The 288,358-nt window shown below is 36.2% G+C and overlaps 1 protein-coding gene across 1 annotated transcript; it reads left to right on the top strand.

Annotated features, from left to right (window-relative positions):
* The first annotated feature begins 94,591 nt into the window (after positions 1-94,591).
* LOC122493518 (40S ribosomal protein S17-like) lies at positions 94,592-95,069 on the top strand. Its single transcript, XM_043598165.1, has 2 exons — positions 94,592-94,785; positions 94,820-95,069. Exons 1-2 carry the CDS (start codon positions 94,592-94,594, stop codon positions 94,971-94,973), a joined length of 348 nt encoding a protein of 115 aa, XP_043454100.1. The 3' UTR covers positions 94,974-95,069.
* Positions 95,070-288,358: the final 193,289 nt, after the last annotated feature.

Here is a 288,358-nt window from a genome sequence, read left to right as displayed (position 1 = left end):
GGTAAAGAACAACATTCTACCTGGCCCTGGAACCAATTCCAAAATCAGACATTGGTGCGTGGTCCCCCAGTGTACATTTAAGCCCCATGACCAGGTTTCTATAATTCTTGATAAATGTCTCACTTGCTGCTTGTATCTAGTTTTAGATGGCAGTTGCCTACACTGAGTTAAAATCATCCCCCTAATAAATTCAATCTGTAGAGTCCTATATCTCCTTTTTGGAATAAATACTATAAAACAAATCTTTTTCCTTTGCTACATGTGAACACTTCATAAATAATGGCAATTTTTTAAAGGGTATTACTGTCATTTTCACGAAAATAACTTGAAATAATTCTAATAGCCTCATCATGATGGCAGGGTATCATTTGTCAAAAGTCAGAAGCAGCACATGGTTTGAGAATCTAATATCAATCAGAGATAAAATATCATTTACAATCTTACTAATATCCAAAGTAATATGCTACTTTAGAAACAATAAAGAGACTACTATCTGCGATGGTGGCTTTTATATGTCAACTTGACTGGAGCATGGGGTGTTCAGACATTTGGTCAAACGTTATTCTAGATATGTCTATGAGGATATTTAAGAATGACATTAACATTTAAATTGGTTGACTGAATTGAAGCAGATTACTCTCCGTGATGTGTTGGGCTTCCTCCAATCATTTGAAGGCCTTAATAGAACACATGAGTCAATTCCTTCAATAAATCTTTCTATATATTTATGCATCTTATTGATTCTGTTTATAGAGACCGTGACTAATACACTATCTAAATCGTTACTATCTAAATATCCTCTAGAAGATTAAAGGTGGTGTTGGTGGTCTTATTTATTCCAAATCCATATCAGAACTAAATAAGTAGAACTATGCAGTATATATAACCACCAATACAGGCAACTGGATCATAAAATTCTTCAATATCTAGGCAATCTATAATATATAGCATTATAAAAATAAACACAGAATATTTGTATATTAACTATGGAGAAAATCTCAATCTGTCTAAGCAAATCAACATACACAGAATCACACAGAAATATGAAAACTGTAACCCACTTGATTCACTATCAGATGGAGCTTGATTAATTATTTAGGTAGCCTCCAGAGCAGGCAATCAAATAAGAATAAATTTATGTAAATTTGACAAGAAAGACAAAATATAATACATTTAAATTAACAAAGTTCTAAGATGCAAACACCATCAAATTGTCTTCCCCATACAGAAACATTTATGATAGTTGTGAAAGAGCCATGCATGATTTAAAATGAAATTTTGCTTTAAAAATAGTATTTTAATTATTTTCCTTAAAAATTTTTAATGTTTATTTATTTTTGAGAGAGAGAGAGAGCATGAGCAGGGGAAGGGCAGAGAGAGGGAGGTAGACACAGAATCTGAAGCAGGCTCCAGGCTCTGAGCTGTCAGCACAGAGTCTGACTGGGAGCTTGAACCCAGGAACCATGAGATCATGACCCGAGCTAAAGTCCGATGCTTAACTGACTGAGCCACCTAGGCGCCCCAGTATTTTAATTCTTGATACAACTGCTAACAGCCTTCTTACATTTTACAACAATCTTTATCCAACTCATATTATATCCATGTAATAAAAAGCATTTTCAAATGAACACTGTAACATTTACTTGCTCTGGAATCTATTAGGAGAGTGGTGGACTTTTGCCAGTCTATTCTCACTCTTAGCAAAAAATATAAGAAATTTGGATTAAATTTGGATTAAAATAACAAGGATTAAAATAAAAGAGGTTTTATTAAATAAATAAATAAATAAATAAATAAATAAAACCTATTTTATTTTAATCTTCCTCCATAGCAGTAATACAACTTTTGTCTACAAAAGTTAAGACTTCCCAAATATATTTGTACCATTTTGTCTAAGCTGTTGTGACCTAAATTCGTTTTTATAAATAAACTGGACACAGGTTTCTCCTATTTCAAAAGGCACTAATTCTTTTATTATATATGACTAACCACTCACCATGTTTCATTAATTGTTATATAGAAAGACTTGTCCTAGATGTATGAAACTTCTTGAGAGCAAATACCATGATGTTTTTTCAATATTCATTTAATGATGCCCATTTTTTCTGAATTTCATTTACATTAACATTATCATAGTTAACATCTGTGGTGACATACAACCTTCCAAATGTGCTGTACTTCTGCATTTGAATTCTCATCTTATTTGAACCCTTTTGAATACATACTTGTTCTTAAACTTTACATTCACTTCTATTCCCTCCTGATTTTTTCTTTTCTTAAATAACAGCATTTTCAAGCTTTTCTCCTTCTATAGAGAATTTAGAGATCTCCTCATTTAGTTTAGTATATCTAGCGATGCCTGGATAAGACTGACTAGCTCCCAAAGAAAACCCTACAGAGTAACATTTCCCAGGTGAATTTACCATAGTCCAACCTCAGGCTATACAGTTTTCAGGCTAAGAAGCCTGATGTGTCATCACTCCAGAGAGGATCTATCATTCCAAATTGGCAGACTTATTAACTTCTCTTCCAAAGACTAAAGTATAAAGGCTAAAGTAACAATATCTTGATTTACATTGAAAATTATAAATTCCAAAGAGAGAGGGGTAGATGGCATTCTCTAACCAGTGCATTTTCCCCTTGTAGATGTGATAGATGGGGAATGAAATTTAAATAGGCAGTTCGCTTACTGAGACAACATCCAGAAGAGAAGGATTAGTTTTCATTTTATTTAATATCACCAGTTAAAGATGCTACATTTGTCTACACAATAGAGATATGCCTGCCTGAAATAAGGAAAATATTTGGACCAAGATGTAGCTTCCTAGGATAGTAGTTGTCTGGGAGCCTCCGAGGGCCCCATACTCTCCTCTTTCTGTATTTCCAGTTGTTCACTAATCCAGCACCTCTTTCTTTCTTTAGAAAGACTTGGGGAAACATGGAACCTCTTTTGGATAGTTTTTTCATATCCCTGATTGGATCATTTATATGTTGGTTTAATTATTTAGTTCTAAGGTAACAGTTCGACTTACTTGATTTAAGATTCTTGGCATTGCAGTGTTTTTTACAACTGTTTTGGAATGAATAAAAACCCATGGATCCATCCACTTCTAACCTCTATGGGTCCCAAATTAATATAACCTCGGAACCCATCCCTCTTCTGAGTTTCAAATCCTAGATTTTCTAATAAAAACATCATGTTTTTGTGGCTTTTAGATAAATTATTCAAATTTAAAATACGTAGAATTGAACTGCTCTTTTTTTTCAAAAATGCTATCTCTTCTTTTGTATTCTCTTAAATATTATCATCCATTCCTTCCCTCAGTTATTGGAAAAGTATATTCAGATTTTATCAACTACTATATTTGTGACAACGCATTGTCTCTTCTACAGATTTTCTCTTTAAGGTCTTCTCTATGATGAATCTAGAAAAATGCTGAGAAGTTAAGAAGCTCATCCAAAGAAACAGTCTTATAAATTGTAAAGTAACACTCGAAGCCCATTCTTTCTGACTCCAAAGATCTTAGTTACACTTTTATGTTACAATTCTTCCTGACATCACCACTAGCTAACCAATCACTCAAACTGAATCCTTTAAAATGATTCTCAATTGCCTATTTTCTCTCATTACCATTATTTCTTATGCTTGAATTCTATTTTGATTTCTTCTTAACCATTGACTTATCTATTCCTTTTACCAGTGACTTATTATACTTTCCATGGTCTTCTATTAGATCCCAATGTTATTATCCTAAATCATGTCATTTTCTGTAATCTGAAGGTAAGCTGGCTTCCATTATATTGCTAATTTAGCCATCTTAAATGTAAATCTGATCTTTGATAGTCTTGCTTAAAGTTCTCAAAGGGCTTTATGTTGCCCCATGGATGAGGTATGTACCATGGCAAATAAGCCCTCCTATCTGGATCAGTTACCACTATCCTTTTACCTAAGCATTCTACTTTCTACTTCCACGTTCTCTTCAACAATCTCAAACTTTGCACATCCACTTCTCCCCACCACAACCTTTTCTCTCCTTTGCAAAACCAATTATTAATATTCAAAAATACATTTAGTGAGTGCCTACAATTTTTGATGCACTGTACTAAAAGTTTTACATGGATTATTGAATTTTAGTTACCAATAATCCTATAAATCTGTATGATTATTGTTTTCATTTCACAGATTAAGAAATTATGACTCGGAGGATAATTTGCCTGAAGTCTCATTTCTGATCATTTACACAACATCAAGTTTAACCTAGGCATAAGAATTCATGCTTTCAACCACTACCAAAAATAAAATGTACTCATCACTCTAAAATAGAGAGCTTTTAAGAGTTTAATATGGGCTTTTTAACATTGTAATTAAAAATTCAGATAAAATGGAAGAATCTTCAAAATGAAAAAAGTAAAAGGATGTGAATTATTTATAAAATAATAGTGTGAATAATAAAAATAGCTCAATCGAACATGGGATTTATGAAATGAATTGAACTTACAATATATGGTTACATTAAAGGAAAATCTATATTATAAAGAATAGAATGCTTAGCATGATTAATAACGGCTCCATTACACCAAAAAAGTTATTGGGATCATAAAAGACATGTCAATATTTCTTGTAACTTTAAAGTTCAGTTCAACTTTCACTTGTGGATGCTATTAAGAAAAAACATGAAAATGCATTGTTAAGATAGATGACCTTTTAGAAATCATCAGGGCATATAAAGTAAATCAAAAAATCATTTTCAGTGTTTCTTACTGAAATCCCATACTAGTATTTATGGCTGAATAGAGCCTTAAATATTTTTTTTCCTAAAACATAATGGTATATATTTTAATACATTACAGAACATTAACAAATTCGTGCTGTCCCACTGGCCCAAGACCTTGGAGAAATTTAGGGCTGAGATTCAGAAGCTATTTGCCATTCACCAAGTCACATAGATTAGTTGTTGTATCCCTTTGTGGTTTGAGTGTGCATTAGAGACCAAATCCTATTCATCACAATTTATTTTTAAATACCCATTCTGAGTCTTGGTTTTTATTTTTACAAACTGAATGGAAATAACGACGAAAGAGCTAAAAATCTGATACTTCCGCAACTTGGCCACTACATTCACTTGCTGTCCCAGGTGTTCTCCTGTATCCACGGAAGCCAGCTCAGGCCTTCTGGGAGGCAGATAAGTGGCATTCGATTTCTTGTCCTTGCACCTTGGACCTACCATGGGTTTATCTTTTTTCACTTGGTTCTTTAGATCCGTTTGCAATGCCATACATATTTCTTTACATCTTTGAACCTCCTTTGTTTTTGTCCTGCTCTCAGGCTTGTGATCAATCAACTTCTTGTCTTGCTACTCGCTTTTATGCATAAGATTTCAAATTGAACATCTGATCCTGCTCTATCATCTGACCTGCCTCCAGTATCTGCTTGATCTGTTTCCCTTTTTCTTATTCTTACTGACCACACAAGTACATCATTAACTCCCTCTCTCTCTTCACACACACAGAGCTGATCTGGAAATGTGAATTAGAAATTCCACTATGCCCGCCACCAGAAAACAATATGGGATTTGGACATAAAATGCATATCACATTAACCAATAAAATCAATGCATAGACGAAATCAGAGGTACGGAGTCAACCTAAAGAAAGAGCTCCCATTCATTTGCTTAGTAATATGATATATCTAAAAGAAGAGAGTACTCTTACATCCAGTGTTCAATGCCTATACCTTTTTGCCCACAAAATAATTAGTGATAATGGCGTTCTTAGCCTATAACTCTTTCATGATGGTGTGAAAAATTTCTAACATAGGTGATATATTTGGTTGTTGCTATAGTCTGGGACTAGGGTAGTCACAGCTGTAGTCCACCCAGATGATTCTACAGGTAGACCATCATCAGGTGATGGATTGTCTACACCAGTCAATAATGAGATGCTAGTGAAGTTTCTATGTCTGTTAAGGAGGAGTTTATTCTAGATCTCATTTAAATACAGCTTCCTTTCACTTTCCCTTGAAAGGAAACTTGAAGAAGGCAAAGCAGTTGTATTGTTTGCTTGATTGTTTCTAGAATTAATATTTCCAGTCCTGTGGAAAGTTGCAAGTGAGCAATGGTGGAGATACTGGGGATGGAGGAATTGACCCAATGGGCTGGGAGATCTCTTTTGCTAGGAGCAACGCCTCATGGCCTAAGCCTGGAAAGTGCTGGCCCATGTGCATCCTCTTCTTTGCCCCCTCAGTCCCTCCTCACTCCCTTTGCTCTTTCCTATTACAGTTTTCCTTCTTTGCTCCATGCCTTTCCTAGGTTCTGCTAACTCCTCCGGGTGACATAATCACATCTCACTTTCCCTCAGGCCCTTCCCATTTGTATTACTATTTCAGCCTCTTGAATCTACTTCTCCCTTCAGCTGTGAGGTTATGAAGCCTGGGGTGTCCATCCAGTCCGTTGGTTCTCCCAGAGACAGCAAGATGAAATTCATCTACCAGAGGAGTGAGGGACAGCATGAGGCATGGTGGGAAGGCCAGCGTCTCTTCCTTCGTTGCAGCGTGGCTAAGTTTATCTTCTGGCAACTACAATTCTAAAACAGACCTCATTCTCTGAGGACTAATTGTCTCATTCCAACACCTTCCTTATTGATCAGGGTGACAAATCCCTCCTGGTAACATAATGCCATTGTGACAAAAGAGTAACTCTCCCTTCATTCAATGAAAAGGGCATTTCCCCCTTTCCTTGTCTGAATTACAATACAAAACCTCTTCCACGGTAACATGGTGGCTGGGCCCAAACAGCTTTTCTCTAGTAACTAAATTTCTCTTTAGCCAGAGTATAAGACAGAAGAAGAAAAGGTAGGAGATGAAGCGTGACTATCAAACAGAGCTGTGACATGAGGCTCCCCCACCTGGCCTGGTCACGGCAGAGCAAACAGGTCCCGAGACGAAGCCTTCCAAGGGGCAATGTTCAGACAACAAATGTTCCATGAGAACCAGACAGGAGCTGTGTGGCCTTTACTGACCTAGCTTCCAAAGGTACACGACATCACTTCTACCTCCGAGTCCCTTAAGGCCAGCCCAAATGCATGTGATAAGAATTGGGCTCCACATCTTGATGGGGACATAGCAAGGTCACTTTGCAGAAAAGCATTCAAGATAGGAGACACAGTCCAGTTATTTTTGGAAAATGCAATCTGGGAGCTAAGTCATACCTGCTGGGATCTGTTCAAATTCCTGACCCACAGAATCCATGAGCATAATAAAACTGTTCTTGTTTTACAGCACGAAGTTTGGGGGTAGTTTGCCATGCAGCAATAGATAACCAGAGCAGTAGCGTTTGAGACAATTGCTGCTATAACATTTACTGCTGCTACAGCCAGCGCTCAACAGCTGACCGACACAGCCCAGCTGAAGTACTCACAGCTTGCAACCAATGAAATGAGATTCATGATGTTCTAACCTTGGAAAATGAAATGCAGACTTTATCTGAACGCCACAGAGGCCACTATCATGGGGAAAAAGCAGATGGTTCCAAAAGACTCTGGGTTTCCTTTACTCAGGAGTCTCAATATCCAGCCATCGAGCGTTTTGCTATACATTCCCCCTACTGCTACTTACCTGAGTACCCTCTCAAGGGAGGTACATCAAGGAAGACCTCTGGTCACAGCGATCTTGATCTCTGCCCTCGATTATACTCTTGCTTTATGTTTTCACTGGAAAATAGAGGAAGATAGTTTTTTTTAATTATCAGGATAGTTGTAGAAAGCATATGACATTACTTCCTGCCAGCTCTCTTATCTCCCATACTTTATCAGTGTGGAAAGAACAAATTTTTAAATTTTTTTTAATGTTTATTCATTTTTGAGAGAGACAGAGTGTGAGTGGGGGAGGGGGCAAAGAAAGAGGGAGGCACAGAATCCGAAGCAGGCTCCAGGCTGGGAGCTGTTAACACAGAGCCTGATGTGGGGTTTGAACCCACAAGCCATGAGATCATGACCTGAGCTGAAGTCAGATGCCTAACTGACTGAGCCACCCAGGTTCTCTGGGAAGAACAAATTTTTAAAGGCATGTATTCAAAGGTACATGTTAACTATAATTCCTTCACAGTCTGGGCCAGAGTTCCTTGCTATGCAAAGTAAAGTTTTACTCTAAAACTCACTAAGAAGCCAACTGATTATAACTTGACATCACATGTCACCATTCTATAGCAAAAGAAGATATAGGCATGTCTTTGTGTATGGAAAAGTGATCATATATACATGCTATGTGCATAAATAAATATAGATAATATATATACCAATATATTAATATGTGCATGCATATGCCAGCATATGCACATACATATGATTTCTCCTTGAACATTTTTTTCTTATTCTAAATTTAGATTTCTGGCTTATTCTAATGAACTTGTAAGCTTTATTATTTAGAGTCTGTCTTTGAGAAATTGATCCATTCTCTGTTCATTTGTTAAATTACGATTCTAGCCATAAATAAGCCAGGCTTTATCTCAAAAGGGTTCTAAGTTGTCAACACTATCTATTTTTAATGTATTTATTTTGAGAGAGAGAGAGACACACACACAGAGAAAGAGAGAGAACCAGTGTGGGAGAGGCAAAGAGAGAGGGGGATAGAGACCCAAGGTGAGCTCTGCACTGATAGCAGAGAGCCCTATGTGGGGCTCGAACTCACGAACTGTGAGATCATTACCTGAGCTGAAGTCGGATGCTTAACCGACTAAGCCACCCAGGTGCCCCTAGGTAGTCATCTTTAAATTCTTACTATGATTTTCCAATATCTCAGTGCATCTCTTCTTACTGTATATGCATATTATCCAAATAGTTGCAAAGAATATAGAAGAAAGACGGAAAGGGTTCCTGTTCAGTTTGACAGTGTATATTGTTTTACGTTCTAATAAATCAAGACTACAGATCCATATAGAAAACATGAAACCTTCGTTAATTTTTTATCATCACTCAAAGTATGTATGAAATTATGTCACATACTTCTATGAATGTGTGTACATGGATGATGTGTGTATGCATAAAATTATATATAATAGATTATCATAAAGCAAACTACTTTGGTTCAGAACAAACACACGTGTTTGAAATTAAATTTTTACATAATAGTTAGAAAAAGTAAGTATATAATTATATGTATTATATATAAAACTATCTATAAAAATTATGAACACCACTTTTGCTGTAGACTAGAAAATATTGTGAACATCGTCTTATGCCGATATTTGTTTTGGTATTTTTAATGGTTTTGAGTGTAGGGGTTAACAGCACAAACCTGAGTTCATAACCCGCTTTACCTTCTATTATTGTTATAACACAAAATAAGTTAGTTAACCTCTGTGAGTCTGCTTTCCCATCTGTAAAATAAGAATAATAATTCTAAAAATAAAATGGAGGAATTAATGTAAAGCTACGGGAATTTGAGTTAATTCATGTAAAGTGCTTAGAGTAGTGTCTGATACATGGTAAACCCTCAATAATGTTAATTGTAGTTATTGGTAATATCAGCCATATAGGAGGTTACCACGTATTTTTTTCATCTGTGACTTTATTATTTTTTAATGTTTATTTATTTTTGAGAGAGAGACAGAGAGACAGAGCATGAGTGGGGGAGAAGCAGAGAGAGGGAGACACAGAATCCGAAGCAGGCTCCAGGCTCTGAGCTGTCAGCACAGGGCCTGATGTGGGACTCAAACCCCCAAACCACAAGATCATGACCTGAGATGAAGCCACATGCTCAAACAACTGAGACACCCAGGCACCCCTCATCGGTGACTTCAATGGATGAACAAGCATATAGTTCTTGTGCCCCACCCCTGGACTGGAAGCCACAGGAAACACTCCCAGCCTAAAGGAACTGGCAAACTAATGGGGTTGCAAGTGGTCTTAAAACTGTGTAGTCAGATTTCCAGGATGGAGATTATATTCTTCATTTTGTGACTCATCAGATTAGCACCTAAATCTCGACATGCAGTATCTATCAGTAGCCTGGCTAATTTCAATCACTCCATCGTAGATATGATTCCCTCCAAGTGCCCTGTCTCCCACCCATACTCCCCGCATCTTTGCTCCCTGTTGCCTGGGCTTTAGGGCAATTCCAGTTGGTTTCTGGAATCATTTCTGGCCAGATGGCCTGGGAGGTGACCTGTGTCTCTAAGATGGAACAATTAGTAGGACCAGGATTTCCAAGTCATTGCACCCTGGACAGCTGGCCTGTAATCCCACAAACCTGAGCTCCCCTGCCTCTGGGGCAGAGAAAGGGAGTGGGCAAAGCACGCCTGTGGTCAGGTGAAGTGGAAAGTGCATCCACACCAGTCAGACACACACACACACACACACACACACACACACACACACCTAATAACCTAAGAAGGAAAAAATGGAACAAATGTGCAGGGAAGGGGGCACAGAGTGTCTCTGATCCCCAGTCAGTGAGATATGTCCATCCATTATGCTGAGAGGATCCCATGCAGAGATGGGTCAGAACCAGAGTTAGGAGGACTGGCCCACTCCATACTTGAGGGTGAACTCTCTGGCCTCCCTGTTGACAGTTCTGGGTCTTGTGTCAGCAGGTCAACGAGTTCCACCCAGATGGATTGCCCCAGGTCTGGTCTATTTACCAGCCGGTTGAGGCCTCCAAGACTTGGAGGTAAGGCTTCCAGTTATCATTGCTGGTGATGGGCAGGCAAGCCTCTCCGCTGTTGCCCACACTGAGACGGTAGATCCGGGTTATGAATGTCACTGAAGGGGCTTGAACAGACAGCCCTCTGGAAAGCTGATAGGCAGGTCGAAGGTCCTGCAGGGCAGGAGGAGTTCAGGTCACATCAGGACATTGGCAACATTGCTGAATAGGTTCCGCGTGTACAAGAGAAGCTTTGCCTGAAGATCCCATCATTCTTTGGCTCGCTGTCATCTTAGGACCGAGTGTGGGCCTCTGGTGGGATCCAGCATTACTGTGCTCTGGTCCAAGGAGGTTACCACCTACATATATATTTTACCAGTTCACTAGCATCTAAATTGTTTCCAGTTTTTTTGGCTATTGTAAACTCTACTTTGTTGGGCATATTTTTATGCACATTGTTCATGTCCTTAGTGTTTATTTCTCAAAGTAGAAGTTTGGGGTAAAATTGGTGCATATTTTAAAGCCTTCTGATTGTCCAGTTGCCATCTAGTTTATATTCTCACTGGTGGTGTCCAAAACGGGACGCTGAAATGTAATGTATGTTAAGATATTTTGAAGCCATTTCCAGATATTTTCACTTAATTGTTTCAAAATCTTATACACACAAAGGGGGATTTTTAAATGATTTTAAATGAATGTGCCTTACATTTTGGTTGATATTCAAATGATTTTTCGCTGCTGACTCGCTTATTTGCCAGTAAATTATTCATTTTGTTGAGGACAACTGAAAGTTATTTCAGCCCCGCTGGTTGTGCTGCATGCTTCTCAGAATGTACTTGGATCGATCCCTTCTCGGTTGGTAGCCATGATGGGCTCAGGGCAGGGGACTTATTTTAAACTTTACCTAAACCAGTAATAAGTGTTAAGTAAATCTAACTGCCAGAAATGTCATGGGATCTGGCATTTCATGGCTAAATAATACACTGAAGATTTGGAGCTACCACTATTAGACTCTACTCATGCCCTTCGTCCCTTTGTTCCCACAGATGCCTGAGAATTATAGATACTGATTTTATTAAATATTTAACTTTCAGAATGTATTTGCTACAACTAGAATGGTTTCTTTCCCCCCAGGTTTCAAAGCAATATCTCTACCCCAATCACAAGACAAATTATTTGAAACAGCTTGCAAATCCAGTTTGGAACAACAAAATAATTCAGTATAAGCTGATGTAAAAAAGTAAAATAGTCTCAATTTTGTTCTCATTGCTGGCCTTTCCATGCTTCCTGATTTAGTGGTCATCATAAACATTTAAAGTGAGTTAACTGTTTTCCATCATATGGTGCAGGCAGTAAGCTTCTTCACTGTAAGGAGACCTCTGTAAAAGAAGAGAGAACTCTGAGATAACCTTTTTTTTTTCCATGCATTCTTGGACCTTATTTTTTTTTTATCTTATTTTATTTTTTTAATATGAAATTTATTGTCAACTTGGTTCCCATACAACACCCAGTGAGTCGGCCTTTAAAATGAGTCAAGTTGGAAAGTTTACATGCTTCCTGGTGTCCCCGTGTTCTGCCGATTACCAGGTGCAAAACATCTGTTCTGCAAGTTGTTGATATCACCCAGCCATAGGGGAAGAACATTTGATTTTCCATAATTGATTTTGTTCTTTATGATGTGGATGCCCGCCTCTCCTTTTGCAGGAGGTCTTAATGGAAGTTTATAGATATTTTTCAAATGTAGACAGTCACGCTCACATTTTTGTGCACTGCATTTGCCGGAGGTGAAATTGCCAAGGTAAATAGGAAGCTAATCGGGGAGACCTCGTACTCCCAGAGCCTGAAGGGAACCAGTCGGAGACCAAACAATTAGTGGTTACTTGTGCATGTCAGAAGCTCCAGAGAACATGCAGTCAAATATTAAATGGGTTCTGCCGCCAGGTGAATGTTACTTCAGTGTAGGCAGTAATGAAATTGCAATCAAGCTGATGACACGCCTTTTTTATTTATTTATTTTTTTGCCGAGGAGTGAAAGAGGGAGTTGGTGGAGATCTGTATCCGCAAGTTCAGCCAAAATGATCATCAGCTTGACATGAAAGAATAACTTTTTTTTTCTTTTTTTTTTTTAATTTTTTTTTTCAACGTTTATTTATTTTTGGGACAGAGAGAGACAGAGCATGAACAGGAGGAGGGGCAGAGAGAGAGGGAGACACAGAATCGGAAGCAGGCTCCAGGCTCCGAGCCATCAGCCCAGAGCCTGACGCGGGGCTCGAACTCACGGACCGCGAGATCGTGACCTGGCTGAAGTCGGACACTTAACCGACTGCGCCACCCAGGCGCCCCAACTTTTTTTTTCTTAAGAAAATTCTCCTCTACTTGGTATGGATTAACGTCTCATGTTTTGTCAGGGGTTTCAAGATAACACCGATAAAATGTCCTATGTTAACATAAAGTTGTTTTTTTTTTTTAATATTAAAAAGCATAAGCTGCTGACCTGCAACCCACCACTTGGCAGGAAGCCACTGATATCCACTCTCTTCTCTCTTGCCTCTTACACACTCCTCTGTCCTAATGATGAGCACGATTTTAATGAATCACTGACTGCTTTATTGACTGACCTTAAGAACTTGGTCAATTTTTACTTGATTGGAATCATTAATTTCAAAAGTGTACACAGCAGTTTAGTCCAAATCAGTTACAAAACATTAATAAGGACAATGATAGCATCCCTGCCCTCATTAGAATCCATCAAGTCTCAATTGCTTAGGAGGCTCCATTAGTGCAAACATGAAGCAAATAGTACTTAAATCCTGAGGAAATAAAGAACCATGCAAGGGTGTCATACTAGCAGCCATACTCTTACCTGATGAAGCACAAAGAGAAAGGAACCCAGCTCCCACCCTTACATGATGTGCTTCTAGGGTGGGGCCGCAAAAGGGACAAGTAACACAACCTGGCCATAAAAACTCTGATTCAAAAGAAGAATGTGAATTTATATCTGACTTGCCCAAGTAGTTTATCTGTTAATGAAATTTGGAAACTTTCAGAGGAGAGGTGATAATAACCCCCTCTCTTAGCTTCGTCTGAGGGGCGATTTTGCAGTTTGAGTCGTAAGATTTTTTTATAAGGAAGGGTCTCTTAGCTGGTGACAAACGGGTTTTAGGCAAAATTAAATTGAAGAAAATGAACAGATGTCCAAGCAGTGGAGTTTTTAAGCTTAACTCTTTTAATTGATGGCAAATGTCACATAAAGCCATCCACTATTTTTTTTTCCTTAGAACTGCAAAAGAGAAAAACAAGATTTTATGGCTGAATATTTCAACCTCCACCTCTAAATTTCAAGTCATGTCAGGGGTGCTACATCAAGAAAAAATACCAACAAATCCAAGAGAATTTATTTATAAAGGTACAATGTAGAGATACTTTAGAAATATGATCTAGGAGTTTAAAAAAGAATATTCCAGAATTCAGAGTCATGCAAACAAGGAGAACATGCCTTCTTACACCTTGAAAACATTTTAAAATCAATAATAAAAACAATGCAAAACAAAACAAGTAAAAACTACAGTAAAAGGGCACTTAATTTCTAACACCATAAGCTTAATAGTAATTTCTAATAAAATGCAGCCGTATATTTATCAACACATACTATACCTATTATAATAATTTTTTTTAATCTATCAAAGGAATAGTTATTTTAAATAAGTAGAAGATTCAGATATTTCCTGAAGTGTCTTGTTCTAGTAGGAAGAAAATATTCTGGTAATATTTTTAATATATACATTTTACTTTTGGTTATAAATGATATATACCACATACTAGAAACAGAAAAAAAAACTACAAAGATTAAAATTAAAACATTTTTGGGGCACCTGGGTGGCTCAGTCGGTTAAGTGTCTGAGTGACTTCAGATCAAGTCATGGTCTCATGGTCCATGAGTTCAAGCCCTGCATTGGGCTCTGTGCTGACAGCTCAGAGTCTGGAGCCTGCTTTGGATTGTGTCTCCTTCTCTCTCTGTGCCTCTCCCACTTGCACTCTGTCTGTCTGTTTCTCTCAAAAATAAATAAACATTTTTAAAAATAAAAAAAAATTAAAAATGTATTATTTTCTTTCACATGGATCTAATCAGAAGTGGTATATGTGATATTAATAACTAGTGAGTTAATATTTGAAAATATTTGAAAAATTATATGTTATTTGTATAGCAAAGTGTTTACAGTTGTCCAAAGAGAGTTCTTGCCTTTGCCATCACCTTCTAGGAGGTAAGATCTTGGTCCCTGGAATGCTGTGCATGATAAGCATATCTTGCTTTACTTGAGGACTCTGGGTCATACTGAATAGTTTCAACAATGTGACTTTGTGTAGGGGCTTTGGTTTATGTGGTATGAATCATCTTAGAGACTGAAATCAGCCATGTGGGAAATCAATCAATTTATCAATCATGTCTAATAATGGAACTTTAATAAAAACTCTGGACGTTGAAGCTTCAGTGAGTCTCTGGTTGTCAATAATCCATGAATATTATCACCCGTCAATGCTGGAGGAGTAATGCATCCTAACTCCGGTGGTGGAGGACAATGAAAGGTTCACATCTGAATCCTTCTAGACTGTGATCTATGAATCTCTTCTTCTGGCTGACCTTCATCTGTATCTTTTCCCTGTAATAAATTTTAGTTGTGAGTATAAGATATCTCAGTAATTTCTGTGAGTCTTTCTAGTGAATTATCAAATCTGAGGGTGGTTTAGGGAACCATCTGAGTCTGTAGTTGGTGTCAGAAGTGAGGGCAATTCAGAATACTCTGCCCTCTAACCTTGTTGTTGGCCTAAATTTGTAATCTCTCTGCACATACTACATAATGTACAAGTTTTCTATATATGAAATGTAAATCATCCATGAGATCAGTCTGATATTTCGCAAAGTGTCAATTGTTGGCATGATATTTTTGAATACAACTGTCACTACCTCAGTAATCGATTTGAGCCATACTTCTGTATATGAAATTACAGTAAGCTTTGTAAAGGTGTCTCCATTAAATCGATAGTCATTGTATAACTTTCATTTACTAAGTATAGAAGAAGTATCTTAATAGCAACAGTAGTATTTATTATTCTCTCTCCTCATTTTTTTTTCTTTTTGTTCTTCTGACTGGATAATTTCAAATGACCTGTCTTCGAGTTCACTGATTCTTTTCTCTGCTTGGTTGAGTCTGCCATTGAAACCCTCTATTGAATTTTTCAGTAGAGTCATTGTATTCTTCACCTCCAGATTTTTTTAATGGTTTTCAATGGTTGTCCTTTTTGTTGAACTTCTCATTTTTTTTCATATTTTGTTTCCCTGATTTTGTGTTAGTTATGTATCTGTGTTCACTTGTAGTTCTCTGAGTTTCAAAATAATCATTTTGAATTCTCTGTCAATCAGTTCACAGATTTTCATCTTTTCTTTTTTAAAAATTATATATATATATACATATATATCAATACTGAGATAATTACTGTAGTCCATCTAATTAACATATCATCTCACATATTTGCCATTTTTGTGTATGCTGAGAACAGATGAAATATACTCTCTTAATATATTTCCATTACTCAGTACAGTATTATTAAATATAGTCATCATGCTATACATTAGATTCTTGATTTATCCATCCACTGCAGCTAAAACTTTGTACTCTTTGAACAGCATCTCTTCATCTCTCCTACCACTCCACTCCCTAGCCCTGGTAATCATCATTCTCCTCTCTGCTTTGATTAGTTCAACTTTTTTTTAGATTACACAAATAAGTGAGATCATGCAGTATTTGTCTTCCTGTTCCTGGTTTATTTCACTTAGCATAATGTACTCCAGGTATATCTAGGTTGTCACAAATGACAGGATTTCCTTCCTATTAAGGCTGAATAATATTCTTTTATATGCATATAACATTTTCTTTATCCATTTATCTAATTACAGATACTTAGCTTTATTTCATATCTTGGGATATTATAAAGCTCCACTTTTTTAATGTTTATTTATTTTTGAGAGACAGAACATGAGCAGGGGAGGGGCAGAGAGAGAAAGGGAGACACAGCCTCTGAAGCAGGCTCCAGGCTCTGAGCTGTCAGCACAGATTATGACATGGGGCTTGAACTCACAAACTGCGAGCTCATGACCTGAGCCAAAGTTGGATGCCTGACTGAGCCACCCAGTCACCCCAAGATTTCCACCATTTTTTTAAATTGTTTTTAATGTTTTGTTTTTGTTTTTAGAGAGAGAGAGAGACAGAGAGAGAGAGAGAGAGACAGAGAGACAGAGAGACAGAGCATGAACAGGGGAGGAGCAAAGAGAGAAGGAGACACAGAATCTGAGGCAGTCTCCAGGCTCTTAGCTGTCAGCACAGAACCTGTCACAGGAACTCATAAACTGTGAGATTATGACCTGAGCCAAAGTTGGATGCTTAACTGACTGGTCCACCCAGGTGTCCCCAAGATCTCCATTTTTTTAAAGATTGATTGTTGGAGCTTAATTTTGTTCCTTTTGTGGTGTCACATTTCCGTGACTCTTCATGATCCTTGTACCTTTGTGTTCATGTCTATGCATTTGAAGAAGCAGTCACCTTTTTTCAGTCTTTATGGACTGTTTTTGGCAAGGAAAACTTCATCAGTGAGTCTGGCCAACATTCTGGGTGGATTTGTTGGTGGAATCTGTAGGTGGTCTAGCTGGCTGGGTCCACAAGAGGGCCCTCTACCAGTGACCATGGTGGCTGTTGAGATCCTCTAGCTGTGCTGATTCCTACAGTGTTTTGTGGAGAGTCCAACAAAAGCAGACCTCCTGGGTAGTGCTTAGAAAGACCGAGGTAGTTAAACACTCACTTTACTTCCTCTTTCTTCTAGAGATTTGCAGGCCAAAAAACCGTACTGGCTTGGATACAGATGATGCAGGTAAAATAAACCTGCTGTTAACTTTTTTTTTTTAATGCATTCTTTCTTTTTTGTATGCATGCTATCACCTGGATTCTGGAGCTCTCACTAAGGTGTTTTCATCTATGGATGATTTTAAAATAATGTTTCTGTGGGAGGTAAGGGCTGGAATCTCCCATTCCGCCCTCTTGCTGATGCCACTAGATCCTTTCTTAATTAACATCAGAGAACTAAAAACAATCAAATTAAAATTTTTTCAGCTCTTATAATACTGTTAAGATTTTATCAGTTGTCAACACCATCATATTATGTCACAAAAATTTACTTGTTGCCTGAGATATGAACCACACTACTCTTGAACATGTGTGATCAAGAGTGGTCCCTGAAGAGTGGGATCCTTGGGGCTGCCTAGCAAAAATGGCACCAATCAAAACCAACAGTAGACATAGTTGGAGCCGGATCCTATAAGCTCCCTGTGTGCAGGTCCAGGGATTCTAAAGAAATTTCCAACGTAGCTGGGGTGGTGGATGGGGGAAGGCACTCAAACTCTTTGAGAATTTGACAAAAAATATGAAGTACTTTTACATCTTCACAGTCAGAATAACCAAAATATATATAAAATAAACATCGATCTTGGCTATAATTGCACTTTCATTTATTAATTTTTTGCCTACTGCAATGTAGATAATTGTATTGTTGTGATGAAATGAATAAAAGTTAAAAAGTAGAATGATGCAAAACTATAAAGTTTTGCTAGTGTCTGGGTATCTCTTACTGGACCTTAATAAGGTTCACTTGTTAATAAGAAACCTATCTACAAAATGTATTTCAGAAAGGGACCTCCAGGGTCAAGCTAGGTCAGCATTGGCCGCGATTGTTGCCAGCAAACACAGCTGCTACTGAAACATTTTTTTTTAGAAAAAAGAAGATCAACCTCTGAGTCATCTCAAAGTACATCATTGTCACAAGCCTGGGTATGTGTTTTAAAGGGAAGCCTGTAATCAAAGTCCAGTCATTAGCATCTTTGAGCGTAATATCAGGATAACAATGCAACCATTCAAGCACTCAAGACCCAGAGTAAATACCACCTATCTGTGGTTAAGAAAGTAATAAATTCCAGGGGATCCACCACAGATAGCTCAATAACCCCATCAAGGGTTGTATCTACTCAGTTCCCCTCCCTGCTCTCTGGTCATAATGCACATGCGTGTAGCATCTGTTCTATTTTTCCCACTGCCATAGCATTTCTGGGTAATGATGTTATGGAGATATCACCAATAAGAGAAATGAATGCAGACAGTTCAGGAGGAAAGGATACATAGTTGTAATACTCTGAATGAGACTATTAAATGTTGGGGGGGTGAGCCTCTCCCTTGAAAAGAAAAACTTGAATGCAAGAAGACCGTTTCAGTGTGTAACTGGATGCAAAGAAATATAAGTTCTTAGGAAATCTGGAAGAAGCTCAATTAAGAAAATAGTAGGAACATTTTCTCCTCTTCCTTGGGTTGGTGATACGGATCTGAGAAGGCCCACTGCAGACAGACATCCTTGACCTTGTAGTCTTAAAATAAATGTGTAGGGAATTTTAAGAAACACATAAATTTTACAAGATTGCCAAAACACAGCTCTAACGGTTTACTGAGAAGTGTGGAAAAGTACAGATATGTTGTCATTTTATTTCAGAGACATTCTAACCTAAGCCTGAAGGAAGTTGCTTGCTATCAAAACAAAATACCTTTATTATAACTTAAAAGATAAGGTTCACGTCTTTTAAATTTGGCTTAATCCACACCTGGGGCATCAGCACCTAGGACAAGGAGACCTTTAGTTTTAACTTGTTAACTGAACAACATTCCAGATTGCACCATGTATTTTTTGTTGTTAATTGGGAAGTTCAGCCTTTAAATTATTGGGGACAACACAAACAAACAAACGAAGATAATACATTACAAATGCATTTTGACCTAATCTATTACGCTATACCCACCACTACCAACTATCTCAAATTTGAGGTGGATGGGAAAAATGAAATCTTAGAAAATACTAAATGCCAACAGGATTCTCACACGATCTTCATGTCCTTTGTATTGTTACTACTGTTCCATGAATGAGGACCTAAGGCTTATTTAGGTATTTATTACTGCCTGTATACCTAATAGATGCAGAAACTGGAAATTCACACATAGCATGTATATTTTATACCCTTGCACTCTTTTCTCTAAGCCTTGCTGCTACCAAGTAATTCTCCTATGTGATCGTAATCAGAAGGAAACAGCGCATTCTCCTTGGTGAGAAATGCATACATAGAACCATGTCAGCCCTGAGTGAAATGGTAGATGAAGCCATATACAGATGTGCTAGGATAATTTACTGACATTACAGTTTCTCTTTTGCTCCTACTAATAAAGTTAATAAGGTGGCCAGAACTTTTGTACCTCAGCCTTTAGGTAGATTGTAAAAGCTACAAATATAAAACTCTCTCTGCCGCTATTTATATCCAAGTTGAAGAAATAGTGTTTAGCCTTCTAGAAGGGGAGGAGGGAATGATGAGAGACTTCAAAACGATGGAGACACAACTAGAGAAAGGGAGAGAATTTTCTCCGAGTCTCAAGAGGGATTTGAGATACACAGATTCTCCAATATAATAAGAGTTATGACTTATTCTTTCTAAATGTTCAAGAATACAACTAGCTGTGTAGAGAGATTTGAAAAAACACAGAACCATTTGAATCACAAAAAAAAAAATCACTTGGACTTGGTTCCTAAGCATCTCAATAGTAACATGTGGAACAATGTAGAACAGTGGATGCTTTCATAAGTGAAATGAAATGCTTGGAGGAGGCTCAAAAATATGAATAGAGAGGAAACTCCAAAAATCACTACGATTTAGTTTTCTGCCAGCTCAATGGGATTGAAACTCAGTATTCAACATGGGTTTACTGAAAAAAAACATTTTATAAATAATTCCTTCGTACCTCCTTTGGTGGAATAAGAATCATATAAGCTTACCTTGGCTGAAAACAAACCATCTAACAGTGCCTCGGTGGCTCAGTTGGTTAAGTGTCTGACTCTGGATTTCTGTTCAAGTCTTGATCTCACAGTTTGTGTGTTCAAGCCCCACATCGGGGTCTGTGCGGGCAGTACACAGCCTGCTTGAGATTCTCTCTCTGCCCCTCCCCTGCTCATGCTCTGTCTCTCTCTCTCAAAGTAAGTAAATAAACCTAAAAAAAATGTTATCTGTATCTCAGGTTGTATAATTCAAAATACAAACAGACAAGAAAAAAAACCCACTAAATTTGAAATGAAAGTAGGATGTTTTGTCCTGGCTCTTTAAATTGGTTGAGAGATATTGCATCTGTCGCATAATCATTTTCCACTATAGGTTACCATCTGTAAAATGAGAGGTTTTAACTAGCATATTAATATAGTTATTTTCTGATGTTATATTCAGTAAATAGAAAAACCGTAAATTTATCAAACAAATTTTTGAGAGTAAAGAGAATGCTGAAATAATTAAAATTATGTACTTTAAAATGTTTATTACCTGATAGATTGCTTTAATATAGTTGATAGATCTATAAATATTTTGAACTTCTTTTATTTCTATATATTAGAGAAAAAAATCTTTGTATTGATTATGAAATATTTGAATACTATAAATAATATTCATGTACAGTAATCTGTTTTCTACCCATATCTCTAAAATTCAATGCTATTGATTTTATTTTATTTTTTGAAGAATATGTGTCTTTTAATATGTATTCATTTTAATGTTTCCAAACAATTTCCTGAAATTTCCTCTAAAGTTTTATTTTGGGGGGGCGCCTGGGTGGCGCAGTCGGTTAAGCGTCCGACTTCAGCCAGGTCACGATCTCGCGGTCCGTGAGTTAGAGCCCCGCGTCGGGCTCTGGGCTGATGGCTCAGAGCCTGGAGGCTGTTTCCGATTCTGTGTCTCCCGCTCTCTCTGCCCCTCCCCCGTTCATGCTCTGTCTCTCTCTGTCCCAAAAATAAATAAAAAACGTTGAAAAAAAAATTTAAATAAAAAAAATAAAGTTTTATTTTGGGGTTAACAAAACTAATAATATTTACATCTTCAATTGATTTTTCTCTATAAATCATATTTTCTTTTAAAAAAACCTTTAGTGTATAGTTGACATATGAACTATAATATTTTAGACAGAAAATATTGATCCTAGGTGATCTAGTAAATTAAGAGAAAATTCTGCTAAATGGATGATATTTTAAATTCTATATCTTCATATTTAAATCTATAAATACTTAAGGTCACTGCTGAAATATTTTCATAGGTACATTTTTCCCTCTCAAGTCCCAGTGCCTACTTTGGCATATATTTTTACAAGAAACAAAACTTGTCAAAAATGCTTTATGTTTATGATTTTTTAAATATTGAACTGAGTTTAGATGCTTCAAAATTAGAAACCTTTGAAATTTATTTCCATTCTGGTACACAATACAAATTTATCCAACTACAAATTGGAGGTCAATCAAAAATTTCTTCCATAGGTTGAACTATTCCAAAAACAGGCATATAATTTTAAAATTATAATGTGTGTCTTACTTGTGCCCCAATTGTTTTTTTTAATTTAATTTTATATATATTTTTAAAAAATTACATCCAAATTAGTTAGCATATAGTGCAACAATGATTTCAGGAGTAGATTTCTTAGTGCCCCTTACCCATTTAGCCCATCCCCCCCTCCCATACCCCCTCCAGTAACCCTCTGTTTGTTCTCCATATTTATGAGTCTCTTCTGTTTTGTCCCCCTCCCTGTTTTTATATTATTTTTGTTTCCCTTCCCTTATGTTCATCTGTTTTGTCTCTTAAAGTCCTCATATGAGTGAAGTCATTTGATTTTTGTCTTTCTCTGACTGACCAATTTCACTTAGCATAATCCCCTCCTGTTCCATCCATGTAGTTGCAAATGGAAAGATTTCATTACTTTTGATTACCAAGTAATACTCCATTATATATATATACACTATATCTTCTTTATCCATTCATCCATCGATGGACATTTGGGCTCTTTCCATACTTTGGATATTGTTGATAGTGCTGCTATAAACATGGGGGTGCATGTGTCCCTTCGAAATAACACACCTGTATCCCTTGGATAAATGCTGAGTAGTGCAATTGCTGGGTTGTAGGGTAGTTCTATTTTTAGTTATTTGAGGAACCTCCATGCTGTTTTCCAGAGTGGCTGCACCAGCTTGCATTCCCATGCCCTAGTTGTTTAATTTGTAACATTCCTCCCTTGCTTTTATACAGGTAAATGTCAATACCTTCTTTGTTTATTTTTGGTTTTGAGAGAAAGAGAGAGAGCACATGCATGCATGAGAAGTAGCAAGTGGTAGAGGGAGAGAGAGAATTTCAAGCAGGTTCCATGCTCAGCGAGGAGCCTGACCCAGGGTTAGATCCCATGACCCTGGCATCATGACCTGAGCCAAAAACAAGAGTCAGTCGCTCAACCAACTGAGTCACCCAGGTGCCCCATTTACCTTCTTGTTTCTAAGTGTCTTCTTTGTAATTACTCTTTGACAAAGGCTTTGAAAACTAAAGTTTTTTGTTCCTCCATTTATTGAAAACTCGATTAAGTATTTTCAAAGATTGGGAATAAAATGCAAATAAAATTTTAAAAACCCATTAGCAAAAAATTCAATAGAGTTTAAATCATTTAGTTCCATTTGCAAAAGTATTTCAAATTCTTAAGCATTTCTATGAATAACAGGCAGCAGTTAATGAAAGTGTTTTCTGTCATGCTGAAGTAGTTTTTTTCTATCCAACATCGGCTTTGTTCACACATATTAAAAGTCCAGTTATTCTATGTATTTATGAAAAGAAAACACTTATACACTTTGACAACTTAAGTGTGTACTTGGATTATAGAATATTGTGACTTGATCATACCCAATTTTAAACTATGTGTGCATGTATACCACATCGAAGCATATTTGTGTCCTAGGTTCTTAATTTCCTAAAAATATTGTTTCTAATTCAATACAATGCTCCATCAAAATTTGTATGTGCATTATCACCACTAGGAAAATAATTTTATTTTTACTGTTAGGCTTCTTATCTGAATTTACCATAATATTGGCAGTCATGTAATGTGTTTCAAGTTTTATGGAAGGGATTTGCAATTTTTTTTGACAGTTTAACTTGAATCTAAAAAGTCAAACTTTATTAAATCAAATAATTTGTTTTTAATTTCTGACACTGATATACAACTGTCAATGAGGATAATACTTTAGGAGCTACCACATTACTTTTGTACATAAAAATTTTTGGAATAAAAAATGAAAGAAAATTATTTAAATGATTTCTTTTTTAATTTTAATTTTTTGAGAGAGAGAAAGAGACAGAGAGAGACAGAGAGAGGGAGAATCTTAAGCAGGCTCCACGCTTAGCACAGAGCCTGACATGGAGCTCGATCCCAGGACCCTAACATCATGACCTCAGCCAAAACCAAGAGTCAGCCATTCAACCCACCACTGAGCCACGCAGTTGTCCCTTAAATGATTTATTAAAGAAAAAAAAAATCATGCTTCATTGAATGAAACAGCACTTATCTTCTGTGGCTACAAGTGTTAAAATATAATCTTCAGTTTTAGTCTTCCTTAAAAAATGTACTTACCCTATGACACAAATGTAGAATTTTCTTTAGCAGATTTGTGTCTTCTGGTTGTCATGTGTTAGTGAAATCAATATTGTCCCCACAATGATGGAAAATGTCAACACTTTGTTCAAGTTCTATGTTTATCATCCCTTCCTGAGAAACACCAGTTTAGTCCCTCATTTTTCATTAAAGATGTACTTTCAAATTTAGCTCATTGATATAGACAATTTTAGTACTAAATGAAAAAAAATTACGATACAATAACATCTTCATGAGTACTGTTCTTTGTAACTCAAACCTGGACAACTCAGAATCCATTTCTCATGCTTATTTCTCTAAACATAACCTAAATTTCTCACTTTCCTACTGATGTCACCAGTTAGTAGCCTGGAGGCTTGGTTCATTTTTTCAGGCCACAGCGTGGTTCATTGGAGCTCACTGGCAGGTACCCAAGGTGGGCAGTAAACACAGCATCATCATATAATCTTCACCTCTGAAAGCAGGACTTAGCTCCACCTACCCCTTGGTTTCACAGAGTCCCAGCACATTTCATATTATCAGTAAAGCCCTTCTTGCTGTCCTTGAAAGGAAGTTTTTAGTAGTGCTGATTCTGGGAAGCATCAAGTTATGGTTAGCCACCTTTCAGACTCCACCACATTTAACACCAGAAATCTGTTCTTTGCATGTGTATGTCAAAGGCTATTAAACAAAAACATAGCAAAAGCTAACAGTATAAATGGAGGTCATATTAATCCCATCTTATTTTAATGGAACTGTTATTAAAAATATTTTATTAAAAAATAAAACCAACACAAAGCTTTAACCAGACTGTCTAGACAACTGGTATAAATCAGGACTGTTCTGGCAACTTAGATATATGGTCATCTTAGTCACGGATTATGGATTTGTAGAAGGAAATCATTTTCCTTTTTGAAATTGCCATGGCTATATAGAGTTCAGTGGCTAATTTTCATTTGTTGAAGCTGCTAACTTACTGGAAAGAGTGCTGAGGAAATTTTTTCCTCAACAAGGGAGATAAACAAGTTGAGAATTTCTGGGGATTTTGATCAAAGAATATGGCTGCCTCAGCAGAGCAATAACCCCTTACTCATGATGAGAGTATCAGATGGCATGCAGTTATTATAATGATAGTATGAGACTTTATTACTTAGATAATGGCAATGATATAAAGATGGCTATAATAGCTGTGAGTTGATTTCAAACTCTATAATAAAAATAAGTTGGAGGATGATTTTTTTTTGGCCAATAAATCAAACTTAAAATTAAAGGAATGAAAATGGCCAATACTCATGAGAACACAAAAGTAAGAACATAAAAGTTACTGAATCTTAACATTAACCATAAAATTAAAAAAATAAATAAAAGAAGAAGGTCACGATACTTTGGTCAAATTTGTGCCAGACAAGTTGATAATATCTCACCTATGCTTAATATATGTACTTATATGGTTAATCTACACGTCTTATTCTAGGAAGAGTGAGATGTTGACAGGGGCTCCTGGGTGACTCAGTTGGAGCATCTGACTCTTGATTTAGGCTTGGGTCATGATCTATGTCTGTGAGTTCGAACTCCATGTAGGGCTCTGTGCTCACACTGTGGAGCCTGCTTGGGATTCTCTCTCTGCCCCACCACCACTCATCCTCTCTCTCTCTCTTCCTCTCTTTCTCTCTGTCTCTCTCTCTCTCTCAAGATAAATAAATAAGCTTTAAAAAATAATAAAAGAAGTTGACAAATTGGGGCAGAATAAAGATACAGATAGGAAAAATAAGATAAAACCAAAAGTAACATCAAAACTCAAAATTCATGTTTTTAAACATTGTTAGGTAGGTTTTATAAATTAATTTAAGTATCTCCACAGTTGGGGGTGTCTGGGTGGCTCAGGTGGTTAAGATTCTTATTCGGCTCAGGTAATGATCTTGCAGCTCATGTGTTTGAGCCCCACATCGAGCTCTGTGCTGAAGGCTCAGAGCCTGAAGCCTGCTTCAGATTCTGTGTCTCCCTTGCTCTCTGTCCCTCCCCCATTCACACTCTGTCTCTCTCTCAAAAATAAATAAACATTAAAAAAGTTAAATATCTCCATAGTTGCTATAAAGAGAAAAATCATGAATATTTGTGGTTTTCTCTTTGTTCATAAATGAATAACAAACTAAATTCTGAGGAGAAATGGGTCTCTTTCTGGTACCAGTGAAAGATTCTCCAAAAGCTACAAGGTCACCTACCAAGATTAACATTTCCTCTTCTGTCTTGCAATAAGTGTCCTGGGCCTACTGTGGGTGCAAAGAAGTTTAAAATCTATGATGCCAGGGGTTAAAGTAGAGCTGTATTCATGGCTATTTAGCCTGCCCAGAATATACTCCTGAAGTGGCTATGAAAGAACAAACTAGGATGCATTCACTGGGAATAACATGTGAATATAATTTACCCCGGTTTATCCCTCATGCTAAAATCTGTTATCACCAGGTAGTTTCCTTAAGTCAACTTGTCATGGCTTTCTGAAACAAATAACACATAACTCTGTAAAGATTGATGCCCTGGCAACAATTGCTTCACATTCAACCATGCCAAGTAGAACTGGTTAGAACTTGTGGGCAAATCATTTTCTAAGAACGGATTAATTATACTATAAGCTATGGAATAGACAAAAATCCATTTAAGTTATATATGCATATAATCTATGTAATGTCTAAATAGATTTATATGCATTAAGTTTATACATATAAATTTAATTTATATATATTATATAAATTTATGACATATGCATACACACATATGCATTTATTTAAATGTATGTAGTTGTATATACACACATATTTTAAAATATATATACATATACATATATACACATTTTTGAATGTGTATATACACATTTTGAATGAATATATATATACATATACATATATATATTCACACATTTTTGAATTCCTTTGGCATAAGATAAGTTATAAAACTCTTTATATATGTGTATGTGGACACATATATATCCAGATATCCACATAGAAAGTGTGATCCCTTACAAGAGACTGGCAGTGTTAAGAATCACATTCAGCATTTATTTCTGAGTATAGGAACAAGCATACATCTTACATCCAAATTACCTTCAGTTACACACAGTACACAAACAGAAAGATACACTGTTATTTTCATATCACTGATAACATGTATGGAATAGAACATATCAACATGGATAGTTGGCTTTCTTTTCTTTAATGTTCATTTATTTATTTTGAGGGAGACAAAGCAGTGAGTAGGGGAGGGGCAGAGAGAGAGAGAGGGAGAGAGAGAATCCCAAGGAGGCTCTGTACTGTCAGTGCAGAGCCCAAGGTGCGGCTCAATCCCATGAACTGATCCGAAATCAACAGATAGATGATCAACTGACTGAGCCACCCAGGTGCCCTGATAGTTGGTTTCCAATCTGTCAAGTAGCTCTTCCAGGCTTCTATTAAAATGAGATGGATGTAATTAAGCTTAGTTGATAAACTCTTTATTGAGACTCCAAGCCTACCAAATGTTACAGTTAGAGTTGATCATTTAAGTAGTATACCTTTACTTTCTATGGGCAAATATTTGCAGACACCTGAATGGATATTTTGAAGACTATAAGTACAGCAACACTGTTGGATATGGGTAATTCATTTATTAATTCTCCTGAAAAGGGGAAAGACTCTCAAAATCTGTCAACTCTTCCCTGAATGGAGTTCCAAAAAAGTTTTAGGCTTCTGAAAATTCATGTTGGAGATTCAGGTGCTTTTTGTTACCCCATAAGTATCCAGGGACTTGACATACCATTTCTAAAGGATCTATTTACATTTTATCAATGGGTTTAGTTATACAGGATCTATTTACATTTTATCAATGGGTTTAGTTATACACCACTCTTCAGATGAATTACTGTACCTTTTTATAGTTAGGGTTTGGGTTTTTATTTGAAATTTGGTTTACAATTTTAGCTGCAACTTGAAATCCAGGTGCAGAATAAAACTGAAGTTTCTAAACCGTCATAAAATGTATTTTACTTTTGTATACATTTAAAATTCATTCTGATTGGGGCGCCTGGGTGGCTCAGTCGGTTGGGCGTCCGACTTCGGCTCAGGTCATGATCTCGCGGTCCGTGAGTTCGAGCCTCGCGTTGGGCTCTGGGCTGACAGCTCAGGACCTGGAGCCTGTTTGGGATTCTGTGTCTCCCCCTCTCTCTGCCCCTCCCCCCTGCTCATGTTCTGTCTCTCTGTGTCTCAAAAATAAATAAATGTTAATTTTTAAAAAATTCATTCTGATTATTTTTAATTTTTTTTAAGTTTATTTATTTATTTTGAAAGAGAGAGAGAGAGCCTACGAGTGGGATAGGGGCAGAGAGAGAGGGGAGAGAGAATCCCAAGCAGGCTCTGCACCATCAGCGCTGTGCCTGAGGTGGGGCTCAAACTCACAAACAATGAGATTATGACCCAAGCTGAGATCAGGAGTCAGACACTTAACCAAATGAGCCACCCAGGTGCTCCTCTAAATTTTAATATATAGGTTTCACAGACATTATAAAAATTACTATTATTTTATTTTATATTTATATATAATATATACATTTACATAAATATAAATGTATATAATTATTATAAAATAATAACATTATTATATTATTAGCACTGTAAAAATAAACATATATATATTTTCAATTGAACTGAGTTTCTTATAGCATAAGTTACATAAGTCTTTTCATATTAACATAATTATGGAGGAAAATCAACATAGCTTAACATCAATGCAAGGCTAGAAGACATCAAACCTTTGCCAAAAGTGGGGAAACATTTCCCTGAGCTCCACAGAGGCAAGTAGGAAAAAAGAACTAAATAGGAAGAGCCAAATAGGAAGAAGGTAACAGGAGATTAAAACTCATCCTCATTATCTATCCTTAGTTTGGTGACACTAATACCTAATCCAATTAAACATTTAGCAAATACTGGGTCCTTCATACTTTTTTACGAAGTAGTCAAGAATTTTGCCCAATTCTCTCATCACTGTCAACTACTCAGAGGGTTAGCTGGAGTTTTTGAATGACAAACTGGATGAGTCGGGGCGGGGGGGGGGGGGGATCAAATCAAGAAGCTACCTTTCCGGGTTTGTATCCCTAGGATACAAATTTGATTACTGTGTGGGAGAAAATCCCAGGACTAGCCACTTAGAACCAGAATGGTGAGTGCACACTCCATGTGCATATTGTAAGGAATCATAACCACCCAGAGAAGGGGTCAGCAAGCCACAGCCTCTGGGCCAAATATGACCTGCTCTCTGTCAAGTCAGGTGGTCAAGCAAATCCTAAGGTTTCCTTGTCACACTTCCAGAAATTCAATTGGTAAGAAAACAACAAGCCCAGATAAATTTAGACAATTTATTTTAACAAATTTAATTACATTGGTTCTCCCTCTTCACCCTCACTCCCACCCACTTCCATGGGGAAGAATGCATTGCTAATCTAAGTGAGCGCTACACATGTAAGTCAGTGTTTTAGACAAGGACCACTGAGCCTAGAATTCTCCTAATCTTATAAGGAAGCTGCTAGCAAACCTGCCCAAGGTTTGCCTCAGAGGCAGACCTTATTATTTTACTTTAGTATATAGTTAAATATCTCCAGGGGTAAGGTGAAAGTCTTTAGTATAAATATTACCTAGATTTAAAGGCACATCTCCCAAAAAGGAGGAAAATTTTACTATTCTGGAATATTTTGGACTCTGTATCTTAGAGAAATGTTATGAACACATCCTTGAAGCGTCCTTTTCTCAGAAGACCTGAAGAAACCGGAATCATAGAGAACTATCTCCTAACAATATTTTTTAAATAAAGTTTTATGAGAACCTTATGACACTTTGCTTACATATTGTTTGTGGCTGCTTTTGTGCTGCCATAGTAGAGTTGAGTAGTTGTGACAGACGCCATATGGCCTGCAAAGTCTAAAATACCTGTTATCTGGCTCTTCACAAAATAAGTTCACAGACCTCTGTCTTGGACAATCTGCTGGGTCCTAGATATGGATATTCTTCTCAGATGGAAAAAAGTAGACAGAAAGTCAAGAACAACAACAAACAAAAAAATTTAAGAAGAACAGTACAAAATATATGAAAGTTTCATAGGATAAAGCAACAGACAGAGAAGAGAATCAACTTATAGGTAATAGTTGGTCATCCCTCATAAGGAACCAAAAATAAAGGAATCTCTATTAAACACCTAAAACAAAGGAATAGGAAGTAAGGACAAAAGCACCCTGTTCTAAAAGATATTTTTAGAATAGAAATTCTCCGACTTCAGGTCATGATCTCACGGTTTGTGAGTTTGAGCCCTGCGTCGGGCTCTGTGCTGACAGCTTGGAGCCTGGACCCTGCTTCGGATTCTGTGTCTCCTTCTCTCTATGCCCCTCCCCAACTTGTGCTCTGTCTCTCTATGTCTCTCAAAAAATAAATAAATGTAAAAAAGATTTTTTTTTTTTTAAAAAATGGAACCCGGGGCGCCTGGGTGGTGCAGTCGGTTAAGCGTCCGACTTCAGCCAGGTCACGATCTCGCGGTCCGTGAGTTTGAGCCCCGCGTCGGGCTCTGGGCTGATGGCTCGGAGGCTGGAGCCTGTTTCCGATTCTGTGTCTCCCTCTCTCTCTGCCCCTCCCCCGTTCATGCTCTGTCTCTCTCTGTCCCAAAAATAAATAAACATTGAAAAAAAAAATTAAAAAAAAAATGGAACTTACTGACTTTTTAAAAAATCAAGCAAAAAAATTAAAAAATCAATTATAAAGGAACAGGAATTATTGGTAGACTTTCCTCTATCTTTTAAATAGGTGGAGAATTTTGAAGAAAATACTTGAGCTACCTGAGCCTACCTGAGTCACTACCCTGAGCCTAGAATGATCAACCATATGTTTTTTCATGGGTGAAGGCAACAAAAACAATTCCAAGTGTGTAATAGTTCAGAAAAAATGGTACCCGTGAAACAGTTTATAAAATTGTTCTCAGATATAACTCAGTTACCTGAAAGATATGCTAAAGTTTAGAACCCAAGAATGAGTGACTCAGCATGTAAATTGATGGATAGTTTTCTATACAGTGTTCTTTTAAAATGTAGATTGTAAACAATATAATACCATTTAACCCATGGCTAAAAACTTCTACATTGCTCTCTGTATTTTATGTAGACAGTCAGTGGCTAAGCACAGCAGAGCTAGAGCATGGACATTTCTGCTCAATATGGAACTTCTCTGTCAAAAATCTCTGTTTCATAGCTCTGTGCTGGTTGGCCAAGATTTTGTCAGATTATCACTCTAGTCTGAAGTTTCTCATGCCAATTCCTGCTTTTTCCACTTGTATCTCTTACAGGACTTATCCCCAGTAAATCTCAACCTACTTTATTAGCAACTGATTCCTGAAAGATCCACCGATATAACAATAACTGCAATTAATTGAAACACTTGAAATATTTTTCCATCAGTGAGTCTATAACGTCACACATCTTTCAAAGGATACCAAAGGACTAAGGTTCTGGAATAATAAAGTTTTAGAAATGGTAAGTGGAGTGGGGGAAATCGACGATTTTTTCTTGACTTTCTGATGTTAAATCTACATTAGTTCTAGCAAGTGGTTCAAGAGGGGAAGTCCGTCCACTATAGGTATACAGAAATATAGCCTTATTTTTAGAAATAATCTAGGCATTAAATGAAAAATAAGTGATAAATTGGGACGTTACCATTTTTAAATGTCTATTTAATTAAATATATCTAAACTAATCATCAATGGCTGCTAACGGCACAAAAGGTACAGCCAGACTTTACATGCCTCCTGATGGAAATACATAAAACCACCAATGAAGGATTCCTGCCATAAAATCAAACCTGTATCTAATTAAGCCTCTAGCTAACTACTAATTTATAAGATATATAGGAGAGATAAAAACATGTTAAATGTCATCAGGAATGCAATCAGCAGTAGGCATTCCATGGTAAACTTCAGAACAAATGGACCAATTTATTCAAGAAATAAATTGCTATGGGGGAGAGAGAGAACTCATATGTTTAAAGAGAACTAAGATAACTATCAACAATTTCAACTTATGGACCTTATTTGGATCCTAATTCAAAATAAGTCAAAACGTATGAGAAAGTAAAGGAAAGATGAACACTGGATGTTAAGGATATTATTGTTAAACATTTTTAGATGTGGTAATGGCTTTATGCTTACATACCTATAGAGTTTTAAAAGAAACTATTTTTAGAGAAATATACTGAAGTATGTGTATAAAATTGTATCTTTGATTGCTTCAGAATTATCTGGAGGTTTGACTAGAGATATAAGAAAAATAAGATTGCCCACTAATTGCTCATTACTGAAGTTAGGTATATGGTACAAGAGATTTCAAAAACTATTCTTTGTTCACTAGTTTATGTGAAAACAACATCTTTTAAGAATTTAAAAGTTAAAAAAAAAGACACAATTTGCTTTTAACTAACCAAAGAGTAGTGACATCATAATATAAATACTGATCTGGGGCACATAACAACCTCTTAGTACTTGAGTCTGTTAGCCATCCTATATTTCTGTCAAATTACTAGCTTTAGAAAGCACCAATCTGCTGACTCTTCAGAGAAAGGAAACGTGACTCTTAATAACATTTCCCTTAACTGCATCAGTCCAGTATTCAGCATGGAGGCTCATAGAGCCTGGCCGTCTGGGTGTTGTGTGTAAGCGATGAATCATGGGAATCTACTGCCAAAGTCAAGAGCACACTGTATACACTGTATGTTAGCTAACTTGACAATAAATTATATTAAAAATTAAAAAAAAAAAAAAGAAAAGAAAGGAATGTTTGCAGCCTGGGAAGTGGCTGGTTGTGAAGCAGCAAAGCAGACCAAGAAAACCAGATCTCCTTTGAAATGTCAAGGCTGAAAGCAGCGGGACCTTGCCCGTGGATCTACATGTTTTCTCGTTCTATAAACGTTTAATCTAAAGTAGTAAAACAACCCCCTTCCTATGATGTATACTCCATCCCCATCAGGTTCTGCTCCTCTGCCTGCATGTCACTACCCTGATTGTGTTCTCCCCCCAATAATTTATGACTATGTTTTTTTCCTGCTCTTGAAACTACAAATTCCTTTCCCCTGCACCCCTTAAAATTTACTGATAAGATTCTCAATAAAAAAACTGGAGAAGAGTTTTGCTCGAGGCCATCCCAACCAGAGAGCTTGCCCCCCTGGACCTCTCATATTTCTGATATAGGAGTCTGGAGCAATCTGTCATCGCCACCCCAGGGTTTGCTGATCAAACCTGGCAATCCTCAACTCTAAATTCCATGACGTCGACTTGATAAAAATCATCTAGAAACCCAGCTGCTCCCACCCTTTACGTCTCCACCATCATATAGTCCTTTCTCCCCAGTCTGCCACAACGGCCATCTCTTATCCTTTGCCAAACCAGCTCAGTGCTGCTGGATAACAGCTGCATTCATCAGAGTGTTATCTAGAATATTCATTATTTCTAGCCTCGAGGGTAAGCTAGACTGGTTTTTATGCTTCTCTAAAAAACTGGCCTATCATCACATCGCTTCACCACCACATCCCTTCTCACACAGTGGTCAGAGTGATCAGGATGTAATGTTTTCTTGCTTATGACCTTTCATTGGTTCTATTTACATAGAAATTCAGAGTGTAAATTATGGTATTATATGACCACCTCCCCCGTTAGCTATGATTCACTCTTCTCCAGTCAAACTAGATTTCTTTAAAGTCTTAAAATGTATTTTTATTTTTTCTTATATGTTGTGACTAGATAACTCCTACTTACTCTCCAGTTCATAAATAAAAACATACTCAGAGATTCTTTTCAATCTTATTTATAATCCATGGGTTAACATATTTATCACCCAAGGTAAGTGTGACAAAGCAAAAGGTAAGATTTCCAGTTCCAGAAATAGTTTCTAGTCCTGTCACCTGGCTCAACCCACTACTATTTGTGTGATTATGCAAATTTCCAATTTCCCTCTAAATCACACTATCTATATATGTAAAATAGGGATAATAGAAGTATCTATTACAGAAAGTGTTGTGACAATAGTGTAAGACCAAGTATGTCAAGCTTTTAAAACAATAACCAGAATCTTATGAAACAGTGAATGTTAGCAGAACAAAAGCATTCGATAAATTACTGAGCTAACCAAAAAATATTGTAAAAGTCCCAACTGATCTCATCAATATTTTTCTAAACAATCTGGTTGAATATCTCTTCCTGCTTTTGTTTGCTTGATTTTGTTTTGAAGACTTTTAGAGTAGTTTTATATTCACAGCAAAATCAAAAAGAAGGAACACAGATTTCTCATATGCCCTCTGTCTCCACACATGCATAGTCTTCCCCTCATTATCAATATCTCCCACCAGAGAGGGATATTTGTTATAAGTGATGAAGTTAAACTGACACATAATAATCACTCCAAGTCCATAGTTTATATTAGGGTTCACTCTTAGTGCTCTACATTCTATCAATTTGGACACATATATAATACCATAATATAATGGATTCACCATTATAGTGTCATACAGAATAGCTTCACTGCCCTAATCTTGGTTGGATGGAGAGGGTCTATATTTTTTTTAAGACTGATAATATTCTTTCATATGCAAAGTATGTCCATGTAATGTTTTTTTGGTAATATAAATTAAATTAAGAATATAGTCAACTAGTAAATCTATGTGAAGAAGATCTTGTACTCTCTCTCTTCTAATACTTAAGGTTAAAATAAAAAAAGAATACAATGTCATATGATTAACCAAAAAAAGGAAAAGTTAATACCTGGGCAATGTATTTGGAAATTGGAAGCAATGAGGAAAATGTAAAGGGAAATTTTTTGTATTACAAGTGATTTTACTCTTATGAACAGTGATACATATATACATGCACTTGGAAATTTACTGTGGAAAAAACAGAAAGTGACAAAATTTAGAGAGAGGCCTCTTGCTTCTAGTCATACATTTTGTCTGAAACCTGACCTGTCTTAAAAAACAACTGAAAAGCTGAAGAAAATATATGGAAAGTCTGCAGAAATGAGCCAATAACCAGTGCAAGGCTGTATGTGATTCCTGAAAGAAGTAAAACAAATGAAGTGAACCCTGCAATTGTTTTTGCTTTCTGCGTGAGACACCGTCTAGACTGCAGCTCAGAGTGAGAACCAAAACAGAGCACCGAGGGTCTTAGTTGAAGAGGCAGTTTGGACTATGGAGAGGCCAAGGCTGCTGTACTTTATGGACAGAGTAAAAGAGAGGAGCGAGCCATGCAGAGAAAGATCTCCAGAAATCTGTATGAGGTACCCTGGAGTCTGGCTGAATGGTAATCTACATGTGTGTGTGTGGTGAAATTCAGTGAAGCTGGTTAAGTACTATCAGGAAGCTATAAACTGACTTTTAAAAAAAAAAAAATTTGTTTTTAATGTTTATTTATTCTTGAGACAGAGAGAGACAGAATGTGAGCAAGAGAGGGGCAGAGAGAGAGAGAGGGAGACACAATCTGAAGCAAGCTCCAGACTCTGAGCTATCAGCACAGAGCCTGATGTGGGGCTGGAACTCACAAACTGCGAGATCATGACCTAAGCCAAAGTTGGACGTTTAACCAACTGAGCCACCCAAGTGCCCCAAAACTGACCATTTTTTAATGCTCACACAAGACTCAAAAGCAGTCAATTTTCAACCATTAAGACTGACAAGAACTTGTTAAACACCAGGATAACAATTAGAGATCCAGAAAGGATTACATTTTGTAAATAGGATTAAAGTAGCTCTAGGAAAAGATTATTCTTTTCTGTCCTCAGAAATCTGGAAACAAAGCTTGAAAATAGCAAACTGATCCACAGGCAAAGGCAATCCATAGGCAGTGTAGCAATTACCCTGTCCAGCAATAAACAAACAGAAAATACTAGAACTGCAAATAAACAGGAAAACGTGACCCACAAAAAAGAGAAAAATCAGCTAATATAGGTATATAAAAAAATACAAAGATGATGCAATTAGGAGACAAGAACTATAAAATATGCAAAAGTAGTTCAAGGAAAACATGGAAATGATGAAGAAAAAACTATCATAAAAATGGAAGTATTTAATGGGAAAAAAACAGTATCTGAAATGTCAAATTCATTGGATGCATTTTAACAGCATATTTAACATTTAGAAAAAGTAACAATAAAAAAAAAAAACAGCAATAGAAACTATCCAATCCAAAGAACAGAGAGGACAAACAACCCAATACTATAATCTCAAATAAATACAGAACTGGGCTTAAACAAAATTGCAGGCTTATTCATTTAAAAATATCACTGAACACCAGAAATTGAAGAGAAGTCCCTCATCTGGTAAAAGGCAACTACAAATAAACTGACAGATGACTTACATTCTAGTAAATGAATTTAGAAAAGTCACAGAATATTAGGATAAATGCAAAAAATAAATTTTAATGTATATACTAGCATTGAAGAACTAAAAGCAATTTTTTTTAAAAAAGCAATTTTATTTTTATCATGATCATAAAGGCACCATATGAAGATCATTTTTTTAAATATATGTAAGACTTTTAAACTGTAACTATATAACATTGCCAAGAGAAATTAAAGGGGACCTAATTAAATGGAGATCAACAGTATACAAATGAATTAGAAAACTCAGTATCTTAAGATGGCAATCGTCCCGGACATGTCATACAGAATTCATTAAAATTCGATAGAGTCAAAACAAATTTTTATAGAAAGGAATTAATAAACTTATTCTAAAATGTATATGAAAATGCAGAGGATCTAGAATTCCCAGAACTATTTTGAAAAAGAACAAAATTTCAGAATTTAAACCACCTCATTCCAAAGCTTAAAATAAAGTACCAGTAATCCAGACAACATATATTGGTGTTAGAAGAGACACACAGATTAATTAAACACAGTAAGGTCCAGAATAGACCCACATATTCATAGTCAATTGATTTTCAAAAAGGCATCATGGTAATATAATGTTGAAAAGCAAATCTTTTCAGTAACTGGTGCTGTAACAACATTTTTTAAAGTGATAAACCTCAAACCCTAATTCATGGCAACTCATAAATAAATTTAAACAACTGAATCATAAACAATTGGGTCAAAAAAACATCTAGCCAAATATAAACGTTAAAAGAATAAAACTTCTAGAAGAAAATGTTGGAGGAACTTTCCAAAAGATGATGAAGAAGCAAAACTGAAAGGAAACTCGAGCATAAAGACCAAGAAAAAAAAAAAATCATGTTATGTGCACACACACATAGACACTTACACACACACTATTTGTTTTCCTTTTTTATTTTATTTCATTTCTTTATTTTTGAGAGACAGACTATGAGCAGGGGAGGGGCAGAAAGAGAGGGAGACATAGAATCCAAAGGAAGCTCTAGGCTCTGAACCGTCAGCACAGAGCCTGATGCAGGGCTTGAACTCACCAACCACAAGAACATGACTTGAGCCAAAGTGGGTCGCTTAACTTACTGAGCCACCCAGGCACCCCCACAATTTGTTCTCCTAATAAGGGTCTAAATTGAGTGAAACATGATAAAACAAAACTTAGGATGAAAATTGAAATTGTAATGTTAGGAAAATTAAAGCTTAAACTAACTCTCTTTTTTCTTTTATTACTAATAAGCACATTAAAGATATATGTAAACAAAGAAGATATGACTGAACAATGCATTGAAACAGGAAAATGTTTTAATATAATGAGAATATACGAAAACAAGCATTAAAGCAATTACAAAGAAGATATTAAATATGAAATTCAAACAAGTAAATTGGTATTCCTTATGTTGAGAACCTAGCATTTTGATAAAAAAGAATATCTACAAAATCATTTTCACCATCTTTACTGACTAAACGGCCTTCTCTGTAATCCAAAGAGAAATATCATATTTCATGAAATGTAATTTTAAAAATCATCATTGAAGTACATCTTCTTTAACTTACTGAACATGATGGCTAAAGAAAGTGTTCTTTATTATTCAAAAAGAGAAAAAAGAAAAAAATTCAAATATAGAAGAAAAATCAGAATGATCTGAAGTATTTTCACAATGTCAGTCAATGCTGGTTGGACAACAGAGAAAAATTTCATATGGTCCCCAAATTAGAAGGCCAAAGAATGAATGGAAAAGACGTGAGAAGTTTCGAGATTTTTTTTTTTAATGTTTCACTGCACAGAGTTAACTGATAGTGTCTAAAATTGAAACATGGAGCATGAAGATACCCATATAAATGCATTTCACTATTGTTTTCCCCCTTAAAGTTCAGAGTATTTTAGGGCCTGATATCACTGTTAGAAAGAAACACATCTTAAATTCAAGAGATCCTTTTGATCTCTCTCTTTTTCTTTGATGAGTTAAGAACAGTTTAAAATTTCCATGTAAAATGCGACCAAATTTTATAGATGTATCAGTTGTCCTGTTGGTATGTTTAAACCAGATATAATTGTACCACCCATCTATATAGTTGACCTATTTGTCCATATGACAGATAGATGCCTAGACCAGTGGTTACTTAACGTTAAAAAAAATTGAACACGTGATGATTTTTCTCATCTGTCTTTGTTATAAGTTTTTTAAATATTTCACTTTTTAATTGAAAATGTGATACTCTTATTTTTTTGCCACTTATTTCTAAGAATTATGAGAAAACAAAAGTTCCATGTCAATAAGGTAACTACATGCCACCCAAAATAAATAAATATTAACTTTTGTCCTATGTGCTTTTTTTTTTTTTTTTAAATTTTTTTTCAACGTTTATTTATTTTGGGGACAGAGAGAGACAGAGCATGAACAGGGGAGGGGCAGAGAGAGAGGGAGACACAGAATCGGAAACAGGCTCCAGGCTCCGAGCCATCAGCCCAGAGCCTGACGCGGGGCTCGAACTCACGGAGTGCGAGATCGTGACCTGGCTGAAGTCGGACGCTTAACCGACTGCGCCACCCAGGCGCCCCAGTTGTCCTATGTGCTTTAAATCTTAATCTTTATTTAGGAAATCAAACATTACAGGTTAAGATAAAATTCCTTTTTACTTCTACTACATTAAATTTTCCTTAATTTTTCCTTTAAACAGATACTGTTTTGAATTTGTGTATATTCTACATGATTTTATATTTTAGCATATGCATTTTCCATAAACAATCTGTAGTATAAAGTCCTCTTTCCTCTAAAATGTTGTTTTATTTTGAAAGATATAGAGACACAACATTTCTTAAATTTAAAAATAGTCTCTTTTATTCTGTACTTGTGATATTTATAGGCTACAACCACTAATTTGAGGAATATTATGAAGACAATATATATTTCCTTAAAATTCTGCAAGCCATAATTGCCATTTGGGCATCATGTCACCATGGGGAATCCTACAGGGCCATAGTTTTGATAGATGTACTTGTTCCCTGTATTCAGGACAAGAGCATGCTAGAGTCTAATTAACCCTTGATCATTTATATATATTAGAAAAGAATATCTGGCTTTAAACTTATCTAAGTACTAAATAATACCTCAGATTAAGTTCCATTCTCAGATGGAATCCAAGAAAAAAAGATGTAACAATGATTCATTGCTATATTCTTGAAATGAGAAATAAATAATTTATTTAGCGCTTTGTTTTAAATTGGCTTAGGAAAAAGCTAAACTTGTCTTAAGTTTCAAATACAATGAAGTGAAAACAATTTTAATTTTAGAGGATTTAAAAACAGATTCTAGGGGTGCCTCATTCAGTCGGTTAAGCATCTGATTCTTGGTTTCTATTCAGGTCACTATCTCCTGGTTTCTTGAGTTTGAGTCCTGCTTCGGGTTCTGCGCTGTCAGTGCGGTGCTTTCTTGGGATTCCCTCCCTCTGTCCCTCTCCCTCTCATGCTCTCTCTCTCTCAAAATAAATAAATAAACTTTAAAAATAAAAAAAATAAAAATAAAAGATTCTAGTGGGGATAGGGAGTAAGTCGGAAATCTCTGTATCTACTTCTCAATTTTGCTGTGAATCTAAAACTGCTCTAAAAAAAAAGGTCTTAAAAAAAGAGACTCCATTAAAAAAAAAAGAAATATTAAAACTTTATTTCTCCTTTTGTTTTGTTAATGTTTGTATTTCATTATAGAACCAATTAATTTTAGCAACCCATCACCTTAACCTCTTGGCCACTTCATCCCCACAACCAATTAATTTTAAATCATAAAAAATAAATATTAAATTTATGGGGTGTCTGGGTGGCTCAGTCGGTTGAGCGTCTGACTTTGGCTCAGGTCATGATCTAGCAGTTTGTGAGTTCGAGCCCCACATTGGACTCTGTGCTGACAGTTTGGAGCCTGGAGCCTGTTTCGGATTGTGTTTCCCTCTATCTCTGCCCCTCCCAGGGTTACAATCTGTCTCTTCTCAAAAGAAACCTTAAAAAATAAAATAATATACATTAAATTTAAAAACAAACATGAAAAGCGTAGTTGGAGTGTTTTTTTTCTCTAAGATACATTCTTTCCAAATATGAGAACCATATCAGAAAACTAATATAAAATCTGTATCACGAAGAATAATAATAAGTCAAACCAATAATTAACCTTGGTTGTCCGTTTTTTTTTTTTAATTCACGAGCTATTTCATAGACCCCAGTGCTGACACATGAGTAGGTTGCTAATTATACATCATCAATATTATCACTACTATTAATACATATGTAAACATATAAATTCTCATTTTTATTTCTAACTCAATATTACTGAATCACACGGTTATTTAAAATGCTTCATCCTTACATGGAATTTGCTTTCATAAATAATAAGCCACATTTTTACTTTCATGGAGAGATAGATGGTCCCAAGGCAAGTGAACCAGCTTGTCAGGAGTTTGTGAAAGGTGGCAACAGGTGAACTTTATACCAGCCCTTGGGGCCTAAAGATTAAGTCTCGGGCAATAAAACACTGGACTGAAGCATATATCAAGAAAACCATAAAAATAGAAATATATAGTCTAAAAAATATTAAGCTTTATTCAATTTTTTTCTATGTCAAGGTTTCATAGCACTAAGAGTCATAGTTCTCAAAAAAAAAAAAAAGGCAAGAGCGAAAGTATATTTTAATATTCCCAAATCCTACAATTAAAGCAAATAGAAAATCTAAATAGCAAAACCAAATCCATTGATAACATCTAAAACAACACTACTGATGAGGAATTACGCTGTATTTTAAAATATGAGTATGTTCTATAAATACAATTGAATTAAAATAAATAGCAAGCAACAACAACAATGAAGTGTAAAAATAGGAGGACAATAAATATAATGGAAAATGGTAAAAATAAAGAAATATATTATAAACAGTATTGTTTCTATGAAAAAACTAAACAAAATTTATGAAATTCTAATGTTAATTTACTTAAAAATAATCAGAATGATATCAAGAGACAGAGATTACCACTGTCAATAGTATAATGAGATTATCACCAAAGAATTTACATCCCATGTGAACACCACAAGGAGATATTAGAAATAACATTAAGTTTAAAAAGTTTTATTACATGGGACACATTCCTAGAAAAATGAAACTAACAAAGCAAACACGAGGAGTAGGTGAAAATCCAAATAAGCCTATATCGGTTTATAAAACTAAAGAGTTGTAAAAACCTTTCAAAAAAAGCTCTTGCCTGAGTGTCTTGAATTATTCCAAACATTTAAGGAAGAAATAGCGCCTACCTTACATAAATTATTTAAAAGAAATAATAAAAGGAGACATATACATTAATTAACCTTATAAGGCCAGAAAACCCTGAGTAGCAAAAATCAACATGGACATTACAAAAAAAGGGAAATATGTACCAATCTTTCTCATTAACATTAATCCAAAACTAAGAAGAATGAAGAAATCAAATTCTAATTCTTTGATATTTTAAAGAATGAACAGATGAAATCCAAGCAGGCATAATTCCAGAAGTAAAGTTTTGGTGTAATAATTGAAACTTGGCAATGTAATTCTCTTCATTAACAGAATAAAAATATCTCAGAAGATGCAGAAAGCAATTAATAAAATTCAGCACGAATGAATTAATAAAAAAAATGTTAGCAATCAGGAATGGAATTCTTTTCCTAAATCATATGTAAAGTACCTAAAAACAGTATAGAAAATATCTTTGTTAATGGTGGGGAATTGAAAGTGTTTCCTCAGGATCCAGCAGGAGTCAAGGATGCTTACCATCACCATGTCTATTTATCATTGTATTAGTAGTTTTAGCCTACAACGTCAAGAAAAAGAAATAAAAGTTATTAGTATTGCAATAGAAGAAATAAAACTCATTATTTACAAACATCATTCTTTTGTACATGAGGAATACAATAAACTATACAAATTGATCAAATTAATAAAAATAAAGGAGAAGTACTTAAAACCAAGGTCGGCATAGATTAATTTTATTTTTTTACCTTTTTTTTAAAATTGTTTTTTAATGGTTATTCAATTTTGAGAGACAGAGACAGAGCACGAGTTGGGGAGGGGCAGAGAGAGAAGGAGACACAGGATCTGAAGCAGGATCCAGGCTCTGAGCTGTCAGCACAGAGCCCAACACGAGGCTGGAACCCACACCACAGTTCATGACCTAAGCTGACGTAGGACGCTCAATGGACGGAGCCACTCAGGAGCCCCTCTTTTTTATCTTTTTTAAAAAAATATTTGAATAAACCTAAGACTTTGCAAGATCTCTATATAGAAAGCCACAAAGAATTATTTTTAGAAAAATTGAAAGAAGCATCTTCATAGCATCTTCATAGACTGAAGAATTGTAAGTCTCAATACCTGTAAACAGCAATTACTTTCCAACTGAACTACAAATTCTATGCAATGACAATAAGAATCTATCCTTTTTTAAATAAAAATTGACAAGGTGATTCTAAAATTATATATAAAAGCAAAGGGTCAAAAACAGGCTGTACAATCTGAAGAATAACAATGACTGACCTATATGACCAGATACTACCCTATTATAAAATTGTAATAAATAAGCCAGAGTGCTATTAGTGAAAGGTAAGACAAATAGACTAATATAAAAGAATCTAATCCAAAAAGAGATCCACATACATCGTTTAATTTTATAAGAGGCCTATACTACAGTGAAGTTGGGGAGAAAATCAGTATTTTTTTTTTAAACATTTATTTGCTTTTTTTGGAGAGAGAGAAACAGAGCATGAGTGGGGGTGGGGCAGAGAGAGCAGGAGACATAAAATCTGAAGGAGGCTCCAAGTTCTGAGCTGTCAGCACAGAGCCTGATGTGGGCCTCAAACCCATGAACTGTGAGATCATGACCTGAGCCGAAGTCGGATGCTTAACCTACTGAGCCACCCAGGGGCCCCCAAAATGAGTATTTTGAATAAACTGTACAGGATCAACTGAACATTCCTATGGGGAAAAAAAAGTATCTTGACTTCACCCACATTATTTTATGTCCAGCTGTCAATTCTGGATGGGTTTTATATAAAACTTCTGAAGGAAAATCCAGATAATCATCTTTGTGATCTATGTGCTCCTGGAATCCACAACAATTTATTAGACAGGATGTAGCAAGAACCAGCTGTAGATGGAAAGATAAGTACCTTGAACTCTCTGAAAATGGAAAACGGTTCTTCAACAGACACCCTGAAGAGAATGAAAAGACAAGCCCCACGATAGTAGGTGTCTGTAATGCGAATATCTGGCGAAGGACCCATTCCTGAATACATAAAGAACACCTAAAAGCCACTAAGAGAGAGTCTGCCCAGGAAAAATTGGCAAATAAATTCTTAAACAGATATTTTGTGGTAGAGGATCTCTCAAGAAGCTAATAAGAGTGTTAGATGTTCAATCTCATTAGCTGTCAGGGAAATGTAAATTAAAACCACATCGGTAACACTGTACTCACTAGAGTCGCAGAATTTAAAAATTGACTCTGCCAGTTGGCAAGGATGTGGAACATCTGGAACTTTCAGACTTTGCTGACTGGAGAACAAATTATACAACTTTTTGGGGGCAGTATCTATTTTAGCAGAACATACACATGACTACGACCCAGCAACTTTGCTCTTAGACACATATGTCAAAGAAATTCATGTATATGTGCACCAAAACATACGTACCAAAAAAAGGGTCAATGTTCGAATCAAGGCTTTGACTTCAATTAAAGGTGATTTGTGTAATAACTTTTGAAACTTCTTTCCATCACATAGTGATAAGCAATATCATTAAATTAGCTTTTCCTGCTGCAAGCTAGATTTTCCATCATTTACTTAGAACTCTTGAACTGCAAGATCATGACCTGAGCCAAAAGCAAGAGTCCCATGCTTAACCCACTGAGCCACCCAGGCACCACCATTCATGGTTTGAATAAATCTGTTTTGATTTATTTACATACCAATTATAGTATTATTTAGTCATTTATCCATGGAAGAAGAAAGGGAAGCTTCTTGCCGTACTCCTTGACAAAGTTGGACACATTCTGCAGAGTCCAGCAAGTCACTTGAGAATCAACATTCTGAGATACAACTGATGAAACAGCTGCTTTTTCTTCTAATTCAATGATGATGCCGTCATTAGTCATGTCTCTTCTTTTTCTTTGTTACTCCCTTGTATGTAGCATTTCAACCTGATCCTGTGCAGAATCACAATTCCCTTTGGTAAGAAAAATTTTTTTTGATGTTTTATATTTTATTCAATATTTATTTTGTATTTTGGGGTGCCCGGGTGGCTCAGTCAGTCAGGCGTCCGACTTCAGTTCAGGTCATAATGTCACGGTTCATGAGTTCGAGCCCCGTGTCCGGCTCTGTGCTGACAGCTCAGATTCTGGAGCCTGCTTCAGATTCTGCATCTCCCTCTCTTTCCCTCCCCTGCTCACACTCTGTCTCTCTTTCTCTCTCTCAAAGATAAATGAACATTTAAAAAATATTTATTCTGTATTCATTTATTTTAACGTCTGGAGAGATCATGTTAATAGTGATAGTGTGAACGACTGATGATTGACCAGGTGAGGTACAGCTCCAGTCAAATGAACCTTGGCAGTGATTTGAAGGAAGTCACAGGAAATTATGTTTGTTCTAATTCTTGAGTCCTCTCTGGCAAGCTCTCAGAATCCCTTCAGGTGTTTTCTACCCAAAGTTATTCACTCCATGGACAATATTAACAGAATTCTGCATGAAAATCTCAGCATATCAATATCTGTAGGGGATGTGTGAAATTAAGACTCTTAATAAATTTCAGAGGTAGAAAATTTGTGCGGTACAATTGCCAGGGCTCTGAAGTTTTGGACCTGACTTGGTTCCCCCTTCCTTAGAAAATCACTAGTTATAAAAGTCATTTCCCAGAAGCATTGTGCAAAAGTGAAAAAAAAAATGAGATTTTAAAAGTAAGAAGTGAAAATCAAAGTCAAATGTAAGTTTGTGCCTTCTTTTTTTTGATCTACAGTCATTTTTTCAACTCTGTGTGTCTCCCGTAAGAATCTAAAGCTGAATTAAGAGCTTTCTCATTGGGGCACCTGACCTCACCTCAGGTCACGATCTCATGGTTTCAAGCCCCATGTCAGGCTCTGTGCTAACAGCTCAGAGCCTGGAGCCTGCTTCAGATTCTGTGTCTCCCTCTCTCTCTTTTCCCCTTGCCAGCTCATGCTCAGTCTCTCTCTCTCTCAAAAATAAGTAAACATTAAAGTAAAAAGCTTTCCCATAGAACCCAGTGGCCCCTGCTTTCATACCGCCATATTTTCTAGTGTTAATTTCTAAGTGGGACACAGGAATTGACTGCTCCGGTCATACCTGTCACAAGAATAAAGCCTATGTCAGAAGATCATTCAGGTTTCTTCCTGTAGCATGGTAAATGTCATGAACAGACAGTTTTGGGGAGCTACTGTTGGCGTTCTTGATCCCAGTGTGATTAAATGTTATGCATTTTGTGGTGGCTTTATACAGGCAAAGAATCTGGAAAACACATGAACAAATACGCAATCAAACAAAACAAAACAACAACAAAAAAGCAGGATATCAGTATTACAATACCCCAGTAGACAAAATTCTTGTGTGCGTGAGCCAGAGAAAAGAGAGAGCTTTACGAGGAGTCCCTGCCAGTTTATTTCTCTAGGGTTAGTCTATCATGGCTAAATAAATAAAAGATGAGCCGAATTCCCCCTTTTACAAGAGGCTTGGGGAAGGTACACAGGAGTCTGGAAAAAGTAAAAGGTAGGCTTTTGCAACTGCGCAGTCTCAGGGGCGTATTCACAAAAGATTGAACCTGTTGGGAATGGTAGTAGTTGCACAATTTATTCGTGTTCCATAGTTAACACATCGGTGAATGAAGTGGAGAATCACCTCGAAATCAGTACAGCCGAAAAAAAAAAAAGATCATAGATCTCATGTTGAAACACAGTGATCATTTTATCTGGTTTGAATAAATTATTCCTCTATGCATAATCTCAGCCAAGTCTCTTATCAATTTGGATTAGAATGGGTTAGAGTTGTTAGAAATTCTTTGGTATATATGGAGTGCTAACATTTGTGGCAATCGAAGGATGATTTAATTCCTCTGTTTCATCAGTACATTTTTAGTGTTTCCTTAGACTGCAGATCCCTGAGCTATCTTAGCAGAGATTTTCACTCTTTTTTATTTTACAGCTGAAGAAACTAGGGCACTGGGAATTTAACATACCTTTGGGTAATAAATTGAAGGAGAAGAAAGACTCCAGTTTTCTTCTAAGGTCGAGGTTCTTCTCATAGCACTGTGACTCTTGCAATTATAGCACCATTATCAGCTTCATAAGGGAGTTATCTCTTAGCCACTTCGGGGAATAAACTTAGAAGATATAGAAGCTATAAATCTGTTATAGAAAATAAGCTTATTATACTTTTCTGTGTTATATATTGTGCAGACAGATAACATATCCATCCATGCCTTTCCATTGGCTTTCAGACACAGCCTAGAATCCTTAGCACAGCATGATCTGGCCCTCTGCCTCCATCATCTGGCTTCACCATTAATCTTACTCTCCTTACCCATCAGAGGTTCCACTGAAACTGGACTCTGGGCACGGCTAATCTGCACACTCCTCCATTTCTCCAGTCAATTCTACACCTCCATTCTTCCCCCACATCTAAATTCTGCTTATTGATTAACTATTCTCAAATACCCTACCTAGAAGGACTCTTCCTGCCTTTTGAATTTCCATAAGAATTTTATATATATATATATATATATATATATATATATAATACTAATATATATATATATATATATATATAATAATATATATATATAATATATATATAATATATATATATATATCACACCAATGATAATGTCTTTGGCTAGTAACCTTCAAATTCAATAACTATTTAATAAAAACTGTGGAATAAAGAACAGATATTCTGGAAGTAAAATATTTCATAACATTACATAATATGATCCCAAATTTTAAACTTTTCTTGTGTTGGGGACATAATGAAACAAGTTACAGGTAAAACAATTACTTCTTACAACTAATCTGAAATTACTTTTTCTTTAAAATATAAATATTTTATATCAATATTACCAAAATTCAAAAACACAAATATTTGAGGTGAATACATATATGTATATATGCTACATTTAAATATTAAGATTTTCTATTAAAATCATCTTATTTACAAAATATATTTTAGAAGATACCATGACAATAAAATCATTAGAAACCATATTGTAGAGTGTAGAAGACGCTAACTTGAGGGTAAGAAGACCCGCCTTAATCCTGTGCTATCCACCATGTTACCTTGGGCAATCACTTTTGCCTTTACATTTTAATTTCTTTATATGTGTAAAGCAGGTAGTATTGTTAATTGTATAAATCTGATTAATAATGTTGGGGAACCTGAGTTGCACAGTCAGATAAATGTCTGACTCTTGATTTTGGCTCAGGTCACGATCTCACAGTTTGTGAGTTCGAGCCCTACATTGGGCTGTGCACTGACAGCAGGGAAATGGTTTGGGATTCTTTCTCTCCCTCTCTCTCTGCCCCTCCTCCACTCATGGACTCTGTCTTTCTCTCTGTTAGTTTTTTAAGATATTTCTTCCCAAATATTGCACCGTGGTGTTTTCTGAAAATCTCAAATTTCAACATCCTAGATAGTCACTCTGATGCTGAGTTCAAAAGAAAAATGATGAACTATTTTAATAATCTTGTAATTATAGTTAAGTATTAATAATCTAATGCTGTACCACTGAGAATTGTAGAACATTCATGAAAAATTTGGTCCATTGTTCCTGGATATCTAAAATTTATTCATTTGTCTTAAAAATATTTTTATTTTTCCTTCCTCACTCTTGATAATTAACTTAGATGAGTATATCATACTGTATTAATATTAGTTGTTACTCTGAATATTCTGATTATTCTGAAAGTATTCTTATATCATTGCATCTCTAATATGGGTTTCAAGACTTTGGTTTTTAGGCTTGGGATTCTAGTTTTTCACTTTTGAGTTGATTAAATGCTTTTGGTATCCTAAAGATATTCTGATATTTTCTACATGTGAATTTATTTTTATTTTCTTGCTCAGAACTTCTCATCCTTCCTGTTGCCAAGAATATTCTTTTCCCTTAATCACTCTTTTTTGTTTCATCTATTTATTTCCCTAGATTTCCTTATAGAATAGTTTCCAATATCTATCTTGCAGTGTATAAACACATCATCTATGTGTAATCAATCTTTTATGATTTTATTGTTAAGTATTTTAAATAATATTTCTAAAATTTCTGCACTGTTAATTTCCCAATCTGCTTGTTCTTTTTATAGATGCATTTTTTCTTTTCTTACAAATTATTTTAATCCCTTCTATCATTTATATACTTATTGTAGACATAATCATTCTATATTTTACTCACATATGAGTTACTCTAATGAATTTCTAATCCTACTTTTAATTTATCTGTTGACTTTCAGGGATGGTATCCTGATGCTTTCTATGTTTTAAGATGTTTTGTTATAAGCTTATCTTTAATTGGAATTATTGTTATTTATTTTTCCCATTGAGAAGCCCTTATGTTTAGGTTGCAAAAGTAACTCTTCAGAATGCTTCCATATTTGATTCATTCAGAAGCTTAGCCCAAATAAAATACTATGATAATTTTATGCCTTGAGATTCAAGAATAATGAAGAGGATTGAACTTGGAACGAAAAACTATGCTTTTTGAAACTAGCTTAGAAGTTATCAATAATGTATACTGTGTAACTGGGATATGGGTAACAGCATCAATAACAAAATAAAGTAAGCATCATGCTAAGCACTAGTCACTGCATACTTAAATTAGACACTGAGCCCATATTAATGACACATATATATGTGCATGTGCAGGGTTTTATTCTGTGTGTAAGTGCATGTATATAATGGGATTTGCAAAATGTAAGATACTGGAGGGAGTTGATACTTCTATAATAGTGTGTATGACAAGGTACAGCCTTGAACTTTTTATCTGGTATCAAAATGGAAACCCAGGGATAACTTTAATCATAGAAGAGTGACATGTACATAGAAGTTACTTAATACATCGCTGCATCTTTTAGCATGGGGAAAGCATGGATACTTTTTAAATATTTAAACTATAGTGTAAACTATTTTTTAAATGATAAGGATTAAGGCCAAAAAAAAATGTGCAAAAAAAAAAGTTAGGCTATGACTATAATTTTCCAGGTCAAAGATTCACTAAGCTGTTGGTAGTGGGGATAAATATTCAGTTATATACTCAGGAGATTTTACAGAGGTAGAACTAAGAGGATGACATAAAATTTGGATATGAGATTCTAGAAAGAAAAAGAGCTTAAAATACTGATTTTGTTTGTTTGCCAACTGTGACAAGATCAGATGTGAAAGCTATCCTAGGGAAGAAAATAAGAGCTCAACTGGAAGTTCAGAACTTTCAAGTTTCTTCCAGAACTTCACCTGCATGGTAGACCATACATTGCTGGAAATATATGAGGCAACCTTTTCCATCCAATAGCTGTCAGTTTTTTATTAAATGGGTCATACCTCCAGGGCAGTATGTGATCGGGAAATGGAAAGATAAAGACTCAGCAACCACATCCAAATCTACACAAGTTGAAGAAGAGTACTCAATTAGGAAGTCAACTCGGAAGACACTGTCAAAAATGGAAGAGCTTGGAAAGTGTTGTATACAAGATAGGAGAGTTTTAAGATATAGCGATCTTGGGGCACCTGGGTGGCTCAGTTAAGCGTCTGACTCTTGGTTTCAGCTCACATCATGGTCTCACAGTTCTTGGGTTCAAGCCCTGCATCGGCTCTGCACGGACAGTGCGCGATTCTCTCTCTCTGCCCCTCCCCTGCTTGTGCTTTCTCTCTGAAACTAAATAAATAAACACATCTATCTATCTATCTATCTATCTATCTATATCTATATCTATATCTATATATATCTATATATATATCTATCTATATATCTATATCTATCTATCTATATATCTATATCTATCTATATATATATCTATATCTATCTATCTATATATATATCTCTCTAGATATATCTATCTATATATATCTAGATAGATATATCTATATATATCTATATATCTATATATCTATATATATAGATATCTATCTATATCTATCTATCTATATATCTATCTATATCTATCTATCTATCTATATATCTATATCTATATCTATATCTATATATATATCTATATATAGGAATCTTGCTGAAAATGATGCAATGTTTAGATAGATGAGTAGGAGAAAGAAAGATTTAACATAAACCATTTGTCTTAAGTAAACCATTTGATATGAACAGGAAGTTTCTTCACGGGTAGAGGGAATAGTGCTCGCTCAAGTCATATGAAGCTTTGAGAAGCTCCAGAATTTCTAAGTATAAGCGGCTCTTTGGTGCAGCCCATCCGGAGCACTTGGCAGGCTTGAGACAGCATGTACACAGAAGTTTGCCCAGAATTGGGGGAAAAAAACACTTCAATGTCCTTATCTAATGACTGTGTGGGAGGTGTGTACAGGAGATATAATTGACAGGATGGGACAGTCTACCTTAATTGTGAGTTGCAGAAGTGGAAGCAGTATGTAATACCAGAAGCTACAGTTAAGATAAAAGAAAGGGTTAATGAGGACATACCTTAGAAAGTAACAAAGTAAAACTTACCTGCAAAAGCTAAAGGAAAGGAGGCAGATAATCAAGCCAAAATGGTCTAAGACCCGCAGTGAACCAGGTTACCTTAACGTCACAAAAGCACAAACCAACTCCAGGTACCCATTGTAGAGAATGAATTCAAGGGAAGAGAGAGAGATCATCAAAAATAAAATCGCCAGATGGATCTAAAATTAAATCTTTTTCTTTGTACACACAACACATACTTCTGGCACAGACACATACTTCTTTGGGGTAGAGGCAAAAGACCACAGAACTGAAACTTCCAGGTAAATATCAGTGACAGTACATTGGTCACCTGAAATGGTCGCCTCGATCTCTTTGGCACCTGACTCAGCTACCAATGTACATTGGATCTGATAGAAGTTCTCAGACAGAGGCGCAGACCTTCCGGACAGAGACCAAAACTTGGAGCGTTGAGAGTGGGGGTGCAGCACGCATCTTAAGAGCCATGCCATTCATCTGTGAAAACTCCAGGGCTTTTATATTTTATGAACTCTAATATATTGGTGTTCGACATGATCAGTGTACCTACTGCCTCAGCTACCCGACCAATGACCGTAGGATTTACACAGCTGTAAGTTAGGTTTAAAATGTGTTGATCAGTTTAAGATGAGGTATTCGTCATCGGATGCAGGCTGCTTACTGAGGCATAATTCAGACATACTGCACCAACCACATAATCCATACACAAACACCTCACACACACACACACACACACCAGAGAAAACTTAATGTTGAAATTAAAGACAGGGGAGAGTTGAAAGAACAAATTTCCAGAAGAGATCTAATGTGTAGATTGAGAACTACTTTTTATTTATTTTATTTTTGTAATGCTTATTTATTTTTGAGAGAGAGAGACAGAGGATGAGAGGGGGAGGGGCGAGAGGGAGACACAGAATCCGAAGTGGGCTCCAGACTCTGAGCTGTCAGCACAGAGCCGAATGTGAGGCTCAAACCCAAGAACCCTGAGATCATGACCTGAACCAAAGTCATACACTTAACTGACTGAGCCCCCCAGGCATCCCAGAGAGCTACGTTTTAGAGAAGAAGGACAGCCTTTTATCTAAGAACTGAAAAGTGTGGATTGAGTGTTATGACAGTCAAGTCCTACTAAGATTTTGTGACCTCAAGAGATGTCATATGTAAGAGTTTCTACTTTTCTGAAGAGGCAGACATGACGTCACCACAGAGAGGGAGGGTAAGGTGGGTGGAGAGAAGGGGATGATGAGAAGAGTAGAAAAGACTGTGGAACAAAGAATGAGAAAAATCTGAAGAGCAGCAAGGAAAATAATTTCCCTATGAGGTAAGAAGTTATGAATTTGTACTGGTGCCAGTAGGCATGGTAATGAGATTTTCCCTACCAAAACTTAGTAGAATAATGTTAAGAATTAAACTGAAAAGTTATCATACACTGCAGTTCAAGACCTTTACCTGCAGCTAGAATTCTTTTAGGTGGACCGAACGCCACTTTCACCTGATAAACTGTGCCCAGATTAATGTAATTTTCAGCTGTTTCATGAGTTATGTATTATTTTTCTAATGTGCAATGGCATTTTTTTGTGGAGTGCTCTGAACTGTTACCTTCTCGACACATAGCAGAAAGAATAATCAGAGACTGGCTTTATGTCTAATTATATTAATTTTAAAATCTGAAACATGTCAATTCATCCTGCTAATAGACACTTTTTAAGCTTCATTTAACTCTAAATCTGCGTTCTAAAATCTGTACAAGATTCAGAACTACTTAAGATTAACTCTGCAGCTTCGTATGACTTAATAATATACTGTGAAATGGGATGATAAACTGTTCTGAGAGTGGAAGAACATCTGATTGTAACATTTTGTCATTATCACGTTTACATATTTATGGTTGGAAATTTGGAAGGCCTATCAACATTTAAAGTGTACATATAACTACTTATATGTAGTGGTTTCATCTTTCAATTTTTTTTCCCACCGAAATACAAATTTCACACAACTTTTTTATCTGTTCCTCTTTTAATTGACATCTAGTTCGTATCTAAATTTTAGCTATTATGGATGAAGTTGCAAAAGCATTCCTATACTAGTTTTTTGATAGATATATCTTTTCATTTCTCACTCATTCCCAAGTAATGTTGCTTGATCAAAAGTAATTATATATTTTACTTTTGTAAGAAACTGCCGAATGGTTTTACAAACTGGTTTTACTATTTTACATTCCCATCAAGAGTGTATAGAATGGTGTAAGAAAGTGGTCTGGTTTCAATCTTCTGCATGTTGCTGTTCAGGACTCCCAGCACCATTTGTTAAAGAGACTGTCTTTTTTCCATTGGATGTTCTTCCCTGCTTTGTCAAAGATTAGTTGGCCATACTTCTGTGGGTCTAGTTCTGGGGTTTCTATTCTATTCCATTGGTCTATGTGTCTGTTTTTGTGACAATACCATGCTGTCTTGATGATTACAGCTTTGTAGTAGAGGCTAACATCTGGGATTGTGATGCCTCCTGCTTTGGTCTTCTTCAAAATTACTTTGGCTATTTGGGGACTTTTGTGGTTCCATATGAATTTTAGGATTGCTTGTTCCAGTTTTGAGAAGAATGCTGGTGAAATTTTGATTGGGATTGTATTGAATGTGTAGGTAGCTTTGGGTAGTATTGACATTTTGACAATATTTATTCTTCCAGTCCATGAGCATGGAATGGTTTTCCATTTCTTTATATCTTCTTCAATTTCCTTCATAAGCTTTCTATAGTTTTCAACATACAGATCTTTTACCTCTTTGGTTAGATTTATTCCTAGGTATTTTATGCTTCTTGGTGCAATTGTGAATGGGATCAGTTTCTTTATTTGTCTTTCTGTTGCTTCATTGTTAGTGTATAAGAATGCAACTCATTTCTGTATATTGATTTTGTATCCTGCAACTTTGCTGAATTCATGTATCATTTCTAGCAGACTTTTGGTGGAGTCTATCAGATTTTCCATGTATAATATCAAGTCATCTGCAAAAAGTGAAAGTCTGACTTCATCTTTGCCAATTTTGATGCCTTTGATTTCCTTTTGTTGTCTGATTGCTGATGCTAGAACTTCCAACACTATGTTAAACAACAGCGGTGAGAGTGGACATCCCTGTTGTGTTCCTGATCTCAGGGAAATAGCTCTCAGTTTTTCCTCATTGAGGATGATGTTAGCTGTGGGCTTTTCATAAATGGCTTTTATGATCTTTAAGTATGTTCCTTCTATCCCGACTTTCTCAAGGGTTTTTATTAAGAAAGGGTGCTGAATTTTGTCAAATGCCTTTTCTGCATCGATTGACAGGATCATATGGTCTTATCTTTTCTTTTATTAATGTGATGTATCATGTTGATTGATTTGCGAATGTTGAACCAGCCCTGCATCCACCATCTTCTTACACCATTCACAAAAATAAACTCAAAATGGATAAAGGACCTGAATGTGAGACAGGAAACCATCAAAACTCTAGAGGAGAAAGCAGGAAAAAACCTCTCTGACCTCAGTCGTAGCAATGTCTTACTTGACACATCCCCAAAGACAAGGGAATTAAAAGCAAAAATGAACTACTAGGACCATATGAAGATAAAAAGCTTCTGCACAGCAAAGGAAACAACCAACAAAACTAAAAGGCAACCAACAGAATGGGAAAAGATATTCGCAAATGACATATCGGACCAAGGACTAGGATCCAAAATCTATAAAGAGCTTACCAAACTCCACACCCGAAAAACAAATAACCCAGTGAAGAAATGGGCAGAAAGCATGAATAGACACTTCTCTAAAGAAGACATCCGGATGGCCAACAGGCACATGAAAAGATGTTCAACGTCGCTCCTCATCAGGGAAATACAAATCAAAACCACACTCAGATATCACCTCACGCCAGTAAGAGTGGCCAAAATGAACAAATCAGGAGACTATAGATGCTGGAGAGGATGTGGAGAAACGGGAACCCTCTTGCACTGTTGGTGGGAATGCAAATTGGTGCAGCCGCTCTGGAAAACAGTGTGTAGGTTCCTCAAAAAATTAAAAATAGACCTACCCTATAACCCAGCAATAGCACTGCTAGGAATTCACACAAGGGATACAGGAGTGTTGAGGCATAGGGGCACTTGTACCACAATGTTTATAGCAGCACTCTCAACAATAGCCAAATGATGGAAAGAGCTTATCCATGTTTCAATCTGTCCACTACTATATGATCACTGCAACTGCTTAAAATTATGTTTTCACCACTTTTTTTCCTACTAACTAAATACCCTCCTAATTGGTTCCCTTGTCTCCATTGCTACCCTCAATCTAACCTGCTACCCACGTGACTGCTAAACATTCTCTCTAAAATGCCAATCTCACATTCAGGTCCTGTATCCATTTTGAGTTTATTTTTGTGAATGGTGTAAGAAAGTGGTCTAGTTTCATTCTTCTGCATATTTCTGTCCAGTTCTCCCAGCACCATTTGTTAAAGAGACTGTCTTTTTTCCATTGGATATTCTTTCCTGCTTTGCCAAAGATTAGTTGGCCATTCTTTTGTGGGTCCAGTTCTGGAGTCTCTATTCTATTACATTGGTCTATGTGTCTGTTTTTGTGACAATACCATGCTGTCTTGATGATTACAGCTTTGTAGTAGAGGCTAAAGTCTGGGATTGTGATGCCTCCCACTTTGGTCTTCTTCTTCAATATTCTTTGGCTAGTTGGGGTCTTTTGTGGTTCCATACAAATTTTAGGATTGCTTGTTCTAGTTTCGAGAAGAATGCTGGTACAGTTTTGATTGGGATTGTATTGAATGTGTAGATAGCTTTGGGTAGTATTGACATTTAAACAATATTTATTCTTCCAATCCATGAGCATGGAATGGTTTTCCATTTCTTTATATCTTCTTCAATTTCCTTCATGAGATTTCTATAGTTTTCAGCATACAGATCTTTTACATCTTTGGTTAGGTTTATTCCTAGGTATTTTATGCTTCTTGGTGCAATTGTGAATGGGAAAAGTTTCTTTATTTGTCTTTCTGTTGCTTCATTATTAATGTATAAGAATGCAACTGATTTCTGTACATTGATTTTGTATCCTGCGACTTTGCTGAATTCATGTATCAGTTCTAGTAGACTTTTGGTGGAGTCTGTTGGGTTTTCCATGTATAATATCATGTCATCTGCAAAAAGTGAGTCTGACCTCATCTTTGCCAATTTTGATGCCTTTGATTTCCTTTTGTTGTCTGATTGTTGATGCTAGAACTTCCAACACTATGTTAAACAACAGCAGTGAGAGTGGACATCTGTGTCATGCTCCTGATCTCGAGACAGGAAACCATCAAAACCATAGAGGAGAAAGCAGGAAAAAACCTCTCTGACCTCAGCCACAGCAATTTCTTACTCGACACGTCTCCAAAGGCAAGGGAATTAAAAGCAAAAATGAACTATTGGGACCATATGAAGATAAAAAGCTTCTGCACTGCAAAGGAAACAATCAACAAAACTAAAAGGGAACTAACAGAATGGGAAAAGATATTTGCAAATGACATATCAGACAAAGGGCTAGTATCCAAAATCTATAAAGAACTCACCAAACTCCATACCTGAAAAACAAATAATCCAGTGAAGAAATGGGCAGAAAGCATGAATAGATACTTCTCCAAAGAAGTCTTCCAGATGGCCAACAGGCATGTGAATAGAGGCTCAACATCACTCCTCATCAGGGAAATACAAATCAAAACCACACTCACATATCACCTCACACCAGTCAGAGTGGCTAAAATGAACAAATCAGGAGACTATAGATGCTGGAGAGGATGTGGAGAAACGGGAACCCTCTTGCACTGTTGGTGGGAATGCAAACTGGTGCAGCCTCTTTGGAAAACAGTGTGGAGGTTCCTCAAAAAATTAAAACTGTATCTACCCTATGATCCAGCAATAGCACTGCTAGGAATTCACACAAGGGATACAGGAGTGTTGAGGCATAGGGGCACTTGTACCACAATGTTTATAGCAGCACTCTCAACAATAGCCAAATGATGGAAAGAGCCTAAATGTCCATCAACTGATGAATGCATAAAGAAATTGTGGTTTATATACACAATGGAATACTACGTGGCAATGAGAAAGAGTGAAATATGGCCTTTTGTAGCAACATGGATGGAGCTGGAGAGTGTTATGCTAAGTGAAATAAGTCATATTTATTTGAAAATAGATGCCATATGTTTTCTCTCTTATGTGGATCCTGAGAAACTTAACAGAAGACCATGGTAGGGTGGGGGGCGGAAAAAAAAAGTTAGAGAGGGAGGGAGCCAAACCATAAGAGACTCTTAAAAAACTGACAACAACCTGAGGGTTGATGGGGGGTGGGAGGGAAGGGAAAGTGTGTGATGGGCATTGAGGAGGGCACCTGTTGGGATGAGTACTGGATGTTGTATGGAAACCAATTTGACAATAAATTTCATATTAAAAAAAATAAAATGCCAATCTTGTCATGCCACTCTGCAGATTACATAATCAAATGCTCCCATTATGCTTCTGAGTAATGTTCAACTTACTTCCAAGACCCCCTTTGTCAGAATCTCCAGCTCAAATGTCAAATCTCTCAGCACATTTTTCTCTTCAAAAAAATCATTATACAGTTTTGACAGTGTGTTCAGCAGAGTCCTCTGCACCCATTCCTCTGTATTTTTGCGTGTGATCTTCCTTCTCCTTGAAACATATGGCCTCAGTCTCTACCAATATCTTTACCAGGATATACTTTAGGCACCATGACAATACTCACCTCTTCCATGAGGTTCTCCTCATACTGCTCATACATCGGCCTGAGCACCTTTTACAGTGGATAAGGCATGTTCTCTAAATCCACGCCTTATTTGAACCATCAGTTTTTTGAGGATGGAGCTGGGTATTTTTCCTGTCTTTGTAATATAACTGTCACACTTTAGATGACTGAGAGATCATTGAAATTACATGGACAGCTTATAAAAGATTTCTCTGGTAATCTTGGGAGGAGCTATAAAGCATATCTTCTAGAGACATTTCTAGAAATAAGTATTCGAATGGGTGGATTGTCTTAGATTGCAGTCACACACCTCCAGGCACAGTGATGTCTTTACTGTTCCATGAATGCACTGAGTGTACACTTCGGTTGATGTTTGGTTATTTCTAGAAGGAATGTTTCCCCCAGGTTGCCTCCTGGCCTCTTTACCCACTTTCCCTAAATTTTGCTTAAATTTCATCTTTTCAATGAGGCCTGCTGACTCCTATATGAAGATTCCACCCCCACCCTCCCCTATCTGAATCCCATTTTCCCTAAACTTGCTCGCCATTTTTTTTGTTTGTTTTCCGCAGCATCTATCGCTATCTAATAAAGTATAATTTGTTGACTTTTGTTATTTTTGTTGCTGTTAAATCCTGTTCTTTACAATTTTTGACTCTATTTATAGACTGATCTAAATTCTTAGAATAACATTTGACATAAAATACTTGTTCAAAAAATATTTATTGATTGGATCTTATGGAAGAACCACCACCACTTTAACCTTCTTGGACTTCATTTTGCCCCAATAATTCATTTTTAATGTTTACTTATTTATTTTGAGAGAGTAAGACGGGGTAGGGCAGACAGAGAGGGAGGGAGAGAAAATCCCAAGCAGGCTCTCTGCTGTCAGTGCAGAGCCCCACATGGGGCTCAACCTTATGAACCGTGAGATCATGACCTGAGCTGAAATCAAGAGTCTGACATGTAACCGACTGAGCCACCCAGGCACCTCCAAATAATTCTTCATCCCTTCTTTACCTTTTAGATACTCTGCACAGAGAACTAATGAGGAAAGAGACATGTGTTAAAATCAAGACAGAACCTCACTGAGTTGGCTAATGCAGGGAGAACAACTTTGGTCTTAGTGTTTCTTTACTCTCTTCATTTACCTGTGTCAGACACACATCTGAATAGAAAACACTTGCTTGAATTCTTTCCTTTCTACATTACATGTTACTTAAGAATCTGCATCTACAGCTTTGAAAATAAAGGTTAATTATACCATCGCCCCCCAAAAAAAGATTAATCAAGTGTGATTAGGAGAAATCTTAGGTAGCCTAATACAAAACATATATTTAAGAACTGGGGCTTTATTCTCATACATATTAGGAATCTTGTGAGATTCATAATAATGGGATGAACTGTGCTGAAAATAACCACGTTAGATTTTGAAAGTGAAGCTGGAGTATGAGAAAGCCACGGAGATTTTAGGAAGCATTAACCACCTTGTTTACCATTCAAGTCTTTCAAATAAGCTAACTTGAAATCAGTTCAAAGAGGAAGAGGCATTAACTCGGAGAAAATATTTCACTGATAGTTAGCATAGCCGTCATTTTTAGTGCAAATTTGTGGAACTCAACATTCTCATTTTTGTAATTGTGGAAATCACATGTAATGACTCTCATTAAAATTTAGCATAATACACTGGCTTCAAACTACTGCTTTTGATTCATCCCTGTCACTTTACTGTTCATTTTGAAAGCCAGGTAGACATAAATTGAATTTGGCAGCTGCTAAGGAAATGTTTGTAAATCATAAGAAGAAACCTAATCAAAATTTAACTCAATGTAACTATATCTCAAAAGTAATAAAACTAGTGCATGGTATGTATTTCATATCACAAAGGAGTCACATTAAACCAACTGTGGTTAAAATGTGAGCTACCTCTCATATTCCTCCCTCTTCCCTGTGATTGGTGGAAATAAAAAGATTTGTTTTCTCTGAAAAATGAGAATTTTTGGAACACTTCGTAGTTCTTTTATGACATATTTGTATTTGTCAACAATGAATCCTCATTTGCATTAAAGTTGCACAGACTTTTCCTCAAACAAAATAAAATCAGTGTTAAAAATATTCAGTTACGGTCAGTTTTGAGAAAGAATGAAAAGCAAAGCAAAACTTTGTCTTGGTGGTAGGAGTTGGGGAGTATTACCTTGTTAAAGACAAATATCCTATTTATCCTACATTACATAGACAATGGATTGAGCTTATGCAATTAATTACTCTGGCACAATGAAAACCAGAGGCTGACAAGGTAAACTTTACCATCGATTTGTAGCCTCCAGGATAGTTTTCAAATAAGAACGACACGAAGTAAGATCTTGGTTATTACAACATTTCAACAGGTCTAGTTGGAATCCTACTCCAGAAAGTGCAATAAAGCAGTTGATGAAAAAAAAAAAAAAGTCAATTGTTTTCAGTTCCCTCCCCCTAGTTGTACCTATTTGTTAGAACCTCAAAAATGAATGTTTCTGAAAACTAGTTGTTTTCCATCTCCTCCTTCTTCTTTTTCTCCTTCTCCTTCTCCCTCTTCTTCCTCTTCTTCTTCTTTTTCAAATACATCTATCTCTTTAACCATCTTCTGCAATAGGTACAGGCAATTCTCCCCCACACTTTCCAGTTCCTATGGGCAAGGCCTGAATCTTTGATTCCCCTACAAACATTTGGAAGTTGTCTTAGATATTAAAATCTGGGTGAAATTATATTTGCATGCGAGTAATGATAGTCCTTGTTGCATGTCTTTTTTGGGGACACAAGGGACTAATGTTAAGAATTTTATGTATGCAGATATTCACTCAGATAATCTGGTTTTAAGCACTATGTTTAAATGCACCCCTACTAAGGCATTTGGGAAGACGTCACTCACCACAAAGGGGGCTGGATGGTTAAGTATTAGCACTTGGGTGTCCTATTGTGTAGTTGATGTGACTGAAGCAATGGCTTCACCATTATGGGAAGCCATCTTGAGATTCGGGACAGCAAAATAGACATTATGAATCGATTTTATTTTCTTTCTTAAAACCCACTCACTGTCTTCTAGTAACTTCAAACAAACTTGTTGATATCTACTTCCCCACCCAATATTAGCACCTGTGTTTGTTTGGGTAAAACTTTAGTTTTGGTTAATTAAGTGTGTCATCTATGCCACAGTCAATTAAATTATTGTGTTTCCCTAAATATAGTAAATAGTTCTGAGAGGGACAAATGGCCTAAACAGAAGCAATGAAAAGCCACAGGACATATAAATGCTAGGACAACATCAGTGATATTCCTAACTAGAGTTGAATCTAAGGAATGTGAAATCAAGGGTTGCCATGGATATCTTGCTTTCTCAAGGGAAGATTTTTTTTTTTTTTTTTTTTTGACTGCAGCCAACTGAAGATACAAGAGATGCCGGAGAGGAGATAGAAGGAAACAGAAGACTTATGACATTTTGGGGACCCTTGAATCAAGCCATGACTAAATGTAGGCTTATTGCTGAACTATTCAGATGTTGCAGTGGAACGAATTTGTGCATCCCTGCCTCGGAATTCATATGTTGAGACTCCAATTCCAATGTGATGGTATTTGAAGATGAGGACTTTGAGAGGTAATTAGGTCATGAGAGTGAAGTCCTCATGAATGGGATCAGTGCCCTTACAAGAAGTAGCCATGTAGCTAGCCAGCCCTCTTTCTACCATGTGAGGGCCCAGCAAGAAGATAGCCCTCTGCAGACCAGGAAGAGGGCACTCACCAAGGACCTCACTATGCTGGTGCCCTGATCTCTGATTTGCAGCCTGGGTTGTAAAACTGCCAAAAGCTCTGTGAAATATTTACATGCCAAAGAGGAAGAGACAGAATTTACAATGATAAATTTTCTTTTCTTTTTTCTTTTTAAAAATTTTTAAAAATGTTTATTTATTTATTTTTTTGAGAGAGAGAAAGAGAGAGTGTGAGTGATGTAGGGGCAGAAAGAGAGGGAGCGACAGAATCCAAAGCAGGCTCCAAGCTGTCAGCCTGTGTCAGAGCCTGACATGGGGCTGGAACTCACAAACCGCAAGATCATGACCTGAGCTGAAGTCGGAAGCTTACTGACTGAGCCACCCAGGCGCCCCTACAATGATAAATTTTCCAGCATATTGCCTTTAAGGAAAGGGAGAACAGGAACATAGAAGCAGCAAGCAGTCTACCTAAAATTTAGTTCCAGAACATTAAGGCCATCTGGGTCACTATTAAATAATAATGCAGGGCCTTTATAATTGAAACAACTTGTGATTGCTCTTTGTATTAAACAGATAATTCTCAGTCGGGGTTCTCAAACAAACTGAGTCTGGGGCAAAAGCTTATAGCTAGAGATTTGAGGATGAAACCTGAAGGAAACAGAAGAGAAAGGGGGGAAAAGTGAGTCAGAAAAGTTGGGAAACCCCATTAGAGAGTGCCCTCCATTGAACTGCCACAACTTCTAACTGATTGCTCACCCTGATGGTATTTTCTTTGAGAAACCCAATGAAATACCGCACTTGGGAATAGTTCGTCTGAGAGAAGAGAAAGGAAATGATTAATCATTAGTTCCTTCAATCCCCAATTTTTCATTCATTCTCCTGCCCTTCTTTGCTGTACCACTTGGCCTCCTCTGGCAGGGGAGGAGCGTCACAGAAAGCCAGGGTGCTGGAAAAGTCCAATAAGGCAAGAGCATAAGGGTAATAATCGGCCCCAGCCAGATAGCGCTATGCATTTCCTCAACTTGTCGTGGTGGGAGCAGTAACTCAAGCAAATTCTTTCTATAAGAAAACTCTCCTTGACTACAAATACAGCACATGCCATTGCTTGGACAGTCCTAGATGGCATGTGAAATGGATGGAGGAAAGAAGGAGTTGTAGTAAGTGGTGTAGGAATGACTGGATAATTATATGGAAAAGTATAAAAATGGATTCATTTTTATACCATGAAACAGAATCAAGTTCTAAATAGATCAAGAACTCTAAGTGAAAAAACTTGATACCATGTAACTAATGGAATAACACATGAATAGAGTCTTCACAGTCCGGAAAGGGAGAAAATTATTCACTATGACTTTAATCCAGAAGAAATAAAAGAGTAATACATTTGACTACGTTAAAGACACTTTTAGATGACAAAAAATAAGCAAAACAAAAAGATAAGTAACAAGCTGAATTCTACCCCAAAGATACATTGGCAAAAACAAAGTGATTTTGACACAAAGTAATTATGTGCAGCACATTAATAATTGGCAAAAGCAGGAAGCACCTCAAATGTTCTGTAATAGAGTACTGGTAGAGAACTATGGCACATCCAGATCCTGAGGCAAAGATCATCTCTTGATACTATTTTGTATATATTCTTAAGTAAGACGCTGGAGGGAAAATACAGGATTCAATCATGTGTAGTGATGAAGTTAATTTATATATTGGGACCCACAAAGTGGAGGCCACCCCAGTGACCCGGCCCACACCACAAATCTAAACCTGTATCAGCCTGCTCTTCTGGGAAATACCTGTCAAGGAATCCTAATGAACGCTGGTCACAACTCTCCAACTCAGTGTTAGCTAGTTTACCTTACTCCCAAAACACAGGACCTGCTGGCCTTTTAAGGAAATCTTGATCTCCTAGTTAATCATGCACTGTCTGGTCTAATGTTCTGTAAGACTCACTCTTGCCACAGATCCCTCAAGAACAGTCCTCCACTGCTTGTGAGATCATGTATGTACTCTCCCAATCCATGGATTGTTAGACCTTGAATGAAGGACATCAAATGGAGCACTAAATTTTATTTGACAGTAGGAAATGTATAGGAAAATGGGTGGTATATGCATTTTTGTATTTATATTTTTAAAAGGATGGGATAATAACAACAAAAATTGAATAATAATGGCTACCTTATGTCAAAGGGAAGAAAATAGGACCTATGAGATAGATATAAAGACTAGATCACATTAAAGATAATGTGTTATTATACTTGGCAACCATGTAAATATTTTACATAACTAAAGCCCACACTTAACAATTTTAAAAATGCAATCAGTGAAATTTTTAAAAAAATTAAAATTTGAGTTTAACTGTTAATCAAGTTGGTGGTAAAGTCATACAGAAAAAAAAACGTCAAGTACCTGAAACAGCATTTGCTTGTTCATACGTAGTGGTAGATACATATTTGCAAATAATGATAATAATAATAAATGGATAAATGGTAATAGAAAAAAATGGTAATGACAATGTCATGTAACAATAATGATAACAACGGCATTTATTACTTCATGAATCATATTGTTAGTGATATTGGTATGTATCATATGCATGTGTATGTGTGTTTTTGTGTGTTCTTATAAGATTTTCAGCATAAGGGAAAGAGATAAAGAATATGCAACCAAAATATTATATTTAAAAACTATGTAATCTTAAACAGTGAACTGAAAATATCGGTACGGACATGATTAATTTTTTCTTTCTTAGAAACTTCCTAAGTAGATAGAAAAGACATCAATAACAACCTACTAGCAGTGAGCAACGCTAGCATCTGATTGTAGTTTCTAAATACCAATTCTCACTAAAAGGAGCTAATACTCCTTAGGCAAAGAGTTGATTTTTGCTTGCTTGTTTGTTTGTTTGTTTGTTTGTTTTGAGAAGGATGTGCACATTATGAGGCAGGAACATTTTGTCTAGCTTCAAAGCCAGACTCAAAGCCAGACAGTAAGAATGTCATGCCTACAGAGACAAGGATGTAATTTGAAAAGTCTTCCAGTGTGGAAAGATGAGACAACTGGAGTATCAAAAGTGACAATGATCTCTAGAACTTATCTACTCATCATAACTGAAACTGTATCCACGCAGCATCGTGCACTTGAAAATTTTTCAACAGGGTAATTCTCAGGATAACTGTTCCTACCCCAAAAATGGAACAAAACAAACAAACAAAACAACAGCAGAACAAAACCTAAAGGACACAAGAAAACTCTGGAAGGTGCTGGGTTATTCCCTTATCTTGATGGCGATGATGGCATCACAGGAGTTTCCTTATTGCCTATTTCCAAACTCATTGAGTTACACACATTAAGTATGTACAGTTTTGTATACACAATTAGATGTAAATATAGCTGTAAAAATGAAAATGACTACAGTGGATATAACATGTCAAATAAATAAAAATCTGCAAATTTTTAATAAAGGTCCAAAGCATAGTTTAAAATATTTATTGGTAACTTTTGGAATTAATTAAATCACCAACTCAGTATTCTGAACGTATAAAAATAAAGTGAAAGAATAAAGCATTTATATGTCTGTCACATGCAGACTATATTTCACAGAAATCAAATAGTTAATAACAGGGAAAATTATTTGTTTTTTTTTAATTATAGCTAGTAAATGTGAGACATGTCAGAATTAGAGAAGCAAGCACTTTGCAACTGATCAAGGATTGCTAAAACCAGTAGGTAAATGTTGACAGAAAACTTAGTAATGGATGGATCAGACTGACAACACTTCTATCAATCCTAACATTTAAATTGGAATGGCCAGAGTTTATGTGCCTCATGCTGGGATGTGATAAAGAGTATATAGCAACACTTACGCAGTATGCTTACCACAAATGAGAGAAAGAAAGAAAGAAAGAAAGAAAGAAAGAAAGAAAGAAAGAAGAGAAAGAAAAGAAGAAAAAAGAAAAGAGAAAAAAGAATAAATGAAGGAGGCAGAAAAATAAATCTAATAAACCCCCTGGATCTAAATACCAGTTTATAGAGATATATGTGATAAAGCAATATATTAAAAGTCTACATAATTATATGATCCATTAAATGGAGAACACAGAAAGATACATTAAGGGGAAAAGCTGGTGCATATTAAAAGATTATTTTTTAAAAAATTGCTGGAACTAGTAAGTAGTTATAGCAAGGCAGTAGAATACAAGGTTATTATACAAAAGTCAACCACTTTTTTTCTATACCATTAAGGAGCCATTAGAATTTGAACTGAAAAGCATAAAATATTATTTACATTAGTCCTCCCTCCCCAAATGGAATATTTAGATATAAGTCTAACCAAATATGTACAAGATCTTATGAGAATCCTCTAAAATCTAATGAACAAAATGAAAAGAAACTAAATGAATGGAGAAATATTCCATGTTTCTGGATAGGAAGACTCAATATTGTTAAGATATCTGTTCTTCCTAATATGATCTATAGATTCAATGCAATACCCATCAAAATCTCAGCAAGTTATTTTGTGATATTGATAAACTGATTCTGAAGTTAATATGGAGAGTTAAAGACCAAGAATAACCAACACAATAGTGAGAGAAGAACAAAGTTGGAGGACTAACACTACTTGACTTGAAGACTTACTATTAAACTACAGTAAGAGAGCATGAAATTGATGAAAGAATAGACAAATAAATCAATGGAAAAGAATAGAGAGCCCAGGATAGATCCTCATAAATATAGTCAACTGATCTTTGAGAAAGGAGCAAAAACAATTCAATGGAACTGAAATAGTTGTGTTAACACATGGTGCTGAAAAAAACTGGACACCCACCTGCAAAACAATGGATTGAGACACAGAATTTACATGCTTCACAAAAATTAACTCAAAATGGATCACAGATCTAAACGTAAAATATGAAACTGTAAAACTTCTAGAGATAACATGGGAGAAAACCTAGATACCTTGAGTACGGTGATGTCTTTTTAGACATCACACCAAAGACATGATCCATGAAAAAGATAATTGATGTGCTGAACATCATTAAAATTAAAAATTTCTGTTCTGTGAAAGGTAATGTTGGGAATAGGAAGACAATTTTTGACTGGGATGAAATATTTGCAAAAGACATACCTGATACAAGAGTTTTATCTAAAATAGACAATAAACATTTAAACTCAACAATAAGAAAATAAACAACTTGATTAAAAAATGGACCAAAGACCTTACTTAGCAGACGCCTCATCAAAGATACACAGAAAACAAATAAGCATATGCCCTACATCATATGTCATCAGGAACATGCATATTAAAACAGTAACGAGATACCACAATGTCCCTGTTAGGATGGCTCAAATCCAGACCACTGGCCACACCAAATGTTGGAAAAGACATAGAGCAACAGAAACTCATTCATTGCTGGTGGAAATGAGAAATAGTATAGCCACTTTGGAAGACTGGTAGTTTCTTACAAAACTCAATATACTTTTACCATACTATCCTACAATCCTGCTTGTTAGTATTTACCCACAGGAGCCGAGAACTTATGTGGACACAAAATCCTGTAAACGGATGTTTAGAGCAACTTTATTCATAACTGTCAAAACCTGGAAGCAATCAAGATGTCTTGCAGCAGGTGAATGGATAAATGAACAACAGTACATTAGGACAAGGGAATATTTTTCAGCACTACAAAGAAATGAGCTATCAAGCCATGAAAAGACACAGAGGACATTTTAATGCATATTACTAAGTGAAAGAAAGCAGTATGAAAAGGCTATATACTATGTGATTTCAACTGTATGGCATTCTGTTAAAGGCAAAACCATGGAGACAATAAAAAGGTCAGTGGTTGCCATGGATTGGAGGAAGAGGGGCAGTGAAATATGAATAGGCAGAACACAGAGGGTTTTTAGGGCGGTGAAAATATCCCATGAGATGCTCTAATGAAGGATACACATGTCATTATACATTTGTCAAAATTCACAGAATGTACAATCCCAGGAGAATGAACTGTAAACTATGGACTTCAGGTGATTATGATACGTGAATGTAGGTTCATCAGTTGTAACAATGTACCACTCTGATGAGTGGTGTTATAAGGGGCAGGCTATGCATGTGTGGGGACCGGGATATATGGGAAATATTTATACTTTCCTCTCAATTTTTCTGTGGGCCTGAAATTGTTATAAAAAATAAAGCCAGTAAAAAAGATTATTCAAGGGTCTGAGGTGCTTGAGTGGCTCAGTCTGTTAGGGCTCAGACTCTTATTTTTTTTTTTTTAATTGCTATTAAGTTTACCTATAACATTTATTTTTTTAATGAAATTTATTAACAAATTGGTTTCCATACAACACCCAGTGCTCATCCCAAAAGGTGCCCTCCTCAATACCCATCACCCACCCTCTCCTCCCTCCCACCCCCCATTAACCCTCAGTTTGTTCTCAGTTTTTAACAGTCTCTTATGCTTTGGCTCTCTCCCATTCTAACCTCTTTTTTTTTTTTTCCTTCCCCTCCCCCATGGGTTCCTGTTCAGTTTCTCAGGATCCACATAAGAGTGAAACCATATGGTATCTGTCTTTCTCTGTATGGCTTATTTCACTTAGCATCACACTCTCCAGTTCCATCCACGTTGCTACAAAAGGCCATATTTCATTTTTTCTCATTGCCACGTAATATTCCATTGTGTATATAAACCACAATTTCTTTATCCATTCATCAGTTGATGGACATTTAGGCTCTTTCCATAATTTGGCTATTGTTGAGAGTGCTGCTATGAACATTGGGGTACAAGTGGCCCTATGCATCAGTGCTCCTGTATCCCTTGGATAAATTCCTAGCAGTGCTATTGCTGGGTCATAGGGTAGGTCTATTTTTAATTTTCTGAGGAACCTCCACACTGCTTTCCAGAGCGGCTGCACCAATTTGCATTCCCACCAACAGTGCAAGAGGGTTCCCGTTTCTCCACATCCTCTCCAGCATCTATAGTCTCCTGATTTGTTCATTTTGGCCACTCTGACTGGCGTGAGGTGATACCTGAGTGTGGTTTTGATTTGTATTTCCCTGATAAGGAGCGACGCTGAACATCTTTTCATGTGCCTGTTGGCCATCCAGATGTCTTCTTTAGAGAAGTGTCTATTCATGTTTTCTGCCCATTTCTTCACTGGGTTATTTGTTTTTCGGGTGTGGAGTTTGGTGAGCTCTTTATAGATTTAGGATACTAGCCCTTTGTCCGATACGTCATTTGCGAATATCTTTTCCCATTCCGTTGGTTGCCTTTTAGTTTTGTTGGTTGTTTCCTTTGCTGTGCAGAAGCTTTTTATCTTCATAAGGTCCCAGTAATTCACTTTTGCTTTTAATTCCCTTGCCTTTGGGGATGTGTCAAGTAAGCGATTGCTACGGCTGAGGTCAGAGAGGTCTTTTCCTGCTTTCTCCTCTAAGGTTTTGATGGTTTCCTGTCTCACATTTAGGTCCTTTATCCATTTTGAGTTTATTTTTGTGAATGGTGTGAGAAAGTGGTCTAGTTTCAACCTTCTGCATGTTGCTGTCCAGTTCTCCCAGCACCATTTGTTAACGAGGCTGTCTTTTTTCCATTGGATGTTCTTTCCTGCTTTGTCAAAGATGAGTTGGCCATACGTTTGTGGGTCTAGTTCTGGGGTTTCTATTCTATTCCATTGGTCTATGTGTCTGTTTTTGTGCCAATACCATGCTGTCTTGATGACGACAGCTTTGTAGTAGAGGCTAAAGTCTGGGATTGTGATGCCTCCTGCTTTGGTCTTCTTCTTCAAAATTCCTTTGGCTATTCGGGGCCTTTTGTGGTTCCATATGAATTTTAGGATTGCTTGTTCTAGTTTCGAGAAGAATGCTGGCACAATTTTGATTGGGATTGCATTGAATGTGTAGGTAGCTTTGGGTAGTATTAACATTTTGACAATATTTATTTTTCCAATCCATGAGCAGGGAATGTCTTTCCATTTCTTTATATCTTCTTCAATTTCCTTCATAAGCTTTCTATAGTTTTCAGCATACAGATCCTTTACATCTTTGGTTAGATTTATTCCTAGATATTTTATGCTTCTTGGTGCCATTGTGAATGGGATCAGTTTCTTTATTTGTCTTTCTGTTGCTTCATTGTTAGTGTATAAGAATGCAACTGATTTCTGTACATTGATTTTGTATCCTGCAACTTTGCTGAATTCATGTATCAGTTCTAGCAGACTTTTGGTGGAGTCTATCGGATTTTCCATGTATAATATCATGTCGTCTGCAAAAAGCGAAAGCTTGACTTCATCTTTGCCAATTTGGATGCCTTTGATTTCCTTTTGTTGTCTGATTGCTGATGCTAGAACTTCCAGCACTATGTTAAACAGCAGCGGTGAGAGTGGGCATCCCTGTCGTGTTCCTGATCTCAGGGAAAAAGCTCTCAGTTTTTCCCCGTTGAGGATGATGTTAGCTGTGGGCTTTTCATAAATGGCTTTTATGATCTTTAAGTATGTTCCTTCTATCCCGACTTTCTCAAGGGTTTTTATTAAGTAAGGGTGCTGGATTTTGTCGAAGGCCTTTTCTGCATCGATTGACAGGATCATATGGTTCTTCTCTTTTTTTTTTGTTAATGTGATGTATCACGTTGATGGATTTGCGAATGTTGAACCAGCCCTGCATCCCAGGAATGAATCCCACTTGATCATGGTGAATAATTCTTTTTATATGCCGTTGAATTCGATTTGCAGGTATTTTATTGAGAATTTTTGCATCCATATTCATCAGGGATATTGGCCTGTAGTTCTCTTTTTTTACTGGGTCTCTGTCTGGTTTAGGAATCAAAGTAATACTGGCTTCATAGAATGAGTCTGGGAGTTTTCCTTCCCTTTCTATTTCTTGGAATAGCTTGAGAAGGATAGGTATTATCTCTGCTTTAAACGTCTGGTAGAACTCCCCTGGGAAGCCATCTGGTCCTGGACTCTTATTTGTTGGGAGATTTTGGATAACCGATTCAATTTCTTCGCTGGTTATGGGTCTGTTCAAGCTTTCTATTTCCTCCTGATTGAGTTTTGGAGGAGTGTGGGTGTTCAGGAATTTGTCCATTTCTTCCAGGTTGTCCAATTTGTTGGCATATAATTTTTTATAGTATTCCCTGATAATTGTTTGTATCTCTGAGGGATTGGTTGTAATAATTCCATTTTCATTCATGATTTTATCTATTTGGGTCATCTCCCTTTTCTTTTTGAGAAGCCTGGCTAGAGGTTTGTCAATTTTGTTTATTTTTTCAAAAAACCAACTCTTGGTTTCGTTGATCTGCTCTACAGTTTTTTTAGATTCTATATTGTTTATTTCTGCTCTGATCTTTATTATTTCTCTTCTTCTGCTGGGTTTAGGCTGCCTTTGCTGTCCTGCTTCTAGTTCCTTTAGGTGTGCTGTTAGATTTTGTATTTGGGATTTTTCTTGTTTCTTGAGATAGGCCTGGATGGCAACGTATTTTCCTCTCAGGACTGCCTTTGCTGCGTCTCAAAGCGTTTGGATTGTTGTATTTTCATTTTCGTTTGTTTCCATATATTTTTTAATTTCTTCTCTAATTGTCTGGTTGACCCACTCATTCGTTAGTAGGGTGTTCTTTAACCTCCATGCTTTTGGAGGTTTTCCAGACTTTTTTCTGTGGTTGATTTCAAGCTTCATAGCATTGTGGTCTGAAAGTAAGCATGGTATAATTTCAATTCTTGTAAACTTATGAAGGGCTGTTTTGTGACCCAGTATATGATCTATCTTGGAGAATGTTCCATGTGCACTCGAGAAGAAAGTATATTCTGTTGCTTTGGGATGCAGAGTTCTAAATATATCTGTCAAGTCCATCTGATCCAATGTCTCATTCAGGGCCTTGTTTCTTTATTGACAGTGTGTCTAGATGATCTATCCATTTCTGTAAGTGGGGTGTTAAAGTCCCCTGCAATTACCACATTCTTATCAATAAGGTTGCTTGTGTTTATGAGTAATTGTTTTATATATTTGGGGGCTCCGGCATTCGGCGCATAGACATTTATAATTGTTAGCTCTTCCTGATGGATAGGCCCTGTAACTATTATATAATGTCCTTCTTCATCTCTTGTTACAGCCTTTAATTTAAAGTCTAGTTTGTCTGATATAAGTATGGCTACTCCAGCTTTCTTTTGGCTTCCAGTCGCATGATAAATAGTTCTCCATCCCCTCACTCTCAGTCTAAAGGTGTCCTCAGGTCTAAAATGAGTCTCTTGTAGACAGCAAATAGATGGGTCTTGTTTTTTTATCCATTCTGATACCCTATGTCTTTTGGTTGGCGCATTTAATCCATTTACATTCAGTGTTATTATAGAAAGATACGGGTTTAGAGTCATTGTGATGTCTGTATGTTTTATGCTTGTAGTGATGTCTCTGGGACTTTGTCTCACAGGGTCCCCCTTAGGATCTCTTGTAGGGCTGGCTTAGTGGTGACAAATTCCTTCAGTTTTTGTTTGTTTGGGAAGACCTTTATCTCTCCTTCTATTCTAAAGGACAGACTTGCTGGATAAAGGATTCTTGGCTGCATATTTTTTCTGTCTAGCACCCTGAAAATCTCATGCCAATTCTTTCTGGCCTGCCAAGTTTCAAAAGAGAGATCAGTCACGAGTCTTATAGGTCTCCCTTTATATGTGAGGGCACGTTTACCCCTTGGTGCTTTCAGAGTTTTCTCTTTATCCTTGTATTTTCCAGTTTCACTATGATATGTCGTGCAGAAGATCGATTCAAGTTACGTTTGAAGGGAGTTCTATGTGCCTCTTGGATTTCAATGCCTTTTTCCTTCCCCAGTTCAGGGAAGTTCTCAGCTATTATTTCTTCAAGTACCCCTTCAGCACCTTTCCCTCTCTCTTCCTCCTCTGGGATACCAATTATGCGTATATTATTTCTTTTTAGTGTATCACTTAGTTCTCTAATTTTCCCCTCATACTCCTGGATTTTTTTATCTCTCTTTTTCTCAGCTTCCTCTTTTTCCATAACTTTATTTTCTAGTTCACCTATTCTCTCCTCTGCCTCTTCAATCCGAGCCGTGGTGGTTTCCATTTTGTTTTGCATTTCATTTAAAGCGTTTTTCAGCTCCTCGTGACTGTTCCTTAGTCCCTTGATCTCTGTAGCAAGAGATTCTCTGCTGTCCTCTATACTGTTTTCAAGCCCAGCGAATAATTTTATGACTATTATTCTAAATTCACTTTCTGTTATATTATTTAAATCCTTTTTGATCAGCTCATTAGCTGTTGTTATTTCCTGGAGATTCTTCTGAGGCGAATTCTTCTGCTTGGTCATTTTGGATAGTCCCTGGCATGGTGAGGACCTGCAGGGCACTTCCCCTGTGCTGTGGTGTATAACTGGAGTTGGTGGGCGGGGCCGCAGTCAGACCTGATGTCTGCCCCCAGCCCACCGCTGGGGCCACAGTCAGACTGGTGTGTGCCTTCTCTTCCCCTCTCCTAGGGGTGGGATTCACTGTGGGGTGGCGTGGCCCGTCTGGGCTACTTGCACACTGCCAGGCTTGTGATGCTGGGGATCTGGCGTATTAGCTGGGGTGGGTAGGCAAGGTGCACGGGGGCAGGAGGGGCAGGCTTAGATCGCTTCTCCTTAGGTGATCCACTTCAGGAGGGGCCCTGTGGCAGCGGGAGGGAGTCAGATCCGCTGCCGGAGGTTTGGCTCCGCAGAAGCACAGAGTTGGGTGTTTGCGCGGAGCGAGCAAGTTCCCTGGCAGGAACTGGTTCTCTTTGGGATTTTGGATGGGGGATGGGCGGGGGAGATGGTGCTGATGAGCGCCTTTGTTCCCCACCAAACTGAGCTCTGTCGTCAGGGGGCTCAGCAGCTCTCCCTCCCTTTGTCCTCCAGCCTTCCCGCTTTCCAAGCAGAGCTGTTAACTTATGACCTCCCAGACGCTAAGTCGCGCTTGTTGTGGGAACACAGTCCGTCAGGCCCCTCCGCTTTTGCAAGCCAGACTTGGGGGCTCTGCTTGGCCGGCAAGCCACCCCTCCACCCCAGCTCCCTCCCGCCAGTCCGTGGAGCGCGCACCGCCTCGCCGCCCTTCCTACCCTCTTCCGTGGGCCTCTCGTCTGCGTTTGGCTCTGGCGACTCCGTTCTGCTAATCCTCTGGCGGTTTTCTGGGTTATTTAGGCAGGTGTAGATGGAATCTAAGTGATCAGCAGGACGTGCGGTGAGCCCAGCGTCCTCCTAAGCCGCCATCTTGCCGCCTCTCCTGTTTTACTACTTTTATGTTTTAACCTCCATACTGGCTTTGTAAATGACTAATCTACTACCTTTACTATATGCTTGCTTCTACTCGTAAATTTTTTTTCCTTTTATAGTTTTCCTCTAGTGATGGCCTTTTTCTTTCCACTTAAAGAATTTCCTTTAATGTTTCTTGTAATGATGATTTAGTGGTAATGCACTCCAATCTTTGTCTGGGAAACTCTTTATATCTCCTTCTATTGGGAATGATAATCTTGCTGGGTACAGCATTCTTAGTTTTAGGTATTTTCCTTTCAGCACTTTGAATATATCATGCTGCTCCCTTCTGGCTTACAGTTTCTCCTGAAAAAATCAGTTGATAGCCTTATGGGGTTTCCCTTGTATATAAATGTCTCCTTTGTCTTTCTGCTCTTTAAATTCTCTACTAATACTTTTAGCCATTTTAATTATCATGTGTCGTGGTGGGACCTCTTTGGGCTCATTTTGATATGGGCTCTCTGTACTTCCTGTACCTTTTGTCTGTTTCATTTTCCAGATTAGGGAAAATTTTACCTACTATTTCTTCAAATAAGTCTTCTGTCTGCCTTTTCTGGGATTCCTATTATGCTAAATGCTCAATGATGTCACTGATGTTATTTCTTTTTGCTATTCACTTTGATTGCTTTCCATTACCCTGTATTCTAGATCACTGGTTCATTCTTCTGCAACCTCTAATCTGCTGTTGATTCCCTTTGGTATATATTTTATTTTAGTTACTGAATTCTTCAGTTCTGACTGGTTCTTTTTTATATTCTCTCTCTTTGTTGAAGGTCTCACTGAGCTCACCCACTCTTACTCAAGTGTAGTGAGTATCTTTATGACCATTACTTGGAATTCTTTATCAGGCATATTGCTTATCTCCATTTCATTTACCTCATTTACTGTGGTTTTGTCTTGTTCATTGACTTGGGACATATTCCTCTGTCTCTTCATTTTGTCTAACTCTCTGTGTTTCTATGCTTTGGGTAGGTCAGCTATGTCTCCTGGTCTTGAAAGTTGTGGCTTTATACAGAAGAGGTCTTTTGACCTGTCGTGAAATCCCCCCTGGTAGCCAGAACTAGGCCCTACATGAGCTGTATGTCCCCTCCTGTTGTGGCTGAGCCCTGATTACCTTCAGCCCATCTGGCTGCAATTACCCACTTTACTTGCTGTGGATACACTGGGCAGGATTTGGTTCCCACACTGTTGAGAAGCCTGTATGAGGCTACTGCAGTCTTGTTGGTGGATAGGGCCAGCAGTCATCTCAGCTGTCTACAATTGGCTTCTCTGCCACAGTTGTGGGTACAAGGAAGGGCAGCACTTGTTCCCTGCTGGGCCAAGTGAGAGGTTCTCATTAAGAGATTGGGCTGCTGCAAATGTGGGCATACTAGTGTGTGAGGTTATCTCCTTCATTCCCTAGGGCAGGAGGAAGTTTGGAGTGATGGTGGTCCCCTCTGCCAGGGCTACCTGCAGGGTTCAGTGGAGCAGAAGCTGCTTAGGAGGGATGCCTGCTGAGGCAGGAAGGTTGTGTTGGGTGTGTCCACAGGGGAATTCTGGAGTTGGGTATGCTTTGCTAGAAAGGTAGCTAGAGAATGTTAGAACTGGCTCCTGCAAGCATCTGGCTATCTAGGCTGGGGAACTGTAAAATAAGTAGTGCCCACCAGCACTTATATTCCCTAACAAACTTTCTGAAGTTCCCTGCCCCTCCATCACATGTGCTAAGATTTGTCAATAAATCTCCTTCACATATACCCCAGGTGCTCTTCAAACTGATACTTCTGTACTGTATCTTGGGCTTGAATTATTCATTGTGCTGGCTCTTATGCCATTTCTTCCCATTCCTGACTCTCCTAGAGGTAAGCCTACTATTTTTAAAACTATAAAAGTTAAGGCCCACTGTTTTTCAAAGCCAGATGTTATGGGGACTTGTTTTCCCAGTGTGGGTCCCCTGTGCCAGGGCACTTGGTGTGGAGTCTGCTTCTCTCACTTCTCCATACTTGTTATGTCTCTCTTATTTGTGGTTAGTCTCACCAGGGGTTTCCAACCATGTCTCTGCCCTCCTACCCTTTTCAATGTGAATTTCTCTCTATAATTAACTGTGGAATATCTGTTCTGCCAGTCTTAGGGTCATTTTAAGAGTTAGTTTCATAGGTGCAGCTTTTATCTCAGTGGGTCTGTGGGATGAGGTAACTTTAGAATCTTCCTACTTCACCATCTTCATCACAGCTCTTAATTTTATTAATATTTTCTATTGATTTTTTCATCCCTGTTTATTTATGATCTGATTTTTATTATTTCTTTCCTCCTACTAATGTAAGGCTTTGCTCTTTTTTTTTCTAGTTGCTCTAGGTGTAAGATTAGATAGTTTATTTGAGTCCCCAAATTTGTTGTTATTTCTTGAGATGGGCCTGTATCACTATAAACTTCCCTCTTAGACCTACTTTTGATGCATCCCATATTTTTGAGCATTGTGTTTTCATTTTCATATGTCTCAAGGTGTTTTTGCTTTCCTCTTTGATTTTTTTCATTGACCCCATTGGCTGTCTTGTAACATATTTAGTCTTTACAAGTTTGTGCTTTTCCAGTTCTTCTTGTAGTTGATTTCTAGTTTCATAGTGCTGTGGTCAGAAAAGTTGGTTAATGTGATTTCAGCCTTCTTAAACTTATTGAGACTTATTTTGGGGCTAACGTTATCTGTCTTTGAGAATGTTCCATGTACATCCAAGAAGACAACATATTCTCTTGTTTTTGGAGAAATGCTTTGTATATATCTGTTATGCCCATTCAGTCTAATGTGTTGTTCAGTGTCAATGTTTCCTTATTGATTTCCTGTCTGGATGATTTATCCATTAATGTAAGTGGGTTGTTAAAGTTCCCTACTATTATTGTATTACTGTCAATTTTTCCCATTGCATTTGTTAATATTTGCCATATATATTTAGGTACTCCTATGTTGGGTGTATAAATATGTACAATATTGTATCTTTTATTATTAATCTCTTTATCATTATGTAATCTTCTTCTCTGTCTCTTGTTACAAACTTTGTTTTAAAGTCTATTTTGTCTAACATAAATATTGTCACCCTAGCTTTTTGTTTGTTTGTTTACATTCGCATGGAACATATTTCTATCCATTCACGTTCAGTCTATTTGGATCTTTAGATCTAAAGTGAGTGGCTTGTAGGCAGCACATAGATGGGTATTGTTTTTTGTTTTCTTTTCCCCCTTCCATCTTCCATTCAGCTATCCTATGTCTTTTGATTGGAACATTTAGCCAATTTACATATAAATGAGTTATTGTTAAGAATATATTTATTGCCATTTTGCTAATTGTTTTCTGCTTGTTTTTGTAGCTCTTCTTTGTTCTTTTCTCTTTATTTGCTAGTGATTTGATGACTTTCTTTAGTGTTATGTTTGGATTCCTTTCTGTTTATTTTTTATGTATGTAGTATAGGTTTTTGGTTTGTGGTTACCATGAGTTTCATATATAACCACTTACGTATATAGCAGTCTATTTTAGTTGGTGGTTGTTTAGGTTCAAATGCATTCTGATAGGGCTACATTTTTACTTCTCCCCCAACACATTGTATGTTTTTGATGTCATATTTTACATATTTTTATTTAGTGTATCCTTTATATAATTATTGTAGATTTAATTGATTTTACTGCTTTTATCTTGTAACCCTCATACTAGCTTTATAAGTGGTTGATCCACTTGCCTTTACCATTTCTGTATGTTTTCCTTTACCATTCAGATTTTCTCTTTCAAATATTTTCTTATTTCTAGTTATGGCCTTTTATTTTCTGCTTAAGGAAGTCCCTTTAATATTTCTTATAAAGACAGTTCAGTGGCGATGAACTCCTTTTTGCTCTTTATTTTCCCTTCAATTCTGAATGATAACCATGTCATATAGAGTGTCTTTGGTTGTAAGTTTTTTTTTCAGCACTTTGAATACATTGTGCCATTCCCTTTTGGCCTGAAAACCTTCTGATGAAAAATCAGCTGAAAACCTTTTTGGGGGATGGATTCCCTTATATTTAACAACTTGCTTTGTCTTGCTGCTTTTAAGATTCTTATTATTTTTAATTTTTTGGCATTTTAATTTTAATGCATTTTGGTGTGGATTTCTTTGGGTTCACATTTTTTGGAACTCTCTGTGCTTCTTGTACCTTGATGTCTGTTACTTTCCCCAGGCTGGGGAAATTTTCAGCGGTTATTTTTTCAAATAAGTTTTCTGCCCCTCTCTCTCTCTGTCTCTCTCTGTCTCTCTTTTCATTCTGTAATCCCCATAATGATAACTTTAGTACCCTTGGTGTTGTCCCAGAGGTCCCTTAAGCTATCCTCATTTCTTTAAAATCTTTTTTCTTTCTGTGCTCTTCAGTTTGAGTGATTGCTACTACCCTGTCTATCACATCACTAATCAGTTTTCTTTATCCTCTAATCTGCTGTTTATTCCCTCCAGTGCACACTGCCAGGCTTGTGATGCTGGGGATCTGGCGTATTAGCTGGGGTGGGTAGGCAAGGTGCACGGGGGCAGGAGGGGCAGGCTTAGATCGCTTCTCCTTAGGTGATCCACTTCAGGAGGGGCCCTGTGGCAGCGGGAGGGAGTCAGATCCGCTGCCGGAGGTTTGGCTCCGCAGAAGCACAGAGTTGGGTGTTTGCGCGGAGCGAGCAAGTTCCCTGGCAGGAACTGGTTCTCTTTGGGATTTTGGATGGGGGATGGGCGGGGGAGATGGTGCTGATGAGCGCCTTTGTTCCCCACCAAACTGAGCTCTGTCGTCAGGGGGCTCAGCAGCTCTCCCTCCCTTTGTCCTCCAGCCTTCCCGCTTTCCGAGCAGAGCTGTTAACTTATGACCTCCCAGACGCTAAGTCGCGCTTGTTGTGGGAACACAGTCCGTCAGGCCCCTCCGCTTTTGCAATCCAGACTCGGGGGCTCTGCTTGGCCGGCGAGCCGCCCCTCCGCCGCGGTTCCCTCCCGCCAGTCTGTGGAGCGCGCACCGCCTCGCTGCCCTTCCTACCCTCTTCCGTGGGCCTCTCGTCTGCGTTTGGCTCTGGCGACTCCGTTCTGCTAATCCTCTGGCGGTTTTCTGGGTTATTTAGGCAGATGTAGATGGAATCTAAGTGATCAGCAGGACGTGCAGTGAGCCCAGCGTCTCCTAAGCCGCCATCTTGCCCCTACCTATCCAGACTCTTAATTTCGACTCAGGTCATGATCTCGTTGATCATTAGATCGAGACCCATGTGGAGCTGTGAGCTAATGGCGCAGAACCTGCTTGGTATTCTGTCTCTTTCTCTCTCTCTCTCTGTCCCTCACTCACATGCTTACTCTCTCTCTTCCTCTATCAAAAATAAATAAATAAACCTAAAAAATAATAAAAATAATAAAGATTATTCAAGGATCTATCAACCAAATGAGAACACTCTGGATAGTGATTTTGACTCACCAACATAAAAAAAAAAAAAGGGTTTGCAATAACCAGGGAAAATTGAACACACATTGAACACTAGGTAACATTAATGGATTGCTATTTATTTTGTTTTATATTATGATTATGTTTTTAAAATCTTGATTTATTAGACATATAAAATATTTACAGAAGGAACAAGAAAATGTCCTAGTTTGTTTAAAATTTCAGCAGAAATACTATGTGATAGACTGGCATTTGGTGATGTTTATAAAATTTAATCGAGGTGAATTTTCCTCTCCTCTGTTTGTAGTCTAAATTTTTATCATAAATTATTAAACTAAAATAAGTAGGTAGAATTTAAATACCTTTAAGGTAGACAACTGAAAAAAAAACTGAATAATCTTTGTAATTATTAATTTGCTTAAGTTACGTGGGGAGTTTCTGTGCACTCAGGATGTAGAAGGGGATTTTATTGGCATAGGGTGTAACCATATAGCCTGGTTACAGTTGTCTAATAGTTTTTATTTCCCATTGTCATTCATGTTTGTCAGAAATTCTTTCCTTTCCGTATTTAACTCTTATTTTAAGGAGGCGAGAGGTTTTCATTTTTATTTAGCTCAATCCCGATATACTTAAGGCCTCTGTAATATAACAAAGTAATAGAGTATGGTTTCTTTGATAAGGTTTTTACATTTAAGAGTGAGAGATGGGGCGCCTGGATGGTGCAGTCGGTTAAGCGTCCGACTTCAGCCAGGTCACGATCTCGCGGTCCGTGAGCTGGAGCCCTGCGTGGGGCTCTGGGCTGATGGCTCGGAGCCTGGAGCCTGTTTCCGATTCTGTGTCTCCCTCTCTCTCTGCCCCTCCCCCATTCATGCTCTGTCTCTCTCTGTCCCAAAAATAAATAAAAAACGTTGAAAAAAAATTAAAAAAAAAAAGAGTGAGAGAGAACATTAACTTAATATAGTGTATTGATAAAATATTTTAATCCCTAAAGATACTGTAGTCGTGAGAATAGATATGTATGTAATAATTTTCTTCTTCATAACAGGTAATAGAAGTCGAAAAACCACTAGGAACAATGACTTTTGGCCCATAATTCCAGGAAATCTACCCATAACCTGGACTCTTATTGATTCCAAATAAGAGTAAAACCTTGTCTAATACAGTATGAAAAATGATGTTTAAATCCAATCAATAATAGACAATTCTTCAGTTACCACTGCTAAGCAAAAGAAACATTCTTTCAAAATCAACAAGATTATAGGGTTTATTTATTTTCCATGAAATAGTTTCTATTTTCTGGTTGAATCGTTCTGGAAACATCTAACATTACATACTTCATAAATCTGTGGTCCTAAAGAGTAACCGTGAATCTATTTAAACTCTTTACACATATCTTCACTCTTGCTATATTATCTAACCTTTTATTTGATTGTTCCATGGATTCATAAGTGTGAAGAGAAATCCGTACTTTAAATGTTAATGAGTCACTAAATACAACACATTAAGTATACTCCATATTAAATTCATATCTAATTAGAAAATTGCTACCATCTAAATGAGATTATCTTTTGTACAGATTTACTTTTTCCAAGAAAAATCATAATATATAGTTTAATGAACATAAGTATTCCTGACTTAATACTGTCACTCCCCTGAGCTCTGTACCTGGATAACCATTTGCCTGATTTCTCCTCTTGGAGAAACCCACATCCAATCAAGAGTTGTGCTCCCCTATAAACTCGCTTTTCTCCCTAGAATTCTTATTTCTATGTATGTACCATAATGCTTCTGCCTGCCTAAACAAGAGTGAGCAGCCAACCTGAAGCATTCCTTGCTCTAACTCCCCATTCAAAATCCATGTCTCTGTCGGGTTGATTCAGCCCTCAATCTTTTTGTATCCTGTTTCGCTGTACTGCAGCATTGACCCTTTCATGTCTCTATCCCTGGCACAATGTGGCAACAGTCTGCCAAATCCTTCCTTCACTCATTCGTGCTTTCATTCAACAAATATTTATTAAATAGAAATTGCACGCCAGTCATTAGTTCAGGTGCTGGAATGCAGCAGATAAAACACATAGACAATAATTCTTGTTATAGTGAACTTTACCTTCTGCTGGCAATTGTGTGTCCACAATTGTACGGCCAAATATTTTCAATCGCAGATTTAACAGTTAACTCCTCCGCATCATATCCATCAGAGGCTTCTCGTTTTCTAAGGAAAAAAAAAATCTTTAACGTGACAAACCCTTTATACCACTTCTTATATTTTCTCTTTGCCTTGTGCTGTGTGTTTCAACCCTCTGGGACCACTTGTACGTTTTGGTAGTGCAGGCTTTGTTTATTCCAGTCACCAGGCTTTCTTCTTCTGTGGAAAACCTAACAGCTATTTGTGGAAAACAGAATAATACCCACCAAAGATTATCCATATCTTAATTCCTGGAATGACAAAAGGGACCTAGAAGATATAGTTAAAGTGGGAATAGATTATCTTGCATTGTCCAAATGAGCCCAATCTAGTCACAAATCCTTGAAAGATAGAAGTGTCAAAGAGAAAAATCACAATAAAACCACCTTTGACCCACTGTTGCTGGTAACGATAGGCTGAATAAGGACCCTCTGAATATGACTTCCTGATCCTTGGAAACTGCTAATATGTTACCTAAATGGTAAAAAGGATTTGGCAGTTGTGATTAAATTAATCATCTGGAGATGGAGAGAATATTCTGGATTATCCAGATGGGCCCAAATCAATCTCAAAGATTCTTTTTTTTTTTAATATATGAAATTTATTGTCAAATTGGTTTCCATACAACACCCAGTGCTCATCCCAAAAGGTGCCCTCCTCAATACCCATCACCCACCCTCTCCTCCCTCCCACCCCCCATCAACCCTCAGTTTGTTCTCAGTTTTTAACAGTCTCTTATGCTTTGGCTCTCTCCCACTCTAACCTCTTTTTTTTTTTTTTTCCTTCGCCTCCTCCATGGGTTTCTGTTAAGTTTCTCAGGATCCACATAAGAGTGAAACCATTTGGTATCTGTCTTTCTCTGTATGGCTTATTTCACTTAGCATCACACTCTCCAGTTCCATCCACGTTGCTACAAAAGGCCATATTTCATTTTTTCTCATTGCCACGTAATATTCCATTGTGTATATAAACCACAATTTCTTTATCCATTCATCAGTGGATGGACATTTAGGCTCTTTCCATAATTTGGCTATTGTTGAGAGTGCTGCTATGAACATTGGGGTACAAATGGCCCTATGCATCAGTACTCCTGTATCCCTTGGATAAATTCCTAGCAGTGCTATTGCTGGGTCATAGGGTAGGTCTATTTTTAATTTTCTGAGGAACCTCCACACTGCTTTCCAGAGCGGCTGCACCAATTTGCATTCCCACCAACAGTGCAAGAGGGTTCCCTTTTCTCCACATCCTCTCCAGCAATCTCAAAGATTCTTATGAGAGGAAGACAGGAGGATCAAAGTGACAAGAAGGAGATGTGACCAGACATTGGAGTGATGTACTTTATTTTTTTTAAGTTTATTATTTACTTGGAGAAAGACAGAAAAAGTGAGCAGGGGAAGGGCAGAGAAAGACAGGGAAAGAGAGAGAATCACAAGCAGGCTCTGTGTGGTCAGCCTAAGACCGATGTGGGGCTCCAACTCATGAACTGTGAGATTATGACCTGAGCCGATGTCAGCTGGTCAACCAACTGAGCCACCCAGGTGCCCCCCCCCATGGAGTGATGTACTTTAACGATGGAGGAAGGATATGCCAGGCTCTGGAAGCTAGGAACAATCCTCACTGACAGCTAGTAAAAAAAAAAAAAAAAAAAAAAAAAAATGGAGATTTTGGTCTTTTATCTGCAAGGGACTGAATTGTGCCAATAACCCAGATATGAAAGAAATTCATTCTTCCCCAGAAAGAAAGGAACACAGCAGCCCTGCAGGCTCCTCAATTTCACCCAATAAAACACATATCATACTTCCGACCTTCAAAACTGCAACACGGTGATTTTGTGTTGTTTCAGGGCAATAATATACTATCTGTTCCCTAACCCAACACACACACACACACACACACACACACACACACCTCTTTACTAGGTAAATTTCCACTCATTTATTAGGACTCTAGCCAAATATTCCAACCTTCAAGATTTTCCCTGTGGTCTCTCACCCTCTAATCTAGATTAGAGCCTACTTACACTCTTCAATAACCATCTGTGAATAGATCTACTATAGCACTTAATTTACAGAATTGCAAATCCTTCTTTGTCTTCCCTTCTCACCATACTTAAAATCCTCTGGGAACAGAGGCAATGTGTTTTCTTTACTGCTGCTTCCAACATTTCTAGCACAGCGGCCATCCATTTATATTGAATACAAAATAAATGCGTGTATAGAATAATGAAAGAATCTTAATCAGCTTGTTTCTTCCGACACAGTTTCCGGAATCATCCCCCAGTAAGTTGTTATTAGTTATTTGAATATTTTATCTCAATATAAATATTTAAAAAAGGTTTAGTCCTACTGAAAGCTATGCTAATTTTATGATCTTACTGTATTGGTCAACTTCAGCAATTGCTCCTTATTTACATTATGCCAATTTAAATATATTTGCTAGGCTTTCAAGTTTATCCATAATTGTACTGTAGTCTCATTATGCAACTGCAGTACTCACAATTTTTGACATTTTCTCTAGTCCTAGATTTATGTGTACACTCATATTTTCCCTTGGGAAAAATAGTTCATTGATACCCTCTCTTGCCAACCCTTTTAATTCCTTTTGTTATAATTTTTAACAAGCTGTTAAGCAATTAATAATATACCTTATATTTTATTTTTAATAAAATATTTTATTTTTAATTTCAAATGTTTTAATTTTGAATTTAATTTCATCTCCACCAAAAGGTAAGCATTGATGAGTATCCATAATACTATTGATAAAGGTTGATTTGAATATGTGGTATATTTTCAGCCTTATTCTTATAAATAGACAAAAAGTCTACTACCATTTTCTGTCTCTAGCAGCAAAGCATGTTATAATAGACTCAAAGTTCCTGCCTAATACTACACAGGCTTTTGTTTGGAAAAGTACTTTTATTATAACCTCAAGGCTGATGAAACTTTCCATGAATTATATCAGTGTGTACCATGAGTGACAAGCACATTTTTCAGTTTTGGAAATAATTTTAAAGAATTAAAATCAAATTCATTCAACATTGAAAGAGCTGGGCTCAGGCATATATAGAAACTTCTCTTACAAAAACAGGAGTGTTATGACTCATATATATTTAGGAAGCATATTTCTCTAATTGCCACAGGAAACCATTAGTTCAAATGATGTTGTAACTTTAAGAACATCCCATGTTTTAGACAAGTTTCAAATGCTCTCCTGCCCAACCCCCTGTTTCACAGAATGTATGCTCTTAACCCCCTCCTACGTTATATCAGTATTAGTTTGCATGAACATTAGAATACAGCAGAAGTGATGGTATACACCCTCCACAATTGGATTATAAGAGAAATTATAAAGATTCTATCTTGATCTCTTTCTCCTTTTTTTTTTTTTCTCTCTTGAGGGGAAGCCATAAGTATCAGTTTCCCGGTGCTGCTTAAAAAAACTACCACAAACTTAATGGCTTAACCAACACAAAGTTATTCTCTAAAAGTTCTGGGGGTTAGAATTCCAAAATGAGTTTTAAGAAGATAAAATTGAAAGTTGAAAAGGCTGATTGCTTTGGAGGCCCCAGGGGAGAACCTTTTCCTTGCCTTTTCTGGTTCCAGAAACTTCCCACATTTCTTGGCTCATGGGCACTCCAATCTTTGCTTCAGTGGTTGCATGGTGTTCTCTTTCTGACTGTAACTCTATTGCCTCTCTTTTATGCCGTGATTACATTGGTCCACCTGGAATATTCAAGAAAATTTCCCCATCTCAAAATTCTGAGCTTAATCACATATGCAACATAGTCATAGATTATGTAAAGTAACTGTGTAAAGTAACATAGTCATAGACTCCAGTTATTTGGGTGTAGACATCTTCATGAGTGTATTATTCTGCCTATCATGTCACATCATGCTCAGCCTTATAGAGGGGCTCACGTGACAAAGAATGGACGCTTCCAGCCAAAAACCACCCTTGTGTGCTTGGAATCAGATCTTCCAATGCCAATCAAGTTTTCAGAGACCACAGCACCTGCCTAAAGTTTAAATAATCCTCATGGGACACTCTGAACAAGAAACAACTAGCTAAGATACTTCTGAATTCTCAACCCTCAGAAATTGTTAGATAATAAATACTGGTTGTTTTAAGATACTAAGTTTTGTGGTAATTTGTTATAGTGATAGATAGCTAATGAACTCCCAAATGCTAAGAGGGACAGTTAATATCTGGTTAAACTCATCGGCTATTGAAACTTCCTTGAATAAAAAATATATTAGGTGAATTTTCAATGAGGTAATATCTCATCAGAATTCACCATTTTATTCAGTGTTTTCTGAACACTTTATATAATCAAATTAAGATACAAAATACTATGGAATGAAACAAATAAAAAAATATTTTGTGACTTTTAGTTCTATCCATCAGTAATTCTACTACATGCAAAATCATTTTTTTTGTTTCTCTGATGATAAAAACATAAAACTTTCTCGTAAAAGCTTAAAACATTCATCAACATAGGAAGAATAAAACTAAAGTCTAGTATAATCTAATAACTAGGAAATAATCTGTGAAAGCACCTTGGGCCCCCCCCCCCCCAAGTGGGTGGGCCTTATCCAGTCTCTGAGGTCCTGAATAGAAGAAAAGGCAGAGTAAGAATTCTGTCTCTCTTCCTGAGTGTCTTCAATCCGGGACCTGGTCTGTTCCTGCTTTTGGACTGAGACTCAAACTAGAATTTATACCATCCACTCTACTGAGACCCGAACTTACTGACTACAGATCTTGAACTTCTCCGCCTCCATAATCAGGACAGCCAACTCCTCATAGAAAAACTCTGTGTGTGCATGCATGTGTCTATCTCCTATTAGTTCTGTTTTTCTGGAGACCCTAGACCAACACTGATACGACACTGATATTATGTAAACATCTGCAAAACTTCTGCCAACGGTATAAAAGCTTCCTAACTATGCTTCATTTTTATAAGTGCGTAAGCAAAATTGAAACTGAAACTAAGCAAAATTTGGACGCCGGGGTGGCTCAGTCGGTGAAACGTCCCATTCTTGATTTCAGCTCAGGTCCCGATCTCACAGTCACGGGCTCGAGCCCCAGTGTCAGGCTCCACGCTGGGCTGGAGCCTGCTTCCGATTCTCTCTCCCCTCTCCCTCTGCCCCTCCCCCACTCTCTCTCAAGAACAACAAAAAATAAAGAAATTAAATAACACTAATTTGGATTCGTCCTTTGATAAGTGAATGGTGTAAAGAATGAAACAGGGAAATTCAGTGCTCTTTCATTAGGTGTGAAGTTCCTTTTTTGTAGTGAATGATGTAGTTCATTGCAGGCAAAAAATGCTATGACAAAAACTAAACACAGTCATTACTCAAAAACCAAATGTATAAAAGAATAGTTGAACTTGCTCATTTCAGGTTTCATATGAGCATAACATAATTTCCCACATTTCCCACTGACAGTCCCAGGATTGCAACTAGCAGCTCCCTGCGTCTTGGAGTCGCCACTGAAGACAATGGCACAACGGGGAGGTACGCCAAATGGCTGGCGGGGGAGCGATGTCAAACAGCTCCCCCTAGTTACTCAGATCTGAGCAAGCTTCAGCCACCACTCTCCACTGAAGGAAAGGTCTTCAGTTACCTTGGAACTGTGTTTACGCAGTTGAAGGTCCAGCAAACTTATCATGGCCTATTTAAATGATGTTTTTAATAACAATGATTCAAAAAATAATTCATGAATAATAGCATCTGATTAAACTATTTTAATAATATTAACAACAACATCTTTTTATTCACAGTCACATGAAACGTTGCACTTGAGAGGGAACTGGAGCAGTAGACGTTACCCAGGGCTCTGCACAGGTTTATGGTTGTCTTACACACAAAGCAACACAACTTGAACAACTGCCAGGATAGAAAGGGAAATTGTCATAACGGGATACAAGAGTGGCACCTTTAAAATGCACCTGCAGATAGACCTCAGGAGCTGGAGTTGGATCTAGAAAGATCCCAAGGTCGCCTAACCTGTTGCACACTTGTTGCTTTATTCTGTTTATCTGCATCATTTTTTTCTTCTTGTCGAAGATATGCTTTTTCCATTTTCAAACTACATCATAGAAATTAGACATTCCAGGGGTGCCTGGGTGGCTCAGTCAGTTAAGCATCATATTTCGGCTCAGGCCGTAATCTCATGGTTCATGAGTTTGAGCCCCACGTCGGGCTCTCTGCTGTCAGCGTGGAGCCCCCTTAGGATCCTCTGTCTCCCTCTTTCTCTGCCCCTCGCCCACTCTCTCTACCCCTTTCTCTTTCTCTCAAAAATAAGTAAACATTAAAAAAAAAAAAGAAATTAGACATCCCAGTGTACCAGAGATTGTAATGTTTAAGTGTTAGTCATGCATACAGACTCACTGGTTATCTTCTAGTCCATATTCCATATACCTGGGAGAGAATTTCTGATAATCAAAACTTGGTTTGTGTGGCCACCATTTTTCAGCTACCGGTGCCCATGTCAGGAGGCTGGGATCACACTTTGCATGTGTGACCGTTGCCTGAGGATCCAGATGCTTTTTTGAGAGAAGAAGGTGATGCAGGCAGGCTGAATCTGAGGAGGCAGAGGAGGGTCCCATAGGACCAGCCACACGGGTCCTTGGTTTCACTCGAGACACAGATCTAACTTGAGCCAGAGAAAGTGAAACAGTTTATTGAATAGTGGAAGTGACAGACAGAGAATAGCAGACAGAGCATCTGGAAGACTTGGGAAGGAAAGGAAAATGAGTCATGTCATCACTTGAGTTTACGGGTTTACATTGGAAAGGGGTCTAGTGTACGTGTTCCTTCAGGAATCCAGGTAGGGTCCGATCAAAGGCGAGTGCCAGGTGAAGGATAGGTGTCATTCCACAAATCACTGAAGGTAGGGGGTATAGATGCCAGCATCAGTCGAGATTTGTTGGAAGCTAATGTCCTGAACACGTTTGGGATGTTTGGGATCTGGCTCTTCTCAGACGTCATTAAGTGTTTGGGGCCTGGGATGAAACTCAGAGAATTAACTTTTGCTTCCTCCTTAAAGTGGAAACATAGCTTCTTTGGCTTATTCAGAGACAAAACACTGAACCTGAGGAAATGGGGCCTGACAGAAAACCGCAGAGATGGAGTCTTTCTAAAACAGTGCCTTTAGCTTCTCTACCTCAAAAGGATGTTTTATGGAATGGGTCCACGTTGAAAATAGTGCTTCCTATAAATACATGCACATTTAGGAGAATTTTGAAGCGCATTATATTAACTGAATAGATCTTTCAAAATGTTATTCGGTGTGTTTCAGAACTCCGTATACTGTTAAAATATATATGAGTTGCATAGACATGATTGTAAATTGAACCTTTACACTCATGAGATGTGAGTACTTTCTAAAATAAAGGTAATCACTACAGTCAATATGGGTTCAGAGAAAAAAAGATTTTCCAAACGAATTTTGCCACTTTCTTTGATAGAGTGAACCAGATGTCATCAGGAGTGATATTATGTGACATGGTATGAAGTGTTGTGGTCCTGAGGCGATGGCCAAGAAAGGATTCTTGACACGTCTTGGGTGCAAAAAGGTGGTTTTATTAAATCATGGGGACAGGACCCATGGACAGAAGTTGCTGCATTGAGGTTGTGATGGGTGACTGATTATATACTTTCAGGTTGGCAGGGTGTTAGGGATAGAGTGAGGCTCTAAGGTATTTTGGAAACAAGGCTTCTAGGACCTTGAGGGGCTAGCTGCTTTAGGGAAGGTCCTTTATTACTATTTAGTGAAAACTCATTCATGAGACCCTTCAGATGTATATCAAGGGACCATAAGCTTGGCATATGATTGCCAGCATATATGTTGCGGAGGGGGGTAGAGATAAAGAAGTTTCCAACGGAATTTTTATTTGCTAAAGTAGACTTACAGCATCCTGGGGTGCTGGGCTAAGATTTCCTTTTGTCCTTAGCAAAGTGTCATCATGGAGGCAGCTGAACTCCTCGAGGAAGGTCACTCTGTCTGTTTCAAGGACTTGTCAATGGGCTGTAAGTTGAAGGGAAATTTAATATTTTTTTTTCCTTTTCTCTTGTTTCCTACATCATTATAGACAGCATATACAGTAAGGATTTGATACGGTTGTTTAAAACGATTATGTAGCTGACACCAAGAGATATAGAATGCATGACTCAAAGCAAAACTTTAACAATACATACATTTGTTGTTGTTTTGTTTTCTTGTTATGTCTTCAGCTGCCTGATAGAGATCTCTGCATTGGTAAAAATGGTGAGTCTTTCTTTTCTCATCATTCATTCATGAGTTCTATTTATAATTTGAATTTTCTAGCTAAAATTACGATGCTAATCAATCTTTTTATATTTTGGAATGAATCCTGAAAGGACTTTGCAGGATTACAAACAAACAAACAAAAAAGTGGTATTTACTAAATGGCCAATAATGAATGTAAATTCAGTTGTTATGCCATAATGACAAGCAAAACATACTATCTTTTGGTTCATTAAGAAAATCCATTCATGCTAATATTCTTTCATTTTTTTCAAAAGCTGAGGCAGAGACTGAAAGAGAAAGAGAAGCAGTGACTTTTCCTCCTTACCAACACTCCCATATCTTCCTTCAGTTTCTTGATTCCTCTTCCATAAAGTTTTTATGGAAATTAGCTTCTCTTTCGGGAGGACATTTGGCCACCAAGAGTTCGCATCAAAAATTTCACCTACTTTCATGTCAAAAAATAACAGACGTCAAAAGCTCTCCCTCCTAAATGTATTCCTTTCCCAGGTGTGGTAAATGTGTGACTAATGATTACTGGTTCCTGCTGAGTCTTGCTTAGTTTGGTAATTAGCTCTCTCAGCTGCCTCATTGTAAATGAAGGGGTCCTAGTGAGTCACTTAAAGAGGCTGAATGGATAATCCATCAAGTAGTCTTTTTGAAAAAGCCCATTCATAGGGGAAGGCACAGGAGGTGGTAAAAAAGGTTCAGCCTGAGAAGTTGTCAAAACATCATCTAGTTTTGTTGGCATCAATATTTTCACAGTCAGATCTCAACATCTGTCATGTAGAGTTTTTATGTCCTTCCTATTCCACCTTAAAACTGATAACAATAGAAGAAGAAAGCTTGGAGAGTAAAACATACATGTGCCAAATTTTGGAATATGTCTTTAATTGTAGCAGATATTAGGCAAAAAAGTGTATGTTGAAAAAATCTGCAATCTGAGCAATATATTAGAAATAGTAACTGAAAGTTTGCAATGCTGCTTTTTTTTTTAAGTTTATTTATTTATTTTGGGAGAGAGAGACAGAGAGAGAGGCAGGCAGAGGCAGAGAAGGAAAGAGAGAAATTCCAAGCAGTCTTTACACTGTCAGTTCACAGTCCTGATGCAGCTCTTGAACTCAGGAACCATGAGACCATGGCCCGAAATCAAGAGTTAGCCGCTTGGCTGAGCCACCCAGGCACCCCTGCAACCCTGCCCTTAAAGGACAGATGATTATACTTGTGTCCGAAAAAACTATTAATTTATGTATCAACTTATTGTTATAAGTCTGTGCTTGTTTTGTTATTAACTATTTATAGTATTTTTTTTATTTCTGGATTTTATGAAAATACTGCAAATTTTCTCAGTGGCATTGGGGGTGGAAGATAATCCACATTAAAGGAAAAATTGCACTGACAATGTTAAACAGAGCGGGAAGATTTTATTCAAGACTAATGCAATAGGGGAGAGAGGCCGGGGCTAAGTCTGAACTTAAATTCACTAACACAGGTAGTGGTAGGGTTTAATGTGTGGAACAAGCTGGTAGGAATGTTCTGTAGGACATCAGTCCATCTGACTCTGCTAATTCACTCTATCTTTATGACAGGAGGCAGTTTTTCAAGTTGGAGCAAAGCATTCATGGAACTTAGGCTTCTCCTGTCTTACAGAAACTAGGAGATGGGATGCTACCTCCTTTCATCATTACATCCCAGGTGGTGAAACTGGCAAGAGGCTTTTAAAAAAATGTACAGACATCTCAAAGAAGCAGAGAAAAATGTAAATTGGTTAAAGCAAATGCTCTAAGAAAAGGGAGATTAGGACCTCGTGTCAGGAGGAACTGTCTAAAATGTAATTAAATTATGGGAGCATTAAGGCCATCTGGGTCCCAAGCCTAAAGAAGGGTACACTAGGGACTTCGTGTTTGTTTTCAACTTTGAATTAAAAATGTAACTAAAGAAAATATGAAAATATTTTAAGATTTGTGAAGGCTTTGAGATGTTGAATACACTACTCATTTATAGTCATTATAGTATTAACTATTCCATATGCTTACAATATTACAGATATTTAATTTTATAATTTCCTTGTAAACTGAAATAAGTAACCCTATTTTGATAAATATTTTGTAGTCATAAACCATCTATATATACATTTATATTATATTTAACTTGGTCACATAATATCTGGGGAACTTCATTTGTCTATTTGACATTTAGAAATAATGATTACTAAGGGCAATTACTGAGGCAGCTGTGCCCACAGCTCAGAGCCTGGAGCCTGCTTCAGATTCTGTGTCTCCCTCTCTCTCTGCCCCTCCCCTGCACGCACTCTCTCTCTCTCTCTCTCTCTTTCTCAAAAATAAATACACATTAAAGGCGGTTATTACGTTTTGAGTACTTTCTGTGGTCAGCGTCTATAATAAGAGTTTATCAACATTGTCGCCCAAAATTATTATAATACATATTATTCCAGATTTGCAGATGAGAAAGAAGTTAAAGCTTGTCCAAGGTACAAAGGTAATACAGAGAATTAATTATCTCTCTTACCTTCAGCTCTTTTGACTGCACAACACCCTGTCTCCAGACTCCATCTTCTCTCTTTTGTAACACCTGCCTTTTCCATTGGGCATCTTAAAAATATATCTCAGCCTAGTCAATGACAGAACACGTCTAAATTCTATGCAGTTAAATTATTGTCATGCTTCTTAATTCTGAATGCATTCTCTGTCACAAAAAAACATGCTGATGTTTATCTTTATAACTTTTAAAAAGAATTAAATTCTTTTTCTTAACCAGCTAAAAAGGCCTGAGTGCATAGTATGGAAAAATTGAGTCCAAGTTGAAAATGACACTTAAATCTTACTGCTTTATTAAGTAGGGCAATAGGACCTGGTGTTATTTAATGAACATGAAAATCATAAATCCCAAATTTAAGACACTCTAACATTTGGAAGACTCCAGAAAGACATGTAGAATGGTGGGGCAATTAGCATAAGATCCAGACAACCTAAGCTTTTTATATTAATGCTGTGGACATAGTCCAGGTAAGACTTAAAGCTGCTGTCGATATTCTTGTCTTTTACTGGTATAGCATCAACAATTGTGTTTAAAACTATTTCAGAGCCAAGTATTCTTTCTGTGAACAACAGCAAAAAAGGCTTGGCTCTCAATTGTATGAATGACAAATATTTGTTCTTTCATTTGCTGATATAGATAAGTGAAAAGGTGTGTGAGTAAAAGCACTGAGTTATTGTGAAATTAGTTGTTTGATGCAGATATCAATATTCAGCACTGTAACTGTTTTTTAAAGTGTATTTACTTATTTTTGAGAGAGGTGGGGGGGGAGTTGCTGAGAGCACAAGTGGGGTAGGGACAGAGATAGGAGAGAGAATTCTGAGAAAGCTCCATACTCTCAGCACAGAGCCTGACGTGGGGCTTGAACTCACGAATTGGGAGATCATGACTGAGCTGAGATCAAGAGTTGGCTGCTTACCCAACTGAGCCACCCAGGTGCCCAGCAAAGTAACCATTTTAAAGCTGTTAATGACTGACTGAGGATGATAAGCAGTTTATGTTGGCATGCAGCAATCAGCAAGATGGTGTTTAGTGATGAACAAATACATTATGTATTCTCTGAAATGAAAAGGCAGATACTAGCAGGTTGTATGCATGCTGGAGAATGCATCACATAAAAATATGGCTTGTGAAATGGAAGTAAAATGTGTTTGATAAGCAGTTAGAAATGTGGATTCTACATCTGGCTTAGCTACCTAATACTAGCTCTTGGATTTTCAGTGTCCTCGTTCAGAAGGCAGCTGCATGCAGTGATTGAGAACATTTCAGTGGCCCTGAGTCTTAGTACCTGCTCTGACATTTACCTTTAAGCATCAGTACTGGGGCACCTGAGTGGCTCAGTCAGTTGAGTGTCCGACTTCAGCTCTGGTCATGATCTCATGGTTTGCGAGTTTGAGCCCCGCATTGGGGTCTGTGCTGCAGCTCAGAGACTGGAGCCTGCTTCAGATTCTATGTCTCCTTCTCTCTCTGCACTCCCTCCCCACACACTTGCACTCTGTCTCTATCACTGTCTAAAAATAAATATTAAAAGAATAAATGATAAAACAATAGTCATTTTCTTATAGGGTGGTTTGAGAATTAAGTGAGAATTAAATGAGATAATATGTTTAAAGTATTAGACACAGTACCTCCTATACTGCTGTCAACAAATATTAGCAATATTTGTTGCTAGGCTCCATTGGTTGAGCATCTGACTCTTGATTTTGGCTCAGGTTGTGATCCCAGGGTCTTAGGATAAAACCCAGATGGGGCTCCATGCTGGGCAAGGAGTTTGCTTGGGATTTTCTCTCCCTCTGTGTGTGTGTGTGTGTGTGTGTGTGTGTCTCCATCCCCCTCCCCTGCTCTCACTCTCTCTCTCTACAGTAATAATAATAATCATAAAAACAATAATAATAAATATTAGCCATTACTCTTTGTAATAGAGATGACAATCTTTGTTTCAGTATCTGCTAATATCTTGCAAAGATTCAAAGATGAAAATGCATTTGCATTTAGTTTGCAATGTTAGGGAAATGTTACAATGTACATTTAAAAAATCATCATTCTTATTAAACCTGTATTTATTTAAAACCCCAACAGAGACTATACCCACCGACATGGGCCACCTGCGCACCAAAACCATGAGGAAGGCAGGCTGGGTCATCATTAAGAAACACTGCATTCACCTGGGCAATGACTTCCACACCAACAAACGCACAGGCAAGGGGACCACCATTATTCCCAGCGAGAAGCCACACAATAAGACAGCAGGCTATGTCACACATCTGATGAAGCAGATTCAGAGAGGCCTGCTGAGAGTTACCTCTATCAAGCTGCAGGGGGAGAGTTACCTCCATCAAGCTGCAGGGGGAGGAGAGAGAAAGGATGAATCATTATGTACCTGAGTTCTCAGCCTTAGATCAGGAGATGGCTGAAGTAGATCCAGACACTAAGGAAATGTTGAAACTTTTGAACTTGGGCAGTCTGTCCAAACCGTAGGTTACCCAGCCTACAGGTGGGATGGATTTCAAAACACCATGTGGGGCCGTTTGAATCTTTTTATGGTGCTGGACTATCTTCAATAAACCTTGGACAACAACAGCAAATAAATAAAAATAAAACGTAAATTTAGGAAAAAGTATAACACAGGTTATTCAACTTTCTATGGGGCCGATCATGTATTCTCTTTAGGCAATGCATCATGGTTTATGTCAGAATGGAATGGAATGTATACTAAATTGGAACTTAAAGATTCACTTGCACTGCTAGGAATTTACCCAAGGGATACAGGACTGCTGATGCATAGGGGCACTTGTACCCCAACGTTTATAGCAGAACTTTCAACAATAGCCAAATTCTGGTAAAAGCCTAAATGTCCATCAACTGATGAATGGGTAAAGAAATTTTGGTTTATATACACAATGCAATACTACATGGCAATGAGAAAGAATGAAATATGGCCTTTTGTAGCAACGTGGAAGGAACTGAAGAGTGTTATGCTAAGTGAAATAAGTCATACAGAGAAAGACAAATACCATATGTTTTCATGGATCCCGAGAAACTTAACAGAAGACCATGGGGGAGGGGAAGGAAAAAAAAAGTTAGAGAGGGAGAGAGGCAAACGATAAGAGACTCTTAAGAACAGAATAAACTGAGGGTTGATGGGGAGTGGGAGGGAGGGGAGGGTGGGTGATGGGCATTGAGGAGGCCACCTGTTGGAAGGAGCACTGGATGTTGTATGGAAACCAACTTGACAATAAATTTCATATAAAAAAAAGATTCACTTGAATATATATAATGATATGACCATAGTTAGCCCAGTTTCAGAAATGAAAATCTCTGTTTCTGTTGGCATACTGTGGTCAATTTAGCAGTTCTAATTAAATGATATTTTCTCCCTCACTGTTTATTGAACTGTTACTTTTGTAATTTTCAGCAGTAGCAACTTTAACTAGGACACTTAACTGGAATATTTAACTATCTTTTTGATGCCCCCTTGAGTTTAAAGGGCTAATATCCCTTCTATGGAGACACAAATCCCTTACAATGAGAGTAAGCTGTACTTTCATTAATAGTTTCATACAAAATATTGAGGAAGAGAGTAGATAAAAGAAAAAAAAGAGAGAAAAGTGAAATCCTATCTATTTTCTTGTAGATATGATGATATCTAGAATCACTTGGCTTGATGACCAATGGTGTCCCGTGAAAAATGAATTTAGACCTAGTTCCAGAAGTAATGCAAAACCACTAAAAGATTTTCTCAGAAGAGTGACATAATCTGGGAACTTGACCTGTTATAATCAGAGCCTACCTACACAATTGCCATGGATGCAGAAAGGCACAAAATTGATGCCTGATCTTCTAAACATTTTTGTAAGAACCAATATACCCCATTGGAAAAAAAAATCATTATCTTGTTCTTGCTGTCGCTGAAAGTGAGTGAATTAACTCTATTTTTAATTTCCCTCACTTCCAGAATATCTTAATAAGGAGTTAAGATGAGTTAATTTAAGTATTAAGAAATAAAGCCATTTGTGGGGCACCTGAGTGGCTCAGTCAGTTAAGCGTCCTACTCTCGGATTCACTCAGGTCATGATCTTGCGGCTTTGTGGGTTTGAGCCCTGCATCAGACTCTGTTGACAGTGTGGAGCCTGCTTGAGATTCTCAGTCTCTCTCTCTCTCTCTCTGTCCCTCCCCCACTCATGCTGTCTCTGTCTTTCTCAAAATAAATAAATAAGATTTCTTTAAAAAAAGAAAGCCATCTGCAAAGAACTAGTAGAATTATTTTTAAAAATCTATGTCATGAAAAACATACTTCATTTCATTCCACTAATGAAAATGACTAGGTTTGTTGAGAACATCCAGTGTATTTGTATTTTCATTGCTAAAACTAATGAAATTAAGAAAATATGTCAAGGCATTATAATTTTCAGCATTACAAACATTTCATATATTACATACAGTAGTGCAATTGTTTTTGCCATATCCTTAGATCTGGCCATTCTCCTTTCCTCTTATACAATCGCTATCTGTAAAATATGATCCTGTAGACACAAATATCTGTCCCAGGGCCAAGCATCTTCTGGAGAAAAGTAAGGAAAAGGAGAGAAGGAATACGTTTCAGGGATGGCCACAATTGGTTACACACTGACTTAAAATGTTTTATGAATTAATGACATTCTGATTTCCTCTATATTCTAAGCTGAGAAGTTTTTTAATTTATATACTATAAAATTTGTACTATGCAGTATATTATTCTATGGGTTTTAATAATGCACAAAGTCTTCTATCCACCATAAGAGTCTTGATATAGAACAGTTCAATCAGTCCAAAAATTTTCCCATGCTGTCCCTTTATAGTTAAAACAGCCTTCTACTCAGTATCCTAGAAAACATTGTTTTCCATCCCTAACGTTTACCTTTTTGCAGAATATCATATAAATGGCATCATACAAGATGGAGCTTTCAGGATCTGGCTCCTTTCACTTAGCAACATACATTTAAGAGCCATCCACGTTGTCACATCACTCGGTCGTTCATTCCTTTTTATTGCTGCATAATATTCCTTATATTGAATTTACTAAAGGACGTATGTGTTGTTCCCACTTGTTAGCATTTATATATAAAGTTTTCTATATATATTCACATACAGGTTTTTGGGTGAACGTAAGTCTTCATTTTTCTTTAGTAAATAGGTAGGCATGAGATTTCTGGGTCATAAGATAAGTGTATATTTAACTTTATAAAAATGCTAATAAGTGACTCTACCATTTTTCTTCCCCCCTCCCCAGAATCTATGAAAGTCTGGGAACTCAGAAACTACACATGCAGCTGGTATTGTCAGAATAGGTACATAGTAGTATCTTGTTTTAATTTGCAATTTTTTAATGGCTACTGCTGTTGAGCATATTTTTGCCTGCTTATTTGCCATTCTTTGGTGATGTGTCTGTTAAGATATTTTGCTGAAATTTGTTTTTGATTTCTTATGAGTGTTGAGTTTGAGAGTTCTTTATTCTGGATTTGTTGTCATAAGTGAAGTTTGCAAATAATTTCTCTGAGTTTGTGGTCTGCCTTTTCATTTCTTTAAGAATGTCTGTCACATATCAAAGGTGACAGACATTTTCCCCGCTTACTCTTAGAAGTTGTATAGTTACATTTTATATTTCGGGTTATGATCCATTCAACTTTTGTATAATTTGCAAGATATAGGTGAATGTTCTTATATTTGTGTGTTTACACTCAACAATTCTAGCACAGCTTGTTAAAATCGTTACTTGTACTTTTCTCAATTGGCTTGGATCTTAATTAAAGCTCAGTTGACTAGATTTGTGTGTCTGTTTCCAAACTCTGTGTTCTATTCCATTGTGCTGTGTGTGTCTACATTGTAACCAACACCACTTTTTTTTTTATTTATTGTAATTTTAGAGTTATTTGTTCTATTATATTGATTTCAGTTCTTCATCATTTCTATCTTTATGCTTGCTTTTGATTTAGTATATCCATCTTGTTTTCTAGGTTTTTTTTAAATTTTTTTCTTTTAATATTTATTCATTTTTTTGACAGGGAGAGAGAGGCATGAGTCAGGGAGAGGCAGAGAGAGAGGGAGACACAGAATCCGAAGCAGGCTCCAGGCTCTGAGCTGTCAGCACAGAGCCCGATGCAGGGCTCGAATTCACAAACTGCGAGATCATGACCTGAGCCGAAGTCAGATGCTTTACCGACTGAGCCACTCAGGCACCCCCTTGTTTTTGAGGTTTTTAAGGGCAACGGCCAGTTATCAAATATGGTAGAAAAATATATTTACAGTAAAAATAAATATTATAAATTTTATAGTTTAACAAAAAGGAAAATTAGTTTAAAAATGACAAATTCCAGGGGCGCCTGGGTGGCGCAGTCGGTTAAGCGTCCGACTTCAGCCAGGTCACGATCTCGCGGTCTGTGAGTTCAAGCCCCGCATCAGGCTCTGGGCTGATGGCTCGGAGCCTGGAGCCTGTTTCCGATTCTGTGTCTCCCTCTCTCTCTGCCCCTCCCCCGTTCATGCTCTGTCTCTCTCTGTCCCAAAAATAAATAAACGTTGAAAAAAAATTAAAAAAAAAAAAGACAAATTCCAGATTTTCTGGAGAGATCAAAATAGTTTTAGTTTGTACAAATACAAAAATAGAATTTCATAGATGGACAAAACATATTGAATTGTAGCTACATATATTAACAGGAAATTTTTTTTAAAAAATTGTGTAGAATAAAACAAATCCTGGTATAACGGGGAGAGCTAGCAATCAGGGAACTGACCTCCTGGAGTTTGGAAGATCACCAATCCCTAGAGAGGGCTATTGGTGAAATTCAGACGTTGCCACAACAATGTTTAAGTTAAAGATCCGGGAATCTGCAGCCTCTTTCTACTTCTGATCACTAGCCCTGAAATCAACAAAGCAGACAAAGAACAGCAGCAGAGAAAGATAATGATAGGTGGGTCGTGTGAAGTCGCTGGGGGATTTTATTTTTTGATGAATGAAAGCATGAGAGAGACCGAACACTGGCTATTTCTGTAATACTGTAACAATCCCTGGTATAACACTACTTCATTCTTTTCAAACTGTTGGCTTGGTACATTTTGTCATTTCAGTTTCAAAGATCCCCCTGACACATTTCAGGGTGGTGGTGTTACATAATTCTTTAACATCATCCGATTTGTTTCCTCATTTAGGTATTTACAAAGCTGTGACTCAAACTCCAGTCTAATTAACGTGTGGTATTGCAAATTTATTTCACTTTATCAGAAATTCAAAATTTCTCAACCTAGATCTGTCAAAATCTGACAAAGTTACATGTCAACATTTGCCTTTTAAATATGCAGCACAGTGTATTTGGATTTTTAATTAGCAATGTGTTGCTTGAAAAACAAACAAAAGTTTATCCAAGAAATTTTGAAAGAGCTCTTAATCTGCTACTTGGCATCACTCCTAAAAGATTAAAATGTAACTGTTAACAATCACATTTTCTCTAGATTATTTATCCCTTTAATTTCTACCATATGTTGTTTGTTGCTATTACCTTTTTCTTCTAGTTCTTTCTATAGAAGCTGAATGGCAAACTCTAAACACAGATGTCCAGAAAGTGACATGTGTGGGCATTCAGCCCTCTCGTTTTCGGAGATGATACTTAAATCTTGGTTTCTGTTACTAAAGGTGTTTACATGAAAAAACCTCATTATTCCAGGAGATACTAATTCATCGTCTTTTTAATGACCATTATGCTTCCTTGTTTCTCACTCTTGTCATCAATCACTGAGGTCACTGTTTTTGTAAAAATCACACATGCATATCTTTGTCATTAAGTAAGACAAAAAACAAAACAAAACAAAACAAAAAAGTTACTCAAAATCTAATGACATCACAGATTATTTTTCTAGATGTATTTGTGAGTGTATAAACAGATCAATAATAGATGGACAGATGGATGGATGGATGGATGGATGGATGAAGTGAAAAGCTCTTCCCACTTTTGCTCCCAGAAGAGCTCATGTAGTCCTGTGACTTTAAATGACATTCATTTTCCACCAACCCCAAAATGTATATATTTCAGTAACTGAAACCATATATTTCCTGATTTTGACCACTCTGCCATCGGTGCCACCAATAACGATAAGTTCCTACTGGTGCTTCTCCTTGACCATTTCCATAGGCTTCTGGTCTCCCTTCATCACCTCTTTCTTTCATCTTTCACCACAGTCATGATAATTATCCATTAAACATAAAAACCAGACCCTCTTATCCCCTCACTCAAAACCATAAGAGAGCTTCCTGTCACATTGATAATGAAATGCAATTTCTTGGCATGGCCTCTATGGTCCTACTGGTCCCTGAGCTGCCTTTTTGAGAGAATCTTCAAGCAATTCCCCTTTGGCCCCCTCTGTTCCAGTCATGCTGAACTTCCTAGAAGGATCTGAGGTCATTTCTTCTCTTGACACTTGCTCTTTTCTCCCCTAAGAATATTCTTTCCCAAGGTTTTTGCCTGGATTACTTCTATATTTTACTAGATCTCTGCTAAAACAGGACTATGAAGAGGAATTACCAGACCATCCTTAAAAGGCAGCTCTGTGTCCTATCTCTTACCCTACTTTATTTCTCCTCATAACACTTATACTTACTGAAAATTATATTGCATGATTATTTGGATAATTTTACTGAATGTGTTCCTTTTAGAATGCGAACTCAATGGGGATAGGGGATTAGCTTCTCTTATTGCAGTTTTATCTGTAGGAACAGAGTGGCACTTTGTGAGCATAAAGTAAATATTTGCTTAATGTGTGAATTTAAAGATTGATTAAATCAGAACCTGCTGTATGTTATGTGTTATTTTTAAAATAAAAATATTGAATTGAATCTTAATTTGACCAAGATGTAAGTAAATTGATATTGAAAGAGTGGTGAAATAAAACAAAGCCATAATCCTTACACAAAGAAGATGTTAATTTTAAGAGTCCTCTGCAGTTAAAAAATGTAAAGGTTTAGAGGCACCTCGTGGCCCATTTGGCTGAGCAGCCCACCCTTGATTTTGGCTCAGGTCATGAGCCCAATGTCAGCATGGAGTCCGCTTGGGATTCCTTCCCTCTCTCTCTGTCCCTCCCCCACTCATGTGCACGCACTCGCTCTCTCTTTCTCAAAATAAATAAAATAAACTTTAAAAAATAATAAAAGTCAAAATAAAAATGTATTGGTCTTGGTCATTAATTTTTTTAAATAGTAATATTCTATCAAACAATACGTACTGATTTAAAAATAAAATATGATGGGATCACCACACTTTATTTTCAGTTCACCTTCTTCCTATCAATGATTTATTTTGGTTATATTACTTTTACAAAATTAATTTCTTTTTTTTAAGTTTGTTTATTTTGAGAGAGAGAGAGAGAGAGAGAGAGAGAGAGCAGGAGCAGGAAGGGGCAGAGAGAGAGGGAGAGAGAAAGAGAATCTCAAACAGGTTCTGCACTGTCAGCACAGAGCCTGATACAGGCCTTGCACTCACGAACCGTGATATCCTGACCTGACCTGAAATCAAGAGTCAGACACTTAACGGACTGAGCCACCCAGGTGTCTCTACAAAATTAATTTCTTTAAAAAAATGTAATTTTCCACTGTATGCATAATGGCTACAGATGTTTAGGCTTTGTTCATATGTGAATAGATTTACCTTTTAAATCACAGCTTATTGCTTTTTAAATTATTCTCATTTTTACTATATTGATGGGTCTGTTTGCCTTGTTTTTTGTTTTTTTGTTTTTTTTTTTTTTTGTATGGCTTCTCATGAATGTCCTACTTACGCTCTATATCCCTTAATTTAGAGTATACTTAAACATATTTGCACACTTTCAAACTCAAGTGGACTGTGTAGAAAAGCATTAGAATTGTATTTTAGTTTTGCCAGAACTTTCTGTGATCACTCAACCATCATCTGGCTTGTGTTGCTATGTAGAACTATGAAGATAATTTAATTTTTCCCCTTTTATTACACTTGATCGTGTCTGTACCCACATTACAAATACGTACCAATGTTTGGTTCTCCCTATCTTCTGGGAACACAGATGACCATACTTCCTAACTAAATTGCTGAAAATGAGATATGAGAGGAGATGGTAAACTAAACTTGCTGAAATCATCAAAAGCGTGGATTTTCATATGCTACTGTGACAAGGGGCCACGACGTTCCAGCTGGTGAGGATAATGCTTTATGGTTCAGAGCCCCTGTTAATCCATAGTTTGAGCCACATGTAACTATTTATATTTGAACATTTTGACCTGTAAAATGGCAATCAATCTCATATGGCTCAATGGACATATAGCATAAATTACAAACAAACCTTTGTTAGATTATGGCATTCATTTATTTTTCTTAGATAAGCTGTGCCCTTTGAATTTTCAAGATCAGGTTTCTTTTTCAGGGAATGCATCGTTTATCTTTCAACATGCTTTCTGTTCTATTTGAACTGTATTTTTCTTTTGGAATTTTATATGTTTAAGGGGATTTCCTTTGCCTGTATTACATAACAATCACTTTCTCTCAACTTTATGTCCTCATTTTTTCAATGTTCATTTAGTTTTGAGAGGGAGACACACAGAGCATTAGCGGGGAAGGGCAGAGAGAGAGAGGGAGACAGAATCCAAAGCAGGCTCCAGACTCAGTGCTAACAGCTCAGAACTCACAAACCACAAGTTCATGACCTGAGCTGAAGTTGGACGATTAACTGACTGAGCCACCCAGAAGCCCCTGCCATTATTTAGTTTTTAATTTTATTTACTACGATATACTAAGATTTATCCATTATGTTAGCATTTTAAAATTATTCTTACTGTTTTTGTCTGTTTATTTTTCATTTAGCTTTTATTTCTTTTAGTTCTATTTTTGTCTTATTTCTGGAAAATATCTGCTTTTTTCATTGTTCTGCTATATATTTTTTCTGTTGAGTTTTCTTTACTTTTTTTTTTCTTTTAAAGGAAACATCAAGTCTGTAATTCTATTATAATCATGGTGGATGTTCTATCCAACACCATTTTGTGTTTCCCTTAGTAATGCCTCTTATGGTGCATAATATTTCATAGCAGTGTGTTTACATTTCTCTCTTTAAAAAATTTTTTTTCTGATGTTTATTTATTTTTGAGAGAGAAGGAGACAGAGTGCGTGTGGAGGAAGGGCAGAGAGAGAGGGAGACACAGAATCTGAAGCAGGCTCCAGACTCTGAGTTGTTAGAACAGAGCCTGAGCATGTCTCGAACTCATGAACCCAGAGATCATGACCTGAGCCGAAGTCAGACACTTAACTGAGGAGCCACCCAGGCGCCCCACATTTCTCTTTTTTTTTAAACAAATTCTATGGGGGGCACCAGGGTGGAATACCTATCAATTAGAAGTGCTTTCAACTGGGGCACCTGGGTGGCTCAGTCAGTTAAGCGCCAACTTGGGCTCAGGTCATGATCTCAGTTTGTGAGTTCAAGTCCTGCCTTGAGTTCTGTGCTGACATTCAGAGCCTGGAGCCTGCTTCAGATTCCGTGTATCCCTCTCTCTCTGCTCCTCCCCTGCTCACACCCTGTCTCTCTTTCATACATAAAGATAAAAAAAGTAAAATAAATAAATAAATAAATCTTACGATTCATGTTTCATTTTGATTCTTATCTTGGAGTTAGACCCAAGAGTGTCTGAAGACAAGTAGAGTGGAGAAGGAAGAGTAACCGTAGAGGGGTTAAGAAATCGGGACAAGCAATAGAGTCAATTTATTAACATTGTTCTGAGCAAACTCTAACCATTTTTTTTTCTTTATCTTGAGCTGTGTCTACACTAGATTTGCAGAATGGATGAAGATAAAGTAAATCACCTCTTTAGGTCACAATCTTTCTGTGGTCCAATCTTCTACTCACTGTTCCCTCTGCCTCCCTTTTGCTGTTACATCTGGCAAATTCCAAAACTAGAGACTAGTGTGTGTATAATAAACATTTATTGTTCACATAATTTCTCTAAAATCTCCACTATATTGGAGGTTCCTTATAGGGGTCCTCATTGTCAAACCACATCTCTCCAGGAAATTTCCTATTATTACCCCCACATTCTCACTTACCCATACTCTCTTGAAGTATCAACCTCTGATTTCAGATATCATCATTTATCATATTTAAATGATCATGGGGTGCATCTTTCAGGACAATAACATCATCACATTTAGAGAAGGTATATCCTATCCGACTTAGGAGATAGCAGCAACTCCTTTAAGCTGTATAGTATTTGGACTTGATTGTGTGGTTGTCTATTAATCTGTATGACATTGAAGGTGAAAACCACAGGTTTTCTGCTCACCATAATATTCACGAGATTAAACTATTGTTGGTATATGGCATATTTTAGAGCTTGAAGAAAATATTGAATTAATAACATTAACTGAAAGAAAAAATAAAATAAAAATAGAATAAAATTTTAGAAACAATGAGCAGATGGTAATCTGCTTTAAAGTCCCGATATTTCAGGGAAAATAACCTTGAATCTAGTAAATATACACTTGTATCAGTTTAGGATTAAGGCTAATATTTACAATTCTTTCCTAAGCAATACTTTCTTAAAAATAAAACAAAAACAAATTTAAGTTGACACAAAGTTTTCATTTTCTTATATGGGCTCAATAGTAACTTTTAAAGTTAAACATGATGGTGTTGTGAATAGTAACCATTTTTTTTAAGTTTATTTATTTATTTTGAGAGAGAGAGAGAGGGAGGGAGAGAGAGAGAGAGCATGAGCAGGGAGGGGCAGAGAGGGGGAGAGAGAGAATTCCAAGCAGGCATCAGTTGTTCAGTGTGGAGCCCAAGGTGGGACTCGAACCCACAAACTGTGAGATCATGACCTGAGCCAAAACCAAAAGCCAGCTGCTCAACCAACCGAGATACCCAGGCATCGCAAACAGTACACATTTTTAATGAGGAATGAGGACAAATGATCTTACTGAATAACATCCTGGAAATATTTTATGGCCTTTTTTCTCCATTGTATTTTTTTTTCCAGATTTACACATGACTCATTACAAATGTTGTTTTCTAGAATGTAAATAAATATATATGTTATTTTAAGAAGCTCCTTCATACAAATTTTTCTCTATTTCCTCAAAAATTTATACATCAATATTTTCATGGTAAGAACTTGTGAATACAAAGGAGTGTTACTTTTTAAAACTCTTAATAGACCTTGTAAGAGAGATGGAATATGGTTTTCACACATAGAAAATATCCCAGAATATTTTTTAAAAACATTTTTAAGAAAAAGTGGCTTTTGAACGTATTTACTAATATGAGCATTCCATGAATCTTAAAATCCCCTCATTAGAAAGAGGGTGACATTGTTGAATCTTCTCTATCAGACTGATTTCCTTGGGTTGTAAATGTGTCCCTAACCTAATCAAGTAAAACACTGCAGAAGTCCTGGCCAATAGAAAAAAAGAACATAAATACATTACATTTGGTAGTAAATTATTACCTAAATATCATTACCAAAAATTAAGTGAATTATGAAATTACTAAAGAATTGTTACTAATTATTTTAAGAAGTCAAGTCTCTTGAGCAATCACTGAATTTATGTATAAACACATTTTATGAACATCAACCTCATTGATCATGAACTTTTCAGGGTGTGTCTGAAGTAAATCAATAATATGCTGACCAAGCTAAAACTAATGAAAAATCAGTGAAAAAGTCTTTGGTTCCAACCTAGGACTGTATGGTAAAGGTTGTCTTCTTCAGAATTCAAGATTATTTTCAAGTCAGGATGGGATTGTTATCAAAGCATGATAATAATTAGAATTAGGAAGAAAGAGTAAATTTACAAATACGGAACAAAATGATAGATTTTGATGAAAATCCCAAATGCCAAATGGTAGTTGAAATAGGCAGGATGTAATGACCACTTTGCAAATTAGAGAATTAGTGGAAGTAAGTGGGGTAGATTTAAATTTTTTAAAAAATTACTTATGTGGCAATATTGGAAAGTGAAGCAAAGAGTAAGTAAAACTACCATCATAAAGTAAGACGACTGGATAGATGGTTAGAAGAAATTCAGTGCGTGCAATGAAAGAAAATAGACTTCAGACACAGTGTATCAGGCCCTGACAATAATTAAGACAGAAAACACGGAATAAAATACTAAAAATAAACAATAAAATTAAAGAACATCTTAATCTTTCCATCGTAAAACACCTGTCCGCGCAATACGAAGAACCCATGTTTGTATAACCACAAGCTCTTTTCCTTCTCCACCATTCATGCTAGAGGTAGAAACTCCTAGACATACTGACTGGGATGGACACTCATGAATTCTGGAAATGGTGTGCTGTGAGATTTAGCCCTGTCCTCCAAATGGAACAACCAAAAAATGATGGACAGATTAGAAAGCAAGGCAAAATCTTAGTCTTTCAATCAACTGACGCATACTGGTGTGGTTTCGGAGTAATCAAAGAAGTCTTGTGGTAAAAGCCTTAACTTTTGCTTTAAGATCACATAGACTATAGATCTATAGATCATATAGACTACACACTTTCCTAAGATACTTTAAGAGAAAGAGCAGGCAAGGAGGACAAGGAAGAGAGGAATGATAGGGGAATAGGAGAAACAAGAAACAGATGAAAGGTAGCAAGTGTTTGGCTTTTATGCAGTAAATTATCTATTTAAAAGAATCCTGTCTGGCAAACAGAGCAACTCACAAATGATGGAGACAATGAAAGAATAGGAGGAATCCTCACATCCATTCTTTGGTGGACTTGTGGCAGAATGCAACTTTTTAATCAATTCACCAATGAACTGTGCACTGTTCCAGTATTTTTACACTCCCGTCACCACATTAGAGTTAGTTGAGGTTGTTTTTGCACAGTGTAGATTTACACATGTTGCACAAATTTCTAGTGATAATTATGCATAGGTAAATCAGATAAAGAACAGGATTAAATATTTGCATAAATGGCATAGACTATATATGGCATGGTTAATCAAGTGTTTATTTTAATGATATACAAACTTTTAAGAACTGGTTAACCATGAAGATTAAATTGTTCAAGTTAAATATCCCAGTCAAGTACAGTGAATTAAGTTCATTGAAAAAAGACACCAAACAAAACTTATTATCATGTTGATATATATTGTAAAACTGAGTTTGCTATTTTTTAAATCTAAGCTGTATAATTCAAACAAATCAATGTATTTACAATGATATAATTCTAACAAAGGCACTTACCAAATTCTAAACAACCGTCTGTGGGAAAACAATGACACTTTCCTTACTATTTTTAGTACAGTATTCCTGGTGATCTTGAACTACTAAAAAATGTACTATTTTAGAGAAGGTATGTGGGTATATGGAAAGCAAACATTTTGCTCCAGGTTTCATTTCACATAAATAAATTGGTTTAAAGTCTAATATCTACATTATTGCCTGAATGCTAACAGGGACAATTCATATGGTTTCTTACAAGTGTTCCATTGTATCCTGGGCTTGACTCAGTGGAATGGTCCAACATGTGGTGACCTTGTTTTTCTTAATCTTAATATAGACATCAAGGTTTTGCTTGTGTGAGGAAGAAGCAAAAAAAACAAAAACAAAAACAAAAAAAAACAAACAAAAACAAAAACAAAAAAAACAAAAAAACAAAACAAAACTTAAGTCTGATTGTACACAAACCAACTTATTTCCCATTTCTATAATACATAATAAAGTCATTAAAGATTAATAAATATCAGAATGATTTTTAGAAGTTAGAAAGTCTCTTAATATGTATCATTCTTCTACCTACTCAGTTTTTAAGAATTCAGAAACTGAAAACTATACAGTTGCAAGTTTATATTTTATTCTTATACAACTTCAATTCTAATTTTAGTGTGTGGATGATATATATCTATATCTATATATCTATATATCTATATCTATATCTATATCTATATCTATATCTATATCTATATCCTTGTGTTTTCTTGTCTCATTATAGCCCATTTGCAAGCTTCCTTTTCTTCCATTATTAAATATATTGATATGTACATATGCATAAAAATTCCATCTATGTACACTTCTCAAGGTGTGTATATATTCATAGTTTAAAATAGTTGCATAAAGCCAATTTAGTTTATGTGCTGCCAAAGCGAGAGCACCTAAACTCAATTTGATACTCTTGTTTCCATGATGTATTTCCTGGATGTGCAAGTCATCAAGGTATGGATTCCCTGGAAAATAACAATATATTTGACTTGAAATACAAAACACTTATGCCAGATGACAGAAATGCTTTCTCTTACTTGTCATATCAAGATAAAACAAATTTGACAAGCACCTACCTGTCAAAGACATATAATCAAATACTGTTTCTAATAACTCATACATTCCAGCTAAAATTTTTGTTCATGGTAATCTCCTATGGAAAAGTTGTATAATTTTAAAAGGCAGCATTTCCTCAAAAGTTGTTTCTGTGATATCCTAATTCATCTAGAAGATATAACCTTACTTTATAATCCTACTTTCTTTTATATTTCTTTCCCATGTAAATATCACATTTCTTGTGAAATTCCTACTGCCTGTGATAGAATGAAAAGAATAGGGGAATCTCTAAGAGCATCTGAATCTCATGCCTCCACATGTTTAGATTGAGCTTGCCTCAAGTACAACCATGATGTATTTTTTTTTAGATAAAGACAACTGGTTAGATACAATGGGAGATTTAAGAAGCGATGTGGTCTCCATGATAAAGGCACTTTAGACTCATAATCCGATTTTATGCTTCTCAGTCTTCATACTCTCAGGTTGAGTGCACGATGCAAAGGGAAACTAAAGAAAGATCTTAATGATGGAACTCAGTCTCGATCATGGTTCTGGAGAAAAAGTAATGTAATATAATGAAACATAAAATCATATAAATTGAAATGCCCTTACCTGTTTATGCCAGTTCATTTTACTTGAGGCAAGTTCAATCTAAGCATGTGAGGCATGAGTTTCAAACATTCTTAGATATTTACTCTTTCTTTCCATTCTGTCACAGGCAATAGAAATTTCACAAGAAATGTGATACTTACATGGGAAAGGAAGATAATCTCCATGTGTGTATCTATTCACAAATTAGTAGACATTTAAGTTGTTGCCAATTTTTGGCTGCTTCAGAATTATCTTTTTTTCTGATTTTCTTATTTTTTAAAAAAATTTTGGTATATACATACAAATAAAATTTACATTCTAACCATTTTTAGATGTACAGTTTACTGGCATTAGATACATTCATATCGTTGTGCAACCTTTACTACCATCCATCCCAGAACTCTTGTCATCTTGCAAAATTGGAACTTCCTTTTTGGAAGTTTCATTCCTCCTTCTTTCCAGCCCCTGGCAACCACCATTCTACTTTCTGTCTCCATAAATTTGACTGTTCTGGTTACTCCATATAAGCAGAATCACACATTATTTGTCTTTTTGTGTTTGGCTTATTTCACTAAGTGCAGTGTCCTCAAGGTTCATCTATATTGTAGCATGTGTTACAATAGCCTTCCTTTTTGAGCCACCTGAGTGGTTCAGTCGTTTGAGCACCTGATTCTTGATTTGGGCTCAGGTCATCATCTCACAGTTCGTCAGTTAGATCACCACATTGGCTCTGCACTGACAGTGTGGAGCCTGCTTGGGATTCTATCTCTCCCCCCCACCCTCTCTCTCTCTCTCTGCCCCACCCCTGCTTGTGTTTGCACACTCTCTCCCAAAGTAAATAAATAAACTTAAAAAAAAAGAATTTCCCTCCTCTGTAAGGCTAATATTATCCCATTGTATGCATTCACACATTTTGTTTGTCTATTCATTCATTGATGGGTACTGGAGCTGCTTCTACCTTTTGGCTACTGTGAATAATGCTGCTATGAACTTAGTGTACAAATATAGTTTTGAGACTGTTTTCAATTCGTTTGAGTATTACCCAGAGATGGAATTGCTGGATTGCTGGATCATATGGTAATTCTATGTTGGTTGTTTTTTTTTTTTTTTTTTTTTTAAGAAACAACCATACTGTTTTTCATAGCAGTCACCACACTTTACATCTCCATCAACAGCGCACCAGCGCACAATGGTTTTAATTTATCCACATCCTAGACAACACTTGTTATTATATATATATATATATATATATATATATATATTCTAATGGGTGGGAGATAATGCTTCAGATTATTTTTTGACTAGGTTTCCTCCCCACAGTTATTGAGGGAGAGTGAAAATAAAATAAAGGAAGTAGGTGGATAATGTATTGAAATTTCACTATATACTGGCAAACATTCAAATAGGTAGATCATTACTTATTTAAGAATGAATAAGCCTGTCTGGGTGGCTCAGTCTGTTAAGTGTCTTGATTTTGGCTCAGGTCACAGTCTCAGTTTGTGAGTTTGAGCCCTGCATCAGGTTCTGCTTGGGATTCTCTCTCTTTCCTCTCTCTGCCCCTCTTGAGTCTTTCTCTCTCTCTCTGTCCAAATAAATAAACTTGAAATAAAAGAATGAATATAAGAAATTAAAATGCTAAATGTAAAAGGAACAAAACCAAGATTTTCTTAAGGCTCTGTCAGCTGAGTATTTCAATTGCTTTTGCTGAGATAAAATACAAAACACAAAAATATTTTTTTTAATATTATAGGATTATATTTCTTTTTTATTTTTCATTTTTCTTTTTTAATATAATTTATTGTCAAATTGGCTATAAGCAGTGTAAAGTGTGCTCTTGGCTTTTGGGGTAGATTCCCATCGTTCATCACTTACACATAACCCCCAGTGCTCATCCCAACAAGTGGGTTCTTATAAGCTAGTACTAGGTTTTTAAAAAGTCAATCATTGAACACTTATTTAAAAGTGGCTATCCCCAGGAATTTTTGGCATTTTATTTTAGCACTAAAGTCACTGTTTCTTAAGATTATTTTCCGTGAAACAATCCCATAGATGGTAGCAGATTTACTGTAGATCAAACAGAAATTGGATACCTAGCTCCCGAGCTTACTTCCATCATGGCTAAGGCAGGCATTTCTGTAGAAGCTTCGTGCTCCTGAAAATCTAACTTGAAATCTAACACACTAGGCCAACTTGCAATCTACCACACTAGGCCATAGTGAAAACAAAATTAATTCCAAAGTGACATTGTATCAATTTTGTCACCAAATAATTTTAAGAAGTTTTATGTATAGTTAATTAGGTAGAAGAATTGGGTGATGGGTATTAAGGAGGACACTTGTGATGAGTGCCGGGTATTTAAAAGTCAAAAAATTCTACACCTGACACCAATATTACACTATATGTTAACTAACTGGAATTTAAATAAAAACCTGGAACTAAAAAATAAATAAAATAAAATAAAATAAAATAAAATAAAATAAAATAACAAATCCATCCCCCCAAATTAACAGAAACAATATGGTTGGCAAAACTGATAAGGCTTCTGCACACATGGGGTTCACAGTCTTGGGGAGGGAAAATCATGCTAATAAATAAATAAATAAATAAATAATATAGTATTACAATGGAGACAAGTGGTTTTAAGAGTAGCTGTATTATTTCATGAAATAAGGAAAGAGAGAAACCTAACTCAGGAATAATAGGAAAGGCTTCCCAAAGTAAGTACATACTGACAGAGATCTCAATAGAGTAAGAGTCTATTAATTTATTAAACATTTTTAATGTTTATCTATTTTTGAGAGAGAGTGTGTGAGCTAGGGAGGGGAGAGAGAGAGAGAGAGGGAGAGAGAGAATTCGAAGCAGGCTCCAAGCTCTGAGCTGTTAGCACAAAACCGAGTTCGATGCGGGGCTCCAACTCGTGAACTAGGAGATCATGACCTGAGCCGAAGTTGGATGCTTAACTGACTAAGTCACCCAGACTCCCTGAATAATTTACGGATTTAAAAGATCTTCGAGATCACTCTAGTTGGGATGAGAAAAAATAAATGGAGAGGACTGAATGGAGATAAGGCGACACTAATGAGGAGCTGTTTCGGAAGTACAGGTCAAAGATTATAGGGATTTTGTAGTATTAGTGAAGGTAAAGTGAAAGGTAAAGTACTAGTGAAGGTAAAGAGAAACAGATGGACACTTGAGAGCTGTTTAGAAAGCAAATGGATACTAAATATTAAAGGATTTGTGGGGCGCCTGGGTGGCTCAGTTGGTTGGGCAACCGACTTTAGCTCAGGTCATGATCTCACAGTTCGTGGGTTCGCGCCCTGCGTCGGGCTCTGTGCTGACAGCTCAGAGCCTGGAGCCTACTTCAGATTCTGTGTCTCCCTCTGTCTCTGCCCCTTCCCTGTTCACGCTCTGTGTCTCTCTGTCTCTCAATAATAAATAAATGTTTTAAAAATTTTAATAAATAAATAAATAAATAAAAGATTGGTGATAAGAGGTTGAGAAGTTCGAACATACTAATGTGCAAGACACATTCTTGAACCAGGATGCAAAAATTCTCAAATTAATTGCAAAATCATAAATAATACACACTAGAGAGATCGAGCTTAAATACAATCTAAAGAAACATGGGATCAAAGAGCAGGAGGATTTTATCATAGAATCTGTCCACAAAATACCTACGGATTAAAAGCAATTGAGAGGTGATTTGGCAAAATGATTTTAAAATGCATGTGGAAGTCTATTGCTGAAGAAACAAATATGACAAATCTTTTTTTGTTGGTTAAGTTTTTAATTAAATTCTAGCTAGCATATAGTGTAATATGGGTTTCAAGAGTAGAATTTCGTGATTCACCACTTACATATGACACCCAGGACTCATCACAAGTGCCTCCTTAATCCCCGTTGCCCATTTAGCTCACCCCCCACCCACCTCCTCTCCAGCCCTCTTCAATTTGTTCTCTCTAGTTCAGAGTCTCTTATGGTTTGCTTCCTTCTCTCTTTCCCCCCGCTTCTCCTATGCTCATCTGTTTTGTTTCATAAATTTGACAGATGAGTAAAACTATTTGGTATTTTTCTTTAAAATATGTTTCATACTCATGAAATTGTAAAAAGAATTAAAAAAAATCGTTATAATTTGCCATTTCAGATATGCTATTAGACGCTAATAAGCAAATTTACCAATGACTTTGAATAATGCCCTGAAAGCAATCAAAACATTTTATGGGAACATATCATATGTTTAAGTAGCATGACTAAGGGAACAGACTTATTCAAACACAAGTGATTTAGGGACAAGTCGTTATGAATATGGTACAAAAAATATTAAAACTAAATTTTCAGATAGTTAATAAAATTAATTAATTGGTGTTTCTCTTCACACTTCTTGCATTCCCTACTTATCTAATATTTATTCGACATACTTTTTTTATTCAATGGTCTTTACAAATTGGTAGTGTACATAATTTCTGATGTTCTACATTTACGTTCTTAAATGCCTATGGGATACTTAATCTGAAATATCCCACAGCAAAATATGTTTCTTAAATTGTAGTGGGCTTACGGGAGTCCATCTTATTTTTGCTTTATAATTCCACATGTGTTATAAATAATTTGCACGCATTTAATACGGAACTTAAATATATATTTAAAACAGAAAAGAGGAGGAAAAGAGAAAATGTTTCAGGAAAATCACAGTAATAGCAGAAGAAAAATTATCCAAGGCCATAGGATAACAAGTGAAACAGACATTTCAAAAATATATCCCAGAGCTTTTGTCAGTAAATGTAAATTAATTGCTAAAATGTTAAAAATTCTTGATGTACTGTTTTTTTTTTCCTTTGTACTTTCATTTATTTTCATTATAGACATACATTACTTTGGGGAGCCTGGCTGGCTCAGTCAGTAGAGCATCAGCATTTTAATCTGGGGATCATGAGTTTGAGCCCATGTTGCTTGTAGTTATTATTAAATAAATAAATATACATTACTTTCGTAATCAGAAGATACACACACACAAAGCTAATATAAATCGTCTCAGAATATCAGAAAAGTTTCAAGCTGAAAGATTTCAGAAGACTCTCTCTGGCTCCTTCATTTTACATTTTAAAGCTGAAGTTAAGTACTTTTTTGAAACAAAGCATCTTAGTTCCCAGTATTTTTACTAATTGTTTTTTAATTCCCCTCAAGTCTAAGAAAATAAAGACTTTAGATTAAATGGCCCACTGGGCATTGCACACACACTTTTCTAGCTAAAGGAGTCTCATAGGGAGGGGCTGAAAAGAGAAAGATTTAAAGCATTTTGCCTGCTGGAAACATACCTAAAAGGTGTAGAAGTAATTTGAATTCAAATGCTTTGCACCCTGTCACTCCAGTTCACATTTAAACAAGTTAGTGACCTGCCATCACTTTCTGCCTTCTCAGCCCTGACAGATTTTCTGAATTGGTCACAGATTTTTGTGTCATCTATTTTTATGTTCTGCTTATCAGACAGGAGGACAATGACAAGAGAGTTGAAATTACTTTGGGGCTCCTGGATGGCTCAGTCGGTTAAGCGTCAGACTCTTGATCTCAGCTCAGGTCTTGATCTCACGGTCGGTTGTCAGTTTGAGCCCCGATTATTGGGCTACACGCTCCAAACTGGTCGTGGAGCCTACTAAAAAAAAAAAAGTTGAAATTACTTAGAAATGATTAGAGACATGGGGAAAAGTCTATTAAAATGAAAGGTAAAATAACATACCTTTTTACCATTCAAAGTCTTCAGGATTTTCAAGTGTTTCTACATATGATGCCTCATAGACATTGTATAGGAAAAAACCATGCTCTTTTATGTATGAGATTAAAAACAGACAACATCTTTAAAAATTTTTTTTTAATGTTTATTTATTTTTGAGAGAGAGAGAGACAGAGCGTGAGCGATGGAGGGGCAGAGAGAGAGAGAGGGAGATGAAGAATCAGAAGCTTGCTCCAGGCCCCGAGCTGTCAGCACGGAGCCTAACATAGGGCTTGAACTCACAAACTGTGAGATCAGGACCTGAGCTGAAGTCAGACGCTTAACCGACTGAACCACCCAGGCGCTTAACTGACTGGGGCACCCAGGAGCCCCAAAATGGATAACATTTTTTCCAAGAAGTAATAATAAGTGGGAAGTCAGTGGAAATGTTTGCCATTTTCAAATAATCTTTCTAGACCAGGTTCTATGAAAATAAAAAGGCATTTAGCAAGTTTCTTATCTTTTATTGTGTTTAGATTTCTCTTCATAGAAAGAAGTGTTTTAATATATTGTTTTCATATTGCTCAGTTTTTAATACCATAAAGTGTTCTTCATTTATTCAACAAACATAGTTTGATTATTGGGTATAATCAAAACATACCTTTAGAAGATATAGTGGATATAAAAGAAGCACAAAAATACTTTTGTCTTCAATATGTTAGCATAATTCTAATGATAAATTGAAACCACCTCTTGAAAAGTGTCTTGAATTTAATCAGATGTTTTGTGATAATTCCCTTGCAATCACTGATCTATAATGATATTGGATTCATAATAGTCCAGTTACTTGCAGACTTTTGAGAATGTAAATTCACACTGAAATCCCTAAGAACCATAGTGAATTATTTTAAAATCTAGTTTGTGTATTTGTGATTGCTTGACTCATTTGTAAGATGTTTTCTTCTTTTCACTGGATTTGCCAAGTTAGAAATCATTATTGGAAGGTAAAATTTTTCTCATGATTATTTAAATTATGTTGTGTACTGAATGAACAAAGAAACTCTGATAACTACATCTGTGTATTGAATTATTTACTCAATACATAACATTTTCTTGGTGTGAGGGGAATGCAATTTCAATCTAAGTATACCCCTGCCATTCAGAAAATAAAAATCTTTATATTAGGGGGACACTCATAAATAAAGTCACAAGATAGGCATCCTCGTATCTTGCAACTGGCTTTCTCTGCTTCCTCCTCACCCCAGTGGAATATGCTGGGTGATCTGTTTGTTTTGTAGAAGCTTCTCTCTGAAGCATTGTTAGATGTAAAGCAAATAGGCAATGATGCAGAGAAAGAAGTGCCCCCTTACACTGTTGGTGGGAATGCAAACTGGTGCAGCCACTCTGGAGAACCGTTTGCAGGTTCCTCAAAAAGTTAAAAATAGAACTACCCTACAACCCAGCAATTGTATTACTAGGTATTTACCCAAAGGATACAGAAATACTGATTTAAAAGGGCACAGGCACCCTGATGTTTACAGCAGCCTTAGGGGCAATACCCAAATTATGGAAAGAATCCAAGTGTCCATGTACCAGTGGATGGATAAAGATGTGGTAATTATATATACAATGGAATCTTACTCAGCCATCAAAAAGAATGAAATCTTGCCATTTGCAAAAGACGTGCATGGAGGTAAAGTGTGTTATGCTGAGCGAAGTAAGTCAGTGAGAGAAAGACAAATACCATATGATGTCACTCATACATGGAATTTAAGAAACAGAAAGAACATGGGGGGGAAAAAGAAAGGCAAACCATAAAGCAGACTCTTAACTAGAGAGAACGAAGTGAGGGTTGCTGGAGGGGAGGCAGAGTAGGGGATGGGTTAAATGGGTGAGGGGATTAAGGAGGGCACTCGTGGTAAGCACTGGGTGCTATTAAAATAAAGGGGGAAAAAAGCAAGCAGGATTAGAAAACAAAAATAAATAAATAAATAAATAAATAAATAAATAAATGACAGCACTCGTGCACACAAAGGGTAGCAGTGTGACATTAGTCTTTCTGGTTCCAGCACAAAGGAAATACAGGATGCATCTAGAATTGAGGGAGAAATAGAAGGCCATCTGGAATAGGAAAACTAGATTGACCAGGAAGCAGATATTTCTGGTTATTCATGTTCTGTGGACTAAGAACTGACTGCAAGGAATTCTAAAAGTGCAATCAGAAAATGTTGAGAATCTGTCCAAATAACAGTAAGATTGGATAAGCTTTGACAGACTATATTCAGATGTAATAGATGGGTTGCACACACAGGGAAGAAAAAGTGACTATTCTTAAATATCAAAATGAATGGTACACATAATAACTAGCAGAAACATGTAGAACTTTTATGTGATTTGTATTCCATATTATTACTGATAGTGGACATCAGAATATTTTACAACGGATTTTAAAGAATCCCCTGTGTATTGCTTGTGCTTTTTCAAAAACACATTTTCAAAAACCAGACAAAAATATTTCTGGTCTCGGAAGTGAACAGTTAAGTGAGAAGAAATGCTTTAAGTATGAGAGTAAATGGAAACTGTTACCAAGTATGCATCCCTGAAAACACCCTCTAACTCCTGGGTGGTGATTTCATTTGCTCTTCTTTTACTAGATGAGTTTAAACTTGACCTGGATCTTGTTTAGATTATTAGATAACAGTTTTTAAAGGGAATTGATATTTAATGACAAAATAAAATAATTTAAGAACCTAGTTACAAACTCTCCTTGCTGACATTTAAAATAAATTGGACACTAGCCAAATAAAATGCTATCAAGTTATTTTATGGTGAAGATTGATTTTTAGGAAAACAGAGAAAAACAATATTTTTTAAAAATTTTAATCTCACATAATTTATAGAATCTTAAATAAAGCAAAGTTACAGGAGCCACCTGTGAGTTACTTATTTATACACTAATTATTCATTTTAAAAAATAATTATTGGACACCATTTTAGGTATGAGATATCATGCTAGACATTGGAAACAAAAAAAGATAAATGAGAATTTGTCCTTGGGTAGCTTATGTTTATCAAGGGCAAAAAGATTTATAACGAATTGTGGGCAGCGGAGTGATTTATGACTAAAATAGAAAATTACTGAAGATGTAGTGAGAATACAAACCCCCAAAAGGTTGATTCTATTCTGTGGAAATGGAAGAGTGTCAGGAAAGGTTGCAGAGACCTGGTCATACTTGAATGGAGTCTCGAAAGCTCCAAGAAAGCTTGCCAAATAAATCTTACACCAAGCAACGGAATGTAACTGAACTATTTTAGACCATACACATGGACAATATTGTGATTCCTTATCAAGAAAAATTTATCTTAGTACATAGAGAAGGTCCACAGCATAAAACCAAAAGGAGGCTTTTACTTTATAAAACCCCAGCTAGAAAAATTGCACTTTTATAGGATGTTGGTGTGAATGGGGAGGGAGGATTATAATGACTATAGATGCTGGAGAGGATGTGGAGAAACAGGAACCCTCTTGCACTGTTGGTGGGAATGCAAACTGGTGCAGCCATTCTGGAAAACAGTGTGGAGTTTCCTCAAAAAATTAAAACTAGATCTACCCTATGACCCAGCAATAGCACTGCTAGGAATTTATCCAAGGGATACAGGAGTGCTGATGCATAGGGGCACTTGTACCCCAATGTTTATAGCAGCACTCTCAACGATAGCCAAATGATGGAAAGAGCCTAAATGCCCATCAACTGACGAATGGATAAAGAAATTGTGGTTTATGTACATAATGGAATACTACTTGGCAATGAGGAAGAATGAAATATGGCCTTTTGTAGCAACGTGGATGGAACTGGAGAGTGTTACGCTAAGTGAAACAAGTCATACAGAGAAAGACAGATACCATATGTTTTCACTCTTATGTGGATCCCGAGAAACTTAACAGAAGACCATGGGGGAGGGGAAGGGGGAGAAAAAAGTTACAGAGAGGGAAGGAGGCAAACCATAAGAGACCCTTAAATACTGAGAACAAGCTGAGGGTTGATGGGGGGGGAGGGAGGGGAAAGTGGGTGATGGGCATTGAGGAGGGCACCTGTTGGGATGAGCACTGGGTGTTGTATGGAAACCAATTTGACAATAAATTTCATATTAAAAAAATAAATAATCAGAGCATCTTAGAGGTCAGAATGGAACTTCATAGTTGTTTGTTTTCAATCCCCACCCAGTGGAAGAATATATAAACTAAGATAGATTTTTCTGAGAAAAGCTTGAAAATTATCCATATCCAAGACAGACAATTTTTAAGCTTTTCACAGGAATAATCTATTTAGTTTTGTAGACATGTAATAATTATGGAGAAAATCTATTACAAATTTCTGGTATATAACTTGACGAATTACTTGGGTCTATGTCTGTACTATGAAGTCACACTGAATGTATCTGAACTTTCTTCCCTGTTATAAAAGCTGAAAGTTTTCCACTACTGGGAAACGTATATTTGAAAACAGACATCCTTCTAGGCATTAACTGACATCGTTAACATTTTCATGTATTGTTTATGTGCTCTTTTCAAATTTATCCAGAATGTATTAGAGGTTCAAATTTGCAATAACATATTTAAACTTAATTTCTATGAACTATAACTATATTTTTCTAAAGATGTTTTTATTCACCAAATGTTTACATAAATATAAAGGATTTAGTCTTTCAATTTCCCATGATATAACTGATTTTAATATTGGACAGACTAAATATAGAGATCCATAAAATATTTTATTTAAATGTTTATTCATCTATGAATAAAAAGCACTAACTTTCCAGAAATAGTTTAGAGTGTTTATCTGAAAATATGGCCCTGGGGCGCCTGGGTGGTGCAGTCGGTTAAGCGTCCGACTTCAGCCAGGTCACAATCTCGAGGTCCGTGAGCTCGAGCCCCGCATCAGGCTCTGGGCTGATGGCTCAGAGCCTGGAGCCTGTTTCCGATTCTGTGTCTCCCTCTCTCTCTGCCCCTCCCCCGTTCATGCTCTGTCTCTCTCTGTCCCAAAAATAAATAAACGTTGAAAAAAAAATTTTTTTTGAAAATATGGCCCTTAGAAATTATGGGGAACTTATAGTTTACAAGTTAAAAACTCTTTCGATTTTTTTGTTATTGAAGGATTTAAATTAAAATATGTCTAGCATATATTTGCAAAGAGGAAATAAACAATTCAATATAACAACTTTTTTTTTTTGTCTCTCCATAATTAAAGTTCTTTGACAGCACTACCAATAATATTTTAGGAACCAGAATTCTGAACACATTAACACAAATCTCATAATAAATATGAATATAAATGCTGCCACTTGTGTAATTGAGCAAAACAGTGGGGATTGTGATATTGTGGGGGTGGTGGTGCCGATATTGCAGATGTTTGACTAGAAATTCAGTGGCAGCAATCTGCTTATAAATCAGTAAGTTTAGGTTTGAAAATCCTTTGGGTACTGAAACCAAACTGCCTACTGTAAGATTCTATGTTCACGATGAACTGATGTATTGACGACCCTATTGATGTGCTAAAGCTACATGCTGATGGCAGAGAGCCCTATGTGGGCCTCTAACCCTGAGATTGCCACCTGAGCCGAATTTGGACCCTTAACCAACTGAGCCACCCAGGTGCCCCAGTCAACTTTTTTTTTTTTAATCAGAAAGGCATCTTTTCTTTTTTACACTTTTATTTCTTTTATTTTTCTTCTACTTTTATTATTTCTTTCATTTCTATTTCTTTTATTTCTTTTATTTTTAACCCTTTGACCCCCTTCAACCATTTCTCCCACCCCCAACCCCTGCCTCTGGCAACCACCCATCTGTTCTCAGTATCTATGAATGTTTTTTGTTTTTCTTTTAGATTCCGTGTATAAGAAAGATCAAATGGTATTTGTCCTTCTTTGTCTGACTTACTTCACTTAGCATAATGCCCTCAAAGTCCATCCACATTTTTCCAAATGGTAAGAATTTATTCTTTGTTAAGACTAAATCATATTCCATTATAAATAAACACAACAATTTCCTTATCCACCCATCCATCAGTGGAAACTTATATTGTTTCCATATCTTGTCTACCATTAATAATGCTGCACCATAGGGTGCAGATACAGATATCTTTTGGAGTTGGTTCTTTTGTTTCCTTCAGACAAATATCCACAAGTGGAATAATGGGACCATGTGGTATTTCTCTTTTTAATTTTCTGAGAAACCTACATACTCTGTTTCATAGTGGCTGCACCAATTTACATTCCCACTATAAGTTCACTTTTTAGTAAAAGAAACTAGAAAATATATGTTTTCTAGAAATATCTGAGACAAATATTAGACCAAAATGGTGTTTATAATGGTTGCTTTCATAGAAAAGTACCTCATTTTTTCTTTCTTTTTTTATCCCCAATCTTCATTTCTTCTTGAAATATCCATGTACCTAATTTTAAAAATGACTTCAATTTGAGCTACCCTATTCTAGCTCCTTCTATGTCTAAGTAGAATCAAGGAAATAATTATTCTCCTAAAGTAAATGTTTCAAGATGTTATCCTCCTGAAATTTGCCAAGATCTCAGTACAATAGCAATACTGTTAACAAAACTCATCAAATAACCATAAAGGGAATATGTGATAATAAAATCTAAGCTTCTAAATTTTCACTTCTACCATCTCTCTACCCCTCTCCGTCCCTGTCTTTCTCCACATACACGCCAGGAGACCTTCAGGTAAATTATCTTCATTTCTTCTCTTACTGGTAGATATAAACTCAGAAAACAAAAATCATAAAAATAATACTTATTATGGAGTTCATTTATTGCACACAAACATCTCAAATTCTCTGCAGTAATATACTAAGAAGTTTTACTTTCTCAAAAGGTTTTTCTTCTGAGAGGTATTCTAGAGGTGTAAATACTGCCTTATAACACATAAAGTGTCAATTTTCTCAATTTGTTGACTATTTTACACATTGTGAAACATTAGTAGAATTAACAAGTGGCAGATAGTCAAAATATTTCCAATATTCTAAATAAGAAAAAAAGTCCCTTTCCATCCTATTCAGTGCTTTGACCCTGTTGAATTATAATGGATACCTAAAACATGAGTAGTTTGGTTTTATTGCACTTTCGGTCACAAAAGATGCACTATCTTAGCACAATCTGATACGTAGTACATATTTGATATCTGCATGTTGAATGGATCAAATTTGTATACAGTAAAATCATTTATAAAAATGATTTATAAAACAGTGCCAGAGAGATGAATGCCATGCAGACCTGGACATCAGAACACAAGAGAAACACAAGTTAGCAAATTGGGCCTGAAACCACAGGTTTAACTAGCATTTACTCCCAGGGAATAGTTTCTTGTAACAGGAAATGAGGTGAATGATGTACATTTTGGCCATTAATTTTATGTGTGCAATTCTTACATGTAATTTTGTATCAACAAATTAGACTTAATTTTAAAAAGTCTACTTTTCCCTAAGTTTCTCTTCTTATGTTTTCTTTCCTGAGTTTGTTCCAGTTACTAGGTCAGAAACACCTCCAAAGGGTGGCAGTGAAAATAATTGTTAAACATGTTATACCAGCTTTTAAAAAGTCATACATAGGGGCACCTGGGTGGCTCAGTTGGTTGAGCATCTGACTCTTGCATTCGGCTCAAGTCACGGTCCCAGGGTTGTGGGTTGGAGCCCCATGTTGGGTTCCATGCTGAGTGTGGAGCCTGCTTAAGATTTGCTCCCTCTGCCCCTCTCCTTCTCTCCCCAGCCCCCACTCACTCTCTCTCTCTCTCTCTCTCTCTCTCTCTCTCTCTCTCTCTCAAATAAAAAAAAAATTATTAAGCAATTTAGAAACTAGACTGATACAAGTACAAAAATAGGCTTCTTTTCTTTGACAAATAAGAAACTACGATACTATGAAACAATGATAGTCTTTTCATAAAATGATGACGGAACAACTGGACGTGTACATGGAAAAACTGATTCTAGACGCAGATCTTACACCCTTCACAAAAACTAACAAAATGGATTATAGCCTAAATATAAAATGAAAAACTAACACTCCTAGAAGGTAACATACAAGAAAATCTACATGACCATGGGTTTGGTGGTGACTTTTTAATTTTTTTTTTCAACGTTTATTTATTTTTGGGACAGAGAGAGACAGAGCATGAACGGGGGAGGGGCAGAGAGAGAGGGAGACACAGAATCGGAAACAGGCTCCAGGCTCTGAGCCATCAGCCCAGAGCCCGACGCGGGGCTCGAACTCACAGACCGTGAGATCGTGACCTGGCTGAAGTCGGACGCTCAACCGACTGCGCCACCCAGGCGCCCCGGTGGTGACTTTTTAAAAACAACACTGAAGACACAATACGTGAAAGAAAGAATTGATAAGCTGAACATTGTTAAAATTAAAAACTTCTGTTCTGTGAGGGACAATGTCAAGAGAATGAAAAGACAAACCTTAGACTTGGAAACAGTATTTGCAAAACACATACCTGATACAGTACTGTGATCCAAAATATATAATAACTCTTAAAATAACTTGATTAAACTATGGGCAAAAGATCTCAAGACATCTTACCAAGAATATATACAAGTGGCAAATAAACGTATGAGACAACGCTCAGGGTCCTATATCCTCAGGGGAATGCAAATTAAAACAACAATGAAATACCTCTAGCCACTATTAAAATGGCTACAACCCAATACACTGAGGATACCAAGTGCTCCCAAGGACGTGGAGAAGGAAATGTAGAATGGTACAGCCGCTTTGGAAGACGGTTTGGCTGTTTCTTAGAAAGCTAGACAACAGCTTGCCATGTGATCCAGCAGTTGCACTCATTGGTATTTACCCAGATTAGATGAACACTTAACGTCCACACCAAAACCTGAATGTAGATGTTTATAGCAGCTTCATTCATGATCGCCACACCTTGGGTGCAACCAAGATGCCCTTGAGAACCGATAAACAAACAAGGCCATACGGACAATGGAATTATTCAACACTAGTGGTAATGATCTTGCAGTATGATGCTCTTAGATGCCACTAAATACAAAATGTGCTTAAACCGCTGTTCCTTACCTGCTTGATACACTTTCTTCAAGTGTTCCACTATTGAAGATAAAAATTTTAGAGCAACTTCCCTGCAGACTTCTTCCACCGTTTATCCTTGCAATATTTTCTGCCTGAAACTTTACCTGATACTGTTTGCATTCTGTACTGTGATGACAGGTAAGTCTTCTGGCTTTCTCTACAGTTAATTTCCAAATTCTAGAAAATAATATATCTATGGATATATAATATTATTATATAAATATGTAAGTATGTAATATATAATTTTATTATAATATAAATTGTATATTACATAGAGAAATTATTGTGTGAATTTTTTATTCAAAAAATTTTATGTTTTTATTTTATTTTTGAGAGAGAGAGAGCGCGCGCGCGCTAGTGGGGGAGGGGCAGAGAGAGAAGGAGACACAGAATCTGAAGCAGGCTCCAGGCTCCGAGCTGTCAGCAAAGAGCCTGATGCGGGACTAGAACTCACTGATAGTGAGATCACGGATAGTGAGATCATGACCTGAGCCCAAGTCAGACACCCAACCGACTGAGCCACCCAGCGCCCCTATTGTGTGGATTTATTATCAGAGCTAATTGTTACCTTAGAATTACTTTTCTTTTTCTTTAGACCCAACATCACAGCTGTCGTACCACTCAGAGAAAATGTTTCCAGCATCAAAGCAAAATCAATTTTTTCTCTTCCTCTCCCATGTTCACTTAAATTCAAATCACATTGAATAGTGTGTTTTTTATGTAAATGATGATGTTCTTCCACATATTTTGCTTCCTGAGGCTTTTAATTGGCTTTCTTTTCTATTAACAAAAGTATAATGAATGTCTCTCATCTCCACAAAGTATTTCCCCTATCTAGAGTTTCTTCATCTCTTCTAGTCACTTTGCCAGAGATATTGCTTTGTAGACTTTTCAAACTTCTGCTTTACTGGGATCTGTTCTGCACACAGCTGCCACTCTAAGATTTCACCACATCACACTCCTGTCTTCCATTCACTGTTTTCTGAATCCCAGGTTATTTCTTCTTTGATTTTGTTTGTTTGCCCTAAAGAAGTAACTTCCTTAAAAAAATAAATCAATAACAAACAAACAAAACAAAACACATTGTATTCTAGTCTGTTTCAACTCCAAATGATACCTTGCAATTTTTTCCTCCTATGATTTATTTTCTTTTATTGATCTGGTTTTGTACACAATTATTTTTCTCCTTCCATTATGGCATTAAGATTTTCCTTTAGTCCCCTCCCCCCTTTCATGCTGCTGGTTTTAATGGATTGAATCTTCATAGCAAAAAAGAAAAAAAAAAGAAAAAGAAAAATCCAGTTGTTGTGTTTCCTACTAAGTTAGTGTAGTATTTAGGTAATGCCAGAGGGAAGAGCTCTTAACTCAGAAGTGCTAACTTCCAATACTAGGAACCAAACAATTCACTAAACTGTTTTCCTTAGAGGAAATCGTTTTCTTTTTTGGTGAGGGAGTAAAAACTGGCTGTTCTCCTCTCATATGAAGGAAGGTATAAAGGATGGTCGAGTTCCCTAGTTATTCCATGGTTAAATATGGGATCGATCTTCATTTTTTAGTACGCTCTGCTCTGCCAATTGCTTGGACGAGGGGTCTCAAAGCAGTTTCACTTAAGCTGTGAGTTTCACCTGAACACTAACCCTAAATAGTGGCTTGTTTTCATCATTTCATCCATCAATTTGCATTCCATATTCCATTTTCCAGAGATGTATTTAGAGTTCTCATCTGCTGATAACCACATCATATGCTTCTTGTTAGGCTTTAAGAGATTATTCCTTTGTGTAGTTTTCACTGAATAACAATGAGGTTTCAGAAGGAAGAGGAGGCAAATGCCTGCTCTCCAGCCATGATTTAAATAGAAATTTAAAGTTAACTTTCATATTCTTATTTTGAATACAAAAAATGTCAACGTGCATAAATCCAATATATGTATAAAATTTCTATTATAAAAAGCAAAGTTTTCCCCATCACTTCAATTGCCCCTTAAGAGTTATTCACATCAAAATGTATTATTTTAAAACGAGATTTTGAAATTAATGTGTATTAGTTTTAAATAGAAAGAGATGAGCAAAGATTCTGTGGGTAATCAGTTTACTTGAGGAAAAACAGCACTTCTGATGTGAGCTATTTCATTTACATATTATTGTGCATATATAATAAAATACACTTTGCTAAAAAAACTCTTTCAAAATATTTTCCCCAGAAGAATCTTGGCGACTTCAGGGCATGGCACACATTTTGGTAATTTCTATTTGCTTTCTTAACAACACAGTTCATAGATCAAGCTGATGGACCATCAACCATTAATTAGTTATTATATAAACACATTTAGCAGCTGCATTTATTCCATAAACAAAAGCAGGTCAAATATGTCATCACAAAAATGGATCTAAATTGGTTGTACATAGTCTGTAATTTATTATTCAGATATGAAAAATGATTTTTGGTAATGAATTTTTCATATAACTAATCAAGTTTATTTTCTAAACTCTAAAGAAACCATTAATTTGCCTTGTTATAATAATCTATTTTAATGGGCCTTTCAGAACTCCCTATACGGCTACTAATGACTGAATATAAAAGTCATCTCATGTTTCATCTATTCCTAGTTTTATTTTCATTAATCATTATGGAATCATTGAAGCATTGACATTTTTCTACAAAATCAACAGCTGAGTTCGCATCCCCAAAAAAAAGGCATAATTTGTGCAAGGCTGAAGAGCCCTTTCCAGAGAGAGATGAAAAGGCAACTCTCCAGTATCACAACTCTTTGGCAAGGAGATCTTCAAGATGCACCTTCCAAAAGTCACTTCCGTGTAACCCCCAGTGCTATGAAAATTCAGAAGACCTCCAAGGAACTATGACCTCCTCACTGAGAAGTCTGTGCATCATTCAATTGTGAGTGTGGAGTTTCCAGTAGTAACATTGGCCTGTGATACTAGGGCACTAGCAAACATGACCCCACCAATTCATGGCCAGCAGTTTCTTGATCAATTACATGGGCTACTTTAGCATGACAGTATATTTTTTAATCATGGTGATTATAATTGAATAAGATGTACGTTTCAAAATTACTGTTGCCATGGCACTTAAGTTTGATTATGGTTTGGGGTCATTTATCTAGGACCCATTTCTATAAAAATTCCGTTGCAGGATGCATGGATGGCTCAGTTAAGCGTCTGACTCTTCATTTCGGCTCAGGTCATGATCTCATGGTCATGAGATCGAGCCCCATGTCGGGCTCTGCACTGGGTGTGGAGCCTGCTTAAGACTCTCTCTCTCTCTCTCTCTCTCTCTCTCTCTCTCTCTCTCCCTCCTCTACCCCTTTCCTCCACTTGCACGCTCTCTAAAACAAAAATAGTTTAGCATATTATGCTTGCAGTGAGCATTTTAATGTGCACATAAAACTACCAGCAATTTTGTTTATGGCTTACACCATAAAATGTAATGGCATATGATTTTTGTTCCTGCTGTCATTTAGAAATAACCCAGCATCTCGTCTAGGCACTGGAGATCTAGCAATGCACAAAGCAGACATAATCTCTGTCCTCATGAAGCTTACACCCTGCGAAGACATATATTCTCATAGGTTGATGCCTTTCCCCACGATGTGGTTTCTATACGATACTCTTAGCTGCCTTGTATCTGCCTATCAAACTCATGTGCTAAGACCCATCTTAACTTTTATTTCCTTTGTGAAGTATCCTTGAGGTCACTTCTCTTTAACCCTAAATGTTCCTCAATATCAATTTTATAAAATAGTATACATTTCAATTGAGAGGGCAGTACAGTATAATAGTTTCAAGAGAAGCCCCTGGAAATAATAGTGTTCAGATAATAGTGTTCAGATTAATATTATCACTGGCATTTATTTTGGCAGTATTTTTTTTAACTACTTGGTGCCTCAGGTTTCTTATTCACAAAATGAAGAAAATAAGAATATTTCTTAAGACATTGTAAGGAAAAAACTGAGTTATCCAGTTTATAGGCAAAGTATGTAGGAAAAGTGTTGTCATAAAACACTAAAGAATTTTAGTTATGATTCAATTTATTTTTACCCTTACTATTAATAGTATTATCATTGTATCACATTGTGGAATAGTTCTGTTCTTCAGGGAAAAGTGTAGTTGTTAGAAGAGAGTCTCTGTTAGAAGAGAATGAGTTGTTTACTCATTATTGAACTACAAATGCCTAGCACCGTTCCTGACACCAAGAAATCCTTAATGCAAAATTACTGATTTGAATTTAACCCTTAATTATATTAAAGGCAATGTGACAGCCCAAGTGGGAGGCAGTGACACAAAGCAAACAGAGATGTAAAAGCAAAACAAAAAAAACCAGAATAACAACAACAACAACAAAATCCCTATAAATCTCTTACTTTGCAGAGTATAATGTTGGACTCCAAAAATAGAGAAGATAGAGGGGGTTGGGAATTAAGAGGATGCAAGGCTGTCAATGTCCCCAGTGTATTAGGCAAAGTTGTTAAACTCTTTGGGTCCAAACTCTCTCATCTACCTAATGATGATTGTAATAGAAATATACTTTAATGTGAGAGTGCTTTACACACACACACACACACACACACAGCATTACAACAGGAAGCTGTGTGACTTAAACAGGTGGAATGCAGTTTCATTTATTCAATTAGTACATGCTTTTTTAAAAAATTTACTACAGTCTTTTTTTATTCAATATTTTATTTTAATTTTATTAACATACAGTGTTATATTTGCTTCAGGTGTGCAATACCGTGACTGGCAATTCTATGCATCACCCAATGCTCGGCACGACAAGTGCCTCCCTAATCGCTATCACCTATTTCACCCATCCCCCTACCCACCTCCCCTCTGATGACTATCACTTTGTTCTCTATAGCTCAGAGTCAGTTTCTTGGTTTCTCTGTCTCTTTCTTTTGTTCTTTTTTTTTCTTCTTAAATTCCACATATGAGTGAAATCATATGGTATTTGTCTTTCTCTTACTGATTTATTTCGATTAGCATTATACTCTCTAGCTCCATCTATGTTGCTGCAAATGACAAGACTTCGTTCTTTTTTATGGCTGAATAATATTCTACCATCTTCTTTATCCATTCGTCTATCAGTGGACCCTGGGTTGTTTCCATAATTTGGCTTTGAAAATAATGCTGCAATAAACATAGGGTTGCATGTATCCCTTTGAATTAGTGTTTTTATATTTTGGGGGTACTAGATTGTAGGAGAGTTCTATCTTTAATTTTTTGAGGATCCTCCACACTGTTTCCCATAGTGTCTGCACCAGTTTGCATTCCCAACAATAGTACATGAGGGCTCTTTTTTCTCCACATTTTTGCCAATGCTTGCTGTTTCTTGTGTTTTTGATTTCAGTCATTCTGGCAGGTGTGAAGTGATAACTCATTGTAGATTTGATTTGCATTTCCCTGATGATGAATGATATTGGTCATCTTTTCATGAGTCTTTTAGCCATCAAGATTTCTTCTTTGGAGAAATGTCTGTCCATGGCTTCTGCCCATTTTTTGATTGGATTGCTTTTTGGGTGTTGAGTTTTGAGTTACATCACTTCTTTAGATATTTTGGGTACTAACCTTTTACTGGATGTGCCATTTGTAAATATCTTTTCCCATTCTATAGGTTGCCTTTTAGTTTTGTTAGTTATTTCCTTCACTGTGCAAAAGCTTTTTGTTTTGATGTAGTCCCAATGGTTTATTTTTGTTTTACTTCTCTTGACCAAGAAGACATTTCTGGAAAAATGTTGCTATGACTGATGTCAGAGAAATTACTGCCTGTGCCCTCTTCAAAGATTTTATGGTTTCAGATCTCATACTTAGGTTTGTAATCCATTTTGAAATTATTTTTGAGTATGATATAAGCAATTGGTCCAGTTTCATTCTTTTGAAATGTAGCTGTCTAGTTTTCCCAACATCATTTGTTGGGAAATCCCACTGGATAGTATTTCCAGCTATTAATTGACCATATAATCCTGGGTTTATTTCTGGGTTTTCTATTCTGTTCCATTGATCTATGTGCCTATTTGTGTGTGTGTGTGTGTGTGTGTGTGTGTGTGTGTGTGCTAGTACCATACTATTTTGATTAGTAGAGTTTTGTAATATAACTTGAAATATCAAGTTGTAATGCCTCCAGCTTTTTCTTTTTCAAGCTTGCTCCGGCTATTCAGGGTCCTTTGTGGTTACAAATTTTAGGGTTGTTTGTTCCAGTTCTGCGAAAAATGTTTTTTGTTATTTTAATAGGGACTGTATTAAATGTATAGATTGTTTTAGCTAGTGTAGACATTTTAACAATATTGTGCCACTAATCCATGACCATGGAATGTCTTTCCAGTTCTTTGTGTCATCTTCAATTTCTTTATCCAATGTTTTATAGTTTTCAGAGTACAGGTCTTCTATCTGTTAGGTTTATTCCTAGGTATCTTATTCATTTTGATGCAATTATAAATGGGGTTGTTTTCTTAATTTCTCTTTCAGCTGCTTCATTATTAGTGTATAAAATGCAGCATATTTATTCACATTGATTTTGTACCTGTGACTTTCCTGAATTCACTTACCAGTTCTAGTGGTTTTGGGGTGGAATATTTAGGGTTTTCTGTATATAATATTGTGTCATCTGGGAGGAGTGAAAGTTTTAATTCTTCCTTACCAATTTGGATTCATTTTATTTCTGTTTGTTTTCTGATTGCTGTGGCTAGGACTTCCAGTACTATGTTGAATAATAACAGTGGTGAGAGTGGACATCCCTGTCATGTTCTTGACCTTAGGGGAAAGCTCTCACTTTCTCCCCATTGAGTATGATGTTAGCTATGAGTTTTTCATATAAGGCCTTTATTATGTTGAGGTACATTCCTTCTAAGCCTACTTTGTTGAGGCAGCACACATATTTTTTAAATAATTTAAATACATGAAACATACAGAACTGTACATCTGTGGCCTTTGAAGGTGAATTTATCCATGGCATAAAACTATGGGTACAGCTTCTAATTGATATCCCCAGCTACTCTTGATGCAGGAACCTGAAATGCCAGCTGAATGTTGTAATTGGAGAATACAGTTTTTATATGTTGTCATGGCTTGGAACTTGCCTGGCCTCCATTAAGCCTATCAAATCTTCCTTTACCACAAGAGAAATTACGTTTCTGAAGTAGCGTTTTACCTCACTTTATAGTAAGGCTGAGAACAAGGTTACAGGAATGTGAAATGTAGAATTGGGCTTTTATCAGCTAACAGTGAGATCTTAAACCCCCAAATTATGAATCTAATGATTTCTATAAATCAGAAATCATCCAGGACAGTATGTTCAATTCACTTAAAACGCTGAAATAACTTACCAGTACACATTATTATCTCTTGGTTCCTTAGAGTGAGCCTATCAAAAAATTAATTGTCAAAATGTGTTGGCTCATAAAATAATCTGTTCCCTTAATTTGGGATCCAGCTGTTTAGTTGCTCATCTGAAATTATATGTTGTTTCTTTAGCACCTGAGGTCAAACTAAGGTATCCTCGATATGTCAATGCAGTACTACTCAGTTTTTGTTGTATCCTTATGGTCATGATGGCAATTCACCAGTTTGTCCTAAACATCATTATAATTCACCAAAATAAAATTAAGATATGAACACAGAATAAAACATCCCATTTATTTGATAGCTCTCTGTTCCTCTTCGAAGCAATCAGTGTAAAATTACTGATATAGAAAGACTAAACTCCATTATACAAATTGTTGAAAAAAGGGAAAGTTGGTATCTTAAAAGTAAAATCTATGCCTTTGCTTAAAACAAAAACAAAAACTCTAGATGTTTCTGTTGTGAATGTTACCTCTAAATATTAATAAAATTTAGTAAGTTTAATAAAAATAAGCAGTGTGCCTAGAAATTATCTGATTATTTTGAAAGCCAAAATGATATGTTAATGATAAAGATAATAATGTTGACAACAATAAAAAAAATCCTGATTACATGTAGAGACTTAAGAACAAAATCCAGAAATTATCTCTTTCTGTGACCCATATTGACTGAAGTGAAATGATAATGTTTAATAACAGGAGCAATAATGATTATAGTTAAAGCAATCTTTAAATTACTACTGAGTTATGTTTAATTTGGCATATTGATAGTTAAATAAAACTTTAAAAAACTTCCATTTTAGATTATTGTTTTCATTAAATTAAGTAACATTATAAGAACGGCATCAGGGGTGCCTGGGTGGCTCAGTCAGTTGAGTGTCTGACTTCGGCTCAGGTCATGATCTTGCAGTTAGTGAGTTCAAGCCCTGTGTTAGGCTCTGTGCTGATAGCTCAGAGCCTGGACCATGCTTCAGATTCTGCGTCTCCCTCTCTCTGCCCCTCCCCTGGTTGCACTCTGTCTCTCTCTCAAAACTAAATAAACACTAAAAAAATAAAAAAAAAAAAAAGAATGACATCTGTTGCCACTATTACTAAAGTTAAATGTTTAGATTGTGAATATTAACCCTTTTGTAATATTTATTATGATTTCACACTTTATTTAAAAAATATTCATGGCTTGTATGAATCCCCCAAAATTCTTCATTTTTAAGTGTTCAAATCTGAAACAGATTTTCTCTGTTATGTCTTCCATTATTATTATCTTTAGGAATTTTATCAGTTAAATATCTATTTTCACCCTTTCCCATCCAAATAATCTGCCAGTATTTCTAAAATCAAAATAGTTGGATTATAAGAATTTATATATATATATGTATGTATGTATGTATATACATATACATATATGCATATACATGTATATATATATGACGTGTATACATCATGCCATATAAATTCCAAGACAGGGCATTCTGTATTATATTCCTCATCTTGGAAGATTGCTTATAAATAATACCTTTATTCGCTAATGATGATTATTTGTATTCCTCTCTTAAAGATTTTTTATATTATATATTTCTATTGTTTTATATATAACATAATGCGTTTAAATTATGTTCATCTAGAGTTTTCGAAAATCATTTGGATTTAGACCTTTCCTCAATCCAGCCTTCTTCCAAAACATAATAAAAGAAAGAGACTACCTAATAAAATCCCAGAGAATATATTTGGTCAACTTGTACTAGGTTTTATTTCAGGGCTAAATATTCAATTCCATCAATCTCTCCACGGATCCTTTTGTTAGTACCGCTTTGCTTGCTTTGTTTTAACTGTTCCAGTTGTATAAAATATTGTATTATTTCAGACAGGATGTCTGTCATCATTAATATGATATTTATAATTTATTCATAGTTTTGCCAGTTCATATTTAGTTTCCTATTAATTCCAGAAGCAAGTTTTTGTGTTCCAACAAGATGTCACCAGAATTTTAATTGAAATTGTATTCGGCTTTTATGAAATTTTGAAGAATTGTTATCTTTACACTATTTTGTTTGCCTTTCCTGGAGTGAATTGTGCCACTCCTCTTGTTACATCTACCTCCTCACCTCTCAGTGAACTTCGTAGTTTTCTCGAGGCAGCTCCTGTACATTTCTTGTTTCAGACTCCTGCACATTCACACTTTCCATTAATATTTTGAATGGAATACTATTTCTTTCCTATTACATGCTCACCTGGATATTGCTGGGTTACATGAAAGTTATTAATTTTGGCATGTATTACTTGTGTCTAGATGCTTAACTGAACATATCAATTATAATTTTTTGGAATAATTCAAGGTTCTCTTGGGATTGAGTACATAATCACGATGTCTGAAAAAATAATAATTTGCCTCCTTCTAATTATTCTAGTTTTCCAATTTGTTTAATCTCTTGCTTCTAGAAACTTTGGAAAAAAAATAATAGTGGTGGTGACCTCTCTTATTCTTAGGTTTTAAAGATTCTTTCTCTAGTGTTTAATCCTTAAACAAACTTTTCTCCAAAAATTTCATGAATGGACTTTAAGAATTCCTTGAACCCCTGGAATTATTTGTAATATTTTGCATGCACCTTCATTTCCTTGAGGAGAGAATTCTTAGCTTAAATAAAATTTCAAAAGAGACTAGACACAAATAAACTTTTATAAAACTTATCTTTGGATTTAGTATACAGAACTCTATAAAGGTAAATGTAAAATTCAATTAAATAAGCAATTTAAGAGAGAGAGAGGTGAATTTAAAAATTAGAATTTAAAGTTCTAATTGATAAAGAAAACATGAAAAATAAAATCATATATTTGAATTCAATTGAATTCAACCATACCTTTATTTTTAAACCTCCAAAATTAGGTATTTATAATTCAAGCAACTAATCAATGACTTACAAATAATGTATCTATCAGTGACCTAGACCCCAAACTCTTATAACTATCCCACTCCCTCTTTGGAGACATTGTGGCAATTTCTAAAACTGGTATTATCTATCAGTACAATGAGTGGGTATAACCATTATTTTGTCTCACTGGCACATTGGTGATATTTCTAGTTCAGTCCAATTAACCCATAAAAGTTAAGGAAAAATAATCGAATGCCAATAAGACTGACTACAGAGCCTGGAAGTCAGCTTTGCCATTATCAACACGTGAACAGAACTGAGGTCATTCATCATAATTATGACTCGGTTTCCTTCTTGAGTTGATTATTTCTAGACTCATCACACCTTGGATTTTGAGTCGGTTTTTTGCTCTACTGTGACTGCAGTGTTTGCCATATGAGTAATCGAGGTGCCATTCCTTGCAGTTGTCATGACAAAGCAATTGGAGGGCAAAAATGTTGGATTCCAGAACAGTTTGGTAGGACTTGCAACACGTGATTTTAAAGAGGCTACAGCATAAGCATCTATTTCTTTTTAAATTTAGTTTGTTTTTTACTGTTAAGTACCATCTAATAATCACAAAGTTCCTAGAGAACATGTAACATTAGGCGTGAAGCATAAGCCCCACGGACCCAATCAAAAGGGGGAGGTGGAGACTGGAAGCATAGTGAAGGGAGGTTTTCATCAATGTTCTTGAAAGAGTAGGTGTCTGACCTACAGGCACAGTTGGTGCAGTTACAGCAGACAATTTATCTCCTAGCATGCAAGTCCCTCCCCTGGCTCCTCATTGGCTGAGTACTGCAGAGATTACAGCCTCACCCCATGTGGCCTATGCCCACATAAGAGAAAAGTCGTCTGAGGTGATGCAGACTTTCAGTCCCTCCTCCTCCTCCTGTTCTTTGGCGCATGCTCATTGCAAAGCCCACTAAAATGAGAAATGGAGAGGGGAAGAAGAATCAGGAAGTGAAGTGTCTCAGGGTTTGGGACTCCACTGGGGGGGCGGGGGGTTGGTCGTACATATTTCCAATAGGTTGTAAACCGACTGTTAATTAGGCAGCACAGTTTTTATTTGGTATTTCTGAAAATGAATCATCACCCTTACTTCTCACATTAGGCTACTCCTATAATTATTTACCCAGTGAGTTTTCATATATTCTACTTCTTTTGATCCTCAGAGCAAACCCTGTCTTTCAATATCACTGAGGAAAAAGTTTCAGTAGGGCAGAAAAATAAAAATAAAATCTAACCTGGGTAATACACTTGTTAAAGGTTTGTTTTTTTATTATGTCACTAACCAGAGTATTTTACTTGAATTGCTTTTTTTTCTTTTTTAAGACTTCTGAGAGGAAATGAAGCCATGTGTTATTACTAAATAAGATCTACAAAATATTTTAGAAGGAACAAACAGGAAACCTGTAGCTCAAAGATAACTTCTACATAAAAATGTGTGCTAAACAATGCATTTATATTTTAAATTGGTTTCCTAAACATAATATTTGTTCAGCAACAAAAGATTTTCAATAATTTATAAACGTTACTAATTTATGATGATTGGAAGGAAACCAATCTGAAGGGGTGAAAAGCATGAATCAAATAACAATATAAATTGATCTTTTTTCTTGCAATTACATTCAGAAACTTGAACTAAGCTAATAAGGTACTGGTGAAACCATGCTTCATAGGGTTAATGAGGTTGAAAGTAGCACAAAATTTAATGTTGGTTTTTCAGAGAATTGTTTCCCTTTAATCAGCTATTGTGTCTTTTCAGATCCCCACCAACAAGTCCACTAGCTGTCTCTACAGAAACCTAGACTCAAGGTCAACTGATAGAGTTTCAGCCTAGGAACAAGAAAGGCTCTGAATTCCTTACCTGAGATAAAGAGCTAGAGACCCCAGCCAGTTTATACCAGCTCGTGGAGGATGTCTATAACCCATCTCCTTGTCCTAGATAACCTCCTGTCATCAGGGCCTGAGTTTTGCCTTGTTCTGATGTTAATTCTCCACCCCAACATGACATGGGATTTATGTTACATCTATGTTTGCTCAATGTGCACGCTCGGTCTTTCCTCACCAAGTCATAAACTGCCCCACCATTTTCATCGATATCTATGTAGTCACAACCCTTGTGGTTATAAAAATCTTGTTCTCTCCCAGCACAAGGTGGCAGATTTGAGACTTGCCCTCCAGTCTCATTCAACTGCCTCTCAAATAACCCCTTCCTTTGCTGCAAACCTTTTGTCCCAGTGATTGGTTTTGCTGCATTTGTTTGGTGGACTTAGGTTTGGTTACTGGGTAGGGAATTCTTTGGAGAGTCTTCTTTATGGAAAGGAGTTTGCATACAGTTTTCATTTTATCTTAAGTGGGTTAAACATCTCTACGTGCAAACTTGTTAATCTGCTTCCTCAAGAGAAAGGTGGGATTTCTGTGGCAAGAGCAATGGAAAATCCCAGCCTAGGTTTCCTGAACTGTTATTACTTCAGTAGTAGAATCCAAATGAATCACATCTAAGATGCTATTTGGTATCTGGAAACTGACAAATTTACTGTTTAGGGATTTAAAGTAAATTTTAACTCGTAATGCAGCCTAATTGACTCCAAGAAATGAATAGATCTCTTCCCTGGGGTCTGACCTGTTCCAGGCAGGTTAACAACATTTCCAGAGTTTCATTACCCTAATTCTAAAATAGTTGAGTGATTGCAAAAGGACAATTTAACCTCCTCTTTTTTTTTGAGATGCATTATTTTGTGTATTATATTCCCATTACATGACATAATTAATGGGGCATGTAATGTACTTGCACCATTGAATTTAAATACCTTGGAAAACTTGTTACCCACCTAAACATGTAGACAGCAAAGACTCGTCACGATTACTCTTATTAGGAAACCACGGTGACATCACCACGGTGAATGCAAATCACAACGGGCACCACCCTTTCCATTAGTCAGGCCACAGTGACACCACCAGCCCATCACTCATAGACTCTTAGATCATCACATTATCATGAACTTAATTTTATCAGTAAGCACTTCTTGGGTGAAAAAACGATCGATATTTTTTAATGCAGGATCGCATACATTTTTATTTTTTTTCTCCCAGGATTCCAAAATAAACTTCTATTAAAGACTACTGTTCAATGAGTCTCTGCTGTTTGGGGCTCAGGGTGGGCTGCTTGATTACCCCAGCTCCCAGCAAGAGCGGAGAGTGAACTGGTTACTCTTGGCATGCGGTGGGGGCCCAGAAGCTTAGGCTCCCTGTCACCTCATTAGAGCGCATTAGGAAGACTCCCCATTCCTTGGTCTCATCACACAAAAGCTGAAGCAGGGACCATCCGCCCATTTACCTAGAATGCCTCTTAAGAAACTAAAACCCACAGCTTCAGACGGACGCATTCATGCACATACGTATAAACTTCATCAGACACATGTATACATGTATACACACACGTTCCACTGACATATACCTGCAGTGTCTCAATCTCATATATGCTTTGTACAGTTGCACTCGTACACAACACTCAGAAACCTAAACAGTCCCCAAATTACATTAATCACATTCCTAAGAGTCAGATAATATTGAAGTGTTTTACATTGAGTCTATTATCGACATCTCACAACAATCTTAGGAAATCAATGCAATTGTTATCTTCATTCTATGAAGAGGAAACTGCAGTAGACAGAGTAACAGCCTCTCAACATGTCCACATCCCAATCCCTGAAACTGTAATGTTACCTAAGTGGCAAAAGGGACTCTGTGGATGTGATGTAGTTAAGGATCTTGATATGGGGAGATAATCTTGGATATCCAGTTAGGGGATGTGAAGACAGAAGCAGAGGGCAGACAGATCTGAAGAAGCTTTGCAGCCAGTGTTAGTGATGGAAGAAAGCAGGAACGCAGGTGATCTTAAGAAGCCAGAAGCCGGAAACAGCAAGACAATGGATTCTCCCCCTAAATCTTCTAGAATAAACCCAGCCACATTGACACTTTGACCTCAGGACTTCTGACATCAGAATTACAGCATAGTACATGTGTGCTGCTTTAGACACTAAGTTCGTGGCAATTTGTTACAACAGCAATAGGAAATGCATACAGAAATTAAACTGGCATGCAATTTGTTTAAAGTCACACACATGGTCATGGGTAGAGCTAGGTTACACAAGCCCGCACACATGGCTTAAAAGAGAATGCTCTAAACATCAACATCTATTTTGTCAGACCCCTGCCTACATGGGTATATTATAATTGTAATCTTCTTTAAAAATTTTTTAATGATTTTTTATTTTTGAGAGAGAGAGTGTGAGTGTAGGAGGAGCAGAGAGACAGAGAGACAGAGAACCTGAAGCAGGCTCCGCACTGTCAGTGCAAAGCCGGATGTGGGGCTCGAACCCTCATACTTACGAACCGTGAGATCATGACCTGAGCTGAAGTCAGACACTCAACCGACTGAACCACCCAGGTGCCCCTTTAATTATAATAGTCTCATACAAAATAACACACACACACATACACACATTTACACACATGTGTGTATGCGTTTCACACATTTACACACCACCAGATGTCTTATGTTTCTCACTCAAGACCCCAACAGGGAGAAAGACCTGCAGAAGCATCCTTTGCCAGGACTCAAAGTGCACTGAGGCCTCAGGGACACTTCCTCACCTGCCTGTAGGCTTCTAGAGGCCGCGGTGGAAACAAAAAAAATCAGAGCGGGAAAAGTCGTGAGAGGGAAGAAAATCTTTTATCAGCTTAAAACCTTCTTAGATTCTCCTCTAATTGAATTTTGGGAACATTCTTATGTACAGGCAAGTGTGTGCAATGTTATACAATAAAAATATAGGGGCACTCAGTCAGTTAAGCGTCCAACTCTTTGTTTTGGCTCAGGTCATGATCTCCCGGTGTGTGAGTTTGAGCCCTGTAATCAGGCTCTGTGCGGACCGTGGGGAGCCTGCTTGGGATTCTGTCTCTCCCTCTCTCTCTCTGCCCCTCCACTGCTCATGCTCTTTCTCTCTCTCAAAATAAATAACTGTAAAATAATATATAGATATATAGAAGTAGAAACTCAGAATCTCTATTTTAAACTAATATTGGTCTATCATTACAAATTAAGATCTCTCCAATGATTACAATCAGAAACTCATTGAAATTATAGTGATGAAGTTTACATGTATTAATAAAAAGGTCATCCATTCAAACTTTTATTTATTCATTCATTCAATAAATATTTGCTGAGTGTTCTAGTCAGGGGAGACATGGAGAAGGTTACAGTTAATGGGGAAAGACATTAATTTAAAATAAAATGTATGTCTTGCATCAGTTCCGTGAAAGGAATAAATGGAGGATGCTGGGGATGAGGGCTTTGCTATTTTATAAAAGATAGTCAGAAAAGACCTCTTTGTTAAGATGACCTTTTAACAATATGTGAAATAAATGAGGGCAAGAGCTATGTGGATACGCAGTGAAAGACATTTCTAGCAAAGGAGAGAGAAAGTACAAGGGTTCTCAGACGGAAGCACACTTAGTGATCATATTAAGTATATAAGTTGCCAAGTATTCGTTTTATTGGAAACTAGATAGTATATTAATTTCAGTAGTAGAAATATGGTAGACCTAATATTTTGTATAACATTATAATTATGTATACAAATATATATGGGCCATAGTACCTCCAAGGGTGGTCAGATTACTGTAAGAAGGACGTAGTTATCAATATTTGTTATCTGATAACACTAATGGCTTTAACATGATCCTGACTTGTATTAACTGATGTTTAGATTTTATTAAGAAGATGCCTCTGTAATAATTAATTTTCTATGGAAATTCCATCCCCTTCCATTATGACTCTCTTGTGAACTTTAGTTTATAGCTGACTTCAGGAATATCACACACAGCTGTGGCGTGCATTAATGCACTGTAAGCAGTAACCAAGAGATCTAATTGCTATTAGTAATCTATATCATCATTGCATTAACTTACTTCAGTGAAATAAACTACTCAGTTGGGTATACCTTTATTATGACTAATAACATGTGCTTAGACACGCCACTAGCAGCCTTTTTTATTTATTATTTATTTATTCACTTATTTATTTTTATTGCCTTTTTTTTTAATTTTAGAGAAAGAGAGAGTGCGAGCAGGGGTGAGGGGCAGAAGGAGAAACATAGAATCTCAAGGAGGCTCCACATGCTCAGCGCAGAGCCTGACATGGAACTCGATCTCACTAACTGTGAGACCGTGACCTGAGGTGTAATCAAGTGTTTGATGCTTAACCAACTGAGCCACCCAGGCACCCCAAAGATATTTTACAATTTTGACTATCCTGGTAGTGATGAATGGAAATAACTCCACCAGAAGGATGATGATGATGATGATGATATAGAACCATTGCTGTAGGGGTTTCACTTTAGCCAAACACTGAGGTAGAAGTTCTGACCCATAAACGCACACGTATTCAATCATGTCTGAATATTGCCTTTACCTATCTTCAAACATCTGGTATATGAGAGACTGAATTCCACATCAATATTTTATTCCCCTGTGATCTTCATTTTATTTTTTCTGTTTTAAGTTAGAGAACTAAATTGCAAACTGCTTAAACTATCCTATATCATCTTCCCACAGAAATAGGTTCACCAGTAATGATTTTGTATTATACGTTGTAACCTAACTCAATATAATGTTCATATGAAGAACTGTTCTGCATTTTTTCAAACATTATGACTGAATTGTCTACTACATTATACAAGTCTGACATGTGATTTCATGAAATTTCACTCTATTAGAGTCTTATTAATAAGTGCATGAAAAATAAAAGGAGACTGGCAGGAAGTGAAAGTGAAATTGTGTCTTAAAATTTGTTCTACTGGTAAGTACATGAATTGTTCAGTGAGTTATCACTATAATTACTCATTTAAATAGTCGGTTTTTATATAATTTTCAATCTCTACATATGCTAATATAGGAATGCTATTATAAAAATATATTGCAAAGTGCATAACCAAGAAATAATTTTAATACAAAAATTATTTTTCCATGAACAAGAGTATCTATGATGAATATTGGCTCTGAGGACAAATGTTCCTCTTGGTCTAGGGTTGTCATAACTTAAAATAAGTAAATGTGTAACATACTGTAAAGTAATGACACAACCAGAATTAACTGTGAGTTATGAGGTTATGAACACAACTAGGTAAATATTTTAAGCCACAGAGGGTAAACTATGAGACCTTTTCCGCCTTTTCCACCGACACTTACTTTTCTTAACCTCAGCTAAAAACTTTTGCGTTAAATTATTCAGGAAGTAAAGAGAAACAAAGAGGAAGAAGAATAGAATGAGGGTTACAATTTTTGTAAGCATTATATAAAATTGTATAAGAGGGAGCTGTGTAAAGTTAGAAAAACAATTTGAACACAGTGTCCTCCCAAAAATCCAACAAAACTGGATTCATGTAAAATTCATGTAAAAAGTAACAAAAAATTATTGTAGTCAAACCCCATAAAAAGTTGCTATAAGAAAAACAAAGTGAGGGAGGAAGCAGACAGCATATCTACACACAATGAAAGCATGAAAGAAAAACAATCTTAAAACCTGAAGAGTTTTTTCTGAAAAGAAAACTCGACAGTGAAATGGCAAAACTCCTGGAAGAATTGGAAATAAAAGCAAAAGTCATTTCAGATATGAAGACTGAGTAAAAAGAACTCAGAATTGAATAATCATAATGGTTTATACCTCAAAATAAGTACAAAGTGAGACAATAAAAATTTTTAAAGCAAAAATATTGTATAAGAAGGTATTTTTAAAGAGGAGTCAGGAGAGAATGACAAGTAAGCAATGAACATGCAAAAAAAAATAAAGATGACAAGAATTTCTAATACAGAAAACCAAAACAAGGGATTAGAGCCAATAATAAAATCTATAATTCAAGGAAACTTCCCCTAAATGATAATAATGATTAATACTTAAGTCATGTATTAAAGAGCACTATGTGAATCTGAGAATATCATTCACAAAAGACCAGACCCAAGACATATTATAGTAAAATTATTAAACTTTAAAGAAAGAGAAAAAAAGATACTCCTGGAGTATCTCACACAAATAACACAAAGGTATACAGGAGGACAATAGAGTCTCAGTAGATCTTTCAACAGAAATGGTTTGTGCCAGGGAAAAAAATGAAGTAAAATATTTAATTGCTCAAATAGAGAAAATGTAAGACAATATAAATACTGAGCAAAATTGATCTTTAATTTTAAAGGATGCAGTTTCTAACATGGAAGATCTCAGAGAATTTTGATTCCATGAGCCCTTCTTAAGGAATCTACTAAATAATGAGCTGCAGACAATAAAATAATCAGAAAGACCTCACCAAGATTCCTATAATGAGACTATATAGTTACATCTACAATTTACATTAAATAAGGGTTAAAATGGAAACAGTATGTACAGAATATTTGCATAGGGATGTATAAAATGGGGAAAATGAACATAGTATATTCAAATAACAAAGACTTTACTTTTTTAGTAATCATAATTACTGGTGGTAGTGTCATCAGTTGAGATTGTTTATGTTTAATATGAGATGTTGATGCAGACCAGAGAAGACACAGGTGTAATATAAAAGAGGTTAAGAAAAAAGTCTGTAGACTTGAATTTAAATCAAAATATCAGAACTATGTATTTCACAACTGTATCTCTAAAAAAGCCAAGAAACAATGACTAATCTTGTAGCAATGAGTATCCATAGCATTCTAGCACTCAGATTGACATCTTCAAGTTCCATTTTCTGTCAGAAAGAAGGAAGGGAGGAGGGAAAAATGGAAAGAGAGAGGAAGAAAGATCTAGGGTTTCTTTGAGAAATGATCAATTTCATGTCAGTATTGGGAGATACACAAGATAATTCTGGGACTTACTTATGTACCAAATGAGAAAGAATGTCTCCAGGTTTACTAAGATCATATGAAAAAGATGAAGGAGTCAAACTGAAAAGAGTCCCATTCAGCAAGATGGAGGAGGTTAGGCATCAATGAGTTAACAATTGTAATGTTTTGAGATCACCAAATATCTTTAAATCCATGAGATCATAATGATAGCAAGAAAATAAACTGACTAGTCATCTTCTTAGTATGATGGACCCAATAAATTATCTTGAAAACTGGATAAATACAGCAAAGGCCCATTTATTCTGCACTTCCTGTATAAATACTATGACTGGGTTATTCCATTTTACATGGAGAAAAACGTCTCCTTGTGAAATTGTGCCGACTACTAATCTAAATTTAATGATAGAATTAGACATCATTATCTTGCAGCTCCCAAATGAATTGATGAACTTAGACTTTAAGCATCAATGGCTTCTAATAAATGTTTTTAGAGTGGGAACCAGACATCATAAGCCCCTGATGATTAAATCTGATTCTGATCAAACCTCTTGATCCAGCTGTCTCTTTGTAGAAAACACGGAGGACAGAGGAACATGGTGAACTATTCCATGAATATGTAATCAGTAAAATTCAGATTGGGAAAATCTACAGGTCACAAAGTCCTGAGTCTTCAACAGATAAATTGTAAAGATAACAGAGAGTTGAAGGGTGAACCAATAGATTAAAGAGGTATAAAAGATATATCAAGTTTAAAAAATGAGCAAGACTAAATTATAGGGTTTAGGAATCGACACTTGCATGATAAAACTATAAATATACCAAGGAGGTAGCTTTTTTGAAAATCAATATGGAGGATATTGTGGAGGGAAGGAAGGTCTTTGATTGTGACAGGGCATATGTAGGGGTTTCTGGGCTGTCTGACAATGTTATATTTTTTATATGTTTGTGGTTAATGATTCATTAAAATATAGTCTCTTCTGTGTGCTTTTGTGGGTCTGGTTTTTATTTTACAATAAAAAAATATTAGAAGATTAATGCAGCATGACATGTTTTTGGCTCAGTGCAAATGCAAACTCAGTGCAAAAGCTCAACACTGGTTTACTTATACCTCGTGTGTCCTGTGCGTTTATATTACCTGCCTGGTTTCTAAAAGACTTTGAGCTTGTGAACTTTACTCTAGTCTTTTCACATCTTTTATTATTGTAGAGCTTCAGTGAAATTTGTCTTGACCACCTCCTGATCAGAGAATTCTGTCTTTTCTGTGACTGCAGAAGAATTAATATCTCATTAACACTCATCTGGGGATTCCCAATGAATGATTGATGATGTAAGTTAATCCATCATATGTATCTGAAGATCTAAAATGTATTTAAAGATTCTTATGAATAGTGGATATATTTTATGCATCTTTGATCCTGATAAATGACTAGCCAGATGTCTTCTATAATAAATATGTGCCACTGAATTTATTTTGATATGTAAAACTTGGATACACCGTGCCTGCTTATGGGAGTGTATCAAAGATACACCAAAGATAGCTAAATAGAAAGGATCTTTTCAAAAAGATGTGTCCCAAATGGAAACTATACACATATATCTGCATTTGCATCCTAATTACACTTTAAATCTAGTATAATTTTACATTTTTATATGTCTAATCTACACATACATATGCATATTTCAAAAGTTAATAAAATTGAAATCAGATATTTAAACAGTAGCATCTTATTAAAATTATTTTTTTACATTTATTTATTTTTGGTAGAGAGACAGAGCACAAGTGGGGGAGGGGCAGAGAGAGAGAGAGAGGGAGACACAGAATCCGAAGCAGGCTCCAGGCTCCGAGCAGTCAGCACAGAGCCCGATGTGGGGCTTGAACTCACAAGCCGAGAGATCATTCCCTTAGCGGAAGTAGGATGCTTAGCCGGCTGAGCCACCCAGGCACCCCTATGGGACTCTTAAATCCTCAATAGGAGACCCTGTGGTTAATCATTAGTAATGATGAAGAATGTAAGAAGTTACAAGAGGAGTTTGGTATTGGATTTCAGTTTTGGTGAAGAAAATGAACTAAAGTCTGTACACTAAAGATAATAAATAAATGTAATACAAGATTTTCTTTAAAAATATATTTAGTTCCTGGGGTGCCTGGTGACTCAGTCGGTTAAGTGTGCAGCTGAGGTCACGATCTCACGGCTCCCGAGATTGAGCTCTGAGTCAGGCTCTGTGCTGACAATGCAGATAATGCAGTAGGATTCTCTCTCTGGGGAAAAGTCCATTACATGCACATTTTTGTCAGTTTCCTGAAATTGAATACTTTTCTTGATTTATTCTCTAAATCAGTTTAATTCTCAAGAACAAGATTGGGAATTCCTCCCTGCACGGTTCTCTTTATTCTTACTTGGCTGCAAAGGGCCCAGCGGTGACTACATCCTTGGAAACCACAGGGGAAGAGAGGACTTCCCTGAGGGCACGGGCACTTCCGTTCCTCAGTACTTACCTGGGAGGGGCTGCCTCAGGGCAGAGGAGAAGAGGACAAGAAGATGGCACCCAGAGTAGATTTTATGAACATGCACGTGAGGGGTTGGCTGCTCAGGGCTTCTGGCGTCTGGGCTGTCCTCCTCCTCCTTTTCTTCTCTGCTTCCTCAGGTTCTTTCTCTACTTCCTTTAGCCTTTCTCAACGCCAGTCCTATGTTTCCTCATTTCCCAAATAACCTTCCTGGCCCTTTTCGGAAGTGCCACACATGATAGAACCCAAACTACCCGTGGCTGAAACCTAGACATCCCCCAAAGAGCACAGTGACCCCAAAGAGACGTTGAAACACGGACTCCATGGTGGGGAAGGTCTCTCAGTCGAAAACTGAGCAGAGGAAAACACGAAGAAGTTGAATTGTTCATATCCAGACAGGTGGCAGTGTCCATCCTACCATAAGTCCGTTAAAAGCAGTTAGAGGAAACGTTAGAACAATTCTAATAATAAACAAACAGCAATATCTAATCGTAAAGATGATCTTGCACGTTCGTACACATTTATTTAAGTATATCATGTTATATGTGCATAAGACTATAACACTTTGACATATTTTGTTCTTTTGATTATTTGGGAGTTGGAGGAGACCAGCGTTTTTTATATGTCCCTAAGTGGTATAACATCTACCCCCTTCCTTGGTCTCAGACTGAGATTTAACTCCTCACTCTGTCACTATGTAGCTATATGATCTTGGATACTAATGACTGACATTTCTTGTGTGTTTAATACATGCCTGGTACTCTTGTAAGTCCTTCATATGTATTTACTCATTTAGTTCCAAATCAGTGAAGCAAGCATAATTTTTAAAACACATTACTGATAAGAAAAGTGAGGCACAGAGAGGTTATGAACATTACCAAATTTACACACTTTTTTTTTTTTTTTTTTTGCTATTGAACTGATTCTGATCTAGGCAGTCTGATTATAAAACTCCTTTTCATAAAGTCTATATTCTATTTACCTCCCTGGTAAGTCAGTCCCTTTCTGTTCCTCTAATGTTCTTTTCTACCATGAGCTAAGAGGGCTGTGAGGAAAGCCAGTGAGATCCATCATGGAAAGGATTGAATAGTTATTAATTGTGCCACCATTCTTCAGGAATCTGAAGAAACTGCAGCTCAAAGTTAAGTTTTAATTAAGTGAAATTAAAGCTTAAAGTAAATTTAAGAAAATCATATGGCCGAAAGTAATATAATAAGTGACATAATTGACTTGGTCTAGAATCAGAGTCATATGGGCTAAAGTGTGGTGTTCCTTGTGAAACCTCACATTCAGAGTGAGAACCTAGACCTACGTACAGGGACGTACTTAAGAACTGGGGGAGTAATCCAATTAATTGCCCAAGGCGACATTTCTTCAGGTCTCTGTTGCTTCCTTTCACTGCTAGCGGTGCTTACTCCTTTTGATGTACGATGTCTTTGACTCCTGCCTTGAACGTGTGGCCTGGGATCCTGCCACATGGAGAGCAACTGACGCTTCTTCGCAGGAAGCAGAACGTGCCAGAAGTAAGTGCTTGGTTGCTTGGTCTTTCATGTTATCCTCTTTTTTCTTTTCAGGGGACAAATATTCTGTTTTAGATTCAAAGCAAAACAAAAATTGTTCACGTTTCTATAAGAAAAAAATACATATTCCCTTCCTCAGAAAAGCGAGTCTGAGGCTGTTCAGGAAGGATACCCAGAATCAGCAAAGTCATAGTAGTAACTGGCCAGCAGTGAGAGAATACAAAGCTCCTGGTAATAATAACAATAGAACATAAGTTCTTCCAAATATTGCAGCAAGTTTGTTTTAGGAAATTAATGGATATTCTGTGGGGCAGAGTAAACCCATATTTTAAACATGACACAAAGGGGGCGCTTGGGTGGCTCGGTCGGTTAAGCATCGACTTCGGCTCAGGTCATGATCTCACGGTCCGTGGGTTCGAGCCCGAGTCAGGCTCTGTGCTGACCGCTCAGAGCCTGGAGCCTGTTTCAGATTCTGTATCTCCCTCTCTCTCTGCCCCTCCTCTGTTCATGCTCTGTCTCTCTCTGTCTCAAAAATAAAGGTTAAAAAAAAATTTTAAATATGACACAAAGGGAAATTTGGATTTTATTTCGATGATAACCTACAAAGTAAAACAAGTTTATTCTGGATTCTCCAGTGAACACCTTAAAGTCACATACTATCATGTGCTTTATCCTCTTAATTTCCACATGTCACAGATTCATTTGGGATCCAGTAGTTAAACTTATAATGATTAATAAGAAAAGAAGTTGGGGGCCCCGGGTGGCTCAGTAGGTTAAGCATCCGACTCTTGATCTCAACTCATGTCATGATCTCGTGGTCCATGGGTTTGAGCCCCACACTGGACTCTGTCCTGACAGCTCAGAGCCTGGAACCTGCTTGTGATTCTGTGTCTCCCTCTCCATCAGCCCCTCTGCTGTTCACACCCCCCCCCCCTCTTAAAACAAATAAATAAACTTAAAAAAAAAAAGCAAAGAAAAGAAGTTGAACACCAGTTGTTGGGGTCAAAGCAAATGACTTTCCTGGTTGATCTAAAATATTGCCTGGTTGATTTCTAAAGCAAAGATAATGTTAATAACATTAAGAGATTGAGAGGGATGTGATACTATCTAACACCATGACTTCTCTGTTAATTTCTTTTTGTGGAAGGACTTACGGAATTGATATTATAGCTTTATTTTATAATTTTGTGTAAAAAATCATTCAGTATGTGTACATTGCTAGTATGTCCTAGTTATGATGATTTGCAAATTGTATTTGTAATAAATTTTGCAGAGTTTCAAATTATTATGATACAACCATATTTTTACAATGCTTTCAAATTTGAGAATCCTAATAAGATTGATTTGGTACAATTTCATTAGATCCTATCTAATTATCAAATACAACCCTAGTATGAGACTAATTTTTTTGGAGACACCTGACTCTCCAAGGAACAAAAGACAGAGTAAAGAATTGGAACTGGAATAAAAAATGAGTAGTGACAGCAAGAAATAGGTGTGCCATTAGCAATTTATGAGAACAAGAGAGAACAAATCTCAGTGGTCAAATTGACTTGGCAAGTTAACTTGAAAAACCTAGTATTTTTTGAACATGAACATTACCCCGATACTGTTCTTTCACTGAAACTTGCTTTACAAACCAAGGAAAAGTAAAGGGAAATTAATTGGTGAATGTGGGGAGGAGGAAGCGAGAAACTGAAACCATTTAAGACCTGCCCAGGGCAACAGAAAAGTGTTTTATTTAAGGTGCTGCACTTTGCTGGGGTCCCTGGTGACTGTATGTGACAAAAGGACTGTGATTGAATTCTAAATTCCAAGTTTTAATAATGAAGTACAAGCACCAGTTGTCTTTGGCAGCCAAACTGAGTTTCCCTCTTGGCATCTTTCACCTTTGATTTCTGCCAGGTGAGACTGAGGGCACTTAAATTCAAAGAATTCAATGCCGGTTGTGCTGGTTAATTTTAAGTGTTAACTTGACTGGATCATGGGTGCCATTAAACATTATTCTGGGTATGTCTGGATGAGAGTAAGAGTTGAATGGGTAGACTGAGTAAAGTAGACTGCCTTCCTCATTGTGGGTGAGCCTCGTCCAATCCTTTGAAGGCCTAAGTAGAAAAAAATAAATACATAAAAAGACACTTCACTCTCTCTGCCTGATGGTCTTTGAGATGAGACATCGGTCCTCTGCTGCCTTTAGATTCGGACAGAAACTTACACCATCCATTCTTCTATTTCTCAGGCCTCCGGACTTCAGAACTTGGAACATCTCTGTCTCCATAATCATGTGAACTAATTCCCCATGATACATTTCCTTAGATAGGTAGATTCTTATTGGTTCTGTTTCTCTGGAAAACCCTGACTAGTACACTACTGTTACTAAATCTATTTTAATTCTGAACTCTCTTGCCTCGGTAATTTGGGGAATACAAGAGAGTTCGTTCACTGTTTCACACACACACACACACACACACACGCACACACACGTGTATGTTGTGTGTGTGCGTGTGCGTGTGTGTGTGTGTGTGTGTGTGTGTGCGTGCGCATCTGTAGACCAATACTGTAGTTTGACCAGGGAAACATAACTTACACTAGATAATTCCACTGAGGGAATTTTACGTGGGAGTTTAGTTACAGAGGTGTTTGAAGTAGCTGGGAGGACGAAAAACAGAAGGTGGGACATCATCAGTTTTAATGCCTCATCTCTACTCTCAGAGCTACAGGGACAAAAGGAACACACAGAGCTGTTGGAGCTGAGGAGCCAGGCCACTGGGCAGGAGGAGAAAACTCAGTGGATCAGCTTGCTGGGAGCTGGAACCCGCCACAGACGGGCTGCAACCGCTGCTGATCACACTACTTAATGCAGAAAAATAGAACGCAGGATACCCTGCCTTCTCCTGTTGGCTGAACCCAGCAAGGAAACTGAGGAAATAAAATTGGCAAAATTCAGCCCCAGCAATTTAGAGCAGACCAGAGGAAGGGTGAAAAATGGGTTTGGAAACAAATGCACGATCAGCATTTATGAGTACATAAGCATTTGTCTGTGTGCATATAATATAAATACATAAATATCCACAGATATACATATTCTTGATTTTGATAATGGAGGACATTTCTAACGGAAAGGAAGTCTTAGAATCTTCAGAATAGCTCTTTGTTCGGAAGCTTTCCTTTTACCCTTAGTAGTATGAGAGCAGAGAAACGAAAATACATCCAGGCATCAGAGCAGAAAAAATGATGGGTGAAAAACCTGAGAATACTGGGACATTCAAATTCAGTCTAAGCAAACGATTGCCAGTTACCGTAGCCCAGGTCATCAGGAAAAGCAAGTCGGCAAAATAAAAGCAAAATTGGGTTGCTTCAGGAAATGATTTATTCCTCTACAACTCATAAAATATTATCTTCTTTTTGTTAAACACTGAGGCTCTGGAAATATAAGATACTTAATCAAAGTCACTAGTGTTAGAGCTCAACTCAAGTGACTGAAAACTTTTCACTGCAACAGACCACTGACCTGTGGGGAATCCACTCTAGAGAGTAAGGACAGGACCGCTCCACGGATGTTGAACACGTGCCGTCGTAGAGAACTCATGCTCAAAAGGCCCCTCCCTGGCTTAATACTCTGCTGTGGCATCTTGTAAAACTTTATAGTTTTAACTTTGAACTCTTGTTCTGAAGTGAAGACTGATGCACAAACAGAAGTGGCATGCACAATATCCGTGTCTTCTAATATTGCTTGCTCGCACATTTACATGTAATATTCATGATGTCTCACAAGCACGGAATCCCGGCGGACCCACAATAAATGGTAAGACAGCAAGACCCAGGGCAAGTTGTTTACATCTGTGACTGAATAAGAGGGGACACTGAGTTCCCAGATGCCACCTTTGGCCATCTGAACCAAAATTTGTCTTGAACACACACAAAAAAGCAAAACTCTGGCTAAGAAGCAAGAATGATCAAGGAACACTATCATAGTCTTTCCTACTCTTGTTACCTCCATATATTACCTAAACACCTACACTGAAGTTGGTGACGTAGAAGGAAAGGAAACGCCTCCCTTGCTTATTGGTAAGCTAAAGGTGGAGCGTGTTGGTAGAATGTGAGCATATCAAGAAGTGAAATAAAAACATTTAAACGAGGTTTTGTATTGATTCCACTGTTTTGATAAGACAGTATAACATATGCAAGTTACAAAATATGCATTGTGCAATTTGGGGGATTCTCTAGGCTTTCATATTTGTACTTAAAACAGGCATTGCAAAATATACAAATCAATGGCAAAATTCATGCTGATGATTTTTTTTCTTTACACTTAGAGCAACATTAAATAGCAAAACATAAAGCATCACAAGTCAAAAGATGGAACAAACACTACATTTTAGTATCTTTAATTGTATTTTTTCTACTTTTTGAATAGGGTCCCTTCATTTTCATCTTGCAGTCGGCCCCACAAATTTTGTAGCTGTCCTTGAGAAAATAGTAGTCCTCATATCATAGAAGCACATGGAATTTCCTTATGTCAGGGGTTTTCAGCCTTCACTATGAATCAGAATAACCAGAAGGGAGACTTTTTAAAGAAATGCCTAGGTTCAAACCCAAAGATTCTGATTCCGTTGGTCTAGCATGGGATACAACATTTTTTTAAGTTTCATGGATAATTCTAATGTACACAAAGGATTGAGAACCAGTGAGATCCAGAGACTGAGATACAGAAGTCTTCATGCTTGCAGAAACCCTAATTATGTATCATGGAATAACCTCAATTCAGTACAGGCTATATATTTCAATAGCAGCTTTCTAGAGATAATGCTTCAAACAAAACACAAGAAACTAATGGTTTTCAGACACACTGGTAGGCCAGAGAGGGGACTTTGGGGACCTTGGTATCTCTTCATTTTCAATTAACCTGTTACAACCAGGCATAAAATAGTTTCTGCCTGCTACTTTAAGCGAAACAAAATCTGAAGAGAAAGTTCAAGAGTTTACTATTAAACACTGCAGTAGTTTGCTGATGAAAATAGCATTTTTTAAAAATAATTGTTAACATTTATTCATTTTTGAGAGACAGAGGGATAGAGCACAGGAGGATGGGTCAGAAAGAGAGGGACACACAGAATCTGAAGCAAGGTCCAGGCTCTGAGCTGTCAGCACAGAGCCTGATGCGAGGCTCGAACTCACGAACCGTGAAATCATGACCTGAACCGAAGTTGGACTGAGCCACCCAGGCGCCCCAAAAAATAGCGTTTTTAATTATTAAATTATTAATTTAGTTATTACTGTAGCCATAAAGAAAATAGATCAACACTCCTATGTTTTATTTTTGTTTCCTAATTAAATAATTCAAGTGTACAAAGCTTCTCTTGACCAAAGTCTTAAGTAGATTTAGTAGCTATTTCAATTCACAGTGGCCAACAGGGATTATATTTGGGTGCCTGCATGCATGTGTCCACACCCTGTCTCTAGAGCTTTTTAACAAGGATATTGCTGCTGGGTTTTGTTTTTTGTTTTTTTTTGTTTGTTTGTTTGTTTTTTTGTTTTTTTTTCCGAGTATGAGAAGTTAATGCAATAAGACTATGTTAGGAATTCAAGTGATATTCATGGGTGAGCAGAAGAGTAGTTCTTTCACAAAAGCATAGGGAATTCTTGTTTATTTTGAAAACAATTACAACGTTTTTACTCTTCTCAACAGCATTGACTCCCTAAAATTTACATTCAATCCTACGGATCGCAAAAACCTCTTGAGGAAGAGTGTTTACTTTTATTACAAAAGGGGTTCCAATTAAAGTTATTTTTTAACATTTTTTAAAAACTTACTTTCACTAGGGGAGCCTGGGTGGCTCAGTCGGTTAAGCACCGACCTCGGCTCAGGTCATGATCTCGCGGTTTGTGAGTTCGAGTCCCGCGTGCAGCTCTCTACTGTCAGCTGGGAGCCTGGAGCCTGCTTCGGATTCTGTGTCTCCCTCTCTCTCTGCCCTTCCCCGGTTCACACTTTGTCTCTCTCTCTCTCAAAAATAAATAAACATTAATTTAAAAAATTAAAAAAAAAAGAAAATTACTTTCACTAAATGTCTCTCCAATACAAAAGTTAATGAGATACCAAAAAAAAAAAAAAAAAGTGGATGTTCTATAGGTAAACAAGTGTGGGGAACACTTTAATACGGTCCTGTTTGGTTTTGATTGTTTTTTTTTTTCTCTGAAGGATTTTTGATAGCCTGTAATATGCAAATATCCACTATACATCTCCAAGATGCTTTTGGAACACACACTGGGAATATTCTTTTTTTTTTTCTTTCTAGCCATTTTTTCCCATTGAAGTAATAGTGGTTAATTCATTGGACAATGTATTTGAATATCTTGTATTTTGAATATACCTACACCCAAACCTATGGTCTTTTCTGTTTGGGATTCAGGGAGTAAGTCAGTTAGGTACCAACAACTATCTCAGTTCAAGGTAATGATGGAAGAAGCTCTTTTTGGGGGTTCAGGTTTAAGGTGTATTCTCTGCTTTACTGTTATCAGGTCATTAAGCTGAATATTTGATCCTTAGCTTCACAATAAGCATTTATAGACCTTAGTTCCTTATTGTCCCGTTCAGCCAACCTATTGAATGAAGACTAGGAAAGAATGTCCACTGTGTTCTGTGTGGTTTTAAGGAATATTATAGTTACCATAAGCTAAACTAAATTGATTTTCTAGGACATAGTTCTTGAAGTCTTTTTGAAAAAAATTTTAATGTTTATTTATTTTTGAGAGAGAGAGAGAGAGAGAGAGAGAGAGAGAGAGAGAGCTTGAGCAGGGGCGGGGCCGAGAGCTAGGGAGGAGACACAGAATCCGAAGCAGGCTCCAGGTTCAGCTGTCAGCACAGAGCCCAATGCAGAGCTCGAACCCACGAACTGGAAGATCTGACTCTTAACTGAACTGACTGAGCCAACCAGGCACCCCAGGTTTTTGATGTTTTCAACACAGTCTGCATCTTTTGATTTAGCTTTAAGAACGCTTAGTGAAATCAGCAGATTTACAGTGTTTGCTCTTAGTGTTTTTTTAAATAGTGTATACACTTTACCAAACATTTAAAAATGCAGATATGCATGGTGGAGAGTGAAAATCCTCTGTAATTACAATTTCCATTGATGACAAGTGGGTTCAAACACTTCCAGAGAGTTCACTACAATTATACGCATTATGTGTGTGTGTGTGTGTGTGTGCACCCACACCTGTGTGCGAAGGCACAGTTAATCACATAAATAATCTAAATTGCTATTATTTTGGTGTATGTTAACTTCATTTTAATAGGCATATGTTAACTTCATTTTAATAAACTTTCCCTTTCACATCAAAAAATTTCCTATATCTGCAATTCATTTTAATACTAAAATTATTTTTCTCATATTGTGTACCTTTTCATTACATCCTAATCTCACTTCAATAGAAGCTCTAACAGAATAAAAACTATGCTTAAATATTTAAAACATACAGTTTCTTTGTTTGATTATATCTGTCAACTTGATTTACGCCTTCTGGCTCTTTGTGACTTATGAAAAATCAGGGTTTTTTTCACAAATTCAAAATAAGTTAACAAGAATACATCACTACAGAAATGGAATATATATTAATAAATGTATACTTTGTAGATATACAATGTACTTAATGTATCAATTTTATTTTGTAATTTACTATACCCTGGGAATTTAAGCCCCAGAGGCATTTTGTCCCTTCACTGGCATAAAAATCTAACGTACTAAGGAATGGAGCAGGTTTATGGCTCCAAAATAGGACAGATAAAACCTCGTTTGGATGAGGGTTAGCGCAGTGAGTCCACTAAAAACCAGCACTGTGCATGTGGCTGTCTGGAAGCACCTCCAGAGTAAACATCCACAGCAGCTAAATAGGGCTGAACGGAGAGACCACAGCTGATAGCATGAGCAGTCAGGACGCAAGACTGGAATTCCTTATTAGCAGAACAGACTACATGGCAGTCCAGGTAATTTAAAGAATGGGTATCAAGTGAGGTGTCAACAGAGTCATCTTGTAGAGAGATAAAAAAAAGCTAAGAATGCTTGGCAAGGAAAAGTATCTGAGGCTGATGAAAAAAAATATATTATACGCATTAACAGATGATCAATTGTAGTGTTGAATACAAACCAGAAGAAAAAATATATATAATTTATTGCTTTAATCCAGAATGAACAGTACGGTAAGTTTGGTATTTGGCAACTTGAAAGGCTCATTGGATTCCGTCGATTTCACCTCCTTAAAAGTGTGTCCCGATAAAGATAATTTATTTACCAACACGTAGCACCTTCTGTACACAACAGGTAGAAACTGGAGAGATATAGAAGATAGTGCATGGATGCTTTCAACTGAAAGAAATGTGGGGCCAAAGGTCAGAGTGAAAATAAGCAGGTAAGACTCCAGTGTATTCCGTCTGAGATTACGCTGGGCAACCCTGCTCTATCTACCCTAGATTGACGTTTTTAAAGATGATCCCTATCGATTAAGGTATTCATTTTGGATTAAATGATCACACGGTCATACAGGAGAGAAGAAAGTCTCCCCACAATGAAGCTAAAGCAATAAATCAGCTTTCTATCTTGGACTCAGTACCTGTGCGCCTCTCTCTGCTCTTTCTTGGTAAAATTGATGTCCTTGAAAATACACCATGAATTTTGAATTATGACTCTTGAAAACACTAATAAGAAATAAGCTAACTTTTGTTTGGAAGAAACTTCTCTGTTCCTGTTTGTATTAGGAACATTCCAAAAACCACCAACTGTATGCTAAGCACTGAATATGATGTCCACGTAGGGACATTTTCTATTATTTTTCCACTATTTGTGCATTCTTAAGACACGGTGGTGTTTTATACTTATTAAGTCATGCACGTTTTTGAAAGGAATGTCAAAATGATACAGACGAATAGTAAGCATTTTTGAGCATTGGAATTAATAATTTGCAGCATCTACTATAGTGCATTTACATAATAGATCAAAATACAGTTTGTCAGTTTAATTCAACAAATATGTATTTAAAGCCCTACAATATGCCAGATGATGTGTAAGGTTAGAGAGGAAAAAGTGAATAAGACATAGTTGATTTCTTTGAGGAGCTAGGACAGGAAACCCCAAAGGTGGATATAATAACAAAGAAAACATGAGAGTTCCTTGTAAGAAGAAAAAACAGCCAGAGCTCTAACTTGACCAATAATCAAGTATTTTCTGTGTCTGAAGAGTACACGTTCACACTCAAGCCTAACAATTACACGTTTTAGAATATACTTAGCTACCTGATTTTCATGTTTGCCAAACTATTTCAGACCTTTCTCCTTAGGGTGTCTTTAACATCCTCGGTGCCTTTCCTCCCATTGTTCAAGAACCCTACGTTTTGCTTCTGTTCTCAGGAGGTAGTCAAGTATATCGGTAATTTAATTTGAGTCTCAGAGCTGTGAGTAATCCAAGGTTCACCTCTCTCCTTCTCTCATGTTGTGCATGCAGCATCAGAGGCCCTGAAATATTAAGGTTTCCAAACTTTTCCAAAGTCACGCAGGTTTGAGGGCAAAACAAAGACTAAGTACTTTAAATCTCAGCTCAGACTTCCGGCCACTCTACAAATTTACTGTCAAGTGAAGGGAAGACTCATAAGAACACAGCTCCAAAGGTAAAAGGTAAGACTTTAAGGACTGAACCTGGAAAGTATTCAGTGTTACAGTTTCAAACATTTGGAGTCAAAACTCTAATACACAATGGCCATTCCCATCAATAGATAAAAGGCAGTGGGCTGCCTTTTTCCTCCTTCTCCTTTGTTCCCGTCTTCACTTTTGATGTTCTTTCTCTTAGTATGGTTTTGCTAGAAACAAGCCGGGGTAACTCCTGCTGGACTTCATTTCCAGCTTTTAAGCACTGGCTATAGGGCGGGCGATACTTCAAAGGAAGTCTGTCTGCAGAGATATCAATCAACCCAAGCAAATAGACTCCACAGAGAGAGGAAATCGTTCCTATCAGGAGTGTTCAGCAAAACAGAGACCAAGTGTTTCTGAAGCTGAAAACCCCAATCTGCATTAGTTTTATTTAACGATTTGAGACTTGCAATGGGAATAAATGAAAGTTGCATCTAAACTGTAAGGATTGAGTAAGCCTGACTGAAATGTTTGAGAACAGCTCTACTTTCTAAGTGATCTGGGAGTCGAGGGATGACTGTCCATTTGGAGCATACGCCTGTGACCTGAGTGCTCTGTGAAGCAATGTCAAATTGTTTTAGTAGAACGGATCATACCCTGGGGCCCAAAGAATCCACGGGCAGAATTCACAACAAATTGAGCTTTCTGGGGGGCGTGGGGGTTGCATTTTAAAAATAGGTTTTTTTTTTTTCACTAACGTCTAGGTAAAGTTAGCATTTCCTTCAGTTGTGAATGTTGGCAACAACCTACTGCCGTGTTAACGGTGTCTGTTCCTTTTCACCAGTGACAATCACAGATATTTCCAAATCACGTTGCAAGTATCTTGAAAAATTTCTGGGTAATTACAGTAGTGAATTAGACCCTCAATTAGATCTTGTTATTTAATGAGTTAATAAAGAAGCAAGCAGATGGATATATAAAATGTATTAAAATATAATAATAATTAAAGCTTGGTTTCCTTCTAATCCATGTTATGTATTATGCATTTTAAGGTTTTGTTTGTTTGTCTGTTTTTGTTTTTGCTTTTGTTTTTGTTTTGAGAAAAAGAGAGAGAGGGTAAGGGGCAGAATGAGAGGGAGAGAGAGAGAACCCCAAGCAGGCCCTGCATTGTCAGCACAGAGTCTGATGTGGGGCTCGAACTCACTACCTGTGAGATCATGACCTGAGCCAAAATCAAGAGTCAGACTCTTAACCAACTGAGCCACCCAGGCACCCCTGTATTATGCATTTTAAGACATTATCATGAATCTGAGAAGCAGGCTGGCAGAATACTTAAAATGGTCAAAATACACATCCCTTTGCATTACCTTTCAAAATTATACGAATTAAGCTCTTGCGTGGGACTTAATGGAGCCTTAGTAATATGGGTGAGTCTATCGGAAGGAGAAAGACACTGATTGGCAGAAGCAGATGTTGTCGGCTCACCCTTTAGGGCAGCAAAGTGAGTATGACACGGTGTGCACGTGTATTCAGCAATCTTGACCAAGGTTCAAGGGGTTAGAGGAAAATGTCTAAACCAATGGGTGAGTTACAACAACAGGAATAAGACTGGCAGGGAAGAAATCCTTAAAATGTGATGTCTTTGACATCATCTTAGTTCTGGATAATGACTTCATTCACAGATATTACTCCAGCCAGCATCTGTGGGATATTTGGTCAGGATCCACTCACCCTGACACTGAAAGGGAAAAAAAAAAAAAAAATATATATATATATATACACACATATATATGAAAAATAGATTTGCATATTTTCCTCCATTGAACTGGTGAAGACACTGAAACCAGAAAAATAAGTAATTTGTCCAAAGTGATTGTCTTAGTCAGCTTGGGCTGTCATCACAAAATACCGTAGGCTTGGTGGTTTAAACAACAAAAAGTTATTCTCCCAGTTCTGAGGCTGGAAGTCTGAAATCAAGGTGCCAACATGATCAGTTTCTGGTGAGAGCTTCTTTCTGGCTTATGAATGGACACCTTCTCTTTGTGTCCTCACGTAGCTGTGAGAGAGAGAGAGAGAGAGGGACGGAGGGACAGAGCTTGAACTCTGGTCTCTATTCCTCCTCTTATAAGGATACTGATCCTAGTGGATTAAGGCCCACCCTTTATAATCTTATTTAACCTTAATTACTTTTTAAAGATTCTTTCCCCAAATACAGTCATACTAGGGGCTAGGACTTCAACACATGAAGTGTGGGGGGACATAATTTGCTCCATAGCATCATCAAATAGTAAGTGCGATCACCAGAACTAATTTAAGTCTCTTAGAGACCAGAACTCATAGCTTTTACTGCGGCAGCAGTTACTATTCTAGGACCAGAGCCAACGGGCTCTTCTTCAACTACTGTCCCAGTGGGAAGCTGAAGTACTAAGTACAAGAAATCAAGAGGGACGGGGCGCGAACTCTCTTGAATGATAGGTTGGCCCATCGCCTTGCACCACATGATATGACTAATTCTGTGGTTGTCATTCAGTTCAGATTTGTCCCCCCTGTTCCTGGGAACATCTGAAAGTGCTTGAAGACATTTTTGTTTGTCATGAGTTGAAAGGACGATGCTACAGGCACCCTACTGGGTAGGGATTGTTGAAATATCTGACAACACCCAGGGCAGTCTCCCACTTGGAGAATTATCTAAACCAAAGTGTCTCTTAGTGCAAAGGCTTAGAAACCTTGGACCGTTTCCATTTGCTTCGTGTACTTTTTCCCCAGAAGTGGGTCATATTTTAAAAACTGCCTGCTGATGGTGGAACTGAAGATCAGAATGGCCTCAGCACATACAATCGAGCTGTGTCTACGTGCAGTACCTGGGACTCCACACTGGAGGGGCCTGAGTGAAGGGCCCGTTAGTGCTAAGTGAGGAAGCGAGAACAGTTAACAGTGAATCCACTGGATCTGATTCTTTCTCAAAGGCTTCCGAGATTGTACATGTTTTCCATCAAAACCCGTAAAACTTACAGTATAGCGTTGCAGATTTTCAAGGTTATCAACCTTTAATGTTTTTCAGATGTTGTAGGAATCAGGTGTAGGAGTTATGCTGTATCACCGAAGTCTTATTTTCAGGACCCCTTGTATAAAACAAGCCAAACGGGAAACCTCTAGTGAAAGCTCCCTGGCCCCCTTCCATTCCTGGCAAGGCCAGAGGGGCCCTTGTGGCAAAACATCCTCTCTTCTGCCCCAATGGACTTTTCATTTGAGTGATCTGGTAACCCTGTGTTTCCTACTTCACCCTGCTCCCCTTTTCGGTCCTGGCTCTGCCTGCCACCCCTGCCTGACACTCTTCTCCCCTGGGGTGAGTCACAAACTCCCAGGAGAGAGAAGATGGGAGCCAGGACAGGTTGGGGAGCTCTGCCCAAACCTACTACTAGTTATGCTGGCTAGACCAATAAAAGGCATCCGTTCCCTCACCCCTCAAAAGAAAATAGTTTATGAAAATCAATAAAAGCATGTTCAATTTTCTACTTTCTTGCTAGCTGCTATAGTACAAAATTAACTACTAATAAATCCATGGTTAAAGCAGGAAGATAATTAGGCAATGAAATTCCATACGTTTTCTCTTAGCTTTATTCTTTGTGAGCAATATTTCATTTTTACTTGACAAAAATGATACCATTTTGTGTTAAGCTTTTCCCCGTAACTGTAATCTCCTGGAATGTATGAACCTGGTCTTTGTCATCCTTTATGCAAATTCTCAAAGATCTCAGTGGACAACATTCAGAGTAAAATCTGTTCAAATTGTAATACAAACACTAAAGTCTACTTACTCTCTATTCAATAAGTTTTATTCATGATAAATTTATGTCAGGCAATGATTACTATCTATTTGGCAATATAAGATCACTGTGTAAAGCTTTTCAGGGACTTGATTAAATAATTGACACAAAACACATATTTTCTGGGGCGCCTGGGTGGCTCAGTCGGTTAAGCGTCCAACTTTGGCTCAGATCATGATCTCGCAGTTCGTGGGTTCGAGCCCTGCATCGGGCTCTGTGCTGACAGCTCAGAGCCTGGAGCCTGCTTCAGATTCTGTCTCCTTCTCTCTCTGCCCCGCCCATGCTCAAGCTCTGTCTCTCTCTCTCTCTCTCCCAAAAATAAATAAACATTTTAAAAAATACATATTTTCTCGAGTACAAAAAAATTAATATAATTAATTAATTTCAATAATTTTAATATTATGTCAACTTCATTAATTATTGGAATTTATAAATGTGTTACCATAGTTGCCAAAAGGTAGGGTTTTTTTTTTGGGGGGGGGGTTGTTTTGTTTTTGCTAATCAAGAACATCTTTGCTTATAAAGAACTGAAAAAAAAATCAGTCAAACACATGGAAATATTTTCAAAGACCAAGTTGTAAAATTAATTTCATCTTCTTCAGAAGCAATGTATTTAGGAGGCTGAATTTTTAATATATTTTCTATGATGTGAATTGAAAGCTTTAAAAATGTGTAGGACTTACAAAGGTCTTAAAATGACAACTAAATTGTAGACTTCTATTTGCTATCCTACCTTTTTTCATTATTATACTGAGGTTACCTCCAAAGATTACAAGAAAAAACTAACTTCTAAAATATAAATATTGTTACCATCTTTGACATTTCAATACAGTAGGAAGAAACCTGTAGTCACAAAAATACAAACTTTCTTTCAAAGCCCACCAGGAATCAAATTATGATTATATTTTTTTTTCTTAGGGCAACTATAATTACTTTCTGAATTAAAAGCTAAGGTTTCCTGTTGCTGGCACAAAACATATCTATGTGTACCTGATGAATCAGACATTAACATTTGTTTCTTTATAATTGAGCTGTATCTTCAATCAGGAAAAGTGATAATTGAATAATGAGTCAATTATTATTTGCTTATTTGAGTGAATATATTGAATGAAAATCAGTGCATTAAAATATTCATGTACATTAATAATTAAACAGCTAGTCAAAATGGTAGATCATTTATATCTACAGAAAGAGCCTGAGTTATAACACAATTTTAAAAAGCATATGCAAATATAATAAAGACAGCCTTTACAACTTACTTTACTTCCCCCAGGGAAACGGAGTCTTAAAAAGGTGTAAGCACTGAGGCTTTACCGGGTGGTACAATTTTTCAGGGCAGTGAGCATGAGGAAAATATTGAGGCCAAGAAGGTGACTTATTGTCACAGTAGCCATCAACCTCAAGACAAGATACAAGGTCACTGTGGAAGGGTACAGAGATAATTTATATGCCAGTATATGCCCGCTCCCTATTTCCTACTTCCCATTAATCACAATTTGCTACATGGATTTTTATTAAACTTTCAGATTGTCTCACCTGGCCTGTTTGGTGGCTCCTGGGTAGACACCACTCCACCAAAATGATGGTAGCAGGAGAGGCCCTGGGCTCGCTCATGCTGGCCTCTGGAAAAACAGTGCTGAGAAGAAGGGGTCCAGGGCAGTGGTCGAGGTGGGCTAAGCAGTCGCATTGCTGGGACAGAGATAAAGCTGAGAAAATCTGAGGCTCATTTTCTATAATCAGTGTTGGAAGTAAAGATTTTGAAGTCGCATCTCTCATAGTCTACTTCTCGTTGTGTTAGCACATGCATTGTTTTTAATAATACGGAAGATAGTGGCCACCCCGAGAAAGGGACACTGGCAATGTCACGCATCTTTAACTTGCTGACCTTTCTGAATATAAAGGATTGATGAATGTAGTCTGTCTTAAAGAATATTGAAGTGAAGTTGAAGAGAGCTAAAATGTTTTTTTTTTTTAAGTAATAATTGGCCAAAGAATGCTGACTACTAAAACAGGAACAGAAAGGAGAAGTAACAAAGGATTATAGATGTGATAGGACCTGAATTCAAATGTGTTAGCTAAATCCTTTTCAGTAAGCAAGCTCCTTTCCGCGAAGTGAAGTAACTAATATGCCATTAGGTTATCTATCAGCAAAATACTTTTCCAGAAATCCAAAAGAGCTTAAGCCTACCAGGCAGAGAAAACCAAAACACCCAACAAGTGCAGTACAGTTTTTCTCATAAAAACAAATATGCTAAATGTGAATAGATTATTTTTATAGATACTACGTTAAAAAAAAAAAGGCTGAGTTTTGACATTAGGATGATCTTGGATTAGTGATTTTTCCTATCTTTAATGGTATTACTAGCTGGCTATATCTTGGTAAAGCAGATTTAAATGTTTGATATTTTGTAGAAAGAACAGTTCTTTGAAATTCCCTGAATTTTGTTTCCATGTGTATATTTAACATATAATTTCAGGCACATCTGCATGTTTTCTTAGGGAAAAAATTACATTTTAGCTTAAAATGTATCACACTGAGTAAATGTAAAATGTTGATCTAAATAATTATATTTTCCAAGCCTATCATTCAATTGCACATATATGCGGGCAAGCACATGTGAGTGTTCACACACACATTCACTCTAAGCCAGTGGAAATGTATCAATTATTGCCTTAATTCATCTTTACTGAGGGGCGCCTGAGTGGCTTAGTTGGCTGACTGTTTAATTCTTGATTTTGCTCAGGTCATAATCCCAGGATCATGGGATTGAGACCCACATTGGGTTTGCACTGAGCATGGAGCCTGCTTAAGACTCTCTCTGTCTCCCCCTCTGTCTCTTTCCCCTTCTCCCACTTGTGCCCTCTGTCTCTCTAAAAATAAAAAAATAAATAAAAATAATCCACCTTTACTGAGTAAGTATATATATGTACTTCTGTTTCATATATATCATATATATGCAAACATGTATGTCAGTATGTGTGTGTATGTATGATTTTATAGAAACAAAGTAGTTTTAAAACTTTAGGAAATTTTGTTTTCTGAATTAATTAGGAACATCTGACTTCTAAGACTAGAGACCATTCTTAATTATTTCATAAATGTTGATTTTTAAATTGGTAGTTTGCAAGTGTTTTAATTTCCCTTTTACATGGATAAAATAAACTCTGCAAAACTTTGTTTACATGGTGTTACTTTTTACTGGCCTATTTACTGCATAAAATCATGTAGAAAATATGCCAAACGAACAAAATGCCTTTTTAAAATCTAAACAGTAGCAACGGGTTTCTTTTGTGCATAATTCTTGTCTAAGAATATCCCTGCTGTTGGTTAGAGAACAACAACTATTCAGAAATTCTTTGCTGGACTTTTGCTCAGCATTCCCACACCTTCTAAGATGAAATTTTCAAAATGCTAAAATGCACGTTTGACACTTCATTAAAACAGCTCCAGCAGAGATCAAGGCTATGATTCACTTCCAGAAATAAAGGTTTTCTGTGAGACTATGTAACAACAACAACAAAAAAATTGAAACAATTTCTATAACAACAAAACAACTATGTATGTTATCTGATTGATTTTATTCAATTACTACACAAAATGTCGTATTTCCCTGATTCTGCGCTAGTCTGATATTGGCTAATTTACGAGTATATCCATGGCATGAAAGAAAGAAACAAAAAAAAAACAAAATATCTAATTAGTAGTCGATGCAGAGATCTCTATCTTTAGTGATAAAAAAAAAGAAGGAAATCTCATGATGATAGCAAAAGAGAAATAGACAGCAATTACAGTTAAGGCATCGTGATAATTTCCAGCACTCTGGGAAATCTTGTCCAAATACAAGTGATTTCACGAAATATGCTATAATCCATAAAAAGTTTCATGAAGAAAATATTTCACTCTGTGATATTCCTGCTGAAGAAACATCAGCCACACATGAATTCAATGCTTATTTATAAAATAATTAGCTTATAATTTTCAAGAGTATCTCTATCATTAACGTCAAAGAAAGACCGAAGCTTTTCCACACAGAACATGGGAATGAGACATGAGGACTTTACGCAAAGCATGACTCTAAACTGGAGATTGTGTTTTTGCTATAAAACACTCTAACTGTGTTTTTGCTATAAAACACATTACTGGGGACACTGTCACAACTGGAATGGTGCCTGAGGATCAGACAATAATATATCATGTTAATTTTCTGATTTCAAAGATTATATTAAGAGCATGTCCTTATTTAAAGGAAACACAATGTAACGTATTTGGAGATGATGTGGCATCAAGGTGGCAATTTGCTCTAATGTGGTTTATTAAAAAGAAAACCAAATTTCTTTCTTTGTACTACACCTTGCCTATTTTGTAAGTTTGTGATTATTTTAAAATTAAAAAAAAAAACAGGCACAAAAATACATAGGTATATTTAAGGACTTGAAAAATGTAGCAAATTGGAATAATTCAGTTCAGAAGCAAACAATAAGTGATATATGAATGTAGATAGTTTCAAAGTTATGCTTATATAAGCAGTTCAATAGTTGGGGATTTAATACAGTCACTAACTGCTGTAACAACTGGACAGAAAATCAGCGAGGATATAAATGACTTGACTGATATTGAACAACTTGACCTAACTGACATTTATAGAACAGATTACCGGATGACTGCAGAATCCACATTCTTTCCAAAAACTCATAAGACATTCTTCAAGATATACTATATACGGGTCCATAAAACCAGCCAATAAATTTAAAAAGATTGACATCATACACATTATATTCTCTGAAAACAAATTGTATATCCACCATAGAAAAAAATATTAGAAATCTTCACATATTTGGAAACTAAATGACACACTTATAATTAACCTATAGGTTAAAGAAAAAATCATAAAAAGAATTACATATATTTTGAACTAAATGTGAACAAAAACATAATATCTAAAATAATTGGCCACAGCTAACATGTCTTTTGTGGAAATTGTACATCTTTATGACCTATTTTAGAAAAGAAGAACGATGTCAAATCAATTACCTAAACTTTCATATGAAGAAAATAGAAAAAGAAAAGTGAACTAAATTTAAAGGAAAGGGAAGTGATGTAATAAAAATGATAGTATATATAAGAAAAAATAAAAACAGAAAAGCAATAGAAAAATCAATGAGACCTGGGCCCCTGGGTGGATCAATTGGTTGGGCATCTGATCATGATCTCAGGGTCCTGGAATAGAGACCTACATCCAGTTCCATGCTGAGCATGAAGCCTGCTTAAGATTCTCTCTCCCTCTGTCCCTCTCCCACACTTGCATGTGCTCTCTCTCTCTCTCAAATAAAAAAAAAATATATGTATATTTAAAAAGAAAAATCAATGAGACCAGAAGGTACCTCTTCAACCTTTAGACAGACTGACAAAAAACAAACAAACAAACAAACAAACAAACAAAAAAACAACCAGGCTCCAGAGAAGACAGAAATTTCCCAAATTAGAAATAAGAGGGAACAGCAGTACTGGTAATATAGGATCTAAAAGGATTTTCAGGGATTATTAAGAACAAAGTTATGTCTACATCTTAGAGAATTTAGGTAAATGGAAACATTCTTAGAATGACAAAAATTTACCAAAACTAAGTCCAAAAGCAATATTAATTCTGAGTGTATCCATAAGTAAAGAAATTACATTTATAATAAAACTTTCTTATAGAGGAAACTCCACACCCTGAACACGTCGTTGTTGAATTCTATCAAATATTTAAAATACGAATTATATCATCTGCATAAACGTTTTCAGAAAACAGAAGGAAGGAACATTTATTTACCCATTGATTCTATGACGTCAGCATAACACTGATATAAAAGACAGACACATAAATCATAAGTAAGAAAATTAACGATGAATACTCTTTTGGAATGTAAGCACAGAAACCCTTAACAAGGAATTAGCAAAATAAATCTTCAACACAAAAAAAGAATTATTCAAAATGAATCAGTGGTATTTATTCCACAAATACAGGGATGGTTAAACATCCCCAAATTAACCCATGCAACATACCATATTAATTGAATAAAATAAAGGAAAACACATTATACTCTCAAAATCAGGAAAAAAAATGTCACAATAAAATACCAGTTCATGCCAAAAGTTCTCAGCATCCTAGGAATAGAAAAAAATGCTCTACAGACTGGTATAGAACATCTATAAAAATCTCCCACTAGCATCATAATTAAGTATGAAACACTGAATGTTTTATCCCTAATACGTGGGACAAGCTAAGGATGTCTATGTTTACCGTTTCTGTTCGATTATGTACCAAAGATTCTAGCAATTGCAATAGGTTAAAAAAATTACTGGCACCAGAGTTAAAAAGAAGTAAAATTGATGATTTATTTACAGATGATGTAATCTTCTATGTAGAAATTTTTAAGAATCCCAGATAAAATTATTATCATTAATATATTAGCAAGGTAATAAGATATAAGGCATATATTTAAAAATGTAAAGGAAAAGAAAAGAAAAAATCAAACATACCTCTATATATTACCAATATCTAGAAATAAAATTAAGAAAACACTTTTGTTTACAAAAGTATCAAATACTAGGAATACATTTAGCAAACAAAATGCAAGATGTATATGCTGAAAGCTAATAGTAGTGATGAATGGTTCAACATAATAAGCTGTATCCATACAGTGTCATACTACTCTGCAATAAAAAGACTTAAAATGCTTATAGAGATACATATTATAATATAGATGGTCTTCTAAAATATTATAGACAGCTGAAGCAAGCCACACACAAAAGACTACATACTGTATCACTCAAAGAGCAAAATTTTTATAGAGATTTTTATAAAATTTAATTTATTAATATTTTCATTTTAGATTCATAGTGTAAGTATTGTATCTAAAGACTCTGTTAAACACAAAACTTCACAGATTTTTCCTTTTCTGTTTTCTAGAAATTTTATATTTTACATATTACTTTTAGATCTATTATCTATTTCGTGTTAATTTTGGATGAGAGATATGGGTTGATTTTCCCTTTTTATTTGTTGGCATATGGACATACAATTTTTTCATCATTTATTGAAAGATAGCTCCCCACCAAATTTTTAGTACACTTTGTCAAAAATCAGTTACTGTATTTATGCGGGTCTATTTCTTGGCTTTCTATTCTGTTCTACTGATCTATGTGTGTGCCTTTTGCCATTACCACACTTTCTTGATTATTACAGATTTACAGTTAGCCTTGAAGTCATGTAGTGTAAATTCTCCAACTTTGTTCTTCTTTTTCAACATTGTTTTGGTTATTCTAGTTTATCCATTATTTTTAAATACATTTTAATGTATTTTTAAGTTTATACTGAGAGAGAGAGCTAGCATGCACATGAGTGGGGGAAGGGCTGAGAGCAAGGGAAAGAGAGAATCCCAAGCATGCTCTGCAGTGTCAGTACAGAGCCCAATGCAGCGCTCAGACTCACGAACTCTGAGATTATGACCTGAGCTGAAATCAGGAGTCAGTCGTTTAATCGACTGAGCCACCCTGGTACCCTGTAAATATGTTATATTCAGACTGTCAATATCTACAAAAAAATTCCTAGGATTTTCATTGGGGTTGTGTTGACCTGTTAAATTAGGAATATGGAACTTGTATTTTTGTACCCTTTGGGTAAATAGTGTAATTGCTGGATCAAATGATGAATGGATAAAGAAGATGCAGTGTGTGTGTGTGTGTGTGTGTGTGTGTGCAATGGAATATTATTCAGTCATCAAAAAGGAATGAAATTTGCAACAATGTGGATGGAGCTAGAGAGTATTATGCTAAGAAAAATAAGTCAGTCAGAAAAAGATAAATGCCATGTGATTTTACTAATATGTGGAATTTGAGAAACAAAACATATGAACATATGGGAAGGGAAAAAGAGAGATAGAGAAAGGGAAACCAACCATAAGAGACTCTTAAATATAGAGAACAAACAGGGTTGATAGAGGGACATGGCTGGGGATGGGATAAATGGGTGATGGGTATTAAGGAGGGCATTTTTTGCAATGAGCACTGGGTGTATATGTATGTGACGAATCACTAAATTCTACACCTGAAAACAATATTTACCATACATGTTAACTAACTAGCATTTAAATAAAAACTTAAAAAAGAAGGAATTCATATACTGACAATATCTAATCTTCCAATATAAATCAGATACTGCTGATGAGAATGTAAAAAGGTACAGCTGAAGTGGCAACAGTTTACCAGTTTCTTTTTAAAATATAAACATGAAGTTAGCCTATGACCCAGCAATTCAACTCCTAGGTTTATATTCAAGTGAAATAAAAACATATGTCTGTACAAAAATTTGTACATGGATGTTTGTAACAGCAATTTTCATAATAGCCAAAAAGTAGAAGCAACACAATGCTCATCAATTGAACAGATAAATGAAATGTGATATAACCATAAAATGGACAGTATTTAGCAATATAAAAGAATGAAGTACTGATATGTTACAATATGGATGATCCTTGAAAATATTATGCCAAGTGAAAGAATCCAGGTAAAGCCCATATATTACATGAAATGTCCAGAATTGACAAATATAAAGATATAGATTAGTGATTGCCTGGAGCAGGGGCATTGAGAGTAAATGGGGAGTGACTGCTAGTGGGTACAGATCTTCTTTTTGTGATTACCAGAATGTTCCAAAATTGACCGTGGCGATTGTTGCACAATTCGAAATATATTAAAAACCATTAAATTGTAAACTTTAAATGAGTAAATTTTTAATGTGTGAATTACATAGTAATATATCTGTTTTAAAAGACCTATCTGGATGTTTATACAGCTTTGTTTTTACTCATTAAAAACTGGAAGCAGCCCAGATAGCCTTGAGCAGGTGTGTAGATAAGCAAACTGGAGTACATCCATAAAACCGAATGGAATAGAGTCAGCAACACTGATTCAAGCAATGAAATAGATACCTCTTAAAATACATTCTGGTAAGTAAAAGAAGCCAGACCCCAAAAGCCATATATTTAAAAATTCTGTTTATATGGCATTCTGAAAAAGGCACAACTATAGAGACAGTAAAAAAGATCACTAGTTGTCAGTTTGAGAAGGGGAGAGATATTTTGTACAAAGATGATACATAAGCAGGTTTAAGGGTGAGGGAACTGCTCTGTAAAGCACTGTAATGACAGATGCAGGGCCCTACGCATTTACCAACATCCACAGGAGGGTACTCAATAAAGGGTGTACTTCAATATATGCAAAATTAAAAAACTCAAGCAGAGTCTGAGGATCTCAGGACATGATGTGACCCATGCCAGACTTATCTACTGTATTCTAAATGTATGATATAACCTCCCTGAAAAGAATGGGAAGGGGAGCAACCTAAATAATTTTGGAGAGCAATACTTGCCTTGGTTCTGTAAGACTAATGACAAAGATAACTCTTCACAAAGAACACTCTAGTTGCCACATTTCTTTCTCACATGATTACAGGGAAGCAACTCTGAAAATACTACACATGTAGACTAAGGTTGAAAGAGTAAACATATATTGAAGATAATGAGAACCAGATTATCACTGTCAGAGAAAGAAGCTATAAATAACGACAGAATGCTATAATATGCTAATTGACACTAGATCAGAATACAAGATAGTAGTATGAACTCATCATTTTGGTTTCTAAGTTCTTTCTCTTTTTTTTAATGTGTATTTATTTTTGAGAGAGAGAGAGACAGAGACAGAGAGACAGAGCATGAGCAGGGGAGGGGCAGAGAGAGAGGGAGACACAGAATCTGAAATAGGCTCCAGGCTCCCAGCTGTCAGCACAGAGTCAGATGCGGGCTCGAACTCATGAGCCATGACATCACCACCTAAGCCTAAGTCTGACGCTCAATGCACTGAGCCACTCAGGTGCCCCTGGTTTCTAAGTTCTATTTTCCAGGAAGGATAACCAGCACTCCCTGGAGAAGTGACTGGTTTTAGGTCGAATGGAGCAAGGGGAAACATACAATGAGTCTGGAATATCTTATAGTGCCAGAAAATAACAAGTCTTTAAAATGTGCTTTAGAAAGGGGGGAAAAAAAAAGAACAAGAATTTGTTGAAAGGCACATGAGCCAATCTTAAAGAGAATGTAATAGAACAGTAAGAAAATTTTTCACAACAAAATAAATAACATAGATTGGATTATGACATGGTGACTAAAATAAATTTCCATGAGTGTATACTGATATATATGAGTGACTGAGTAAATAAGTGGAGTAGAGGGATAACTTTTGTTTATGAAAAAATCTAAAATCTAAATGGAGGGGCACTTGGGTGGCTCATTCAGTTAAACGTCTGACTCTTGATATCAGCTCAGGTTGCAATCTCACAGTCGTGGGATTGAGCCCTGAGTTGAGCTCTTCACTGAGCATGCAACTTCCTTGGGATTCTCTCTCTCCCTCTCCCTCTGCCCTCCCCCCCCGGCAATAAATAATTTTTTTAAAGTTTTAAATAAAATAAAATAAAGTGTAAATGCAGAAGGGTGAGGAACACAGCAAATCCCCGTTAGAATACCCTGGAAATAAATGCTGCGGGCAGGTTCCGTTGATGAATGCTAAAATTAATGGACACAACTTTAATGACTGCAAACAAAGTATGCAGTATACCAAAGTATACTGAATTATCTTTTTTTAACTGCTTCTTAATTTTTGTGGTGGTTTTTTAACACATGTCCACAGATACTTTGGTATTTCTCCTTCCAGTAGATGGAGGGAACATAATTCCCCTTTCCTGGAGTGTGAACTGCACGTGGTGACTCATTTTAACAAAACGAGTATGAAAAGAGATAATAGTAACGTTGCAGTGCAGAACCCAAATGATCCAAGTGAACATCATGCTGATATCCTGTCCCCCCTGATATGATGTGATGAAGAGGACACTTTACCTCTGTGGTGTTTTTTCCAAAAAAAAAAATGTAATCTCACTCTACACATGGAAAAACCAAGAAACTGTCACAGATAACAGGAGCCTAAAAAGACTTGAAGACTAAATGTAATATGATAACCTGGATTGGATCTTTGGACCAGAAAAAAAAAAGCATTAGTAGAAACACTGATGAAATATAAATAATGTAGTTTAATTAATAGTATTTTAGCAATGTTAATTCTTAGTGTTGATGTATGTATCATGATTATGTAAGTGTTTAACATTGGATGAAACCAGGTGAAAGGTATATGGAAAATCTCTTGCCTATCTTTGCAACTCTTCTGTGAATCTAAAATTATTTCAAAATAAAAGTCAAAAATAAGATAAAGTATAGATTCTAAGTCTTCAGCTCTTATTCCTTCCCAAACAATCACCCATTTTTATATGGATTACATAGATAAATTATATAAATACATTCCAAGTACTTTAATCAATAAAATCAGGGGTGAAAAATGATAAATATAATTTAATTGATACCAAATACATTTTTCCAGTCTCATGACTTTGCCTCAACATTTTGACATTTTCCCACTGAAGCTTCCATTGATTGCAAGAGGATGTATGACCAACAATTATAAGAGAATATTATGAGCAATTATATGCCAACGAATTGGGCATATAATATGGCAGAAATGCACAAATTCCTAGAAACATATAAACTACTGAAAGTGAAACAGGAAGACTTAAAAAATTTGAACAGATCCATAATCAGTAAAAAAATGAATCACTAATCAAAAATCTCCCAACAAACAAGAATCCAGGGCTGGATGGCTTCCCAGGGGATTCTACCAAACATTTAAAGAAGAATTAACACCTATTCTTTTGACATTGTTCCAAAAAAAAAAAAAAAAAGAAATGCAAGGAAAACTTCCAAACTCATTCTACAAGGCCAACATTACCTTGATCCAAAACCAGACAAAGACCACACTAAAAAGGAGAATTATAGACCAATTTCTCTGATGAACATGGATGCAAAAAGTCTCCACAAAATACTGGCAAACCAAATCCAACAATACATTAAAAGAATTATTCACCACTATCAAGTTGGATTTATTCCTTGGCTGCAGAGCTGGCTCAATATCCACAAATTGATCAACCTGATATACCACATTAATAAAAGAAAGGATAAGAACCACATGATCCTCTCAGTAGATGCAGAAAAAGCATTTGACAAAATATAGCAACTTTTCTTGATAAAATCCCTCAAGCTAGTAGGGATAGAAAGAACATACCTCAACATCATAGAGGCCATATATGAAAGGCCCACAGCTAATATCCTCTGTGGAAAGCTGAAAGCTTTCCATAAGGTCAGGAACATGACATGGGTGTCCATTCTCACCATTGTTGTTCAACATAGTACTGGAAGTCCTAGCCTCAGCAATCAGACAACACAAAGAAATAAAAGGTGTACAAATTGGCAAGGAAGAAGTCAAACTTTCACTATTTGCAGACATAATACTCTACGTGAAAACCCAAAAGACTCCACCAAAAAGCTGCTAGAACGGACATATGAATTCAGCAAAGTCACAGGATGTTACATCAACATACAGAAATCTGTTGCATTTCTATACACCAATAATGAAGCAGCAGAAAGAGATATCCAGAAATCTATCCCATTTACAATTGCACCAAAACCCGTAAAAAACCTAGGAATAAACTAACCAAAGAGGTAAATGATCTATACTTATGAAATTTAACACTTACGAAATTTGACAAGACTGAAAGAAATGGAAGAACATTCTGTTCTCAGGGATTGGAAGAACAAATATTATTAAAATGTCTATATAACCCAAAGCAATCTACACATTCAATACAATCCTTATCAAAGTAACACCAGCATTTTTTTTACAGAGCTAGAATAAACAATTCTAAAATTTGTATGGAACCAGAAAAGACCCCAAATAGCCAAGGTCATCCTGAAAAAGAAAACCAAAGCTGGAGGCATCGTAATTGCAGACTTCAAGTTGTATTACAAATCTGTCATCATCAAGAAAATATGGTACTGGCACAAAAACAGACACATAGATCATGGAAAAGAATAGAGAACCTAGAAATGGGCCCATAAATGTATGGCCATCTAATCTTCAACAGCACAGGAAAGACTATCAAGTGGATAAGACAGTCTTTTAAACAAAGGGTATCGGGAAAACTGGATGGTGACATGCAGAAGAATGAACCTGGAACTCTTTCTTACACATACACAAAACTAAATTTAAAATGGATGAAAGAGGAGTGCTTCGGTGGCTCAGTTGGTTAAATGTCCAACTTCTGCTCAGGTCAAGATCTCACAGCTCCTGGGTTTGTGCCCTGCATTGGGCTCTGTGCAGACACCTCAGAGCTTGAAGCCTGCTTTGGATTCTGTGCCTCCCTCTCTCTCTCTGCCCCTCCCACACTCACACGCAAATTCTCTCTCTCTCCCTATCTCTCTTAAAAATAAAGAAACACGAAAAAAAAATTTAATTGATGAAAGACCTAAATGTAAGATAGGAAACCGTCAAAATCTGAGAGGAAAAAACAGGCAACAACCTCTTTGACCTCAGCCACAGCAACTTCTTATGAGACATGTCTCCAGAGGCAAGGGAAACAAAAGCAAAAATGAACTACTGGGACCTCATCAAGATAAAAAGCTTCTTGGACTCCTGGATGGCTCACCTGGTTAAAAGTCTGACGTTGGCTCAGGTCATGATCTTGTGGTTCATGGGTTTGAGCTCCACATCAGGCTGTGCTGACAGCTCAGAGCCTGAAGTCTGCTTTGGATTGATTCTGGGTCTCCTTCTCTCTCTTCCCCTCCCCCTCTTCCTCCTCCTTCTCCTTCTTCTTCTTCTTCTTCTTCTTCTTCTTCTTCTTCTTCTTCTTCTTCTTTCTTCTTCTTCTTCTTCTTCTTCTTCTTCTTCTTCTTCTTCTTCTTTCTTCTTCTTCTTCTTTCTTCTCTCTCTCTCTCCCCAAAATAAATAAACATTAAAAATTTTTTAAAGATAAAAAGCTTCTGCATAGGGAAGGAAACAATCAACAAAACTAAAAGGCAACCAACTGATGGAATGGGAGAAGATATTTGCAAATCACATATGAGATAAAAGGCTTAGTATTTAAAATCCCTAAAGCATGTATCAAAGCCAACACCCAAAAAACAAATAATCCATTGAGGAGTTCAGCAGAGGACATGACACTTTTCCAAGGAAGACATCCAGATGGCCGACAGATACATGAAAAGATGTTTAACATCACTCATCAGCAGCGAAATACAAATCAAAAGCACAGGGAGATACTACCTCACTCCTGTCAGAATGGCTAAAATGGACAAATCAGGAAATAATTAGATGTTGGTGAGGATGTGGAGAAAGGGGAATCCTTTTGCCCTGTTGGCGGGAATGCAAAGTGATGCTGCCACTGCAGAAAATAGTATGGAGGTTCCTCAAAAAGTTAAAAATAGAACTACCCTGTGACCTAGCAATTACACTAGTAGATGTTTATCCAAAGGATATGAAAATGCTGATTCAAACGGGCACATGCACCTTCATGTTTATAGCAGTGCTATCATCAATAGCAAATTTGTAGAAAGAGCCCAAATGTCCATGGGCTGATAAATGAATAATGATGATATGGTATATATATACAACGGAATATTACTCGGTGATCAAGAATGAAATCTGGCCATTTGCAACAATGGAGATAGAACCAGAGCGTATTATACTAAGTGAAATAAGTCAATCAGAGGAAAACAAATATATTATTTCACTCATATGTGGATTTTAAGAAACAAAACAGATGAACATAGGGGAAATGAAATAAAAATAAAATAAGATAAAAACAGAGAGGGATGCAAACTATAAGAGACTCTTCCCATGGGGCGCCTGGGTGGCGCAGTCGGTTAAGCGTCCGACTTCAGCCAGGTCACGATCTCGCGGTCCGGGAGTTTGAGCCCTGCGTCAGGCTCTGGGCTGATGGCTCGGAGCCTGGAGCCTGTTTCCGATTCTGTGTCTCCCTCTTTCTCTGCCCCTCCCCCGTTCATGCTCTGTCTCTCTCTGTCCCAAAAATAAATAAACGTTGAAAAAAAAATTAAAAAAAAAAGAGACTCTTCCCTACCGAGAACAAACTGAGTGTTTCTGGAGTAGAGGTGGGGGGTGTGCCAAATGGGAGATGGGCATTAAAGAGGGCATTTGTTGGGATGAGCACTGGCTGTAATATGTAAGTGGTGAATCACTAAATTCTACTAATGAAACCAATATTACACTATATGTTAACTAAAGTAAAAAAAATAATAAGGGCTGTTCATCACTTTCAATCACAAACTCAACATGTGCTATCAGTGAATATATTTTTAAAATTGATTTTAAATTTTGAGATAACATATATCCTATAACTTATTTGGATTGGCAGTCCACTATTTAGTTGACACAATCACTAGCGGGAGATCATAAATCGAAATAAATATGTGCAACAAACATTTTGTCTAAAGTTATAACATAAATGCACATGAATTCCTCAAACTTAAGAGTGGCTCCCAGGCCTTTTCTATGTGTGGAGCTGCTTTTGACTCTACATAAGCCATGTCCATTATAGTCTATGATTTCTGTCTCAATTCCTTTTATTTGAGCAATCCACAGCTAAGATTGAAACTTCTTTCTAGATATTCATAAAACTTCCTAATAGTTGAACCACCCATATCAACTTTGAAGAAATGTTTTCACTATTTGCATTGTGTTTTTTCAAAATACTGAACTTATTCTTCATGGAAATAACTCTTTTTTCAGTCATATCTTTAACATCACATGTTAAAACATATATCTTTTAACATAATACGTAAATGACTTATACAATAACAATAACCATTACCTGGAAAAACAGGTGTCTGCAGGTAAGGAAATGGCTCAATACAAGGAATTAGAATTACCTGAGCATATTAGAGAATGACCCGCTAGAAGAGGGGACTCAATGAATAATGACCGTAACTCAGTATGATTCTCTGCAAAAGACATCAGCTAATTCCGTGAACTGTTTAACTAGGGGTCAGTTAAGAGACTGGACTGCAGATTCTTACACTAAGAATTATCATACAACACAGAGCCCTGCTCGAAACATGTCTTCAACTTCCCTTATGTCAAGACTTGTGCTCTCTTCTCACAAGTAACCCTTGTCATCAATTTGGTATAAGCCATTCTAGACATTTCCAATGTGTGTGTGCACACACATACACACCACATACATGCATATTTTTTATTACTTTTTATACCAAAGGTAGCATAAACTATATGTCTTATTTTTAAAAGGTTTACACATTTGAATTAAATTGTTAAACATTTTAATTTATAGTCGAGTATACATCTGTACTAAATGCTATGCAACTATTTTACAATGATCTGGGCAGCAAAGGCGAGAGCTGGAACTAGGATGAAGGAAGAGGAAGAAGAATGGGAAACTGTAGAGGCTTTCCAAAAATTAAATTGCCTGGAGTTACTCTATGTTTGAGATGCAAGAGAGAAAATCATCTAAGGTAGCTATCAAGCTTCCCATCTGGGTAACTGGATAGATATTTGGTTGAGTAAAAGAAAAATGGCAGATAATTTTTGCTGAGGAAAGGGTTGGTCCATGAACCAGCTCCCATACCCAGAGAGCAGGAGAGCCCAAGAAAATGGCAGATCACTCCAGATTAGTGGGTGGCAGTCTTAATAAACAAGGGAATTTACATATGAGGCTTGTGTTGTCTTGTCTTGGGCAATGGATCCCTACACCTGCCCATCTTATCTTAAAAGTTTATATAAAAGCCTTAACTGGGTTCAGTCATGTATATCATCCAAATGGTATCAACAACGTGTTGTTTTCTCTAGGCTATGTCCTTAAAAATGACTGCTAGCATGAGACTAATCGATGGGGTGTACATTTCAAAGATAGGGGTAGGGGTAGTGAGCCTCCAACTGTCTAGGTCCAGCTTGTGGGTCAACTGAGGGTCATGTCCTCTCAGTGATCATCAAGATAAAAAAAGAATTTAGGTTTTGTCATATTGGATTTTCTATGCTTTTGACATATGTATGCAGTAGAGAGGCATTTTAGAAAACCGAGGTAAAAGTATGGAGCGGTGATAGGAGTATGAAATTCAACAAATCCTTTCATTTTGCACTACACAATGTTTTTGTGGGGGCAAATACCTTAATGAATTCCCATTACTCTCTGTTGATAGTATTCTTTTGATCAAATTGACTGTTTCTTCTCAAAAGGGAAATAATTTTAGTCTAACATTATATTCTTAGCAAGCAGGTTAAAAGTTATTATATAATTTTTAATCAAAAACTTTTAAAAGCACAGAAGTAAAATAATTCTAGAATACTTTTACAATAAATTCATTTAGATTATTTCTCTATGTTGAAAATACTTGACAACTTTTACAGTAAAACATGTTAACTGTGACTAGCATAGACAAATTCCAGAGCCCCCAAACCTCAACCTACTTATTCAAGAATACTTATTGTGAAGTCTAGGCATTGAAATCTACTATATTACAGTAATTGCTCTATAATAACACTGGAGAATCATCAGTGAGCAAAATAAAAGTGATTGTTGTGGCCCAGGCAATTTATGGCAACTACTCATTCTATGGAGTATCATTTTAAGGCTTTGCCTGTCTTAGCAAAAAATCTCATTTGATCTACTCTATGTGTGAAGAATCTAATTTAACATCAACATTTTCAATAAGCCTGTGATTCTGACTCATGTTGCTACATATCAGGGGAAACTCTTGAAAACTTGAAAACAAACAAAAGATACAGAAAATAATAAACATTAACACTTATTATGTGCTTAAAATATTTCAGACACTAGATTTAATATGTATGAATTTTCTCATTTATTCTTCACAACAGCCCTATGAGATAGGCATTTAATCACCTCTTCAATGTGATGGAAATTCGGTTTAGCTAGTTTGGTAAATTCATTCACATCATACATATCATAAAGTGGTGTGGCTGGGCAATCCTACTGTATGTTGTGGGCTCTTAATCAATATGTTATACTGCTTCCACATATAAGCTTTAGGGAAGGAAACATTTAAACATTTTTATTGGTTTATCCTCACGACAGTAGAACTATCCATTTACATTTTTTTCATGACTACACAGAGACAGAAATGAATAATGTCAGTGAGAAACATATAAACAAATTGAGCTGATTTCCAAAAAAATTCAATTAGGCATATTTATTTAAAAACAGAAAATTTAGTTAACTTCTCTTTTTAAAAATAATAGTTTTGTGAGATTCAGCCTTTGTATATGCTTCAACATATTTTATTCTATCAATCTTCTGGAAGTTTCACTTAGGGGATGGTGCAGAAATGCTGAAGTGGCTGTGACAGTAAATCAGCTTTGCATCATGTACTATGTTTTTCAAGGTGATGGATTACAGGCTGAGAAATCATGCTGATCGCTGGATATCACTGCTGATAGGCTAGGGTCGGTCCAAAGTCATTCGAATATCTTTGAACATTAATCAGTGCAAATCTCATAGGTTTAGAGATGAAAAGAATGTCACTGATTATAAATAACCACTATCTTGTATGGTGACTATTTAAATTCATCAACAGGGAAAAGAAAGTAAAGTAAATTTTTTAAAAGATATTACTGTCATATACTATTTTAATTGACTACAATTTACTCCACACATTTTATCCATGGAAACATTTAATGATAGACATTTTAGGTATACAGAATACATGTTATATTCAAAGATGCTAAATTTTTCATTTTTTTTTAATTGCGATATCATTTACATACAGTGAAATGCACAGATTATATGTGTAATATTTAATGAGTTTTGACAAATATAAACACTTTTGTAACCACTATCACAACACATGGCATATTTCCATTACCCCACAAAGTTCTCTTTTTTTTTTTTGTATTCAAGCTGCCCTCCTTACCCACTTCTATTACCACCCACCACTCCCCACCCTAGTCTAAGGCAACCACTGTTCTGAATTCTATCAAATTAATTCAGTGTTTCCCACTGGAACTTCACATAAATTGAATCATTTAGGGTTTTGTGTCTCTAGCTTTTTCAGCCAGCATAAGGTTTTAGAGATTGACCCATGTTCCAAGACTCACTAGTTTGTTTTTTTAATGCTGAATAGTTCTCCATTCTACGAAATTGTCATGATTCCTTTACCTGTTCTCTTGTCAAAGGATATACGTTTTTCTTTTCTTTGTTTCTTTTTTTAATTTTTTTTCTTTTTTCTTTTTTTTTTTTTTTTTTTTGAGAGAGAGAGAGAGAGAGAGAGAGAGAGAGAGAGACAGAGCATGAGCGGGGTGGGGGTGGGCAGATAGAGAGGGAGACACAAAATCCGAAGCAGGACCCAGGTTCCGAGCTGTCAGCACAGAGCCCGATGTGGGGCTGGAACTGTGAACTGTGAACTCATGACCTGAGCTGAAATCAAGAGTCAGTCGCTCAACCAACTGAGCCACCCAGGTGCTCCTGGATTATTTTTCCATCAGATGTGTTATGAATAATGTTACGATCTTTCTTGCAAAAGTGTGTGTGTGTGTGTGTGTGTGTGTGTGTATACACTTTTATGTCTTTTGATTAAGTAGTAGACATGGAGTTTCTGGGTCATATGATGAATGCATATTTATTTTTACAAGAAACTAATAAATAGTATTCTAAAGTGGTTCTATGGTCTTACACTCTCACAGTTATGCATGAGAGCACATAACTATTATTTGTTGTTGTCAGACTTAACACGCAACTACTCTTTGATGTTGTCAGACTTAAATTCTATTGGATGCAGTGGTATCTGTGCTTTCATTTTGTATATCCTTTTTTTGTTTGTTTTTCACTTTGTATATCCTGATAATTAAGTATGTTGAACATGTTTCATGTGCTTCTTGGCTCTTCGTGTATTTTCTATAGTGAAATATCTGTGCAAGTATTTCACCCATCTTTAGTGGGCTGCCTTCTCATTATCATGTTGTAGAAGACTTTAATATAGATATGGATAAGTTCTGTATCATGTACATGTATATTTCCTAAACTGTGATGTTCCTATTCTGTTTTCATTACTTTTCTGTCTTAAAATCTCTTTGCCCACCCTAACATCATAAAAATATTTCCCTTAGTCTAATTTTAGAAATCTCATATTTTTAAAAATGTTTATTTATTTATTTTGTGAGAGAGAGAGAGAGAGAGAGAGAGAGAAAGAGGGAGCGAGATGTAGAGGATCAGAGAGGGTCAGCCGTGGAGGGTTGCACTTTTAGTACGGAGCCCTATGTGGGACTCAAACTCATGAACTGTGAGATCATGACCTGAGACAAAACCAAAAGTCAGACGCTTAACCAACTGAGCCACCAGGCACCCCCAAAAATCTCATATTTTTAATTTTTACGTACAGAGCCATGCTTCACCATAAATTATACTGTGAGATAAGAATCAAAGTTTTTTGTTTGTTGTTCTTAAACAGATATCCAGCTTTCTGGTATCATTTGTTGAAAAGATTTTTTTTTTCCTCATAAAATTGTTTTGAGGTCTTTGATCTATTTTTGTATTCTGTTCTGTTTCAGAGATCAATTTATCTATTCTTATGACAACACTCACTTTAACTTTTGAAATTAGATAGGATAAATACTATATTTTTTTTCTCTTTATGAAATCATTTTGGTTTTTAAAGTATTTTATATCTCCATATAAATTCTATAAACAACCTGTCAATTTCTACCAAAAAAATGCACAGATTTGATTTATATTAAACTTACCTTAATAGGGGGCATCTGCCTGCTCAGTTGGTAAAAAGCATTTGACTCTTGATCTCAGAGTTGTGAGTTCAAGCCCTGTGTTGGGTGTAAAGCTTAGTTAAAAAACAAAATAAATCTATTTTAATGCAAGATCATGATCTTCGTCTCCACTTTTTAGGTTATTATTAATCTATATTTTGTAATTTGTAATGTAGCTGTCTAGCATACATTTCCTCAAATATACTTCCCATATTTTATTTTTTGATGAAATATAAATGATCTTTAAAAATTTTTAATTTCCAATTATTCCTTGTTAGATTGTAGAAAATAAAATATTTTTCTAAACTGACTTTATATTCTGTAACCCTAGGAATTTTAACTCATAATTTGGGTAGATATCTAGATTTCTTAGGATTTCGTGTGTGTATGAAATCTTTGAGTATGTAAATATGGTTTTATATCTTTCTTTTTAATCATTATACCTTTTATTTATATTTTCACCCTGATTGCACTTGGCTAAGACCTCCAATAAAGTGTTGAACAGAAGTGACGAGAGCAGGTATTTTTTCCTTGTAGAATAAAATGTTATCTGTAATGTATTTTTTCCTATATGTGAAGTTGAATTTTTTTTCTTCTAAGTTTTATGATAATTTTCTCACAATTTTTAAACACTATTTTTCTGCTTCTATTGAGATGATCATTTGATTTTTCTCCTTTATCTTAATTCAATGAACAATATTGACATTTTCCCATTTTAAAATAAACATGAAGTCCTGTGATAAATACCACTTGGTCATGATACATTATTTTTTACCTATCACTAGGTTCAACTATCTAAATTATTTTTAAGGCATTTTGCATATATGTTCCTGATAGATATTGTTCCATAATTATCTTTTCTTTATTGTTGTTTGAGTGTTAGGATTATGTGCTACTATGAAGTGACTTGGAAAGTACCAGCCCTATTCTGTATTTTCTGAAAATGTTTATGTAAAGTGTTACTTTTTTCTTCCCAAAATGTTCTTTCTTTTAAAATTTTTTTTTTCAACATTTATTTATTTTTGGGACAGAGAGAGACAGAGCATGAACGGGGGAGGGGCAGAGAGAGAGGGAGACACAGAATCGGAAACAGGCTCCAGGCTCTGAGCCATCAGCCCAGAGCCTGACGCGGGGCTCGAACTCACGGACAGCGAGATCGTGACCTGGCTGAAGTCAGACGCTTAACCGACTGCGCCACCCAGGCGCCCCCTCTTCCCAAAATGTTTAATTGAACTTCTCACTGAAACTACCTTGACCTGGAATTTACTTTGTGGAAATGTATTTACTACACATTGAATATTTTTTTTTTAATTTTTTTTCAACGTTTTTTATTTATTTTTGGGACAGAGAGAGACAGAGCATGAACGGGGGAGGGGCAGAGAGAGAGGGAGACACAGAATCGGAAACAGGCTCCAGGCTCTGAGCCATCAGCCCAGAGCCGGACGCGGGGCTCGAACTCCTGGACGGCGAGATCGTGACCTGGCTGAAGTCGGACGCTTAACCGACTGCGCCACCCAGGCACCCCAGCACATTGAATATTTTTAAAAACTTACAAGACTTCTGTTCTCTATTTATTCCAGTATAAGTTTTGATAATTTGTCTTTCAAACAAGTTTTCAATATTATGTAAGTTTTCAATTATATTGGCCATAAAGCTATTCATAATATTTATTACCCTTTTATTAGCTTTAGAATCTGCAGTTATATGCCTTTCTTCATTCCTTATATTGGTCACTTTTCAATCACATAAATTTTACTTTTACCGCAGTGGTTTGATTATTGTAGCATAAAGTAAGTGTTGAAATCAGGTTGTATTAAGTCCTCCAATTGTGTGTTTATTTTCCAAAATTGTTTTAACTAATATAGATCATTTGTAATTCAATGTACTTTTTATAATAGCTTAATTAATTTGTATAAAAAGAAAACCTGCAGAAATTTCAAATGGGAACATTTGGAAGTTACATATCAAATTGGAGAAAATTAGTTTGATTAAGTATTCCAGATCATGAAATGGATATATTTGTTCATGTATTTCCGTCTTCCTTATTTATTTGTTTATTCATTTCTTCCTTCAGTTTTATGAGATATAAATGGCACATAACTTTGTGTAAGTTTAATGGACATAAAGTGGTGATTTGATAGGCATATATTGTGAAGTGATTACTACAATGAATTTAATGAACATATTCATCATCGCACATAGCTACTATATTTTTTTTAGGGAGAGCATTTATGATCTATTCTCTTAGCAACTTTCAAGTTTACAATACAGTATTCCTAACTGAAGTCATCATGCTGTATATTAGATGCCCAGAACTTATTTATCTGAGACCTGGAAGTTTGTACCCTTGGGCCAACATGACTTCAATTCCCTTACCTCCCCACCCCTGGTAACTACTTCTTTACTCTCTTTTCTGTACTTTGGCTCTTTTTTAGATTTCACCTAAAAGTGAAACCTTACATTATTTATCTTTCTCATTCCTACTTATTTCAATTAGCATAATTCCCTTAGTTCCGCCCATATTGTCACAAAGGATGCTTTCCTTCTATCTCTCTTTTTCTTTCTCTTTCTTTCTTTTTTGGGTGAATAATATCCCATTGTATATTGTATACAAAATTTTCTTTAGCCACTCATGTACTGATGGACACTTAGGTTGTTTTTGTGTCCTGACTATTGTGAATAATGCTGCAATGAACTTGGAAATGCAAATATTTTTCAACCAGAGATAGAAAGATGGATAGAGATAGATGGATAGATAGATGATATATAAATAGCTACATAGATAGCTACATAGATACATAGATAGACAGACATCATTGGAGCTCCTACCTGCAATTATGCCTGAAGCCAGATGCAACTTTCCTATTGAAGCTGGAAAATTCTCTTTCTGTTTTATTTTGGCCTAAGAAATTTGTTTTGAGTTTTGTCAGTTACAGATTCAGAGTTTAGAGATAGAAACATCAAGGCTTTTTTTTCTTTAAGTGCATACATATTGTCTAAGTGCACATTATGTACTATAAAAGTATGTGTGTAATAATATTTCTAGATTTAAAAATCTATTTTTATTCAGTCTAGGAGAAGGAAATCATGTGTGCAAAATATTATTTAACATTTTCCTTTACCAATATTTTGAAAATCAAGTATCAGTCCATCAGTACACATTTAAGATTTTTCTAATCAACCCTTTACCAAGAGGAAATGTAAGCATTACTCTTTAAACAATATAACTACCTATGTGTTCCAGAAATTCTATTCTTCAAAGTCAAATACCGCCTGCAGCATATTGATGCAGCTGTCTTGGAATACAGAGCATTTGGCTCATTCTTCTGTACATCTTTTTACGCCATTTTCTAAATGACAATGTCTATATTTGGGGGAGTAACTTTACATGTTCACAGATTGCAGAAAGTGATTTGGGATGGAGCTGGAGGCTAAATCTTTTTTTTTTTAATTTTTTTTTTTAAATTTTGATAGAGAGGGGGAGAGGAAGAGAGGGAAAGAGAGAGTGGGGGAGGGGCAGAGAGAGGGAGAGAGAGAGAATCCCAAGCAGACTCCACTCCCAGGTAAAAGCCTGTTGCGGGCTCAATCTCACAACTGTGAGATCATGACCCAAGCCAGACTCAAGAGTTGGATGCTTAACTGAGCCACCTAGGTGCCCCAGGGGTTAAATTTTTTCTTACCAAGTTAATGTTACGATTTCTTATGATTTTATTTTTTTTTACAATTTCAATTAAGATATAGTTTGTTTTACTTGTGTGCTAAAGCATCACCTCTCATTTTGAGAACATTTATTTTACTTTTAGTGAAATGTATTAACTTAATATGCCTGGTGATGCATTAATACAGGCACAAAGTAATAATATTAGAACTCTAATAAGTTGATCTAGGAACAAGACATGAAGTTTCAGAATTGTAAACCCCTCTGTTTTCATTCTTATAGTATCTACAGACCGAACTTGGGGCAGACAACAGTATAAACTAGATACATACGGAATTCAGGCTGCCAATTTTGGTGGTCATTGAAAAGTATAATATATCTAGAAAACATAATTTAATCCACTTTGAAGTAATTATATTAATCATAGAATAATTACTGTTACAGAAACTAGGCATCATTTTTAGTGTGATAAAAATGACATTAAATGTACCATCTTAACTATTTTTAATTATACAGTTCAGTAATGTTAAGAATATTTACATGACTTTGCAACAAATCTCTAGAACTTCATCTTGCACAACTGAAACTCTATACTCATTGAACAACAAATCTCTATTTCCCCTCCCCCAGCCCATTTTCTACTTTCTTGTTTCTATGGTTTTGACCTTCCTATATATCTCATGAATAGATCCATACATTATTTATCATTTTGGTCTTGCTTCATTTTATTAGCATAATGTCCCTGAGGTCAATCCATATGGCAGAAACTCTTTTATGTTAAATGCTGCATAATAGCCAATGTATATATATTACACATTTTCTTTATCTATTCATCTGTTGGCACTTGGATTGTTTCCATCTCTTGGCTATTGTGAATAACACTGCCATGAACATGGGTCTGCAAAATCTCTTCTAGAAAGTAAGCATGCTTTTATTGCTCCGTATGTGGTTGACTTATCTAGTATTGATTTTTTTACAAGAAAAAAAAAGTAAAAAGAAACCTGAACACTTGTCTACAGTTGAAAGACATATAGTGAACATGGACCAGGCATGAAGAAAGCCTGTATTTTTTCAGTCTTGCTTGAGACCATGGTGACAGCAGCCAGCAGAATTTAGAACTGCTCTACAGTTGGTCACAAGCACAGGCTTTCATCTATAGCAAAGTGGTGCCTGGTGTGGGAGATAGTGGGTGAGGGCAAGGTTAATACTTTAACTCATTTTTATCTGCTATCCCCCTGCAACTATTTATTGGACAATGTAAATAGACATGGCGTTGTTGCCACACAGATTGAGATTCAAGAGAAATCCTCTCATGTCTCCTTTCAAGCTCTATATCAACATTATTGATTGCTTAAACCCTTACTGTATATCACAGTTTCCTGCTCCATTTATTTCATATACCTTTATGGCCTCTGGTGTTGAGTTTCTTTTCATGGCTATTACATAAGTTAATATATGTATGGTTTTAATATGTCATTCCAAATCCATAATATTTGAAATAATTGCATATAGCAAAAATAGAAATGAATCTGTTTTATTACACAGACTTATTTTTGCATGTGTAAAAACGCACACCTGAGAAATCCTATCAATAATATTGTTCACTTACCCAATGAAGCAGGCAATCTTAAAATAAAGGGAAAAAAATGTGTCCTCTTTCTTAACACCTGGTTAATACAAGATATGAAGCATGTCATTTACTTTAGTGGTCATATTATCCTATGCTTTATTAATTTTAAAGCTACTTAATTGTAGAAGGTCATCAAAAGTAAGAAAAACCCTTTGCTCAACAAAATATGAAGATTGTATCTAAAGCATCTGCTTTTTCTATCCTGGTTCCATAAATTTAGAAAAAAAATCTGATTCTATTGATTACAAAAAATAAACACAAGGTGTCTATTTAACTCATCAATCATCTAATATTAAAGTGTGTCTTAGATAGTTCAGATTATATAATCCTTAAAAGAAGTAAATATACATTAGATTATGTTTATGTTTATTATATATTTAGTTTTTATGCTGCAAAAATAATTTGAACCTCACTGCTGCAGTATCACCCGCTAGAATTTAAGCACAGAAGCACAGGGACTTTTCTTTCTCCACCTCTGTGTCCCACAGTGACACGAAGAGGGTCTGTCACACAGCTGGCAATGATTCTTTTTTTAAATAATGTATTATGAGTGCATGACCTGATATGACTCAGAATATGCTGTTATTTTTGGTATATTAGTCTGCAATTGATAGCTGATTTTATCATTTCTCAAAACTGGTTTATTTATGAAATATATTCCAAATAAATTTCCAGGTCAAATTTTCATCGGTTCATTATAGGTATATAAAAGTTTATTTTCCTTATAGCGAACAATGCTGTGATGATCTAACCTTCGTTAAATCTTTGTGCATACCCATCATCACTTCCTGAGAATAAATTCCACAAAAGATACCAGTTGAGTCAATTTATCCATGATTTATACATACAAATCATAGTTATTGCTTCCTCCAAAAGACAATGTTTAATGTTTCCTTTTATTTTACGTTTTTATTTTTGTCAGCTTTATTGAGACATAGTTGACAAATAAAATTGTAAGATATTCAAAGTGTGCAATCCAGTGATTTAATATATGCATACATTGTGAAGGGTTTCTAATCATCTAGTTAAACACATCCATCACATCACATGTTTATATTTCTCTCTCTCTCTTTTGTGAGTATATTGAAGTTAAACTCTCTTAGCAAATTTCAGTTATGCAAGACAGTGTTACCAACTATAGTCACCATGTTATACATTAAATCCTCACATCTTATACATCTTATAGCTGAAAGTGTCTACTTTATTTACCAACTTCTCTCTATTTCCCCTCTTCTGTAACTCCCTGATAATTACCATTCCACTCTTTATTATTACATGTTCAGCTCTTTTAGATTCCACAAATCAGTACTATCCTACAGTATTTGTCTTTTTCTGCCTGGCTTATTTCACTTAACATAATATCCTCAATTTATATCCATGTGGTAAATGACAGGATTTCTTTTCTTTTCATGACCAAATAAGATTCATTATATATAATATATTTTTACTATATTGGAAAAATGGATATATATACATATATATATGTGTGTGTATATATATATACATATATATACACACATACACACACACATATATATAATACGTGTGTGTATGTATATATGATAATATAGTGTCCACTCTAGATTACATACTTAAATTTAATATTTTCCATATCTTAAATATCTTAAATACATAAAGGCTGCCCTTTTGTCTTCTCCTCTATAAACCGATTTTAAAGATCATCCTCACACATTTGCACACATATCTGATTAGTTACATAAATTTTGTCTGTAAAACTTCAGGTCAGATATTATGAAGAAATTAGCTTTTCAAATTCAGGTAGGGTTATGAGTAGTAGACAAAGTTAAAATCTCAACAAAATTCACAAATGTGTTGGAAACATAATTGTGGGTCCCATAAGAACAAAACATTGTCCCCAGGGCTGCTTTCCAGTCTGGTGACGTTCCATAACACTCTGTTTAGCATCTCAAAGCAATATGTATCTGTGGAAATATAGGCATTTCTGGGAGATTACTAAAATGCTAACCAGGGGATATTTCACGGATATCATCTACATCTCATTTGTAGTTTGCTGAAACAAGGACTATTCCCATCCCTTTTCTGTTAGATAACAGAAGGTCCCCTTCCTCCTACCTGAGTGTCAGTAGCAAGCTCTTTAGTTACTATTCCTAAGTCACATTTTGGAATGTGATTCCAAAATTGAGATGGTCACACAGTTACTGGCTGGTCGCTACTCTCTCTTTTCCAATCTAAATGCATTTTTTATTAAATTACAAATTCTTATTTTAAATTCTGAGTCTGAACCTTATGAAAAAAAAAATGCATTCCCAGAGTTACCTGTGCTTAGGGTTGTTCTAGTGATTTATATTTAGAAAAAAAAAAAAGAAGGAAGAGAAAAATCATTTAAGAGTCAGGTTGACTAGAAACTCCAGAAAAATACAATATTTTGTAGAAAGGAAATACAATGATATGTGAATGTTGTGTCCTAGGACTTCAGTAACAATGTGCCACAAACTGGATAATTTAGAAAACAGAAATGTGTTCACAGTTCTGGGAGACAGAAGTCAGAAATTAAAGTACTTGCAGGTCAGGCTCCATCTGAAGGAAGTAGAGAGGAATCTGTCCAGGCCTCTTTCCTAGTTTTGGCATGTAGATGACCATCTTCTCCCCGTTTCTCTTCATACTGTCTTTTCTCTGTGCATTTCTATTTGTGTTCAAGTACTTGCTTTTTGTATGGACAGAAGTCATATTGAATTAAGACTCACTCTAATGACCGCCCCAGGGGAACTGGAGAGGTATGTCTGTATGAAACGAAGGAAGTTGGAAAAAAAAAAAAAAGTTAAACCCTTGAGGCGCCTGGGTGGCTAGGTCGGTTGAGTGTCCGACTTTGGTTCAGGTCATGATCTCACAGTTTGTGAGCTCAAGCCCCTCGTCAGGCTCTGTGCTGACCGCTCAGAGCCTGGATCCTGCTTCGGATTCTGTGTCTCCCTCTCTCTCTGCTCCTTCCCTGCTCACATGCTGTCTCTCTCTCTCAAAAATAAAGATTAAAAAAAATTTTTTAAGTTAAATCCTCAAAAATCTAAAACTTAACTCCATAAGGTAACAATGTAAACAGTTTATTTTTGTATTAAAAGTAATATCTGTGAGTTCAGCTTATCACGTCGGGGTCACCAATTGTGGGTTCGGCTTTGGGCTTTGTCCTGCAAAGCCAAGGGTGGCAGAAAGGATTACTTAAGACTCCGTGCAAGTCAAAAGAGGTGGGAGGGAGGCTAAGGGATGTCTCCCCGAGCTGTTCTCAAGCTCCCGTATTTATTAGGCATACATTATAATGAAAACATTGTGCAATATGTCAGTGCCTACATGCCAGTAAGAACATATAGAAAGCATGCAAAAAAACCCAAGGTGTTCCTAAGACTACAGAAGAGCAGATGCCAAAAGGAGGGTGGAGAACAAGTAAGATATTCCATAGATAACATGATCTAAGAAATTCATGAACACAGGCAGGACCCAAACCCTACAAGTACATATATATATATATATATATATATATATATATATATATATACTGGATATTGGTCTAGATACTGGTCCACTGTTTTCAGCAGGGTCAGAAAGCAGTGCAATGCATTTCCTCGAATGTCCTTAAACCAGTACATAGCTATTTGATTTCTCACAAATCAATAGAATTTGGAAAGAAAGCTGAAAGTAGCTTTGAAGAACTAAAAGAGTTTGGTTGCAGGTAGATGAGATTAGGATAAAATTGCTGTTTTTACAATATGTTCTACAAGCCTATGGATATAAGTAATAATTTTGTATGTGAATATAATATGATAAAATAAAAACTAAACTAAAGTAATTACATACATATGCAAAGTCCTTCCTGACATATGCAAAGTCAGAACAAAAGTCACCTGCATACTTTTTGAGATATATATATATATATATATATATATATATATAATTAGTAATAGTATTTCATGCTGTTTATTGCTTATGGAAAATAAACTAGTCTGTTCTTATTTGGTTGTTGTTGCTATTTTGTTTGGTTTGGTTTTGGCTTTAGTTTCCAAGTGTCAATTGAAAATATATTTTTGTGTGTTGATCTTGTATCCTGAAGCATCTTACGTATACTTATTAGTTCCAGTACCAATTTTTGTGTATTCTTTTTGATTTTTTAATGTATGCAACCATGGATTCTATACACACAATTTAATTGTTTTGTCTTGAATTAATGTGCAAACTCCATTTCCATGTTTCATAGGGTCATTAAAAGGGGCATAAGCCACTTGTTTCTGTTGAGGAGGAAAATTTTTTCAACCTTTAAGATTCTTCTAGCTGGTCTAATAATTAACTTGACATGACACAGATTTACAAGAGAAAAAAAAAGTTTAATTACATACACATAGAGGCTCAATAATGAAATTGAGACCCTAAAGAAATAATTAAGGCAGGTAGTTTTGATACTTTGTAAACAAAGAAACAATAAATCTGTGAGGGATTGACAGGAACAAAGAAAACTCGTGTTTGGGACCTTCAATTAATAAGGAACTCTAAACAGAAGTTGGGCTGAGGCAGTAAATTAGTAAAAAGTAACAAGGTTTATTTATACAGCTTTTGGCCCTATATTCCCTTTCTCTAGTGATAAGGATGTCTCTTTATTTCCTGGTACAAGAAGATACCTTTCATGTAAAAGATTTATTTCTTGCTTTCTGTCAGAGTATTCTTTTTTTGCACTGGATGTTTCTTAAGTGATTTTTATTTAAAATAATCTGTAAACCAAAGTGATACATTTTGGGCTTGCCTATTCTTGGCCTCTACATTCCTGACTTTAGGGGAAAAGATTCAGTTTTTCACGAAAGATGGCCATGTGGCTTTTCTTCGTGATTTGTTGATATGGTGAAAAACCATTGAGTGGTTATTCTATTAAGAACCACTGTTCCATTCCTTGGATACAACCCAAGGGTTGGAAGCCTCTCTAGCCTAATATTTAATACCATTTTTTTTTCCATTTCACTATTTTAAAAAACAAATTTCATCGGAATATTCATAAAACAAAGGTAGAGAAGGCAACCCAAATGCCATGTTGAATTCTGTGCTGGGCTACTAAGAGCATCCAATAAATACTGTTTAAATTTTCAAAAATTTCTTGGCAAAAACACGTATCTTGGTAAAAACAGAGCACAATGACTTCCCTAAAACTCTTTACATTAAACTTTAGAATGAAATCTTAGTTCTTCAACCTGGTGTGTATGCTCTTCTGTGGCATATTCTTTGCCTGCCTCACCAGTCAGCAGTTGGTTTTATATATTCTATGTCATCTACAAAATCATTTAAAGAACTAAACATTGGCAAACTGTTATCTTCGTGCATTCCCAGCAACTAGAATATACTCTGTATGCTCTATATTCTTTTCCAGCTTATTATTATTTTTATTTGAAAATTGAGCAATAGTGTGTTATTACATGGTGAATATTATCATTTGCTTCTACTATGGGTAGCACGTCCTCCTCTGCATTTACATAGTGTTAAATATCCTACACTATGTACATAGTATTAAATATCCTGTATTGTAGATACTTTACAATTCTAGTTATTGATCTGTGCCGCTAGATTTTAAGGTTTTTGAGAGAAAAATAAAAATACTAGGGAACCTACTCTGATTCACTTTATCTTTCTCAGGATTTAGCAATGTCAGCACATGCACAGTTCTTTGAAAAAAAGTTGAGAATGAATGATTTATCATATTGATTAATTCAGGTCTGATAAAGTTCTTACTCATAAGAATTTATTCAGGAATGCATATTCTAGCTTATTTAGTTTACTGATTTAAAATATATGTATTACAGATATGTCCCTTAACACAAGGGAAACACAAGGAAAAATAAACTGCTGGTACTATACAAAAATAAAAAGCTTTTGCACAGTAAAGGAAACCATAAAACAAACAAACAAACAAACAAACAAAAAAAAAAAAAAACAGGCAACCCAGTAAATGGGAAAAAAATGTTTGCAAATGATAAATAAGGAGTTAATGTTCAAAATATGTAAAAAAAAAAAAATCACACAACTTAATCCCAAAATAATCTGATTAAAAATGGGAAGTCCTCTGACTTCAGTCCAGGTCACAATCTCCCAATTCATGCGTTTGAGCCTCACATCTGGCTCTGCACTGACAGCTCAGAGCCTGGATCCTGCTTCAGATTCTTTCTCTCACTCTCTCTCTCTCTCTCTCTCTCTCTCTCTGCCCTCTCCTGCTTGTGATCTTTCTCTCTCTTTCAAAAATAAAAACACTTTTTTTTTTTTTAATTAATGGGAAGGGGACTTGAATGGACCTTTTCCCAAAGAAGAAATACAGATGTCCAACAGACACATAAAAAGATGCTAAACATCAGGGGCGCCTGGGTGGCGCAGTCGGTTAAGCGTCCGACTTCAGCCAGGTCACGATCTCGCGGTCCGGGAGTTCGAGCCCCGCGTCGGGCTCTGGGCTGATGGCTCAGAGCCTGGAGCCTGTTTCTGATTCTGTGTCTCCCTCTCTCTCTGCCCCTCCCCGTTCAAGCTCTGTCTCTCTCTGTCCCAAAAATAAATAAACGTTGAAAAAAAAAAATTAAAAAAAAAAAAAAAAGATGCTAAACATCACTAACCATCAGGAAAATGCAAATCAAAACTGTAATGAGATATCACCTAAAACCTGACAGCATGGCTAAATTCAAAAGGACATAATTTAAAAATAGCTTCATAGAGAGAACAAAATTATAGTATTTATCCTATCTGATTTAAAAGTTAAAGTGAGTGCTGGCATAAGAACAGATAAATTGATAATTGGCTTCTTAAAGTATTTTATACATTCTATATAAAATCTCTTAAAAACCTGCCAATTTTTACAAAAACAAAAGGGATGTAGAGATTTGATTTATACTAAATTTACCTTAATGCGGGGCACCTGGCTGGCTTAATCAGTAAAGCATGCAACTCTTGATCTCGGGGCTGTGCATTCAAGCCCCACATTGGCTGTAAAACTTAGTTTTAAAAAATAAAATAAAAATATGTCTATCTTGATGCAAGATTATGGCATTTTTCTATATGGTGTAAAAAGTGGTCCAGTGTCATTCTTTTACATGTTGCTGTCCAGTTTTTCCACTGGATACTCTTTTCTGATTTGTCAAAGATTAACGGACCATATAGTTGTGGGTTCATTTCTGGATTTTTGATTCTGTTCTATTGATCTTTGTGTCTATTTTTATGTCACTATCATACTGTTTTGATCACTACAGCTTTGTAATATAACTTGAAGTATGGAATTGTGATGCCAATAGCTTTGCTTTTCTTTTTCAAGGTTGCTTTGGCTATTTGGGGTCTTTTGTGGATCCATATGGATTTTAGGATTGCTTGTTCTAGCTCTGAAAACTGCTGTTGGTATTTTGATAGGAATTTCATGAAATGTGTACATTGCTTTAGGTAGTATAGACATTTTTACAGTATTTCTTCTACCAACCCATGAGCAAGGAGTGTCTTTCCATTTCTTTGTGTCAGCTTCAATTTCTTTCATCAATGTTTTATACTTTTTAGAATATAAGTCTTTCACCTCTTTGGTTAGGTTTATTCTTAGGTATCCTATGGTTTTTTGATGTCATTATAAATGTGATTGATTCCTTAATTTCTTTTTCTGCTTCTTCATTATTGGTGTATAGAAATGCAACAGATTCTTATACAATGATTTTGTGTCCTGTGACTTAACTGGATTTATTTATCAGTTCTACCATTTTTTGGTGGAGTCTTTTGGGTTTTCTCTATAGAGTATCATGTAATCTGCAAAGAGTAAAAGTTTGACTATTGTTGATTTGGATGCCTTTTATTTCTTTTTGTTGTCTGATTGTTGTGCCTAGGATTTCCAATACTACGTTAAGTAACAGTGGTGAGAGTGGACATCCCTGTCTTGTTCCTGACCATAGAATAAAAGCTCTCAGTTTTTTTCCCCATTGAGCATGATATTATAGTTGTGGGTGTTTCATATATGGCCTTTATTATGTTGAGGTACTTTCCCTGTAAACATACTTTTTTGACGTTTTTTATCTGAATAGATGTTATAGTTTGTCAAATGCTTTTTCTGCATCTATTAAAATGAGCATATGTTTCTAGGGGTATTTGGGGGCTCAGTCAGTTGAACATCTGACTTAGACTCAAATCATGATCTCACAGTTTGTGGGTTCCAACCCCCATGTCAGGCTCTGTGCTGACAGCTCAGAGCCTGGAGCCTCCTTCAGATTCTGTGTCTCCCTCTCTCTGTCCCTCCCCCCACTTGCCTCTGTCTGTCTGTCTCTCTGTCTCTCAAAAAGAAACATTAAAAAATGATCATATGATTCTTAATTTTTCTTTTATTAATGTGGTATGTCATGTGAATTGATGTTCCAATATTAAACCATCCTTGTAACCTAGGAAGAAATCCACTTGATTGGGATGAATGATTTTTTTTTAATGTATTGTTGGATTTGGTTTGCTAGTATATTGCTGAGAATTTTTGAATCTGTGTTCATGACTGACATTGGTCTGTAGTTCTCTTTTTAAGTGGAGTGTTTATCTGGCTTTGGTATCATGGTAATGTTTGGCCTGATAAAATGAATTTGATGTTCTTCTTTACTTTCTAATTTTTGGAATAGAGTAAAATAGGTATTAACTCTGCTTTAAATGTTTGGTAGAATTTGCCTGTGAAGCCATGTGGTCCTGGATTTTTGTTTGGTTGGAGTTTTTTGATTACTGATTCAATTTATTTGAAGGTTATCAGTCTGTTCAAGTTTTCTATTTCTTTCTGTTTCAGTTTTATTAGTTCATATGTTTCTAGGAAATTATCCATTTCTCCCAGGTTGTCCAGTTTGTTAGCTTTCATAAAATTCTCTTATAATTTTTTGTATTTGTATGGTGTTGGTTATTATTTTTCCTCTTTCATTTGTGATTTTATTTATTTGGGTCCTTTCTCTTTTCTTTTTGATAAATCTGCTAGAGGTTAATTAATTTTATTAATTTTTTTCAAAGAACTAGGTCCTGGTTTCATTGATCTGTTCTATTGTTTTGTTTTGTTTTAGTTTCTCCATTATTTATTTCTGCTCTAATCTTTATTATTTCCTTCCTTATGTTGGCTTTAGGCTTCATTTGCTGTTCTTTTTCTAGCTCTTTTAGGTGTAAGGTTAGGTTGTTTATTTGAGATTTTTCTTATTTCTTGTGGTAGACCTGTATTGCTATATCCTTCCCTCTTAGGTTCACTGTTGATATGACCCAAAGGTTTTGGGCTATTGTGTTTTTATTTTCATTTGTTTCCATGTATTTTTGTGACTGTAGCACAAAGAAAACTTTTATTTGCAGCAAATAAGGAGATCATGGGGAATGGCTTCACAAACTGTGACTCCCTGAGAGAGGATGAATGGGTGCTTTTTGTTTAGGGTTAGGATAAGTATTCAGCTAGGGAAGCCTGGTTATCCTACGTAGAGGTGGGCATAAGTCACACATGCACCTTAAGAAAACATGACTGTACACATTGTATGTTGTGTAAATGAAGCATAGGCTCCTTCCCGGGAAAATATTTTACTATCATAATGTGGTGAAGGTAATTATAGGTCTTTCCAGAAGTTACTTTATTGTCCATTTGCATGGGCACAAGTCAGATTTCACTCATGTACTCTGGATGGTCTGAGCCAGTAAGGGATTTTATCAGGGCAGTGGTCATAACCTGGAAGTTAATTTTGGGTTTCATTCTCGTGTTACTGATGCATGCTTCCAGTGACCCAAAGAGTTGCTGTCTCCTTTATCCAGGGTTGTAAGGAAAGGAGGAAGTGCACAAAAACCAAGCATCCAAGGTGGAGATTTAAACAGGAAAAAACAACAAACAGACCAACAACAAACTGACCAAACAACGAGGTGGGACAGAGATTTCTTTCAATCTCCCAGGCATTATCCAATAAACAGGTGGGATGGAGATTTCTTTCAATTTCCCAACAGGCAGAACAGAGATCTCTTTCAATTTCCCATACCCTAGACTAGTCCCTGTCAGATACCTCAAAGACCTGGAGGACAGAACCTCAGAAAGACCTGTTTCCATTTATTTGTTTTTTTATTTGTTTTTTGATTTCTTGGCTGAACCATTCATTGTTTAGTAGTATGTTTTTTCATGTCCATGTACCTGTGGCCTTTCTAGATTTTTTTCTTGTGGTTGACGTCTAGCTTCATAGTGTGTAGTCAGAGAAGGTGCATGGTATGCCTTCAATCATTTTGTATTTCTTGAGTTGCTGGAAGCCGAGCTATCCCAGCCTGAGTGGCAGGGCCCGGGCTATGGACGGATTGGTGACTGCAAAGCTTCTTGTCCTCCCGCCTTTAGGTAATTTGGCCTTGAAAGTGCCTGGGGTATTGTCTGTTGGGGAATTACCCTCGGCAGGCCCCCTGGGAAAAAGAACGATTAGGGAAGAAAATGAGGTTCCACAAGAAATTGTGCAGCCTCACGTTTAGCCCTTGCCATCCCCTATGGAGACCCCTCTACTTGCAGGAAGGATAGCCTCATACCTTTGCCAGCAAAGAGAGCCTGTAAAGGAGAGACATATGGATCCGAAAGCCCCACTCCGGTCACTAAGGAGTGTATCTATGGATACAGGTCACTCTGACCCCTAGGCCCACTTGGCCCCCAGGAGCCATTCCAGATGATGATTGAACCTAGTCGGTTAAGCGACAGAATGGTTCATTGGTTCCTAGGTGCATTGTCTCTCTGAGAATGTATGAGGCATGGGTTTCTAAGGCCTTTTCAGCCCCTTTCTGGCACCTTGGACCGAGGCAAACACATTGTTCTTCTGGCCTCGTGTGGTTAGGAGGTCACGTCCCTGTAACCGTTCCACTTGAGGTGTTGAGAAATGGAGGGCCTTTCACGAGAACAGGAAAGCAAATGCTTTGTAGATTATAGATAAACGCAGATGCATAATGGAATAATGTAAGAAATGAATCTATAATCAAAGGGTATGCGGGAAAGTTAGGGGAAAATCACCATGTTATTTCTTAAAGGTTGTTTATGCATGGGAACATTTTCAAAATTAGGTAATGTTAGAAAAACATAGATGACATATGTTACAAGGAAATCACTAGCATATAGAATGCCACATTTACTGCAATAAATCGGCCAGTTCAACACACTGCTGTTGTCTGTGTCCATTTTTATTTTAGTTTTTTATTTTAGCTTTTGATTTTAGTTTTTTAATTTTTATTTTGGTTTTGGTTTTGTTTTATTTTCACTTTTTCACCGACACTGTTCATCCTTCGAGAACCCCTAGACATGCTGGAGCTTGACTCCGGCGTTGAGTTCTGTTTTGTAACCTAATATGTGATCTGTTCTGGGGAATGTTTCATGTGCACTTGAAAATAATGTGTATTCTGCTATTTTAGGATGGAATGATCTGACTATATCAGTTAGGTCCATCAGACCCAGTATGTCATTCAAAGCTATTGTTTCTTTTTTAATTTTCTGTTTAGATGATCTGTCCATTGATGGACAGATAATAACAAAGTCCCCTAATATTATTATATTATTACAAGTTAGGTTCTTTATGTTTCTTTTTTTAAAAAATTTTTAATGTTTATTTATTTTTGAAGGAGAAAGAGAGATACAGAGAGCATGAGTGGGGGAGGGGCAGAGTGAGAGGGAGACAGAATCTGAAGGGCTCCAGGCTCTGAGCTGTGGGCACAGAGCCCGATGAGAGGCTTGAACTCACAAGCTGTTGAGATCACTACCTGAGCCGAAGTTGGATGCTTAACCGACTGAGCCACCCAGGTGCCCCAATTTCTTTATGTTTCTTACTAATTGTTTTATATACATGGGTGTCTCCAAGTTGCAGGCATAAATATTTATAGTTTTTATATCTCCTTGTCCTTTGTCTCTTGTTACAGTCTTTGATATAAATCCGGTTTGTTCAATATATGTCTTGTTACCTTCTTTTGACATTCATTTGATTGATAAATCTTTCTCCATCCTCTCACTTTTAATCTGCAGGTGACTTTTAGTTCTAAAATGAGTCTCAGGGTTCAGGTCATGATACCACAGTTTGTGAGTTCAAGCCCCATGTCAGACTTTGCTGGCAGCGTGGAGCCTGGAGACTGCTTTGGGTTCTGTGTCTCTGTCTCTTTCTCTCTGCCCCTCCTGAGCTCATGTGTGCTCTCTCTCTCTCAAAATTAAACTTTTTAAAAAATAATAAAATAAAATAAATAAAATGAGTCTCTTGTAGGCACCATACAGTTGGATCTTGTTTTTTAAATTCATTCTGACACTCTATGAGTTTTGATTGGAGCATTTAGTCTATTTATGTACACAGTGATTATTGATAAATATGTATTTATTACCTTTTTTTTTTTTACTTGTTTTGTCATTTGTTGTTTCTGGAGATTTTCTCTGATCCTTTCTTGTCTTTGTCATTTTTGGTCTGTCCTTTGCATTCAAAGAATCCCTTTAACATTTCTTGCAGGGCTGGTTTAGTGGTCATGAACTCTTTTATTTTCTGTTTATCCGGGAAATACTTTATCTCTACTTCTAACCTGAATGATTGACTTGCTGGATAGAATATTCTTAGCTGTGGATTTTTCCCATTCAACACTTTGAATATATCATGCCACTCCTTTCTGGCTTGCCAAGTTTCTGCTGAGAAATCTGTAAACCTTATGGGTTTCCTTTTAAGTTAAGAACTTCTTTTGTCTTGCTAATTTTCAGATTTTTTTTCTTTATCACTATATTTTGCAAATTTAATTACAATAAGTCATAGTGTTGGACTGCTTTTATTGATGACGTTGAGAGTTCTCTGTGCCTTCTGGATGTGGATGTCTGTTTCCTTCTACAGGCTGGAGAAGTTTACAGCTATTACTACTTCAAATAAATTTTCTGCCCCCTTTTGTCTCTCTTCTTCTGGGACCTCTATAAAACAAACATTATTATGTTTGATGGAGTCACTGAGTTCTCTAAGTCTTGTGTTGCAGAATTCTTCTTTCTCTCTTTTGTTCGGCTTCATTACTTTCCATTGCTTTGTCTTCTAGGTCACTAATTTATTCATCTGTTTCTTCCTGCCTGCTGTTCATTGCATCAAGCCTGTTTCCAGTCTTGTTTGTTACACCCTTCATCTCTGATTGATTCCTTTTTGACTCTTTCATCTCTATGGTAAGGCTCTCACTAATGTCTTTTTTTTTTTTTTTTTTTTTTCTCAAGCCCAGTGAGTGTCCTTATGATTGTTGCTTTGAATTTTCTCTCAGGCTTGTTACTTATATCTGTTTCACTTAGATCTCTTGTTCTTTCATTTGGGATATATATTTATCTAAGTGTCCGCCTCCTCTGTGTGTTAGAAAATCCAGTTACGTCTCCTGCTTCTGAAAGTAATGGCCTTATGAAGAAGTCATGTAGTACCCAGGGCCCCTAGTTTCAGGGAGTGTCTCCGGTCTGTGCTGCCTGCTCTCTGTTGTGTTTTGGCTGCTCTATCCCTCAGGTAAGTTGGCTGCAAAGGCTCTCCTTGCCTGAGGCAAGCATGACTGAGAGGGGTAGTCCCACCAGATCACAAAGGGGTGGTGCTTGGTGTAAGCAAGTTAGGCAGTCCTTCCACTGCAGATCTCAGTGGCTTTGTTTATGCAGAGAAGAGGAAGAAAATGGCACTGGTCAGCAACTTCGTTCCTGAGGAGACATCTCTGTGAATGCTGATTCTCAGAGACACACTCCAGATAAAGTGAATAATCTCTCTGCTGTGTGTCCCAGAGGCTCTTTAGATCCTCTTTGCACACTCTCTGCCCCCAGGTTGTTTTCCTGGCTGCTCTCCAGGAGCAACCCAAGCCCTCTGGGCTCTATCCCAGCCAAGCCTGCTGACCTTTGAATCTCCAGGCTTTAAGCCCCACTGGTTACAAGAACTCACAACATTCAGCCCCTCTTATTTTCCATGCCAATGACTTTGGGGAAATGTTCTCCTTGTGTGTTCCTCTCTGTGCTTCTCTCTCTCACCTTTCTCTGATGACACAGCTCCCTCCCCACTGCTGCGCTTGTGATCCATCTCTCCTCTAAACCACACGTCCCCATATCCTACCTTCTTTAATGTGGCCTCTTCTCTCACTTTAGTTGTGGAAGTTATTCTGTCAGTCTTCAGTTCTATTTCTGAGGTATTAAGGATTATTTGATAGTTATCTAGTTGTGTTCATGGGACAAGGTGAGCCTAGGGTCTCCCTACTCTGATACCATCTTCCTTTTCTCTTAGATAAGGCATTTTTACCAATTATGTAAGACCTATGAGGTAATGCCAGCTTACTGATTTTATTTTTTAGTGAGAGGAGACAAAATTCCCTTCCAAAATTGTTTTCAATATGAACCCTAAAGGGGTTTCACTTATTAAAATAAGTGAAAAGTGGCAGCCATTGCTGTCATGGTTGAGAACTTCATTATTGCTTCAAATGCAGCCTCAAATGTCATTTTACGATTATTTTATGATTACAGAATAAAGTAAGACCTGGACAACCAAATGTAAGAAATAAGACAAATATGGATCTGATAAATCCAATAACGTCTCCATGTATATGTGGCTTAAAAAACAGATTATTTTTTGCTTATTTTTTTGTCTGATTTACTTCTCAGGACTTATCAGAGCCAGGCAGGTAGCTCACCAGTTCATTTATTTTTTTTCAGCATTCTTTACATTTGGAAAGATTCATTAAGCTCGCCATCACTTTATATTTATCTGAATTATTCATTGATTTCTGGGAGTAGGTCCTTCTCTATTACCATCATTGTTTGGTAATCCTGTGTGAGCTAATTCAATTATATTATGTAAACTAGTAGTAAATCAATATATCATCCCCAGCATCAAAAACTTTTAAAAACAACTATTATTTAAATCTTAAATATGGTTATACTAATACATTTATATTTACACTGGGTTCAAAACACAAAATTTTTTTTCCAAATTTCTGAAACAATTATTTCTAACATCTGGTGAAATATTTACCTTTTTTACTATGTGTTAGAAAAACCAAACCTGTCTCGTTGTCAGATGTTGTTGAAGAAATTAGCTTGGTTCTACTAGCATAGAATTTATACGAAGGCATGACTTTCTCTTATTCATATCGACCTCACAATGTGCTATGGCAGGTAGTAGATATTCAATAATATTTGTTCAAAGGATGCACAAGTAGCCTTTTTGACTTAGCCACAGGAATATTCTGACACCATAAATGTTAATGCATCCAATTATCTCTTCACTCTGTCCTTGACTCTTTTGGCCATCTTATGATTGGTTTTTGAGTAGCCTGCCCTTCAATTTATCCTTGAATCTCAGTCCATCCTTCATCCTGAACATTATATGTTGCCCAACCTCAGTTCTATCATTTAATAAAGCTGTGATTCACTCTAAGACCCACACCTTATCCTTGAACAAAGTAACCTTTAACCTTACTGAGTACCACTAACTCTGGTAGGTAGCAGTCTTGGAATTGCAGTGACCAAATTGTTTATTTAAAATACTTTTTTTGAGAATAAGAGGACATGGGACCAGAAGTTATAGTATGTGATTTTTCTTCCAAAGTCTGGTACAAAGTAGTTGTGACATTTTAATTAGACCCCTAATACATTTCATTTATATAATTCAAAGGTAATGCCAATCCTGCCTGAATGTAATTTCATTATGAAATGTGTGACAAACCTGGATAAGGAGTAAGGTGCAATGTAAATTTAAGAAATTTAAAAAATCTCCCCTTCATAGTAAACAATTATGGTAAGGTTGCAGGACAAATGTTTAATATACTCACTTTCTTTCATACCACCAAGTGGAATTTAAAGCTAAGAGCATAGTGTTGTTTACATTAGCACCCTAACATATGAAACACTTAGTTATAAATCTAATTTTATATATATATATATATATATATGAACTATGTGAGGAAAACTATAACATTTTGATGAACAAAATCAAATAACTAAATACATGGAAAAGTATTCTATGTTCATGAGTAGGCAGACTCAATGTTGTCAAGATGTCAGTGCTTCCCAATTTGATCTACGTAACCCCAGTCAAAATACAACAACTTATCTTGTGAATATTGAAAAATGGATTCAAAGATTATATGGAGAGGCAAAAGACCCAAAATAGCCAACACAGTATGGAAAGAGAAGAACCAAGTTGGAAGACCAATGCCCCCACAACTTCAAGGCTTACTTTAAAGCTAAGAGCCCGACGCAGGGCTCAAACTCATGGACTGTGAGATCATGACCTGAGTCGAAGTCGGCCACTTAACCGACTGAACCACCCAGGCTCCACAATTTTTTTTTTTTTAACTCTCTGCCTCAGTGATAAGGTTTTCTACTCTTGTTTTTTTTTTTTTTTCTTTTTTTCCTTTTTTTTTTTTTTCTGTAAAATCTACCTAAATACAGAGGGGGGAGAGACATTAAACATAAACAATACAATTCTTTGAGCATAGATAAGCAAATAAAATAATAAATGAAAATCGATGGGAAGCATATATAAACTTAGCCTCAGAAACCCAAAGGGAATTTTTTAAGTAAATTGGAATATTTTCTAGTCTTGATTTTCAATACTGAGAAAGCTCTCTATAATTTTAATTGATTATTTTTGCCATTATTTTTTATTCAATTAAAAAATGTGTGCCACAAAGTATCCTTTTTGTTGAGGATAGTGGCGAGGAGGAGTGTGATGGTGAGAATTCCACTAATACATGGTTTCTGGAATAAGAATTGCTTAATTAGCTTTGTAGAACCCACCCAAAGCCCCAAGACCATCAGGACAGCAGGAAATGCAATAATAATGATAATATGCCCATGGTCAGTTAGGACTTGCATTTTTATGATGATGAATACAAATAAAATCCAGAGCACTCCAGTAAGTGATTTGGCCAGATCTTCTCCATTTTAATTGCCTATAAATGATTTCCTATTTGAACAAACACCATTGGATATATGTGCAGCTACTTTTTAGACATAAATATCACATGTTCTGAATAGTATAAAATTGCTGGTATATTTCACTGCCAGCTGTATTTTCTCTCTCTGCCAATTTTAGTAATAAAATCAATTGAAATTACTGCTTTGTTAACTTGGCTTCTATAATATGCTTGCTGGTTCAATATAACAAGTGTCAATTTGTCTACTCAGGTATTCACACATGTTTTGTTTTTTACTTAATTTTCAGTGAAAGAAAACCCCATAAACTCCTAGGTTAGTAAGACCCACTATTCATCAGCCAGCAAATAAAATGTGTAGCAAAATTTCATCATGGAGAATAGGAAGGCTCAATATTTTAGAGAAAAATTTGCTGAGTACAAACTAGAAATATTTACATTTAAACATTTCAAACACTTTTTTTTTTATTATTAAGGATGAAAGCTTATACTTTCGAAGAAACTCTAACTTAATTCTTGCAGAAATGCTAATAGCATATATATTTCTTTCCATTGTACTAATGTAGTACAATTGCCTAAACATTCTTGGGGTAGATTCACATGCAGCAAGATACCTTGAATAATGTTTCACATCATATGGGATCATTTTGCAAATGTGAATTGGATGATATTTATTTGAACTAGATTTCCATATATTTTGTGATTTTTTTTTTTTGAGGCGAAATGCTCCATTTCTAATTGGATTTAGATCACCAGATATATTTTTATACTGGATAAAATGTTTCTTGTTCTTATTTGAGGAGAGTTTGCCAATTTGTTTCATTTTCTCATTTTCTTCTCTTTGAGTATGTGTGTTTGTGTCTGTGGGTGTTTCTTTTATCTTTGTGCTGTGTTTATTATTCACAACACATTAATTAGACATGGTGAGAAGTGTCAGATACAAGGATGAGCTTCTTTGTATGAGGCTGTGGACAGGAATCAGCGGCCTCGCCATTCAGGGTGGCCTGGCTCATTCTCAGAGGGTCCCCATTTGGCCACTCTATTTTTTAATTAGGTCTCTTCTGCTATTCTTTATATCTCAAAACCATTTTTCTTCTGTTTTGTTTTTCTCTAAAAGTGAAACCTTATATATTTTTACACTAGTTATCATTAATTATCTGATCGTATTAGTTCTTTCTTTTTTTTTTTTTTTAACGTTTACTGATAATTGAGAGAGAGACAGAGCGCGAGCAGGGGGAGGGCAGAGAGAGAGGGAGCCACAGAATCTGAGGCAGACCCCAGGCTCCAGCACAGAACCTGATGCAGGGCTCGAACCCACAAACTGAGAGAAGATCATGACCTGAGCCGAAGTGGGATGCTTAACCAACTGAGCCATCTAGGTGCCCCGATTATTTGATAGTATTAGAATATAATCACTAAATTTTGTGTATAAATCCCTAAGGAGTTTTTATACCTATAACTGTCTCCATTGTACTCTTGAGATCTCTTTGAAAGGAACTTAAAATTGTCAATTGATAATAGCCTGGTTTTAAACTTTCTGTCTCAGGTAAACTCAGTGTCCTGCACATAAGAGCAAAGTCCTTAGGGCTTTGCTTCCTTTCCCTTGACAAATGGTACATTCCCTGGGAGCTGGTCTGCTAGTTTTCTAAGCATGGCAGTATATGCAGTTGGTTGCCCCGCCTGTTTATTTTCCCGGGGAGTCCTTCAGCAGTTGGAGATGGTAGTCTCCATGGCGTGGCCATAATTAGAATGCTTGACTGTACAGGCTTGTGTGAGAGAGCAAAATGAGGTAGTCTGGCCCTTGCCTACAGTGTCAAGGATAAGACCGGTTGTAGGCTCCGCAAGTGGCCGCATGTAGCCACAGCAGTAAAATGTCTTTGCGGTTCTTCCCTTCCCTTCTGTCATTATTGACTATTTGGTGAAGTGTTACTACAGTGATAGATTCACATGTAAAATCTTATGTACTTTCCTCATGCAAACACACAGTTTGGTTTCTCTGTTAGGGTAATGTATTATTAAGAAATAAGGCTTGCCCCAGGTGGTAGTTTATTATTGAGGAAAATGGCAGCAACCTAAGGGAAGATAGTTTTCAAAAAGGTCTAGGTCAACTTGATTTAATAAAGAATAAAACTGGAAGACTGGATAAGGGTGAATTTGTAGGAATACATTAATCACCTGGGGATTCCTAGAAAAGCAGAAAAAGAAATAAGAGTGCTGGAGCTTTAAGATAGATTTTCTGATATAAAAATTCAGGAGAATCTGAACTTTGCTGCTGCTGCTGTTGTTTTTCTTTTTTTTTTTTTTTTCAATAAGGACAAAAAAAGAATGCAAAGTTTATGGCTGATGAAAGCTTGTAGAAAATTAATATTACTCAGAATGTCTGGGTATTTATCCTCTCAAACTTACCATCCTTGATTTTTATACTGAGATACAGATTTAGACTGATTTTTTCCTTTTCAAACATTTTTGTGTGGGAAAAGTGGAATAATGAGGTGGGACCGAATGATATCAGAGATTTGCTCATTCAGCATTTTTACATGTATTTTTTTCCTTGTGGTAAAGCATATATAACATAGAAATGCCATTGGTACTGTTTCCAAATGTACAGTTCGTCAGTATTAAATATATTCGTATCATTGTGCAAATATAACCACATGCGTCTTTAGAATTTTTTATCTTCCCAAATTGAAACTCCATACCTATTAAACAATAATCCCTATTCCTCCCTCCTCTTGGCCCCTGGCACCCACCATTCTATCTCTATGAATTTGACTACCTTGTGTACTTCAGATAAATGGAATCCTACGGGATTTATCCTTCTGTGACTGGCTGATCTCACTCAGCATAATGTTCACAATGTCCATGCACTTTTTAGCGCATGCCAGAATTTCCTTTCTTTCTAAGGCTGAATCATATTACATTGTGCACACCACATTTTGTTCATCCCTTTACCTATCAATGGACTTGGATTATTTCCACCTTTTGGCTATTGTGAATAATGCTGCTATAAACATGGATATATGAACACCTGTTGGAGTTTCTTCTTTTAATACTTTTGGGTATATATCAAAAAGTGGAATTGCTGGATCATCTGGTAATTCTATTTTTAATTTTTTTCAAAAACTACCAATCTTTTTCCTAGTGATTGTGCCATTTTACATTTCCACCAGCAATGCACACGGGTCCCAATGTCTCCATCTCCTTACCCACACTTGTTATTTTCTGTTTTTTTCTGTCTTTGTTTGCTTGCTTGTTTTATAATGGCAACCCTAATGGATGTGAAGCGGTGTCTCATTGGGAATTTTATTTTCATTTCCCTAGCGATTAGTGATGATGAGTATCTTTTCATGCACTCATTTATTTGTGTATGGTTGGAGAAGTATTTATGCAGTTGTTTGCCTACTTTTTAATTATGTTGTTTGCTTTCATATAGTTGCTTTGTAGGAGTTCCTTCTATGTTTGGTATAGTAACCCCTTAACAAATACATGATTTTCAAATATTTTCTCCCACTTTGTGCGTTGCCTTTTCACTAAGGGATGGTATCTACTGAGGCACAAAAGTTTTACATTTTAACTGGTCCAATTTATCTATTTTTCTGGTAAAGTTTGTGCTTTTCATGTCATATCTAAGAAATCATTGCCAATTTCAATGTCATGAAGCTTTCCAGCCAGGTTTTCTTCCATGAATTTTATAGTGTTAGGTCTTACATTTGAGTTGGATCTGTTTTAACTTATTTTTTAGTTAAATATATTCTTATATATGGCGTAAGGATCCCACTTCATTTTTTGTATATGGATACCCAGTTTTCCCAAAATGATTTGTTGAAAAGATTATCCTTTTCTCTACATATATTTATAATGAATTTAAAATGGATATTACAAGAAATGATAGTACTATGCTATTGTCATTTGAAATGATTTCTAATATGTGGTATATTTTTAATAAGAAAGATTGTATGTTTGCAGATAATAAGAATAAATTTATGTTTGAGAAGAATTTTGCTATTTCAATAACAAAATTCATTTGAGTTATTTTTATACTGTATCCTATTCTTTTTTTTTTTAATTTTTTTTTCAACGTTTTTTATTTATTTTTGGGACAGAGAGAGACAGAGCATGAACGGGGGAGGGGCAGAGAGAGAGGGAGACACAGAATCGGAAACAGGCTCCAGGCTCTGAGCCATCAGCCCAGAGCCGGACGCGGGGCTCGAACTCACGGACTGCGATATTGTGACCTGGCTGAAGTCGGACGCTTAACCGACTGCGCCACCCAGGCGCCCCTACTGTATCCTATTCTTAAGCCTACTTTATAGTGAACTATTCAACATGTGCATTACCTTAACTCTTAAATCTAAAAATCTGAAAACAATAAAATAACATCTAAACTTCTAGAAGTATATAAGAATGTACTCTGGAAACAACAAAAACTGTGTGTTTGTGTGTGTAAAATTTTAGGGCCCTACAGATAGAGGATTTTTTCTCTTTCTTTGTAGACTATAACTAAAATTAGTACTTTCTTTCGCTTTTTGTATATGAAAATTCTGATCAGAGAGAACATTATTCGTACCAAACAAAATAGATACAAATTTTTTATAAGTATAATACAATAAATATCTTACAACTCAAATGGAACACAAGAATTGAAAATAGCAAGTTAATATTTCCACTTTGAGGTTATTATGATAATATATATTAATTTGCACATACTATAGTTATAATTTGAATGATTGCATAAAATCAAAGACATAAATATTTGTGTTACTCTGTATATTTTGGAAGTATTATTATTTTTTTGCTAAGTGCTTTATTCACACTTAAGATTTAAAGATTTGCCATTGTTAACTTTTAAATGTTATTTAAAATTGTATTAAAGCATAAATTTGAAAGATTAAGGACTTTTTTCTCATATCTCTACTACTTAAAACATTTTTTTAAATTTTTTTTTTATTAATTTTTTTTGGGGGGGGAGGGGAGGTGGGTGGAGAGAAGGAGACAGAGGATCCTCCATGCTGTGAGCACAGAGCTGATGCGGGGCTCGAACCTATGATCCATGAGATCATAACCGGGGCCAAAATCAAAAGTCAGTCTCTTAACCAACTGAGCCACCCAGACACCCCTCATATCTCTATTACTTTTAAATTGCACTATGATAACGCATCACATCATTACTGAATGTCTTTCTTCCATAGCTTTTCTGCTGCTTTGGATCTAGTCACAGAGTAGCTAGATTAGACTAACCCACTTACCTGCAAGCAAGCAAAAATTCTAGAAAAAATAATTAAAACGGAACACTTTGAAGGCTCTGGAGAATTACTATGTAAAAAAGTACTGTGTGAAAAACTGTAGTAAAAAATAAACCTATAGCTTACCTCAGGGATCTATGGTTGGCTCAACATTTGGAAATCAATCCCTGTAAGTAGACTACAGCCACTCGGATACCACAGCTTAAAGTCATGGAATAGGACCATGGTTCCATTTGTTAGTTTTTGGAACTGAGGTCATGATTAAAAGGGACAATCAGGGGCATTTGTATTGCCCCTGGAGGTGAAATTCTTGGACCAGTACAAGATGGACCAGAGAAAACATTTGCCAGGATTGTTTTAATTAATCACAGATGAAAGAGCTTTAGAGCCAAACAGATACCACAGTAATTCTAACCTGACAATAATGGTGACTGGTGTTGCAGATGCGTCATTTCCAAGACCCTCTCTCTGGGCAGGGGTCTGGGAAGCCAGGTTCAGAGGAGTATTGTTGCAAAGCTGAAACTTAAAGGAATTGATAAAAGGGCATCACCAAGATTGGAGTCTGCAGCTTTATTTGAGTCAACACAGGGAACTTCACTATTGTGTTAGACTAAATGAGAAAACAACCATGGTAGTATCTTACTCCCTCGTTACTTGCCAAAAATGTTGGTCATGTGCTTTATTCCCGGTTGGCTAAAAATTTTTAGCATGATTTTGCATTCCATTTTCTTTACCAGTGATCTCTGAATATTTTTTTTGGTAAATTTTTACCATGCTTTGTAAAATTTTAGGAAATGACTAGTAGATTTATTAATCATTCCCTGATAAGAATTTCTGAAAAAATTAAGCCAAGTACAGAATATGAAAGTGAAGGTACAGTTTCACTTCTCCAACACATGGATTAGCTAAGACTGTGTTTTAATTGATGGAATACTGAGAAAGTTTAATTGGCAGAAAGAGAATCTCAGATGGGGTTGTTGATTACACCATCCTAGTCAGTAACAATTAACTTAATTGGACCATAAAATTATCTGGCGAATGAAACGTCATTTGTTTGTTTGTTTGTTTGTTTTGCCACTCTTGAAGTGTGGACAAAGGCTCTCATTTACTTAGCTGAATAAGCTATGTGGTGCTATAATAATGTAGAGCTGTCTGATATAAATTTAGTTTGTTTTGACCTTACCAAAGCACATCCTCTATTTTTTCTTCTGCTATTATAAATCACGATGCAATCAACGGGCATAAATAAAAAAGGTTAAGCAGAGTTTGGTCTGATTTTGAAATCTTTTTCTTTTTTTTTTTTTCTAATCTATATCTAGACTTTCTATTTTCATCTCTGTAATAGCAGACACACAGCAAAGGAAGTAGGAATCATTTCAGCTACGGGATAATGTGGAGGAAGTCCAGAAGGAAATCTTAATTAAATAGTTTACATTGTAAAATGCTTCATCAAAATTTAGTGTTGTAATTCTGGAGGCTACATTTTTGTCCCAGATGGTGACTGTCACTGTTTATTCTCTTGAGTCTGATTATAACCCACCTGCGCAGCACAGTCTGTTTTACGGAACAAATGTCCATCTGTAGAATTAGCGCACTCTCTCTAGTCTTTTGACTTAAGTTTCTAAAGAGTTACTATGTTCCAAGCACATCGTCCTTTAATCAACCCACGAGTGTTGTTTATTATGTTGATTATGTTGTTTATTATGTTTATTATATTACAGGTGAGAAAACTAAGGCTTAGACAAAATTGCTTAGGAGAATTATATTTAATAACCAGATGAGTGGCACAATGGACTTGTATCAAGGTCTATTTCACATCAAAATGTGAGCCACTATGCCACACTGCCCCTTATGAATGGTTGTTAAATGCAGACGCATTTTTATGAATAAAATAAAGAAGCATTATTGAATTTCACCTTAAAAATCCACATAGAGAAAAATATAGGCTACTTGTCCCAACCTCTATTCCTATAGATATTACAAACTTTCCGGTGCTGTCAGTGTCCACTCCCCAGACACTGGAGAGACTTTTCAGTGATTTTTTTTTCTTCCCAAATTATTCAAGAAAAGATCTTGAACTTTTAGATACTCAGCAGCTAATATTTCTGGAATCTTCCATTTTTTTTTTTACTAGATTGCCCATTTACAGTGCTTTCCAGAGTCTCTCTAAAGATGTTATGTTGTCCTAAAAACAGGACATCTATAGAATAGTTTATTTCATGTTAAAGGCTAATATTGATAAGACTGATGTTTAAGTCAAATTATCCAAAGAACACAGGAAGCTGATATTTTGGTGAATTAGATCCTAAAATCTACCTTTTAGATAAAAACAGAAAAGATAGGGGTGCCTGAGAAGCTCAGTTGGTTCAGCTCCCGCTTTGGCTCAGGTCATGATTTCACAGTTCATGGGTTCGAGCCCCATGTCGGGCTCTGTGCTGACATCTCAGAGACTGGAGCCTGCTTCGGATTCTGTGTCTCCCTCTCTTTCTGCCCCTCCCCCACTCACACACACACACTCTCTCTCAAAAATGAATAAACATTAAAGAAAACAGAAAAGGTAAATTGAATCAATTCCCTACATCTAGATCATGAACAATTATGGACGAAGGGAAAACAAAAAAAGTCACTTTGTAGAATGTCAAAATATAAGATAGAGAATTATAAGACATTTAATGATTCACCTGAAACCTCTTCTAGCCCATGAAGAACATTCTAAAATAAATTGGATGAACTATTGACAATAATTTTATTAACAATTTTAGATAGTACAAATTGAAACCCAACATATAATATATTAATTACATACTTTATTCTAACTTAGAAATTTGTACTTGTTGGACATGGATGAATTGCTTCAACCAGCTTGGATATTTGAACACAAAAAAGTAACAGGTGAACAAACATTTTAAGCTTAGAAACGAATTCACTCTTGATATTTCAAAAAAGTAACTGATCGCTCTTCTGCTGTTAAATTATGTTAGTTACTAGATAATACCTCTGGCAGCCAAAATTTGATTTTGAAATAAAACACACGCATGTGTTATGTGATCAATGATCCTAGATAATGGAAACTTGGCAATAATCTTGGGAAGGGGAGATGTTAGTGAGGGAAGAGATTGTGTATCAATAATTACGAATGGATACCAATATTTGGCAGTTTTTACTCGACAGAATAAATAGTGAGAGATAATTTACTACTGATAGTTAAAAATGGCATTAGTCATTTTTTTTAAAAAGAGTTATAAAGCATCAGAAGACTTGTTTTCTAATCAATATTTAGTGGAGACATTCTGTATTTTAGTTCGTCTATAAGGAAATCACAAAGTGAAATTAGAGTTAAGATCAAATTAAAGCACTGATTGTATAGTTTACTAATTTAGTTGAGAACATGCTAAATATATAGGAAGTCTCAGGGGTCTGCATTTGCTATAATATATGAAAGGGAAAAAAAACACAGTAACTGTTAGAGATAATTAACTAAACCTATGACTCCCCTGATTTTTCTCCTCTTCCTAAAACAGGCATCATAGATCACAGACTTTGAACTTTTTTAGATATAGTCAAATTCCCCACCAAATTCCCCACCAAAAAAAGTTTAACACATTGGCACGCCTGGGTAGGTTAGTCGGTAAAGTGTCCAACTTTGGCTCAGGTCATGATCTCAGAGTTCATGGGTTCAAGCCTCGTGTCGGTCTCTGTGCCGACAGTTCAGAGCATCGAGCCTGTTTGGATTCTGTGTCTCCCTCTCTGCCCCTCCCCTGTTCACACTCCATCACCCTCTCTCTCTCAAAAATAAATAAACATTAAAAAATTAAAAACAAAAAGAAAGCTTAACACATTTCCAATACGGCCAAGACTGTGTAAGTGTTCGTTTTCCTCCATGACCTCACCGACACTTGATACAACTAAATTTGTGTCAATATAATAAATAAAATATGATATTATTAATTTATTTTAATTCATGTTGCTTTTATTGTTTGGGGGTATAGGAGCATATGAAACATTTATTGACCAATTATTTCTTTTCTTCTGGGAACTGTATATTCATATCCTCAGCAAATTTCATACTGGTCATATGCGTTTAAAATTTTCCATCTATGTTCATGTTTTCTTAGATTTAGCACTGTGTTAAATAAGAAGAAGGTGAAACAGCACAAACTATCAATACCAGATATGGGTTTGGTTAGGTGTGAAATCAAATTAATGTCCTATAGTCATTGAATATTTGTTTAGAGACAAAACTTGAATAGCTTAAATATAAGATGGGCGAGTTCCTTGAAAATAGAACCCAAACTGAAACAGGATGAAATAGAAAATCTAAATAGCCTTTGTGATATACAGATGCTTTGCACACACTGTTTTTTTTTTCTTTTTCTTTAAGAATTGAATTTTTTGCAGCTGTAGCTGCTAAGAGTGCTATCATCATACAACCTTAATCTGTCAGCCTTCTAATAGTTGTTTCAGCTTCAGGGTCATCCTTCTCAAGGCTGAGCCCTTGTTCAGAGACCTTCACCCAGTGTTTAATTACTGGGGATGGAAGGCAGTGTGTAGAGCCCCTGCCACTTTGGCCTAATGTAGAAAAACTGTAATTACCTATTGTAATTCCAGAACTTTCTGTGTTTAAGCTAAGGTTGAGGTCAGGTCCTGGCTTCTTCTCTACACAAACTTTTTTTTTTTTTTTTCTGTTCCCTACCACAGGGATTGCTACCAAGGGCCCTCATAAATGAACACCCTGCCCAGTAAGTCTATCTAAGAGTCGGCTTTCCAGAGAACTCAATATTTAACACCCTTCTATGTATAGAGGAAAATGAATTTATTACTTTTTAAAACCTTCCAATAATGAAAATTTCAGGGTCAGATGGTTTTACTTGTAAGTTCTCTCAATTAAAAAAGAAATAGCACCAATCTGATGTAAACTCTTCAAAAAATAGAGATAGAAAACACTTCCTAACTTGTTTAATGAGGCCACCATAACCATACCAACAAAAGCTGACAAAATTATAAAATTAAAAAAAATGAACATTAGAATATTAAAGACTAATATCCTTGTTGAAAATAGATTTCTTAATCAAGTATAACCAAATAAAATGCATCAATATAGACATGATAATATATTATAACCAAGTGATGTTTAAATCAATAATGTGAGATTGATGTATCATTTGAAAATCAATTAATTAAATTCATTGTTTTCTCTTAAACTTAAAAAGAGGCAGGTGGAGGGACGGGGGGGGGGGGGGGCAGGGAGAGAATCCCAAGCAGGCTTCATGCTGTCAGGGTGGAGCCCGATGCTGGGCTCGAATTCATGAACCATGAGATCATGACCTGAGCCAAAAATCAAGAGTTGGACACTTACCCAACTGAGCCACCCAGGTGCCCCTAAAATTCACTGTATTAATAAATGAAAAGAAAATATGATCATCAAAATAGATGCTTATAAACTTTTCAAAAAATTCAACAACCGTGAAGAACTTCTATTCCAATTTTGAGAGGTTTTATAGCACGATGGCTTTGAAAACTGTGTGTGTAGTGACATAAACAATTAGAAGAATGAGAGACTACTAGATAGCCCAAATATAGGCTCACACTGCCGCAGTTGTTTGTTTGTTTGATATTTTAATGGATCGAAAACAACTCTATGAGCAAAGTATTTTCAGCTAATGGTGCTGGAAAAACTGAATATATATATGGACAAAAATAAAACATGCTATATGTCTCATACCATACACACTCACACACACACACACACACACACACACAAACCAATTTGAGATACATTAACCTAAATTATAAAAGTTGAAACTAGGGACACCTGGGTGGCTCATTCTGTTAAGCGTCAAACTTTGGCTCAAGTCATGATCTTGTGGTTTGTGAGTTCGCTTCAAGTCGGGCTCTGTGCTGACAGCTCAGAGCCTAGAACCTGCTTCAGTTTCTGTGTCTCCCTCTCTTTTTCTGCCCCTTTCCAGCTCGTGCTCTGTCTCAGTCTCTGTCTCTGTCTCTGTCTCTGTCTCTGTCTCTCTCTCTCAAAAAATAAACATTAAAAAATGTTTTTAAGTTAAAACCATAAGGCTTCTAGAAAAAAAAAAATAAATGCCTTGGTGGGGTGCCTGGGTGGCTCGGTCGGTTAAGCGTCTGACTTCGGCTCAGGTCATGATCTCGGTTCCTGAGTTCGAGCCCCGCGTCGGGCTCTGTGCTGACAGCTCGGAGCCTGGAGCCTGTTTCAGATTCTGTGTCTCCCTCTCTCTCTCTGCCCCTCCCCTGCTCATGCTCTGTCTCTCTCTGTCTCAAAAATAAATAAACATTAAAAAAAATAACAATAAATAAATAAATAAATAAATGCCTTGGTGACATGAGAGTAAGCAACACTCTCTTAAATTTAAATACATTTTGGAAAGCAATAACCATACAATTTTAAAATGATTAATTACATTTAATCAAAATTTCTAAATGATGTTTACTAAGATATAATATTAATAAAACTAATAAAGATACCACCAATAAGAGGAAATGTATCTACCAAAGGAATTGTATCTGGGATGTCAAAAGAACTTGCAACTTGATAATAAAAAGATACACTGTGAGGTAGTAGCGTTGCAAAGGAAGTGACCAAAAACCTCACTGAAGAAGTTAATTACATAATTGCCAAAAAGCACATGCAAATGTGCACAATATCATGTCTCTTCAGTGACCTGCAAATGACAGCTACAATGAAATGCTATTCCACATACGCTAGAACAACTTGTATTAAAAAGTTGCAATAGCAAATGTTGACAAGTATGTGGAACAGTGGGGCTCAAGGGTACTTTCTATACTGATGAAAATATCGATGTACCTGCTGCCTGAGAGAGTGGTCAGTAGCCACACATGATAGCTCAGCTCTTGCAACATGTCCAGTATGATTGCAGAACTAAACTTAACGTTATTTAATCAATCCATTTAAATTTAGATAGCCACATGTCGATATGGGGGCAAACTAGAATTCTTACGCACTTTACAAGGATGAGAAATTATACAATCACCGTGGTCAATTCCTGATGGGCTCTTATAAAACACTCCTAGATATTTCTAAAGCTTTAACATAAATGTAACTTTGCAGGATGACCAAAAAGACTGGAGCACCAGTACTTGTAACAACGTTATATGTGATAACCCAAACTGGAAAGAATCCAAATGCCTACCGAATAGTAACTCTAAAGGACTTTGGTATATTCGTACAGTGGAATACTACCAATCAAGTACAAGGTACGAGGAAAACATAGACAAATATCAAAACTGTGGTGCTAAGTAACAGCTTATAGGACATTTTATATTTTATATGATTCCATTTAAATGTACCTCTAGAATGGACAAAATTAATATGGTTGAAATCATCTAAACACCTTGTCTTCGGGAGTTAAAGGCAGGAATTTACCAAAAAGGGGTGGGAGGGAAATTTGAGGCCAGGTCTCTGTATCTTCCGAGATATTGGTGTTGTGTAAGCATTTGCATTTTTTCAGAACTCTTCAAAGTATACATTAAAGATTTAAATATTTCATTGTATGAAATTGAAGGAATCTTAAATACACGACACTAGGTAATAATGTATGTGTGGAGACCTATTTTGGCAGAAGTTTACTGTCACCTGTAGTTTATTTTTTATTCCTTTTTGAAGTACAATTGACATACAATTTTATATTAGCTTCAGGTACATACAACATATTGATTTGACACTTCTATACATTACTCAGCAGTCACCACAGTAAGTGTAGTCACTATCTATCATCACACATTATTACAATATTGTTGACTATGTATCCTATGGGACATATAACCACAATTAGATTCTATAATTAGTATTTATTATACTTGTTTTATCATAATACATATCTATCCCATTATTCATATCAATCCAACTTTATATGCTCTTATAGTAAACCTGTAGGTTTATGGGTATTCAGTATAAATTCTTTCCATTTTTGTGAATTTTTATAATGAAATTCAGCTTAAAAAATTAAGCCTCTATATATGTATACATATGCAATACATTTTTCTCACAATTATTTTCTGATAACTTTACATTTCTTATCACCCAAAACCAAAAGGGTCTTCTAATCAGTAAAATAATTTTTGAATTAATTTTTTCCAAGGACTATCCCACCAAATAATCACTTGAGGATATCAAGACAGACTATGATGCCTTTTCTCAAACTTTAGTTGCATCTGTGGCAAAAAAAAAAAAAAATACAGTATGTCAAGGGAGTAGGAATTCTGGTAGATGTTTGACTACCCAAATATTTCAATTTATAAAATATAAAATTATGTATCATCAGAAAATGCAGGCAAATAATACAAACACTTTTCAAGAAGGACACTTTAAGAGGATAGACACTAGATTTTTCTTGCTTGAAAGTTGTAGATTCAAAGCATCATTGGTGGAATTATTCTAAGAAATAAAAAGAAAATTTTAGATTGGCTAATTCATAATAAACCTCCTTATGATAAAATAATGTATTGGAAAAATAAGGTGTGTTTATAATGTACATTATCTGGGAATACTCTACTTAATAGATAATATAAAGACATTGAGAGATATTTAAATAAAAAGCAAATAGATAAAAACTCAGACCTCATTAAGAAAAAAAATGATTGCTTGAACCAAATTCACTTTATTCAAACAACTAAATGACCACTGCCAATGGATGTTTTAACAGCTTTGGTAATGGAGTGACTTTTACAATACATAACTATACTATATCATGTTAAGTGGGTTAGTATATCCTTCTGCAATCGAATGAAAGCACCATAATTCAGATACAGCATTTTTAATTTGTGAAGGATCTCAGAATCCCTAGGATAAAACATTGCTGTGTCATATTTTCAAAGCTCTCTAACTATCCATTTGTGTAGCCAGAGTTTAAAAACTAAAAGCTTTTATCTTTTTTTTTCTCCTTATGGTGAAATCATTGGGTCATGGTGCACGATATAATGCAAGACATTTCCAAGCACAATAGGTTTAGACAGTAAATGTAAGAATCCTATTATACTAATTCTGCACAAAGCATGAATTATTAATGGTGCATCTCTAATTACAATGATTGAACATATATAAATATAAAGTGGACTCTCTGTGGGAAAGATACTTTCTAGACAAGAATAAACATAAATACAAATTGAAAGTTCCATTGGATATTAATAACACAGAAACTTTGATGTATAACTGTATTTATAAGCAGACCATGATTTTCGTCGCTAAGAATTCCTGGAAACTACATCATGAATTGAAGATAAAATATTCATCATTTGTGTATGCATTTTAGAGCCACTACGTAGTATAACTTTGTAAAAGGGATACCAAACGTTTCATTATTCTGGGAGAAACTCTGCTGGCAAAACTAAAGGTAATCAATGGAAAACCATTAGACTAGAAAGAAGAGCACTTCTGGAGAGCCAGTTATAAAATAATAAATGGTTCTAAAGTAACAGAAAGAGACTTCGTGTTCTTCTTCCCTGAAAATTACCTCCAAACAAAATGAATAAGAAATAGAAATTTAAATTAAATCATCTATAATCCTAAATTATAAATATTATCAGGTATAGGTTATATGAAGTATGGATGTGGGAAGACACGAAGAATGAACACTGTGGACCACTGAATTCAAAGAGAATTGGCACATCAGTTTTTTCAAAAGAGTCAAACCAAGAAACAGACTCTTAACTCTAGAGAACAAATTGAAAGTTTCCAGAGGGGAGGTGTTGGGGGCGGGGATGGGTGAACTAGGTGATGGGGATTGAGGAGGGCACTTGTGATGAGTACTTGTATGAATGTATTGAATCACTAAATAGTACACCTGAAACTAATAATACACCATATGTTAACTAACTGGAATTTAAATAAAAACAAAAAATAAAAAGAAATTTAAAAATAAAGAAATAAATTTTTAAATTTTTAAATAGTTGGGGCTTCTGGGTGGCTTAGTTGGTTAAGTGACCAACTCTTGATTTGGCTCAGGTCATGATCGCATTCTCGTCAGATTGAACCCATGTCAGGGTCCCTCCTGGGCATGGAGATGGCTTAAGATTCTCTCTGTCCCTGTCCCTCTGTCCTTCCCTGACTTGCATGTGCCCTCTCATGTCTCTCTCTCAAAAAAAAAAAAAAAAAAAAAATTAGGTGATGTAATCTAAGAAATAAATCCAACCATTTATTTTGGATACAATAAGGACAGCAGCTGTGGCTGGTGATAGGACCTCTCCGAACGTCACTTGGCATCATGGAATGACATGCTAAAGAAACAAAGGTGAGAATATCATAAAAAAATATGTCGGATAAAGAATACTCAACCATCTCCCTCCCACATAAAGTTGCAACTATGCTGAACATAGACTTCTGCACAACATTTTTCTCTAAGAGACATTGAAACTGTGCCTATAATATCTTCAGGGTCTAGGATACAATAAACTGCATTTATGACATTTACCTGTAAAGACAATATTTTCAAATTAATGAAAATTCTTCCCAAAAATTGTTTCCAGACACATGAGAAATAAATGAGCAAACAACAGTAGTATATGAAAACAATGATTAAAAAGTTGGCAAGAGTATGTTTGGTGGCCAACAAAACTATTTAAATAAGGGACTCTGTGTTAAACTGTGTGGAATTTATAAAACAAAGTTTACATTTTATAAACCATGGCAAATAAACAATTATATAACAAAGAAAATGTGGAAGAAAAAGAAAAAATGACTTGGAGTCATTTTATATTGTACATTTGTATATTTTTAGTTTTCGAAATGTTCTTCGGTGAACACGGAAAAATATATTATGCTTTTAATCTTTTTTTTTTTTATTTATTTTTGAGAGAGAGACAGAGTGTGAGCAGGGGAGGAGCAGAGAGAGAGAGGGAGACACAGAATCCAAAGCAGGCTCCAGGCTCTGAGCTGTCCACATAGAGCCCGACGCGGGGCTCAAACTCAGGAACCGTGAGATCATGACCTGAGCCGACTCAGCCAACCGACTGAGCCACCCAGGTGCCCCAATATATTATGCTTTTAATCAGAACATTAAGTTTTAAAAATAAAGTGAGGTACTTTGAAAAGCTTAAACTTTCACACTATTTTCAAGCTCATTCAGCCTACAGCAAGCTGTATACTTACACACAGATTTCTGGGATGTCTGGTGGCTCAGTAAGGAGCTTCTGACTTCAGCTCAGGTCATGATCTCACACTTGTGAGTTCAAGTACTGCATGGGGCTCACCGCTGTCAGTGTGGAGCCTGCTTAGGATCTCCTGTTCCCCTCTCTTTCTGCCTCTCCTGGCTCATGCTCACTCTCTCAAAAATAATCATTAAAACCTTTTAAAATAAAAATAAGAGACTTGTAAGCCAGAGACAAAGATAGTTTACTACTTACAGCAAAAAGAGTAGCCAGAGTAGCATGACAATATTGGCTCCATGAGCCTCGGTTTCCACAGTGAGTCACTGTGAGGACTCTGCACACAGTGACAGTGAGTTACGAGACGAATTCCAAGTTTTGTAGACTCTGATTCTACAGGGGCTACCGACAAACCTGTACACTCCTTCTTTTACACAGCAAGAGAGATTATTTTTAGGACCATGGACTATCCCCAGGGAGGGATGTCTCAACATCTCTGTAGAAGTCACTGCCTTTATCTTCACGTATCCAGGACCGTACATACATTTTTATATGAAGAATCCCCTATTCTTATCTCTCCAGAGCTTGTATATCTCCACAAATGTTCCCGAGAAGATGCACCTGGTCTCTTAATATCTGGACATGTAAAAATGCCACAAATTCATGGAGAATTGACCTGCGATTCAGTTCAATTCCAATTGAACAACAATGGTCCGATTTGGGAGACTTTTTTTTTTTTCTTTCCATGATTACTGCCCTTCAAGAACATAACTTCATTTAAAACCAATGGATACATTTATAAATACAATTTTACTGCGTTTACTGGTTGTTTTAATTGAAAGAAATTAATAGCAGAAACAGCCACTGAAAACTCTGCTCTGTGTCACATCACCTATAATTGGGAGAGGATAATCACTCTGAGCATCCAACTATTTGGGGAAGGCTTGAGGAGATTCCCAGGCTTGGCAGTCTGCCCATCTCTATTATATTCCCAATTGTTGGTCAGTTCTAGAGTAAGCGCCCGAGGCAAATATCTCATTCTTGGTATTTCATTCTTCAGGTAATTGATATTATATTTCAGAATCTGTACTGTGGCTGCCGGGTCTCTGTGAAATGATTAGAAATGACATGAGTCAAGAAGCAGGATCTTGGACCTTCTGTATAACTAGAAACAGGCTTATGTTGTTCGTGCTTCTGCAATCACTTTTAATCAACATTATTCAAATTTCCTGCTTGCTCACATCCAACGTGGGCCAAAGGGAAGCTTGTGTGTGTGTGTGTGTGTGTGTGTGTGTGTGTGTGTGATGCTATTTTTTTAATAGACAAGATGTTCTTTCTTTTCTTAAGTTTATTTATTTATTTTGAGAGAGAGAGAGGAAAAAAACACACAAGTGAAGGAGTAACAGAGAGAGAAAGAAAGAGAAAATCCCAAGCAGGCTCCTCATTGTCAGCAGAGAGCCAATGCGGGACTAGAACTCATGAACCAGAGATCGTGATCTGAGCCGAGATCAGGAATTTGATGCTCAACTGGCAAGTTGTGTGTGGGGCTATTAAAAAGAATTTATGACTGTAAAAGTAGAGAGAATTCTGAGAAAATACATGCAATTTACTGATCGAGAGGTAATTTTGTCGCAGTAGAAATGCATAACATGCTTGTTCTTTGTGAGAGGATACTCTGCTCTTTGCATACACATTAACCCTCAAGCTGCTTTCATACCCAGCACAATATGGAATTCGTTCTTCCCCTTTGAGTGTCTCATGTATTTCAAGAAAGGTGGCCCCAGACCTGAGGATGAATCATGATGCTAAATTCTAAACCGGGGTCTGCACACTTTTTCTGGGAAGGGTAAGAGAGTACATATTTTAGCCCTTACAGGTCAGACTTTCTCTGTTATGATTAGTCAAATTTTCCTTTGCTATGTGAACGTAGCCACGTACCATACATAAGTGAGTAAACATGGCTGGATTCCAATCAGACTGTGTATATGGAGACCACATTCATTTTCTGGGACTGCCTCAGCCGATTGCCATAAATTGGGTGGCTTAAAACAAAATAAATTAATTCTCTCCCAGTTCTGGATGCTGGAAGGCTGACTTCAAAATGCCAGCAAAGCTCTTGCTCCTTCAGAAAGCTCTAGGGAAGAGTCCTTCCTTACCTGTGTCTCAGCTTCTGGTGGTTGCCTTACAGTCCCTGGTGTTCCTGTGCTGTGGCCACATCACTCCATCTCTCCCTGTATCTTCCCTTCCGCGTGTCTCTGTGTCTCCAAATCTCTCTCTTCTTATGAGGATGAGCCCTCAAATTTGGGATCCACCCTAATTCAGTACGAGCTCACCTTAACTAATTGCATCTGTAAAGACGTGGTTTCCAAATAAGGTCACATTCACACTGTAGGGATTGGAATTTTAACATATCTTCAGGGGAATACAATTCAACACATAACCTATATGCAAATTGGAATATCTATAATTTTCATATGTTATGAAATACTAAAGATTTTTCAACCATTTAAACTATCAAAACCATTCTTCACTTGTATGCTCTACAAAAAACAGGCAAAAAGTTACATTTTAAGTTTTTGAATAATAATGTAGGAGGATGTTAAGTGACCCTGACGTCAATTTATGATCCCAAGGAAATAAGATCCCTGAGAATAGCAGTGTGTTGAGAATGGACAAAGCAACATGATGGGGGAAAAATATCTGCATTCACTGTGGAGCTGCTGACTTTGCCAAAGCATAACTGCCTACATTTGGCTTCTTTTTATGAAAGTTTATATATTCTAACAACTCATTGTAGAATACCTATTATGTCTTATTCCCTGGACTAGGAGCAACAGTCAATAAAGCAGACAGAACATTTGTTTACATGAATTTTATATCTGAGTGGAGGAGAAAGAAGAAAGAAAAGAAAGAAAGAAAGAAAGAAAGAAAGAAAGAAAGAAAGAAAGAGGGAAGGAGGAAGGAAGGAAGGAAGGAAGGAAGAGAAAGGGAGAAAGAAAGATAGAGGGAGGGAGGAAAGGAGGAAATTAATGTTTAATGTTTCCATTTCAAACTTTATTGTGCATACAAATAATCTGGATTGGGACCCGAGATTTTCAGATGCTCCTAAGCAACGATAATTCATATGGTCTACAGACTAAACATGGAGTCTCAAGGACTAAGGAGCAAGGGCCTGGCATCTAGAGGATATATACCACCAATTATATCATAACCATATGTCGCCAGCCCAGCATTGCATCCAACTTACTATTTGTTTCTTAACATTTCTGTCCCATTAATAGGATCATCAACAGAGGACTGCTTGCTGAATTTTATATGAATCTCTTAGAGTTGGTCTTCTCCAAAACCATGAGATTAGCAATAGAAGATTTTGATTCTGATTTTTTTTTTCATTTTTTGGCTATTTTTTTTAATTGAAGTACAATTAACACACAATATTATATGAGTTTTAGGTGTACAATTTAATGATTCAACATTTCTATACATTACTCGGTGCTCACCACAATATGTGTACTCTTAGTCAGTTTTATCTGTTTCATCCATCCCCCGACCCCCACATCCTCTCTGGCAACCACATTCACCCTCTGTATTTAAGAGTCTGTTTTCCGTTTGTTTGTTTTGATTTTTAGATTCTATGTATATGTGAAATCATATGGTATTTGTTTTTCTCTGACTGAGTTATTTCACTTAGCATTACACCCTCTAACCCCATCTATGTTGTTGCAAATGGAAAGATCTCATTTTTTTATGTCTTAATTATATTCCATTATATCCCATCTTTATCCATTCATCTATCAGTGGACACTTGTTTCCATATCTTGACTCTTGCAAATAATACTGCCATACACATAGGAGCACCTATATGATTTTCAAACTAGTGTCTTCATTTCCTTTGAGTAAATACCCAGTAGTTCAATTAGTGGATCATACAGTCTTACTATTTTCAATTTTTCGAGAAACCTCCACACTAGTTTCCACAGTGTCTACACCAGTTTACATTCTGCCAATAGTACATGAGGGTTCCTTTTTCTCCACATCCTCACCAACACCTGTTCTTCTTATTTCTTTGCTTCTATCCATCCTGACAGGTATAAGGCAATATCTCATTGTGATTTTGATTTGCATTTCCCTGATAATTAGTGATGTTGAGCATCTTTTCATATATCTGTTGGCAACCTATATGTTTTCTTTGGAGAAATGTCTGTTCAGGTTCTCTGCCCATTTTTCATTGTATTATTGGCATTTTTTGGTGTTGAATTATGTTAAGTTCTTTATATATTTTGAATAGCCAGAACAATCTTGAGAAAGAAGAACACAGCTAGATGTATTATAATCCCAGCTTTCCAAATAGACACAAAACCACAGTAATCAAAACAGCATCGTACTGGCACAAAAATGGACACAAAGATCAATGGAACAGAATATACAGCTCAGAAATAAACCCACACTAACATGGTCAATTAATCTATGACAAAGATGGTAAGAATATACAATGAGGAAAAGAGTTCAACAAATAGTGCTGGGAAAACTGGACAGCTATACTTAAAAGAATGAAACTGGACCATTTTCTTTTACTGTACAAAAAACTCAAAATGGATTAAAGACCTTAATGTGAGACCTGGAACCATAAAACTCCTAGAATAAAACATCAGCAGTACTTTCTTTGACATTGGCTATAGAAACATTTTTTTTCTAATTATGTATCCTCAGGCAAGGAAAGAAAAAGCAAAATTAAACTATGGGGACTACACCAAAATAAAAATAAAAATAATAATAATAATAATAATAATAATAATAATAATTTAAAAAAAAAAAAACTTTTGCACAGTGGAGGAAGCCATCAACAAAATGACAAGGCAGGCAATCTACTGAATGGGAGAAGATATTTGCAAATGATATATCCAATAAGGGGTTAACATCCAAAATATAAATGAACTTGAACACTAATTCGACCTTAACAAACTCGAATGACATCCATAATCTTTTGTCTTTCTTTTACATTACAACTCATAAAGTATTTTTGAAATACCATATCTTCTTTAATATCTGTAAATAAACACTTAAAAATTTGTCATAAGTTTATATGGTTACATAGGACACAATTTCTGGGCACTTCTAAACGGAGACCATTTTGCATCAAATGGTGCATTGCTCTTTTAGGAGTATCTAACAGAATATAAATACTATAGTGACTGGAGGTTTATAGTAATTTTAAAAAATTGATAATCTCTTATTTAACAGTTGAAAAATCTACCTGGTCTCTGTTTCTCAGTGAAATAACTTTAATCTTACATTTCCTACATAAATTTATCTTAGTGTATTATATGTTATGCATTAAAATCTTTACTTGATTGACTATCCACTGTAAACAAATGTGTATTATTTAAAATTGTATTAGGGGCACCTGGGTGGCTCAGTCGGTTAAGCCTCTGACTTCAGCTTAGGTCACGATGTCACAGTTCATGAGTTCAAGCCCCACGTCAAGCTCTGTGTTGAGCGGACAGCTCAGAGCCTGGAGCCTGCTACATATTCTGTGTCTGCTTGTCTCTCTGCCCCTCCCCCACTCATGCTCTCTCTCTCTCTCTCTCTCTCTCTCTCCAGTAAACAAACTTTAAAAAAATTTAAAAAAATATTTCTTAAATCTGTAAAACCCTAGGTGTTAAATTCCCTTTGATTTAAGTTATTACAATTAGCAAAGATATGCTTTACAAATTTTCAAAAATTATGTTTAAACATAAAATGTAGTTCATTGTAATTGTAATTGTACTTCTTCAACAGACTGAAGCGAAAGGAAGGCATTATGAGGACTGGATGACAGGCCACGGCGCTGACATTAGTGTTCCTGTTTGGCTCTTGGTTTTCAGTGCCTCTTTTTCTTTGTTTTGTTCTGTTTCGCATCTGGAGCGATGCGTTATGGTGAAGTCAGGACTAATGATAGGTGGCATTTTCTTTTAAAGTGGGAAAGAACAATTGGTGAAAGGAGAAATGAGAATAGGGAAAAAAGAGGAAAGGATACTATGCTAGTTTTCAGGTAATATCTTTTTTTTTTTTTTAAGAGCAGATGGCAAACAAACAAAACAAATGAAGAAACTAGAAACAGAAAGAGACTACTAAATACAGGCAGCAAGCTAGTGATTGCCAAAGGGGAGGTGGGTGAGGGGATGGCTGAAATAGGTGAAAGGGATCAAGAGGAACAAGCTTCTACTTATAAAATAAGTAAACCACGAAGATGAAAAGTCCAGAATAGATAATATAATCAATAATATTTGTTATCCCACTGTGTGGTGACACACAGTGACTACGCTTATCCTGCTAAGCACTGAATAATGTATAGAATTGTCAAATCACTAGGTTGTACACCTGGAACAGATACAACGTTGTATGTCAGCTATACGTTAATCATACTTTTTCTTTTAATTAGGAAAGAGAATATGTAAGACATTCAGTGTTAACATTAACATACAAAGAGTTTGAAAGTCAGAGCTCCCAATCTCACAAAAATAAAACACTGAGAAAACTGAAAATTAATTACTTTTCTGGGATCCATCAAAGAACAGGGATTGCAGGACAAACCGCCACCCAGAAATCTGGAGACGGTGAATATAGAAATACAGCTAAGGTTTGCTTATCTAAAGCAGAAAACCTGTGGTGCCGTAAGTGGGTAGGAAAAGTGGGTAGGCACACTTAGTTGGTAATTGTGATGACTTTCCAGAGGCTGAGTGTGAGCTAGCATAAGAGTAAGAACAACCCCTGTGAGTCTGAGCCTTACAGAGTTTCCAACCCCACCTACTGGTGAGCTTTATCTTTAGGATCCTGAATGTGTGCTCACAGTGAAAATCTGGGGATCCGCTTGTGACTCTGGTAGGAAGGGGAGAGCCATCACTATGAAATATATCCAGAGACTTCCCCAGAATGGAAGCCTCCTCTCCAGGGGAAATGATGTTGCCAGAGCCTTATCTTGGCTGAGAGAAGGACATTCTTCCCACTCTAGTTCAGTCTTCCTGTCTACATAGTTGCCAGGAGGCAGGACTTCGAAAAAATAGATGGGGACCACTGCCGCCAGGGATGTGTGTAGGGTTAGGAGGGAAAAAGTTATAGCCCTAGAGTAACACTAGTGAAGGTCACAAGCCCAAAACACAAGCCCACAAAAAATCTGGAATTAAATTGAAAAATTAAAGAACTGTCCCTTCATGCTACACACGTTACCACCACACCAACAGGGCTGCAGTATATCAGTGAACAGTGAATTAGAACTAAAAGAAATGCAAGGCATGGTCTCTTTCTAAGCGGGGTCTCTTGGGTTATCTCAAAGCCAACAGCTGAGAGAAAAACAAGGACACTGGAAAAACTGGAAACCCTTGTTACCTTTAGGTACAGAAGACATTAGACATAGCCTAACTCCTACTTACCTTCCTATTAATTCTCATACTAAAGGTTGTTTACCTCAGTTCATATTACTCAGTACAAACATTTCTTCCAACGACAAAAAAAATCACAAGAGATGCCATGAATGTTTGGTCATAGATGACTAATAGTCTAACAGAAAGAAATACCAAATAACAACAACAAAAATAAACCTTCTGATCCTAATAAGTAATGTATATAGCAAGATTTCAGGGTACAAAGTTAATATACAAAAGTGATTTGTTTTCCTATATACTGGGTAAACAGTAGGAATTTTAAATTTTAAAAAGGTATTATTGACATAGAACTTAAAAATGAAATAGGTATAGATCTAAGAAAATGTGGGTAAGATCTATATGAAAAATATTACAAAATGGTAATGAAATAAATGAAAAAAAGATCTAAATAACTGAAGAGATATTCCGCATCATGCTTTGGAAAACTTAAGATATTAGTCATTCTCAACTTGGGTCTATGTATTCAAAGAAATGCCTATCAAAATACCTACAGGCTATTTTTTTTTAATATGACACATGGATTTTAAATTTACATGTAAAAGGAAAAAGCCTAGAATACCTCACATAATATTCAAAAAGAACTAAGTTGGAGCACTGACACTTTTCAGAATTATTATAAAGCTAGAGTAATTCAGGACAGGGAGGCATTGGTGAAAGATAGATATATAGAAACATGGAACAGAATAGACAACCCAGTACAAATGCACACAAATGTGGTCAACTGATTTTTGATAAAGGCACCAAGGCCACTGAATAGAGAATGGGTAGTCTCTCCCTCACCAGCTGGCTGGAACAGTTGACCATCCATATGAAAAATGAAAGGTACCCAAATATAAGCCTTACGTTTATTTGGTGGCAAGTTTATAGATACAACAGTAAAAGCACAACAAAGTAAACAATTGAAAAGTTGGATTGAGAAAAGTAAAAACTTCTGTTCTATGATAGACACCATTAAAAATAATTTGAAAGACAGGCCACAGACCTGGAGAAAATAGTATAAACATACAGCGGATAAAAGAACTGTACCCAGCTTATACAAAGAACACTCACATCTCCACAAGAGAAAACAAACAAACAAACAAACAATTAAAAATGGGCGAAAGGTCTCAACTGCAACCTCACCAAAGGTGATACAAAGATGGCCAAAAAATAAATAAATAAACGAATGAAACATGCTCAATATTATTTTTCATTAAGGAAATCCAACTTAAAACAACAATAGAAATCACTTGAAAGCATAAAGCTGAGCAAAAATCAAAATGGCAGCATTAATGCTTCAGTGAGGCTCGATTTCAAGCTAAGTTACATTTCTCCTCTCTTCTGAAAAACTCCCCTCCTCCCTCCTTAGCCTTTCATTTCAGGAACCTGATACCAACCTGAAAACATGAGCTATAAGACTGGCGGCATGTACCTAACTGTCACAACTGGCTAGATCCTGTGTTTCCCTGTAACACCCCAGCCCCTTCTTCCACATGGATGGGCAGTATTGAAGGCCTTAGCCTGTTGCAGCCTCCTGGGCCTGGCAAAGCAACAAAGCTATTGTTCCTCTTGATACCCTAACTCGGACTTCATGTTAGAGATTTTGGCTCTGGAGCACAGAGGTCAATTTTCAACAACACAATGAGATATTACTGGATATCTATAAGAAAGGGAGGAAGGAAGAAGGAAGGAAGGGAGGGAAGGAAGGAAGGAGAGAGGAAGGAAGGAAGGGAAAAGGGGGGAGGGAAAGAGGGAGGAAGGAAGGAAGGAAGGAAGGAAGGAAGGAAGGAAGGGAGGGAGGAAGGAAGGGAAGGAAGGAAGGAATGGAGGGAGATGAAACAAAACCTGATAATACCAATGGCCGATGAGGATGTAAAACAGCAGGAATTCTCCATTTCACATGGAAAAGAAAATTGGTAGAGCTACTTTGGAAGATATTTGGAAGCTTTTACAGAGCAAAATATATTCCTATAATACAACTTAGTATTAACCCCCCCAAGATATTTACCCAATTCATTTGAAAACTCAAATCCACCAAAATCTGCATGATGGATGTTTTTATCACCATTTTCATAATGATTAAATATGGAAGCAAACAATATATCATTTAGATGGGAATAGATAAACAAATTGGTCCATCTATATAATTGAATGTTATTTAGTGATTTAAAAAAAGAGGTATCATGCCACAAAAAAGACATAAATTGTTCTTAGATGCATGTTACCAAATAAAAAAAGCCAGTTTGCAAAGGGTGCATAACTGATGACTTCAATTACATGACATTCTGAAAGAGCCAAATCTAATAAGATAGTAAACAGGTAAGTGACTGCCAGGGAATTAAAAATGGAGATAAGTGAAATGCATGGAATTTTTAAGATGATAAACTCTTTTGTATGATATTGTAAAGGTGAAACGTACCATTACTATTCATTAGTCAGAACCCATTGAAATTTGCTTCACAAAGAATGAGACCTAAAATACACAAATTGAAAAATATATATATTTAGAGGATCAGGATGGATTTATAGCTTGTGCCAAAAGAATCTGTCTTGCAAATCTCCTCCCTGAAGAGAATGGAGGGGAAACAGTAACACGGAAATGAGTGCAGTCTGTAAGACAAAAGGCACAAAAGCATACCTGCCCCTGATCATTGTACTGCGGTTGAGGAAAGTCGTATCCCAAACAGGTCTGGCTGATGATTCTGATACTGCTCTTCATGTATACTGGATTTGAACAAATAATATGAACAAATAAGTAAATATATGGCAAATGATAAGCATCAAATTTGTCACTGTGATGGAGCATCTGGGTGGCTCAGTCGGTTAAGCGTCCAACTCTTGATTTCAGCTCAGGTCACAATCTCACGGTTCATGGAACTGAGCCTCATGTGAAGCTCCATGTTGACCCCACAGAGTCTGCTTGGGATTCTCTCTCTCCCTGTTTCTCTGCCCCCCCTCCTCACTTGTGCACTCGCTCTCTCTTTCTCTATCTCCCAAAATAAAGAAAATAGACTTTAAAAAATTATCATTGTTGTCATGGGAATTTACCAATAAAAAAAGAGAAGAAGCCAGAATGATCCTGGTGATGATGGATTCGTGTTGGAGACACTGATGTAAAAGTCATGTTTAGTTTACCATAGAAATAGAGGGCAGTGTATAAAAATACGTACTCATATGCACACATATATTCCCTTGCTGTTAGCTAAGAAATAGAACCCCAGTATCAATAAGCATTGGGTTTTCCTATTCATTTCTAATAACATTCCCCAATGAAAGGAAGCAGGATTTCTTGGAAAATAAATGGTTGAATCTAGATCTGAGCAAGAAGTATGCAAGTTGAGTGTGGAGCACCTATAGTGGCCACAATAAGGCCAAGTAAGGACATGCTCATTCAAACCAGCAAACATCAGGAAAGGTGTGTCACAGGAACACAGAAAGAGCTCTCAATGGCCCAAACTGGAACAATTTGAGCAACAAAATAAATAAGTCTGTATTAGAATATAACCCAAAGTACCAAATAAACATCCATAAGTCCATAGTGATATAAATTAATGAATAGATCATTAAATGTGAGAAATAGGCAGATCTCCCATGTAAAATAAATCCAAATATATTATCTAGATGCTCTGCTTAAGAAGGTAGGATATAACTCCTCACTCCTTAAGTATTGGCTGAGAACAGTGACTTATTTCCACAGGATACACCTTAGAGGATGGGGAAGGACGGGATAATAGTAAATGGAGACCCGCTGAGCACTGCCTCAGCCCAGTAATCAACATCAGCAGCAACAGTGATAGGTCATCCTGCCAACATAAACCTTTGATATGGTTTGCTGAGAATGTCCTTCACCTCCATGATCTTCCTCCCATGCCCCATAGCCCCAGGCCAATCATGAGAAAAACTTCAGATAAATCTCAATAGAAGGACATTCTACAAAGTACTTGAAAACTGTCAAGGTCATCGAAATCAGGGAAACCTGAGAAACTAAGATGCCAATGTGACGCGACTACTAAAAGTAATGTGGTCTCCTGGACAATATCCTGGAACCAGATTAAAAAAAAAAAAAAAAAAAAGGTCATTTCGTAAAGGAATGGACTAGTTGTAACAGGAAGGACTACAATTTTTAAGAAATTTATTTGCAAACATTTCTCCTCTACTTGGAAAAATTACTCAGACCGTTATTTTCCACTGAGAAGTCACTTAGTATTCAGTTATGTGTACTGGCAAGGTCACAGAAATTCAAGCCAACGAATACATATTCTGAGTATAGTACTTTCCCTCTTCTTATTCAAGACTTCTCTGAAAATCAGTTCCCTTATTTGTGTCAAAACCAAATTGCAAACCTTAGATGGGCACAAATATTTCCTTGCTGTGTTCCTTCCATGCCATATGAGGGATACAGCCACTCAAGATTATGTATGGTTCTAGATGTATGTTTTTAGTGAAGTTCACCGTTGACTGTATTTTTTGCAGCCTTACTGAGACATAGTTGACATACAACCTTATGTAAGCTTAAGGGGTACACTGTGTTGATTTGATACACTTATCTATTGCAATGTGATTACCACCATAGCCTAGCTGACACCTCCAACATCACATAATTACCATGTCTTTTTTTATGGTAAGAATACTTAAGATACACTCTTCGCATTTTTCAAGTGTACAAGGCAGTATTGTTGACTATAATCATAATGCCGTGCATTAGATCCTCAGGATTTGTACCGTTTGACCAACATCTCCTGAATTCTCCCACCTCTCAACCCCTGACATGACCAATGAGTCAAAGAAGAACTTAAAGGGTTACCTGGGCGGCTCAGTCAATTAAGTGTCCAACTTCGGCTCAGGTCATGATCTTGCGGTTAACGGGTTCAAGCCCCACGTTAGGCTCTGTGCTGACAGCTCAGAGCCTGGATCCTGCTTCGGATTCTGTGTCTCCCTCTCTCTCTGTCCCTTCCCTGCTCATACTCTGTCTCTGTCTCTCTCTCTCAAAAATAAATTAAAAAAAATTTAAAAATATTTAAAGAAGAAATTAAAATAGAAGTCAGAAAATATCTCAAAAAAATAAAAATGTTAACTCTCGATTAGAGATCTCCCACTTAAATAAAACTGCATGCTAAATTTGGTTTTGCCTGTTGGAGGTTCAAATAATTGCTATTTGGTGGACATAACACTTCATGTCCCAGATGGACATTCACAGCTTCTATACCAAATCCAGCCATCATATAAATATATACACATATATGCTTCTAAATGATTTTTGGGCCATTGCATCTTACTGCTTTTGTTACTAGAGTAGTAGGTTCTTTCCTTACTCGTGCCATTCACCAAATGGCCAATAACAGAACAGTATTTGTTGGCAAGCAGGTAGTTGACTTAATGGTCAGAGAATGGAGAAGGGAAGCTCAGCTCTGAAGGTACCTTCTTCTCCCCAGTTAGGTCTCATGGTAGGAGTTGCACAGGCTTAGAGTAATGAAGGGGCTGGTAAGCACGATGACCTTGGGGTTTTTCTGGGGAAGTGGAAGGACGCTTCTCCAAAGAAGAAGGCCACCTCTTTTCTTGCCTTAAATCGGCACAGTCAGATCTGTCAAAGCTTTGGTAGGTGTGGTTTTTGTTATCACAATTAGATGATAATGCCCCAGAGTGTTAGCAGCGTGTCTGAACTGGACCAGACCTATGAAAACTGGGTCATGGGGGCTCTTCTGGAGCTTGTGGATTCTGGCCTCTGGCCTTAGTTTCCAGGGCAAAGCGGCACCTGTGAGCCGGGCTAGAAAACTGGGTTGTTGTGGCTTGTTAGCAAGTTCCTGTGACACATTTCTCATTAATTAATGAGATAAGTAAAATGTTGACATGTGTTTATTTTCTATTAGTTTGAGAGTCATACTGTTTCTTCTTTCTCCTTTGGCATCTGTTGGACAAGATACATACAAATTCACCATTTAGTTTGAAAAGTTAAAGAGGATAGTATTAGGGTTGCTGATTCAAATCTTAGAGATTAGGCAACTACTTGAAATGAGTTACTGAGATTTTCAGTTTTTTGTTTGTTTGTTTGTTTGTTTGTTTGTTTTTAATATATAAAATGAATAGGAAATGAGACAGACATAGGGATCTGAACATATGGGAGTAAGTAATGGAAATCATCCAGAGAAAATGTAAGGGTTATCAGGTGTCCATACATAAAATGAAAACCTTTTTTTTTTCTTCATATTATCACCTCTTTCTAATCTCACGTGAGTTATATCATCCCCTTAAGGCAAAACAAACAAACAAACACACAAACAAAAACAAACAAATAAAAGTAAAAATACTAATTAAAAATAAAAGTCGGAGATGGGAATTAATCCTTGGGCTACCAAATTAAAGTGTGTTCAAGGGGTGCTTGGGTGGCTCAGTCAGTTGAGTCTGACTCAGTCTGACTCAGTCAGACTCTTGATTTTGACTCAGGTCATGATCTCATGGTTGGTGAGATAGAGCCTCACAATTCAGGCTCTGTGCTAACAGCACGGAGCCTGCTTGGGATTCTCTCTCCCTCTCTCTCTGCCCCTCCCTCACTCCTGCCCCTGCTCTCTCTCTCTTTCTCTCTCTCTCAAAATAAAATAAGCATTAAAAAAATGTTTTCTAGGTGTGTCATTTTTCTGTCTGTGACTTATAAATACAATGAAAACCTTCCTCTCCACCTACAAGATTTATATTAAAAGCACCTTTATCACACTTTTAAAAATATGTTGGGAGAGTCTTGCTTACATAACAGTTGAATAATTTCTCTAAATGCAGTGTCTGATTTCAGAAAAAGACGATTTTAATACTCTAAGCAAAATCCATCACACGGAGAACAACAATATTTCAAACATGCTACATTAACATTTTGTTCACCAAATGTACCCTGGCCAGAATGCTACAATAAACACATGCAACGTTGTTGAACAATTTCGTGTGGAATGTTGCTGATTTCCTTTTCCAGGTTTCTGAGCAGCTGACAGAAGAGGAATACAGTTTATATTTTAAAACCCCTTGGTAATTGGAAATGAGCGCTTTGTTGCTCTTGTCATTGGAGCAAGCAGTTTCAGAGTCATTTGGGGCCTCACATCAATGCATTTGACAACAAATTGCTGGACGGAAATTCCCAGCAGTGTTACTCCCGAACTTCTCTCTTGTTGCCGTAGGCTGTCGTCAAAGTTTCTCAGCACTCGACAGGTAGAAACTTTCCCAGTATTGACATTTCTGATGGCATCATTTATTTATATGAAATGAGAACAATTTCTCACTTAGGATTGCTCAGGTAAAATGAGCAAGTCAAATGTTAGATCCTTCCTTTAAATTGCTTGTAATGGCAGTAGGAGCCTTAGATGCTCTGTACTTACAAGAAGAAAAAGAAGAGGAAAAAAGCTTTTACAAAACCGCATCGCTGCTGCAGCCTTCTGCATACCTCTCAGCAGCTTTGAGCCTGAACTGTATTGTATGAACACGGATTTAAAGGAGAGTTAGTCTAAAAACATTTTTCCTGGAAGGCAGAAATATGGCTTAGAAAAAGACTGAAAATCTTTCCTTCTCAAGTCCACCAACTTTCATTGCAACAACACTTAGGGACACATCCAATCAGATTAATGGAACAACATTTACTTAAATGATTTTAAGTTAATGTATGACAGTATTGGCTGGAGTAAATCTCTAGGGCTGTGCTGTCTTCATTACTATCTAGTTTAATATCATCACAAATGGTATTGCTGTGATCCTCACCAAATGTGCATACTACACACAACTGTAAAGAGAAGTAACAGATTAAATGATTGAAGTAGGAGCTCACCTGTCGTTTTCAGTTGGAATGATGAGCCGAATTTACAAGACTAAATGCAATAAATATATTCATATATGTTTCAAATATATTAAAATATAATAGATACTAAAATACATATGTTTATGTGTGTGTATATATATATATGTATTCCATTATTTACATTGAGAAGTCTAAGGTAACAAGAAGATATTAATAATTAGATGATATTTATTAAGTACGAATGAACCAGAATATACATTTGTGACTTTTTTTCACTTATTTCTCAAAATAATCTTGTGGGAGAGTTCACTTATATAATAAATCTAATTTTGCAGTCTCTGTCTTTAAAACAGAGAAGGTAACCCATCTAATAAATTGTAATTACCATTCTATTGAGTTAAAAAGTTTTCCTAGAATTAGTTTGACCATATGTTGACTTTCAAATTTTAGTTTTAATGCTGTAAGAGAGAAATCTCTAGCATGCTATATCAAAGAATTTATTTTGTGATAGGGACTTTTTTCTTTTTTGAAGAAAGAATAATCACATAATCATTTTAAACTGAATATAAACATAAAGAATGCTGAATGAATCTTATCAGATTTCTAACTGTCATTCGGGTAAGTAGGTAAGTAGTTTGTTTCTCAGAGAAAGTCTTAACCTCTTTATAATTTACATTAACATTGCTAAGCATTTTATCATGAATGCCAACTTCTTCCTAGAAGGAGGTTGTGAATTATATTGCTTTAAGAAATAATCTGTGTACAACTGTGTTTAGAATATTACAATAATATTTCTTTTTTTAAGTTATTTATTTTGAGAGAGACAGCATGAGTCGGGGGAGTGGCAGACAGAGAGAGAGAGAGACAGAGACAGGGAATCCGAAGCAGGCTCCACACTCTCAGCACAGAGTTGAATGTGGGGCTTAAACCCACGAAAGCATAAAATCATGACAGGAGCCGAAATGAAGAGTCAGATGCTTAACTGACTGAGCCACCCAGGCACCCCTAGAATAACACTTCATGATCATTTATAATACGTTGTGTATAAATACTTACCAATTTATTATTTATTTCTGTTCTCACTTCTTTCCTTTTTTAAAAATTTCCATACATGATTTTTAAAACTTTTTACTTAAAGAAAACTTTTTACCGTTGATACGAATATTACGTATATATGTAAGTAAACCTCTGAACATCTCTCCCAACCCACCAATCCCTGGCAATCACTGATCTTTTTACTTGTCTTCATGGTTTTGCCTTCTCTAGAAAATCATGTATTTCAATCACACAGTATGCGACCTTTTCAGGTTGACTTATTTCACTTAGAAATATGCATTCGGGGGTTCCCCACATCTTTAGATGGCTTGATAACTCATTTATTTTTAGTGCTGAATAATAATCCATCGTCTGAATGTGCCGCCATTTATTTTATCCATACTCTTGCTGAAGGGCATCCTGGTCGCTTCCAAGTTTGGGCAGTTTTGAATGAAGCTACCATCAACGTTTGTGTGCAGGTTTTTGCGTGGACTTCAGTATTCAGAATTTTTACGTAAATAACAAGGCGTGTGATTGCTGTATTTCTCTAATCAGAGTAAGTTCCATTTTGTAAGAAATCGCCAAACAACCTTCAAAGTGGCAGTACCATTTGGCATAGCCACCAGAACCGGATGGCAGTTCCCGTTGCTTCACATCCTATTGGGTGTTGTCACTGTTCCAGAGTTTGGCCATTCTAATAGGTGTATGTGGGATCTTACTGTTTTAATGTGCATTTTTCTGGATGCTATATCACTTGGAGTATTTTTTATATGACTGTCATGTGCATATCTTTGTTATAGGGTCTGTTAAGGAAGGTCTTTGGTCTATTTTTTAACTAGGTTGTTTCTTGTTGAGTTTTAAGAGTTCTTTGTATATTTTGGACGCTATTCTTTATCAGATGTGTCTTTTGCAGATATTTTCTCTCAGTGTGTAGCTTGTTTTAGCATTCTCTTTTCATCGTCTTTCAAACGGAAGTTTTAATTTTCATAAAGTTGAGCTTATCAATTATTTCATGGACCATGGCTTTGGTGTGGTATCTAAAATGTCATTGTCGTGCTCAAGGTCATCAGGTAGAATTTTATTTTTATGATAGTATCTGAATCCCTGGGCACAACGTTCAAATAGCTATATTTTTATTAAGAATGTAAGTGGAAGTTGTTCTGGAAGTCTTCACTGTTTCACTTACATGTATGTTTTTCTTCTTTTGAATTACAGCACTTAAATTCTAGAAATGTTTATAGGAGTAATTTCTCACCTTTATTTTCTTCTTTTAACGTTGATCTTTGTAAGTGATCTCATTGACTACAATTGGCTTGTGGATTGTAAAAGTCTGTCTGAGTCTGTTGCATGCTACTGTCTAAATTCTCCTAACCCAGATAAGAGGGGATGAGAGGAAAACAAAAGTAGGTGCATATTTTGGTGTCATAAATGGATGTTCCAGTTCAGATCGTGGACAACTTAAAAGAGTTGGTGAAATGTGAAAGCATAAAAGGCAGAACAGAATTTTGACTGGTATTTATTTTTAAACATTACAGATGAAATCCAGATTGAAGAAAGGAAGTGCTACTAAGTATAATCTTTGATTATATAAATCTTGGTTTTCCTCCTAGCTCTAAGCTATGAGAGATATTAGTGGGAATCTGCCAAAGCAATCTATATATATTTGCTCATAATGTTGTCCTTTCTATGGAATTGAGTAAGTCGACCCTAGCAGATTATCATCAAACTGTCCTCATCTATATTATGTCTTAAGGAAATGTCTTGCTATTTTTGGCTTGTATAAGGCATGCTTCCCTAGCTGTTGATAGTAAAATGGGTTCTTGCCCATTTTATACTTAATTAGTTATACCATTCATATTTTTGGATGACTGGTTATTTTAAAGCTGAGCCTTTAAAAAAAGTCTTCAATACTTTTACAAGGAAGTATATTTCTCTTAGAAATCAATCAAAGAAATTATAACTAAATTCACATTCACAACATGATAGAGATAATTGTTGGTAGTTACATCTCTTTTTAATCATTCAATTTAGGTCTGTAAATGAATTAAAACAATCAAAATATAGAGTTATGTTATGTAAATAAGATATTTTTTTAAAAAGCACTCAAAGAATGAAGGTCTAACTGGGCTAACCAAATGACTCAAATTACTGCATGAATACATTAATATTCATGATGCTTCTCTTCAGGATAAGAGAGTTTAGCCTAATGAAGGGATTCATTTATTGCCTCTACTTTAAGTTCATGAAGGATTTCCTCATATATACAAGAATATATTTGAATTTCGGGCACTTTCATGCCATGAAGTACCGTGTAAAAAACTCACTTTTTGGTTTGCTTTACAAATATGTTGTCTGGCATTGCATTAAATGCTGCTTTAAAAGTATTCTTGGGGCTTCTGGTTCTGCATGAAAGGAATTTGAAAGTCACCATGCTGTCCTAAACAGCAAAAAGTTGAACAGACTGAACAATGAACAGCTCCTCTTGGATTCAGAAGCAAGGGAAAGACAGGGCCAACTGCTGCCTTTGAGACTGGCGAGACAGGTGAATACAAGGAGTCACAGTTTACTGGGGCAGAGAATCAGGAATGGAAATAGTTTCAGAAATGATCACCAGGGTAGTACAGATGGAACATTAGTAACTGATAAATTGCCAACTTAATGAAAGGGACCAAGTCATAGGAGGGTACCCACAACACTATGGGATTTACTTCCAGGACCTTGACCAGGTTCCAATAGTAACTATCAGAGAAAAATACCCTTGGACTTTTGGCAGGTGGAGAGGAAAGAAATAATTTTAAAATATGCCAGAGCACTATGTTCTCAACATGACCAGCCCTCAGAGGAAAGTAGTTAACCAGAGCCTAACCTACTGGAAAGTAGTTATCAGAGCCTGGGGAAGGGATGTGTCCAACTCCAGCCCACTCTAGCCATCCAGTCTCACCTAAATGGGAGAAAAGAGCAGACAAGTGGTTGTCAAGTTCACAGCCCAGAGGTATAGGCTCACTAAAACACTTAGAGCTAAGCATAGGTCTCTAGAACCCTTGCCTCCTCTCACACCTCACCATCACATTCCTAAGGCCCCTTCCTGGTACATCACACCAAAAAGCAAAATACATAACCTGAATAGAAAGTGTAAACATCAGAATCAAATATGGTAGGGATGTTAGAATTCTCAGACTTGGAATTTAAAATGACTATAAGTAATAGGCTAAGAGCTCTAGACAGCAAAAACAGATAGATGATGTACACACACACAGAGGGATCCTAAGAACCAGAAAGAAATGTTCGCGATAAAGAACACTGAAACAGAAACAAAGAATGCCTTTGATAGATGTATTAGTAGACTGGACACAGATGAGGAAAGAAGCTCTGAGGTAGAGATAGAATAACAATAGAAAACCTGAATACAAAACAAAATAGAGCAAGGAAAGATTGAAAAAAACCATAACAGAATATCCGTGGACTACGGGATAATATGTTATATAAAAAATATAACATATGCCCAATGGGACTACCAGAAGGATAAGTGAGAGAGAAAAGAACAGAAGAAATGGACCAAGGAAGATGGACAGATGGTAAATAGGCATATAAAAGGATGCTCCACATCATATGTCATCATGGAAATGAAATTAAAACGACAATGAGATACCACTGCATACTTACTACAACCGCCAAAATCTGTCACAGAAACACAGCAGATGACAGCGGGGATGTGGAGCAAGAGGAATTCTCACACAATGCTGGTGGGAATGAAAAATGGTACAGCCACTATGGAAGGCTGCTTGGAAGTTTCCTATGAAACTAAACATACTCTTCCATATAGTTGAGCTACTGGGCTCCTTGCTAGTTACCAACCCTTAACTTAATACACCACACATACACACACACACACACACACACACACAAAATGCCTGCAAAAATGGCTTTAGTGGTTTATTCTGAACTTGCCAAAACCTGGAAGCAACTAAAATGTCCTTCAACAGGCAAATGGATAAATTAATCGGAGGAACCCCAGACAATGGAATATATTTCACAAGAAAAAGAAATGAGCTGTCAAGCCATAAAAAGACATCTAAAAACCTCAAATGTGTATTGCTAAGTGAAGAAAGGAGATAGCTTATCACTTGGTGTAATGTTACTCAAGAGTTCAGGATTGAAGAGCACGAGAGCAGAATCAGTCTTATGTTACACAATTAATGAAGACAAATCAGCCTTATAGTACCTAATAATTAGTGAAGAAATGATAGATTTTTTATAGCAAATACTATTTCTTAAAAGTAATTGTTTTAGCCTCAAAGCAAATAAGGTCTGTGAGGGCAAAAATAAGTGCCTCCTTACTTGGCACATTACAGTTGCTATATGAATACTGAAGGTCAGATTACTGAAAATGTTTCCCCATTACGACTTACCATTATTCAGGAATGGATGAGCCTTATAAGTAAGGAATTATCTGAAATTCATTTAACTAATGTTTTTAAGTTTATTTTTTATTTTTTAAATTTACATTCAAATTAGTTAGCATATAGTGCAACAATGATTTCAGGAGTAGGTTCCTTAGTGCCCCTCACCCATTTAGCCCATTCCCCCTCCCACAACCCCTCCAATAACCCTCTGTTTGTTCTCCATATTTAAGAGTCTCTTCTGTTTTGTCCCCCTCCCTGTTTTTATATTATTTTTGTTTCCCTTCCCTTATGTTCATCTGTTTTGTCTCTTAAATCATATGACTTCACTCATTTAGCTAATTTTTAAGTTGCTTTCATCATAAGGCACTTTTATAAAGGGTAGGGATGAGGTTTTGTACTTTGATAAACTAATTTCTAAATCTAAACACCTGACACATAATAAATTAGCTGAAAATAATGCTTTTTATGTAGTTTATATTTTCTAATTTACCAAATGTTTTCACTTCTCAGTAGTACATGGTTTTAACAGTACTTTAACTTTTCATTCTGAATGACTGAATTCTAGAAGTCCCTGGTAATACAAAAAGAACAGAGAAAGTTTTATTTTCATCAAACCACTCCCTGAAATAATGGAGGGATCTATAGCATCCAAGGAAAAGGTGAAAAAATAGATGAATTTAGTAGGAAAGTGAAATGTGACAAAGAGAAATAAGAAAATAACTTGCTATTTAATTTCCAATTTTTGATGAATGTTTCCTAAGATCAACGAAACTCTTGGACTAAGAAAGTAAATTCACCCCAATGAACAGAAATCTATCACAATTGATACTGACAAATATATTATCTGACAGTAATGATGATTTGATGAGAAAGAACATTGTTGCTTTCCTTGACTTTAAACCCACAGATAAGGAACTACCTTTATCTCTATTCATTGTAACCAATCTCATACAAAAAAAAATTAAATCGTATGTACAATTTTTTAAAGAATATTTTACTTACCTGAGAAAAAGGAAACTTAAAGAAACTATTTGCAATATTATCTAACACTTTCTTTTCACATCTCACTAAATTTTATAATTTCCATATAAAATTTATGTCTAAATGTTCCTTTACTCGGAGGTTAACTTATCTAATCCTATTTTCACTTACTTCAACATTTTATATATTTTTCCTAACATATCTTTCCTGAAAACTAGCTATTACATGTCTAAATAGACAATAATGCTATTGCATATGTTGAATTTAATCTTCTATAACCTTAGAATATATTGGGTTCTTTCAATTTGGAGATTTTAATCATTTTGGAGGATGCATGTGTTCATGTTGTTTCTAGACAGATTTGCTCTGTGAGAAAAAAAACCTAGGTATTAATAATTCCAAAATTCTGCTAAGTTTTGAAATGAAATTTTACACTAAAATATGGATAGATATCATGCTCAAAGTAGCTACTGCAGCTATAAGAGTTGATGACTTCAGAATTAGCCTACATTTTTGTATCAGTATTCGCACACCCTATTATGTTGAGAAAATGTTATTTTATTTTGAAACAATGACAAAATGAATAAACTAGAATCATGGAAGACTCCTTAATGTGGGATCCAAATTAATGCCAAATTAATGTCTCTTACTATACATATTTAAATAAAACCAGTGTATTAGGTTAAATTATCAAAAGAGAATGCAGTTCTAGTTATAATGTGATAAGCAATGGCAGACCATTCTTTTACTGCAGCGTCCAAAACATTTCACAGATGTTGCAAATCATATTTTTAAAGACCTTGTGTGGGAAAACAGGGTTACAGGAACCAAAATGACACAGAGAGAGTAGTCTTTCCTATGTAAAGCATCAATAGCTGTTTTGTTGTTGTTGTTGTTGTTGTTGTTGTTTTCCTGGGGTTATAAGCTAATTCCAGATGTAAGTTTGGCCCACAGAGAGAGACATGTGAGTTGGCACAACTATTTGGAAACTTAAAAAGTTCTAAATGTGTGGCCTATTTCTCCATGGTGCTTTTACGTTGAGATCTTCTATAGCAAATGTACCATAGTCTTCGCCTCAAGATATTTACCAAAGTTGGAAGTACAGTGAAATGCGAGACCAGTGAGTAAAGGCCCAAATCTCTGAAGTGCTGAGATTAAGCTAAGGAGGAAGAGAGAGCTGCCAGGCTGTTAATGAAAAGTCCACGCGACATAAGCCCAAGGAACAAGGAATAGAGGAGGCAGAAATCTCATCAAACCTGTAACACATCCCTCAACTGGCCCAATTCCTCACTGAATTTTTGTGATCAGCCTCTTCCTCAATCTGCTTATCCAAGTAAAAAAAGAACATCTGTTGAAGATAAAATAAACCTGCATCTTGGGGAGCCTGGGTGGCTCAGTCCGTTAAGCATCCAACTCTTGATTTCAGCTCAAGTCATGATCTCACAGTTTGTGAGTTTTTTCCCGCTTCGGGCTCTGTGCTGGCAGCTCAGGACCTGGAGCCTGCTTCAGATTATGTGTCCCTTCTCTCTCTGCCCTCCCCCATCATACTCCGTCTGTCTGTCTCTCTCAAAAATAAATAAACATTGAAAACTTAACATATATATAAACATATATATATAATAGTCAGTACTGGTATGATAGATATTATAGATAAATACCAGAGAGCTGAGAAATAGTCCTCCTCACATAACCAGTCCATATGATTAATAAAAAAAAATAATAATAAATTTATTTACTGGGAAAAGGATAACACTTTTCAGTAAATTATACCAAGGTAATTAGATATGCATAAAAAAAAACAGTATATTTAGACCTTTTCCTAAAGTTTACATAAAAAAGTAATTTGAGGCGTGCCTGGGTGGCTCAGTTGGTTGAGCATCCAACTTCAGCTCAGGTCATGATCTCACGGTCTGTGAGTTTGAGCCCTGCATCAGGCTCTGTGCTGATAGCTCAGAGCCTGGAGCCTGCTTCAGATTCTGTGTCCCTCTCTTGCTCTGTTCCTCCCCTGCTCATGCTCTATCTCTGTCTCTCTCAAGAATAAATAAAACATTAAAAAAATAAAAAAATTAATTTGATATGATGTATATATTCAGTTGTAGAATATGAAATAAAAAGCTCTTAGATGGAAAGAGAAGGCAGAAGAATATCTTTATGCCCTTGGAGTAAGCAAAGATTTCTCAAATAAGACACAAAATGCAGCAAACTATTTTTCACTGATTTTTAAAAAATGATAAATTGCTTTTTATTAAAATTAAATTTTTATGTTTATCAAAAGACAATATTATTGCAAAATAATGCAAGTCAAACCTGGGAGGAGATACTGGTCAGACATTATATAAGAAAATTGCATTCATATGTAACAGAAAGATTTCTATAAAATTAATAATAGAAGAGACAAAATATTAATGGATCAAAATCCTGGACAGGCACTTTGCAATAGAACAATACAAAATAACAACAAACACGAGATGAATTCAAATTCGAACCACATTGCACTTCCACTACATGAATCATACCTCCAGTCTCACCCACACCGGACATAGATCACATTTAGGTGAAATGTTAGCGTTTGGACTTTGGAGTCAATGCTGGGATGAGGTAAGAGCTTTAAGTCTGTTGGGATGGAATAAAGATACTTCGAATGAGAAAAGGGTATGCATTTTGGGGGGGCCACAGGTGGACTATTATGGACTGAATGTTGGGTGTCTCGTCAAAATACGTAGGCTGAAACTTTTAACCCCACTGTGATGGCATTTAGAGATGGAGCCTTTGGGAGGCAGTTGGGGTTAGATTAAATTATGAAGATAGGGACCCCATGGTGAGAATAATGTGCTTACAAGAAAAGAAAGAAATGAGCTTCTTTTCTCCATTCTGTGTGAGGACACAGAAAGTGGCCCTCTGCAAACTAGGGAGAAGGTTCTCCCCAGAGCCCAACCACTTTAATCTCGTATCCAGCCTCCAGAATGATGAGAAATAAGTTTCTGTTGTTCAAGCCACCCAGTCTGTGGTGTTTTGTTATGGCAACCTGACCTAAGACAAGTCTGATTCATTTATTCAAGTGATCTTTATTGAGAACTTATTATATGCCAGAGACTATTATAGGCCCTCGGGATACAAAAGTGACAACAACAAGAAATATCTTTACATTTTCTACCTTTACCGAATAAAACTCTGAGAAAGAATCCAGAGTTAAGTATCTAAATTACCGTACTTAATGTCCAGGATCTTACTTTTCACCCTGTAGCTATTGATTCTACCCTTTGTACTCCATTTTAAATGTATGTGCACAAGAAAGTCATTTGGGAAAAAAACAACACTGTTATTAGGAGATATATATACACATATACATGTACACACACACATAAACAGCATTCATACATGGAGAAAACTATGTATAAAATAAATAATAACTCCTTTTTATCTAAATGAGTACAAAAATTGCTACTGATTTTGGTTGTTTATATTCTATAACTCTTTTCTTGGGCGTTTTTGGCCTAAAATCAGATCTTAAATCATGTTCTTCTTTTGTTTACATTCTGTGCTGCTATCGTGGAAACACATAATCTAATTAAACTTAGATTGTTCTATTAGCAAAATATATTTTTAAATCCTCACCAATACTCAATGCAATCTTTTCAATGTTCCCATCCCTGGTATAGGTATCTAACTTTGTAGCATGAGTAAGGAATAACCAAACAATGTTTGGCTTCTTAACATAATTTTCTGCACAGGAAGCATATTCAGTTTCCAAACTACACCTAAGCAAATATGTGCCTTTGGTGATTATTTTAAGACTAAAAATACCAAAATTGAGGCTAATTGCTAGTTTTCATTTTAACACCTCTGCTAGCATAAAAGTAGCATTTTCTTCACATGTTCTTTAGTCTTACTTTAATATGTTAATTGATATTCTTGTGAGCAGATAATTACGTTTATTTTGAAAACTTACTATACTATAGTAAGAAGTAATTAGTATTGGGCACGATGTCATAACAAGCCGCAATAATTACATTGAAAGAGTGGTGTTTTTGAAATAAAAAATCACATGGGTGAGTCCTAGTCCCATCACATATTACCTTGTTCAATGTACTCAACTTTTTTTTTTCTTTAAAAAGAACGTAGTAAAAAACATATAACATCATACACTGTTAACAGTAAGTGCAAAATTGTATCCCATCTTTGGTGACAAACTCTACTCCCATTGAACAGGAACTCCCCAGTGCCCCTTTCCCCTTGCTCCCCCCCAACCATAATTCTTTTTTTTTTTTTTTTTAAGTTTTTATTTAAATTCCAGATAGCATGCAACGTAATACTAGTTTCAGGGGTACAATATAGTGATTCAACACTTCCATGTATCACCCAGTGTTCATCACAAATGTACTCCTTAATCTCTATCACTTATTTAACCCGTCCCCCAGTCACCTCCCCTCTGGTAACCATCAGTTTGTTCTCTATCCTTAAGAGTCTGTTTCTTGGTTTGCCCCCTCCCGTTTTTACCCCTATGATCATTTTGTTTTGTTTATTAAATTCCATATACGTGTGAAATCATATGGTATTTTTCTTTCTCTGCCTGACTTATTTTGCTTAACGTAATACTCTCTAGCTCCATCCATGTCATTGCAAATGGCAAGATTTCATTCTTTTATATTGCTGAGTAATATTCCATTGCATACACATACAACAGTTTCTTTATCCATTCTACTTTCTGTTTCTATGAGTGCAATTAATTTAGATAGCTCATATAAGTGAAAGCATGCACTATTTGCATGAAATTCCTAAGAAAAGTGTTGAAGATGTAGTTTGAATTTTTTTCTGACTGATTTATTTTTTCTGACTGATTTATTAAAATGTGAGAAGAGGGGTTGCCTGGGTGGCTTAGTTAGTTAAGCGTTCGACTTCAGCTCAGGTCATTATCTTCCAGTTTGTGGGTTCAAGCCCTGAGTCAGGCTCTGTGCTGATAGTTCGGGGCCTGGAGCCTGCTTCAGATTCTGTGTCTCCCCCTGTCTCTGCCCCTCCCTCCACTTGTACTCTCTCTCTCAAAAATAAACTTTATTTATTTATTTATTTATTATTTATTTATTTATTTATTTTTTAATTTGAGAAGAAGGAAATTAATTTGCACAGAGGGAACTGTTAATCAATAAGGGGGCAGAACTTAAAGACTGGGGAAATTCTCAGCCTATCCATGTTGCAGACTGTGAGGATGCTAAAGGTGTGGCCATGTGACCATTTGATAAGGAGATTAGTTTGATTCAGCCCTCTACCCAGAAGCTAGAAGCTATTGTTCAAGATAATAGAATGCCTCAAAGTGATTCAGAGATCATCAGGACTGCCACTCCCATCACAGGCCCAGAATGCATGGTCCTGAAGGGGCATGGCTGCTACATCTACCTAGGTTTTAAAGGGTAGGGATGGGGCCACCGCGTGGCAAAGCCACAGGCCCTGGCAGAGAACTGCAGCAGGGCTGGGGCCCCAGTAAAGCTGCAGGACCATGGCCCACAGAGCCATCAGAGTGACTTACTACCCCATCGGGCCTACAAAACAGAGCATGAGGCCAAAGAGGATTATTCTCAAGTCTTAAGGTCTGATAGAATCTTCTCAGTTAGATTTTGGACTTCTTTGGGATCTGTCCTTCCTTTCTTCTTTCCTATGTCTCCCTTTTGAAATGGGAATGTCTACCCTATGCCTGTCCCAATGTTGTATTTTGTTTTTAATTTTTTAAAGTTTATTTATTTATTTTGAGGGAGAGAGAGAGCGAGCGAGCAAGGGAGGGACAGAGAGAGAATGTGAGAGAGAAAATCCCAAGGAGGCTCCAGACTGCCAAGGCAGAGCCAGGTGCAGGGCTCAAACCCACAAATTGTGAGATCATGACCTGAGCCGAAATCAAGAGTCAGACTTCTAACCACCTGAGCCACCCAAGCACACCTCACTGTTGTATTTTGGAAGCATATAACATGTTTGGTTTCACAGGTTCATGGTTAGAGAAGAGTTGGTCTCAGATGACTCATACCTTGAGTCTCACTCATATATGATTTAGATGATATTTACTTTGGACATACACTTTAAAGTTAATACTGGAATGAGTTAAGACTTTTAGGGCTATTGGGATGGAATGAATGAAATTTGTATGCAAAAAGGACTGAATTTGGGGAGTCCAGGATGGAATACTATAGACAAAATGTTTCCTCCCAAAATTAGTAGGTTGAAAACTAATCCCCAGTGTGATGGTACTTGGAGGAAGGACCTCTGGGAGGTAATTAGGTTATGAAGGAGGGCCTATGAATGGGATCAATGGGTTTATAAAAGAGACCCAGAGAGCTCTCTTTCACCATTTCATGATCAAACCCAGGTGATGGGAAGTTGAAACCTGTTGCTTCCCACCACCTGAGTCAAACTCTCAAGTGAATTGAAACTCTAGCCAAGTAAGAAATTGCTGCGGCTGAGGTCAGAGAGGTTTTCTCCTGCTTTCTACTCTAGGGTTTTGTTGGTTTCACTCTTATGTGGATCCTGAGAAACTTAACAGAAGACCATGGGGGAGGGGAAGGAAACAAACAAACAAAAAAAGTTAGAGAGGGAGGGACTCTCTAAGACTCTTAAAAGAGACTCTTAAACCATAAGAGACTCTTAAAAAACTGAGAACAATCTGAGGGTTGATGGGGGGTGGGAGGGAGGGGAAAGTGGGTGATGGGCATTGAGGAGGGCACCTGTTGGGATGAGCACTGGGTGTTGTATGGAAACCAATTTGACAATAAATTTCATATAAAAAAAAAAAAAAAGAAACTCCAGCCAATAGTTTGAGTTCAACCTCATGAGAGATCACTGAGCCAGAACCACTGAACTAAGTATTTTGGGATTTATGACCCTCAGAAGCTGCTAGATAGTAAATGTTTGTTGTTTCAAGCTATTAATTTTGGATTTGAAATGTCATGCAGCAATAAACAATAATAAAATAGGAACACGGAAGCAAACAAAATAAAATTTCTTTAGAAATTATACATCACAGTATAATAAATAATTGGTCCAATAGTAATTCTTAAATACTAGAATATTTTTATACTCTGGTATAGATACAGCCTATGTTAGGATTCTGGATATTCAGTCTAGTTCTAAATAAATTGCAAACTTCAGGTATGGGAAGGTCATTTGTCCAAAGCTAATCCCCTACAGATTTGACTTTGGGATGAGAAGTTGGTTTCTTTCAAAGCCCAGGGAAAATAGCTAAAACCCGGTGCTCATGGCAATTGACGCTCAGTCAGTCACAATGCTTAAATTGGAGCCCTTGATCCTAACAGGGAGAGCTATTTAGTCACCAGAATAAACGCTGATGTGTTCAGTCCAGACACTGACTTATCACATTATAAACTGGAATGGCACATCTTTGGCTTCCGTCTGACTATAGAAGACAGAAGTTCCTACAACTCAGCGTGAAGGTTGGGAGTGGAACGAGGCTCTGCCATGTTATGCATTCTGGACCCATAAAGGCAATCAGGCAAAGGAAGCCTGGCACTTCCCTAATTATTCACTTTAAAAGTTCAGTGGCCCAGTAGTTGGGATCCTTTTCCCAGTGTCTATTTCTCATCTGGACAGATCTTTGTGTGCTAGTCTAAACCGCGAAGAGCACACTGCCCCTGGGAGGAGATTAACAAGGACCAATTTGGAAATATATCTATGAAACACTGTGTTCATTTTCGAACAGCAGCTAGTACAGGACTGAGACTGTTAAGAAACAAAACACAAACGAGATGAGCCCTACCTTCACCCTAGCTTCTCCGTGAGGAAATTCCGAGGATATATACCACAGGAATGAGGAAGCCAAATAGAAGACACTTGCGTTTGGGAAAGTAAAGACAGCTAGAAGACGCAGAGGAGGTTAACAGAGATGTAGAGCTACACAGAGAAAAAATTACCTGCAGAAACTGGCATGAGGGACGCCATGAATCTTTGGCAGAATACTAATGCATATGCACAGATATGGTAAAAATCCACAAATTGTAGCCAAGTTGAACTACAAAGAAAGAAGGAAAATCACTGGATCCTGCAGCCTAAAATGCTCCTCAGACACACAAATGACAGGGAATCGTTCCCATTCCCACCACACAGGGGAGTGACCATGACAAATGGGAGGCTCTTTTGATATCTCTCCCAGAAGCACCATACTTACTAATTGGCCTAAACTAGCCCTGGGATTAAAATTTCTTCTTGATCTGCCCCTTCTCCTCTCAAAAATGACCACAAGAATCATGCCTGGAAATGATAGATTAAAAAAAAGGAGAAAGAAAAGAAAAAAACCCCACTGATCCAATAACAACTTAAATGTCTTCAGAGACAAAACCTAACATAGAGAAAATCATTAAAGGAATAGAGAAAATCAGTAAACAAATATGAAATTTATAAATGCCAGCCTCCAAGAAAACATGATAGATTTGTGAAAAATAGGAAAATATTACCCACAACCAGGAGAAAAGTTGATCGATAAAAGCATAAACACAAATGAAAGAGATGAGGGGCGCCTGGGTGGCTCAGTCAGTCGAGCGTCAGACGCTTGATTTAGGTTCAGGTCATGATCTTATGGTTTCTGGGATCCAGTCCCGCCTCCAGCTTCGTACAGATGGTAAGGAGCCAGCTTGGGATTTTCTTTCTTTCTTTCTATCCTCCCCTCCCTCTCAAAAATAAAATAAATGAACATAAAAACAAATGAAAGCGCGATAAAGTTAGTAGACAAAGGTGTCATAAGCACTCAATGCTCAAGTAATTTTTTAATTTATGTTTATTTTTATTTTTGAGAGAGAGAGAGAGAGAAAGAGAGATAGTGTGAGAAGAGGAGGATCAGAGAGAGAGGGAGACACAAAATCTTAAGCCGGTTTCAGGCTGCCAGCACAGAGCCTGCCTCAGAGCTCGAACTCAGGAACTGTGAGATTCTGACCTGAGACCAAGTCTGGCACTTAACCACCTGAGCCACCCAGGCACCCCTCAATGCTCACGTATTAAAGGTAAACATTGATGTAATGAATGTAGCATCCGAAGATATAAAAACAGCCAACTACTACTCTTAAAGATAAAAAATATAATATTTGAAATAAATATCTCCCTGAATTAGATTACCAATGCATTGGAGACTGAAAAACAAGAAATCAGTGAACTTGATAAGATAACAAAATATTATTTTTTAATTCAAGAAAAAAAGACTGAAATAGAAGGAATAGAGACACAAAGATTTGTAATATACCATTAAGCAATGTAACATACATGCAATGGAAGAAAAAAAGGGATGACAGGTAAAAATTATTTAAAAAAATAATAGATTAAAAATGTTCAAATATGATGAAAACTCTAAGCCTACAATCCAAGAAGCTCAAAATAATCCCAACCATGGGAACAAAAGAAAATTATACAGGCATATTAAAATCAAATTGCTGTAAACCAATGTCTAAAAAAATCTTAACAACGGCAATGGTCAAAAGCATATTATTTTCAGAAAAACAAAGATAATAATATAAAAAGTTCATCATAACCTATGTAGTCTAAAGGACAATGAAACAATATCTTAATATCACATATGGAGTAAAAAAAGAAATAAAAATTTTTAAATCAACAAGATACATACTTTTAATTAAGACAAAATTAAGATTTTTCAGAAAACAAAAATTGAGAGGATTCACTGTTAACAGACTTGCAGTAAAAACAAATGTTAAAGGAAGTACCTCAAGTATTAAGAAAATAATCTTAGATCTCTAAAAATAAACTGAGAACTCTAGAAATGGAAAACTGGTAAATATGTGGGTAAAAGTATAATATTTTTTTCTCACTCAGCTAAGAAGTACAAATTTCCAGTTATAAAATAAATAAGACACTGAGATGAAAAGCGCCACGTAAGGAATATAGCCAATAAGATTGTTATATAATATTGTATGGTGACAGATAGTGATTATACTTACCGTGGGGAGCACTGAGTAATGCACAAAATTGTTGCATCAACATGTTGTACATATGAAACTAATATAACATTGCATGTCAATTATATTTCAGTTGAAAAAGCAACTTATTTACAAAGCAAGTATTTTAAATAAAAATAATGACAATGTATTGTGGGATTTGTAACATATGTAAAAGTAAAATGCTTACAATCATAGCACAAGGGATTGGAGAATAAAGTGAAAATTTAGTGATGCAAGAACCCTATATTATATATGAAGTGGTATAATATTATTTGAAAGCAGATTACTATAAGTTAAGGATATAATAATTGTAAATAATTTTAAATTAAATAATTAAAAATAAATGAATAATTATAAATTGCTTGAAAGACACTAATTACCAAAGCTGAGTAACAAAATAATAAAACACATGAATAGTTTTATAGCAAATAAATGCTGTATGTATATAAAATTTTCATTATAAAGAATACTCCAGGGGTGCCTGGGTGGCTCAGTTGGTTAAGCATCCGACTTCAGCTCAGGTCATGATCTTGCAGTTTGTGAGTTTCAGCCCCACCTCTGGCTCTGTGCTGATATCTTGGAGCCTGGAGCCTGCTTTGAATTCTGTGTCTCCCTCTCTCTCTGCCCCTCTCCCACTTGTGCTCTGCCTCTGTCTCTTACAAATGAATAAATGTAAAAAAAACAAAAAACAAAAAACATTAAAAGAAAAGAGAATACTACATGCCTTCATGGTTTTATCATTAAATTCTTTCAAATCTTTAAAGAAAACATAGCACCATCCTTGAATAAACTCTTTCAAATAATATAGAAAAAAAAAGATTTATTTCTAGCTCATATTTTTTGTGGCCAGTATTATATTTGTACCAAAAACTAGATAAAGACATTACCAGAAAAGAAAACTATATGTGATCTCTTACATAAATGTCAACAAAATATTTAACAAAACAGTTTAAATCCAAATCAGCAACACATAAAATATTACATCATTAATAAGTAGGATTTATGAGAGAAATGCAAGGTTGCTTTAACATTTTTAAAATAAATCAATGTAACCTACCATATTAACAGAATAAAAGAAAAATATGATGATCTCAATAGATGCAGAAAAGAAATATATGACAAAACTCAACATAAAGCTCAAAATAAAAAACACAGCAGACTAGTACCAGAAAGGAAATTCCTCACCCCGACAGAAGCATCTATAATAAACTTACTTCTTCTGTCATAATTAAAGTAAAATACTAAATGCTCTCTAAGATTTGGAATAAGCACTTCAATTATATATTGCAATTGAAAATTTGATCCAAGATATAATATAATTAAAAAGTAAAATTATACACAGTGGAAAAGAAACGAAGCTTTCTTATTCACACAAAAATGTGATTGTATTTGTAGGAAATCCTAGATAATCTATGAAAAATGCTATTAGCATTAATAAGTTACATTAGCAAAATTGTAAGATAACACTATAAAACAAAACTATGTGTTTCTATATACCAAAAATGATTGCTTTTGAAGTTGCTTAGGCTTCTTAAATTAACATTCAAAACAGTGATAAATTAAACAATATACACACAAAACCTATGTATGTGGAATTATTAAACATTACTGAAGGAAATTAAGGAAACCTAAATAAATGAGAGCATGACATATTTATGCATAAGACATTATCAAGATGTCAGCTCTCAACTTTCCAAAACTCACATTTGCAGATTTATTGCAATCTCAATGAATACCCTAGCAGGAATTTTTGTACAACATGCCAAGGTCATTGCAAAATATATTGAGATGCAAATAAATTAAAATATCAAAATAATTTTGGAAACAACAATAAAAGTAAAAGAATTTGTAATACCTGATGACAGATTTATCTTATGTCTTTGGTAATGATGACAGGGATATATTGACATAAGAAAAACATATATATCAATGGAACAGAATAAAGAACTCAGAAATAGACAGCCTAGAAGGTTAAGTGATTTGCAACCTGGATGCCAAGCTAATTCAGTGGGAAAAATTCTCTACAACAACCTAGTATACACAAGGAAAATAATTAATCTTGATGTATATATTTCATGCCATAGATGAAATTAAGTCAATAGGACCATAAATCTAAATATAAAAGAAAAAAATTAAACTCTTTGTGGGATAGCAGGATTAATCTTTACAGTATGAGAATAGGCAAAGTTGTCTTAGAACACAAAAATCATTAATCATAAAATTAAACCTTGATAAATTTAAAATCTGATCAAAAGTAATCTTTGAGAAAATGAAAAGGTAATCTACAAACTAGGAGAAAATTCACCGTCAGAAGACATATATCCAGAGTATAAAGTTTCTTTCAAACACATAAGAAAACAGAGACTATTTAAGCAGATATTTATCAAAGGAAGTTAAATCAACGACCAAAAAGTACAGGAAAAGAAGGTGACCATAATTGGGGGAATTCCAATTAAACCTACGCTGAAACATCAGGACGTATCATTGGAATGGGTGAAATTAAAGACTGAGGATTCCAAGTGTTTGTGAGAATGTGGAGCACCTACAACAGGCATTGATGTCAATTTGGCAGTTTATCCATTTCTTTTGTTTTACATGTGATTTACAAAAGCTCATGAGTTCTGGAGGCTGATGCCAGCATGGTCAGTTTGGGGGAAAGCCTTTCCTTCTGGCTTGCATTGTTAACCTCCATGCTGTCTTCTGACATTGCAAAGAGAAAAGAAAGAAGGGGAGGGAGGAGAGAAGAGCTGGGGAAAAGAGGGAAGAGGACCGAGTCCAGTTTATTTCCTAAAAAGTCAAAGATTCACTTAGCATATAATCTACCCCTCTCACTCTTAGGTATTTACCCAAACGAAGTGGTCACAAAGATGTACACACAAAAGGGCAAAGTTGCTCTCTTTGTAATAATCAAAACGATAAGCAACCCAAATATCCATCACTAGGTCAAAGAAACCAGGTCCTGTGTATGGGATGGTAAGTGGTACAAGAGGTATGACTCTATATAGTGGGATCAGTAGTGCAAAGGACAGATGACATGTCCAAAAACATGGATGAATCACATGAAACATGCATAATAAAAAGTGTCAGCCTCAAGAGTACAAATTGGTTCAATTTATAAGAAATTTTGGAAACATCACATCAAATCTGTAGCTGTGTAAAGCAGAATAATGGGCTGAGGAGATGGATGGGATTGATTGGGAAAGGGATGATGGCAATATTGTTTGTTTTGGTTGTGATGTTGGTACTCAACTGTATCCATTTGTCAAAGCTCATGGAACTAAAGAAATGGTTGCACTTTGTTATGAGTGAAGTATAACAATAAAGTTTATTAAAACAAGAATAGGCATCGTAGGACTCTGTCAGATGTTTTTGCTGTACCACATACCTTCAGTTCATTTTCATGGAAAGCAGACAGTAGAGTAAAAGCCAGAAAATTATATGATTAGAAGAAATATGCAATTTCTGGTTGATACGAGTTAAATATCCTACCACCAGCAAAGTTCATCTTTTTATTTTCCACCCATGAAATTTTGAATTTTCTTTCCAGTTATTCCAGGAAAAAAAATCCTAAGGATCGATATGTTCAAATTTAGTTTCTCTCGCTATACATAGAAAATCCTAAAGACTCCATCAAAAAACTATTAGAAGTAATAAATGAAGTCAGTTAATTTGCAGGATATAAAATTAATGCACAGAAATAAGTTGTGTTGAAGAACCATAAAGAGAAAGTAAAGAAAACAATTCCATTTGCAACTGAACCAAAAAAATAATTACAAAATACCTAGGAATAAACTTAACCAAGAAGGTAAAAGACCTGTACTCCGGAAACTATAAAACACTGACGAAAGAAATTGAAGAGGCTACAAATAAGTGGAGAGAGAATCCATGCTCATGGATTGGGAGAACTAATACTGTTAAAATGTCTATATTACCCCAAAGAATCTATAGACTAAATGTAGAAAAGGATTATTATCAAAATACCAACAATATCTTTCACATAAATAGAACAAATAATACTAAAATTTGTATGGAACCACAAAAGACTAAACAGTGAAAGCAATCTCGAGAAAGAACAGAACTGGAGGTATCGCAATCCCAAACTTAAGATACACTACAAAGCTATAGTAGTCAAAAGAGTATGGTATTGGCACAAAACAGATAAATCCAGGAAATGGACTACATAGCCCAGAAATAAATCCATACTTTCATGGTCAGTTAACCTATGACAGAAGCAAGAATATACAATAAAGAAAAGATAGGCTCTTCAGTAAATGGTTGTGGGAGAACTGGACAGCTATGTGTGAAAGAACGAAACTGGACCACTTTCTTATGCCATGTATAAAATGAAGTCAAAATGGATTAAAGACCTAAATGTGATACCTGAAACCATAAAACTCCTGGGGTAAAATATAGACAGTAATTTCTTCGACATTAGCCTTAGTAACATTTTTCCAGATATGTGTCCTCAGGTGAGGGAAACAAAAATAAAATGAAACTATTGGGACTACACCTTAAAAAGCTTTTGAACAGTGAAGGAAACCATCAACAAAACAGGAAGGCAACCTCCTGAATAATATTTGAGAAGATACTTGCAATGGCATAGTCAATAAGGGGTTAATATCTAAAATACACAAGGAACCAAAAAACCCCCCAAAAATCTAATTAAAAATGGGCAGAGGACCTAAATACACATATTTCCAAAGAAAACATCCAGATGGCCAACAGACACATGAAAAGATGCTCAACATCATTCATCATCAGGGAAATGCAAATCAAAACCACAATGTGAGATATCACTGTGTACCTATCAGAGTAGTTAAAACAACAACAACAACAAGACAAGAAATAACAAGTGTCAGCAAGGATATGGAGAAAGGAACCCTCGTGCACTGTTAGTGGGAATGTAAATCAGTGCAACCACTATGGAAAACAGCATGGAGGTTCCTCAAAAAATTAAAATATAAATACATACGATCCAGTAATTCCACTATTTACCTAAAGGAAACAAAAATACTAATTCAAAAAGATATATGCACCCTTATGTTTATTGCAGCATTATTTACAATAGCCAAGATATGGAAGCAACCCAAGTATCCATTGATAGATGAATGGATAAAGAAGAGGTATACACACACACGTACATAACTCAGCCATAAAAAGAAGATAAGATCTTGTCATTTTCAACAACATGGATGGTCCTAGAGGTATTATGCTAGGTAAAATAAGTCAGGCGGACAAAGACAAATGCCATAGATTTCATTTATATGTGGAGTTTAAAAAACAAAACAAAACAAAATGAATAAACAACCAAGAAAAGCAGAACAGACCCATAAATACAAAGAACAAACCGTTGGTTGCCAGACATGTGGAGTGTGTGTGTTTTGTGGGCCTGGGGAGGGGGTGGGAGGGTGGGGGATGAACAAAATGGGGGAAGGGAATCGGAGATACAGGCTTCCAGTTATGGAATGAATAAGTCACAGGGATAAAAGGTGCAGCATAGGAAATATAGTCAGCGGTGTTGTAATAGCAAAGTATTGTGACAAATGGTAGCTATACTCGTGGTGACCATAGCATAACATACAAACTTGTTGAATCACTATGTTGTACACCAGAAACTAATGTAACTTTGTGTGTCAACTATACCTCAATTAAAAAAAGAAATTAACTTCCACTTATGATTTATACTCTTGAATACTCTTTCTTTACTTACAAGGATATTGAGTCACTAAACCAGAAGAAAATAGAGTTATTTTTTCATGAACTCCCCTTGTTTTTGTCCTGGATTTTCTGGGTATTTACAGAAAAAAAATTCTTTACTTAGAAGTTATACTATAGCTAATAATAGTGAAATATATATATATATATATATATATATATACACACATATATATATACATATATATAATATGTAATATGTAAGATAATATGTAATATACAATATATAAAATAGTGAACTTAGAAGTGAACTATATAGCTAATAATATCACAAATATTCATTTAGTCCTTTAATCAATCCAAAACATTGTGCTATACATGTTTTAAGCCATTAGACCCTTAGCAGCCAAAGTAATTAGAAATAGTATAATCACAGTGTGATTCAGCTGCATTAGAGCATGAGGTTTCCAAGAAGACTAGAAAGGTATATCAAATTAATCTTGTTTCTTTTATTCTCTCTCTAGCAGAATTCCATGACTTTAAGAAAAATTTATAATGTTTTTATTATTGCTAAGTGTGTATGAATTTACTCTTTACAGCTAGATATTATTAATTTCGGAAAATTAAATTTGTGCTCCATTTAAATGTGTATATTTTATTAAACTTGAAAATCAGAAACAAAAGAATCTTTAAAAATTCACAAATTTTCAGACAGCCTTTACCATAAGAAATATTATTTCCTAGTTCCTCTAGTTTAAGTAGCAATGATTACAAAAAACATTAAGTTGAAGTCATTTTTAAAAATCCATATTTCAATTTTAGACAATATTGATTGAATCTCTGTTATGCAAGGTGGGGAAATTTACACTTTTTATACTCTCTCTTACCTCTTCTCCAGTTCATATATTCTTACATTAAACAGAAAATATTTATTGATTTGTACATTTGCGGTTTTGAGCAATGAATGACCTTTCTTGCCTCTTAAGCTAAAGAAATGTTCATGGTGACCAGTCAACCTCCAATGAAGGGGCAAAATGCAACTTCTAAATCAAAATGCGACAAATCCTAATACTCATAACATCTGAAAGGTTTTATAGATGAGTACCTAATTATTTGTTAGTCCCAAGGTCTCAGGAGATTCTTTTAACATTTCAATTGATTCTTCATTTTTTTTTCCTGTTATACACAGAAACTGAAATGTTTCCCACTTATGTAGACTAAACTGGTTTAGAATAAGTAAATAAGGGAATTATAAGAAAATGGTTATTCAAGAATTTCAGTTTCTATAGTCAAATTATATGGGTACATTTGGATTACAAAATGATTATTTGTTCTATAAAGAAATATGCCAGATTTCTTTTGAAAGCAAGTGGGCATGAGACACTTAAAATTTATTTTCACTCATACAATGTGGCAAGTTTATATCTACAATTTTATAATCACAAGTATGATTTAAATAGCACGAGAGTATATGAGCACTTTTTTTCACATCTCATGTACCTCTCTCAATGACAGCATGAGGACAATATTACTAAACAATCTTTCTTTTATATATTAAGAAACTGACTCTTAAAAAGTTTACACAAATTAGCCAAAGTTAGGCAGTTAATTCATCAAGTCTGAATCTAAGTCTTGTGTCCTTACCAAATTTCCAGGCTAATTAAAGTCCTCATTCTTAGAGGACCTGAGTTGTTCTCTACTGACCGTTGCTTGAATTGATGACATACAGAGTTCTTCAGACTGTTTCAAAATTTGAATATTAGTGTAACTCTATGAACTAAAAGGATAGTTTTTTATTTATTTATTTTAATTTTTTTTTTTTTTTAATTTAGCACGAGCAGGGGAGGGGCAGATAGAGAGGGAGACACAGAATCTGAAGCAGGCTCCAGGCTCTGAGTTGTCAGCACAGAGCCTGACATGGACTTGAACGCAGGAACTGAGACATCACGACTTGAGCTGATGTCGGACACTCAAACCAAATGAGCCACCCAGGTGCCTCAAGGACAGTTTTTTATTAAATAAATAGAGAAAATTATAGTAAATTTGTACAGGCCTCTTTCCATTGATATTAAAATCGTGATAACTGTATTACAGGTTGAGCACAGTGGGATAAGATTGGAAGTATGAGAGAGAGGTACATATACTTAAAACTCACAAATTGAAAATAAATATGCTATTCTTTCAGCAGCAAGATTCCCGGTGCTTTATAACTTAAATACATTGGGTTTTCACATACGTTACTTCAGTTAATTCTCATAGAAATCCTATGAAGTATGTAAAGTGTATGTGAAATTTTATGGAAAAGAAAACTGAGTGGGAAGTAAAATGACTCACCATGAACAAAATAAACACGGAGCCCTCTGTTCACAATAAAAGGCAAAGATGACCCCATTTTGACAAACTGACTCTAAAACTTATTTGGGATGTAAAATTCAAGAATAGCCAATAACTATTGGCTGGAGTAGCAATCTGGAAAAATGGCTCTACCACTTATCAAATGATCCAGAAAGAGATGAATAGACAGAAGTAACAGTATTGCTTTATTTATGTTTATAATAGTTACGTAATATTGTCTTTAAGCCTTGCAAAACAATTTTAAAAAGATGGGCCATTCATTAATTGGTAGTGAAACTACTATTTTTGTACATAGAAAAGAAAAGTAACTTCAAGTTATAAAATGTCAACTTTCCATGGATTTTAAATTTAAATTTGAAAGGCAAAGGTAATTTTTTAAAAAGCTGTATGATTTGATGAATTTTTCAAAAACAAGACTCAGCTCATGCAAAACTTGCAAGAAAGATTAATAGACTAAAATAGACTACCTTGAAATGAGAGTTTTCTATTAACCAAAAGATACTATAAAATGAAAAGATAAGCCCAAACCAGCATTTGTTTGCAACACGTGTTAATCGAAGCATTAGTATCCAAAATACAAAAAAAGAAACCACAAAAGTTAGTTAGAAAAAGACAAACACTCCATTAGAAAGAAAAGAGCTAAAACCATGGGCAGGGCTTTCATAGACTAACACATAAGTGTGACAAGATACTCAAGGCTTATTCAGAAAAATGCAAATCAGCTCATCGCTTCACACTGAAGCATCATGGTACTATTTGACTAGCTTAATAAAAAATACAAATAACCTGATGATACCTAGTGTTATGGAGGTTATAGCGCTTTGGAAATACTAGCCAACTGAGAGTTAATGCCTAAGTTCACGACACTTGCTGAGTGTTCATTTACTTACTGAGATTGAAGATGTGTACTTCTTAAAATTCAGAAGTAATACCTACAGTTATATATTCTAGAGATAACCTTATACCTGTTTACCAAGAAATACAAAAGAATATTTATAGCAGCTCTGTAATAGAAATCACCTGAAAACACCACAAATACGCATCGGCAAGATAATAGGTAAATGTTGTGTGCAATAAAAAAAGGATGATCTAAGGGTCACCTGGGTGGCTCGGTCAGTTAAACTTCCGACTCTTGATATTGGCTCAGGTCATGATCTTACGGTCCTGAGATCAAGCCCTGCGTCAGGCTCTGCCCTGACCATGGATCCTGCTTGGGATTCTCTCTCTCTCTGGCACACCCCAGCTTGTGCATGTGCATGCCTGCATTCTCTCTCAAAATAGATAAACATTAAAAAAAAATGATCTATAATTAAAATTATCAACACACATAAGGCCAAAAAAAAAAAAAAAACCCTGATGTTGAATAACAGAAGCAATCACAGATCTCTATGTACATAAGATACAATTTATGCAAATCCTTAAAAATATATTTATATGGTTTAGAGGACCAGGCTGTGGTAGGGCAAGGGTAGCACCTTGATCTGCTAAGGTGCAAATAAAATCTATTTCTTAAAGTATATGGTTAATACTTGGGTGTTCAGTTCTTATTATTTAAAAAATATGCATATGTGCATCAGACCTACATTTTACGGTAAAACTACTCCAGAGCTCCCTGCTGCAATCCTAAATTTGGAGGAAAACCTTGATTTTAACTTTAAACAGAGGCAATAGGTAGAAAGAACAGAAAGAATGCACAGGTTGTAGAACTGGACATACCTAGGTTTGAATTTCCACTTGATAACTTTCAGCAATCTAACAGCAGAGCCTCAGGGAAAGTATTCCCTTGGCTTTAGCTCTCCAGAGTTGTGTGAATTGCGAACATCAAAATTCTTGGCACATAAGAACTCAGTCCAGACGTCTGCACCAAAAGATGACCAAGCTCTAGCATGGTTTCTAGTAGCTTAAGTACCTGTCCCTAGGATGAGCTCATCGCCTCCTTAAAATGCGACCTGAGGTAACACGCAAGGCAAGGCTGCCCGAAGCATTTACTGATTGTTCCAGCTAAGACCTGGTGACAGGCCGATGGACTCTGGAACTCTCTCTTAGAGTAATTACTTTAGAAACTGTGAAGTTACACATTCTTTCTCAGCCACTTGAGATGTAAAACTACAAGCCCAATATCTCTTTGAAATGCAAACATTGAGAGAGAGAACTCTCTGCCTTCCAGCCCCTATGGGAGGATAAGGGCCTAACTTCCAGGGAAGCCTTGTTGCAACTTGCACCACTGTTTCCCAGAAAAAGGTAAGAGACGGATAAAGGATCAGTTTAGTTCTCTGGATAAACTCCAATTCACAAATCCAGGTAGCCTACTCATCTGAACTAACCCCCTTAACAGCTTTCAGTACTTTTCCCTTAACATATCCCAGCCTTTAAACAGTCTCCAGCTTTGGGTGTCAGCAAAATTAAGTTCAGTTCTCACTAGATTCCTTTCCTTATTTCAATAGCATTACTGAGTAAAACCTGCCCTTACCAGCTCAGTGTCAGACTTTATCTTGACAATAAAATGATACAGCATATGTGAAGTACCTACATCAATGCATGACCAATAAGAGATACTTTTCAATAACAAATTCTGTCATTTCTACTCACCTACAGTCTCATCCCAAGTTTCCTTAGTAGCAACTTTTTCTCGAGTAAAGAATACATACAAGTCCATAGGTGAGGTAAAGGACATTTAAGTAGTATACCTACAGCCCCATAAGGCAAGTGGAAAACCACTGAATTCTGCTAAAGTTAAAAGTTGAAATTTTAGGGGCACCTGGGTGGCTGAGCCGGTTAAACGTCCATCTTTGGCTGAGTTCATGATCTCGCGGTTCGTGGGTTCGAGCCCCACATGGGGCTCGGTGCTGACAGCTCAGAGCCTGGAGACTGCTTCACATTCTGTGTCTCCTACTCTCTTTGCCCCTTTCCTGCTCCCACTCTGTCTCTCTCTCAAAAATAAATAAACCTTAAAAAAAGGTTGAAACTTTATACCGTCAAGAAAATAGTTAATTGTGTATTTATTAGCATTTATTAGCATGCTAATAATTCACTTTTATTAATTCACTTTTATTATTACGTTGCTATTTGATGAAAACCATTTCAAAACCTTAATATTTAAAAAGACAAAGGCAATAAACAAGAACGTTTTTTGCAAGATAAGTTGATATTGACTGCATAGAACTTTTATTTCCAAATGTTTCAACTGTGATTAAGTGAGAAAGAGAGAGAGAGAGGACAAACGGAGTTCACCAGTATTTCTTTACACTGTGTATCTTTTCATCCCCCTTCTAGAACAGTCATAACCAAGAGAAATAAAAATGCATGGGAGTAACTTACCATATCTGTAGGTACATTAGAAGATCTTGTGTAAAAGGTTGAAGAAATCTAATCAGTTATTAATGAAATCAAAAGTACCTTAATAAGGTTACATATTGATGACCTCTTTTACTGTAGATAGTTATTCAAATATGTATTCGGTAAAGGGTTTGGTGTATTTGATAATGTCATTACCAATCAATATGCAAATGCGTGGTATTAAGTATAGTCTGTGCAGAGGATTTCATTAGAGATGAGAAAATTCAGAGTGTCAGAAGTAGAGAAAAGAATCATGGATTAATTATATTGCCAACATTCTTTGAGCAGTTTCCCCTGCAAGAGTCAGTTTAAATCTCAGAAGAAATGAATGGCTAACTACTTTGTATAACTTAGTTAACTGTTTTTTGACGCATACATTTCAGTCAATGCTCTAGTAGACTATATTGAAAATTCACTTTTCTCCCCTTTAAGGAAAAGTAGTTTTTTCCTTACTATTAAAAAAATTAAGGTAATGTAATTTCACAAAAATGTAACAATTCATTCATCCAATCAGTTATTAAATGTATTAGATATGAATATATAAATGCTACATACGTGTAAACAGAGACATATCGATATAAATAGATATAGATAATCCATTCAGCTATTCAATGTTTTGTGCCTAACGCCTATCAGGCCCTATTTTAGTTATCAGGGATTAAAAAAATGAAAAAAATAGAGTCCCTATATTCAACAAGCTCAGTCTCCTTTGGAAGGTATATGTCCTCTCTAATAGCAGCACAACTGCAGAAAAAATTCACAGTATGTAGTAATATCATAGCATAAACCTTTCAAGAAACTTGAACAGTAGCAATGTCTGAAACACTAGATGAATGCATGGGTGTTCTATGAGATTGGAGATATTGTTGGAAGTAAAAGTCATATATTGGCAAAGTTATGTGTCCTCTATTCTAGCAACAATGAAGAATAAATGACAGGTTTAGTGCAAAAGAGTAATGCAATTGTTTTTATGTCTTACGGGGAAAACTCGTGTCATTGCATTAGCAAAAATTGAAGAAATGTGACAACAAGGAAACCATTCTGCAGACTATTTCAAAAATCCAAGTTAGAGATTAAAAGAAAGTTCTTTAAGCCAGTAGCTATATGTAGGACAAGAAATTATAGAAATTATAGAATTAAGAACCACATTGTTTAACACATATGCTCAACTTATTTGAGAGAAAAAGATTGAGAAACTGAGGAAAACCCACACCATTTAATTTAAAAACCAAGATGACGAGAGTATCAGAACAAAAATAATGAATATCCACAGAAGTTCAATCCATGACAGAAGGAACCTGTAATTGTTCCATGTTGCATTTGAGGTAATAAGGTGGAAATTTTTTAGGACACATCAGGGAATATAGATTCCTACTAGGGGTATAGCAATGGAAACTATTCACTTTCAGAATTATCAAAACATGGTCTTTTGCTTAAAATATTTTTGAGTTGTTCTTTTCTCATAAGACTAATATCTGAGTATCTACCATCTACCATTGCTTTGTTTTCTGGGTACATAAGCATAACCAAGAAATATGTCTTGTTATAGAAGATTAACGGAATAGGAAAAATGGAAAAGTCACAACGTTGTTTCAACTAAATGTAATATGATATTTGGAAAATATATGCAATTTCAAGTAGAAAGGAAAAAAAATATTTCTTTTTGCCTGGGTGGAAATAGAAGAAAAGTGGGCATGCAAAAAGGTAGCAATTCAACCCAAGTGATTTAGTTAGAATTCATGAGAGAAAGCGATTTGTAGAGGACTGTTCAAACTAGAGAAAAAGCAGATGCTGAGTAGAAAAGGAGAAATGAGGGTGCAGAGTTTAGTCTGTGGTTATATGTAATGTATAATGGAGTTATTATTATAATTAAGATATTAATTTAAAGAATTACAATAATGTCAAGTCAGTGTATTTATGTGTGAATATATATGGATGAATGAGTGTACATGTAGAACAAAAAATGGAAATCTGTACCAAAAAATTGCTTAAACCCCACCATTCACTTTTATTATTCATCAGCTTCTGTTACTTGCTTGCTGTTTTACAAGTGATTATATTTTATGTGTTTTACACATGATCTACATTCTTTCCCCATCAGCAGGAAAGATGAAATTCCATGTAAACTAATATGATCTTGAGTCTTGGGATGCAAGAAAAAGGCATTGTAGGGACTCACATTATGGTGATTGTAGAAAATACATGCTGGTAATGAAGGAAGCGATGCCTTATTCCTTAGACAGCAACATGTTTTAATTAAATAATTCATATACAGAGTTTGAGATCACTTAATCATTTCATGCGAAGCAACATTAAGAAGGGCAGATCAAAACAAATGTATGTAACTATCAGTATTTTGGTTGTGTAAAGCTTTTCATAAAAAAATATCATTTTCTAAATTATATAATACCTCATAATTTTCAATGAATCCTTTTCAAATGTAACTCTGTTTTCCACTTTTTATTATTATTTTTCTGTATCCACAGTGCTTAATTAATTGCCTTGCAATAGAAGGCTCAAAAATATGTGTCAAGTGAATGAATAAATATATGAATGAACGAATAAGTCAATGAATAGATTAATGCTAGCAGGGCAAAGATGTCATTTTAGCTCATTATCCCTGAAATAATATAATATTTGGATTTTCATAGGCTCACAGGAACATAATTATGTACAAAATCAGAGATGATTATTTTTATTTCATAAAGGCCTCATAATGTCTTTCATCAACATATTCTTAATGAGTACCCACTGCATGTTAATAATTGCAAAAGAAGACCAACACCATAGAAATTATAGTCTGGCTCCATATTAATTATGTATAGAGTGTAGTACTTGTTTTATTTAAGCATATAGAAACCTTATTTAATATAGGATTCATATAAATTTTAGAAGCAATAGTGCTGAATAGGGTAGCTTATAGACATATATATCTGAAGTCATTTCATTAAACGCATACTTCCTAAACAACTCTCCTACCAAACAGAAGTTAAAACAGGCCCTCTGAAATATATGTTGATCCAAAAGAGAAAAAAATTTAAGTCACTGATCATAAATTATTATGACTTGGGGCTGCTCATAAAGACAAACCTAAAATCTAACAAATGTCAAGAATAATAATAATAAAATAATAATAAAACTTTCACTCAATTATATCTTTAAAAGGATAATTTCTTAAGCACAGCTATTGGGAAAATTCTTTAATTTTATGCATAATAAGACTCTCCATGGATTCTCAGTAGGAATAGAGTCACGTGATTTCAGAAATGAAATTCAGGGGCATCTGGGTGGCTCATTCTAATAAGTGACAGATTCTTGGTTTCTGCTCAGTTTATGATCTCATGGTTCGTGAGTTCCAGCCCCGCGTCGGGCTCTAGCGGACAGTGTGGAGCCTACTTGGGATTCTCTTTCTTCCTCTGTCTGCCCCTCTCCACCCCTCAAAATAAATAAATACACATTTTTAAAAAAGAAGAAGAAATGAAAGAACTTCGGAGATAATCAGCCCTAAAAACCAGCTCTACTGCATTTAAGATAGGAATGTCAAGTAAATTGTCTAATTTCACTGAGTAAACTTTGGGTCTGATGTAAAATAGTTTTATGACTCATACTCGATTGTTTTGTGTGAATTATTATATTGGTCAGGATAATGTAGGGTGCGCTGCACAAACAACCCTAAATTCTCCGTGGCATATAACAATGAAGGTGGCTTTTCAAGTTTTTGCTCAAAACTCACTCACATATAGTGTTTAAAGCAGGTAACGTGGTTACTCCTGAGACTGAGAGGGTGAAAGCTTACATTCATCTTCAAATGAGGGGCAGTATATGTTTAGAACAATAATAAAATCTACCACAAAGTCTTAGCAAATGAGTTCCTCATAAAACAACAGATTCAATGACAAAACTCTGCTCTGGTTCAGGTACATTCTGTGTCATTAAGTCCATCACTAATTTAAAAATGGAAATTTTATGTGTGTGAGAGGAGGGTGTTGTATTGATTGGTGTTTCTTGGAAACTTCTTATCCACATTAAATACATAAATCATGTTATAAATGCCTCAAGACAAAGGGAAAAAGTCTAAGCATCATCTTTACTATAATTTATCTTCCCTGTCTAGGATTTCTATTGAATTATATAATAGTAATTATTTCAGAGGAAGAGAGGGGAGAAGAGATTATAAATCTAGTAACTTTTATTGAAATTTTCCATTTACAATAGTTTTCCTGAAACAATTGCAGATAAACTGGTAGTTTTGGATATCATTCCAAGAGGAATTATTAACTTTCTTCAAGAAATTATTTTTAGTACATCCTCACTCAATTGGTCCTCTTTCTATTGTGTTTATAATTTATTATTCAGCAAAGATCTGAAGTGAAATATATCTGGTTTCCTAGAAAATTTATCATAACAATTCTCAGCTTCAGAGCCACTTAAAATCTAATTCGATTCACTTAAAATGATTTCCTGAGCAACTTTCATTTTCCTAGCACTCTGGTCTATGAGAAGCCCCAGAAGTATATTATCTCTTTTGATTTACTAGTTACTATTATTTATTAGCACTTGGAATTATAGCAATTCATATTATTGTCTCTGCTTCCTGGACCAGAAACCATGGAAGAATTGGATCTGGATACTTGGACCGGGATCTAGAAAGCCTATATTAGGTAGTTTGATAGAGAAATTTAATAATTCCAACACATGAAGAATTTGCAAGAGTGGGAAGCAGCACACTTTCATACAGTTGGAGACACAGAGGTAGCAATGGTGTTGGAACCTGAGTCCAGAAGCTGGAACTAAGACAAATGCTGCCATTCGGGGGCTGGGAACGTGGTGTTGGGGCCTGTCCATTAGGGGCTGAAACCATGGAGATGTTACAGAAACGTAAGGTGAGGATGATCAGGACTTCTTCCATCCTCCTACCCTGAATATTTGTGCCACATCCTGCATCTAACAAATCTAATTCAATGCAGTAGACAAAAAAGAGAGAGACTAAGGGTCCAAGTGACAAAGATGCTTTTGAAATGCAGTTTGAATGAGACTCCCCCCTGAGATAGGTATGGAGCACAGGAAGAACAGAAGTGGGTCAGAACACGAAGAGGTATATGTTTATGGCTACTTTAGTATATGCATAGCTTTGGACGGAGGGTTCCCTTTTTTGGTGGCATTTGCATGTTCTCATACTTAGAAGGTAGAAGAATAATGTCATCCAGGAGAGAGTGAGAAATATTCTAACACCTACATCTCTTGTAAGACCTTTGGAGACAAAGAACCATGGTCCCATAAATTGAAAAAAATGTTTTTAATCTCAGACTTGAAAAGATAGTTAACAAATATGTGTAGGTCCTAAAAGGACTGGTGAAACATATTCATTTTGCTAACTGTTCATTTACTGCCCTGACAAAGTACCAAAAAGCCCACCCTTAAAATAATTTCCTTTGTCATAAGGCAAAAGATCTCCAGACACATCAGTAAGCATAGGAAAACGGTAATACAATGAATGGTATTGTATAGGTCCATCCCTAACGTCTGAAGGGTCCAAACCAAGAGTAAAGGTGGTGGTCACATGCCATATGCTTCATATCAAGAAAGGTTTAAATAAAATATGTCTGTTTTATTTCCTTTAAAAATATACCTTAGTAATAATCAAAAAGAAAAACAACGGACTCAAAGTTAGCAAAAATCAAAGATGATTGAATTTGTACATCGGTGGTCAGCAAAGCTGAGAGGAGACATGAGATAAAGATGCCTAAGGGGCACATGGGTGGCTCAGTGGGTTAAGCATCGACTCTAGATTTTGGCTCAGGTCATGATATCACACTTGGTGAGTTTGAGCCCCACATCGGACTCTGTGCTGACAGTGTGGAACCTGCTTGGGATTCTCTCCCCCACTCACACTGTCTCTATCACTCTCTCAAAATAAGTAAATGAACTTAAAAAAAAATGTATAAAGTATACACTTATACCATAAAATTTGTCTGTGCCTTAATTTCAGCAAAACAACTAATTTTGCCACCAATACTCATTATTTTCAAATAATTTGTGTTCTATTTACAATAATGATTTGAACATGGAAAATGAAATGTTATTGTATTCAATGTAGAGTTGTTAGTTATGCCTAGAATACGTTTTCTTCCTTTCCCTATAAATCCAACCCAGACTTAGTTTCTTCCACTCGTCTAAATGTTTCCTGAGCAAGATTACTAAAGTAATCTTTCCCTACTTTGAAATTCTCTAATTATACAATTAGTCGGATAATTACTTGCAAACTATGTTGTAATACCACCCTTTTTATTAGCTTAGACTTTAACTTTCCCCCCATTTTCACGTATCTAGATTACCCCACTATAATGTTGCTTTCCTACAGTAAAATCTAGTTTTATTCTTAGCTTGAGAGCTTTTACTCTTTATGTGCTCAGTGCACCCAAAGTTGTCTTTTTATACACATAGAGAGTAGTCAGTTGCTTGGAAACTTGTGCCATTGATCAAAACTGAACTTAGGGGGTGCCTGGGTGGCTCAGTCAGTTAAGCGTTTAACTCCTGATTTTGGCTCAGGTCATGATCCCAGGGTCATGGGATGGAACCCTGAGGCTGAATCTGTGCTGAGTGTGGAGCCTGCTTTGGATTCTCTCTCTCTCTCCCTCTGCCCTTCTCCTCCACTTGTGATCTCTCTCTCTCTTTCTCTCTCTCTCTAAAATAAAAAAAAAAAAAAAAAAAAAAAAAACTGAACTAGAAGCACTTAAGTCTACTGATTCCTTCATACTCTTAAGTGATGTCATCCAATTTTTTTCCAGTACTCAACGTTAAACCATCTACAGCCTGAAGGTGCCCCACCTGACCTATAGTCTTAAAGAGTACATACTATTCTTGCACAGAGGTTTTCCATCTCAAATTATCATAGGCATAATTGCACATTGTTCCTATGTCAGCAACTTTTATGGAATACTAGACGAGTACCAGTGAGTAATAATAGCCTTCACCTGATTTCCTACTCTGTGTCAGACACTTTGTACAGGTGAGTACACACACCATGAATTTAGACTGCTTGGGCTCCAGTCCAAGCTCTCCGTGAATTGAGGCAAGTTGCTTTATTTATTTATTATTTTAATGTTTATTTCTGACAGAGAGAGAGAGGGAGATGGGGGATGGGAGCAGGCTCGCCTGATGCCGATGCTGCTTGAATCCACGAACAGAGAGATCACGACCTGAGCGGAAGGCAGAGGCTTCACCGACTGAGCCACCCAGGTGCCCCGAGCCAAGTCGCTTTAAATTCATCAATGTTCAATCCCCTCACTTGTAAAATGGGCTCTTGTAAAGATATTCCTAACAATAGTTATCATAAATTTGTTGGAACTATAAAATAGGCTCAGTGTGAAGTACTTTACTGGGTGGAAGAGAGTACATGCGTAGTTGAATTTGGTGTACTTATCTTTAAAACTACACACATGGGCTCCCTGGTGGTAAAAATATTTAACTCTTCAAAAAAAAATGGTGTTATCATTGAAACGTTTTCTTAAATTCATGTTTCACCAATTGGAATTCTGGACTTCAAGCTTACACATGACATCCTAGCCAAGTTCAGCATTGTAACATAGGTATGTATACAGCAATGTAGATCCTTTTAATCCAGGATTAATACAGCCTAAATTTTATCCTTTTCAGGTTTAAAAAAAAAAAAAAGTGTGACCAGAAATAAGTTAGTGTGACCATTATGTAATCTATTGGCGTTGTTGACAGCTGACATTGTTAGAAATAACTGAGTGCAGTACCTTGGTGTTAAAAACGTTTGAAGGGTCTCATCCCTTGGGGAGTAATTGCCCTATTATTGTTTTTTCTATTTTTCTTGAAGTTCGAGAACAAGGGTTAACTAGACATGATTATTTCAAAGGCTGTAATTAAGACCCTTAAATAGATACATTGCTGGCTTGGAAACGAAAACAAGCTTCAGGGTATGGATTTAAGTACTGACACTGTGTACCCGTAATATGCTTATTATAACTGACAGGCAGTCAATATGAAACCCAGCTGGACGCAGACACGCCCGCAGCCGCAGCTCATTGCATCCTTATGCTTGTATCATAAAAACATACCCTCTTGCTGACACTATGATCCTTCTTTCTCTGGTCTCAAGCATTGGACGAAACCGCTCATTTTCAAAACGCTGCCAGAATGAAACCCTGTGATCTCGTGGCATTTAATTTCCAGACACTGATACCAATTGTATCTTTAATGAAATTAACAGAGACCTAGCCTCTTACACTGAAAGGAAACATAGTGGTAACCTGGTGCAAGGGTTTATTTTACAAAATGAGAAAAGGATGGATGTACAAGCGAAGCAAATTGCCCGAAATCGAAGAAATAAGCAACCCTGGATCAGACACTGTGACATGGGTCCCTTTGCTCAAACAACTTTAACTCTATCTGGCTGCATTCCCAGGGACATGAGAGCAAATTAACAAAATTATATTTATACTAAAAACACCGGGGCATTTATTTTCATGCAGCAGAGTAGAAAAGTGAAAAGTCCTTTTTAAGAGAATAACCAAATCCTTATAGGCAATTAATAAAAAGCCAAAAAAAAAAAAAAAAAAAAAAAAGCCTGGTCTTTGGAACCTCAATTAAGTCACTTACCTTGTGAGATCCTTGAGGAGAGAAATTCTAACTTATTCATGGCCTTTCTTTTGAGTATTTCAGATAGTGCCCGGCATATGGTAAGCATGCAAAATATGCTTGTAGAATGAAATTGCCTACACTTGAACTGTCAGGGTACCTAGCAGCTGTCAGATTTATGATTTTTGTCATATTTTCTGACAGCTATGAAGGTTCCCTAACCATTGTGCAGATGCCTGTCCTATGCACTGAACCGATTTCTGAGTCAATGAACAACAGAATGAGCTTGAAAGCACTAGAAGAAAATTCTACCAACTCAAATAGATTGGTATGTACGACATAATAATAACTCCAAATTCGGGTTCAGGGTAAAAGATTTCCACAAAATTAAAGATTCCCAATATATCAATATGTATTACAATTAGAATAGTGGAACAAACACCGTCAAACTGTACTCAGTTTTTCAGGTTTTGCTCTTGAAATACTTGTATCTGCTTTTCCAAAGGGTAATATGTAGCATTTCCTAAAGAATGGTTCCAAAATTTATTAGTCTTAGGAAGAGTGCATAGCAGCCAAGATAAATGCTTGAGTAAATTTCAGTGAGTTTAGTGAGTGAATTTTCCACAGTTCTTGAAAAATCAGTTTTATTAAATTATAGGAAACCTAAAAATTAAGATTGAGAGGTTTTTTTTTTTTTCGTGGAATCATTGTACTTATTGCCTTTTCTTTTTTTATTATTCTTTTTTTATTTTTTTTAATTATTTTTTTTTTTTAATCTTTATTTTTGAGAGAGAGAGACATCATGTGAGCAGGGGAGGAGACAGAGAGAGAGGGAGACACAAGATCTGAGGCAGGCTCCAGGTTCTGAGCTGTCAGCACAGAGCCTGATGCGGGGCTCGAACTCATGAACTGTGAGATCATGACAGGAGCTGAAGTCAGACACTCAACTGACTGAGCCACCCAGGTGCCCCTATTTATTGCCTTTTCTTTGTCAAATGTACTATGAAGTGTATTTCTGTAGTACGAGTTAGTTTATACATAATTGATAAATAGAAGGATGATGTCAGTATAATTCACAAGTCGGATGGGCTCATTTTTGATATTACCAAGAATCCATATGAATGATAAGCATATTAACATAGCTGAGTATTTTTTTTTATTTTTATTTTTTAACATTTATTCATCTTTGAGAGACAGAGAGAGACAGAGTATGAGCAGGGAAGGGGCAAAGAGAGGGAGACACAGAACCTGAAGCAGGCTCCAGGCTCTGAGCTGTCAGCACAGAGCCTGACATGGGTCTCAAACTCACGAATTAGGAGATCATGACCTAAGCCCAAGTCGGATGCTCAACCGACTGAGCCACCCAGGTGCCCCCATAGCTGAGCATTGAATGGAGAAATACAATCTCGTACACAGTGAAAATTCACCCACACCTTTGTAATATATGGCCATGTGCTCAATCTTCAAAGGATTTAAAGGCCACTTCTGTTCTCCATGTTTTTTGTGACTTTTCTGTCACCTTCATAACAGCAGCATCAAATCCACCTTATGCTCCCTCCATCCAGCTAAGTTTAGCTTTATTTTTTTAATTTTTTTTTAACGTTTATTTATTTTTGAGACAGAGAGAGACAGAGCATGAACGGGAGAGGGGCAGAGAGAGAGGGAGACACAGAATCCGAAGCAGGTTCCAGGCTCTGAGACATCAGCCCAGAGCCCGACGTGGGGCTCGAACTCATGGACCGCAAGATCGTGCCCTGAGCTGAAGTTGGACACTTAACCGACTGAGCCACCCAGGCGCACCTGCTTTCATTTTTAAAGTAAAGTTCATTCTTTCCTATGGCCTATTCTTTGCACCAAAAATGTTGTTATTTTTAAAGTGTTTTAAAGGTAAAATCATCACCAGATCCTTATGAATCCTTGCAATTTTGTTACCTGTTGGCACTTTGATTACAAACTCACACTGATGCTGAGTAGTCTGCTCGACCATTATTCTCTCCCATCAACTCTTATTTTTAGTCCATGCAAGGTTTTGTAGGAATTCATCTATTTTGCTGTCACTTAGTATTGGGCCACGATCAGGGGAACTAAGATGAAGCCAGAGCCTTAAAAAGCTCCGTTTCATAAAACCCTGTAGATCTAGAAAAAAAGACATTATGACAACACAATAAAAGAAAAAGCTAATACAGCCTAGAGATAGGGTTTGCCAAAAAGTTTCCACGAGATGTCGTTATCTGGTTGAATCTGGATGGTAAATGAGAGGTGGAGTAGAGAAGGGGACAGCGCATCCCAGGCATGCTTAGAGTCACAAAGGAAACAACTGACCGACCCACCAACCAACCAACCAACCAACCAACCAGCATTGCTTAGCATAAGGAGGGTTTTCCTAATTCTCAGGAAGTCTAACTAGGAGCTATAGATATAGAGTGATGGATTCATCGTATATTTTTGGCCTGTACTGTGTGGTAGGTTATGCAAAGAGTATATTGTCAAGATTGAATGAATAATGACATTGAAGAATTGGCAATAGCAAAAAGAAAGAGCAAGACACTAGCAGCTAATGGGGAAAAAAAATTAGTACAAGAGGAAATGCACCGTATTGTCAAAAAATTGCTGTCACAAAAAGTGGGCTTTATAATACAACATTTAGGTTTTTATGTTGACAACATCTACTTTACAGAAAAGAAGGGGAAAATGCGAGAAACTAAAACTAATCCAAGAGTTCACAGCCTAAGGAGTGTAATTCACAAAAGCAATATTAGCATAAAACTTGGAGCCAGCAGACTGCAGAGAGCTCTCCTGACATACAGTTTTTCAAACATTACACAGAGAACTAACAGACTGACATTTGCATTTTTCCCTGAGAATAAAAAATAGTGGATTAATCTGCAGTGAACATATTCAGAATTTCATTACAAAGAAAGGCCAAAACATGAAGTCAACTTCTAAAATCAGAGGTGTAAATATGCTGGAAAAAGACCTATGACCAAAACGCGTGTGTTTAAAGGCTTGACTCAGTAACAGCCACTCTGCTGGGCTGACACAGGCGATATAAGGAAATTCAGTCTGTTTCCTTTTGTAAGAAAAGAAGGATGTGTTGCACCTAGGCTTTTAATGTTCTTTTAATTCTATAATTAGAGATTAGTTAAGAAATGACAGGTAATCACTCTGTATTCTTTGAGGGCGCAATATAAACCCCGAGAAATATGAAAAATCTAAGACTTTCTAGATGCCTCATTATTTTACCCCTTCGTGGCTATTTAATTAGAATAAACCATTTTCAATGCACTGCTCTATGAAAGTCAAGAAGCAAGGGAGTATAAGCAATTATTTACGAAATATGGGACTGGATGGAAGGGTAAAAATACATGGCTTTGCTAAATAACCAGCGGGTTTTGTGGAAATCTTATTTGAGGGAGAAGAAAAAAAAAACAGTCAACTTTCAAACGTGCTTTAAGTTTTCTTAAAAGATTAAAATGGAGAAGATACAATAAAAGGAGGAAAAAATAAAATATTATTTGGATTAGATGGCTCCATCATTTTAATTCTGTTTATTTTTCAAAAAAAAATAATCTAGGTTGTATTTTAACAAGTTAACTGGTTTTTCAATTTCATCATTGCAAAATGTTTTCATACCTCCTCAAAGATGACAAACAGATGCATAAACTCTGCTTCTCAGTTTAAGCAATTCTGCAACATTTGTTCAGTGCTTATTGTGTGTAGAGGGATGAAGAAAAGCCTGATCCCTGCCTTCAAGAAGTTAAGGTACTAATTATCACAGAAAAATATGCAAGAAGGCAGTGTGAAATGATTTTTTTCTTTTTTCTTTCTTTCTTTTTTTTTTTTTTAATGAGCAATGAGCTGTGGGAACACAGAGGAAAAAGTCACTGATGCTCAAGGAAATAAAGGAAGCTTCTTAGAAGAGATGCATTTGAGCTGGGCCTCAAAGGTTTGGGAAGCAGTTTCACAAGGACACAGGGGAAGAGAGAGGAGGATATTATAAAACACCGCTTGGAACAAATGTGAGGAAAGTAGAAATGACTTGTGATTCAAGGCCCTCTGAGGGCTTTCTGAAGCCTGAAATATGTTTGGGAAAGAATGCTATTTAAGAATAGACTTGTTTTGACAACAATTACAGGTATTGGGGCAACACTATGAGGAATTTAGACTACGCTTTGTTTGCAATAGATATCCTTCAAACATCGCTGATTAGTGAGTCAGTGGGTCAGAATTTTTCTTAGGAAATTCCACTGGTGTAACTTGTGGAGTCTGGATGACTCACGGAGGGTTCCCTTAACTGAGCAGTGTTGCATCCACATGACTCCTGAAACAGAATGCTAGGGACACCAGGGACAGTCACAACAAAGTTTATTGCAATGAGAGGCAAGGCAAACCGATCGATCGATCGGGACCGACACTCTTGACCAGAGTGCGGTCTCGAACAGCCGGGATACAGAGTTTTTATAGCTGACCACATCGTCTTATTATCACCTGGGAACAGAACAAAGGAATAGTTCCCAGGTGAAAACAGTTCAAACAGACCCTTGCCCCAGTCCAAACACTAATCCATCCCTTGATTGATAGGATAAGGCTGTTATCTCTTAACCTAGAGTGTTAAAACAAAGCTGTTATTTCTTAAGGCTACAGGTTAGCCCTAGGCTACAATTTAACCCTTACAAGCAGAGTGGTGGAAAAATGCACTCAGTTACTGAAATTACCAACAACTCATTGGCTAAACAATTCCTATCACATTTATGTTGAAAAATACCAAAAAAAAAGTTCTTTTTTAATTTGTCTCAACGTTTATTTTTGAGAGATAGAAAGCAGAGCATGAGCAGGGAGGGGCAGAGAGAGGGAGACACAGAATCCAAAACAGGTTCCAAGCTCTGAGCTGTCATCACAGAGCCTGATGCAGGGCTTGCGCCCACAAACAGTGAGATCATGACCTGAGCCGAAGTCAGACTTTTAATCAACTGAGCCACCCAGCTGTCCCTACGGAGAAAAGTTCTTAATGAATGTTATACTAATAATAGTATGGCGAACCTTAGGAAATTGTTGGTATTCAACTGTTTTTGACTTACAAAAATGATCATCTCATCACGTTCAGTTAAATCTAACCCATAATGACTTTGGTGCTACAAAATTAACTCATTTATCAAGGTGTCTGATATATACAACTAGCTTTTATTTTAGGGGAAAATTACTTTTGAGTAATGAAGAAAGTAAGAAAAAACAAAGGACAGATGTCTGGTTTCAGGAACATGGGGGATTGAGGTAATAGACCTCCTTTTATTCCTCTGCCCTCCATTAGTAGAGCTAAAATGCTGAATAAATCATATTTAAGAGCATTAAATATACAGTGAGGCCATAAAGAAAGAAAGGAAACTCCAAGTGCCAGAAATAAAGGAGGGCTTGGAAAAGTGCAGCATGCTTATAAATTGCAGGCTGGTGTTTTCATACTGGAGACACAGCGTTGGGCTCCTGCAGTAAAGGGACTGGGCTGCTATACAGGTTGGGAAGTGGTGATCCCTCAGTGAACAGCACATAAAGAATGGCCCCCATGGGCCAGGAAGGCCAAAAGAAAGCTTGTATCTGTCCCACATTTTCAAGGAAATTACATACACACATGTATAACAAAATACAGTAAAACCTTGGTTTGCGAGTATAATCGGTTCAGGAAAAAGGATTACAATACCATAATATAATACCACATAATAAAGAAAATACAAAATATAAAGAAAACTAAGCAACTTAACCTGCACTTACCTTTGAAAACACACATGGCTGGTGGGAGGGAGACAAGAGAGAGGAGGGTTATAGTGTAGGATGACTTTCACTAATACTAACGGAATCACTGCTATCCGTTGACTCAACGGAATCTTTTTCTTTTTGTGCACCTTTAACAAAAAACCTATCCCATGACCTAGAATGAAGCACAGCATTCCTAAGCCTACTCTTGCATGGGAAAGTAAAGGACTGTCCATAGGTGCTTTGAAGTAACAAAAATACACCTTCCAACATCTGAAAACTCACTTTCTGCCAAACATCGCTGCCTGAGACCAAGCATCCAAGCATGAGAGACAATCACCCACAATCCCACAGAGAGAGAGAGAGAGAGAGAGAGAGAGGGAGAGAAAAGAACCATTGGCTCAGTTGTGATTATGCGACATTCTGCATTACATACTACTCATATTGTAAGACTTTTCTTTTTTATCAAGTTAAAATTTATTAGAAATGTTTGCTCGGCTTGTGAAACACTCAGAACAAGTTACTCGCAATTCAAGGTTTTACTGTATACATTTTATATATTTTCATACATATATAAAGTAATTGTATGTATAATAAAAGCAAACTTTGCACTTCATGAAGGTGCAGCAACAAACAAATTTACAAACCAAGAAATTCACACACAAAAATTATCTTCTAGGGACGCCTGGGTGGCTCAGTCGATTGAGCCTATGACTCTTGATTTTGGCTCAGATTATGATCCCATGGTTCATGAGTTAGAGCCCTGCTTTCAGCACCACACTGACAGTGAGGAACCTGCTTGGGTTCTTTGTCTCTCTCTCCCTCTTCCCCTTCCCTGCTCACTCTCTATCTCTCTCTCTCTGTCAAAATAAAGAAATAAGCATTTAAAAATATATATCTCTAGTGGCCCAACAGAAACAAATGTCATGGAAAGCATAAATCAAGAGGAAAATGGAAAATGTAAAGGCAACAAAATTTATATTGTGTCCACTGTCGTTGGCATAAATATATTCCTCTTGCAATCTAACAACTCTATGAGGTAAGTCTTACTATTATACTTTTCACAAATGAGGAAACTGAGGCATAGCTAGATTAAGATATACGGATAAAGTTATACTGCTAGTAAGCAGTGGTTCAAACCTGGCAGTCTTATCAACTTCACTAAGGAGCTTCTTCAAGGTAAATAAGACCATATTAAAATTTGAAATTAAACAGATTTCTGTAAGTGACAAGCCATCTTAAACTAGGTGAAAATACAAGTCATAAATGGGAAATTATGTATGTATTCCCATAATGGGAAATTGTATTCATGCAATTGACAAAATAGCAAACAAAACATGTGTCTTGATTTTTAAATACAAAAGGTGGGGCACGGGCGCTTGGGTGGCTCAGTAGGTTAAGCGACTGACCAGTTTAGGTCATGATCTCACGGTTTGTGAGTTCCAGCCCTGAGTCCAGCTCTGTGCTATCAGTTTGGAACCTGGAGCCTGCTTCGGATTCTGTGTGTGTCTCTCTCTGTCTCCACCCCTCCCCCACTACTTTATCTTTCCTTCTCTCTCTCTCAAATGAATAAACGTTACAAAATTTTCATTTATTTTTGAATAGTAAAAAGAAGTTTTCAGGCAGAAAAAATATTGATGTTCATTGAAAAGCACATACCCAGTACTCCTGCTTGGTTAGACATTCTTAACAAAAGTATAAAATCTATGTAGAATATGTACTAACCTCAGATGATCATGTATTAATTTTTTTTTTTTTTCCTGAGGAAGAATGGAAAAGATGAAGGAGGGTAACTCTATCTGATTTCATTTTCTTTAAAACAAATTTATGGAGCAAATATGCCAAAATGTCATCATAAGTCCATAGGTGTCTATTATATGGCTTTATGTATTTTGCATGATTTTGCAATATGTCGTGATTAAAAAGTTTTTTTTTAAATAAAAATGTTAAAGAGTGAATGAAAACAATATCACTGAGCGTAGTCAGCTCTAACTTCACTCTGACTGTATTTTTAATTCAGGATCATATGAAATGGACTTCAGTGTCAACCAGCTCAAAGGAAACTTGCAAATCCTCTTTAAAAGACACACCCACAAAGGGACCCATGATTTATTTTTACTGCATGTAGCATTTACTAAATAGGCAACAATTAGAAAATATGGATTTCATAAGGTATAAGGGGAAAGAATGAGCCAAAACTGGTCCAATTAGCGCTATTATATATCATTGTGTTCCTGTTACATAATGCAACTCATAAATCTCACCATGTTTCATCCCAAATATAATAGGTATGAATTGGCAATTACAAATCAGACAGGTACCATTATAACTTTATTTTTCTAATAGAATTTAATTTCCTTTATGAGTCCCTATTTCTATGTGATACAGGATATAAAAAGTTGCTTCAAAGTATTTTAATCATTTTGTCTATTACGGGTTTTTAGAAATCAGTAAAATTAGTCAGATTAATTAAATGAGTGCTTAAAACTGTCTCTGAACATTTTCCTTTCTCATATGTCCTAAGTCCAACTTCTGTTCCTAAATTCACTGACCTCACCCGGGCCCCTTGCCCAATGATGGCACAGGGCTTAAAATATTTCTCAAAGCTCAGGTCTTAATTTGTGGAGTTCTCTAAGGCCAGCTGCCTCTCGCTGCCTCAAATGTGTGGCTATCAGGTGAACTGGATGCACTGTGGTTGGTTCCTATCAGGTTTGTGATATACGAGTTCCCACAGAAACAACCCCTTTGCTCCCAGTGAACCTGATTAGTGGCCTTTGGTGAAGCTGTCAAGGCACCCTAAGCTCCCACTAACTTCTGCACCCTACGCCTGGGTCCCAGGAGACAGATTTCTTCATTCCAAATTCATCTCCATAGGAAACTATGACCAGTGTTATCTCCTGTATACGTATGGTTCTACACCGTGGTTTTAAAGTTCTTGCCCAAATGGTATGCTTTTCTGAGGGTCCGGCTATTCAGAAAAATTCAAAAAGTACGGGTGATTCTTTAAGATCTATCTCCTCCCAAGATCCTTGGATGGGTTATCTGGCCTACTACCCCTCCCTCGGAGGGGGGGGGGGAGGGGCTGCCTACAGAATGAGCCTCTTTGCCACTATCTCCAAGTTTTACCCAAGTCTCTGCAACCTAACCTCATTTATATATCCTTTCCAGGGGCAAAAATAGTACTTCCCATCCTGGTATGGGTCATGAGAACTTAGTCCTACATAAGGGCTATTTTCAATTTAACTTTAATGCTAAGTTAGCACAATAAATGTTTTTGTTCTCAGCAATCATTATATGAAGAAATTTGGGAGAAGAGACGGGGAAGGAAAAGTATTTCTACATTGTCCCATTTCACTAGTAAGAGTCCACTAGCAGAAGCACAAGCTAGTAAATTGAAGAAGAAAACAGGGAGAACACTCAGTTTAGTGCATTTTTAATTTTTTAATTGTTTATTTATTTTTGAGATAGAGAGAGAGAGAGAGAGAGAGAGAGAGAATGCAAGCTGGGGAGGGGCAGAGAGAGAGGGAGACAGAATCTGAAGCAGGCTCCAGGCTCTGAGCTGTCAGCACAGAGCCCAACGTGGGGCTTGAACCCACCAACTGTGAGATCATGACCTGAGCCAAAATCAGAGGCTCAACTGACTGAGCCACCCAGGCGCCCCAGTGCATTTTTAAATTAGATTAAGGTGTGTCAATAAAGTAAAAGTTTGTGTTTGTTTGTTTGTTCATTGGTTGCTAAGGATTATTTAAATTTCTAAAGAAAAAAAGGAATTGAGGAGTGGAAGGTAGGAATCACCTTACAGAGATAAAATGTAAATGATTTTTGTATCTGTATTTCTATGTTTTCCATCTGGTACAGGATTGTACCAGATTGATGTATTAACAGTACAGATATATGAGTTATAAAATTCATATAATATAATTCTCTGTGACAAATGTTATGTTACTTTTCATTTGGCTAAACCAGAAATCAGCCTTGTGTACTTAAAATAGCCCATGTCTATGAATCAAATTCTAATTAAGCAACTATTTTAAAAATCTTTTTAAAAAGTTCACTGTGTAAAACAAAATACCTTAAACTTATGAGGAAATAGCGTTTAATTAAAATGATTATTTCATTGATATAAATATGAGAAGGAATACTAGTCATTTTCAGCTGTGATCAACTTAAACTAATAATCTACATATTATCATAATACATTAGATATATATTTAGCATGTATATCCATAGTTGATTCATTGTGATCAGTGTAGTCTGTGGGCAAGGAAGTATGGGAGATTAGTTACAGGTCTAAATGATAAGAAAGTTATGAAATGTGAACAAGTCTATCAACTACGAGTTTCTTTCTTATTGCAGAACAAAACTTGTTACAGCATTAAAACAATTCAAAAGTAAGCAAGATGACAAAACACAGTGAAAACTCAGCTTTTTATTTAACCTCTGGAAATAAATTTTACCAAAAAGTAAAAATAAAAATACATTTTTTCTCATGTCTTGATTTATTTCCTCAAGGTTTGCTATTCTTCTATAGTTGTGATTAAAATCAATATCAACGCGGGGCATCTGGGTGGTTCAGTCAGTTGAGCATCCAACTTCGGCTCAGGTCATGATCTCCAGTCCATGAGTTCAAGCCCCGCGTTAGGGTTTGTGCTGACAGCTCGGAGCCTGGAGCCTGCTTCAGATTCTGTGTCTCCTTCTCTCTCTGCTCCTCCCCTGCTCACTCTCTGTTTCTCTCTGTATCTCTCTCAAAAAATAAATATTAAAAAAATTTTAAATCAATATTAACTGTATATAATCTAAAAACAGACATTACATCTGGCTATTTAATATCTCAATCAGCATTGCAATCACTGAGAATATCTCAAAATTGAAGCGGATTTTAAAAGGCTATTCTAATGAAAAATAACACACAATTTCTAACTAGATTCCTCCCTAATGAAATATACATATATTGCTACATACCTAAGTTACTTAAAATGTACCATATGCCTCATCTTTTGTTTGTCTCAATTTAATATCAAGAACTTTCTATTATAAAACTTCCACATATTTATATAACAAAGACAAATTGTGGCCTGTTAACTCTTTCTTTTTTTAATGTTTTTATTCTTTTATGAAGGAGAGAGAGAGAGACAGAGCATGAGTGGGAGAGGAGCAGAGAGAGAGGGAGACACAAAATTCAAAGCAGGCTCCAGGCTCTAAGCTGTCAGCACAGGGCTGGACGTGGGGCTTGACGTGGGGCTCGATGTGGGGCTCCACGTGGGGCTTGAACCCACGAACCATGAGATCATGACCTGAGCCTACGTCAGTCGCTTAACCAACTGACCCACCCTGGCGCCCCCTTGTTAACTCTTTTTTTAGGAGGCCTTTAGGATCTTCAAAGGCAATACATTGTGTTTTCTCAAAATTCAGTATACCAAAGTTTAAAATAAAAATACACAAACATGTGAACACACACACACACGCACAATCTACTAGATCTTTGCCAGCTGTACCCTCTGAAACTCAAGTTTCTAATGTCAGCAAAATCTACTATATCCTCAAATTCTTCTGCGAATATTTCCTTAACCTCTTAACTCAAATCAAACTAAAAGTTGTTTCCTATAGTTTTCTCCGGTAGCAGAAGCATTTTCTCCCACACTTAAGAATAGCACTGGACCTGGAGTTTGGTTAGTGTAGTACTTGATTTCCCTTTATTACACCCCAGACCATTTCTCTCTATCCTTTGTTGATATATAATATAAAGCAAAACAACACCAAAAATAGTGTATAAACTCAAGCAATGAGTTAGGGTTCCCAGAACTATTCCCTTGATTCCTAGAATGTTTAGCTTTTGACTCATCCCATTTTTTTCCAGTCTGTCTACATTTATCATATTTCTTGGTCACTTCAACATACCCAGACATGGTTCAGTCTCTCACTTCGTGACTTACTCAATGATCTTGATCTCCCCACTTTTTAGCAAGACATTCCCATGACAAGTACTAGTATTTGTCAGTACTCATAATTACACTTCCAATATAACCTCATTTTTTTTAAGTTTTATTTAAATTCCACACATTAGTTAACACACAGTATAATATTAATGTCAGGTGTACATGTATTGATTTGACACTTCCATACATCACCCAGTGCTCATCACAACAAATGCACTCCTCAATCTCCATCAACTATTTCACCCATCCTCCACCCACCTCCCTTCCAGTAACCATCACTTTCAATGTAACCTCATTTTTAAGTGCCCAACTCACTGATTACCAGTTCCTGTTTTCTGTCCAGATTCCAACAATGTTTCCAGCTAACTGGCACCTGAGATTCATTTATCTTTTCCTTACCACTCTCACCTCCTTCCATATCCAGTTTAGAACCATGGTCCATTGTGTTCATTAGGATAATCACTTCCTTTCATGTCACTCCTCGTTTGCTTTTCTCCCTCTTCTTTGTACCTCAGGCCCGGTTAAACTCAACAATTTTGCTTCATAGTTGTGCTCCTTCAGTTGAGTATTGAAGAAAAACTCACAACTTATTCAACTGGCCTCAACTTAACTTAATCATCCCTAATTTTGGGTGGACCCTGAGTGTCATCAGTCTTACTGCTTTTCCATAGTCTGATAACTTTACCATATCAGAGATAAATTAGAGACTCCTATGCCAAAATTTTTAATCTCATCTCAAACTTTGATGTATCTTCCACCCTCCACATTCTCAGCTGATACTTGAGTCATCTATTTTCTTGTCTCTCACAGAAAATAGCCACAATCTAGAGAATGTCCACATGGTCCCACCAATATTTTTACTGATTTAACTGCATTTATGCTGGGCCTTCCCTCCCCTTGCTGTAGATGAACTGTCTTACTATTGTCTAAAGCCACTTTTCAAAGTGTCACATATATCTTCTCATTTCCTCATGCTTATTATTCTATCTATTCTCCTTCTCTCCTACATGATTAGTTTGTCCCTTCCCATGATCATTCCCATAAGAATACAAAGCTGGGAAAAAAGGACAAATGTCAAATCGTGGAGGCAAGGTATTGTATATATATTTTTTTCTTTTTTAGTTTATTTTAGAGTGAGCTTGAGCAGGGGAGGGACATAGAGAGAGAGGGAGAGAGAGCATCCGAAGCAGGCTCTGCACTGTCATTGCAGAGCCCAACACGGGCCTCCATCACATGAACCTCAGTTCATGACCTGAGCCAAAACCAAGAGTCTGACGGTCAACTAACTAAGTCACCTAGGTGCCCCTGTATAATATGCTTTTAAGACCTTCTGTAAGTCCACCCACTGGAAAGACTGTCCAAAAAAAAGAATTCATATAATGAAGGAGCTGGTAAGGTTTTGATTAGGTCAGACAATTAACTTAATTTGTTTCATTTCTTCTTTTTCCTCAGGCATTTCTTCTCCCAAATGAATTATTTGACTACTGTTTAGAGCTATGGTTTAGTTTAGCTTTTGTTTTAATACACAGTGGATAATTTACCTTTGCAGATGCCTTTTTATTCCTTCAGAAATTACAGTTACTTCATTATTAATGTCTATATTTCATCAAAAATTAAAAATTATTTTATCTAAGGTTTAATCAATATATTTAAAGTATAACATATATCTTGCCTACTTAATGTCACATAGCAGATGATTACTACAACAGAAAACTGCCAGAAAATTAACTTTGAACCAGAGATAAGCTGAAGGGCTAAACTTATGTTTTTTCAATAAAATACATACTATTTTATGGTTAAGAATCATATTATGGAATAATTGTAGAAGTTTGAATTAAGACTATGTATTTGATAATGATAGTGAATGTTAAATTTCCTGAAGCGTCATACTTTATTATACTTATGTGGGAGAATTTCTTTGTTCTTAGGAGAATGAACTCTGAAACAGTTCAGGAAAAAAAAAAAAAGAGATTTTTGAATCAATTATTGTAAAATGTTAGTAACATAAGGGGTATTTATTGTATTATTCATACGGAGTTCATATAAATTTTCAACTTTTTTAAATGTTTATTTTGAGAGAGAGTGTGTGTGTATGTGTGCAAGCAGGGAGGGGCAAAGAGAAAGGGAGAGAGAGAATCTCAAGCGGCCTCTGTGCTGTCGGCACAGAGCCTGATGCAGGGCTCGAACCCAGGAGCTGAGAGATTGTGACCTAAGCTGTAACCAAGAGTGGGGACACTTAACCGACTGAGCTACCCAGGCACCCTGAACTTGGAAATCTTCAAAATAAAAATTGGGAGGAGCACGATAAAACTAAAGAACCCCCCAAATTTTGGGATTTCATTTTAGTGTATTTCTTTAAAAAAATAAAGACTCCATCTATGCCTACAGTAAGGCAGTATCAGGTTTATCCAAATGGTTTTTGTATTTATGTTCAAGAAAATCTTAGTAATCCGGTGATCGACGTAATAAGATTTTATTTACCCTTACACCATTGCACACGCTCCCTATATCTATTTAATGACCAGAATTAGATTGTAGTAATGCCGATCATTACTGTTTATATCTTTGAATACCCACCTGTTTCTTTACCCTAGCCGCTTCCTAGAGGTGTTTCTCAGAACACATTTTCCAAACCTTTACTGCCTGCTTCCTAAATCTGGTGTGCATGTGTATGAAGTCTCATTTCTGGCTGTGTGACTATGTTGTGTTTCTTTATTTTTTATTATCAAAACTATTTGCTCTACGTCTGAAAACATGACAAAAACCCCGATTTCTTATAAAAACTTTGCTTATGGTATTTTTTTACACATTCTTAAGTATATTTAGATTCGTATTTTGAAACTTAAATAATTATTGTAGGAAATTCTTTTTGTCCAAAACGATAATTTCCTGCTCCTTTTAGGAGAAGTGGAGAGCACTTAAGAATTGTATATATGACCATTGTATAAAAGGAATTATGCAGGTTGGCTCAATGTCTGATTTTTGGCAGTTTTATTGAGATAAATTCACGTAGCTATACAATTCAGCGGTTTTCAGTATACTCCAGAGTTGTGCAACTATTGCCACAATATTAACTTTAGAATATTGTCATCATCCTAAAATGCGATCCGCACCCAGTAGCACTGCCTCCTCAAGACCATTTTTTCTCCCTCTAAACTCTCTTCATTGCTCTAGGCCACCACGAATTGCTTTCACTTAGCATAAATTTTCAAGGTTTATCTATATTGTAGTGCGTTTCAGTACTCCATTTTTTTTTCATGGTTGACGAATATTACACTGTGTTTATTCATGTATCAGTTGTTGGACATTCGGGTTATTTGAACTTTGGGGCTATTGTGAATCATTTGACTAAGAACCTTTGTGTACAGGATGTGATGTAACCATATATTTTCATTTCTTCTGGGAATGTAATTTCCGTTTTGTGTGATATCTCTTTGACATTTTGAGGAACAGTCAACTCTTCTCGCAGGTATAATATATTTTCACAAGAGTGATCATATAAACTGTAATTACATAATTAATAAATGAATTATTGAAAAGGGGTGTCCTCAAGGGTAGGGACTTGGACTTACTCAGATATATTCCCAGCAATGATTTTGTGTATTAGCTATAATTGCAATTATAACCTTAAAATATTTTTTGGCTCAAACCAATCATTGTATGTTTTGGGGGATCAATATTTTCTTCCATTTATTGACTTCTAGAAAGCATCTCAGAGTCTCATATTATTTTTAGCCAAGCAGCTAATTGGCTAGAATCTTTAAATTATTATTTTTAAAACATCAGTCAATTTGACTTTTTTTCATGTAGTAGATAAATTTTGACTGAATTATAGACACAGATAAATTAAGAGTGTTCATATTATTAAAAACATTAGAAAGAGTTTTGCTCTCAAATTAGCCTTTTTTGTGCATGGAAAACGCACTAGCCTCCGTTTAGCCTTGAGGGGTACATGTGTTTCTTAATAATCACAAGGAGATTAATTTTCTATGTTATGCTCTTAAGCATTATCCTTTTAAATTATGTCTTAGGTGATGTATTCAAATAAAATGTGATCAAATAGAAGCCTTGGAATTAAGAATTTTAAATATCTCTTTCTCCTTCCCAAGTAACAAAGTGGCTAGAAGTACAAGTCTCTGTATTAATTTGCAAATGAACAAGGACTTTGGAGTTATTTCTACACTAGTCCCAGGCTGCTGTTGTATTAATTATTAGATAGATTAACTACACACTGAGCTGGCACTTCTCATTAAACAGCTGCTAAAACATGAGGGATGAACAATGCCTTGTGCTTTAGCTGCAGATGCATGCACCCTGAGGCTATTTAATATGCCTTAATAAGCTACTGTTTTCCATGCAGATAAATTTCACTTAGTTGGAGAGTGTTCTGAGACACCACAGGTCGGGAATTTTCAATGTCTGTCCTCAACTCTCAAATAACAAAAATGTAAAATATTCATACCTGTTTAACTTTCTGTATTCATATTGAAATATTTTATTTTACTTTATTTTTATTTTTTAATGTTTTATTTATTTTTGAGAGACAGAGAAAAATAGAGCGCAAGCAGGAGAGGGACGGGGAGAGAGGGAGACACAATCAGAAGCAGGCTCCAGGCTCTGAGTTGTCAGGACAGAGCCTGATGCAGGGCTCAGACACCCGGGCCACCAGATCATGTCTTGAGCCGAAGTTGGAAGCTTTACCGACTGAGCCACCCAGGAGCCCCTAAAATATTTTAATTACATTAAAGCAGTAAAAAATATAAATACACAATGATATCAAAAAACAATAAGGGGGTTCCTGACTGGCTCGGTCAGTAGAGCATGCGACTCTTTTTTTTTTTTTTTTTTTAATGTTTATTCATCGTTTGACAGAGAGAGACAGAGCGTGAGTAGGGGAGAGGCAGAGAGAGAGGGAGACTCAGAATCTGAAACAAGATCCAGGCTCTGAACTGACAGCACAGAGCCTGACGTGGGGCTCGAACCCACGGACCGTGAGATCATGAGTCACCCAGGTGCCCTGAGCATGCAACTCTTGATCTATAGGTTGTGAGTTTGGGCCCAACACTGTGTGTAGAGATTACATTTAAAAAATAAAGATAACTGGTTAAGCTTAAATGAGGTCATAAAGGTGGGTCCCTGAGCTGATGGAATTAGTGTCCTTATGTG

Source organism: Prionailurus bengalensis, chromosome D2, assembly GCF_016509475.1.
Source record: "Prionailurus bengalensis isolate Pbe53 chromosome D2, Fcat_Pben_1.1_paternal_pri, whole genome shotgun sequence".
NCBI lineage: Eukaryota > Metazoa > Chordata > Mammalia > Carnivora > Felidae > Prionailurus > Prionailurus bengalensis.
This window is presented reverse-complemented; position numbering and strand designations above follow the sequence as displayed.

Coding starts and splice junctions, on each gene's coding strand:
- LOC122493518 (XM_043598165.1), top strand. CDS start 94,592: ATGGGCCACCTGCGCACCAAAACCATGAGGAAGGCAGGCTGGGTCATC. Junction 94,786..94,819: donor AAGCAGATTCAGAGAGGCCT/GCTGAGAGTTAC, acceptor CTGCAGGGGGAG/AGTTACCTCCATCAAGCTGC.